This window comes from Phyllobates terribilis, unplaced genomic scaffold (assembly GCF_046119375.1).
Source record: "Phyllobates terribilis strain yellow unplaced genomic scaffold, ASM4611937v1 Scaffold_22__1_contigs__length_20350403, whole genome shotgun sequence".
Classification (NCBI taxonomy): Eukaryota; Metazoa; Chordata; class Amphibia; order Anura; family Dendrobatidae; genus Phyllobates; species Phyllobates terribilis.
In genome coordinates, this window is record NW_027362782.1 from 12,760,188 (window position 1) to 13,048,545 (window position 288,358).

Consider the following 288,358-nt stretch of genomic DNA (forward strand, 5'->3'; position numbering starts at 1 on the left):
AAAATGCTTCAGAACTCTTCCATTGTTCTCGGAATTCCGCTGACGTTTAAAAATGCTTTGGAACTCTTCCATTGTTCTCGGAATTCCGTTGAAGTTTAAAAATGCTTCGAAACTCTTCCATTGTTCTCGGAATTCTGCTGAAGTTTAAAAATGCTTCGTAACTTTTTCCATTGTTCTCAGAATTCCGATGACGTTTAAAAATGCTTCGGTACTCTTCCATTGTTCTCGGAATTCCACTGACATATAAAAATGCTTCGGAAATCTTGCATTGTTCTCGGCATTCCGCTGACGTTTAAAAATGCTTCGGAACTCTTCAATTGTTCTCGGAATTCTGCTGAAGTTTAAAAATGCTTCGGAACTCTTCCATTGTTCTCAGAATTCCGCTGACGTTTAAAAATGCTTCGGTACTCTTCCATTCTTCTCGGAATTCCACTGACATATAAAAATGCTTCGGAAATCTTGCATTGTTCTCGGCATTCCGCTGACGTTTAAAAATGCTTCGGAACTCTTCAATTGTTCTCGGAATTCTGCTGAAGTTAAAAAATGCTTCGGAACTCTTCCATTGTTCTCAGAATTCCGCTGACGTTTAAAAATGCTTCGGAAATCTTCCATTGTTTTCAAAATTCCGCTGACGTTTAAAAATGCTTCAGAACTCTTCCATTGTTCTCGGAATTCCGCTGACGTTTAAAAATGCTTCGGAACTCTTCTATTGTTCTCGGAATTCTGCTGACGTTTAAAAATGCTTCAGAACTCTTCCATTGTTCTCGGAATTCCGCTTATGTTTAATAATGCTTCGGAACTCTTCCATTGTTCTCGGAATTCCGCTGAAGTATAAAAATGCTTCGGAACTCTTCCATTGTTCTCAGAATTCTGCTGACGTTTAAAAATGCTTCGGTACTCTTCCATTGTTCTCGGAATTCCGCTGACATATAAAAATGCTTCGGAAATCTTGCATTGTTCTCGGCATTCCACTGACGTTTAAAAATGCTTCGTAACTCTTCAATTGTTCTCGGAATTCTGCTAAACTTTTAAAATGCTTTGGAACTCTTCCATTGCTCTCGGAATTCTGCTGAAGTTTAAAAATGCTTCAGAACTCTTACATTGTTCTCGGAATTCTGCTGACGTTTAAAAATGCTTCGGAACTCTTCCATTGTTCTCAGAATTCCGCTGAAGTTTAAAAATGCTTCGGAACTCTTCCATTGTTCTCGGAATTCTGCTGAAGTTTAAAAATGCTTCAGAACTCTTCCATTGTTCTCGGAATTCCGCTGACGTTTAAAAATGCTTTGGAACTCTTCCATTGTTCTCGGAATTCCGCTGAAGTTTAAAAATGCTTCGGAACTCTTCCATTGTTCTCGGAATTCCGCTGATGTTTAATAATGCTTCGGAACTCTTCCATTGTTCTCGGAATTCCGTTGAAGTTTAAAAATGCTTCAGAACTCTTCCATTGTTCTCAGAATTCTGCTGAAATTTAAAAATGCTTCAGAACTCTTCCATTGTTCTCGGAATTCCGCTGACGTTTAAAAATGCTTTGGAACTCTTCCATTGTTCTCGGAATTCCGTTGAAGTTTAAAAATGCTTCGAAACTCTTCCATTGTTCTCGGAATTCTGCTGAAGTTTAAAAATGCTTCGAAACTCTTCCATTGTTCTCGGAATTCCGCTGAAGTATAAAAATGCTTCGGAACTCTTCCATTGTTCTCAGAATTCTGCTGACGTTTAAAAATGCTTCGGTACTCTTCCATTGTTCTCGGAATTCCGCTGACATATAAAAATGCTTCGGAAATCTTGCATTGTTCTCGGCATTCCACTGACGTTTAAAAATGCTTCGGAACTCTTCAATTGTTCTCGGAATTCTGCTGAACTTTTAAAATACTTTGGAACTCTTCCATTGCTCTCGGAATTCTGCTGAAGTTTAAAAATGCTTCAGAACTCTTACATTGTTCTCGGAATTCTGCTGACGTTTAAAAATGCTTCGGAACTCTTCCATTGTTCTCAGAATTCCGCTGAAGTTTAAAAATGCTTCGGAACTCTTCCATTGTTCTCGTAATTCCGCTGAAGTCTAAAAATGGTTCGGAACTCTTCCATTGTTCTCGGAATTCCGATGACGTTTTAAAATGCTTCGGTACTCTTCCATTGTTCTCGGAATTCCGCTGACGTTTAAAAATGATTCGGAACTCCTCCATTGTTATCGGAATTCTGCTGAAGTTTAAAAATGCTTCGGAACTCTTCCATTGTTCTAGGAATTCTGCTGAAGTCTAAAAATTCATCTGAACTCTTCCATTATTCTCGGAATTTGTGTGAATTTTAAAAATGCTTCGGAACTCTTCTATTGTTCTCGGAATTCCGCTGAAATTTAAAAATGCTTAAAATCTCTTACATTGTTCTCGGAATTCCGCTGAAGTTTAAAAATGCTTCGGAACTCTTCCATTGTTCTCGGAATTCTGCTGAAGTTTAAAAATGCTTCAGAACTCTTCCATTGTTCTCAGAATTCCGCTGACGTTTAAAAATGCTTCGGAAATCTTCCATTGTTTTCAAAATTCCGCTGACGTTTAAAAATGCTTCAGAACTTTTCCATTGTTCTCCGAATTCTGCTGACGTTTAAAAATGCTTCGGAACTCTTCCATTGTTCTCGGAATTCCGCTGACATTTAAAAATGCTTCACAACTCTTCCATTGTTCTCGGAATTCCTCTGACTTTTAAAAATGCTTCGGAACTCTTCCATTGTTCTCCAAATTCCGCTGAAGTTTAAAAATGCTTCGGAACCCTTCCATTGTTCTCGGAATTCTGCTGAAGTTTAAAAATGCTTCGGAACTCTTCCATTGTTCTCAGAATTCTGCTGACGTTTAAAAATGCTTCGGAAATCTTCCATTGTTTTCAACATTCTGCTGACGCTTAAAAATGCTTCAGAACTCTTCCATTGTTCTCGGAATTCCGCTGGCGTTTAATAATGCTTCGCAACTCTTTCATTGTTCTCGGAATTCCGCTGAAGTTTAAAAATGCTTCGGAACTCTTCCATTGCTCTTGGAATTCTGCTGACGTTTAAAAATGCTTCGGAACTTTTCCATTGTTCTCGAAATTCCGTTGAAGTTTAAAAATGCTTCGAAACTCTTCCATTGTTCTCGGAATTCTGCTGAAGTTTAAAAATGCTTCGGAACTCTTCCATAGTTCTCGGAATTCCGCTGACATATAAAAATGCTTCGGAAATCTTGCATTGTTCTCGGCATTTCGCTGACGTTTAAAAATGCTTCGGAACTCTTCAATTGTTCTCGGAATTCTGATGAACTTTTAAAATGCTTTGGAACTCTTCCATTGCTCTCGGAATTCTGCTGAAGTTTAAAAATGCTTCAGAACTCTTACATTGTTCTCGGAATTCTGCTGACGTTTAAAAATGCTTCGGAACTCTTCCATTGGTCTCGGAATTCCGTTGAAGTTTAAAAATGCTTCGAAACTCTTCCATTGTTCTCGGAATTCTGCTGAAGTTTAAAAATGCTTCGTAACTCTTCCATTGTTCTCAGAATTCCGCTGACGTTTAAATATGCTTCGGTACTCTTCCATTGTTCTCTTAATTCCGCTGACATATAAAAATGCTTCGGAAATCTTGCATTGTTCTCGGCATTCCACTGACGTTTAAAAATGCTTCGTAACTCTTCAATTGTTCTCGGAATTCTGCTAAACTTTTAAAATGCTTTGGAACTCTTCCATTGCTCTCGGAATTCTGCTGAAGTTTAAAAATGCTTCAGAACTCTTACATTGTTCTCGGAATTCTGCTGACGTTTAAAAATGCTTCGGAACTCTTCCATTGTTCTCAGAATTCCGCTGAAGTTTAAAAATGCTTCGGAACTCTTCCATTGTTCTCGGAATTCCGCTGACGTTTAAAAATGCTTCGGTACTCTTCCATTGTTCTCGGAATTCCGCTGACATTTAAAAATGCTTCGGAACTCTTCAATTGTTCTCGGAATTCTGCTGAACTTTTAAAATGCTTTGGAACTCTTCCATTGCTCTCGGAATTCGGGTGAAGTTTAAAAATGCTTCGGAACTCTTCTATTGTTCTCGGAATTCCGCTGAAGTTTAAAAATGCTTAAAATCTCTTCCATTGTTCTCGTAATTCTGCTCATGTTTAAAAATGCTTCGGAACTCTTCCATTGTTCTCGTAATTCCGCTGAAGTTTAAAAATGCTTCGGAACTCTTCCATTGTTCTCGGAATTCCGCTGACGTTTAAAAATGCTTCACAACTCTTTCATTGTTCTCGGAATTCCGCTGACTTTTAAAAATGCTTCGGAACTCTTCCATTGTTCTCCAAATTCCGCTGAAGTTTAAAAATGCTTCGGAACCCTTCCATTGTTCTCGGAATTCTGCTGAAGTTTAAAAATGCTTCAGAACTCTTCCATTGTTCTCAGAATTCCGCTGACGTTTAAAAATGCTTCGGAAATCTTCCATTGTTTTCAAAATTCCGCTGACGCTTAAAAATGCTTCAGAACTCTTCCATTGTTCTCGGAATTCCGCTGACGTTTAATAATGCTTCGCAACTCTTTCATTGTTCTCGGAATTCCGCTGACGTTTAAAAATGCTTCGGAACTCTTCCATTGTTCTCGGAATTCCGTTGAAGTTTAAAAATGCTTCGAAACTCTTCCATTGTTCTCGGAATTCTGCTGAAGTTTAAAAATGCTTCGAAACTCTTTCATTGTTCTCGGAATTCTGCTGAAGTTTAAAAATGCTTCAGAACTCTTCCATTGCTCTCGGAATTCCACTGACATTTAATAATGCTTCGCAACTCTTCCATTGTTCTCGGAATTCCGTTGAAGTTTAAAAATGCTTCGAAACTCTTCCATTGTTCTCGTAATTCTGCTGAAGTTTAAAAATGCTTCGGTACTCTTCCATTGTTCTCGGAATTCCGCTGAAGTTTAAAAATGCTTAAAATCTCTTCCATTGTTCTCGTAATTCTGCTCATGTTTAAAAATGCTTCGGAACTCTTCCATTGTTCTCGTAATTCCGCTGAAGTCTAAAAATGGTTCGGAACTCTTCCATTGTTCTCGGAATTCCGATGACGTTTTAAAATGCTTCGGTACTCTTCCATTGTTCTCGGAATTCCGCTGACGTTTAAAAATGCTTCGGAACTCCTCCATTGTTATCGGAATTCTGCTGAAGTTTAAAAATGCTTCGGAACTCTTCCATTGTTCTAGGAATTCTGCTGAAGTCTAAAAATTCATCTGAACTCTTCCATTATTCTCGGAATTCGTGTGAATTTTAAAAATGCTTCGGAACTCTTCTATTGTTCTCGGAATTCCGCTGAAATTTAAAAATGCTTAAAATCTCTTACATTGTTCTCGGAATTCCGCTGAAGTTTAAAAATGCTTCGGAACTCTTCCATTGTTCTCGGAATTCTGCTGAAGTTTAAAAATGCTTCAGAACTCTTCCATTGTTCTCAGAATTCCGCTGACGTTTAAAAATGCTTCGGAAATCTTCCATTGTTTTCAAAATTCCGCTGACGTTTAAAAATGCTTCAGAACTTTTCCATTGTTCTCCGAATTCTGCTGACGTTTAAAAATGCTTCGGAACTCTTCCATTGTTCTCGGAATTCCGCTGACATTTAAAAATGCTTCACAACTCTTCCATTGTTCTCGGAATTCCTCTGACTTTTAAAAATGCTTCGGAACTCTTCCATTGTTCTCCAAATTCCGCTGAAGTTTAAAAATGCTTCGGAACCCTTCCATTGTTCTCGGAATTCTGCTGAAGTTTAAAAATGCTTCGGATCTCTTCCATTGTTCTCAGAATTCTGCTGACGTTTAAAAATGCTTCGGAAATCTTCCATTGTTCTCGGAATTCCGCTGGCGTTTAATAATGCTTCGCAACTCTTTCATTGTTCTCGGAATTCCGCTGAAGTTTAAAAATGCTTCGGAACTCTTCCATTGTTCTCGGAATTCTGCTGACATTTAAAAATGCTTCGGAACTCTTCCATTGTTCTCGGAATTCCGTTGAAGTTTAAAAATGCTTCGAAACTCTTCCATTGTTCTCGGAATTCTGCTGAAGTTTAAAAATGCTTCAGAACTCTTCCATTGTTCTCGGAATTCCGCTGACGTTTAATAATGCTTCGGTACTCTTCCATTGTTCTCTTAATTCCGCTGACATATAAAAATGCTTCGGAAATCTTGCATTGTTCTCGGCATTCCACTGAAGTTTAAAATTGCTTCGTAACTCTTCAATTGTTCTCGGAATTCTGCTAAACTTTTAAAATGCTTTGGAACTCTTCCATTGCTCTCGGAATTCTGCTGAAGTTTAAAAATGCTTCAGAACTCTTACATTGTTCTCGGAATTCTGCTGACGTTTAAAAATGCTTCGGAACTCTTCCATTGTTCTCAGAATTCCGCTGAAGTTTAAAAATGCTTCGGAACTCTTCCATTGTTCTCGGAATTCTGCTGAAGTTTAAAAATGCTTCAGAACTCTTCCATTGTTCTCGGAATTCCGCTGACGTTTAAAAATGCTTTGGAACTCTTCCATTGTTCTCGGAATTCCGCTGAAGTTTAAAAATGCTTCGGAACTCTTCCATTGTTCTCAGAATTCTGCTGACGTTTAAAAATGCTTCGGAACTCTTCTATTGTTCTCGGAATTCTGCTGACGTTTAAAAATGCTTCAGAACTCTTCCATTGTTCTCGGAATTCCGCTGATGTTTAATAATGCTTCGGAACTCTTCCATTGTTCTCGGAATTCCGTTGAAGTTTAAAAATGCTTCGGAACTCTTCCATTGTTCTCAGAATTCTGCTGAAGTTTAAAAATGCTTCAGAACTCTTCCATTGTTCTCGGAATTCCGCTGACGTTTAAAAATGCTTTGGAACTCTTCCATTGTTCTCGGAATTCCGTTGAAGTTTAAAAATGCTTCGAAACTCTTCCATTGTTCTCGGAATTCTGCTGAAGTTTAAAAATGCTTCGTAACTTTTTCCATTGTTCTCAGAATTCCGATGACGTTTAAAAATGCTTCGGTACTCTTCCATTGTTCTCGGAATTCCACTGACATATAAAAATGCTTCGGAAATCTTGCATTGTTCTCGGCATTCCGCTGACGTTTAAAAATGCTTCGGAACTCTTCAATTGTTCTCGGAATTCTGCTGAAGTTTAAAAATGCTTCGGAACTCTTCCATTGTTCTCAGAATTCCGCTGACGTTTAAAAATGCTTCGGTACTCTTCCATTGTTCTCGGAATTCCACTGACATATAAAAATGATTCGGAAATCTTGCATTGTTCTCGGCATTCCGCTGACGTTTAAAAATGCTTCGGAACTCTTCAATTGTTCTCGGAATTCTGCTGAAGTTTGAAAATGCTTCGGAACTCTTCCATTGCTCTCGGAATTCTGCTGAAGTTTAAAAATGCTTCAGAACTCTTACATTGTTCTCGGAATTCTGCTGACGTTTAAAAATGCTTCGGAACTCTTCCATTGTTCTCAGAATTCCGCTGAAGTTTAAAAATGCTTCGGAACTCTTCCATTGTTCTCGGAATTCTGCTGAAGTTTAAAAATGCTTCAGAACTCTTCCATTGTTCTCGGAATTCCGCTGACGTTTAAAAATGCTTTGGAACTCTTCCATTGTTCTCGGAATTCCGCTGAAGTTTAAAAATGCTTCGGAACTCTTCCATTGTTCTCGGAATTCCGCTGATGTTTAATAATGCTTCGGAACTCTTCCATTGTTCTCGGAATTCCGTTGAAGTTTAAAAATGCTTCAGAACTCTTCCATTGTCCTCAGAATTCTGCTGAAATTTAAAAATGCTTCAGAACTCTTCCATTGTTCTCGGAATTCCGCTGACGTTTAAAAATGCTTTGGAACTCTTCCATTGTTCTCGGAATTCCGTTGAAGTTTAAAAATGCTTCGAAACTCTTCCATTGTTCTCGGAATTCTGCTGAAGTTTAAAAATGCTTCGAAACTCTTCCATTGTTCTCGGAATTCCGCTGAAGTATAAAAATGCTTCGGAACTCTTCCTTTGTTCTCAGAATTCTGCTGACGTTTAAAAATGCTTCGGTACTCTTCCATTGTTCTCGGAATTCCGCTGACATATAAAAATGCTTCGGAAATCTTGCATTGTTCTCGGCATTCCGCTGACGTTTAAAAATGCTTCGGAACTCTTCAATTGTTCTCGGAATTCTGCTGAACTTTTAAAATACTTTGGAACTCTTCCATTGCTCTCGGAATTCTGCTGAAGTTTAAAAATGCTTCAGAACTCTTACATTGTTCTCGGAATTCTGCTGACGTTTAAAAATGCTTCGGAACTCTTCCATTGTTCTCAGAATTCCGCTGAAGTTTAAAAATGCTTCGGAACTCTTCCATTGTTCTCGTAATTCCGCTGAAGTCTAAAAATGGTTCGGAACTCTTCCATTGTTCTCGGAATTCCGATGACGTTTTAAAATGCTTCGGAACTCTTCCATTGTTCTAGGAATTCTGCTGAAGTCTAAAAATTCATCTGAACTCTTCCATTATTCTCGGAATTTGTGTGAATTTTAAAAATGCTTCGGAACTCTTCTATTGTTCTCGGAATTCCGCTGAAATTTAAAAATGCTTAAAATCTCTTACATTGTTCTCGGAATTCCGCTGAAGTTTAAAAATGCTTCGGAACTCTTCCATTGTTCTCGGAATTCTGCTGAAGTTTAAAAATGCTTCAGAACTCTTCCATTGTTCTCAGAATTCCGCTGACGTTTAAAAATGCTTCGGAAATCTTCCATTGTTTTCAAAATTCCGCTGACGTTTAAAAATGCTTCAGAACTTTTCCATTGTTCTCCGAATTCTGCTGACGTTTAAAAATGCTTCGGAACTCTTCCATTGTTCTCGGAATTCCGCTGACTTTTAAAAATGCTTCACAACTCTTCCATTGTTCTCGGAATTCCTCTGACTTTTAAAAATGCTTCGGAACTCTTCCATTGTTCTCGGAATTCCGTTGAAGTTTAAAAATGCTTCGGAACTCTTCCATTGTTCTCAGAATTCTGCTGAAGTTTAAAAATGCTTCAGAACTCTTCCATTGTTCTCGGAATTCCGCTGACGTTTAAAAATGCTTTGGAACTCTTCCATTGTTCTCGGAATTCCGTTGAAGTTTAAAAATGCTTCGAAACTCTTCCATTGTTCTCGGAATTCTGCTGAAGTTTAAAAATGCTTCGTAACTTTTTCCATTGTTCTCAGAATTCTGATGACGTTTAAAAATGCTTCGGTACTCTTCCATTGTTCTCGGAATTCCACTGACATATAAAAATGCTTCGGAAATCTTGCATTGTTCTCGGCATTCCGCTGACGTTTAAAAATGCTTCGGAACTCTTCAATTGTTCTCGGAATTCTGCTGAAGTTTAAAAATGCTTCGGAACTCTTCCATTGTTCTCAGAATTCCGCTGACGTTTAAAAATGCTTCGGTACTCTTCCATTCTTCTCGGAATTCCACTGACATATAAAAATGCTTCGGAAATCTTGCATTGTTCTCGGCATTCCGCTGACGTTTAAAAATGCTTCGGAACTCTTCAATTGTTCTCGGAATTCTGCTGAAGTTAAAAAATGCTTCGGAACTCTTCCATTGTTCTCAGAATTCCGCTGACGTTTAAAAATGCTTCGGAAATCTTCCATTGTTTTCAAAATTCCGCTGACGTTTAAAAATGCTTCAGAACTCTTCCATTGTTCTCGGAATTCCGCTGACGTTTAAAAATGCTTCGGAACTCTTCTATTGTTCTCGGAATTCTGCTGACGTTTAAAAATGCTTCAGAACTCTTCCATTGTTCTCGGAATTCCGCTTATGTTTAATAATGCTTCGGAACTCTTCCATTGTTCTCGGAATTCCGCTGAAGTATAAAAATGCTTCGGAACTCTTCCATTGTTCTCAGAATTCTGCTGACGTTTAAAAATGCTTCGGTACTCTTCCATTGTTCTCGGAATTCCGCTGACATATAAAAATGCTTCGGAAATCTTGCATTGTTCTCGGCATTCCACTGACGTTTAAAAATGCTTCGTAACTCTTCAATTGTTCTCGGAATTCTGCTAAACTTTTAAAATGCTTTGGAACTCTTCCATTGCTCTCGGAATTCTGCTGAAGTTTAAAAATGCTTCAGAACTCTTACATTGTTCTCGGAATTCTGCTGACGTTTAAAAATGCTTCGGAACTCTTCCATTGTTCTCAGAATTCCGCTGAAGTTTAAAAATGCTTCGGAACTCTTCCATTGTTCTCGGAATTCTGCTGAAGTTTAAAAATGCTTCAGAACTCTTCCATTGTTCTCGGAATTCCGCTGACGTTTAAAAATGCTTTGGAACTCTTCCATTGTTCTCGGAATTCCGCTGAAGTTTAAAAATGCTTCGGAACTCTTCCATTGTTCTCGGAATTCCGCTGATGTTTAATAATGCTTCGGAACTCTTCCATTGTTCTCGGAATTCCGTTGAAGTTTAAAAATGCTTCAGAACTCTTCCATTGTTCTCAGAATTCTGCTGAAATTTAAAAATGCTTCAGAACTCTTCCATTGTTCTCGGAATTCCGCTGACGTTTAAAAATGCTTTGGAACTCTTCCATTGTTCTCGGAATTCCGTTGAAGTTTAAAAATGCTTCGAAACTCTTCCATTGTTCTCGGAATTCTGCTGAAGTTTAAAAATGCTTCGAAACTCTTCCATTGTTCTCGGAATTCCGCTGAAGTATAAAAATGCTTCGGAACTCTTCCATTGTTCTCAGAATTCTGCTGACGTTTAAAAATGCTTCGGTACTCTTCCATTGTTCTCGGAATTCCGCTGACATATAAAAATGCTTCGGAAATCTTGCATTGTTCTCGGCATTCCACTGACGTTTAAAAATGCTTCGGAACTCTTCAATTGTTCTCGGAATTCTGCTGAACTTTTAAAATACTTTGGAACTCTTCCATTGCTCTCGGAATTCTGCTGAAGTTTAAAAATGCTTCAGAACTCTTACATTGTTCTCGGAATTCTGCTGACGTTTAAAAATGCTTCGGAACTCTTCCATTGTTCTCAGAATTCCGCTGAAGTTTAAAAATGCTTCGGAACTCTTCCATTGTTCTCGTAATTCCGCTGAAGTCTAAAAATGGTTCGGAACTCTTCCATTGTTCTCGGAATTCCGATGACGTTTTAAAATGCTTCGGTACTCTTCCATTGTTCTCGGAATTCCGCTGACGTTTAAAAATGATTCGGAACTCCTCCATTGTTATCGGAATTCTGCTGAAGTTTAAAAATGCTTCGGAACTCTTCCATTGTTCTAGGAATTCTGCTGAAGTCTAAAAATTCATCTGAACTCTTCCATTATTCTCGGAATTTGTGTGAATTTTAAAAATGCTTCGGAACTCTTCTATTGTTCTCGGAATTCCGCTGAAATTTAAAAATGCTTAAAATCTCTTACATTGTTCTCGGAATTCCGCTGAAGTTTAAAAATGCTTCGGAACTCTTCCATTGTTCTCGGAATTCTGCTGAAGTTTAAAAATGCTTCAGAACTCTTCCATTGTTCTCAGAATTCCGCTGACGTTTAAAAATGCTTCGGAAATCTTCCATTGTTTTCAAAATTCCGCTGACGTTTAAAAATGCTTCAGAACTTTTCCATTGTTCTCCGAATTCTGCTGACGTTTAAAAATGCTTCGGAACTCTTCCATTGTTCTCGGAATTCCGCTGACATTTAAAAATGCTTCACAACTCTTCCATTGTTCTCGGAATTCCTCTGACTTTTAAAAATGCTTCGGAACTCTTCCATTGTTCTCCAAATTCCGCTGAAGTTTAAAAATGCTTCGGAACCCTTCCATTGTTCTCGGAATTCTGCTGAAGTTTAAAAATGCTTCGGAACTCTTCCATTGTTCTCAGAATTCTGCTGACGTTTAAAAATGCTTCGGAAATCTTCCATTGTTTTCAACATTCTGCTGACGCTTAAAAATGCTTCAGAACTCTTCCATTGTTCTCGGAATTCCGCTGGCGTTTAATAATGCTTCGCAACTCTTTCATTGTTCTCGGAATTCCGCTGAAGTTTAAAAATGCTTCGGAACTCTTCCATTGCTCTTGGAATTCTGCTGACGTTTAAAAATGCTTCGGAACTTTTCCATTGTTCTCGAAATTCCGTTGAAGTTTAAAAATGCTTCGAAACTCTTCCATTGTTCTCGGAATTCTGCTGAAGTTTAAAAATGCTTCGGAACTCTTCCATAGTTCTCGGAATTCCGCTGACATATAAAAATGCTTCGGAAATCTTGCATTGTTCTCGGCATTTCGCTGACGTTTAAAAATGCTTCGGAACTCTTCAATTGTTCTCGGAATTCTGATGAACTTTTAAAATGCTTTGGAACTCTTCCATTGCTCTCGGAATTCTGCTGAAGTTTAAAAATGCTTCAGAACTCTTACATTGTTCTCGGAATTCTGCTGACGTTTAAAAATGCTTCGGAACTCTTCCATTGGTCTCGGAATTCCGTTGAAGTTTAAAAATGCTTCGAAACTCTTCCATTGTTCTCGGAATTCTGCTGAAGTTTAAAAATGCTTCGTAACTCTTCCATTGTTCTCAGAATTCCGCTGACGTTTAAATATGCTTCGGTACTCTTCCATTGTTCTCTTAATTCCGCTGACATATAAAAATGCTTCGGAAATCTTGCATTGTTCTCGGCATTCCACTGACGTTTAAAAATGCTTCGTAACTCTTCAATTGTTCTCGGAATTCTGCTAAACTTTTAAAATGCTTTGGAACTCTTCCATTGCTCTCGGAATTCTGCTGAAGTTTAAAAATGCTTCAGAACTCTTACATTGTTCTCGGAATTCTGCTGACGTTTAAAAATGCTTCGGAACTCTTCCATTGTTCTCAGAATTCCGCTGAAGTTTAAAAATGCTTCGGAACTCTTCCATTGTTCTCGGAATTCTGCTGAAGTTTAAAAATGCTTCAGAACTCTTCCATTGTTCTCGGAATTCCGCTGACGTTTAAAAATGCTTTGGAACTCTTCCATTGTTCTCGGAATTCCACTGAAGTTTAAAAATGCTTCGGAACTCTTCCATTGTTCTCAGAATTCTGCTGACGTTTAAAAATGCTTCGGAACTCTTCTATTGTTCTCGGAATTCTGCTGACGTTTAAAAATGCTTCAGAACTCTTCCATTGTTCTCGGAATTCCGCTGATGTTTAATAATGCTTCGGAACTCTTCCATTGTTCTCGGAATTCCGTTGAAGTTTAAAAATGCTTCGGAACTCTTCCATTGTTCTCAGAATTCTGCTGAAGTTTAAAAATGCTTCAGAACTCTTCCATTGTTCTCGGAATTCCGCTGACGTTTAAAAATGCTTTGGAACTCTTCCATTGTTCTCGGAATTCCGTTGAAGTTTAAAAATGCTTCGAAACTCTTCCATTGTTCTCGGAATTCTGCTGAAGTTTAAAAATGCTTCGTAACTCTTCCATTGTTCTCAGAATTCCGCTGACGTTTAAAAATGCTTCGGTACTCTTCCATTGTTCTCGGAATTCCACTGACATATAAAAATGCTTCGGAAATCGTGCATTGTTCTCGGCATTCCGCTGACGTTTAAAAATGCTTCGGAACTCTTCAATTGTTCTCGGAATTCTGCTGAACTTTTAAAATACTTTGGAACTCTTCCATTGCTCTCGGAATTCTGCTGAAGTTTAAAAATGCTTCAGAACTCTTACATTGTTCTCGGAGTTCTGCTGACGTTTAAAAATGCTTCGGAACTCTTCCATTGTTCTCAGAATTCCGCTGAAGTTTAAAAATGCTTCGGAACTCTTCCATTGTTCTCGTAATTCTGCTGAAGTCTAAAAATGGTTCGGAACTCTTCCATTGTTCTCGGAATTCCGATGACGTTTTAAAATGCTTCGGTACTCTTCCATTGTTCTCGGAATTCCTCTGACGTTTAAAAATGCTTCGGAACTCCTCCATTGTTATCGGAATTCTGCTGAAGTTTAAAAATGCTTCGGAACTCTTCCATTGTTCTAGGAATTCTGCTGAAGTCTAAAAATTCATCTGAACTCTTCCATTATTCTCGGAATTTGTGTGAATTTTAAAAATGCTTCGGAACTCTTCTATTGTTCTCGGAATTCCGCTGAAATTTAAAAATGCTTAAAATCTCTTACATTGTTCTCGGAATTCCGCTGAAGTTTAAAAATGCTTCGGAACTCTTCCATTGTTCTTGGAATTCTGCTGAAGTTTAAAAATGCTTCAGAACTCTTCCATTGTTCTCAGAATTCCGCTGACGTTTAAAAATGCTTCGGAAATCTTCCATTGTTTTCAAAATTCCGCTGACGTTTAAAAATGCTTCAGAACTTTTCCATTGTTCTCCGAATTCTGCTGACGTTTAAAAATGCTTCGGAACTCTTCCATTGTTCTCGGAATTCCGCTGACATTTAAAAATGCTTCACAACTCATCCATTGTTCTCGGAATTCCTCTGACTTTTAAAAATGCTTCGGAACTCTTCCATTGTTCTCCAAATTCCGCTGAAGTTTAAAAATGCTTCGGAACCCTTCCATTGTTCTCGGAATTCTGCTGAAGTTTAAAAATGCTTCGGAACTCTTCCATTGTTCTCAGAATTCTGCTGACGTTTAAAAATGCTTCGGAAATCTTACATTGTTTTCAAAATTCCGCTGACGCTTAAAAATGCTTCAGAACTCTTCCATTGTTCTCGGAATTCCGCTGGCGTTTAATAATGCTTCGCAACTCTTTCATTGTTCTCGGAATTCCGCTGAAGTTTAAAAATGCTTCGGAACTCTTCCATTGTTCTCGGAATTCTGCTGACGTTTAAAAATGCTTCGGAACTTTTCCATTGTTCTCGGAATTCCGTTGAAGTTTAAAAATGCTTCGAAACTCTTCCATTGTTCTCGGAATTCTGCTGAAGTTTAAAAATGCTTCAGAACTCTTCCATTGTTCTCGGAATTCCGCTGACGTTTAATAATGCTTCGCAACTCTTTCATTGTTCTCGGAATTCCGCTGACGTTTAAAAATGCTTCGGAACTCTTCCATTGTTCTCGGAATTCCGTTGAAGTTTAAAAATGCTTCGAAACTCTTCCATTGTTCTCGGAATTCTGCTGAAGTTTAAAAATGCTTCGGAACTCTTCCATTGTTCTCGGAATTCCGCTGACGTTTAAAAATGCTTTGGAACTCTTCCATTGTTCTCGGAATTCCGCTGAAGTTTAAAAATGCTTCGGAACTCTTCCATTGTTCTCAGAATTCTGCTGACGTTTAAAAATGCTTCGGAACTCTTCTATTGTTCTCGGAATTCTGCTGACGTTTAAAAATGCTTCAGAACTCTTCCATTGTTCTCGGAATTCCGCTGATGTTTAATAATGCTTCGGAACTCTTCCATTGTTCTCGGAATTCCGTTGAAGTTTAAAAATGCTTCGGAACTCTTCCATTGTTCTCAGAATTCTGCTGAAGTTTAAAAATGCTTCAGAACTCTTCCATTGTTCTCGGAATTCCGCTGACGTTTAAAAATGCTTTGGAACTCTTCCATTGTTCTCGGAATTCCGTTGAAGTTTAAAAATGCTTCGAAACTCTTCCATTGTTCTCGGAATTCTGCTGAAGTTTAAAAATGCTTCGTAACTTTTTCCATTGTTCTCAGAATTCCGATGACGTTTAAAAATGCTTCGGTACTCTTCCATTGTTCTCGGAATTCCACTGACATATAAAAATGCTTCGGAAATCTTGCATTGTTCTCGGCATTCCGCTGACGTTTAAAAATGCTTCGGAACTCTTCAATTGTTCTCGGAATTCTGCTGAAGTTTAAAAATGCTTCGGAACTCTTCCATTGTTCTCAGAATTCCGCTGACGTTTAAAAATGCTTCGGTACTCTTCCATTGTTCTCGGAATTCCACTGACATATAAAAATGATTCGGAAATCTTGCATTGTTCTCGGCATTCCGCTGAAGTTTAAAAATGCTTCGGAACTCTTCAATTGTTCTCGGAATTCTGCTGAAGTTTGAAAATGCTTCGGAACTCTTCCATTGCTCTCGGAATTCTGCTGAAGTTTAAAAATGCTTCAGAACTCTTACATTGTTCTCGGAATTCTGCTGACGTTTAAAAATGCTTCGGAACTCTTCCATTGTTCTCAGAATTCCGCTGAAGTTTAAAAATGCTTCGGAACTCTTCCATTGTTCTCGGAATTCTGCTGAAGTTTAAAAATGCTTCAGAACTCTTCCATTGTTCTCGGAATTCCGCTGACGTTTAAAAATGCTTTGGAACTCTTCCATTGTTCTCGGAATTCCGCTGAAGTTTAAAAATGCTTCGGAACTCTTCCATTGTTCTCGGAATTCCGCTGATGTTTAATAATGCTTCGGAACTCTTCCATTGTTCTCGGAATTCCGTTGAAGTTTAAAAATGCTTCAGAACTCTTCCATTGTTCTCAGAATTCTGCTGAAATTTAAAAATGCTTCAGAACTCTTCCATTGTTCTCGGAATTCCGCTGACGTTTAAAAATGCTTTGGAACTCTTCCATTGTTCTCGGAATTCCGTTGAAGTTTAAAAATGCTTCGAAACTCTTCCATTGTTCTCGGAATTCTGCTGAAGTTTAAAAATGCTTCGAAACTCTTCCATTGTTCTCGGAATTCCGCTGAAGTATAAAAATGCTTCGGAACTCTTCCATTGTTCTCAGAATTCTGCTGACGTTTAAAAATGCTTCGGTACTCTTCCATTGTTCTCGGAATTCCGCTGACATATAAAAATGCTTCGGAAATCTTGCATTGTTCTCGGCATTCCGCTGACGTTTAAAAATGCTTCGGAACTCTTCAATTGTTCTCGGAATTCTGCTGAACTTTTAAAATACTTTGGAACTCTTCCATTGCTCTCGGAATTCTGCTGAAGTTTAAAAATGCTTCAGAACTCTTACATTGTTCTCGGAATTCTGCTGACGTTTAAAAATGCTTCGGAACTCTTCCATTGTTCTCAAAATTCCGCTGAAGTTTAAAAATGCTTCGGAACTCTTCCATTGTTCTCGTAATTCCGCTGAAGTCTAAAAATGGTTCGGAACTCTTCCATTGTTCTCGGAATTCCGATGACGTTTTAAAATGCTTCGGAACTCTTCCATTGTTCTAGGAATTCTGCTGAAGTCTAAAAATTCATCTGAACTCTTTCATTATTCTCGGAATTTGTGTGAATTTTAAAAATGCTTCGGAACTCTTCTATTGTTCTCGGAATTCCGCTGAAATTTAAAAATGCTTAAAATCTCTTACATTGTTCTCGGAATTCCGCTGAAGTTTAAAAATGCTTCGGAACTCTTCCATTGTTCTCGGAATTCTGCTGAAGTTTAAAAATGCTTCAGAACTCTTCCATTGTTCTCAGAATTCCGCTGACGTTTAAAAATGCTTCGGAAATCTTCCATTGTTTTCAAAATTCCGCTGACGTTTAAAAATGCTTCAGAACTTTTCCATTGTTCTCCGAATTCTGCTGACGTTTAAAAATGCTTCGGAACTCTTCCATTGTTCTCGGAATTCCGCTGACATTTAAAAATGCTTCACAACTCTTCCATTGTTCTCGGAATTCCTCTGACTTTTAAAAATGCTTCGGAACTCTTCCATTGTTCTCGGAATTCCGTTGAAGTTTAAAAATGCTTCGGAACTCTTCCATTGTTCTCAGATTTCTGCTGAAGTTTAAAAATGCTTCAGAACTCTTCCATTGTTCTCGGAATTCCGCTGACGTTTAAAAATGCTTTGGAACTCTTCCATTGTTCTCGGAATTCCGTTGAAGTTTAAAAATGCTTCGAAACTCTTCCATTGTTCTCGGAATTCTGCTGAAGTTTAAAAATGCTTCGTAACTTTTTCCATTGTTCTCAGAATTCCGATGACGTTTAAAAATGCTTCGGTACTCTTCCATTGTACTCGGAATTCCACTGACATATAAAAATGCTTCGGAAATCTTGCATTGTTCTCGGCATTCCGCTGACGTTTAAAAATGCTTCGGAACTCTTCAATTGTTCTCGGAATTCTGCTGAAGTTTAAAAATGCTTCGGAACTCTTCCATTGTTCTCAGAATTCCGCTGACGTTTAAAAATGCTTCGGTACTCTTCCATTGTTCTCGGAATTCCACTGACATATAAAAATGCTTCGGAAATCTTGCATTGTTCTCGGCATTCCGCTGACGTTTAAAAATGCTTCGGAACTCTTCAATTGTTCTCGGAATTCTGCTGAAGTTTAAAAATCCTTCGGAACTCTTCCATTGTTCTCAGAATTCCGCTGACGTTTAAAAATGCTTCGGAAATCTTCCATTGTTTTCAAAATTCCGCTGACGTTTAAAAATGCTTCAGAACTCTTCCATTGTTCTCGGAATTCCGCTGACGTTTAAAAATGCTTCAGAACTCTTCTATTGTTCTCGGAATTCTGCTGACGTTTAAAAATGCTTCAGAACTCTTCCATTGTTCTCGGAATTCCGCTTATGTTTAATAATGCTTCGGAACTCTTCCATTGTTCTCGGAATTCCGCTGAAGTATAAAAATGCTTCGGAACTCTTCCATTGTTCTCAGAATTCTGCTGACGTTTAAAAATGCTTCGGTACTCTTCCATTGTTCTCGGAATTCCGCTGACATATAAAAATGCTTCGGAAATCTTGCATTGTTCTCGGCATTCCACTGACGTTTAAAAATGCTTCGTAACTCTTCAATTGTTCTCGGAATTCTGCTAAACTTTTAAAATGCTTTGGAACTCTTCCATTGCTCTCGGAATTCTGCTGAAGTTTAAAAATGCTTCAGAACTCTTACATTGTTCTCGGAATTCTGCTGACGTTTAAAAATGCTTCGGAACTCTTCCATTGTTCTCAGAATTCCGCTGAAGTTTAAAAATGCTTCGGAACTCTTCCATTGTTCTCGGAATTCTGCTGAAGTTTAAAAATGCTTCAGAACTCTTCCATTGTTCTCGGAATTCCGCTGACGTTTAAAAATGCTTTGGAACTCTTCCATTGTTCTCGGAATTCCGCTGAAGTTTAAAAATGCTTCGGAACTCTTCCATTGTTCTCGGAATTCCGCTGATGTTTAATAATGCTTCGGAACTCTTCCATTGTTCTCGGAATTCCGTTGAAGTTTAAAAATGCTTCAGAACTCTTCCATTGTTCTCAGAATTCTGCTGAAATTTAAAAATGCTTCAGAACTCTTCCATTGTTCTCGGAATTCCGCTGACGTTTAAAAATGCTTTGGAACTCTTCCATTGTTCTCGGAATTCCGTTGAAGTTTAAAAATGCTTCGAAACTCTTCCATTGTTCTCGGAATTCTGCTGAAGTTTAAAAATGCTTCGAAACTCTTCCATTGTTCTCGGAATTCTGCTGAAGTTTAAAAATGCTTCGAAACTCTTCCATTGTTCTCGGAATTCCGCTGAAGTATAAAAATGCTTCGGAACTCTTCCATTGTTCTCAGAATTCTGCTGACGTTTAAAAATGCTTCGGTACTCTTCCACTGTTCTCGGAATTCCGCTGACATATAAAAATGCTTCGGAAATCTTGCATTGTTCTCGGCATTCCGCTAACGTTTAAAAATGCTTCGGAACTCTTCAATTGTTCTCGGAATTCTGCTGAACTTTTAAAATACTTTGGAACTCTTCCATTGCTCTCGGAATTCTGCTGAAGTTTAAAAATGCTTCAGAACTCTTACATTGTTCTCGGAATTCTGCTGACGTTTAAAAATGCTTCGGAACTCTTCCATTGTTCTCAGAATTCCGCTGAAGTTTAAAAATGCTTCGGAACTCTTCCATTGTTCTCGTAATTCCGCTGAAGTCTAAAAATGGTTCGGAACTCTTCCATTGTTCTCGGAATTCCGATGACGTTTTAAAATGCTTCGGAACTCTTCCATTGTTCTAGGAATTCTGCTGAAGTCTAAAAATTCATCTGAACTCTTCCATTATTCTCGGAATTTGTGTGAATTTTAAAAATGCTTTGGAACTCTTCCATTGTTCTCGGAATTCCGTTGAAGTTTAAAAATGCTTTGAAACTCTTCCATTGTTCTCGGAATTCTGCTGAAGTTTAAAAATGCTTCGAAACTCTTCCATTGTTCTCGGAATTCTGCTGAAGTTTAAAAATGCTTCAGAACTCTTCCATTGTTCTCGGAATTCCGCTGACGTTTAATAATGCTTCGCAACTCTTTCATTGTTCTCGGAATTCCGCTGACGTTTAAAAATGCTTCGGAACTCTTCCATTGTTCTCGGAATTCCGTTGAAGTTTAAAAATGCTTCGAAACTCTTCCATTGTTCTCGGAATTCTGCTGAAGTTTAAAAATGCTTCGGAACTCTTCCATTGTTCTCGGAATTCCGCTGACATATAAAAATGCTTCGGAAATCTTGCATTGTTCTTGGCATTTCGCTGACATTTAAAAATGCTTCGGAACACTTCAATTATTCTCGGAATTCTGATGAACTTTTAAAATGCTTTGGAACTCTTCCATTGCTCTCGGAATTCTGCTGAAGTTTAAAAATGCTTCAGAACTCTTACATTGTTCTCGGAATTCTGCTGACGTTTAAAAATGCTTCGGAACTCTTCCATTGTTCTCGGAATTCCGTTGAAGTTTAAAAATGCTTCGAAACTCTTCCATTGTTATCGGAATTCTGCTGAAGTTTAAAAATGCTTCGTAACTCTTCCATTGTTCTCAGAATTCCGCTGACGTTTAAAAATGCTTCGGTACTCTTCCATTGTTCTCTTAATTCCGCTGACATATAAAAATGCTTCGGAAATCTTGCATTGTTCTCGGCATTCCACTGACGTTTAAAAATGCTTCGTAACTCTTCAATTGTTCTCGGAATTCTGCTAAACTTTTAAAATGCTTTGGAACTCTTCCATTGCTCTCGGAATTCTGCTGAAGTTTAAAAATGCTTCAGAACTCTTACATTGTTCTCGGAATTCTGCTGACGTTTAAAAATGCTTCGGAACTCTTCCATTGTTCTCAGAATTCCGCTGAAGTTTAAAAATGCTTCGGAACTCTTCCATTGTTCTCGGAATTCTGCTGAAGTTTAAAAATGCTTCAGAACTCTTCCATTGTTCTCGGAATTCCGCTGACGTTTAAAAATGCTTTGGAACTCTTCCATTGTTCTCGGAATTCCACTGAAGTTTAAAAATGCTTCGGAACTCTTCCATTGTTCTCAGAATTCTGCTGACGTTTAAAAATGCTTCGGAACTCTTCTATTGTTCTCGGAATTCTGCTGACGTTTAAAAATGCTTCAGAACTCTTCCATTGTTCTCGGAATTCCGCTGATGTTTAATAATGCTTCGGAACTCTTCCATTGTTCTCGGAATTCCGTTGAAGTTTAAAAATGCTTCGGAACTCTTCCATTGTTCTCAGAATTCTGCTGAAGTTTAAAAATGCTTCAGAACTCTTCCATTGTTCTCGGAATTCCGCTGACGTTTAAAAATGCTTTGGAACTCTTCCATTGTTCTCGGAATTCCGTTGAAGTTTAAAAATGCTTCGAAACTCTTCCATTGTTCTCGGAATTCTGCTGAAGTTTAAAAATGCTTCGTAACTCTTCCATTGTTCTCAGAATTCCGCTGACGTTTAAAAATGCTTCGGTACTCTTCCATTGTTCTCGGAATTCCACTGACATATAAAAATGCTTCGGAAATCGTGCATTGTTCTCGGCATTCCGCTGACGTTTAAAAATGCTTCGGAACTCTTCAATTGTTCTCGGAATTCTGCTGAACTTTTAAAATACTTTGGAACTCTTCCATTGCTCTCGGAATTCTGCTGAAGTTTAAAAATGCTTCAGAACTCTTACATTGTTCTCGGAGTTCTGCTGACGTTTAAAAATGCTTCGGAACTCTTCCATTGTTCTCAGAATTCCGCTGAAGTTTAAAAATGCTTCGGAACTCTTCCATTGTTCTCGTAATTCCGCTGAAGTCTAAAAATGGTTCGGAACTCTTCCATTGTTCTCGGAATTCCGATGACGTTTTAAAATGCTTCGGTACTCTTCCATTGTTCTCGGAATTCCTCTGACGTTTAAAAATGCTTCGGAACTCCTCCATTGTTATCGGAATTCTGCTGAAGTTTAAAAATGCTTCGGAACTCTTCCATTGTTCTAGGAATTCTGCTGAAGTCTAAAAATTCATCTGAACTCTTCCATTATTCTCGGAATTTGTGTGAATTTTAAAAATGCTTCGGAACTCTTCTATTGTTCTCGGAATTCCGCTGAAATTTAAAAATGCTTAAAATCTCTTACATTGTTCTCGGAATTCCGCTGAAGTTTAAAAATGCTTCGGAACTCTTCCATTGTTCTTGGAATTCTGCTGAAGTTTAAAAATGCTTCAGAACTCTTCCATTGTTCTCAGAATTCCGCTGACGTTTAAAAATGCTTCGGAAATCTTCCATTGTTTTCAAAATTCCGCTGACGTTTAAAAATGCTTCAGAACTTTTCCATTGTTCTCCGAATTCTGCTGACGTTTAAAAATGCTTCGGAACTCTTCCATTGTTCTCGGAATTCCGCTGACATTTAAAAATGCTTCACAACTCATCCATTGTTCTCGGAATTCCTCTGACTTTTAAAAATGCTTCGGAACTCTTCCATTGTTCTCCAAATTCCGCTGAAGTTTAAAAATGCTTCGGAACCCTTCCATTGTTCTCGGAATTCTGCTGAAGTTTAAAAATGCTTCGGAACTCTTCCATTGTTCTCAGAATTCTGCTGACGTTTAAAAATGCTTCGGAAATCTTACATTGTTTTCAAAATTCCGCTGACGCTTAAAAATGCTTCAGAACTCTTCCATTGTTCTCGGAATTCCGCTGGCGTTTAATAATGCTTCGCAACTCTTTCATTGTTCTCGGAATTCCGCTGAAGTTTAAAAATGCTTCGGAACTCTTCCATTGTTCTCGGAATTCTGCTGACGTTTAAAAATGCTTCGGAACTTTTCCATTGTTCTCGGAATTCCGTTGAAGTTTAAAAATGCTTCGAAACTCTTCCATTGTTCTCGGAATTCTGCTGAAGTTTAAAAATGCTTCAGAACTCTTCCATTGTTCTCGGAATTCCGCTGACGTTTAATAATGCTTCGCAACTCTTTCATTGTTCTCGGAATTCCGCTGACGTTTAAAAATGCTTCGGAACTCTTCCATTGTTCTCGGAATTCCGTTGAAGTTTAAAAATGCTTCGAAACTCTTCCATTGTTCTCGGAATTCTGCTGAAGTTTAAAAATGCTTCGGAACTCTTCCATTGTTCTCGGAATTCCGCTGACGTTTAAAAATGCTTTGGAACTCTTCCATTGTTCTCGGAATTCCGCTGAAGTTTAAAAATGCTTCGGAACTCTTCCATTGTTCTCAGAATTCTGCTGACGTTTAAAAATGCTTCGGAACTCTTCTATTGTTCTCGGAATTCTGCTGACGTTTAAAAATGCTTCAGAACTCTTCCATTGTTCTCGGAATTCCGCTGATGTTTAATAATGCTTCGGAACTCTTCCATTGTTCTCGGAATTCCGTTGAAGTTTAAAAATGCTTCGGAACTCTTCCATTGTTCTCAGAATTCTGCTGAAGTTTAAAAATGCTTCAGAACTCTTCCATTGTTCTCGGAATTCCGCTGACGTTTAAAAATGCTTTGGAACTCTTCCATTGTTCTCGGAATTCCGTTGAAGTTTAAAAATGCTTCGAAACTCTTCCATTGTTCTCGGAATTCTGCTGAAGTTTAAAAATGCTTCGTAACTTTTTCCATTGTTCTCAGAATTCCGATGACGTTTAAAAATGCTTCGGTTCTCTTCCATTGTTCTCGGAATTCCACTGACATATAAAAATGCTTCGGAAATCTTGCATTGTTCTCGGCATTCCGCTGACGTTTAAAAATGCTTCGGAACTCTTCAATTGTTCTCGGAATTCTGCTGAAGTTTAAAAATGCTTCGGAACTCTTCCATTGTTCTCAGAATTCCGCTGACGTTTAAAAATGCTTCGGTACTCTTCCATTGTTCTCGGAATTCCACTGACATATAAAAATGATTCGGAAATCTTGCATTGTTCTCGGCATTCCGCTGAAGTTTAAAAATGCTTCGGAACTCTTCAATTGTTCTCGGAATTCTGCTGAAGTTTGAAAATGCTTCGGAACTCTTCCATTGCTCTCGGAATTCTGCTGAAGTTTAAAAATGCTTCAGAACTCTTACATTGTTCTCGGAATTCTGCTGACGTTTAAAAATGCTTCGGAACTCTTCCATTGTTCTCAGAATTCCGCTGAAGTTTAAAAATGCTTCGGAACTCTTCCATTGTTCTCGGAATTCTGCTGAAGTTTAAAAATGCTTCAGAACTCTTCCATTGTTCTCGGAATTCCGCTGACGTTTAAAAATGCTTTGGAACTCTTCCATTGTTCTCGGAATTCCGCTGAAGTTTAAAAATGCTTCGGAACTCTTCCATTGTTCTCGGAATTCCGCTGATGTTTAATAATGCTTCGGAACTCTTCCATTGTTCTCGGAATTCCGTTGAAGTTTAAAAATGCTTCAGAACTCTTCCATTGTTCTCAGAATTCTGCTGAAATTTAAAAATGCTTCAGAACTCTTCCATTGTTCTCGGAATTCCGCTGACGTTTAAAAATGCTTTGGAACTCTTCCATTGTTCTCGGAATTCCGTTGAAGTTTAAAAATGCTTCGAAACTCTTCCATTGTTCTCGGAATTCTGCTGAAGTTTAAAAATGCTTCGAAACTCTTCCATTGTTCTCGGAATTCCGCTGAAGTATAAAAATGCTTCGGAACTCTTCCATTGTTCTCAGAATTCTGCTGACGTTTAAAAATGCTTCGGTACTCTTCAATTGTTCTCGGAATTCTGCTGAACTTTTAAAATACTTTGGAACTCTTCCATTGCTCTCGGAATTCTGCTGAAGTTTAAAAATGCTTCAGAACTCTTACATTGTTCTCGGAATTCTGCTGACGTTTAAAAATGCTTCGGAACTCTTCAATTGTTCTCGGAATTCTGCTGAACTTTTAAAATACTTTGGAACTCTTCCATTGCTCTCGGAATTCTGCTGAAGTTTAAAAATGCTTCAGAACTCTTACATTGTTCTCGGAATTCTGCTGACGTTTAAAAATGCTTCGGAACTCTTCCATTGTTCTCAAAATTCCGCTGAAGTTTAAAAATGCTTCGGAACTCTTCCATTGTTCTCGTAATTCCGCTGAAGTCTAAAAATGGTTCGGAACTCTTCCATTGTTCTCGGAATTCCGATGACGTTTTAAAATGCTTCGGAACTCTTCCATTGTTCTAGGAATTCTGCTGAAGTCTAAAAATTCATCTGAACTCTTTCATTATTCTCGGAATTTGTGTGAATTTTAAAAATGCTTCGGAACTCTTCTATTGTTCTCGGAATTCCGCTGAAATTTAAAAATGCTTAAAATCTCTTACATTGTTCTCGGAATTCCGCTGAAGTTTAAAAATGCTTCGGAACTCTTCCATTGTTCTCGGAATTCTGCTGAAGTTTAAAAATGCTTCAGAACTCTTCCATTGTTCTCAGAATTCCGCTGACGTTTAAAAATGCTTCGGAAATCTTCCATTGTTTTCAAAATTCCGCTGACGTTTAAAAATGCTTCAGAACTTTTCCATTGTTCTCCGAATTCTGCTGACGTTTAAAAATGCTTCGGAACTCTTCCATTGTTCTCGGAATTCCGCTGACATTTAAAAATGCTTCACAACTCTTCCATTGTTCTCAGAATTCCGCTGACGTTTAAAAATGCTTCGGAAATCTTCCATTGTTTTCAAAATTCCGCTGACGTTTAAAAATGCTTCAGCACTCTTCCATTGTTCTCGGAATTCCGCTGACGTTTAAAAATGCTTCAGAACTCTTCTATTGTTCTCGGAATTCTGCTGACGTTTAAAAATGCTTCAGAACTCTTCCATTGTTCTCGGAATTCCGCTTATGTTTAATAATGCTTCGGAACTCTTCCATTGTTCTCGGAATTCCGCTGAAGTATAAAAATGCTTCGGAACTCTTCCATTGTTCTCAGAATTCTGCTGACGTTTAAAAATGCTTCGGTACTCTTCCATTGTTCTCGGAATTCCGCTGACATATAAAAATGCTTCGGAAATCTTGCATTGTTCTCGGCATTCCACTGACGTTTAAAAATGCTTCGTAACTCTTCAATTGTTCTCGGAATTCTGCTAAACTTTTAAAATGCTTTGGAACTCTTCCATTGCTCTCGGAATTCTGCTGAAGTTTAAAAATGCTTCAGAACTCTTACATTGTTCTCGGAATTCTGCTGACGTTTAAAAATGCTTCGGAACTCTTCCATTGTTCTCAGAATTCCGCTGAAGTTTAAAAATGCTTCGGAACTCTTCCATTGTTCTCGGAATTCTGCTGAAGTTTAAAAATGCTTCAGAACTCTTCCATTGTTCTCGGAATTCCGCTGACGTTTAAAAATGCTTTGGAACTCTTCCATTGTTCTCGGAATTCCGCTGAAGTTTAAAAATGCTTCGGAACTCTTCCATTGTTCTCGGAATTCCGCTGATGTTTAATAATGCTTCGGAACTCTTCCATTGTTCTCGGAATTCCGTTGAAGTTTAAAAATGCTTCAGAACTCTTCCATTGTTCTCAGAATTCTGCTGAAATTTAAAAATGCTTCAGAACTCTTCCATTGTTCTCGGAATTCCGCTGACGTTTAAAAATGCTTTGGAACTCTTCCATTGTTCTCGGAATTCCGTTGAAGTTTAAAAATGCTTCGAAACTCTTCCATTGTTCTCGGAATTCTGCTGAAGTTTAAAAATGCTTCGAAACTCTTCCATTGTTCTCGGAATTCTGCTGAAGTTTAAAAATGCTTCGAAACTCTTCCATTGTTCTCGGAATTCCGCTGAAGTATAAAAATGCTTCGGAACTCTTCCATTGTTCTCAGAATTCTGCTGACGTTTAAAAATGCTTCGGTACTCTTCCATTGTTCTCGGAATTCCGCTGACATATAAAAATGCTTCGGAAATCTTGCATTGTTCTCGGCATTCCGCTGACGTTTAAAAATGCTTCGGAACTCTTCAATTGTTCTCGGAATTCTGCTGAACTTTTAAAATACTTTGGAACTCTTCCATTGCTCTCGGAATTCTGCTGAAGTTTAAAAATGCTTCAGAACTCTTACATTGTTCTCGGAATTCTGCTGACGTTTAAAAATGCTTCGGAACTCTTCCATTGTTCTCAGAATTCCGCTGAAGTTTAAAAATGCTTCGGAACTCTTCCATTGTTCTCGTAATTCCGCTGAAGTCTAAAAATGGTTCGGAACTCTTCCATTGTTCTCGGAATTCCGATGACGTTTTAAAATGCTTCGGAACTCTTCCATTGTTCTAGGAATTCTGCTGAAGTCTAAAAATTCATCTGAACTCTTCCATTATTCTCGGAATTTGTGTGAATTTTAAAAATGCTTTGGAACTCTTCCATTGTTCTCGGAATTCTGCTGACGTTTAATAATGCTTCGCAACTCTTTCATTGTTCTCGGAATTCCGCTGACGTTTAAAAATGCTTCGGAACTCTTCCATTGTTCTCGGAATTCCGTTGAAGTTTAAAAATGCTTCGAAACTCTTCCATTGTTCTCGGAATTCTGCTGAAGTTTAAAAATGCTTCAGAACTCTTCCATTGTTCTCGGAATTCCGCTGACGTTTAATAATGCTTCGCAACTCTTTCATTGTTCTCGGAATTCCGCTGACGTTTAAAAATGCTTCGGAACTCTTCCATTGTTCTCGGAATTCCGTTGAAGTTTAAAAATGCTTCGAAACTCTTCCATTGTTCTCGGAATTCTGCTGAAGTTTAAAAATGCTTCGGAACTCTTCCATTGTTCTCGGAATTCCGCTGACATATAAAAATGCTTCGGAAATCTTGCATTGTTCTCGGCATTTCGCTGACATTTAAAAATGCTTCGGAACACTTCAATTATTCTCGGAATTCTGATGAACTTTTAAAATGCTTTGGAACTCTTCCATTGCTCTCGGAATTCTGCTGAAGTTTAAAAATGCTTCAGAACTCTTCCATTGTTCTCGGAATTCTGCTGACGTTTAAAAATGCTTCGGAACTCTTCCATTGTTCTCAGAATTCCGCTGAAGTTTAAAAATGTTTCGGAACTCTTCCATTGTTCTCGGAATTCTGCTGAAGTTTAAAAATGCTTCGGAACTCTTCCATTGTTCTCAGAATTCCGCTGACGTTTAAAAATGCTTCGGTACTCTTCCATTGTTCTCGGAATTCCACTGACATATAAAAATGCTTCGGAAATCGTGCATTGTTCTCGGCATTCCGCTGACGTTTAAAAATGCTTCGGAACTCTTCAATTGTTCTCGGAATTCTGCTGAACTTTTAATATACTTTGGAACTCTTCCATTGCTCTCGGAATTCTGCTGAAGTTTAAAAATGCTTCAGAACTCTTACATTGTTCTCAGAGTTCTGCTGACGTTTAAAAATGCTTCGGAACTCTTCCATTGTTCTCAGAATTCCGATGAAGTTTAAAAATGCTTCGGAACTCTTCCATTGTTCTCGTAATTCCGCTGAAGTCTAAAAATGGTTCGGAACTCTTCCATTGTTCTCGGAATTCCGATGACGTTTTAAAATGCTTCGGTACTCTTCCATTGTTCTCGGAATTCCGCTGACGTTTAAAAATGCTTCGGAACTCCTCCATTGTTATCGGAATTCTGCTGAAGTTTAAAAATGCTTCGGAACTCTTCCATTGTTCTAGGAATTCTGCTGAAGTCTAAAAATTCATCTGAACTCTTCCATTATTCTCGGAATTTGTGTGAATTTTAAAAATGCTTCGGAACTCTTCTATTTTTCTCGGAATTCCGCTGAAATTTAAAAATGCTTAAAATCTCTTACATTGTTCTCGGAATTCTGCTGAAGTTTAAAAATGCTTCAGAACTCTTCCATTGTTCTCAGAATTCCGCTGACGTTTAAAAATGCTTCGGAAATCTTCCATTGTTTTCAAAATTCCGCTGACGTTTAAAAATGCTTCAGAACTTTTCCATTGTTCTCCGAATTCTGCTGACGTTTAAAAATGCTTCGGAACTCTTCCATTGTTCTCGGAATTCCGCTGACATTTAAAAATGCTTCACAACTCTTCCATTGTTCTCGGAATTCCTCTGACTTTTAAAAATGCTTCGGAACTCTTCCATTGTTCTCGGAATTCCGTTGAAGTTTAAAAATGCTTCGGAACTCTTCCATTGTTCTCAGAATTCTGCTGAAGTTTAAAAATGCTTCAGAACTCTTCCATTGTTCTCGGTATTCCGCTGATGTTTAAAAATGCTTTGGAACTCTTCCATTGTTCTCGGAATTCCGTTGAAGTTTAAAAATGCTTCGAAACTCTTCCATTGTTCTCGGAATTCTGCTGAAGTTTAAAAATGCTTCGTAACTTTTTCCATTGTTCTCAGAATTCCGATGACGTTTAAAAATGCTTCGGTACTCTTCCATTGTACTCGGAATTCCACTGACATATAAAAATGCTTCGGAAATCTTGCATTGTTCTCGGCATTCCGCTGACGTTTAAAAATGCTTCGGAACTCTTCAATTGTTCTCGGAATTCTGCTGAAGTTTAAAAATGCTTCGGAACTCTTCCATTGTTCTCAGAATTCCGCTGACGTTTAAAAATGCTTCGGTACTCTTCCATTGTTCTCGGAATTCCACTGACATATAAAAATGCTTCGGAAATCTTGCATTGTTCTCGGCATTCCGCTGACGTTTAAAAATGCTTCGGAACTCTTCAATTGTTCTCGGAATTCTGCTGAAGTTTAAAAATGCTTCGGAACTCTTCCATTGTTCTCAGAATTCCGCTGACGTTTAAAAATGCTTCGGAAATCTTCCATTGTTTTCAAAATTCCGCTGACGTTTAAAAATGCTTCAGAACTCTTCCATTGTTCTCGGAATTCCGCTGACGTTTAAAAATGCTTTGGAACTCTTCCATTGTTCTCGGAATTCCGTTGAAGTTTAAAAATGCTTCGAAACTCTTCCATTGTTCTCGGAATTCTGCTGAAGTTTAAAAATGCTTCGAAACTCTTCCATTGTTCTCGGAATTCTGCTGAAGTTTAAAAATGCTTCGAAACTCTTCCATTGTTCTCGGAATTCCGCTGAAGTATAAAAATGCTTCGGAACTCTTCCATTGTTCTCAGAATTCTGCTGACGTTTAAAAATGCTTCGGTACTCTTCCATTGTTCTCGGAATTCCGCTGACATATAAAAATGCTTCGGAAATCTTGCATTGTTCTCGGCATTCCGCTGACGTTTAAAAATGCTTCGGAACTCTTCAATTGTTCTCGGAATTCTGCTGAACTTTTAAAATACTTTGGAACTCTTCCATTGCTCTCGGAATTCTGCTGAAGTTTAAAAATGCTTCAGAACTCTTACATTGTTCTCGGAATTCTGCTGACGTTTAAAAATGCTTCGGAACTCTTCCATTGTTCTCAGAATTCCGCTGAAGTTTAAAAATGCTTCGGAACTCTTCCATTGTTCTCGTAATTCCGCTGAAGTCTAAAAATGGTTCGGAACTCTTCCATTGTTCTCGGAATTCCGATGACGTTTTAAAATGCTTCGGAACTCTTCCATTGTTCTAGGAATTCTGCTGAAGTCTAAAAATTCATCTGAACTCTTCCATTATTCTCGGAATTTGTGTGAATTTTAAAAATGCTTTGGAACTCTTCCATTGTTCTCGGAATTCCGTTGAAGTTTAAAAATGCTTTGAAACTCTTCCATTGTTCTCGGAATTCTGCTGAAGTTTAAAAATGCTTCGAAACTCTTCCATTGTTCTCGGAATTCTGCTGAAGTTTAAAAATGCTTCAGAACTCTTCCATTGTTCTCGGAATTCCGCTGACGTTTAATAATGCTTCGCAACTCTTTCATTGTTCTCGGAATTCCGCTGACGTTTAAAAATGCTTCGGAACTCTTCCATTGTTCTCGGAATTCCGTTGAAGTTTAAAAATGCTTCGAAACTCTTCCATTGTTCTCGGAATTCTGCTGAAGTTTAAAAATGCTTCGGAACTCTTCCATTGTTCTCGGAATTCCGCTGACATATAAAAATGCTTCGGAAATCTTGCATTGTTCTCGGCATTTCGCTGACATTTAAAAATGCTTCGGAACACTTCAATTATTCTCGGAATTCTGATGAACTTTTAAAATGCTTTGGAACTCTTCCATTGCTCTCGGAATTCTGCTGAAGTTTAAAAATGCTTCAGAACTCTTACATTGTTCTCGGAATTCTGCTGACGTTTAAAAATGCTTCGGAACTCTTCCATTGTTCTCAGAATTCCGCTGACGTTTAAAAATGCTTCGGTACTCTTCCATTGTTCTCGGAATTCCACTGACATATAAAAATGCTTCGGAAATCGTGCATTGTTCTCGGCATTCCGCTGACGTTTAAAAATGCTTCGGAACTCTTCAATTGTTCTCGGAATTCTGCTGAACTTTTAATATACTTTGGAACTCTTCCATTGCTCTCGGAATTCTGCTGAAGTTTAAAAATGCTTCAGAACTCTTACATTGTTCTCAGAGTTCTGCTGACGTTTAAAAATGCTTCGGAACTCTTCCATTGTTCTCAGAATTCCGCTGAAGTTTAAAAATGCTTCGGAACTCTTCCATTGTTCTCGTAATTCCGCTGAAGTCTAAAAATGGTTCGGAACTCTTCCATTGTTCTCGGAATTCCGATGACGTTTTAAAATGCTTCGGTACTCTTCCATTGTTCTCGGAATTCCGCTGACGTTTAAAAATGCTTCGGAACTCCTCCATTGTTATCGGAATTCTGCTGAAGTTTAAAAATGCTTCGGAACTCTTCCATTGTTCTAGGAATTCTGCTGAAGTCTAAAAATTCATCTGAACTCTTCCATTATTCTCGGAATTTGTGTGAATTTTAAAAATGCTTCGGAACTCTTCTATTTTTCTCGGAATTCCGCTGAAATTTAAAAATGCTTAAAATCTCTTACATTGTTCTCGGAATTCTGCTGAAGTTTAAAAATGCTTCAGAACTCTTCCATTGTTCTCAGAATTCCGCTGACGTTTAAAAATGCTTCGGAAATCTTCCATTGTTTTCAAAATTCCGCTGACGTTTAAAAATGCTTCAGAACTTTTCCATTGTTCTCCGAATTCTGCTGACGTTTAAAAATGCTTCGGAACTCTTCCATTGTTCTCGGAATTCCGCTGACATTTAAAAATGCTTCACAACTCTTCCATTGTTCTCGGAATTCCTCTGACTTTTAAAAATGCTTCGGAACTCTTCCATTGTTCTCGGAATTCCGTTGAAGTTTAAAAATGCTTCGGAACTCTTCCATTGTTCTCAGAATTCTGCTGAAGTTTAAAAATGCTTCAGAACTCTTCCATTGTTCTTGGTATTCCGCTGATGTTTAAAAATGCTTTGGAACTCTTCCATTGTTCTCGGAATTCCGTTGAAGTTTAAAAATGCTTCGAAACTCTTCCATTGTTCTCGGAATTCTGCTGAAGTTTAAAAATGCTTCGTAACTTTTTCCATTGTTCTCAGAATTCCGATGACGTTTAAAAATGCTTCGGTACTCTTCCATTGTACTCGGAATTCCACTGACATATAAAAATGCTTCGGAAATCTTGCATTGTTCTCGGCATTCCGCTGACGTTTAAAAATGCTTCGGAACTCTTCAATTGTTCTCGGAATTCTGCTGAAGTTTAAAAATGCTTAGGAACTCTTCCATTGTTCTCAGAATTCCGCTGACGTTTAAAAATGCTTCGGTACTCTTCCATTGTTCTCGGAATTCCACTGACATATAAAAATGCTTCGGAAATCTTGCATTGTTCTCGGCATTCCGCTGACGTTTAAAAATGCTTCGGAACTCTTCAATTGTTCTCGGAATTCTGCTGAAGTTTAAAAATGCTTCGGAACTCTTCCATTGTTCTCAGAATTCCGCTGACGTTTAAAAATGCTTCGGAAATCTTCCATTGTTTTCAAAATTCCGCTGACGTTTAAAAATGCTTCAGAACTCTTCCATTGTTCTCGGAATTCCGCTGACGTTTAAAAATGCTTCGGAACTCTTCTATTGTTCTCGGAATTCTGCTGACGTTTAAAAATGCTTCAGAACTCTTCCATTGTTCTCGGAATTCCGCTTATGTTTAATAATGCTTCGGAACTCTTCCATTGTTCTCGGAATTCCGCTGAAGTATAAAAATGCTTCGGAACTCTTCCATTGTTCTCAGAATTCTGCTGACGTTTAAAAATGCTTCGGTACTCTTCCATTGTTCTCGGAATTCCGCTGACATATAAAAATGCTTCGGAAATCTTGCATTGTTCTCGGCATTCCACTGACGTTTAAAAATGCTTCGTAACTCTTCAATTGTTCTCGGAATTCTGCTAAACTTTTAAAATGCTTTGGAACTCTTCCATTGCTCTCGGAATTCTGCTGAAGTTTAAAAATGCTTCAGAACTCTTACATTGTTCTCGGAATTCTGCTGACATTTAAAAATGCTTCGGAACTCTTCCATTGTTCTCAGAATTCCGCTGAAGTTTAAAAATGCTTCGGAACTCTTCCATTGTTCTCGGAATTCTGCTGAAGTTTAAAAATGCTTCAGAACTCTTCCATTGTTCTCGGAATTCCGCTGACGTTTAAAAATGCTTTGGAACTCTTCCATTGTTCTCGGAATTCCGCTGAAGTTTAAAAATGCTTCGGAACTCTTCCATTGTTCTCGGAATTCCGCTGATGTTTAATAATGCTTCGGAACTCTTCCATTGTTCTCGGAATTCCGTTGAAGTTTAAAAATGCTTCAGAACTCTTCCATTGTTCTCAGAATTCTGCTGAAATTTAAAAATGCTTCAGAACTCTTCCATTGTTCTCGGAATTCCGCTGTCGTTTAAAAATGCTTTGGAACTCTTCCATTGTTCTCGGAATTCCGTTGAAGTTTAAAAATGCTTCGAAACTCTTCCATTGTTCTCGGAATTCTGCTGAAGTTTAAAAATGCTTCGAAACTCTTCCATTGTTCTCGGAATTCCGCTGAAGTATAAAAATGCTTCGGAACTCTTCCATTGTTCTCAGAATTCTGCTGACTTTTAAAAATACTTCGGTACTCTTCCATTGTTCTCGGAATTCCGCTGACATATAAAAATGCTTCGGAAATCTTGCATTGTTCTCGGCATTCCGCTGACGTTTAAAAATGCTTCGGAACTCTTCAATTGTTCTCGGAATTCTGCTGAACTTTTAAAATACTTTGGAACTCTTCCATTGCTCTCGGAATTCTGCTGAAGTTTAAAAATGCTTCAGAACTCTTCCATTGTTCTCAGAATTCTGCTGAAATTTAAAAATGCTTCAGAACTCTTCCATTGTTCTCGGAATTCCGCTGACGTTTAAAAATGCTTTGGAACTCTTCCATTGTTCTCGGAATTCCGTTGAAGTTTAAAAATGCTTCGGAACTCTTCCATTGTTCTCAGAATTCCGCTGAAGTTTAAAAATGCTTCGGAACTCTTCCATTGTTCTCGTAATTCCGCTGAAGTCTAAAAATGGTTCGGAACTCTTCCATTGTTCTCGGAATTCCGATGACGTTTTAAAATGCTTCGGTACTCTTCCATTGTTCTCGGAATTCCGCTGACGTTTAAAAATGCTTCGGAACTCCTCCATTGTTATCGGAATTCTGCTGAAGTTTAAAAATGCTTCGGAACTCTTCCATTGTTCTAGGAATTCTGCTGAAGTCTAAAAATTCATCTGAACTCTTCCATTATTCTCGGAATTTGTGTGAATTTTAAAAATGCTTCGGAACTCTTCTATTGTTCTCGGAATTCCGCTGAAATTTAAAAATGCTTAAAATCTCTTACATTGTTCTCGGAATTCCGCTGAAGTTTAAAAATGCTTCGGAACTCTTCCATTGTTCTCGGAATTCTGCTGAAGTTTAAAAATGCTTCAGAACTCTTCCATTGTTCTCAGAATTCCGCTGACGTTTAAAAATGCTTCGGAAATCTTCCATTGTTTTCAAAATTCCGCTGACGTTTAAAAATGCTTCAGAACTTTTCCATTGTTCTCCGAATTCTGCTGACGTTTAAAAATGCTTCGGAACTCTTCCATTGTTCTCGGAATTCCGCTGACATTTAAAAATGCTTCACAACTCTTCCATTGTTCTCGGAATTCCTCTGACTTTTAAAAATGCTTCGGAACTCTTCCATTGTTCTCCAAATTCCGCTGAAGTTTAAAAATGCTTCGGAACCCTTCCATTGTTCTCGGAATTCTGCTGAAGTTTAAAAATGCTTCGGAACTCTTCCATTGTTCTCAGAATTCTGCTGACGTTTAAAAATGCTTCGGAAATCTTCCATTGTTTTCAACATTCTGCTGACGCTTAAAAATGCTTCAGAACTCTTCCATTGTTCTCGGAATTCCGCTGGCGTTTAATAATGCTTCGCAACTCTTTCATTGTTCTCGGAATTCCGCTGAAGTTTAAAAATGCTTCGGAACTCTTCCATTGTTCTCGGAATTCTGCTGACGTTTAAAAATGCTTCGGAACTTTTCCATTGTTCTCGGAATTCCGTTGAAGTTTAAAAATGCTTCGAAACTCTTCCATTGTTCTCGGAATTCTGCTGAAGTTTAAAAATGCATCAGAACTCTTCCATTGTTCTCGGAATTCCGCTGACGTTTAATAATGCTTCGCAACTCTTTCATTGTTCTCGGAATTCCGCTGACGTTTAAAAATGCTTCGGAACTCTTCCATTGTTCTCGGAATTCCGTGGAAGTTTAAAAATGCTTCGAAACTCTTCCATTGTTCTCGGAATTCTGCTGAAGTTTAAAAATGCTTCGGAACTCTTCCATTGTTCTCGGAATTCCGCTGACATATAAAAATGCTTCGGAAATCTTGCATTGTTCTCGGCATTTCGCTGACGTTTAAAAATGCTTCGGAACTCTTCAATTGTTCTCGGAATTCTGATGAACTTTTAAAATGCTTTGGAACTCTTCCATTGCTCTCGGAATTCTGCTGAAGTTTAAAAATGCTTCAGAACTCTTACATTGTTCTCGGAATTCTGCTGACGTTTAAAAATGCTTCGGAACTCTTCCATTGTTCTCGGAATTCCGTTGAAGTTTAAAAATGCTTCGAAACTCTTCCATTGTTCTCGGAATTCTGCTGAAGTTTAAAAATGCTTCGTAACTCTTCCATTGTTCTCAGAATTCCGCTGACGTTTAAAAATGCTTCGGTACTCTTCCATTGTTCTCTTAATTCCGCTGACATATAAAAATGCTTCGGAAATCTTGCATTGTTCTCGGCATTCCACTGACGTTTAAAAATGCTTTGTAACTCTTCAATTGTTCTCGGAATTCTGCTAAACTTTTAAAATGCTTTGGAACTCTTCCATTGTTCTCGGAATTCTGCTGACGTTTAAAAATGCTTCGGAACTCTTCCATTGTTCTCAGAATTCCGCTGAAGTTTAAAAATGCTTCGGAACTCTTCCATTGTTCTTGGAATTCTGCTGAAGTTTAAAAATGCTTCAGAACTCTTCCATTGTTCTCGGAATTCCGCTGACGTTTAAAAATGCTTTGGAACTCTTCCATTGTTCTCGGAATTCCACTGAAGTTTAAAAATGCTTCGGAACTCTTCCATTGTTCTCAGAATTCTGCTGACGTTTAAAAATGCTTCGGAACTCTTCTATTGTTCTCGGAATTCTGCTGACGTTTAAAAATGCTTTGGAACTCTTCCATTGTTCTCGGAATTCCGTTGAAGTTTAAAAATGCTTCGAAACTCTTCCATTGTTCTCGGAATTCTGCTGAAGTTTAAAAATGCTTCGTAACTCTTCCATTGTTCTCAGAATTCCGATGACGTTTAAAAATGCTTCGGTACTCTTCCATTGTTCTCGGAATTCCACTGACATATAAAAATGCTTCGGAACTCTTCAATTGTTCTCGGAATTCTGCTGAACTTTTAAAATGCTTTGGAACTCTTCCATTGCTCTCGGAATTCTGCTGAAGTTTAAAAATGCTTCAGAACTCTTACATTGTTCTCGGAATTCCGCTGACGTTTAAAAATGCTTCGGAACTCTTCTATTGTTCTCGGAATTCTGCTGACGTTTAAAAATGCTTCAGAACTCTTCCATTGTTCTCGGAATTCCGCTGATGTTTAATAATGCTTCGGAACTCTTCCATTGTTCTCGGAATTCCGCTGAAGTTTAAAAATGCTTCGGAACTCTTCCATTGTTCTCAGAATTCTGCTGACGTTTAAAAATGCTTCGGTACTCTTCCATTGTTCTCGGAATTCCGCTGACATATAAAAATGCTTTGGAAATCTTGCATTGTTCTCGGCATTCCACTGACGTTTAAAAATGCTTCGTAACTCTTCAATTGTTCTCGGAATTCTGCTAAACTTTTAAAATGCTTTGGAACTCTTCCATTGCTCTCGGAATTCTGCTGAAGTTTAAAAATGCTTCAGAACTCTTACATTGTTCTCGGAATTCTGCTGACGTTTAAAAATGCTTCGGAACTCTTCCATTGTTCTCAGAATTCCGCTGAAGTTTAAAAATGCTTCGGAACTCTTCCATTGTTCTCGGAATTCTGCTGAAGTTTAAAAATGCTTCGGAACTCTTCCATTGTTCTCAGAATTCCGCTGACGTTTAAAAATGCTTCGGAAATCTTCCATTGTTTTCAAAATTCCGCTGACATTTAAAAATGCTTCAGAACTCTTCCATTGTTCTCGGAATTCCGCTGACGTTTAAAAATGCTTTGGAACTCTTCCATTGTTCTCGGAATTCCGCTGAAGTTTAAAAATGCTTCAGAACTCTTCCATTGTTCTCAGAATTCTGCTGACGTTTAAAAATGCTTCGGAACTCCTCCATTGTTATCGGAATTCTGCTGAAGTTTAAAAATGCTTCGGAACTCTTCCATTGTTCTAGGAATTCTGCTGAAGTCTAAAAATTCATCTGAACTCTTCCATTATTCTCGGAATTTGTGTGAATTTTAAAAATGCTTCGGAACTCTTCTATTGTTCTCGGAATTCCGCTGAAATTTAAAAATGCTTAAAATCTCTTACATTGTTCTCGGAATTCCGCTGAAGTTTAAAAATGCTTCGGAACTCTTCCATTGTTCTCGGAATTCTGCTGAAGTTTAAAAATGCTTCAGAACTCTTCCATTGTTCTCAGAATTCCGCTGACGTTTAAAAATGCTTCGGAAATCTTCCATTGTTTTCAAAATTCCGCTGCTGTTTAAAAATGCTTCAGAACTTTTCCATTGTTCTCCGAATTCTGCTGACGTTTAAAAATGCTTCGGAACTCTTCCATTGTTCTCGGAATTCCGCTGACATTTAAAAATGCTTCACAACTCTTCCATTGTTCTCGGAATTCCTCTGACTTTTAAAAATGCTACGGAACTCTTCCATTGTTCTCCAAATTCCGCTGAAGTTTAAAAATGCTTCGGAACCCTTCCATTGTTCTCGGAATTCTGCTGAAGTTTAAAAATGCTTCGGAACTCTTCCATTGTTCTCAGAATTCTGATGACGTTTAAAAATGCTTCGGAAATCTTCCATTGTTTTCAACATTCTGCTGACGCTTAAAAATGCTTCAGAACTCTTCCATTGTTCTCGGAATTCCGCTGGCGTTTAATAATGCTTCGCAACTCTTTCATTGTTCTCGGAATTCCGCTGAAGTTTAAAAATGCTTCGGAACTCTTCCATTGTTCTCGGAATTCTGCTGACGTTTAAAAATGCTTCGGAACTTTTCCATTGTTCTCGGAATTCCGTTGAAGTTTAAAAATGCTTCGAAACTCTTCCATTGTTCTCGGAATTCTGCTGAAGTTTAAAAATGCATCAGAACTCTTCCATTGTTCTCGGAATTCCGCTGACGTTTAATAATGCTTCGCAACTCTTTCATTGTTCTCGGAATTCCGCTGACGTTTAAAAATGCTTCGGAACTCTTCAATTGTTCTCGGAATTCTGCTGAACTTTTAAAATACTTTGGAACTCTTCCATTGCTCTCGGAATTCTGCTGAAGTTTAAAAATGCTTCAGAACTCTTACATTGTTCTCGGAGTTCTGCTGACGTTTAAAAATGCTTCGGAACTCTTCCATTGTTCTCAGAATTCCGCTGAAGTTTAAAAATGCTTCGGAACTCTTCCATTGTTCTCGTAATTCCGCTGAAGTCTAAAAATGGTTCGGAACTCTTCCATTGTTCTCGGAATTCCGATGACGTTTTAAAATGCTTCGGTACTCTTCCATTGTTCTCGGAATTCCGCTGACGTTTAAAAATGCTTCGGAACTCCTCCATTGTTATCGGAATTCTGCTGAAGTTTAAAAATGCTTCGGAACTCTTCCATTGTTCTAGGAATTCTGCTGAAGTCTAAAAATTCATCTGAACTCTTCCATTATTCTCGGAATTTGTGTGAATTTTAAAAATGCTTCGGAACTCTTCTATTGTTCTCGGAATTCCGCTGAAATTTAAAAATGCTTAAAATCTCTTACATTGTTCTCGGAATTCTGCTGAAGTTTAAAAATGCTTCAGAACTCTTCCATTGTTCTCAGAATTCCGCTGACGTTTAAAAATGCTTCGGAAATCTTCCATTGTTTTCAAAATTCCGCTGACGTTTAAAAATGCTTCAGAACTTTTCCATTGTTCTCCGAATTCTGCTGACGTTTAAAAATGCTTCGGAACTCTTCCATTGTTCTCGGAATTCCGCTGACATTTAAAAATGCTTCACAACTCTTCCATTGTTCTCGGAATTCCTCTGACTTTTAAAAATGCTTCGGAACTCTTCCATTGTTCTCGGAATTCCGTTGAAGTTTAAAAATGCTTCGGAACTCTTCCATTGTTCTCAGAATTCTGCTGAAGTTTAAAAATGCTTCAGAACTCTTCCATTGTTCTCGGTATTCCGCTGACGTTTAAAAATGCTTTGGAACTCTTCCATTGTTCTCGGAATTCCGTTGAAGTTTAAAAATGCTTCGAAACTCTTCCATTGTTCTCGGAATTCTGCTGAAGTTTAAAAATGCTTCGTAACTTTTTCCATTGTTCTCAGAATTCCGATGACGTTTAAAAATGCTTCGGTACTCTTCCATTGTACTCGGAATTCCACTGACATATAAAAATGCTTCGGAAATCTTGCATTGTTCTCGGCATTCCGCTGACGTTTAAAAATGCTTCGGAACTCTTCAATTGTTCTCGGAATTCTGCTGAAGTTTAAAAATGCTTCGGAACTCTTCCATTGTTCTCAGAATTCCGCTGACGTTTAAAAATGCTTCGGTACTCTTCCATTGTTCTCGGAATTCCACTGACATATAAAAATGCTTCGGAAATCTTGCATTGTTCTCGGCATTCCGCTGACGTTTAAAAATGCTTCGGAACTCTTCAATTGTTCTCGGAATTCTGCTGAAGTTTAAAAATGCTTCGGAACTCTTCCATTGTTCTCAGAATTCCGCTGACGTTTAAAAATGCTTCGGAAATCTTCCATTGTTTTCAAAATTCCGCTGACGTTTAAAAATGCTTCAGAACTCTTCCATTGTTCTCGGAATTCCTCTGACTTTTAAAAATGCTTCGGAACTCTTCCATTGTTCTCCAAATTCCGCTGAAGTTTAAAAATGCTTCGGAACCCTTCCATTGTTCTCGGAATTCTGCTGAAGTTTAAAAATGCTTCGGAACTCTTCCATTGTTCTCAGAATTCTGCTGACGTTTAAAAATGCTTCAGAAATCTTCCATTGTTTTCAACATTCTGCTGACGCTTAAAAATGCTTCAGAACTCTTCCATTGTTCTCGGAATTCCGCTGGCGTTTAATAATGCTTCGCAACTCTTTCATTGTTCTCGGAATTCCGCTGAAGTTTAAAAATGCTTCGGAACTCTTCCATTGTTCTCGGAATTCTGCTGACGTTTAAAAATGCTTCGGAACTTTTCCATTGTTCTCGGAATTCCGTTGAAGTTTAAAAATGCTTCGAAACTCTTCCATTGTTCTCGGAATTCTGCTGAAGCTTAAAAATGCATCAGAACTCTTCCATTGTTCTCGGAATTCCGCTGACGTTTAATAATGCTTCGCAACTCTTTCATTGTTCTCGGAATTCCGCTGACGTTTAAAAATGCATCAGAACTCTTCCATTGTTCTCGGAATTCCGCTGACGTTTAATAATGCTTCGCAACTCTTTCATTGTTCTCGGAATTCTGCTGAAGTTTAAAAATGCTTCGGAACTCTTCCATTGTTCTCGGAATTCCGCTGACATATAAAAATGCTTCGGAAATCTTGCATTGTTCTCGGCATTTCGCTGACGTTTAAAAATGCTTCGGAACTCTTCAATTGTTCTCGGAATTCTGATGAACTTTTAAAATGCTTTGGAACTCTTCCATTGCTCTCGGAATTCTGCTGAAGTTTAAAAATGCTTCAGAACTCTTACATTGTTCTCGGAATTCTGCTGACGTTTAAAAATGCTTCGGAACTCTTCCATTGTTCTCGGAATTCCGTTGAAGTTTAAAAATGCTTCGAAACTCTTCCATTGTTCTCGGAATTCTGCTGAAGTTTAAAAATGCTTCGTAACTCTTCCATTGTTCTCAGAATTCCGCTGACGTTTAAAAATGCTTCGGTACTCTTCCATTGTTCTCTTAATTCCGCTGACATATAAAAATGCTTCGGAAATCTTGCATTGTTCTCGGCATTCCACTGACGTTTAAAAATGCTTCGTAACTCTTCAATTGTTCTCGGAATTCTGCTAAACTTTTAAAATGCTTTGGAACTCTTCCATTGCTCTCGGAATTCTGCTGAAGTTTAAAAATGCTTCAGAACTCTTACATTGTTCTCGGAATTCTGCTGACGTTTAAAAATGCTTCGGAACTCTTCCATTGTTCTCAGAATTCCGCTGAAGTTTAAAAATGCTTCGGAACTCTTCCATTGTTCTCGGAATTCTGCTGAAGTTTAAAAATGCTTCAGAACTCTTCCATTGTTCTCGCAATTCCGCTGACGTTTAAAAATGCTTTGGAACTCTTCCATTGTTCTCGGAATTCCACTGACATATAAAAATGCTTCGGAAATCTTGCATTGTTCTCGGCATTCCGCTGACGTTTAAAAATGCTTCGGAACTCTTCAATTGTTCTCGGAATTCTGCTGAAGTTTAAAAATGCTTCGGAACTCTTCCATTGTTCTCAGAATTCCGCTGACGTTTAAAAATGCTTCGGAAATCTTCCATTGTTTTCAAAATTCCGCTGACGTTTAAAAATGCTTCAGAACTCTTCCATTGTTCTCGGAATTCCGCTGACGTTTAAAAATGCTTCGGAACTCTTCTATTGTTCTCGGAATTCTGCTGACGTTTAAAAATGCTTCAGAACTCTTCCATTGTTCTCGGAATTCCGCTTATGTTTAATAATGCTTCGGAACTCTTCCATTGTTCTCGGAATTCCGCTGAAGTATAAAAATGCTTCGGAACTCTTCCATTGTTCTCAGAATTCTGCTGACGTTTAAAAATGCTTCGGTACTCTTCCATTGTTCTCGGAATTCCGCTGACATATAAAAATGCTTCGGAAATCTTGCATTGTTCTCGGCATTCCACTGACGTTTAAAAATGCTTCGTAACTCTTCAATTGTTCTCGGAATTCTGCTAAACTTTTAAAATGCTTTGGAACTCTTCCATTGCTCTCGGAATTCTGCTGAAGTTTAAAAATGCTTCAGAACTCTTACATTGTTCTCGGAATTCTGCTGACGTTTAAAAATGCTTCGGAACTCTTCCATTGTTCTCAGAATTCCGCTGAAGTTTAAAAATGCTTCGGAACTCTTCCATTGTTCTCGGAATTCTGCTGAAGTTTAAAAATGCTTCAGAACTCTTCCATTGTTCTCGGAATTCCGCTGACGTTTAAAAATGCTTTGGAACTCTTCCATTGTTCTCGGAATTCCGTTGAAGTTTAAAAATGCTTCGGAACTCTTCCATTGTTCTCGGAATTCCGCTGATGTTTAATAATGCTTCGGAACTCTTCCATTGTTCTCGGAATTCCGTTGAAGTTTAAAAATGCTTCAGAACTCTTCCATTGTTCTCAGAATTCTGCTGAAATTTAAAAATGCTTCAGAACTCTTCCATTGTTCTCGGAATTCCGCTGACGTTTAAAAATGCTTTGGAACTCTTCCATTGTTCTCGGAATTCCGTTGAAGTTTAAAAATGCTTCGAAACTCTTCCATTGTTCTCGGAATTCTGCTGAAGTTTAAAAATGCTTCGAAACTCTTCCATTGTTCTCGGAATTCCGATGAAGTATAAAAATGCTTCGGAACTCTTCCATTGTTCTCAGAATTCTGCTGACGTTTAAAAATGCTTCGGTACTCTTCCATTGTTCTCGGAATTCCGCTGACATATAAAAATGCTTCGGAAATCTTGCATTGTTCTCGGCATTCCGCTGACGTTTAAAAATGCTTCGGAACTCTTCAATTGTTCTCGGAATTCTGCTGAACTTTTAAAATACTTTGGAACTCTTCCATTGCTCTCGGAATTCTGCTGAAGTTTAAAAATGCTTCAGAACTCTTACATTGTTCTCGGAATTCTGCTGACGTTTAAAAATGCTTCGGAACTCTTCCATTGTTCTCAGAATTCCGCTGAAGTTTAAAAATGCTTCGGAACTCTTCCATTGTTCTCGGAATTCCGCTGACATATAAAAATGCTTCGGAAATCTTGCATTGTTCTCGGCATTTCGCTGACGTTTAAAAATGCTTCGGAACTCTTCAATTGTTCTCGGAATTCTGATGAACTTTTAAAATGCTTTGGAACTCTTCCATTGCTCTCGGAATTCTGCTGAAGTTTAAAAATGCTTCAGAACTCTTACATTGTTCTCGGAATTCTGCTGACGTTTAAAAATGCTTCGGAACTCTTCCATTGTTCTCGGAATTCCGTTGAAGTTTAAAAATGCTTCGAAACTCTTCCATTGTTCTCGGAATTCTGCTGAAGTTTAAAAATGCTTCGTAACTCTTCCATTGTTCTCAGAATTCCGCTGACGTTTAAAAATGCTTCGGTACTCTTCCATTGTTCTCTTAATTCCGCTGACATATAAAAATGCTTCGGAAATCTTGCATTGTTCTCGGCATTCCACTGACGTTTAAAAATGCTTCGTAACTCTTCAATTGTTCTTGGAATTCTGCTAAACTTTTAAAATGCTTTGGAACTCTTCCATTGCTCTCGGAATTCTGCTGAAGTTTAAAAATGCTTCAGAACTCTTACATTGTTCTCGGAATTCTGCTGACGTTTAAAAATGCTTCGGAACTCTTCCATTGTTCTCAGAATTCCGCTGAAGTTTAAAAATGCTTCGGAACTCTTCCATTGTTCTCGGAATTCTGCTGAAGTTTAAAAATGCTTCAGAACTCTTCCATTGTTCTCGCAATTCCGCTGACGTTTAAAAATGCTTTGGAACTCTTCCATTGTTCTCGGAATTCCACTGACATATAAAAATGCTTCGGAAATCTTGCATTGTTCTCGGCATTCCGCTGACGTTTAAAAATGCTTCGGAACTCTTCAATTGTTCTCGGAATTCTGCTGAAGTTTAAAAATGCTTCGGAACTCTTCCATTGTTCTCAGAATTCCGCTGACGTTTAAAAATGCTTCGGAAATCTTCCATTGTTTTCAAAATTCCGCTGACGTTTAAAAATGCTTCAGAACTCTTCCATTGTTCTCGGAATTCCGCTGACGTTTAAAAATGCTTCGGAACTCTTCTATTGTTCTCGGAATTCTGCTGACGTTTAAAAATGCTTCAGAACTCTTCCATTGTTCTCGGAATTCCGCTTATGTTTAATAATGCTTCGGAACTCTTCCATTGTTCTCGGAATTCCGCTGAAGTATAAAAATGCTTCGGAACTCTTCCATTGTTCTCAGAATTCTGCTGACGTTTAAAAATGCTTCGGTACTCTTCCATTGTTCTCGGAATTCCGCTGACATATAAAAATGCTTCGGAAATCTTGCATTGTTCTCGGCATTCCACTGACGTTTAAAAATGCTTCGTAACTCTTCAATTGTTCTCGGAATTCTGCTAAACTTTTAAAATGCTTTGGAACTCTTCCATTGCTCTCGGAATTCTGCTGAAGTTTAAAAATGCTTCAGAACTCTTACATTGTTCTCGGAATTCTGCTGACGTTTAAAAATGCTTCGGAACTCTTCCATTGTTCTCGGAATTCCGCTGAAGTTTAAAAATGCTTCGGAACTCTTCCATTGTTCTCGGAATTCTGCTGAAGTTTAAAAATGCTTCAGAACTCTTCCATTGTTCTCGGAATTCCGCTGACGTTTAAAAATGCTTTGGAACTCTTCCATTGTTCTCGGAATTCCGTTGAAGTTTAAAAATGCTTTGGAACTCTTCCATTGTTCTCGGAATTCCGCTGATGTTTAATAATGCTTCGGAACTCTTCCATTGTTCTCGGAATTCCGTTGAAGTTTAAAAATGCTTCAGAACTCTTCCATTGTTCTCAGAATTCTGCTGAAATTTAAAAATGCTTCAGAACTCTTCCATTGTTCTCGGAATTCCGCTGACGTTTAAAAATGCTTTGGAACTCTTCCATTGTTCTCGGAATTCCGTTGAAGTTTAAAAATGCTTCGAAACTCTTCCATTGTTCTCGGAATTCTGCTGAAGTTTAAAAATGCTTCGAAACTCTTCCATTGTTCTCGGAATTCCGCTGAAGTATAAAAATGCTTCGGAACTCTTCCATTGTTCTCAGAATTCTGCTGACGTTTAAAAATGCTTCGGTACTCTTCCATTGTTCTCGGAATTCCGCTGACATATAAAAATGCTTCGGAAATCTTGCATTGTTCTTGGCATTCCGCTGACGTTTAAAAATGCTTCGGAACTCTTCAATTGTTCTCGGAATTCTGCTGAACTTTTAAAATACTTTGGAACTCTTCCATTGCTCTCGGAATTCTGCTGAAGTTTAAAAATGCTTCAGAACTCTTACATTGTTCTCGGAATTCTGCTGACGTTTAAAAATGCTTCGGAACTCTTCCATTGTTCTCAGAATTCCGCTGAAGTTTAAAAATGCTTCGGAACTCTTCCATTGTTCTCGTAATTCCGCTGAAGTCTAAAAATGGTTCGGAACTCTTCCATTGTTCTCGGAATTCCGATGACGTTTTAAAATGCTTCGGTACTCTTCCATTGTTCTCGGAATTCCGCTGACGTTTAAAAATGCTTCGGAACTCCTCCATTGTTATCGGAATTCTGCTGAAGTTTAAAAATGCTTCGGAACTCTTCCATTGTTCTAGGAATTCTGCTGAAGTCTAAAAATTCATCTGAACTCTTCCATTATTCTCGGAATTTGTGTGAATTTTAAAAATGCTTCGGAACTCTTCTATTGTTCTCGGAATTCCGCTGAAATTTAAAAATGCTTAAAATCTCTTACATTGTTCTCGGAATTCCGCTGAAGTTTAAAAATGCTTCGGAACTCTTCCATTGTTCTCGGAATTCTGCTGAAGTTTAAAAATGCTTCAGAACTCTTCCATTGTTCTCAGAATTCCGCTGACGTTTAAAAATGCTTCGGAAATCTTCCATTGTTTTCAAAATTCCGCTGACGTTTAAAAATGCTTCAGAACTTTTCCATTGTTCTCCGAATTCTGCTGACGTTTAAAAATGCTTCGGAACTCTTCCATTGTTCTCGGAATTCCGCTGACATTTAAAAATGCTTCACAACTCTTCCATTGTTCTCGGAATTCCTCTGACTTTTAAAAATGCTTCGGAACTCTTCCATTGTTCTCCAAATTCCGCTGAAGTTTAAAAATGCTTCGGAACCCTTCCATTGTTCTCGGAATTCTGCTGAAGTTTAAAAATGCTTCGGAACTCTTCCATTGTTCTCAGAATTCTGCTGACGTTTAAAAATGCTTCGGAAATCTTCCATTGTTTTCAACATTCTGCTGACGCTTAAAAATGCTTCAGAACTCTTCCATTGTTCTCGGAATTCCGCTGGCGTTTAATAATGCTTCGCAACTCTTTCATTGTTCTCGGAATTCCGCTGAAGTTTAAAAATACTTCGGAACTCTTCCATTGTTCTCGGAAATCTGCTGACGTTTAAAAATGCTTCGGAACTTTTCCATTGTTCTCGGAATTCCGTTGAAGTTTAAAAATGCTTCGAAACTCTTCCATTGTTCTCGGAATTCTGCTGAAGTTTAAAAATGCATCAGAACTCTTCCATTGTTCTCGGAATTCCGCTGACGTTTAATAATGCTTCGCAACTCTTTCATTGTTCTCGGAATTCCGCTGACGTTTAAAAATGCTTCGGAACTCTTCCATTGTTCTCGGAATTCCGTTGAAGTTTAAAAATGCTTCGAAACTCTTCCATTGTTCTCGGAATTCTGCTGAAGTTTAAAAATGCTTCGGAACTCTTCCATTGTTCTCGGAATTCCGCTGACATATAAAAATGCTTCGGAAATCTTGCATTGTTCTCGGCATTTCGCTGACGTTTAAAAATGCTTCGGAACTCTTCAATTGTTCTCGGAATTCTGATGAACTTTTAAAATGCTTTGGAACTCTTCCATTGCTCTCGGAATTCTGCTGAAGTTTAAAAATGCTTCAGAACTCTTACATTGTTCTCGGAATTCTGCTGACGTTTAAAAATGCTTCGGAACTCTTCCATTGTTCTCGGAATTCCGTTGAAGTTTAAAAATGCTTCGAAACTCTTCCATTGTTCTCGGAATTCTGCTGAAGTTTAAAAATGCTTCGTAACTCTTCCATTGTTCTCAGAATTCCGCTGACGTTTAAAAATGCTTCGGTACTCTTCCATTGTTCTCTTAATTCCGCTGACATATAAAAATGCTTCGGAAATCTTGCATTGTTCTCGGCATTCCACTGACGTTTAAAAATGCTTCGTAACTCTTCAATTGTTCTCGGAATTCTGCTAAACTTTTAAAATGCTTTGGAACTCTTCCATTGCTCTCGGAATTCTGCTGAAGTTTAAAAATGCTTCAGAACTCTTACATTGTTCTCGGAATTCTGCTGACGTTTAAAAATGCTTCGGAACTCTTCCATTGTTCTCAGAATTCCGCTGAAGTTTAAAAATGCTTCGGAACTCTTCCATTGTTCTCGGAATTCTGCTGAAGTTTAAAAATGCTTCAGAACTCTTCCATTGTTCTCGGAATTCCGCTGACGTTTAAAAATGCTTTGGAACTCTTCCATTGTTCTCGGAATTCCACTGAAGTTTAAAAATGCTTCGGAACTCTTCCATTGTTCTCAGAATTCTGCTGACGTTTAAAAATGCTTCGGAACTCTTCTATTGTTCTCGGAATTCTGCTGACGTTTAAAAATGCTTCAGAACTCTTCCATTGTTCTCGGAATTCCGCTGATGTTTAATAATGCTTCGGAACTCTTCCATTGTTCTCGGAATTCCGTTGAAGTTTAAAAATGCTTCGGAACTCTTCCATTGTTCTCAGAATTCTGCTGAAGTTTAAAAATGCTTCGGAACTCTTCCATTGTTCTAGGAATTCTGCTGAAGTCTAAAAATTCATCTGAACTCTTCCATTATTCTCGGAATTTGTGTGAATTTTAAAAATGCTTCGGAACTCTTCTATTGTTCTCGGAATTCCGCTGAAATTTAAAAATGCTTAAAATCTCTTACATTGTTCTCGGAATTCCGCTGAAGTTTAAAAATGCTTCGGAACTCTTCCATTGTTCTCGGAATTCTGCTGAAGTTTAAAAATGCTTCAGAACTCTTCCATTGTTCTCAGAATTCCGCTGACGTTTAAAAATGCTTCGGAAATCTTCCATTGTTTTCAAAATTCCGCTGACGTTTAAAAATGCTTCAGAACTTTTCCATTGTTCTCCGAATTCTGCTGACGTTTAAAAATGCTTCGGAACTCTTCCATTGTTCTCGGAATTCCGCTGACATTTAAAAATGCTTCACAACTCTTCCATTGTTCTCGGAATTCCTCTGACTTTTAAAAATGCTTCGGAACTCTTCCATTGTTCTCCAAATTCCGCTGAAGTTTAAAAATGCTTCGGAACCCTTCCATTGTTCTCGGAATTCTGCTGAAGTTTAAAAATGCTTCGGAACTCTTCCATTGTTCTCAGAATTCTGCTGACGTTTAAAAATGCTTCGGAAATCTTCCATTGTTTTCAACATTCTGCTGACGCTTAAAAATGCTTCAGAACTCTTCCATTGTTCTCGGAATTCCGCTGGCATTTAATAATGCTTCGCAACTCTTTCATTGTTCTCGGAATTCCGCTGAAGTTTAAAAATGCTTCGGAACTCTTCCATTGTTCTCGGAATTCTGCTGACGTTTAAAAATGCTTCGGAACTTTTCCATTGTTCTCGGAATTCCGTTGAAGTTTAAAAATGCTTCGAAACACTTCCATTGTTCTCGGAATTCTGCTGAAGTTTAAAAATGCATCAGAACTCTTCCATTGTTCTCGGAATTCCGCTGACGTTTAATAATGCTTCGCAACTCTTTCATTGTTCTCGGAATTCCGCTGACGTTTAAAAATGCTTCGGAACTCTTCCATTGTTCTCGGAATTCCGTTGAAGTTTAAAAATGCTTCGAAACTCTTCCATTGTTCTCGGAATTCTGCTGAAGTTTAAAAATGCTTCGGAACTCTTCCATTGTTCTCGGAATTCCGCTGACATATAAAAATGCTTCGGAAATCTTGCATTGTTCTCGGCATTTCGCTGACGTTTAAAAATGCTTCGGAACTCTTCAATTGTTCTCGGAATTCTGATGAACTTTTAAAATGCTTTGGAACTCTTCCATTGCTCTCGGAATTCTGCTGAAGTTTAAAAATGCTTCAGAACTCTTACATTGTTCTCGGAATTCTGCTGACGTTTAAAAATGCTTCGGAACTCTTCCATTGTTCTCGGAATTCCGTTGAAGTTTAAAAATGCTTCGAAACTCTTCCATTGTTCTCGGAATTCTGCTGAAGTTTAAAAATGCATCAGAACTCTTCCATTGTTCTCGGAATTCCGCTGACGTTTAATAATGCTTCGCAACTCTTTCATTGTTCTCGGAATTCCGCTGACGTTTAAAAATGCTTCGGAACTCTTCCATTGTTCTCGGAATTCCGTTGAAGTTTAAAAATGCTTCGAAACTCTTCCATTGTTCTCGGAATTCTGCTGAAGTTTAAAAATGCTTCGGAACTCTTCCATTGTTCTCGGAATTCCGCTGACATATAAAAATGCTTCGGAAATCTTGCATTGTTCTCGGCATTTCGCTGACGTTTAAAAATGCTTCGGAACTCTTCAATTGTTCTCGGAATTCTGATGAACTTTTAAAATGCTTTGGAACTCTTCCATTGCTCTCGGAATTCTGCTGAAGTTTAAAAATGCTTCAGAACTCTTACATTGTTCTCGGAATTCTGCTGACGTTTAAAAATGCTTCGGAACTCTTCCATTGTTCTCGGAATTCCGTTGAAGTTTAAAAATGCTTCGAAACTCTTCCATTGTTCTCGGAATTCTGCTGAAGTTTAAAAATGCTTCGTAACTCTTCCATTGTTCTCAGAATTCCGCTGACGTTTAAAAATGCTTCGGTACTCTTCCATTGTTCTCTTAATTCCGCTGACATATAAAAATGCTTCGGAAATCTTGCATTGTTCTCGGCATTCCACTGACGTTTAAAAATGCTTCGTAACTCTTCAATTGTTCTCGGAATTCTGCTAAACTTTTAAAATGCTTTGGAACTCTTCCATTGCTCTCGGAATTCTGCTGAAGTTTAAAAATGCTTCAGAACTCTTACATTGTTCTCGGAATTCTGCTGACGTTTAAAAATGCTTCGGAACTCTTCCATTGTTCTCAGAAATCCGCTGAAGTTTAAAAATGCTTCGGAACTCTTCCATTGTTCTCGGAATTCTGCTGAAGTTTAAAAATGCTTCAGAACTCTTCCATTGTTCTCGGAATTCCGCTGACGTTTAAAAATGCTTTGGAACTCTTCCATTGTTCTCGGAATTCCACTGAAGTTTAAAAATGCTTCGGAACTCTTCCATTGTTCTCAGAATTCTGCTGACGTTTAAAAATGCTTCGGAACTCTTCTATTGTTCTCGGAATTCTGCTGACGTTTAAAAATGCTTCAGAACTCTTCCATTGTTCTCGGAATTCCGCTGATGTTTAATAATGCTTCGGAACTCTTCCATTGTTCTCGGAATTCCGTTGAAGTTTAAAAATGCTTCGGAACTCTTCCATTGTTCTCAGAATTCTGCTGAAGTTTAAAAATGCTTCGGAACTCTTCCATTGTTCTAGGAATTCTGCTGAAGTCTAAAAATTCATCTGAACTCTTCCATTATTCTCGGAATTTGTGTGAATTTTAAAAATGCTTCGGAACTCTTCTATTGTTCTCGGAATTCCGCTGAAATTTAAAAATGCTTAAAATCTCTTACATTGTTCTCGGAATTCCGCTGAAGTTTAAAAATGCTTCGGAACTCTTCCATTGTTCTCGGAATTCTGCTGAAGTTTAAAAATGCTTCGGAACTCTTCCATTGTTCTCGGAATTCTGCTGAAGTTTAAAAATCCTTCGGAACTCTTCCATTGTTCTCAGAATTCCGCTGAAGTTTAAAAATGCTTCGGAACTCTTCCATTGTTCTCGGAATTCTGCTGAAGTTTAAAAATGCTTCGGAACTCTTCCATTGTTCTCAGAATTCCGCTGACGTTTAAAAATGCTTCGGAAATCTTCCATTGTTTTCAAAATTCCGCTGACGTTTAAAAATGCTTCAGAACTCTTCCATTGTTCTCGGAATTCCGCTGACGTTTAAAAATGCTTCGGAACTCTTCTATTGTTCTCGGAATTCTGCTGACGTTTAAAAATGCTTCAGAACTCTTCCATTGTTCTCGGAATTCCGCTGATGTTTAATAATGCTTCGGAACTCTTCCATTGTTCTCGGAATTCCGCTGAAGTTTAAAAATGCTTCGGAACTCTTCCATTGTTCTCAGAATTCTGCTGACGTTTAAAAATGCTTCGGTACTCTTCCATTGTTCTCGGAATTCCGCTGACATATAAAAATGCTTTGGAAATCTTGCATTGTTCTCGGCATTCCACTGACGTTTAAAAATGCTTCGTAACTCTTCAATTGTTCTCGGAATTCTGCTAAACTTTTAAAATGCTTTGGAACTCTTCCATTGCTCTCGGAATTCTGCTGAAGTTTAAAAATGCTTCAGAACTCTTACATTGTTCTCGGAATTCTGCTGACGTTTAAAAATGCTTCGGAACTCTTCCATTGTTCTCAGAATTCTGCTGAAGTTTAAAAATGCTTCGGAACTCTTCCATTGTTCTCAGAATTCCGCTGACGTTTAAAAATGCTTCGGAAATCTTCCATTGTTTTCAAAATTCCGCTGCTGTTTAAAAATGCTTCAGAACTTTTCCATTGTTCTCCGAATTCTGCTGACGTTTAAAAATGCTTCGGAACTCTTCCATTATTCTCGGAATTTGTGTGAATTTTAAAAATGCTTCGGAACTCTTCTATTGTTCTCGGAATTCCGCTGAAATTTAAAAATGCTTAAAATCTCTTACATTGTTCTCGGAATTCCGCTGAAGTTTAAAAATGCTTCGGAACTCTTCCATTGTTCTCGGAATTCTGCTGAAGTTTAAAAATGCTTCAGAACTCTTCCATTGTTCTCAGAATTCCGCTGACGTTTAAAAATGCTTCGGAAATCTTCCATTGTTTTCAAAATTCCGCTGCTGTTTAAAAATGCTTCAGAACTTTTCCATTGTTCTCCGAATTCTGCTGACGTTTAAAAATGCTTCGGAACTCTTCCATTGTTCTCGGAATTCCGCTGACATTTAAAAATGCTTCACAACTCTTCCATTGTTCTCGGAATTCCTCTGACTTTTAAAAATGCTACGGAACTCTTCCATTGTTCTCCAAATTCCGCTGAAGTTTAAAAATGCTTCGGAACCCTTCCATTGTTCTCGGAATTCTGCTGAAGTTTAAAAATGCTTCGGAACTCTTCCATTGTTCTCAGAATTCTGCTGACGTTTAAAAATGCTTCGGAAATCTTCCATTGTTTTCAACATTCTGCTGACGCTTAAAAATGCTTCAGAACTCTTCCATTGTTCTCGGAATTCCGCTGGCGTTTAATAATGCTTCGCAACTCTTTCATTGTTCTCGGAATTCCGCTGAAGTTTAAAAATGCTTCGGAACTCTTCCATTGTTCTCGGAATTCTGCTGACGTTTAAAAATGCTTCGGAACTTTTCCATTGTTCTCGGAATTCCGTTGAAGTTTAAAAATGCTTCGAAACTCTTCCATTGTTCTCGGAATTCTGCTGAAGTTTAAAAATGCATCAGAACTCTTCCATTGTTCTCGGAATTCCGCTGACGTTTAATAATGCTTCGCAACTCTTTCATTGTTCTCGGAATTCCGCTGACGTTTAAAAATGCTTCGGAACTCTTCAATTGTTCTCGGAATTCTGCTGAACTTTTAAAATACTTTGGAACTCTTCCATTGCTCTCGGAATTCTGCTGAAGTTTAAAAATGCTTCAGAACTCTTACATTGTTCTCGGAGTTCTGCTGACGTTTAAAAATGCTTCGGAACTCTTCCATTGTTCTCAGAATTCCGCTGAAGTTTAAAAATGCTTCGGAACTCTTCCATTGTTCTCGTAATTCCGCTGAAGTCTAAAAATGGTTCGGAACTCTTCCATTGTTCTCGGAATTCCGATGACGTTTTAAAATGCTTCGGTACTCTTCCATTGTTCTCGGAATTCCGCTGACGTTTAAAAATGCTTCGGAACTCCTCCATTGTTATCGGAATTCTGCTGAAGTTTAAAAATGCTTCGGAACTCTTCCATTGTTCTAGGAATTCTGCTGAAGTCTAAAAATTCATCTGAACTCTTCCATTATTCTCGGAATTTGTGTGAATTTTAAAAATGCTTCGGAACTCTTCTATTGTTCTCGGAATTCCGCTGAAATTTAAAAATGCTTAAAATCTCTTACATTGTTCTCGGAATTCTGCTGAAGTTTAAAAATGCTTCAGAACTCTTCCATTGTTCTCAGAATTCCGCTGACGTTTAAAAATGCTTCGGAAATCTTCCATTGTTTTCAAAATTCCGCTGACGTTTAAAAATGCTTCAGAACTTTTCCATTGTTCTCCGAATTCTGCTGACGTTTAAAAATGCTTCGGAACTCTTCCATTGTTCTCGGAATTCCGCTGACATTTAAAAATGCTTCACAACTCTTCCATTGTTCTCGGAATTCCTCTGACTTTTAAAAATGCTTCGGAACTCTTCCATTGTTCTCGGAATTCCGTTGAAGTTTAAAAATGCTTCGGAACTCTTCCATTGTTCTCAGAATTCTGCTGAAGTTTAAAAATGCTTCAGAACTCTTCCATTGTTCTCGGTATTCCGCTGACGTTTAAAAATGCTTTGGAACTCTTCCATTGTTCTCGGAATTCCGTTGAAGTTTAAAAATGCTTCGAAACTCTTCCATTGTTCTCGGAATTCTGCTGAAGTTTAAAAATGCTTCGTAACTTTTTCCATTGTTCTCAGAATTCCGATGACGTTTAAAAATGCTTCGGTACTCTTCCATTGTACTCGGAATTCCACTGACATATAAAAATGCTTCGGAAATCTTGCATTGTTCTCGGCATTCCGCTGACGTTTAAAAATGCTTCGGAACTCTTCAATTGTTCTCGGAATTCTGCTGAAGTTTAAAAATGCTTTGGAACTCTTCCATTGTTCTCAGAATTCCGCTGACGTTTAAAAATGCTTCGGTACTCTTCCATTGTTCTCGGAATTCCACTGACATATAAAAATGCTTCGGAAATCTTGCATTGTTCTCGGCATTCCGCTGACGTTTAAAAATGCTTCGGAACTCTTCAATTGTTCTCGGAATTCTGCTGAAGTTTAAAAATGCTTCGGAACTCTTCCATTGTTCTCAGAATTCCGCTGACGTTTAAAAATGCTTCGGAAATCTTCCATTGTTTTCAAAATTCCGCTGACGTTTAAAAATGCTTCAGAACTCTTCCATTGTTCTCGGAATTCCTCTGACTTTTAAAAATGCTTCGGAACTCTTCCATTGTTCTCCAAATTCCGCTGAAGTTTAAAAATGCTTCGGAACCCTTCCATTGTTCTCGGAATTCTGCTGAAGTTTAAAAATGCTTCGGAACTCTTATATTGTTCTCAGAATTCTGCTGACGTTTAAAAATGCTTCGGAAATCTTCCATTGTTTTCAACATTCTGCTGACGCTTAAAAATGCTTCAGAACTCTTCCATTGTTCTCGGAATTCCGCTGGCGTTTAATAATGCTTCGCAACTCTTTCATTGTTCTCGGAATTCCGCTGAAGTTTAAAAATGCTTCGGAACTCTTCCATTGTTCTCGGAATTCTGCTGACGTTTAAAAATGCTTCGGAACTTTTCCATTGTTCTCGGAATTCCGTTGAAGTTTAAAAATGCTTCGAAACTCTTCCATTGTTCTCGGAATTCTGCTGAAGCTTAAAAATGCATCAGAACTCTTCCATTGTTCTCGGAATTCCGCTGACGTTTAATAATGCTTCGCAACTCTTTCATTGTTCTCGGAATTCCGCTGACGTTTAAAAATGCATCAGAACTCTTCCATTGTTCTCGGAATTCCGCTGACGTTTAATAATGCTTCGCAACTCTTTCATTGTTCTCGGAATTCTGCTGAAGTTTAAAAATGCTTCGGAACTCTTCCATTGTTCTCGGAATTCCGCTGACATATAAAAATGCTTCGGAAATCTTGCATTGTTCTCGGCATTTCGCTGACGTTTAAAAATGCTTCGGAACTCTTCAATTGTTCTCGGAATTCTGATGAACTTTTAAAATGCTTTGGAACTCTTCCATTGCTCTCGGAATTCTGCTGAAGTTTAAAAATGCTTCAGAACTCTTACATTGTTCTCGGAATTCTGCTGACGTTTAAAAATGCTTCGGAACTCTTCCATTGTTCTCGGAATTCCGTTGAAGTTTAAAAATGCTTCGAAACTCTTCCATTGTTCTCGGAATTCTGCTGAAGTTTAAAAATGCTTCGTAACTCTTCCATTGTTCTCAGAATTCCGCTGACGTTTAAAAATGCTTCGGTACTCTTCCATTGTTCTCTTAATTCCGCTGACATATAAAAATGCTTCGGAAATCTTGCATTGTTCTCGGCATTCCACTGACGTTTAAAAATGCTTCGTAACTCTTCAATTGTTCTCGGAATTCTGCTAAACTTTTAAAATGCTTTGGAACTCTTCCATTGCTCTCGGAATTCTGCTGAAGTTTAAAAATGCTTCAGAACTCTTACATTGTTCTCGGAATTCTGCTGACGTTTAAAAATGCTTCGGAACTCTTCCATTGTTCTCAGAATTCCGCTGAAGTTTAAAAATGCTTCGGAACTCTTCCATTGTTCTCGGAATTCTGCTGAAGTTTAAAAATGCTTCAGAACTCTTCCATTGTTCTCGCAATTCCGCTGACGTTTAAAAATGCTTTGGAACTCTTCCATTGTTCTCGGAATTCCGCTGACGTTTAAAAATGCTTCGGAACTCTTCAATTGTTCTCGGAATTCTGCTGAACTTTTAAAATACTTTGGAACTCTTCCATTGCTCTCGGAATTCTGCTGAAGTTTAAAAATGCTTCAGAACTCTTACATTGTTCTCGGAGTTCTGCTGACGTTTAAAAATGCTTCGGAACTCTTCCATTGTTATCAGAATTCCGCTGAAGTTTAAAAATGCTTCGGAACTCTTCCATTGTTCTCGTAATTCCGCTGAAGTCTAAAAATGGTTCGGAACTCTTCCATTGTTCTCGGAATTCCGATGACGTTTTAAAATGCTTCGGTACTCTTCCATTGTTCTCGGAATTCCGCTGACGTTTAAAAATGCTTCGGAACTCCTCCATTGCTATCGGAATTCTGCTGAAGTTTAAAAATGCTTCGGAACTCTTCCATTGTTCTAGGAATTCTGCTGAAGTCTAAAAATTCATCTGAACTCTTCCATTATTCTCGGAATTTGTGTGAATTTTAAAAATGCTTCGGAACTCTTCTATTGTTCTCGGAATTCCGCTGAAATTTAAAAATGCTTAAAATCTCTTACATTGTTCTCGGAATTCTGCTGAAGTTTAAAAATGCTTCAGAACTCTTCCATTGTTCTCAGAATTCCGCTGACGTTTAAAAATGCTTCGGAAATCTTCCATTGTTTTCAAAATTCCGCTGACGTTTAAAAATGCTTCAGAACTTTTCCATTGTTCTCCGAATTCTGCTGACGTTTAAAAATGCTTCGGAACTCTTCCATTGTTCTCGGAATTCCGCTGACATTTAAAAATGCTTCACAACTCTTCCATTGTTCTCGGAATTCCTCTGACTTTTAAAAATGCTTCGGAACTCTTCCATTGTTCTCGGAATTCCGTTGAAGTTTAAAAATGCTTCGGAACTCTTCCATTGTTCTCAGAATTCTGCTGAAGTTTAAAAATGCTTCAGAACTCTTCCATTGTTCTCGGTATTCCGCTGACGTTTAAAAATGCTTTGGAACTCTTCCATTGTTCTCGGAATTCCGTTGAAGTTTAAAAATGCTTCGAAACTCTTCCATTGTTCTCGGAATTCTGCTGAAGTTTAAAAATGCTTCGTAACTTTTTCCATTGTTCTCAGAATTCCGATGACGTTTAAAAATGCTTCGGTACTCTTCCATTGTACTCGGAATTCCACTGACATATAAAAATGCTTCGGAAATCTTGCATTGTTCTCGGCATTCCGCTGACGTTTAAAAATGCTTCGGAACTCTTCAATTGTTCTCGGAATTCTGCTGAAGTTTAAAAATGCTTCGGAACTCTTCCATTGTTCTCAGAATTCCGCTGACGTTTAAAAATGCTTCGGTACTCTTCCATTGTTCTCGGAATTCCACTGACATATAAAAATGCTTCGGAAATCTTGCATTGTTCTCGGCATTCCGCTGACGTTTAAAAATGCTTCGGAACTCTTCAATTGTTCTCGGAATTCTGCTGAAGTTTAAAAATGCTTCGGAACTCTTCCATTGTTCTCAGAATTCCGCTGACGTTTAAAAATGCTTCGGAAATCTTCCATTGTTTTCAAAATTCCGCTGACGTTTAAAAATGCTTCAGAACTCTTCCATTGTTCTCGGAATTCCTCTGACTTTTAAAAATGCTTCGGAACTCTTCCATTGTTCTCCAAATTCCGCTGAAGTTTAAAAATGCTTCGGAACCCTTCCATTGTTCTCGGAATTCTGCTGACGTTTAAAAATGCTTCGGAACTTTTCCATTGTTCTCGGAATTCCGTTGAAGTTTAAAAATGCTTCGAAACTCTTCCATTGTTCTCGGAATTCTGCTGAAGCTTAAAAATGCATCAGAACTCTTCCATTGTTCTCGGAATTCCGCTGACGTTTAATAATGCTTCGCAACTCTTTCATTGTTCTCGGAATTCCGCTGACGTTTAAAAATGCATCAGAACTCTTCCATTGTTCTCGGAATTCCGCTGACGTTTAATAATGCTTCGCAACTCTTTCATTGTTCTCGGAATTCTGCTGAAGTTTAAAAATGCTTCGGAACTCTTCCATTGTTCTCGGAATTCCGCTGACATATAAAAATGCTTCGGAAATCTTGCATTGTTCTCGGCATTTCGCTGACGTTTAAAAATGCTTCGGAACTCTTCAATTGTTCTCGGAATTCTGATGAACTTTTAAAATGCTTTGGAACTCTTCCATTGCTCTCGGAATTCTGCTGAAGTTTAAAAATGCTTCAGAACTCTTACATTGTTCTCGGAATTCTGCTGACGTTTAAAAATGCTTCGGAACTCTTCCATTGTTCTCGGAATTCCGTTGAAGTTTAAAAATGCTTCGAAACTCTTCCATTGTTCTCGGAATTCTGCTGAAGTTTAAAAATGCTTCGTAACTCTTCCATTGTTCTCAGAATTCCGCTGACGTTTAAAAATGCTTCGGTACTCTTCCATTGTTCTCTTAATTCCGCTGACATATAAAAATGCTTCGGAAATCTTGCATTGTTCTCGGCATTCCACTGACGTTTAAAAATGCTTCGTAACTCTTCAATTGTTCTCGGAATTCTGCTAAACTTTTAAAATGCTTTGGAACTCTTCCATTGCTCTCGGAATTCTGCTGAAGTTTAAAAATGCTTCAGAACTCTTACATTGTTCTCGGAATTCTGCTGACGTTTAAAAATGCTTCGGAACTCTTCCATTGTTCTCAGAATTCCGCTGAAGTTTAAAAATGCTTCGGAACTCTTCCATTGTTCTCGGAATTCTGCTGAAGTTTAAAAATGCTTCAGAACTCTTCCATTGTTCTCGCAATTCCGCTGACGTTTAAAAATGCTTTGGAACTCTTCCATTGTTCTCGGAATTCCACTGACATATAAAAATGCTTCGGAAATCTTGCATTGTTCTCGGCATTCCGCTGACGTTTAAAAATGCTTCGGAACTCTTCAATTGTTCTCGGAATTCTGCTGAAGTTTAAAAATGCTTCGGAACTCTTCCATTGTTCTCAGAATTCCGCTGACGTTTAAAAATGCTTCAGAACTCTTCCATTGTTCTCGGAATTCCGCTGACGTTTAAAAATGCTTCGGAACTCTTCTATTGTTCTCGGAATTCTGCTGACGTTTAAAAATGCTTCAGAACTCTTCCATTGTTCTCGGAATTCCGCTTATGTTTAATAATGCTTCGGAACTCTTCCATTGTTCTCGGAATTCCGCTGAAGTATAAAAATGCTTCGGAACTCTTCCATTGTTCTCAGAATTCTGCTGACGTTTAAAAATGCTTCGGTACTCTTCCATTGTTCTCGGAATTCCGCTGACATATAAAAATGCTTCGGAAATCTTGCATTGTTCTCGGCATTCCACTGACGTTTAAAAATGCTTCGTAACTCTTCAATTGTTCTCGGAATTCTGCTAAACTTTTAAAATGCTTTGGAACTCTTCCATTGCTCTCGGAATTCTGCTGAAGTTTAAAAATGCTTCAGAACTCTTACATTGTTCTCGGAATTCTGCTGACGTTTAAAAATGCTTCGGAACTCTTCCATTGTTCTCAGAATTCCGCTGAAGTTTAAAAATGCTTCGGAACTCTTCCATTGTTCTCGGAATTCTGCTGAAGTTTAAAAATGCTTCAGAACTCTTCCATTGTTCTCGGAATTCCGCTGACGTTTAAAAATGCTTTGGAACTCTTCCATTGTTCTCGGAATTCCGTTGAAGTTTAAAAATGCTTCGGAACTCTTCCATTGTTCTCGGAATTCCGCTGATGTTTAATAATGCTTCGGAACTCTTCCATTGTTCTCGGAATTCCGTTGAAGTTTAAAAATGCTTCAGAACTCTTCCATTGTTCTCAGAATTCTGCTGAAATTTAAAAATGCTTCAGAACTCTTCCATTGTTCTCGGAATTCCGCTGACGTTTAAAAATGCTTTGGAACTCTTCCATTGTTCTCGGAATTCCGTTGAAGTTTAAAAATGCTTCGAAACTCTTCCATTGTTCTCGGAATTCTGCTGAAGTTTAAAAATGCTTCGAAACTCTTCCATTGTTCTCGGAATTCCGATGAAGTATAAAAATGCTTCGGAACTCTTCCATTGTTCTCAGAATTCTGCTGACGTTTAAAAATGCTTCGGTACTCTTCCATTGTTCTCGGAATTCCGCTGACATATAAAAATGCTTCGGAAATCTTGCATTGTTCTCGGCATTCCGCTGACGTTTAAAAATGCTTCGGAACTCTTCAATTGTTCTCGGAATTCTGCTGAACTTTTAAAATACTTTGGAACTCTTCCATTGCTCTCGGAATTCTGCTGAAGTTTAAAAATGCTTCAGAACTCTTACATTGTTCTCGGAATTCTGCTGACGTTTAAAAATGCTTCGGAACTCTTCCATTGTTCTCAGAATTCCGCTGAAGTTTAAAAATGCTTCGGAACTCTTCCATTGTTCTCGGAATTCCGCTGACATATAAAAATGCTTCGGAAATCTTGCATTGTTCTCGGCATTTCGCTGACGTTTAAAAATGCTTCGGAACTCTTCAATTGTTCTCGGAATTCTGATGAACTTTTAAAATGCTTTGGAACTCTTCCATTGCTCTCGGAATTCTGCTGAAGTTTAAAAATGCTTCAGAACTCTTACATTGTTCTCGGAATTCTGCTGACGTTTAAAAATGCTTCGGAACTCTTCCATTGTTCTCGGAATTCCGTTGAAGTTTAAAAATGCTTCGAAACTCTTCCATTGTTCTCGGAATTCTGCTGAAGTTTAAAAATGCTTCGTAACTCTTCCATTGTTCTCAGAATTCCGCTGACGTTTAAAAATGCTTCGGTACTCTTCCATTGTTCTCTTAATTCCGCTGACATATAAAAATGCTTCGGAAATCTTGCATTGTTCTCGGCATTCCACTGACGTTTAAAAATGCTTCGTAACTCTTCAATTGTTCTCGGAATTCTGCTAAACTTTTAAAATGCTTTGGAACTCTTCCATTGCTCTCGGAATTCTGCTGAAGTTTAAAAATGCTTCAGAACTCTTACATTGTTCTCGGAATTCTGCTGACGTTTAAAAATGCTTCGGAACTCTTCCATTGTTCTCAGAATTCCGCTGAAGTTTAAAAATGCTTCGGAACTCTTCCATTGTTCTCGGAATTCTGCTGAAGTTTAAAAATGCTTCAGAACTCTTCCATTGTTCTCGCAATTCCGCTGACGTTTAAAAATGCTTTGGAACTCTTCCATTGTTCTCGGAATTCCACTGACATATAAAAATGCTTCGGAAATCTTGCATTGTTCTCGGCATTCCGCTGACGTTTAAAAATGCTTCGGAACTCTTCAATTGTTCTCGGAATTCTGCTGAAGTTTAAAAATGCTTCGGAACTCTTCCATTGTTCTCAGAATTCCGCTGACGTTTAAAAATGCTTCGGAAATCTTCCATTGTTTTCAAAATTCCGCTGACGTTTAAAAATGCTTCAGAACTCTTCCATTGTTCTCGGAATTCCGCTGACGTTTAAAAATGCTTCGGAACTCTTCTATTGTTCTCGGAATTCTGCTGACGTTTAAAAATGCTTCAGAACTCTTCCATTGTTCTCGGAATTCCGCTTATGTTTAATAATGCTTCGGAACTCTTCCATTGTTCTCGGAATTCCGCTGAAGTATAAAAATGCTTCGGAACTCTTCCATTGTTCTCAGAATTCTGCTGACGTTTAAAAATGCTTCGGTACTCTTCCATTGTTCTCGGAATTCCGCTGACATATAAAAATGCTTCGGAAATCTTGCATTGTTCTCGGCATTCCACTGACGTTTAAAAATGCTTCGTAACTCTTCAATTGTTCTCGGAATTCTGCTAAACTTTTAAAATGCTTTGGAACTCTTCCATTGCTCTCGGAATTCTGCTGAAGTTTAAAAATGCTTCAGAACTCTTACATTGTTCTCGGAATTCTGCTGACGTTTAAAAATGCTTCGGAACTCTTCCATTGTTCTCAGAATTCCGCTGAAGTTTAAAAATGCTTCGGAACTCTTCCATTGTTCTCGGAATTCTGCTGAAGTTTAAAAATGCTTCAGAACTCTTCCATTGTTCTCGGAATTCCGCTGACGTTTAAAAATGCTTTGGAACTCTTCCATTGTTCTCGGAATTCCGTTGAAGTTTAAAAATGCTTTGGAACTCTTCCATTGTTCTCGGAATTCCGCTGATGTTTAATAATGCTTCGGAACTCTTCCATTGTTCTCGGAATTCCGTTGAAGTTTAAAAATGCTTCAGAACTCTTCCATTGTTCTCAGAATTCTGCTGAAATTTAAAAATGCTTCAGAACTCTTCCATTGTTCTCGGAATTCCGCTGACGTTTAAAAATGCTTTGGAACTCTTCCATTGTTCTCGGAATTCCGTTGAAGTTTAAAAATGCTTCGAAACTCTTCCATTGTTCTCGGAATTCTGCTGAAGTTTAAAAATGCTTCGAAACTCTTCCATTGTTCTCGGAATTCCGCTGAAGTATAAAAATGCTTCGGAACTCTTCCATTGTTCTCAGAATTCTGCTGACGTTTAAAAATGCTTCGGTACTCTTCCATTGTTCTCGGAATTCCGCTGACATATAAAAATGCTTCGGAAATCTTGCATTGTTCTTGGCATTCCGCTGACGTTTAAAAATGCTTCGGAACTCTTCAATTGTTCTCGGAATTCTGCTGAACTTTTAAAATACTTTGGAACTCTTCCATTGCTCTCGGAATTCTGCTGAAGTTTAAAAATGCTTCAGAACTCTTACATTGTTCTCGGAATTCTGCTGACGTTTAAAAATGCTTCGGAACTCTTCCATTGTTCTTGGCATTCCGCTGAAGTCTAAAAATGGTTCGGAACTCTTCCATTGTTCTCGGAATTCCGATGACGTTTTAAAATGCTTCGGTACTCTTCCATTGTTCTCGGAATTCCGCTGACGTTTAAAAATGCTTCGGAACTCCTCCATTGTTATCGGAATTCTGCTGAAGTTTAAAAATGCTTCGGAACTCTTCCATTGTTCTAGGAATTCTGCTGAAGTCTAAAAATTCATCTGAACTCTTCCATTATTCTCGGAATTTGTGTGAATTTTAAAAATGCTTCGGAACTCTTCTATTGTTCTCGGAATTCCGCTGAAATTTAAAAATGCTTAAAATCTCTTACATTGTTCTCGGAATTCCGCTGAAGTTTAAAAATGCTTCGGAACTCTTCCATTGTTCTCGGAATTCTGCTGAAGTTTAAAAATGCTTCAGAACTCTTCCATTGTTCTCAGAATTCCGCTGACGTTTAAAAATGCTTCGGAAATCTTCCATTGTTTTCAAAATTCCGCTGACGTTTAAAAATGCTTCAGAACTTTTCCATTGTTCTCCGAATTCTGCTGACGTTTAAAAATGCTTCGGAACTCTTCCATTGTTCTCGGAATTCCGCTGACATTTAAAAATGCTTCACAACTCTTCCATTGTTCTCGGAATTCCTCTGACTTTTAAAAATGCTTCGGAACTCTTCCATTGTTCTCCAAATTCCGCTGAAGTTTAAAAATGCTTCGGAACCCTTCCATTGTTCTCGGAATTCTGCTGAAGTTTAAAAATGCTTCGGAACTCTTCCATTGTTCTCAGAATTCTGCTGACGTTTAAAAATGCTTCGGAAATCTTCCATTGTTTTCAACATTCTGCTGACGCTTAAAAATGCTTCAGAACTCTTCCATTGTTCTCGGAATTCCGCTGGCGTTTAATAATGCTTCGCAACTCTTTCATTGTTCTCGGAATTCCGCTGAAGTTTAAAAATACTTCGGAACTCTTCCATTGTTCTCGGAAATCTGCTGACGTTTAAAAATGCTTCGGAACTTTTCCATTGTTCTCGGAATTCCGTTGAAGTTTAAAAATGCTTCGAAACTCTTCCATTGTTCTCGGAATTCTGCTGAAGTTTAAAAATGCATCAGAACTCTTCCATTGTTCTCGGAATTCCGCTGACGTTTAATAATGCTTCGCAACTCTTTCATTGTTCTCGGAATTCCGCTGACGTTTAAAAATGCTTCGGAACTCTTCCATTGTTCTCGGAATTCCGTTGAAGTTTAAAAATGCTTCGAAACTCTTCCATTGTTCTCGGAATTCTGCTGAAGTTTAAAAATGCTTCGGAACTCTTCCATTGTTCTCGGAATTCCGCTGACATATAAAAATGCTTCGGAAATCTTGCATTGTTCTCGGCATTTCGCTGACGTTTAAAAATGCTTCGGAACTCTTCAATTGTTCTCGGAATTCTGATGAACTTTTAAAATGCTTTGGAACTCTTCCATTGCTCTCGGAATTCTGCTGAAGTTTAAAAATGCTTCAGAACTCTTACATTGTTCTCGGAATTCTGCTGACGTTTAAAAATGCTTCGGAACTCTTCCATTGTTCTCGGAATTCCGTTGAAGTTTAAAAATGCTTCGAAACTCTTCCATTGTTCTCGGAATTCTGCTGAAGTTTAAAAATGCTTCGTAACTCTTCCATTGTTCTCAGAATTCCGCTGACGTTTAAAAATGCTTCGGTACTCTTCCATTGTTCTCTTAATTCCGCTGACATATAAAAATGCTTCGGAAATCTTGCATTGTTCTCGGCATTCCACTGACGTTTAAAAATGCTTCGTAACTCTTCAATTGTTCTCGGAATTCTGCTAAACTTTTAAAATGCTTTGGAACTCTTCCATTGCTCTCGGAATTCTGCTGAAGTTTAAAAATGCTTCAGAACTCTTACATTGTTCTCGGAATTCTGCTGACGTTTAAAAATGCTTCGGAACTCTTCCATTGTTCTCAGAATTCCGCTGAAGTTTAAAAATGCTTCGGAACTCTTCCATTGTTCTCGGAATTCTGCTGAAGTTTAAAAATGCTTCAGAACTCTTCCATTGTTCTCGGAATTCCGCTGACGTTTAAAAATGCTTTGGAACTCTTCCATTGTTCTCGGAATTCCACTGAAGTTTAAAAATGCTTCGGAACTCTTCCATTGTTCTCAGAATTCTGCTGACGTTTAAAAATGCTTCGGAACTCTTCTATTGTTCTCGGAATTCTGCTGACGTTTAAAAATGCTTCAGAACTCTTCCATTGTTCTCGGAATTCCGCTGATGTTTAATAATGCTTCGGAACTCTTCCATTGTTCTCGGAATTCCGTTGAAGTTTAAAAATGCTTCGGAACTCTTCCATTGTTCTCAGAATTCTGCTGAAGTTTAAAAATGCTTCGGAACTCTTCCATTGTTCTAGGAATTCTGCTGAAGTCTAAAAATTCATCTGAACTCTTCCATTATTCTCGGAATTTGTGTGAATTTTAAAAATGCTTCGGAACTCTTCTATTGTTCTCGGAATTCCGCTGAAATTTAAAAATGCTTAAAATCTCTTACATTGTTCTCGGAACTCCGCTGAAGTTTAAAAATGCTTCGGAACTCTTCCATTGTTCTCGGAATTCTGCTGAAGTTTAAAAATGCTTCAGAACTCTTCCATTGTTCTCAGAATTCCGCTGACGTTTAAAAATGCTTCGGAAATCTTCCATTGTTTTCAAAATTCCGCTGACGTTTAAAAATGCTTCAGAACTTTTCCATTGTTCTCCGAATTCTGCTGACGTTTAAAAATGCTTCGGAACTCTTCCATTGTTCTCGGAATTCCGCTGACATTTAAAAATGCTTCACAACTCTTCCATTGTTCTCGGAATTCCTCTGACTTTTAAAAATGCTTCGGAACTCTTCCATTGTTCTCCAAATTCCGCTGAAGTTTAAAAATGCTTCGGAACCCTTCCATTGTTCTCGGAATTCTGCTGAAGTTTAAAAATGCTTCGGAACTCTTCCATTGTTCTCAGAATTCTGCTGACGTTTAAAAATGCTTCGGAAATCTTCCATTGTTTTCAACATTCTGCTGACGCTTAAAAATGCTTCAGAACTCTTCCATTGTTCTCGGAATTCCGCTGGCGTTTAATAATGCTTCGCAACTCTTTCATTGTTCTCGGAATTCCGCTGAAGTTTAAAAATGCTTCGGAACTCTTCCATTGTTCTCGGAATTCTGCTGACGTTTAAAAATGCTTCGGAACTTTTCCATTGTTCTCGGAATTCCGTTGAAGTTTAAAAATGCTTCGAAACTCTTCCATTGTTCTCGGAATTCTGCTGAAGTTTAAAAATGCATCAGAACTCTTCCATTGTTCTCGGAATTCCGCTGACGTTTAATAATGCTTCGCAACTCTTTCATTGTTCTCGGAATTCCGCTGACGTTTAAAAATGCTTCGGAACTCTTCCATTGTTCTCGGAATTCCGTTGAAGTTTAAAAATGCTTCGAAACTCTTCCATTGTTCTCGGAATTCTGCTGAAGTTTAAAAATGCTTCGGAACTCTTCCATTGTTCTCGGAATTCCGCTGACATATAAAAATGCTTCGGAAATCTTGCATTGTTCTCGGCATTTCGCTGACGTTTAAAAATGCTTCGGAACTCTTCAATTGTTCTCGGAATTCTGATGAACTTTTAAAATGCTTTGGAACTCTTCCATTGCTCTCGGAATTCTGCTGAAGTTTAAAAATGCTTCAGAACTCTTACATTGTTCTCGGAATTCTGCTGACGTTTAAAAATGCTTCGGAACTCTTCCATTGTTCTCGGAATTCCGTTGAAGTTTAAAAATGCTTCGAAACTCTTCCATTGTTCTCGGAATTCTGCTGAAGTTTAAAAATGCATCAGAACTCTTCCATTGTTCTCGGAATTCCGCTGACGTTTAATAATGCTTCGCAACTCTTTCATTGTTCTCGGAATTCCGCTGACGTTTAAAAATGCTTCGGAACTCTTCCATTGTTCTCGGAATTCCGTTGAAGTTTAAAAATGCTTCGAAACTCTTCCATTCTTCTCGGAATTCTGCTGAAGTTTAAAAATGCTTCGGAACTCTTCCATTGTTCTCGGAATTCCGCTGACATATAAAAATGCTTCGGAAATCTTGCATTGTTCTCGGCATTTCGCTGACGTTTAAAAATGCTTCGGAACTCTTCAATTGTTCTCGGAATTCTGATGAACTTTTAAAATGCTTTGGAACTCTTCCATTGCTCTCGGAATTCTGCTGAAGTTTAAAAATGCTTCAGAACTCTTACATTGTTCTCGGAATTCTGCTGACGTTTAAAAATGCTTCGGAACTCTTCCATTGTTCTCGGAATTCCGTTGAAGTTTAAAAATGCTTCGAAACTCTTCCATTGTTCTCGGAATTCTGCTGAAGTTTAAAAATGCTTCGTAACTCTTCCATTGTTCTCAGAATTCCGCTGACGTTTAAAAATGCTTCGGTACTCTTCCATTGTTCTCTTAATTCCGCTGACATATAAAAATGCTTCGGAAATCTTGCATTGTTCTCGGCATTCCACTGACGTTTAAAAATGCTTCGTAACTCTTCAATTGTTCTCGGAATTCTGCTAAACTTTTAAAATGCTTTGGAACTCTTCCATTGCTCTCGGAATTCTGCTGAAGTTTAAAAATGCTTCAGAACTCTTACATTGTTCTCGGAATTCTGCTGACGTTTAAAAATGCTTCGGAACTCTTCCATTGTTCTCAGAATTCCGCTGAAGTTTAAAAATGCTTCGGAACTCTTCCATTGTTCTCGGAATTCTGCTGAAGTTTAAAAATGCTTCAGAACTCTTCCATTGTTCTCGGAATTCCGCTGACGTTTAAAAATGCTTTGGAACTCTTCCATTGTTCTCGGAATTCCACTGAAGTTTAAAAATGCTTCGGAACTCTTCCATTGTTCTCAGAATTCTGCTGACGTTTAAAAATGCTTCGGAACTCTTCTATTGTTCTCGGAATTCTGCTGACGTTTAAAAATGCTTCAGAACTCTTCCATTGTTCTCGGAATTCCGCTGATGTTTAATAATGCTTCGGAACTCTTCCATTGTTCTCGGAATTCCGTTGAAGTTTAAAAATGCTTCGGAACTCTTCCATTGTTCTCAGAATTCTGCTGAAGTTTAAAAATGCTTCGGAACTCTTCCATTGTTCTAGGAATTCTGCTGAAGTCTAAAAATTCATCTGAACTCTTCCATTATTCTCGGAATTTGTGTGAATTTTAAAAATGCTTCGGAACTCTTCTATTGTTCTCGGAATTCCGCTGAAATTTAAAAATGCTTAAAATCTCTTACATTGTTCTCGGAATTCCGCTGAAGTTTAAAAATGCTTCGGAACTCTTCCATTGTTCTCGGAATTCTGCTGAAGTTTAAAAATGCTTCAGAACTCTTCCATTGTTCTCAGAATTCCGCTGACGTTTAAAAATGCTTCGGAAATCTTCCATTGTTTTCAAAATTCCGCTGACGTTTAAAAATGCTTCAGAACTTTTCCATTGTTCTCCGAATTCTGCTGACGTTTAAAAATGCTTCGGAACTCTTCCATTGTTCTCGGAATTCCGCTGACATTTAAAAATGCTTCACAACTCTTCCATTGTTCTCGGAATTCCTCTGACTTTTAAAAATGCTTCGGAACTCTTCCATTGTTCTCCAAATTCCGCTGAAGTTTAAAAATGCTTCGGAACCCTTCCATTGTTCTCGGAATTCTGCTGAAGTTTAAAAATGCTTCGGAACTCTTCCATTGTTCTCAGAATTCTGCTGACGTTTAAAAATGCTTCGGAAATCTTCCATTGTTTTCAACATTCTGCTGACGCTTAAAAATGCTTCAGAACTCTTCCATTGTTCTCGGAATTCCGCTGGCGTTTAATAATGCTTCGCAACTCTTTCATTGTTCTCGGAATTCCGCTGAAGTTTAAAAATGCTTCGGAACTCTTCCATTGTTCTCGGAATTCTGCTGACGTTTAAAAATGCTTCGGAACTTTTCCATTGTTCTCGGAATTCCGTTGAAGTTTAAAAATGCTTCGAAACTCTTCCATTGTTCTCGGAATTCTGCTGAAGTTTAAAAATGCATCAGAACTCTTCCATTGTTCTCGGAATTCCGCTGACGTTTAATAATGCTTCGCAACTCTTTCATTGTTCTCGGAATTCCGCTGACGTTTAAAAATGCTTCGGAACTCTTCCATTGTTCTCGGAATTCCGTTGAAGTTTAAAAATGCTTCGAAACTCTTCCATTGTTCTCGGAATTCTGCTGAAGTTTAAAAATGCTTCGGAACTCTTCCATTGTTCTCGGAATTCCGCTGACATATAAAAATGCTTCGGAAATCTTGCATTGTTCTCGGCATTTCGCTGACGTTTAAAAATGCTTCGGAACTCTTCAATTGTTCTCGGAATTCTGATGAACTTTTAAAATGCTTTGGAACTCTTCCATTGTTCTCGGAATTCCGCTGACGTTTAAAAATGCTTTGGAACTCTTCCATTGTTCTCGGAATTCCACTGAAGTTTAAAAATGCTTCGGAACTCTTCCATTGTTCTCAGAATTCTGCTGACGTTTAAAAATGCTTCGGAACTCTTCTATTGTTCTCGGAATTCTGCTGACGTTTAAAAATGCTTCAGAACTCTTCCATTGTTCTCGGAATTCCGCTGATGTTTAATAATGCTTCGGAACTCTTCCATTGTTCTCGGAATTCCGTTGAAGTTTAAAAATGCTTCGGAACTCTTCCATTGTTCTCAGAATTCTGCTGAAGTTTAAAAATGCTTCGGAACTCTTCCATTGTTCTAGGAATTCTGCTGAAGTCTAAAAATTCATCTGAACTCTTCCATTATTCTCGGAATTTGTGTGAATTTTAAAAATGCTTCGGAACTCTTCTATTGTTCTCGGAATTCCGCTGAAATTTAAAAATGCTTAAAATCTCTTACATTGTTCTCGGAACTCCGCTGAAGTTTAAAAATGCTTCGGAACTCTTCCATTGTTCTCGGAATTCTGCTGAAGTTTAAAAATGCTTCAGAACTCTTCCATTGTTCTCAGAATTCCGCTGACGTTTAAAAATGCTTCGGAAATCTTCCATTGTTTTCAAAATTCCGCTGACGTTTAAAAATGCTTCAGAACTTTTCCATTGTTCTCCGAATTCTGCTGACGTTTAAAAATGCTTCGGAACTCTTCCATTGTTCTCGGAATTCCGCTGACATTTAAAAATGCTTCACAACTCTTCCATTGTTCTCGGAATTCCTCTGACTTTTAAAAATGCTTCGGAACTCTTCCATTGTTCTCCAAATTCCGCTGAAGTTTAAAAATGCTTCGGAACCCTTCCATTGTTCTCGGAATTCTGCTGAAGTTTAAAAATGCTTCGGAACTCTTCCATTGTTCTCAGAATTCTGCTGACGTTTAAAAATGCTTCGGAAATCTTCCATTGTTTTCAACATTCTGCTGACGCTTAAAAATGCTTCAGAACTCTTCCATTGTTCTCGGAATTCCGCTGGCGTTTAATAATGCTTCGCAACTCTTTCATTGTTCTCGGAATTCCGCTGAAGTTTAAAAATGCTTCGGAACTCTTCCATTGTTCTCGGAATTCTGCTGACGTTTAAAAATGCTTCGGAACTTTTCCATTGTTCTCGGAATTCCGTTGAAGTTTAAAAATGCTTCGAAACTCTTCCATTGTTCTCGGAATTCTGCTGAAGTTTAAAAATGCATCAGAACTCTTCCATTGTTCTCGGAATTCCGCTGACGTTTAATAATGCTTCGCAACTCTTTCATTGTTCTCGGAATTCCGCTGACGTTTAAAAATGCTTCGGAACTCTTCCATTGTTCTCGGAATTCCGTTGAAGTTTAAAAATGCTTCGAAACTCTTCCATTGTTCTCGGAATTCTGCTGAAGTTTAAAAATGCCTCGGAACTCTTCCATTGTTCTCGGAATTCCGCTGACATATAAAAATGCTTCGGAAATCTTGCATTGTTCTCGGCATTTCGCTGACGTTTAAAAATGCTTCGGAACTCTTCAATTGTTCTCGGAATTCTGATGAACTTTTAAAATGCTTTGGAACTCTTCCATTGCTCTCGGAATTCTGCTGAAGTTTAAAAATGCTTCAGAACTCTTACATTGTTCTCGGAATTCTGCTGACGTTTAAAAATGCTTCGGAACTCTTCCATTGTTCTCGGAATTCCGTTGAAGTTTAAAAATGCTTCGAAACTCTTCCATTGTTCTCGGAATTCTGCTGAAGTTTAAAAATGCATCAGAACTCTTCCATTGTTCTCGGAATTCCGCTGACGTTTAATAATGCTTCGCAACTCTTTCATTGTTCTCGGAATTCCGCTGACGTTTAAAAATGCTTCGGAACTCTTCCATTGTTCTCGGAATTCCGTTGAAGTTTAAAAATGCTTCGAAACTCTTCCATTGTTCTCGGAATTCTGCTGAAGTTTAAAAATGCTTCGGAACTCTTCCATTGTTCTCGGAATTCCGCTGACATATAAAAATGCTTCGGAAATCTTGCATTGTTCTCGGCATTTCGCTGACGTTTAAAAATGCTTCGGAACTCTTCAATTGTTCTCGGAATTCTGATGAACTTTTAAAATGCTTTGGAACTCTTCCATTGCTCTCGGAATTCTGCTGAAGTTTAAAAATGCTTCAGAACTCTTACATTGTTCTCGGAATTCTGCTGACGTTTAAAAATGCTTCGGAACTCTTCCATTGTTCTCGGAATTCCGTTGAAGTTTAAAAATGCTTCGAAACTCTTCCATTGTTCTCGGAATTCTGCTGAAGTTTAAAAATGCTTCGTAACTCTTCCATTGTTCTCAGAATTCCGCTGACGTTTAAAAATGCTTCGGTACTCTTCCATTGTTCTCTTAATTCCGCTGACATATAAAAATGCTTCGGAAATCTTGCATTGTTCTCGGCATTCCACTGACGTTTAAAAATGCTTCGTAACTCTTCAATTGTTCTCGGAATTCTGCTAAACTTTTAAAATGCTTTGGAACTCTTCCATTGCTCTCGGAATTCTGCTGAAGTTTAAAAATGCTTCAGAACTCTTACATTGTTCTCGGAATTCTGCTGACGTTTAAAAATGCTTCGGAACTCTTCCATTGTTCTCAGAATTCCGCTGAAGTTTAAAAATGCTTCGGAACTCTTCCATTGTTCTCGGAATTCTGCTGAAGTTTAAAAATGCTTCAGAACTCTTCCATTGTTCTCGGAATTCCGCTGACGTTTAAAAATGCTTTGGAACTCTTCCATTGTTCTCGGAATTCCACTGAAGTTTAAAAATGCTTCGGAACTCTTCCATTGTTCTCAGAATTCTGCTGACGTTTAAAAATGCTTCGGAACTCTTCTATTGTTCTCGGAATTCTGCTGACGTTTAAAAATGCTTCAGAACTCTTCCATTGTTCTCGGAATTCCGCTGATGTTTAATAATGCTTCGGAACTCTTCCATTGTTCTCGGAATTCCGTTGAAGTTTAAAAATGCTTCGGAACTCTTCCATTGTTCTCAGAATTCTGCTGAAGTTTAAAAATGCTTCGGAACTCTTCCATTGTTCTAGGAATTCTGCTGAAGTCTAAAAATTCATCTGAACTCTTCCATTATTCTCGGAATTTGTGTGAATTTTAAAAATGCTTCGGAACTCTTCTATTGTTCTCGGAATTCCGCTGAAATTTAAAAATGCTTAAAATCTCTTACATTGTTCTCGGAATTCCGCTGAAGTTTAAAAATGCTTCGGAACTCTTCCATTGTTCTCGGAATTCTGCTGAAGTTTAAAAATGCTTCAGAACTCTTCCATTGTTCTCAGAATTCCGCTGACGTTTAAAAATGCTTCGGAAATCTTCCATTGTTTTCAAAATTCCGCTGACGTTTAAAAATGCTTCAGAACTTTTCCATTGTTCTCCGAATTCTGCTGACGTTTAAAAATGCTTCGGAACTCTTCCATTGTTCTCGGAATTCCGCTGACATTTAAAAATGCTTCACAACTCTTCCATTGTTCTCGGAATTCCTCTGACTTTTAAAAATGCTTCGGAACTCTTCCATTGTTCTCCAAATTCCGCTGAAGTTTAAAAATGCTTCGGAACCCTTCCATTGTTCTCGGAATTCTGCTGAAGTTTAAAAATGCTTCGGAACTCTTCCATTGTTCTCAGAATTCTGCTGACGTTTAAAAATGCTTCGGAAATCTTCCATTGTTTTCAACATTCTGCTGACGCTTAAAAATGCTTCAGAACTCTTCCATTGTTCTCGGAATTCCGCTGGCGTTTAATAATGCTTCGCAACTCTTTCATTGTTCTCGGAATTCCGCTGAAGTTTAAAAATGCTTCGGAACTCTTCCATTGTTCTCGGAATTCTGCTGACGTTTAAAAATGCTTCGGAACTTTTCCATTGTTCTCGGAATTCCGTTGAAGTTTAAAAATGCTTCGAAACTCTTCCATTGTTCTCGGAATTCTGCTGAAGTTTAAAAATGCATCAGAACTCTTCCATTGTTCTCGGAATTCCGCTGACGTTTAATAATGCTTCGCAACTCTTTCATTGTTCTCGGAATTCCGCTGACGTTTAAAAATGCTTCGGAACTCTTCCATTGTTCTCGGAATTCCGTTGAAGTTTAAAAATGCTTCGAAACTCTTCCATTGTTCTCGGAATTCTGCTGAAGTTTAAAAATGCTTCGGAACTCTTCCATTGTTCTCGGAATTCCGCTGACATATAAAAATGCTTCGGAAATCTTGCATTGTTCTCGGCATTTCGCTGACGTTTAAAAATGCTTCGGAACTCTTCAATTGTTCTCGGAATTCTGATGAACTTTTAAAATGCTTTGGAACTCTTCCATTGCTCTCGGAATTCTGCTGAAGTTTAAAAATGCTTCAGAACTCTTACATTGTTCTCGGAATTCTGCTGACGTTTAAAAATGCTTCGGAACTCTTCCATTGTTCTCGGAATTCCGTTGAAGTTTAAAAATGCTTCGAAACTCTTCCATTGTTCTCGGAATTCTGCTGAAGTTTAAAAATGCTTCGTAACTCTTCCATTGTTCTCAGAATTCCGCTGACGTTTAAAAATGCTTCGGTACTCTTCCATTGTTCTCTTAATTCCGCTGACATATAAAAATGCTTCGGAAATCTTGCATTGTTCTCGGCATTCCACTGACGTTTAAAAATGCTTCGTAACTCTTCAATTGTTCTCGGAATTCTGCTAAACTTTTAAAATGCTTTGGAACTCTTCCATTGCTCTCGGAATTCTGCTGAAGTTTAAAAATGCTTCAGAACTCTTCCATTGTTCTCGGAATTCCGCTGACGTTTAAAAATGCTTTGGAACTCTTCCATTGTTCTCGGAATTCCGCTGAAGTTTAAAAATGCTTCGGAACTCTTCCATTGTTCTCGGAATTCCGCTGATGTTTAATAATGCTTCGGAACTCTTCCATTGTTCTCGGAATTCCGTTGAAGTTTAAAAATGCTTCAGAACTCTTCCATTGTTCTCAGAATTCTGCTGAAATTTAAAAATGCTTCAGAACTCTTCCATTGTTCTCGGAATTCCGCTGTCGTTTAAAAATGCTTTGGAACTCTTCCATTGTTCTCGGAATTCCGTTGAAGTTTAAAAATGCTTCGAAACTCTTCCATTGTTCTCGGAATTCTGCTGAAGTTTAAAAATGCTTCGAAACTCTTCCATTGTTCTCGGAATTCCGCTGAAGTATAAAAATGCTTCGGAACTCTTCCATTGTTCTCAGAATTCTGCTGACTTTTAAAAATACTTCGGTACTCTTCCATTGTTCTCGGAATTCCGCTGACATATAAAAATGCTTCGGAAATCTTGCATTGTTCTCGGCATTCCGCTGACGTTTAAAAATGCTTCGGAACTCTTCAATTGTTCTCGGAATTCTGCTGAACTTTTAAAATACTTTGGAACTCTTCCATTGCTCTCGGAATTCTGCTGAAGTTTAAAAATGCTTCAGAACTCTTCCATTGTTCTCAGAATTCTGCTGAAATTTAAAAATGCTTCAGAACTCTTCCATTGTTCTCGGAATTCCGCTGACGTTTAAAAATGCTTTGGAACTCTTCCATTGTTCTCGGAATTCCGTTGAAGTTTAAAAATGCTTCGGAACTCTTCCATTGTTCTCAGAATTCCGCTGAAGTTTAAAAATGCTTCGGAACTCTTCCATTGTTCTCGTAATTCCGCTGAAGTCTAAAAATGGTTCGGAACTCTTCCATTGTTCTCGGAATTCCGATGACGTTTTAAAATGCTTCGGTACTCTTCCATTGTTCTCGGAATTCCGCTGACGTTTAAAAATGCTTCGGAACTCCTCCATTGTTATCGGAATTCTGCTGAAGTTTAAAAATGCTTCGGAACTCTTCCATTGTTCTAGGAATTCTGCTGAAGTCTAAAAATTCATCTGAACTCTTCCATTATTCTCGGAATTTGTGTGAATTTTAAAAATGCTTCGGAACTCTTCTATTGTTCTCGGAATTCCGCTGAAATTTAAAAATGCTTAAAATCTCTTACATTGTTCTCGGAATTCCGCTGAAGTTTAAAAATGCTTCGGAACTCTTCCATTGTTCTCGGAATTCTGCTGAAGTTTAAAAATGCTTCAGAACTCTTCCATTGTTCTCAGAATTCCGCTGACGTTTAAAAATGCTTCGGAAATCTTCCATTGTTTTCAAAATTCCGCTGACGTTTAAAAATGCTTCAGAACTTTTCCATTGTTCTCCGAATTCTGCTGACGTTTAAAAATGCTTCGGAACTCTTCCATTGTTCTCGGAATTCCGCTGACATTTAAAAATGCTTCACAACTCTTCCATTGTTCTCGGAATTCCTCTGACTTTTAAAAATGCTTCGGAACTCTTCCATTGTTCTCCAAATTCCGCTGAAGTTTAAAAATGCTTCGGAACCCTTCCATTGTTCTCGGAATTCTGCTGAAGTTTAAAAATGCTTCGGAACTCTTCCATTGTTCTCAGAATTCTGCTGACGTTTAAAAATGCTTCGGAAATCTTCCATTGTTTTCAACATTCTGCTGACGCTTAAAAATGCTTCAGAACTCTTCCATTGTTCTCGGAATTCCGCTGGCGTTTAATAATGCTTCGCAACTCTTTCATTGTTCTCGGAATTCCGCTGAAGTTTAAAAATGCTTCGGAACTCTTCCATTGTTCTCGGAATTCTGCTGACGTTTAAAAATGCTTCGGAACTTTTCCATTGTTCTCGGAATTCCGTTGAAGTTTAAAAATGCTTCGAAACTCTTCCATTGTTCTCGGAATTCTGCTGAAGTTTAAAAATGCATCAGAACTCTTCCATTGTTCTCGGAATTCCGCTGACGTTTAATAATGCTTCGCAACTCTTTCATTGTTCTCGGAATTCCGCTGACGTTTAAAAATGCTTCGGAACTCTTCCATTGTTCTCGGAATTCCGTGGAAGTTTAAAAATGCTTCGAAACTCTTCCATTTTTCTCGGAATTCTGCTGAAGTTTAAAAATGCTTCGGAACTCTTCCATTGTTCTCGGAATTCCGCTGACATATAAAAATGCTTCGGAAATCTTGCATTGTTCTCGGCATTTCGCTGACGTTTAAAAATGCTTCGGAACTCTTCAATTGTTCTCGGAATTCTGATGAACTTTTAAAATGCTTTGGAACTCTTCCATTGCTCTCGGAATTCTGCTGAAGTTTAAAAATGCTTCAGAACTCTTACATTGTTCTCGGAATTCTGCTGACGTTTAAAAATGCTTCGGAACTCTTCCATTGTTCTCGGAATTCCGTTGAAGTTTAAAAATGCTTCGAAACTCTTCCATTGTTCTCGGAATTCTGCTGAAGTTTAAAAATGCTTCGTAACTCTTCCATTGTTCTCAGAATTCCGCTGACGTTTAAAAATGCTTCGGTACTCTTCCATTGTTCTCTTAATTCCGCTGACATATAAAAATGCTTCGGAAATCTTGCATTGTTCTCGGCATTCCACTGACGTTTAAAAATGCTTTGTAACTCTTCAATTGTTCTCGGAATTCTGCTAAACTTTTAAAATGCTTTGGAACTCTTCCATTGCTCTCGGAATTCTGCTGAAGTTTAAAAATGCTTCAGAACTCTTACATTGTTCTCGGAATTCTGCTGACGTTTAAAAATGCTTCGGAACTCTTCCATTGTTCTCAGAATTCCGCTGAAGTTTAAAAATGCTTCGGAACTCTTCCATTGTTCTTGGAATTCTGCTGAAGTTTAAAAATGCTTCAGAACTCTTCCATTGTTCTCGGAATTCCGCTGACGTTTAAAAATGCTTTGGAACTCTTCCATTGTTCTCGGAATTCCACTGAAGTTTAAAAATGCTTCGGAACTCTTCCATTGTTCTCAGAATTCTGCTGACGTTTAAAAATGCTTCGGAACTCTTCTATTGTTCTCGGAATTCTGCTGACGTTTAAAAATGCTTTGGAACTCTTCCATTGTTCTCGGAATTCCGTTGAAGTTTAAAAATGCTTCGAAACTCTTCCATTGTTCTCGGAATTCTGCTGAAGTTTAAAAATGCTTCGTAACTCTTCCATTGTTCTCGGAATTCTGCTGAAGTTTAAAAATGCTTCGGAACTCTTCCATTGTTCTCAGAATTCCGCTGACGTTTAAAAATGCTTCGGAAATCTTCCATTGTTTTCAAAATTCCGCTGACGTTTAAAAATGCTTCAGAACTCTTCCATTGTTCTCGGAATTCCGCTGACGTTTAAAAATGCTTCGGAACTCTTCCATTGTTCTCGGAATTCTGCTGAAGTTTAAAAATGCTTCGGAACTCTTCCATTGTTCTCAGAATTCCGCTGACGTTTAAAAATGCTTCGGAAATCTTCCATTGTTTTCAAAATTCCGCTGACGTTTAAAAATGCTTCAGAACTCTTCCATTGTTCTCGGAATTCCGCTGACGTTTAAAAATGCTTCGGAACTCTTCTATTGTTCTCGGAATTCTGCTGACGTTTAAAAATGCTTCAGAACTCTTCCATTGTTCTCGGAATTCCGCTGATGTTTAATAATGCTTCGGAACTCTTCCATTGTTCTCGGAATTCCGCTGAAGTTTAAAAATGCTTCGGAACTCTTCCATTGTTCTCAGAATTCTGCTGACGTTTAAAAATGCTTCGGTACTCTTCCATTGTTCTCGGAATTCCGCTGACATATAAAAATGCTTTGGAAATCTTGCATTGTTCTCGGCATTCCACTGACGTTTAAAAATGCTTCGTAACTCTTCAATTGTTCTCGGAATTCTGCTAAACTTTTAAAATGCTTTGGAACTCTTCCATTGCTCTCGGAATTCTGCTGAAGTTTAAAAATGCTTCAGAACTCTTACATTGTTCTCGGAATTCTGCTGACGTTTAAAAATGCTTCGGAACTCTTCCATTGTTCTCAGAATTCCGCTGAAGTTTAAAAATGCTTCGGAACTCTTCCATTGTTCTCGGAATTCTGCTGAAGTTTAAAAATGCTTCGGAACTCTTCCATTGTTCTCAGAATTCCGCTGACGTTTAAAAATGCTTCGGAAATCTTCCATTGTTTTCAAAATTCCGCTGACATTTAAAAATGCTTCAGAACTCTTCCATTGTTCTCGGAATTCCGCTGACGTTTAAAAATGCTTTGGAACTCTTCCATTGTTCTCGGAATTCCGCTGAAGTTTAAAAATGCTTCAGAACTCTTCCATTGTTCTCAGAATTCTGCTGACGTTTAAAAATGCTTCGGAACTCCTCCATTGTTATCGGAATTCTGCTGAAGTTTAAAAATGCTTCGGAACTCTTCCATTGTTCTAGGAATTCTGCTGAAGTCTAAAAATTCATCTGAACTCTTCCATTATTCTCGGAATTTGTGTGAATTTTAAAAATGCTTCGGAACTCTTCTATTGTTCTCGGAATTCCGCTGAAATTTAAAAATGCTTAAAATCTCTTACATTGTTCTCGGAATTCCGCTGAAGTTTAAAAATGCTTCGGAACTCTTCCATTGTTCTCGGAATTCTGCTGAAGTTTAAAAATGCTTCAGAACTCTTCCATTGTTCTCAGAATTCCGCTGACGTTTAAAAATGCTTCGGAAATCTTCCATTGTTTTCAAAATTCCGCTGCTGTTTAAAAATGCTTCAGAACTTTTCCATTGTTCTCCGAATTCTGCTGACGTTTAAAAATGCTTCGGAACTCTTCCATTGTTCTCGGAATTCCGCTGACATTTAAAAATGCTTCACAACTCTTCCATTGTTCTCGGAATTCCTCTGACTTTTAAAAATGCTACGGAACTCTTCCATTGTTCTCCAAATTCCGCTGAAGTTTAAAAATGCTTCGGAACCCTTCCATTGTTCTCGGAATTCTGCTGAAGTTTAAAAATGCTTCGGAACTCTTCCATTGTTCTCAGAATTCTGCTGACGTTTAAAAATGCTTCGGAAATCTTCCATTGTTTTCAACATTCTGCTGACGCTTAAAAATGCTTCAGAACTCTTCCATTGTTCTCGGAATTCCGCTGGCGTTTAATAATGCTTCGCAACTCTTTCATTGTTCTCGGAATTCCGCTGAAGTTTAAAAATGCTTCGGAACTCTTCCATTGTTCTCCGAATTCTGCTGACGTTTAAAAATGCTTCGGAACTTTTCCATTGTTCTCGGAATTCCGTTGAAGTTTAAAAATGCTTCGAAACTCTTCCATTGTTCTCGGAATTCTGCTGAAGTTTAAAAATGCATCAGAACTCTTCCATTGTTCTCGGAATTCCGCTGACGTTTAATAATGCTTCGCAACTCTTTCATTGTTCTCGGAATTCCGCTGACGTTTAAAAATGCTTCGGAACTCTTCAATTGTTCTCGGAATTCTGCTGAACTTTTAAAATACTTTGGAACTCTTCCATTGCTCTCGGAATTCTGCTGAAGTTTAAAAATGCTTCAGAACTCTTACATTGTTCTCGGAGTTCTGCTGACGTTTAAAAATGCTTCGGAACTCTTCCATTGTTCTCAGAATTCCGCTGAAGTTTAAAAATGCTTCGGAACTCTTCCATTGTTCTCGTAATTCCGCTGAAGTCTAAAAATGGTTCGGAACTCTTCCATTGTTCTCGGAATTCCGATGACGTTTTAAAATGCTTCGGTACTCTTCCATTGTTCTCGGAATTCCGCTGACGTTTAAAAATGCTTCGGAACTCCTCCATTGTTCTCGGAATTCTGCTGAAGTTTAAAAATGCTTCGGAACTCTTCCATTGTTCTAGGAATTCTGCTGAAGTCTAAAAATTCATCTGAACTCTTCCATTATTCTCGGAATTTGTGTGAATTTTAAAAATGCTTCGGAACTCTTCTATTGTTCTCGGAATTCCGCTGAAATTTAAAAATGCTTAAAATCTCTTACATTGTTCTCGGAATTCTGCTGAAGTTTAAAAATGCTTCAGAACTCTTCCATTGTTCTCAGAATTCCGCTGACGTTTAAAAATGCTTCGGAAATCTTCCATTGTTTTCAAAATTCCGCTGACGTTTAAAAATGCTTCAGAACTTTTCCATTGTTCTCCGAATTCTGCTGACGTTTAAAAATGCTTCGGAACTCTTCCATTGTTCTCGGAATTCCGCTGACATTTAAAAATGCTTCACAACTCTTCCATTGTTCTCGGAATTCCTCTGACTTTTAAAAATGCTTCGGAACTCTTCCATTGTTCTCGGAATTCCGTTGAAGTTTAAAAATGCTTCGGAACTCTTCCATTGTTCTCAGAATTCTGCTGAAGTTTAAAAATGCTTCAGAACTCTTCCATTGTTCTCGGTATTCCGCTGACGTTTAAAAATGCTTTGGAACTCTTCCATTGTTCTCGGAATTCCGTTGAAGTTTAAAAATGCTTCGAAACTCTTCCATTGTTCTCGGAATTCTGCTGAAGTTTAAAAATGCTTCGTAACTTTTTCCATTGTTCTCAGAATTCCGATGACGTTTAAGAATGCTTCGGTACTCTTCCATTGTACTCGGAATTCCACTGACATATAAAAATGCTTCGGAAATCTTGCATTGTTCTCGGCATTCCGCTGACGTTTAAAAATGCTTCGGAACTCTTCAATTGTTCTCGGAATTCTGCTGAAGTTTAAAAATGCTTCGGAACTCTTCCATTGTTCTCAGAATTCCGCTGACGTTTAAAAATGCTTCGGTACTCTTCCATTGTTCTCGGAATTCCACTGACATATAAAAATGCTTCGGAAATCTTGCATTGTTCTCGGCATTCCGCTGACGTTTAAAAATGCTTCGGAACTCTTCAATTGTTCTCGGAATTCTGCTGAAGTTTAAAAATGCTTCGGAACTCTTCCATTGTTCTCAGAATTCCGCTGACGTTTAAAAATGCTTCGGAAATCTTCCATTGTTTTCAAAATTCCGCTGACGTTTAAAAATGCTTCAGAATTCTTCCATTGTTCTCGGAATTCCTCTGACTTTTAAAAATGCTTCGGAACTCTTCCATTGTTCTCCAAATTCCGCTGAAGTTTAAAAATGCTTCGGAACCCTTCCATTGTTCTCGGAATTCTGCTGAAGTTTAAAAATGCTTCGGAACTCTTCCATTGTTCTCAGAATTCTGCTGACGTTTAAAAATGCTTCGGAAATCTTCCATTGTTTTCAACATTCTGCTGACGCTTAAAAATGCTTCAGAACTCTTCCATTGTTCTCGGAATTCCGCTGGCGTTTAATAATGCTTCGCAACTCTTTCATTGTTCTCGGAATTCCGCTGAAGTTTAAAAATGCTTCGGAACTCTTCCATTGTTCTCGGAATTCTGCTGACGTTTAAAAATGCTTCGGAACTTTTCCATTGTTCTCGGAATTCCGTTGAAGTTTAAAAATGCTTCGAAACTCTTCCATTGTTCTCGGAATTCTGCTGAAGCTTAAAAATGCATCAGAACTCTTCCATTGTTCTCGGAATTCCGCTGACGTTTAATAATGCTTCGCAACTCTTTCATTGTTCTCGGAATTCCGCTGACGTTTAAAAATGCATCAGAACTCTTCCATTGTTCTCGGAATTCCGCTGACGTTTAATAATGCTTCGCAACTCTTTCATTGTTCTCGGAATTCTGCTGAAGTTTAAAAATGCTTCGGAACTCTTCCATTGTTCTCGGAATTCCGCTGACATATAAAAATGCTTCGGAAATCTTGCATTGTTCTCGGCATTTCGCTGACGTTTAAAAATGCTTCGGAACTCTTTCATTGTTCTCGGAATTCTGCTGAAGTTTAAAAATGCTTCAGAACTCTTACATTGTTCTCGGAATTCTGCTGACGTTTAAAAATGCTTCGGAACTCTTCCATTGTTCTCGGAATTCCGTTGAAGTTTAAAAATGCTTCGAAACTCTTCCATTGTTCTCGGAATTCTGCTGAAGTTTAAAAATGCTTCGTAACTCTTCCATTGTTCTCAGAATTCCGCTGACGTTTAAAAATGCTTCGGTACTCTTCCATTGTTCTCTTAATTCCGCTGACATATAAAAATGCTTCGGAAATCTTGCATTGTTCTCGGCATTCCACTGACGTTTAAAAATGCTTCGTAACTCTTCAATTGTTCTCGGAATTCTGCTAAACTTTTAAAATGCTTTGGAACTCTTCCATTGCTCTCGGAATTCTGCTGAAGTTTAAAAATGCTTCAGAACTCTTACATTGTTCTCGGAATTCAGCTGACGTTTAAAAATGCTTCGGAACTCTTCCATTGTTCTCAGAATTCCGCTGAAGTTTAAAAATGCTTCGGAACTCTTCCATTGTTCTCGGAATTCTGCTGAAGTTTAAAAATGCTTCAGAACTCTTCCATTGTTCTCGCAATTCCGCTGACGTTTAAAAATGCTTTGGAACTCTTCCATTGTTCTCGGAATTCCACTGACATATAAAAATGCTTCGGAAATCTTGCATTGTTCTCGGCATTCCGCTGACGTTTAAAAATGCTTCGGAACTCTTCAATTGTTCTCGGAATTCTGCTGAAGTTTAAAAATGCTTCGGAACTCTTCCATTGTTCTCAGAATTCCGCTGACGTTTAAAAATGCTTCGGAAATCTTCCATTGTTTTCAAAATTCCGCTGACGTTTAAAAATGCTTCAGAACTCTTCCATTGTTCTCGGAATTCCGCTGACGTTTAAAAATGCTTCGGAACTCTTCTATTGTTCTCGGAATTCTGCTGACGTTTAAAAATGCTTCAGAACTCTTCCATTGTTCTCGGAATTCCGCTTATGTTTAATAATGCTTCGGAACTCTTCCATTGTTCTCGGAATTCCGCTGAAGTATAAAAATGCTTCGGAACTCTTCCATTGTTCTCAGATTTCTGCTGACGTTTAAAAATGCTTCGGTACTCTTCCATTGTTCTCGGAATTCCGCTGACATATAAAAATGCTTCGGAAATCTTGCATTGTTCTCGGCATTCCACTGACGTTTAAAAATGCTTCGTAACTCTTCAATTGTTCTCGGAATTCTGCTAAACTTTTAAAATGCTTTGGAACTCTTCCATTGCTCTCGGAATTCTGCTGAAGTTTAAAAATGCTTCAGAACTCTTACATTGTTCTCGGAATTCTGCTGACGTTTAAAAATGCTTCGGAACTCTTCCATTGTTCTCAGAATTCCGCTGAAGTTTAAAAATGCTTCGGAACTCTTCCATTGTTCTCGGAATTCTGCTGAAGTTTAAAAATGCTTCAGAACTCTTCCATTGTTCTCGGAATTCCGCTGACGTTTAAAAATGCTTTGGAACTCTTCCATTGTTCTCGGAATTCCGTTGAAGTTTAAAAATGCTTCGGAACTCTTCCATTGTTCTCGGAATTCCGCTGATGTTTAATAATGCTTCGGAACTCTTCCATTGTTCTCGGAATTCCGTTGAAGTTTAAAAATGCTTCAGAACTCTTCCATTGTTCTCAGAATTCTGCTGAAATTTAAAAATGCTTCAGAACTCTTCCATTGTTCTCGGAATTCCGCTGACGTTTAAAAATGCTTTGGAACTCTTCCATTGTTCTCGGAATTCCGTTGAAGTTTAAAAATGCTTCGAAACTCTTCCATTGTTCTCGGAATTCTGCTGAAGTTTAAAAATGCTTCGAAACTCTTCCATTGTTCTCGGAATTCCGCTGAAGTATAAAAATGCTTCGGAACTCTTCCATTGTTCTCAGAATTCTGCTGACGTTTAAAAATGCTTCGGTACTCTTCCATTGTTCTCGGAATTCCGCTGACATATAAAAATGCTTCGGAAATCTTGCATTGTTCTCGGCATTCCGCTGACGTTTAAAAATGCTTCGGAACTCTTCAATTGTTCTCGGAATTCTGCTGAACTTTTAAAATACTTTGGAACTCTTCCATTGCTCTCGGAATTCTGCTGAAGTTTAAAAATGCTTCAGAACTCTTACATTGTTCTCGGAATTCTGCTGACGTTTAAAAATGCTTCGGAACTCTTCCATTGTTCTCAGAATTCCGCTGAAGTTTAAAAATGCTTCGGAGCTCTTCCATTGTTCTCGTAATTCCGCTGAAGTCTAAAAATGGTTCGGAACTCTTCCATTGTTCTCGGAATTCCGATGACGTTTTAAAATGCTTCGGTACTCTTCCATTGTTCTCGGAATTCCGCTGACGTTTAAAAATGCTTCGGAACTCCTCCATTGTTATCGGAATTCTGCTGAAGTTTAAAAATGCTTCGGAACTCTTCCATTGTTCTAGGAATTCTGATGAAGTCTAAAAATTCATCTGAACTCTTCCATTATTCTCGGAATTTGTGTGAATTTTAAAAATGCTTCGGAACTCTTCTATTGTTCTCGGAATTCCGCTGAAATTTAAAAATGCTTAAAATCTCTTACATTGTTCTCGGAATTCCGCTGAAGTTTAAAAATGCTTCGGAACTCTTCCATTGTTCTCGGAATTCTGCTGAAGTTTAAAAATGCTTCAGAACTCTTCCATTGTTCTCAGAATTCCGCTGACGTTTAAAAATGCTTCGGAAATCTTCCATTGTTTTCAAAATTCCGCTGACGTTTAAAAATGCTTCAGAACTTTTCCATTGTTCTCCGAATTCTGCTGACATTTAAAAATGCTTCGGAACTCTTCCATTGTTCTCGGTATTCCGCTGACATTTAAAAATGCTTCACAACTCTTCCATTGTTCTCGGAATTCCTCTGACTTTTAAAAATGCTTCGGAACTCTTCCATTGTTCTCCAAATTCCGCTGAAGTTTAAAAATGCTTCGGAACCCTTCCATTGTTCTCGGAATTCTGCTGAAGTTTAAAAATGCTTCGGAACTCTTCCATTGTTCTCAGAATTCTGCTGACGTTTAAAAATGCTTCGGAAATCTTCCATTGTTTTCAACATTCTGCTGACGCTTAAAAATGCTTCAGAACTCTTCCATTGTTCTCGGAATTCCGCTGGCGTTTAATAATGCTTCGCAACTCTTTCATTGTTCTCGGAATTCCGCTGAAGTTTAAAAATACTTCGGAACTCTTCCATTGTTCTCGGAATTCTGCTGACGTTTAAAAATGCTTCGGAACTTTTCCATTGTTCTCGGAATTCCGTTGAAGTTTAAAAATGCTTCGAAACTCTTCCATTGTTCTCGGAATTCTGCTGAAGTTTAAAAATGCATCAGAACTCTTCCATTGTTCTCGGAATTCCGCTGACGTTTAATAATGCTTCGCAACTCTTTCATTGTTCTCGGAATTCCGCTGACGTTTAAAAATGCTTCGGAACTCTTCCATTATTCTCGGAATTCCGTTGAAGTTTAAAAATGCTTCGAAACTCTTCCATTGTTCTCGGAATTCTGCTGAAGTTTAAAAATGCTTCGGAACTCTTCCATTGTTCTCGGAATTCCGCTGACATATAAAAATGCTTCGGAAATCTTGCATTGTTCTCGGCATTTCGCTGACGTTTAAAAATGCTTCGGAACTCTTCAATTGTTCTCGGAATTCTGATGAACTTTTAAAATGCTTTGGAACTCTTCCATTGCTCTCGGAATTCTGCTGAAGTTTAAAAATGCTTCAGAACTCTTACATTGTTCTCGGAATTCTGCTGACGTTTAAAAATGCTTCGGAACTCTTCCATTGTTCTCGGAATTCCGTTGAAGTTTAAAAATGCTTCGAAACTCTTCCATTGTTCTCGGAATTCTGCTGAAGTTTAAAAATGCTTCGTAACTCTTCCATTGTTCTCAGAATTCCGCTGACGTTTAAAAATGCTTCGGTACTCTTCCATTGTTCTCTTAATTCCGCTGACATATAAAAATGCTTCGGAAATCTTGCATTGTTCTCGGCATTCCACTGACGTTTAAAAATGCTTCGTAACTCTTCAATTGTTCTCGGAATTCTGCTAAACTTTTAAAATGCTTTGGAACTCTTCCATTGCTCTCGGAATTCTGCTGAAGTTTAAAAATGCTTCAGAACTCTTACATTGTTCTCGGAATTCTGCTGACGTTTAAAAATGCTTCGGAACTCTTCCATTGTTCTCAGAATTCCGCTGAAGTTTAAAAATGCTTCGGAACTCTTCCATTGTTCTCGGAATTCTGCTGAAGTTTAAAAATGCTTCAGAACTCTTCCATTGTTCTCGGAATTCCGCTGACGTTTAAAAATGCTTTGGAACTCTTCCATTGTTCTCGGAATTCCACTGAAGTTTAAAAATGCTTCGGAACTCTTCCATTGTTCTCAGAATTCTGCTGACGTTTAAAAACGCTTCGGAACTCTTCTATTGTTCTCGGAATTCTGCTGACGTTTAAAAATGCTTCAGAACTCTTCCATTGTTCTCGGAATTCCGCTGATGTTTAATAATGCTTCGGAACTCTTCCATTGTTCTCGGAATTCCGTTGAAGTTTAAAAATGCTTCGGAACTCTTCCATTGTTCTCAGAATTCTGCTGAAGTTTAAAAATGCTTCGGAACTCTTCCATTGTTCTAGGAATTCTGCTGAAGTCTAAAAATTCATCTGAACTCTTCCATTATTCTCGGAATTTGTGTGAATTTTAAAAATGCTTCGGAACTCTTCTATTGTTCTCGGAATTCCGCTGAAATTTAAAAATGCTTAAAATCTCTTACATTGTTCTCGGAATTCCGCTGAAGTTTAAAAATGCTTTGGAACTCTTCCATTGTTCTCGGAATTCTGCTGAAGTTTAAAAATGCTTCAGAACTCTTCCATTGTTCTCAGAATTCCGCTGACGTTTAAAAATGCTTCGGAAATCTTCCATTGTTTTCAAAATTCCGCTGACGTTTAAAAATGCTTCAGAACTTTTCCATTGTTCTCCGAATTCTGCTGACGTTTAAAAATGCTTCGGAACTCTTCCATTGTTCTCGGAATTCCGCTGACATTTAAAAATGCTTCACAACTCTTCCATTGTTCTCGGAATTCCTCTGACTTTTAAAAATGCTTCGGAACTCTTCCATTGTTCTCCAAATTCCGCTGAAGTTTAAAAATGCTTCGGAACCCTTCCATTGTTCTCGGAATTCTGCTGAAGTTTAAAAATGCTTCGGAACTCTTCCATTGTTCTCAGAATTCTGCTGACGTTTAAAAATGCTTCGGAAATCTTCCATTGTTTTCAACATTCTGCTGACGCTTAAAAATGCTTCAGAACTCTTCCATTGTTCTCGGAATTCCGCTGGCGTTTAATAATGCTTCGCAACTCTTTCATTGTTCTCGGAATTCCGCTGAAGTTTAAAAATGCTTCGGAACTCTTCCATTGTTCTCGGAATTCTGCTGACGTTTAAAAATGCTTCGGAACTTTTCCATTGTTCTCGGAATTCCGTTGAAGTTTAAAAATGCTTCGAAACTCTTCCATTGTTCTCGGAATTCTGCTGAAGTTTAAAAATGCATCAGAACTCTTCCATTGTTCTCGGAATTCCGCTGACGTTTAATAATGCTTCGCAACTCTTTCATTGTTCTCGGAATTCCGCTGACGTTTAAAAATGCTTCGGAACTCTTCCATTGTTCTCGGAATTCCGTTGAAGTTTAAAAATGCTTCGAAACTCTTCCATTGTTCTCGGAATTCTGCTGAAGTTTAAAAATGCTTCGGAACTCTTCCATTGTTCTCGGAATTCCGCTGACATATAAAAATGCTTCGGAAATCTTGCATTGTTCTCGGCATTTCGCTGACGTTTAAAAATGCTTCGGAACTCTTCAATTGTTCTCGGAATTCTGATGAACTTTTAAAATGCTTTGGAACTCTTCCATTGCTCTCGGAATTCTGCTGAAGTTTAAAAATGCTTCAGAACTCTTCCATTGTTCTCGGAATTCCGCTGACGTTTAAAAATGCTTTGGAACTCTTCCATTGTTCTCGGAATTCCGTTGAAGTTTAAAAATGCTTCGGAACTCTTCCATTGTTCTCGGAATTCCGCTGATGTTTAATAATGCTTCGGAACTCTTCCATTGTTCTCGGAATTCCGTTGAAGTTTAAAAATGCTTCAGAACTCTTCCATTGTTCTCAGAATTCTGCTGAAATTTAAAAATGCTTCAGAACTCTTCCATTGTTCTCGGAATTCCGCTGACGTTTAAAAATGCTTTGGAACTCTTCCATTGTTCTCGGAATTCCGTTGAAGTTTAAAAATGCTTCGAAACTCTTCCATTGTTCTCGGAATTCTGCTGAAGTTTAAAAATGCTTCGAAACTCTTCCATTGTTCTCGGAATTCCGCTGAAGTATAAAAATGCTTCGGAACTCTTCCATTGTTCTCAGAATTCTGCTGACGTTTAAAAATGCTTCGGTACTCTTCCATTGTTCTCGGAATTCCGCTGACATATAAAAATGCTTCGGAAATCTTGCATTGTTCTCGGCATTCCGCTGACGTTTAAAAATGCTTCGGAACTCTTCAATTGTTCTCGGAATTCTGCTGAACTTTTAAAATACTTTGGAACTCTTCCATTGCTCTCGGAATTCTGCTGAAGTTTAAAAATGCTTCAGAACTCTTACATTGTTCTCGGAATTCTGCTGACGTTTAAAAATGCTTCGGAACTCTTCCATTGTTCTCAGAATTCCGCTGAAGTTTAAAAATGCTTCGGAACTCTTCCATTGTTCTCGTAATTCCGCTGAAGTCTAAAAATGGTTCGGAACTCTTCCATTGTTCTCGGAATTCCGATGACGTTTTAAAATGCTTCGGTACTCTTCCATTGTTCTCGGAATTCCGCTGACGTTTAAAAATGCTTCGGAACTCCTCCATTGTTATCGGAATTCTGCTGAAGTTTAAAAATGCTTCGGAACTCTTCCATTGTTCTAGGAATTCTGCTGAAGTCTAAAAATTCATCTGAACTCTTCCATTATTCTCGGAATTTGTGTGAATTTTAAAAATGCTTCGGAACTCTTCTATTGTTCTCGGAATTCCGCTGAAATTTAAAAATGCTTCGGAACTCTTCCATTGTTCTCAGAATTCTGCTGAAGTTTAAAAATGCTTCAGAACTCTTCCATTGTTCTCGGAATTCCGCTGACGTTTAAAAATGCTTTGGAACTCTTCCATTGTTCTCGGAATTCCGTTGAAGTTTAAAAATGCTTCGAAACTCTTCCATTGTTCTCAGAATTCTGCTAAAGTTTAAAAATGCTTCGTAACTCTTCCATTGTTCTCAGAATTCCGATGACGTTTAAAAATGCTTCGGTACTCTTCCATTGTTCTCGGAATTCCACTGACATATAAAAATGCTTCGGAAATCTTGCATTGTTCTCGGCATTCCGCTGACGTTTAAAAATGCTTCGGAACTCTTCAATTGTTCTCGGAATTCTGCTGAACTTTTAAAATGCTTTGGAACTCTTCCATTGCTCTCGGAATTCTGCTGAAGTTTAAAAATGCTTCAGAACTCTTACATTGTTCTCGGAATTCTGCTGACGTTTAAAAATGCTTCGGAACTCTTCCATTGTTCTCAGAATTCCGCTGACGTTTAAAAATCCTTCGGAACTCTTCCATTGTTCTCAGAATTCCGCTGAAGTTTAAAAATGCTTCGGAACTCTTCCATTGTTCTCGGAATTCTGCTGAAGTTTAAAAATGCTTCGTAACTCTTCCATTGTTCTCAGAATTCCGCTGACGTTTAAAAATGCTTCGGAAATCTTCCATTGTTTTCAAAATTCCGCTGACGTTTAAAAATGCTTCAGAACTCTTCCATTGTTCTCGGAATTCCGCTGACGTTTAAAAATGCTTCGGAACTCTTCTATTGTTCTCGGAATTCTGCTGACGTTTAAAAATGCTTCAGAACTCTTCCATTGTTCTCGGAATTCCGCTGATGTTTAATAATGCTTCGGAACTCTTCCATTGTTCTCGGAATTCCGCTGAAGTTTAAAAATGCTTCGGAACTCTTCCATTGTTCTCAGAATTCTGCTGATGTTTAAAAATGCTTCGGTACTCTTCCATTGTTCTCGGAATTCCGCTGACATATAAAAATGCTTTGGAAATCTTGCATTGTTCTCGGCATTCCACTGACGTTTAAAAATGCTTCGTAACTCTTCAATTGTTCTCGGAATTCTGCTAAACTTTTAAAATGCTTTGGAACTCTTCCATTGCTCTCGGAATTCTGCTGAAGTTTAAAAATGCTTCAGAACTCTTACATTGTTCTCGGAATTCTGCTGACGTTTAAAAATGCTTCGGAACTCTTCCATTGTTCTCAGAATTCCGCTGAAGTTTAAAAATGCTTCGGAACTCTTCCATTGTTCTCGGAATTCTGCTGAAGTTTAAAAATGCTTCGGAACTCTTCCATTGTTCTCAGAATTCCGCTGACGTTTAAAAATGCTTCGGAAATCTTCCATTGTTTTCAAAATTCCGCTGACATTTAAAAATGCTTCAGAACTCTTCCATTGTTCTCGGAATTCCGCTGACGTTTAAAAATGCTTTGGAACTCTTCCATTGTTCTCGGAATTCCGCTGAAGTTTAAAAATGCTTCAGAACTCTTCCATTGTTCTCAGAATTCTGCTGACGTTTAAAAATGCTTCGGAACTCCTCCATTGTTATCGGAATTCTGCTGAAGTTTAAAAATGCTTCGGAACTCTTCCATTGTTCTAGGAATTCTGCTGAAGTCTAAAAATTCATCTGAACTCTTCCATTATTCTCGGAATTTGTGTGAATTTTAAAAATGCTTCTGAACTCTTCTATTGTTCTCGGAATTCCGCTGAAATTTAAAAATGCTTAAAATCTCTTACATTGTTCTCGGAATTCCGCTGAAGTTTAAAAATGCTTCGGAACTCTTCCATTGTTCTCGGAATTCTGCTGAAGTTTAAAAATGCTTCAGAACTCTTCCATTGTTCTCAGAATTCCGCTGACGTTTAAAAATGCTTCGGAAATCTTCCATTGTTTTCAAAATTCCGCTGACGTTTAAAAATGCTTCAGAACTTTTCCATTGTTCTCCGAATTCTGCTGACGTTTAAAAATGCTTCGGAACTCTTCCATTGTTCTCGGAATTCCGCTGACATTTAAAAATGCTTCACAACTCTTCCATTGTTCTCGGAATTCCTCTGACTTTTAAAAATGCTTCGGAACTCTTCCATTGTTCTCCAAATTCCGCTGAAGTTTAAAAATGCTTCGGAACCCTTCCATTGTTCTCGGAATTCTGCTGAAGTTTAAAAATGCTTCGGAACTCTTCCATTGTTCTCAGAATTCTGATGACGTTTAAAAATGCTTCGGAAATCTTCCATTGTTTTCAACATTCTGCTGACGCTTAAAAATGCTTCAGAACTCTTCCATTGTTCTCGGAATTCCGCTGGCGTTTAATAATGCTTCGCAACTCTTTCATTGTTCTCGGAATTCCGCTGAAGTTTAAAAATGCTTCGGAACTCTTCCATTGTTCTCGGAATTCTGCTGACGTTTAAAAATGCTTCGGAACTTTTCCATTGTTCTCGGAATTCCGTTGAAGTTTAAAAATGCTTCGAAACTCTTCCATTGTTCTCGGAATTCTTCTGAAGTTTAAAAATGCATCAGAACTCTTCCATTGTTCTCGGAATTCCGCTGACGTTTAATAATGCTTCGGAACTCTTCCATTGTTCTCGGAATTCCGCTGACATATAAAAATGCTTCGGAAATCTTGCATTGTTCTCGGCATTTCGCTGACGTTTAAAAATGCTTCGGAACTCTTCAATTGTTCTCGGAATTCTGATGAACTTTTAAAATGCTTTGTAACTCTTCCATTGCTCTCGGAATTCTGCTGAAGTTTAAAAATGCTTCAGAACTCTTACATTGTTCTCGGAATTCTGCTGACGTTTAAAAATGCTTCGGAACTCTTCCATTGTTCTCGGAATTCCGTTGAAGATTAAAAATGCTTCGAAACTCTTCCATTGTTCTCGGAATTCTGCTGAAGTTTAAAAATGCTTCGTAACTCTTCCATTGTTCTCAGAATTCCGCTGACGTTTAAAAATGCTTCGGTACTCTTCCATTGTTCTCTTAATTCCGCTGACATATAAAAATGCTTCGGAAATCTTGCATTGTTCTCGGCATTCCACTGACGTTTAAAAATGCTTCGTAACTCTTCAATTGTTCTCGGAATTCTGCTAAACTTTTAAAATGCTTTGGAACTCTTCCATTGCTCTCGGAATTCTGCTGAAGTTTAAAAATGCTTCAGAACTCTTACATTGTTCTCGGAATTCTGCTGACGTTTAAAAATGCTTCGGAACTCTTCCATTGTTCTCAGAATTCCGCTGAAGTTTAAAAATGCTTCGGAACTCTTCCATTGTTCTCGGAATTCTGCTGAAGTTTAAAAATGCTTCAGAACTCTTCCATTGTTCTCGGAATTCCGCTGACGTTTAAAAATGCTTTGGAACTCTTCCATTGTTCTCGGAATTCCACTGAAGTTTAAAAATGCTTCGGAACTCTTCCATTGTTCTCAGAATTCTGCTGACGTTTAAAAATGCTTCGGAACTCTTCTATTGTTCTCGGAATTCTGCTGACGTTTAAAAATGCTTCAGAACTCTTCCATTGTTCTCGGAATTCCGCTGATGTTTAATAATGCTTCGGAACTCTTCCATTGTTCTCGGAATTCCGTTGAAGTTTAAAAATGCTTCGGAACTCTTCCATTGTTCTCAGAATTCTGCTGAAGTTTAAAAATGCTTCAGAACTCTTCCATTGTTCTCGGAATTCCGCTGACGTTTAAAAATGCTTTGGAACTCTTCCATTGTTCTCGGAATTCTGTTGAAGTTTAAAAATGCTTCGAAACTCTTCCATTGTTCTCGGAATTCTGCTGAAGTTTAAAAATGCTTCGTAACTCTTCCATTGTTCTCAGAATTCCGATGACGTTTAAAAATGCTTCGGTACTCTTCCATTGTTCTCGGAATTCCACTGACATATAAAAATGCTTCGGAAATCTTGCATTGTTCTCGGCATTCCGCTGACGTTTAAAAATGCTTTGGAACTCTTCCATTGCTCTCGGAATTCTGCTGAAGTTTAAAAATGCTTCAGAACTCTTACATTGTTCTCGGAATTCTGCTGACGTTTAAAAATGCTTCGGAACTCTTCCATTGTTCTCAGAATTCCGCTGACGTTTAAAAATCCTTCGGAACTCTTCCATTGTTCTCAGAATTCCGCTGAAGTTTAAAAATGCTTCGGAACTCTTCCATTGTTCTCGTAATTCTGCTGAAGTTTAAAAATGCTTCGGAACTCTTCCATTGTTCTCAGAATTCCGCTGACGTTTAAAAATGCTTCGGAACTCTTCCATTGTTCTCAGAATTCCGCTGAAGTTTAAAAATGCTTCGGAACTCTTCCATTGTTCTCGGAATTCTGCTGAAGTTTAAAAATGCTTCGGAACTCTTCCATTGTTCTCAGAATTCCGCTGACGTTTAAAAATGCTTCGGAAATCTTCCATTGTTTTCAAAATTCCGCTGACTTTTAAAAATGCTTCAGAACTCTTCCATTGTTCTCGGAATTCCGCTGACGTTTAAAAATGCTTTGGAACTCTTCCATTGTTCTCGGAATTCCGCTGAAGTTTAAAAATGCTTCAGAACTCTTCCATTGTTCTCAGAATTCTGCTGACGTTTAAAAATGCTTCGGAACTCTTCTATTGTTCTCGGAATTCTGCTGACGTTTAAAAATGCTTCAGAACTCTTCCATTGTTCTCGGAATTCCGCTGATGTTTAATAATGCTTCGGAACTCTTCCATTGTTCTCGGAATTCCGCTGAAGTTTAAAAATGCTTCGGAACTCTTCCATTGTTCCCAGAATTCTGCTGACGTTTAAAAATGCTTCGGTACTCTTCCATTGTTCTCGGAATTCCGCTGACATATAAAAATGCTTCTGAAATCTTGCATTGTTCTCGGCATTCCGCTGACATTTAAAAATGCTTCGGAACTCTTCAATTGTTCTTGGAATTCTGCTGAACTTTTAAAATGCTTTGGAACTCTTCCATTGCTCTCGGAATTCGGGTGAAGTTTAAAAATGCTTCGGAACTCTTCTATTGTTCTCGGAATTCCGCTGAAGTTTAAAAATGCTTAAAATCTCTTCCATTGTTCTCGTAATTCTGCTCATGTTTAAAAATGCTTCGGAGCTCTTCCATTGTTCTCGTAATTCCGCTGAAGTTTAAAAATGCTTCAGAACTCTTCCATTGTTCTCGGAATTCCGCTGACGTTTAAAAATGCTTTGGAACTCTTCCATTGTTCTCGGAATTCCGCTGAAGTTTAAAAATGCTTCGGAACTCTTCCATTGTTCTCGGAATTCCGCTGATGTTTAATAATGCTTCGGAACTCTTCCATTGTTCTCGAAATTCCGTTGAAGTTTAAAAATGCTTCAGAACTCTTCCATTGTTCTCAGAATTCTGCTGAAGTTTAAAAATGCTTCAGAACTCTTCCATTGTTCTCGGAATTCCGCTGACGTTTAAAAATGCTTTGGAACTCTTCCATTGTTCTCGGAATTCCGTTGAAGTTTAAAAATGCTTCGAAACTCTTCCATTGTTCTCGGAATTCTGCTGAAGTTTAAAAATGCTTCAGAACTCTTCCATTGTTCTCAGAATTCTGCTGACATTTAAAAATGCTTCGGAAATCTTCCATTGTTTTCAAAATTCCGCTGACGCTTAAAAATGCTTCAGAACTCTTCCATTGTTCTCGGAATTCCGCTGACGTTTAATAATGCTTCGCAACTCTTTCATTGTTCTCGGAATTCCGCTGACGTTTAAAAATGCTTCGGAACTCTTCCATTGTTCTCGGAATTCCGTTGAAGTTTAAAAATGCTTCGAAACCCTTCCATTGTTCTAGGAATTCTGCTGAAGTTTAAAAATGCTTCGAAACTCTTTCATTGTTCTCGGAATTCTGCTGAAGTTTAAAAATGCTTCAGAACTCTTCCATTGTTCTCGGAATTCCGCTGACGTTTAATAATGCTTCGCAACTCTTTCATTGTTCTCGGAATTCCGCTGACGTTTAAAAATGCTTCGGAACTCTTCCATTGTTCTCGGAATTCCGTTGAAGTTTAAAAATGCTTCGAAACTCTTCCATTGTTCTCGGAATTCTGCTGAAGTTTAAAAATGCTTCGGAACTCTTCCATTGTTCTCGGAATTCCGCTGACATATAAAAATGCTTCGGAAATCTTGCATTGTTCTCGGCATTTCGCTGACGTTTAAAAATGCTTCAGAACTCTTCAATTGTTCTCGGAATTCTGATGAACTTTTAAAATGCTTTGGAACTCTTCCATTGCTCTCGGAATTCTGCTGAAGTTTAAAAATGCTTCAGAACTCTTACATTGTTCTCGGAATTCTGCTGACGTTTAAAAATGCTTCGGAACTCTTCCATTGTTCTCGGAATTCCGTTGAAGTTTAAAAAGGCTTCGAAACTCTACCATTGTTCTCGGAATTCTGCTGAAGTTTAAAAATGCTTCGTAACTCTTCCATTGTTCTCAGAATTCCGCTGACGTTTAAAAATGCTTCGGTACTCTTCCATTGTTCTCTTAATTCCGCTGACATATAAAAATGCTTCGGAAATCTTGCATTGTTCTCGGCATTCCACTGACGTTTAAAAATGCTTCGTAACTCTTCAATTGTTCTCGGAATTCTGCTAAACTTTTAAAATGCTTTGGAACTCTTCCATTGCTCTCGGAATTCTGCTGAAGTTTAAAAATGCTTCAGAACTCTTACATTGTTCTCGGAATTCTGCTGACGTTTAAAAATGCTTCGGAACTCTTCCATTGTTCTCAGAATTCCGCTGAACTTTAAAAATGCTTCGGAACTCTTCCATTGTTCTCGGAATTCTGCTGAAGTTTAAAAATGCTTCAGAACTCTTCCATTGTTCTCGGAATTCCGCTGACGTTTAAAAATGCTTTGGAACTCTTCCATTGTTCTCGGAATTCCACTGAAATTTAAAAATGCTTCGGAACTCTTCCATTGTTCTCAGAATTCTGCTGACGTTTAAAAATGCTTCGGAACTCTTCTATTGTTCTCGGAATTCTGCTGACGTTTAAAAATGCTTCAGAACTCTTCCATTGTTCTCGGAATTCCGCTGATGTTTAATAATGCTTCGGAACTCTTCCATTGTTCTCGGAATTCCGTTGAAGTTTAAAAATGCTTCGGAACTCTTCCATTGTTCTCAGAATTCTGCTCAAGTTTAAAAATGCTTCAGAACTCTTCCATTGTTCTCGGAATTCCGCTGACGTTTAAAAATGCTTTGGAACTCTTCCATTGTTCTCGGAATTCCGTTGAAGTTTAAAAATGCTTCGAAACTCTTCCATTGTTCTCGGAATTCTGCTGAAGTTTAAAAATGCTTCGTAACTCTTCCATTGTTCTCAGAATTCCGATGACGTTTAAAAATGCTTCGGTACTCTTCCATTGTTCTCGGAATTCCACTGACATATAAAAATGCTTCGGAAATCTTGCATTGTTCTCGGCATTCCGCTGACGTTTAAAAATGCTTTGGAACTCTTCCATTGCTCTCGGAATTCTGCTGAAGTTTAAAAATGCTTCAGAACTCTTACATTGTTCTCGGAATTCTGCTGACGTTTAAAAATGCTTCGGAACTCTTCCATTGTTCTCAGAATTCCACTGACGTTTAAAAATCCTTCGGAACTCTTCCATTGTTCTCAGAATTCCGCTGAAGTTTAAAAATGCTTCGGAACTCTTCCATTGTTCTCGTAATTCTGCTGAAGTTTAAAAATGCTTCGGAACTCTTCCATTGTTCTCAGAATTCCGCTGACGTTTAAAAATGCTTCGGAAATCTTCCATTGTTTTCAAAATTCCGCTGACGTTTAAAAATGCTTCAGAACTCTTACATTGTTCTCGGAATTCTGCTGACGTTTAAAAATGCTTCGGAACTCTTCCATTGTTCTCAGAATTCCGCTGAAGTTTAAAAATGCTTCGGAACTCTTCCATTGTTCTCGGAATTCTGCTGAAGTTTAAAAATGCTTCAGAACTCTTCCATTGTTCTCGGAATTCCGCTGACGTTTAAAAATGCTTTGGAACTCTTCCATTGTTCTCGGAATTCCACTGAAGTTTAAAAATGCTTCGGAACTCTTCCATTGTTCTCAGAATTCTGCTGACGTTTAAAAATGCTTCGGAACTCTTCCATTGTTCTCGGAATTCTGCTGACGTTTAAAAATGCTTCAGAACTCTTCCATTGTTCTCGGAATTCCGCTGATGTTTAATAATGCTTCGGAACTCTTCCATTGTTCTCGGAATTCCGTTGAAGTTTAAAAATGCTTCGGAACTCTTCCATTGTTCTCAGAATTCTGCTCAAGTTTAAAAATGCTTCAGAACTCTTCCATTGTTCTCGGAATTCCGCTGACGTTTAAAAATGCTTTGGAACTCTTCCATTGTTCTCGGAATTCCGTTGAAGTTTAAAAATGCTTCGAAACTCTTCCATTGTTCTCGGAATTCTGCTGAAGTTTAAAAATGCTTCGTAACTCTTCCATTGTTCTCAGAATTCCGATGACGTTTAAAAATGCTTCGGTACTCTTCCATTGTTCTCGGAATTCCACTGACATATAAAAATGCTTCGGAAATCTTGCATTGTTCTCGGCATTCCGCTGACGTTTAAAAATGCTTTGGAACTCTTCCATTGCTCTCGGAATTCTGCTGAAGTTTAAAAATGCTTCAGAACTCTTACATTGTTCTCGGAATTCTGCTGACGTTTAAAAATGCTTCGGAACTCTTCCATTGTTCTCAGAATTCCACTGACGTTTAAAAATCCTTCGGAACTCTTCCATTGTTCTCAGAATTCCGCTGAAGTTTAAAAATGCTTCGGAACTCTTCCATTGTTCTCGTAATTCTGCTGAAGTTTAAAAATGCTTCGGAACTCTTCCATTGTTCTCAGAATTCCGCTGACGTTTAAAAATGCTTCGGAAATCTTCCATTGTTTTCAAAATTCCGCTGACGTTTAAAAATGCTTCAGAACTCTTACATTGTTCTCGGAATTCTGCTGACGTTTAAAAATGCTTCGGAACTCTTCCATTGTTCTCAGAATTCCGCTGAAGTTTAAAAATGCTTCGGAACTCTTCCATTGTTCTCGGAATTCTGCTGAAGTTTAACCCCTTAATAACATCTGACGTACTAATACGCGTCTGTGCCCTGGGACTTAAGAGCCAGACCCGTATTAGTACGTCATCGCGATCGCGCGCGCACACAGGCTGTGCGGGCGCGATCGCCGCCGGGTGTCAGCTGATTGTCACAGCTGACACCCGGTACTATGTGCAGGGAGCGGTCCTGCACCGCTCCCAGCACATTAACCCCCGCGATGCTGCGATCGAAGTCGATCGCGGCATTGCGGGGGCAAGGGGAGGTGATCGGCGATACTCACCTCCTCTTCCGGCTTCCAGCGCAGTCTGAAAAGGCTTCCCGGGTGTTGCGATGACGACCCGATGTCGTCATGACAACATCCGGGTCACCAGAGAGCAGGAAGATTGCTTGGACATGCGCAGTGCATCTCCAAGCAATCTTCACACTGTGCACTTCTGACAGCCTTCATGGCATAGGGATGGTGCTCCATTCCTGTGCCATGCAGGCGATCAGAAAAAAAAAAGTGAAAGTCCCAGAGTGGGACAAAGTAATAAAGTGTATAAACTGTGTGAAAATGGAAAAAAAAAATAAAAAATGTGCAAAAATATTATAAAAAAATAAAAAAAATAATACACCAAAAATAAAAATATAATGTACCCATCAATAAATATTAATATAAAAAAAATTAAAAAAAAACAATAAAAGTACACATATTTGGTATCGCCGCGTCCGGAACAACCTGACCTATAAAACTGTCCCACTAGTTAACCCCTTCAGTGAACACGGTAAAAAAAAAAAAAAAAACAAAGCAAAAAACAATGCTTTATCACCATACCGCCAAACAAAAAGTGGAATAACACGCGATCAAAAAGACGCATATAAATAAAAATGATACCGCTGAAAACGTCATCTCGTCCCGCAAAAAACAAGCCATGATACAGCTCCATCAGCCGAAAAATAAAAAAGTTATAGCTCTCAGAATAAAGCGATACTAAAAAATATTTTTTTCTATAAAATAGCTTTTATTGTGTATAAGCGCCAAAACATAGAAAAATGATACAAATGTGGTACCGCTGTAAACGTACTGACCCGAAGAATAAAGCTACCTCATCAATTTTACCACACGCGGAACAGAATAAAAAAAAAAAAAAAACAATTCCTGAATTGTTGGTTTTTGTTTATTCTGCCTCCCAAAAATCGGAATAGAAAGCGATCAAAAAATGTCACGTGCCTGAAAATGGCACCAATAACAACGTCAACTCATCCCACAAAAAACGAGCCGTCACATGACTGTCTGACAAAATCTGGAAAAAATATAGCTCTCAAAATATGGCGATGCAAAAACTAGATTTTACAAAAAATGCGTCTTTTAGTGTGTGACAGCTGTCAGTCATAAAAACCCCATATGATTCTGGCATTGCTGTAATCACATCAACCCGAAGAATAAAGTCGTCTAATCACTTATACCGCACAAGGAACGGCGTCAAAAATAAACTCTTGGGTTAGGATTGGGCTAGGGTTAGGGCTGGGTTTGGGGCTAGGGTTGTGCTGGGGCTAGGGTTGTGCTGGGGCTAGGGTTGTGCTAGGGCTAGGGCTGGGGTTGGGATTTTTTTCAAAAGTAAGAAAAAAAGATGACGATATGGCGACTAGTGTTGAGAGCAAGTGCTCGCTACTTGAGTTTGCATCGGGTGCTCTGGTATGCATTGAGTATCGTGGGTATTTGAGTGACATGCTCGAGTCTCTGCCCCATAGGCTTCGCGGCCAAAAAACTTTACGGGGATTGCCTGCCATGCACGAGCGATCCCCGCATGTTTTTTTTTGGGTGTCTAATAACCGTGAAACATGCGGAGCAGGGACTCGAGCATGTCACTCGAGCACACGCTGTACATGGTGCATACCTGAGTACCCGATGCAAACTCAAGTAGCGAGCACTTGCGCTCAAGAATAATGACAACTTATTCAATATGATGACCTAATGTAAACAAATTCTGTGTCGTACCTCTGGGTTCAAAATGTTCACTATACACCTTAATAAAATCCTTGAGGGGTATAGTTTGGACACTTGTGGGGGAGCTCCACTGTTTAGGCACATCACGGGCTCTCCAAACGCGACATGGTGTCCGCTAACAAATTGAATGGAAAATCGGCTCAAATTGTTAGCGGACACCACATTTGCGTTTGGAAAGCCCCTCTGTGCCCAAACTTTGGAGCTCCTCCACAAGTGACCCCATTTTGGAAACTAGACCCCCCAAGGCACCTTTCTAGATGCATAGTGAGCACTTGGAACCCCCAGGTGCTTCACAAATTGATTCGTAATAATGAAAAAGTGAAAAAAAAAACACTTTTTCATTTTTATGAATCAATTTGTGAAGCACCTGGGGTTCCAAGTGCTCACTATGAATCTAGATAGGTGCCTTGGGGGGGTCTAGTTTCCAAAATGGGGTCACTTGTGGGGGAGCTCCAATGTTTGGGCACACAGGGACTCTCCAAATGCAACATGATATCCGCTAACATATTGTCGGCTCAAATTGTTAGCGAATATCATGTTGCATTTGGAGAGTCCCTGTGTGCCCAAACATTGGAGCTCCCCCACAAGTAAACCCATTTTGGAAACTAGACCCCCCAAGGCACCTATCTAGATGAATAGTGAGCACTTGGATCCCCAGGTGCTTCACAAATTGATTCATAAAAATGAAAAAGTGTTTTTTTTTTCACTTTTTCATTATTACGAATCAATTTGTGAAGCACCTGGGGGTTCCAAGTGCTCACTATGCATCTAGAAAGGTGCCTTGGGGGGTCTAGTTTCCAAAATGGGGTCACTTGTGGGGGAGCTCCAAAGTTTGGGCACAGAGGGGCTTTCCAAACGCAATGTGGTGTCCGCTAACAATTTGAGCCGATTTTCCATTCAATTTGTTAGTGGATACCATGTTGCATTTAGAGAGTCCCTGTGTGCCCAAACATTGGAGCTCCCCCACAAGTGACCCCATTTTGGAAACTAGACCCCCCAAGGCACCTATCTAGATGCATAGTGAGCACTTGGAACCCCTAGGTGCTTCACAAATTGATTCGTAAAAATGAAAAAGTGTTTTTTTTTTCACTTTTTCATTATTACGAATCAATTTGTGAAGCACCTGGGGGTTCCAAGTGCTCACTATGCATCTATAAAGGTGCCTTGGGGGGTCTAGTTCCAAAATGGGGTCACTTGTGGGAGAGCTCCAATGTTTGGGCACACAGGGGCTCTCTAAACGCAACATGGTGTCCGCTAATTATTCAAGCAAATTTTACAATCAAAAAGTCAAATGGCGCTCGTTTCCCTTCCGAGCCCTACAGTGCGCCCAAACAGTGTTTTTTCCCCAAATATTGGGTATCTGCGTGCCCAGGGGAAATTGCACAACAAATTTTGCGGTCTATTTTTTCTTGTTACCCCTGTGAAAATAAAAAAAATTGGGTCTAAAGTAACATTTTTGTGAAAAAAGTTAAATGTTCATTTTTTTCTTCCACATTCAAAAAATTCCTATGAAGCACCTGAAGGGTTAATAAAGTTCTTGAATGTGGTTTTGAGCACCTTGAGGGGTGCAGTTTTTAGAATGGTGTCACTTTTGGGTATTTTCTGTCACAAAGACCCCTCAAAGTGACTTCAAATGTGATGTGGTCCCTAAAAAAATGGTTTTGTAAATTTTGTTGGAAAAATGAGAAATCGCTGGTCGACTTTTAACCCTTATAGCTCCCTAACAAAAAAAAATTTTGGTTCCAAAATTGTGCTGATGTAAAGTAGACATGTGGGAAATGTTATTTATTAACTCTTTTGTGTGACATATCGCTCTGATTTCAGAGCTTAAAAATTCAAATTTTGAAAATTGCAAAATTTTCAAAATTTTCGCCAAATTTCCATTTTTTTCACAAATAAACGCAAGTGATATCGAAGAAATTTTTCCAAAATCATGAAGTACAATATGTCACGAAAAAACAATCTCAGAATCAGGGGGATCCGTTGAAGCGTTCCAGAGTAATTACCTCATAAAGTGACAGTGGTCAGAATTGTAAAAATTGGCCCGGTCATTAACGTGCAAACCACCCGCGGGGCTTAAGGGGTTAAAAATGCTTCAGAACTCTTCCATTGTTCTCGGAATTCCGCTGACGTTTAAAAATGCTTTGGAACTCTTCCATTGTTCTCGGAATTCCACTGAAGTTTAAAAATGCTTCGGAACTCTTCCATTGTTCTCAGAATTCTGCTGACGTTTAAAAATGCTTCGGAACTCTTCTATTGTTCTCGGAATTCTGCTGACGTTTAAAAATGCTTCAGAACTCTTCCATTGTTCTCGGAATTCCGCTGATGTTTAATAATGCTTCGGAACTCTTCCATTGTTCTCGGAATTCCGTTGAAGTTTAAAAATGCTTCGGAACTCTTCCATTGTTCTCAGAATTCTGCTGAAGTTTAAAAATGCTTCAGAACTCTTCCATTGTTCTCGGAATTCCGCTGACGTTTAAAAATGCTTTGGAACTCTTCCATTGTTCTCGGAATTCCGTTGAAGTTTAAAAATGCTTCGAAACTCTTCCATTGTTCTCGGAATTCTGCTGAAGTTTAAAAATGCTTCGTAACTCTTCCATTGTTCTCAGAATTCCGATGACGTTTAAAAATGCTTCGGTACTCTTCCATTGTTCTCGGAATTCCACTGACATATAAAAATGCTTCGGAAATCTTGCATTGTTCTCGGCATTCCGCTGACGTTTAAAAATGCTTTGGAACTCTTCCATTGCTCTCGGAATTCTGCTGAAGTTTAAAAATGCTTCAGAACTCTTACATTGTTCTCGGAATTCTGCTGACGTTTAAAAATGCTTCGGAACTCTTCCATTGTTCTCAGAATTCCGCTGACGTTTAAAAATCCTTCGGAACTCTTCCATTGTTCTCAGAATTCCGCTGAAGTTTAAAAATGCTTCGGAACTCTTCCATTGTTCTCGTAATTCTGCTGAAGTTTAAAAATGCTTCGGAACTCTTCCATTGTTCTCAGAATTCCGCTGACGTTTAAAAATGCTTCGGAAATCTTCCATTGTTTTCAAAATTCCGCTGACGTTTAAAAATGCTTCAGAACTCTTCCATTGTTCTCGGAATTCCGCTGACGTTTAAAAATGCTTCGGAACTCTTCTATTGTTCTCGGAATTCTGCTGACGTTTAAAAATGCTTCAGAACTCTTCCATTGTTCTCGGAATTCCGCTGATGTTTAATAATGCTTCGGAACTCTTCCATTGTTCTCGGAATTCCGCTGAAGTTTAAAAATGCTTCGGAACTCTTCCATTGTTCTCAGAATTCTGCTGACGTTTAAAAATGCTTCGGTACTCTTCCATTGTTCTCGGAATTCCGCTGACATATAAAAATGCTTTGGAAATCTTGCATTGTTCTCGGCATTCCACTGACGTTTAAAAATGCTTCGTAACTCTTCAATTGTTCTCGGAATTCTGCTAAACTTTTAAAATGCTTTGGAACTCTTCCATTGCTCTCGGAATTCTGCTGAAGTTTAAAAATGCTTCGGAACTCTTCCATTGTTCTCAGAATTCCGCTGAAGTTTAAAAATGCTTCGGAACTCTTCCATTGTTCTCGGAATTCTGCTGAAGTTTAAAAATGCTTCGGAACTCTTCCATTGTTCTCAGAATTCCGCTGAAGTTTAAAAATGCTTCGGAACTCTTCCATTGTTCTCGGAATTCTGCTGAAGTTTAAAAATGCTTCGGAACTCTTCCATTGTTCTCAGAATTCCGCTGACGTTTAAAAATGCTTCGGAAATCTTCCATTGTTTTCAAAATTCCGCTGACATTTAAAAATGCTTCAGAACTCTTCCATTGTTCTCGGAATTCCGCTGACGTTTAAAAATGCTTTGGAACTCTTCCATTGTTCTCGGAATTCCGCTGAAGTTTAAAAATGCTTCAGAACTCTTCCATTGTTCTCAGAATTCTGCTGACGTTTAAAAATGCTTCGGAACTCTTCTATTGTTCTCGGAATTCTGCTGACGTTTAAAAATGCTTCAGAACTCTTCCATTGTTCTCGGAATTCCGCTGATGTTTAATAATGCTTCGGAACTCTTCCATTGTTCTCGGAATTCCGCTGAAGTTTAAAAATGCTTCGGAACTCTTCCATTGTTCCCAGAATTCTGCTGACGTTTAAAAATGCTTCGGTACTCTTCCATTGTTCTCGGAATTCCGCTGATATATAAAAATGCTTCGGAAATCTTGCATTGTTCTCGGCATTCCGCTGACATTTAAAAATGCTTCGGACTCTTCAATTGTTCTTGGAATTCTGCTGAACTTTTAAAATGCTTTGGAACTCTTCCATTGCTCTCGGAAATCGGGTGAAGTTTAAAAATGCTTCGGAACTCTTCTATTGTTCTCGGAATTCCGCTGAAGTTTAAAAATGCTTAAAATCTCTTCCATTGTTCTCGTAATTCTGCTCATGTTTAAAAATGCTTCGGAGCTCTTCCATTGTTCTCGTAATTCCGCTGAAGTTTAAAAATGCTTCAGAACTCTTCCATTGTTCTCGGAATTCCGCTGACGTTTAAAAATGCTTTGGAACTCTTCCATTGTTCTCGGAATTCCGCTGAAGTTTAAAAATGCTTCGGAACTCTTCCATTGTTCTCGGAATTCCGCTGATGTTTAATAATGCTTCGGAACTCTTCCATTGTTCTCGAAATTCCGTTGAAGTTTAAAAATGCTTCAGAACTCTTCCATTGTTCTCAGAATTCTGCTGAAGTTTAAAAATGCTTCAGAACTCTTCCATTGTTCTCGGAATTCCGCTGACGTTTAAAAATGCTTTGGAACTCTTCCATTGTTCTCGGAATTCCGTTGAAGTTTAAAAATGCTTCGAAACTCTTCCATTGTTCTCGGAATTCTGCTGAAGTTTAAAAATGCTTCAGAACTCTTCCATTGTTCTCAGAATTCCGCTGACATTTAAAAATGCTTCGGAAATCTTCCATTGTTTTCAAAATTCCGCTGACGCTTAAAAATGCTTCAGAACTCTTCCATTGTTCTCGGAATTCCGCTGACGTTTAATAATGCTTCGCAACTCTTTCATTGTTCTCGGAATTCCGCTGACGTTTAAAAATGCTTCGGAACTCTTCCATTGTTCTCGGAATTCCGTTGAAGTTTAAAAATGCTTCGAAACCCTTCCATTGTTCTAGGAATTCTGCTGAAGTTTAAAAATGCTTCGAAACTCTTTCATTGTTCTCGGAATTCTGCTGAAGTTTAAAAATGCTTCAGAACTCTTCCATTGTTCTCGGAATTCCGCTGACGTTTAATAATGCTTCGCAACTCTTTCATTGTTCTCGGAATTCCGCTGACGTTTAAAAATGCTTCGGAACTCTTCCATTGTTCTCGGAATTCCGTTGAAGTTTAAAAATGCTTCGAAACTCTTCCATTGTTCTCGGAATTCTGCTGAAGTTTAAAAATGCTTCGGAACTCTTCCATTGTTCTCGGAATTCCGCTGACATATAAAAATGCTTCGGATATCTTGCATTGTTCTCGGCATTTCGCTGACGTTTAAAAATGCTTCGGAACTCTTCAATTGTTCTCGGAATTCTGATGAACTTTTAAAATGCTTTGGAACTCTTCCATTGCTCTCGGAATTCTGCTGAAGTTTAAAAATGCTTCAGAACTCTTACATTGTTCTCGGAATTCTGCTGACGTTTAAAAATGCTTCGGAACTCTTCCATTGTTCTCGGAATTCCGTTGAAGTTTAAAAATGCTTCGGAACTCTTCCATTGTTCTCAGAATTCTGCTGAAGTTTAAAAATGCTTCAGAACTCTTCCATTGTTCTCGGAATTCCGCTGACGTTTAAAAATGCTTTGGAACTCTTCCATTGTTCTCGGAATTCCGTTGAAGTTTAAAAATGCTTCGAAACTCTTCCATTGTTCTCGGAATTCTGCTGAAGTTTAAAAATGCTTCGTAACTCTTCCATTGTTCTCAGAATTCCGATGACGTTTAAAAATGCTTCGGTACTCTTCCATTGTTCTCGGAATTCCACTGACATATAAAAATGCTTCGGAAATCTTGCATTGTTCTCGGCATTCCGCTGACGTTTAAAAATGCTTTGGAACTCTTCCATTGCTCTCGGAATTCTGCTGAAGTTTAAAAATGCTTCAGAACTCTTACATTGTTCTCGGAATTCTGCTGACGTTTAAAAATGCTTCGGAACTCTTCCATTGTTCTCAGAATTCCGCTGACGTTTAAAAATCCTTCGGAACTCTTCCATTGTTCTCAGAATTCCGCTGAAGTTTAAAAATGCTTCGGAACTCTTCCATTGTTCTCGTAATTCTGCTGAAGTTTAAAAATGCTTCGGAACTCTTCCATTGTTCTCAGAATTCCGCTGACGTTTAAAAATGCTTCGGAAATCTTCCATTGTTTTCAAAATTCCGCTGACGTTTAAAAATGCTTCAGAACTCTTCCATTGTTCTCGGAATTCCGCTGACGTTTAAAAATGCTTCGGAACTCTTCTATTGTTCTCGGAATTCTGCTGACGTTTAAAAATGCTTCAGAACTCTTCCATTGTTCTCGGAATTCCGCTGATGTTTAATAATGCTTCGGAACTCTTCCATTGTTCTCGGAATTCCGCTGAAGTTTAAAAATGCTTCGGAACTCTTCCATTGTTCTCAGAATTCTGCTGACGTTTAAAAATGCTTCGGTACTCTTCCATTGTTCTCGGAATTCCGCTGACATATAAAAATGCTTTGGAAATCTTGCATTGTTCTCGGCATTCCACTGACGTTTAAAAATGCTTCGTAACTCTTCAATTGTTCTCGGAATTCTGCTAAACTTTTAAAATGCTTTGGAACTCTTCCATTGCTCTCGGAATTCTGCTGAAGTTTAAAAATGCTTCGGAACTCTTCCATTGTTCTCAGAATTCCGCTGAAGTTTAAAAATGCTTCGGAACTCTTCCATTGTTCTCGGAATTCTGCTGAAGTTTAAAAATGCTTCGGAACTCTTCCATTGTTCTCAGAATTCCGCTGAAGTTTAAAAATGCTTCGGAACTCTTCCATTGTTCTCGGAATTCTGCTGAAGTTTAAAAATGCTTCGGAACTCTTCCATTGTTCTCAGAATTCCGCTGACGTTTAAAAATGCTTCGGAAATCTTCCATTGTTTTCAAAATTCCGCTGACATTTAAAAATGCTTCAGAACTCTTCCATTGTTCTCGGAATTCCGCTGACGTTTAAAAATGCTTTGGAACTCTTCCATTGTTCTCGGAATTCCGCTGAAGTTTAAAAATGCTTCAGAACTCTTCCATTGTTCTCAGAATTCTGCTGACGTTTAAAAATGCTTCGGAACTCTTCTATTGTTCTCGGAATTCTGCTGACGTTTAAAAATGCTTCAGAACTCTTCCATTGTTCTCGGAATTCCGCTGATGTTTAATAATGCTTCGGAACTCTTCCATTGTTCTCGGAATTCCGCTGAAGTTTAAAAATGCTTCGGAACTCTTCCATTGTTCCCAGAATTCTGCTGACGTTTAAAAATGCTTCGGTACTCTTCCATTGTTCTCGGAATTCCGCTGACATATAAAAATGCTTCGGAAATCTTGCATTGTTCTCGGCATTCCGCTGACATTTAAAAATGCTTCGGACTCTTCAATTGTTCTTGGAATTCTGCTGAACTTTTAAAATGCTTTGGAACTCTTCCATTGCTCTCGGAATTCGGGTGAAGTTTAAAAATGCTTCGGAACTCTTCTATTGTTCTCGGAATTCCGCTGAAGTTTAAAAATGCTTAAAATCTCTTCCATTGTTCTCGTAATTCTGCTCATGTTTAAAAATGCTTCGGAGCTCTTCCATTGTTCTCGTAATTCCGCTGAAGTTTAAAAATGCTTCAGAACTCTTCCATTGTTCTCGGAATTCCGCTGACGTTTAAAAATGCTTTGGAACTCTTCCATTGTTCTCGGAATTCCGCTGAAGTTTAAAAATGCTTCGGAACTCTTCCATTGTTCTCGGAATTCCGCTGATGTTTAATAATGCTTCGGAACTCTTCCATTGTTCTCGAAATTCCGTTGAAGTTTAAAAATGCTTCAGAACTCTTCCATTGTTCTCAGAATTCTGCTGAAGTTTAAAAATGCTTCAGAACTCTTCCATTGTTCTCGGAATTCCGCTGACGTTTAAAAATGCTTTGGAACTCTTCCATTGTTCTCGGAATTCCGTTGAAGTTTAAAAATGCTTCGAAACTCTTCCATTGTTCTCGGAATTCTGCTGAAGTTTAAAAATGCTTCAGAACTCTTCCATTGTTCTCAGAATTCCGCTGACATTTAAAAATGCTTCGGAAATCTTCCATTGTTTTCAAAATTCCGCTGACGCTTAAAAATGCTTCAGAACTCTTCCATTGTTCTCGGAATTCCGCTGACGTTTAATAATGCTTCGCAACTCTTTCATTGTTCTCGGAATTCCGCTGACGTTTAAAAATGCTTCGGAACTCTTCCATTGTTCTCGGAATTCCGTTGAAGTTTAAAAATGCTTCGAAACCCTTCCATTGTTCTAGGAATTCTGCTGAAGTTTAAAAATGCTTCGAAACTCTTTCATTGTTCTCGGAATTCTGCTGAAGTTTAAAAATGCTTCAGAACTCTTCCATTGTTCTCGGAATTCCGCTGACGTTTAATAATGCTTCGCAACTCTTTCATTGTTCTCGGAATTCCGCTGACGTTTAAAAATGCTTCGGAACTCTTCCATTGTTCTCGGAATTCCGTTGAAGTTTAAAAATGCTTCGAAACTCTTCCATTGTTCTCGGAATTCTGCTGAAGTTTAAAAATGCTTCGGAACTCTTCCATTGTTCTCGGAATTCCGCTGACATATAAAAATGCTTCGGAAATCTTGCATTGTTCTCGGCATTTCGCTGACGTTTAAAAATGCTTCGGAACTCTTCAATTGTTCTCGGAATTCTGATGAACTTTTAAAATGCTTTGGAACTCTTCCATTGCTCTCGGAATTCTGCTGAAGTTTAAAAATGCTTCAGAACTCTTACATTGTTCTCGGAATTCTGCTGACGTTTAAAAATGCTTCGGAACTCTTCCATTGTTCTCGGAATTCCGTTGAAGTTTAAAAATGCTTCGAAACTCTTCCATTGTTCTCGGAATTCTGCTGAAGTTTAAAAATGCTTCGTAACTCTTCCATTGTTCTCTTAATTCCGCTGACATATAAAAATGCTTCGGAAATCTTGCATTGTTCTCGGCATTCCACTGACGTTTAAAAATGCTTCGTAACTCTTCAATTGTTCTCGGAATTCTGCTAAACTTTTAAAATGCTTCAGAACTCTTCCATTGTTCTCGGAATTCCGCTGACGTTTAAAAATGCTTTGGAACTCTTCCATTGTTCTCGGAATTCCACTGAAGTTTAAAAATGCTTCGGAACTCTTCCATTGTTCTCAGAATTCTGCTGACGTTTAAAAATGCTTCGGAACTCTTCTATTGTTCTCGGAATTCTGCTGACGTTTAAAAATGCTTCAGAACTCTTCCATTGTTCTCGGAATTCCGCTGATGTTTAATAATGCTTCGGAACTCTTCCATTGTTCTCGGAATTCCGTTGAAGTTTAAAAATGCTTCGGAACTCTTCCATTGTTCTCAGAATTCTGCTGAAGTTTAAAAATGCTTCAGAACTCTTCCATTGTTCTCGGAATTCCGCTGACGTTTAAAAATGCTTTGGAACTCTTCCATTGTTCTCGGAATTCCGTTGAAGTTTAAAAATGCTTCGAAACTCTTCCATTGTTCTCGGAATTCTGCTGAAGTTTAAAAATGCTTCGTAACTCTTCCATTGTTCTCAGAATTCCGATGACGTTTAAAAATGCTTCGGTACTCTTCCATTGTTCTCGGAATTCCACTGACATATAAAAATGCTTCGGAAATCTTGCATTGTTCTCGGCATTCCGCTGACGTTTAAAAATGCTTTGGAACTCTTCCATTGCTCTCGGAATTCTGCTGAAGTTTAAAAATGCTTCAGAACTCTTACATTGTTCTCGGAATTCTGCTGACGTTTAAAAATGCTTCGGAACTCTTCCATTGTTCTCAGAATTCCGCTGACGTTTAAAAATCCTTCGGAACTCTTCCATTGTTCTCAGAATTCCGCTGAAGTTTAAAAATGCTTCGGAACTCTTCCATTGTTCTCGTAATTCTGCTGAAGTTTAAAAATGCTTCGTAACTCTTCCATTGTTCTCGGAATTCTGCTAAACTTTTAAAATGCTTTGGAACTCTTCCATTGCTCTCGGAATTCTGCTGAAGTTTAAAAATGCTTCGGAACTCTTCCATTGTTCTCGGAATTCCGCTGACGTTTAAAAATGCTTTGGAACTCTTCCATTGTTCTCGGAATTCCGCTGAAGTTTAAAAATGCTTCAGAACTCTTCCATTGTTCTCAGAATTCTGCTGACGTTTAAAAATGCTTCGGAACTCTTCTATTGTTCTCGGAATTCTGCTGACGTTTAAAAATGCTTCAGAACTCTTCCATTGTTCTCGGAATTCCGCTGATGTTTAATAATGCTTCGGAACTCTTCCATTGTTCTCGGAATTCCGCTGAAGTTTAAAAATGCTTCGGAACTCTTCCATTGTTCCCAGAATTCTGCTGACGTTTAAAAATGCTTCGGTACTCTTCCATTGTTCTCGGAATTCCGCTGACATATAAAAATGCTTCGGAAATCTTGCATTGTTCTCGGCATTCCGCTGACATTTAAAAATGCTTCGGAACTCTTCAATTGTTCTTGGAATTCTGCTGAACTTTTAAAATGCTTTGGAACTCTTCCATTGCTCTCGGAATTCGGGTGAAGTTTAAAAATGCTTCGGAACTCTTCTATTGTTCTCGGAATTCCGCTGAAGTTTAAAAATGCTTAAAATCTCTTCCATTGTTCTCGTAATTCTGCTCATGTTTAAAAATGCTTCGGAGCTCTTCCATTGTTCTCGTAATTCCGCTGAAGTTTAAAAATGCTTCAGAACTCTTCCATTGTTCTCGGAATTCCGCTGACGTTTAAAAATGCTTTGGAACTCTTCCATTGTTCTCGGAATTCCGCTGAAGTTTAAAAATGCTTCGGAACTCTTCCATTGTTCTCGGAATTCCGCTGATGTTTAATAATGCTTCGGAACTCTTCCATTGTTCTCGAAATTCCGTTGAAGTTTAAAAATGCTTCAGAACTCTTCCATTGTTCTCAGAATTCTGCTGAAGTTTAAAAATGCTTCAGAACTCTTCCATTGTTCTCGGAATTCCGCTGACGTTTAAAAATGCTTTGGAACTCTTCCATTGTTCTCGGAATTCCGTTGAAGTTTAAAAATGCTTCGAAACTCTTCCATTGTTCTCGGAATTCTGCTGAAGTTTAAAAATGCTTCAGAACTCTTCCATTGTTCTCAGAATTCCGCTGACATTTAAAAATGCTTCGGAAATCTTCCATTGTTTTCAAAATTCCGCTGACGCTTAAAAATGCTTCAGAACTCTTCCATTGTTCTCGGAATTCCGCTGACGTTTAATAATGCTTCGCAACTCTTTCATTGTTCTCGGAATTCCGCTGACGTTTAAAAATGCTTCGGAACTCTTCCATTGTTCTCGGAATTCCGTTGAAGTTTAAAAATGCTTCGAAACCCTTCCATTGTTCTAGGAATTCTGCTGAAGTTTAAAAATGCTTCGAAACTCTTTCATTGTTCTCGGAATTCTGCTGAAGTTTAAAAATGCTTCAGAACTCTTCCATTGCTCTCGGAATTCCGCTGACGTTTAATAATGCTTCGCAACTCTTCCACTGTTCTCGGAATTCCGTTGAAGTTTAAAAATGCTTCGAAACTCTTCCATTGTTCTCGGAATTCTGCTGAAGTTTAAAAATGCTTCGGTACTCTTCCATTGTTCTCGGAATTCCGCTGACATATAAAAATGCTTCGGAAATCTTGCATTGTTCTCGGCATTCCGCTGACATTTAAAAATGCTTCGGAACTCTTCCATTGTTCTCGGAATTCCGTTGAAGTTTAAAAATGCTTCGAAACTCTTCCATTGTTCTCGGAATTCTGTTGAAGTTTAAAAATGCTTCGGTACTCTTCCATTGTTCTCGGAATTCCGCTGACATATAAAAATGCTTCGGAAATCTTGCATTGTTCTCGGCATTCCGCTGACATTTAAAAATGCTTCGGAACTCTTCCATTGTTCTCGGAATTCCGTTGAAGTTTAAAAATGCTTCGAAACTCTTCCATTGTTCTCGGAATTCTGTTGAAGTTTAAAAATGCTTCGGTACTCTTCCATTGTTCTCAGAATTCCGCTGACGTTTAAAAATGCTTCGGAAATCTTCCATTGTTTTCAAAATTCCGCTGACGTTTAAAAATGCTTCAGAACTCTTACATTGTTCTCGGAATTCTGCTGACGTTTAAAAATGCTTCGGAACTCTTCCATTGTTCTCAGAATTCCGCTGAAGTTTAAAAATGCTTCGGAACTCTTCCATTGTTCTCGGAATTCTGCTGAAGTTTAAAAATGCTTCAGAACTCTTCCATTGTTCTCGGAATTCCGCTGACGTTTAAAAATGCTTTGGAACTCTTCCATTGTTCTCGGAATTCCACTGAAGTTTAAAAATGCTTCGGAACTCTTCCATTGTTCTCAGAATTCTGCTGACGTTTAAAAATGCTTCGGAACTCTTCTATTGTTCTCGGAATTCTGCTGACGTTTAAAAATGCTTCAGAACTCTTCCATTGTTCTCTGAATTCCGCTGATGTTTAATAATGCTTCGGAACTCTTCCATTGTTCTCGGAATTCCGTTGAAGTTTAAAAATGCTTCGGAACTCTTCCATTGTTCTCAGAATTCTGCTGAAGTTTAAAAATGCTTCAGAACTCTTCCATTGTTCTCGGAATTCCGCTGACGTTTAAAAATGCTTTGGAACTCTTCCATTGTTCTCGGAATTCCGTTGAAGTTTAAAAATGCTTCGAAACTCTTCCATTGTTCTCGGAATTCTGCTGAAGTTTAAAAATGCTTCGTAACTCTTCCATTGTTCTCAGAATTCCGATGACGTTTAAAAATGCTTCGGTACTCTTCCATTGTTCTCGGAATTCCACTGACATATAAAAATGCTTCGGAAATCTTGCATTGTTCTCGGCATTCCGCTGACGTTTAAAAATGCTTTGGAACTCTTCCATTGCTCTCGGAATTCTGCTGAAGTTTAAAAATGCTTCAGAACTCTTACATTGTTCTCGGAATTCTGCTGACGTTTAAAAATGCTTCGGAACTCTTCCATTGTTCTCAGAATTCCGCTGACGTTTAAAAATCCTTCGGAACTCTTCCATTGTTCTCAGAATTCCGCTGAAGTTTAAAAATGCTTCGGAACTCTTCCATTGTTCTCGTAATTCTGCTGAAGTTTAAAAATGCTTCGGAACTCTTCCATTGTTCTCAGAATTCCGCTGACGTTTAAAAATGCTTCGGAAATCTTCCATTGTTTTCAAAATTCCGCTGACGTTTAAAAATGCTTCAGAACTCTTCCATTGTTCTCGGAATTCCGCTGACGTTTAAAAATGCTTCGGAACTCTTCTATTGTTCTCGGAATTCTGCTGACGTTTAAAAATGCTTCAGAACTCTTCCATTGTTCTCGGAATTCCGCTGATGTTTAATAATGCTTCGGAACTCTTCCATTGTTCTCGGAATTCCGCTGAAGTTTAAAAATGCTTCGGAACTCTTCCATTGTTCTCAGAATTCTGCTGACGTTTAAAAATGCTTCGGTACTCTTCCATTGTTCTCGGAATTCCGCTGACATATAAAAATGCTTTGGAAATCTTGCATTGTTCTCGGCATTCCACTGACGTTTAAAAATGCTTCGTAACTCTTCAATTGTTCTCGGAATTCTGCTAAACTTTTAAAATGCTTTGGAACTCTTCCATTGCTCTCGGAATTCTGCTGAAGTTTAAAAATGCTTCAGAACTCTTACATTGTTCTCGGAATTCTGCTGACGTTTAAAAATGCTTCGGAACTCTTCCATTGTTCTCAGAATTCCACTGAAGTTTAAAAATGCTTCGGAACTCTTCCATTGTTCTCGGAATTCTGCTGAAGTTTAAAAATGCTTCGGAACTCTTCCATTGTTCTCAGAATTCCGCTGACGTTTAAAAATGCTTCGGAAATCTTCCATTGTTTTCAAAATTCCGCTGACATTTAAAAATGCTTCAGAACTCTTCCATTGTTCTCGGAATTCCGCTGACGTTTAAAAATGCTTTGGAACTCTTCCATTGTTCTCGGAATTCCGCTGAAGTTTAAAAATGCTTCAGAACTCTTCCATTGTTCTCAGAATTCTGCTGACGTTTAAAAATGCTTCGGAACTCTTCTATTGTTCTCGGAATTCTGCTGACGTTTAAAAATGCTTCAGAACTCTTCCATTGTTCTCGGAATTCCGCTGATGTTTAATAATGCTTCGGAACTCTTCCATTGTTCTCGGAATTCCGCTGAAGTTTAAAAATGCTTCGGAACTCTTCCATTGTTCCCAGAATTCTGCTGACGTTTAAAAATGCTTCGGTACTCTTCCATTGTTCTCGGAATTCCGCTGACATATAAAAATGCTTCGGAAATCTTGCATTGTTCTCGGCATTCCGCTGACATTTAAAAATGCTTCAGAACTCTTCAATTGTTCTTGGAATTCTGCTGAACTTTTAAAATGCTTTGGAACTCTTCCATTGCTCTCGGAATTCGGGTGAAGTTTAAAAATGCTTCGGAACTCTTCTATTGTTCTCGGAATTCCGCTGAAGTTTAAAAATGCTTAAAATCTCTTCCATTGTTCTCGTAATTCTGCTCATGTTTAAAAATGCTTCGGAGCTCTTCCATTGTTCTCGTAATTCCGCTGAAGTTTAAAAATGCTTCAGAACTCTTCCATTGTTCTCGGAATTCCGCTGACGTTTAAAAATGCTTTGGAACTCTTCCATTGTTCTCGGAATTCCGCTGAAGTTTAAAAATGCTTCGGAACTCTTCCATTGTTCTCGGAATTCCGCTGATGTTTAATAATGCTTCGGAACTCTTCCATTGTTCTCGAAATTCCGTTGAAGTTTAAAAATGCTTCAGAACTCTTCCATTGTTCTCAGAATTCTGCTGAAGTTTAAAAATGCTTCAGAACTCTTCCATTGTTCTCGGAATTCCGCTGACGTTTAAAAATGCTTTGGAACTCTTCCATTGTTCTCGGAATTCCGTTGAAGTTTAAAAATGCTTCGAAACTCTTCCATTGTTCTCGGAATTCTGCTGAAGTTTAAAAATGCTTCAGAACTCTTCCATTGTTCTCAGAATTCCGCTGACATTTAAAAATGCTTCAGAAATCTTCCATTGTTTTCAAAATTCCGCTGACGCTTAAAAATGCTTCAGAACTCTTCCATTGTTCTCGGAATTCCGCTGACGTTTAATAATGCTTCGCAACTCTTTCATTGTTCTCGGAATTCCGCTGACGTTTAAAAATGCTTCGGAACTCTTCCATTGTTCTCGGAATTCCGTTGAAGTTTAAAAATGCTTCGAAACCCTTCCATTGTTCTAGGAATTCTGCTGAAGTTTAAAAATGCTTCGAAACTCTTTCATTGTTCTCGGAATTCTGCTGAAGTTTAAAAATGCTTCAGAACTCTTCCATTGTTCTCGGAATTCCGCTGACGTTTAATAATGCTTCGCAACTCTTTCATTGTTCTCGGAATTCCGCTGACGTTTAAAAATGCTTCGGAACTCTTCCATTGTTCTCGGAATTCCGTTGAAGTTTAAAAATGCTTCGAAACTCTTCCATTGTTCTCGGAATTCTGCTGAAGTTTAAAAATGCTTCGGAACTCTTCCATTGTTCTCGGAATTCCGCTGACATATAAAAATGCTTCGGAAATCTTGCATTGTTCTCGGCATTTCGCTGACGTTTAAAAATGCTTCGGAACTCTTCAATTGTTCTCGGAATTCTGATGAACTTTTAAAATGCTTTGGAACTCTTCCATTGCTCTCGGAATTCTGCTGAAGTTTAAAAATGCTTCAGAACTCTTACATTGTTCTCGGAATTCTGCTGACGTTTAAAAATGCTTCGGAACTCTTCCATTGTTCTCGGAATTCCGTTGAAGTTTAAAAATGCTTCGAAACTCTTCCATTGTTCTCGGAATTCTGCTGAAGTTTAAAAATGCTTCGTAACTCTTCCATTGTTCTCAGAATTCCGCTGACGTTTAAAAATGCTTCGGTACTCTTCCATTGTTCTCTTAATTCCGCTGACATATAAAAATGCTTCGGAAATCTTGCATTGTTCTCGGCATTCCACTGACGTTTAAAAATGCTTCGTAACTCTTCAATTGTTCTCGGAATTCTGCTAAACTTTTAAAATGCTTCAGAACTCTTCCATTGTTCTCGGAATTCCGCTGACGTTTAAAAATGCTTTGGAACTCTTCCATTGTTCTCGGAATTCCACTGAAGTTTAAAAATGCTTCGGAACTCTTCCATTGTTCTCAGAATTCTGCTGACGTTTAAAAATGCTTCGGAACTCTTCTATTGTTCTCGGAATTCTGCTGACGTTTAAAAATGCTTCAGAACTCTTCCATTGTTCTCGGAATTCCGCTGATGTTTAATAATGCTTCAGAACTCTTCCATTGTTCTCGGAATTCCGTTGAAGTTTAAAAATGCTTCGGAACTCTTCCATTGTTCTCAGAATTCTGCTGAAGTTTAAAAATGCTTCAGAACTCTTCCATTGTTCTCGGAATTCCGCTGACGTTTAAAAATGCTTTGGAACTCTTCCATTGTTCTCGGAATTCCGTTGAAGTTTAAAAATGCTTCGAAACTCTTCCATTGTTCTCGGAATTCTGCTGAAGTTTAAAAATGCTTCGTAACTCTTCCATTGTTCTCAGAATTCCGATGACGTTTAAAAATGCTTCGGTACTCTTCCATTGTTCTCGGAATTCCACTGACATATAAAAATGCTTCGGAAATCTTGCATTGTTCTCGGCATTCCGCTGACGTTTAAAAATGCTTTGGAACTCTTCCATTGCTCTCGGAATTCTGCTGAAGTTTAAAAATGCTTCAGAACTCTTACATTGTTCTCGGAATTCTGCTGACGTTTAAAAATGCTTCGGAACTCTTCCATTGTTCTCAGAATTCCGCTGACGTTTAAAAATCCTTCGGAACTCTTCCATTGTTCTCAGAATTCCGCTGAAGTTTAAAAATGCTTCGGAACTCTTCCATTGTTCTCGTAATTCTGCTGAAGTTTAAAAATGCTTCGGAACTCTTCCATTGTTCTCAGAATTCCGCTGACGTTTAAAAATGCTTCGGAAATCTTCCATTGTTTTCAAAATTCCGCTGACGTTTAAAAATGCTTCAGAACTCTTCCATTGTTCTCGGAATTCCGCTGACGTTTAAAAATGCTTCGGAACTCTTCTATTGTTCTCGGAATTCTGCTGACGTTTAAAAATGCTTCAGAACTCTTCCATTGTTCTCGGAATTCCGCTGATGTTTAATAATGCTTCGGAACTCTTCCATTGTTCTCGGAATTCCGCTGAAGTTTAAAAATGCTTCGGAACTCTTCCATTGTTCTCAGAATTCTGCTGACGTTTAAAAATGCTTCGGTACTCTTCCATTGTTCTCGGAATTCCGCTGACATATAAAAATGCTTTGGAAATCTTGCATTGTTCTCGGCATTCCACTGACGTTTAAAAATGCTTCGTAACTCTTCAATTGTTCTCGGAATTCTGCTAAACTTTTAAAATGCTTTGGAACTCTTCCATTGCTCTCGGAATTCTGCTGAAGTTTAAAAATGCTTCAGAACTCTTACATTGTTCTCGGAATTCTGCTGACGTTTAAAAATGCTTCGGAACTCTTCCATTGTTCTCAGAATTCCACTGAAGTTTAAAAATGCTTCGGAACTCTTCCATTGTTCCCAGAATTCTGCTGACGTTTAAAAATGCTTCGGTACTCTTCCATTGTTCTCGGAATTCCGCTGACATATAAAAATGCTTCGGAAATCTTGCATTGTTCTCGGCATTCCGCTGACATTTAAAAATGCTTCAGAACTCTTCAATTGTTCTTGGAATTCTGCTGAACTTTTAAAATGCTTTGGAACTCTTCCATTGCTCTCGGAATTCGGGTGAAGTTTAAAAATGCTTCGGAACTCTTCTATTGTTCTCGGAATTCCGCTGAAGTTTAAAAATGCTTAAAATCTCTTCCATTGTTCTCGTAATTCTGCTCATGTTTAAAAATGCTTCGGAGCTCTTCCATTGTTCTCGTAATTCCGCTGAAGTTTAAAAATGCTTCAGAACTCTTCCATTGTTCTCGGAATTCCGCTGACGTTTAAAAATGCTTTGGAACTCTTCCATTGTTCTCGGAATTCCGCTGAAGTTTAAAAATGCTTCGGAACTCTTCCATTGTTCTCGGAATTCCGCTGATGTTTAATAATGCTTCGGAACTCTTCCATTGTTCTCGAAATTCCGTTGAAGTTTAAAAATGCTTCAGAACTCTTCCATTGTTCTCAGAATTCTGCTGAAGTTTAAAAATGCTTCAGAACTCTTCCATTGTTCTCGGAATTCCGCTGACGTTTAAAAATGCTTTGGAACTCTTCCATTGTTCTCGGAATTCCGTTGAAGTTTAAAAATGCTTCGAAACTCTTCCATTGTTCTCGGAATTCTGCTGAAGTTTAAAAATGCTTCAGAACTCTTCCATTGTTCTCAGAATTCCGCTGACATTTAAAAATGCTTCAGAAATCTTCCATTGTTTTCAAAATTCCGCTGACGCTTAAAAATGCTTCAGAACTCTTCCATTGTTCTCGGAATTCCGCTGACGTTTAATAATGCTTCGCAACTCTTTCATTGTTCTCGGAATTCCGCTGACGTTTAAAAATGCTTCGGAACTCTTCCATTGTTCTCGGAATTCCGTTGAAGTTTAAAAATGCTTCGAAACCCTTCCATTGTTCTAGGAATTCTGCTGAAGTTTAAAAATGCTTCGAAACTCTTTCATTGTTCTCGGAATTCTGCTGAAGTTTAAAAATGCTTCAGAACTCTTCCATTGTTCTCGGAATTCCGCTGACGTTTAATAATGCTTCGCAACTCTTTCATTGTTCTCGGAATTCCGCTGACGTTTAAAAATGCTTCGGAACTCTTCCATTGTTCTCGGAATTCCGTTGAAGTTTAAAAATGCTTCGAAACTCTTCCATTGTTCTCGGAATTCTGCTGAAGTTTAAAAATGCTTCGGAACTCTTCCATTGTTCTCGGAATTCCGCTGACATATAAAAATGCTTCGGAAATCTTGCATTGTTCTCGGCATTTCGCTGACGTTTAAAAATGCTTCGGAACTCTTCAATTGTTCTCGGAATTCTGATGAACTTTTAAAATGCTTTGGAACTCTTCCATTGCTCTCGGAATTCTGCTGAAGTTTAAAAATGCTTCAGAACTCTTACATTGTTCTCGGAATTCTGCTGACGTTTAAAAATGCTTCGGAACTCTTCCATTGTTCTCGGAATTCCGTTGAAGTTTAAAAATGCTTCGAAACTCTTCCATTGTTCTCGGAATTCTGCTGAAGTTTAAAAATGCTTCGTAACTCTTCCATTGTTCTCAGAATTCCGCTGACGTTTAAAAATGCTTCGGTACTCTTCCATTGTTCTCTTAATTCCGCTGACATATAAAAATGCTTCGGAAATCTTGCATTGTTCTCGGCATTCCACTGACGTTTAAAAATGCTTCGTAACTCTTCAATTGTTCTCGGAATTCTGCTAAACTTTTAAAATGCTTCAGAACTCTTCCATTGTTCTCGGAATTCCGCTGACGTTTAAAAATGCTTTGGAACTCTTCCATTGTTCTCGGAATTCCACTGAAGTTTAAAAATGCTTCGGAACTCTTCCATTGTTCTCAGAATTCTGCTGACGTTTAAAAATGCTTCGGAACTCTTCTATTGTTCTCGGAATTCTGCTGACGTTTAAAAATGCTTCAGAACTCTTCCATTGTTCTCGGAATTCCGCTGATGTTTAATAATGCTTCAGAACTCTTCCATTGTTCTCGGAATTCCGTTGAAGTTTAAAAATGCTTCGGAACTCTTCCATTGTTCTCAGAATTCTGCTGAAGTTTAAAAATGCTTCAGAACTCTTCCATTGTTCTCGGAATTCCGCTGACGTTTAAAAATGCTTTGGAACTCTTCCATTGTTCTCGGAATTCCGTTGAAGTTTAAAAATGCTTCGAAACTCTTCCATTGTTCTCGGAATTCTGCTGAAGTTTAAAAATGCTTCGTAACTCTTCCATTGTTCTCAGAATTCCGATGACGTTTAAAAATGCTTCGGTACTCTTCCATTGTTCTCGGAATTCCACTGACATATAAAAATGCTTCGGAAATCTTGCATTGTTCTCGGCATTCCGCTGACGTTTAAAAATGCTTTGGAACTCTTCCATTGCTCTCGGAATTCTGCTGAAGTTTAAAAATGCTTCAGAACTCTTACATTGTTCTCGGAATTCTGCTGACGTTTAAAAATGCTTCGGAACTCTTCCATTGTTCTCAGAATTCCGCTGACGTTTAAAAATCCTTCGGAACTCTTCCATTGTTCTCAGAATTCCGCTGAAGTTTAAAAATGCTTCGGAACTCTTCCATTGTTCTCGTAATTCTGCTGAAGTTTAAAAATGCTTCGGAACTCTTCCATTGTTCTCAGAATTCCGCTGACGTTTAAAAATGCTTCGGAAATCTTCCATTGTTTTCAAAATTCCGCTGACGTTTAAAAATGCTTCAGAACTCTTCCATTGTTCTCGGAATTCCGCTGACGTTTAAAAATGCTTCGGAACTCTTCTATTGTTCTCGGAATTCTGCTGACGTTTAAAAATGCTTCAGAACTCTTCCATTGTTCTCGGAATTCCGCTGATGTTTAATAATGCTTCGGAACTCTTCCATTGTTCTCGGAATTCCGCTGAAGTTTAAAAATGCTTCGGAACTCTTCCATTGTTCTCAGAATTCTGCTGACGTTTAAAAATGCTTCGGTACTCTTCCATTGTTCTCGGAATTCCGCTGACATATAAAAATGCTTTGGAAATCTTGCATTGTTCTCGGCATTCCACTGACGTTTAAAAATGCTTCGTAACTCTTCCATTGTTCTCGGAATTCTGCTAAACTTTTAAAATGCTTTGGAACTCTTCCATTGCTCTCGGAATTCTGCTGAAGTTTAAAAATGCTTCGGAACTCTTCCATTGTTCTCGGAATTCCGCTGACGTTTAAAAATGCTTTGGAACTCTTCCATTGTTCTCGGAATTCCGCTGAAGTTTAAAAATGCTTCAGAACTCTTCCATTGTTCTCAGAATTCTGCTGACGTTTAAAAATGCTTCGGAACTCTTCTATTGTTCTCGGAATTCTGCTGACGTTTAAAAATGCTTCAGAACTCTTCCATTGTTCTCGGAATTCCGCTGATGTTTAATAATGCTTCGGAACTCTTCCATTGTTCTCGGAATTCCGCTGAAGTTTAAAAATGCTTCGGAACTCTTCCATTGTTCCCAGAATTCTGCTGACGTTTAAAAATGCTTCGGTACTCTTCCATTGTTCTCGGAATTCCGCTGACATATAAAAATGCTTCGGAAATCTTGCATTGTTCTCGGCATTCCGCTGACATTTAAAAATGCTTCAGAACTCTTCAATTGTTCTTGGAATTCTGCTGAACTTTTAAAATGCTTTGGAACTCTTCCATTGCTCTCGGAATTCGGGTGAAGTTTAAAAATGCTTCAGAACTCTTACATTGTTCTCGGAATTCTGCTGACGTTTAAAAATGCTTCGGAACTCTTCCATTGTTCTCAGAATTCCGCTGACGTTTAAAAATCCTTCGGAACTCTTCCATTGTTCTCAGAATTCCGCTGAAGTTTAAAAATGCTTCGGAACTCTTCCATTGTTCTCGTAATTCTGCTGAAGTTTAAAAATGCTTCGGAACTCTTCCATTGTTCTCAGAATTCCGCTGACGTTTAAAAATGCTTCGGAAATCTTCCATTGTTTTCAAAATTCCGCTGACGTTTAAAAATGCTTCAGAACTCTTCCATTGTTCTCGGAATTCCGCTGACGTTTAAAAATGCTTCGGAACTCTTCTATTGTTCTCGGAATTCTGCTGATGTTTAAAAATGCTTCAGAACTCTTCCATTGTTCTCGGAATTCCGCTGATGTTTAATAATGCTTCGGAACTCTTCCATTGTTCTCGGAATTCCGCTGAAGTTTAAAAATGCTTCGGAACTCTTCCATTGTTCTCAGAATTCTGCTGACGTTTAAAAATGCTTCGGTACTCTTCCATTGTTCTCGGAATTCCGCTGACATATAAAAATGCTTTGGAAATCTTGCATTGTTCTCGGCATTCCACTGACGTTTAAAAATGCTTCGTAACTCTTCCATTGTTCTCGGAATTCTGCTAAACTTTTAAAATGCTTTGGAACTCTTCCATTGCTCTCGGAATTCTGCTGAAGTTTAAAAATGCTTCGGAACTCTTCCATTGTTCTCGGAATTCCGCTGACGTTTAAAAATGCTTTGGAACTCTTCCATTGTTCTCGGAATTCCGCTGAAGTTTAAAAATGCTTCAGAACTCTTCCATTGTTCTCAGAATTCTGCTGACGTTTAAAAATGCTTCGGAACTCTTCTATTGTTCTCGGAATTCTGCTGACGTTTAAAAATGCTTCAGAACTCTTCCATTGTTCTCAGAATTCCGCTGACATATAAAAATGCTTCGGAAATCTTGCATTGTTCTCGGCATTCCGCTGACATTTAAAAATGCTTCAGAACTCTTCAATTGTTCTTGGAATTCTGCTGAACTTTTAAAATGCTTTGGAACTCTTCCATTGCTCTCGGAATTCGGGTGAAGTTTAAAAATGCTTCGGAACTCTTCTATTGTTCTCGGAATTCCGCTGAAGTTTAAAAATGCTTAAAATCTCTTCCATTGTTCTCGTAATTCTGCTCATGTTTAAAAATGCTTCGGAGCTCTTCCATTGTTCTCGTAATTCCGCTGAAGTTTAAAAATGCTTCAGAACTCTTCCATTGTTCTCGGAATTCCGCTGACGTTTAAAAATGCTTTGGAACTCTTCCATTGTTCTCGGAATTCCGCTGAAGTTTAAAAATGCTTCGGAACTCTTCCATTGTTCTCGGAATTCCGCTGATGTTTAATAATGCTTCGGAACTCTTCCATTGTTCTCGAAATTCCGTTGAAGTTTAAAAATGCTTCAGAACTCTTCCATTGTTCTCAGAATTCTGCTGAAGTTTAAAAATGCTTCAGAACTCTTCCATTGTTCTCGGAATTCCGCTGACGTTTAAAAATGCTTTGGAACTCTTCCATTGTTCTCGGAATTCCGTTGAAGTTTAAAAATGCTTCGAAACTCTTCCATTGTTCTCGGAATTCTGCTGAAGTTTAAAAATGCTTCAGAACTCTTCCATTGTTCTCAGAATTCCGCTGACATTTAAAAATGCTTCAGAAATCTTCCATTGTTTTCAAAATTCCGCTGACGCTTAAAAATGCTTCAGAACTCTTCCATTGTTCTCGGAATTCCGCTGACGTTTAATAATGCTTCGCAACTCTTTCATTGTTCTCGGAATTCCGCTGACGTTTAAAAATGCTTCGGAACTCTTCCATTGTTCTCGGAATTCCGTTGAAGTTTAAAAATGCTTCGAAACCCTTCCATTGTTCTAGGAATTCTGCTGAAGTTTAAAAATGCTTCGAAACTCTTTCATTGTTCTCGGAATTCTGCTGAAGTTTAAAAATGCTTCAGAACTCTTCCATTGTTCTCGGAATTCCGCTGACGTTTAATAATGCTTCGCAACTCTTTCATTGTTCTCGGAATTCCGCTGACGTTTAAAAATGCTTCGGAACTCTTCCATTGTTCTCGGAATTCCGTTGAAGTTTAAAAATGCTTCGAAACTCTTCCATTGTTCTCGGAATTCTGCTGAAGTTTAAAAATGCTTCGGAACTCTTCCATTGTTCTCGGAATTCCGCTGACATATAAAAATGCTTCGGAAATCTTGCATTGTTCTCGGCATTTCGCTGACGTTTAAAAATGCTTCGGAACTCTTCAATTGTTCTCGGAATTCTGATGAACTTTTAAAATGCTTTGGAACTCTTCCATTGCTCTCGGAATTCTGCTGAAGTTTAAAAATGCTTCAGAACTCTTACATTGTTCTCGGAATTCTGCTGACGTTTAAAAATGCTTCGGAACTCTTCCATTGTTCTCGGAATTCCGTTGAAGTTTAAAAATGCTTCGAAACTCTTCCATTGTTCTCGGAATTCTGCTGAAGTTTAAAAATGCTTCGTAACTCTTCCATTGTTCTCAGAATTCCGCTGACGTTTAAAAATGCTTCGGTACTCTTCCATTGTTCTCTTAATTCCGCTGACATATAAAAATGCTTCGGAAATCTTGCATTGTTCTCGGCATTCCACTGACGTTTAAAAATGCTTCGTAACTCTTCAATTGTTCTCGGAATTCTGCTAAACTTTTAAAATGCTTCAGAACTCTTCCATTGTTCTCGGAATTCCGCTGACGTTTAAAAATGCTTTGGAACTCTTCCATTGTTCTCGGAATTCCACTGAAGTTTAAAAATGCTTCGGAACTCTTCCATTGTTCTCAGAATTCTGCTGACGTTTAAAAATGCTTCGGAACTCTTCTATTGTTCTCGGAATTCTGCTGACGTTTAAAAATGCTTCAGAACTCTTCCATTGTTCTCGGAATTCCGCTGATGTTTAATAATGCTTCAGAACTCTTCCATTGTTCTCGGAATTCCGTTGAAGTTTAAAAATGCTTCGGAACTCTTCCATTGTTCTCAGAATTCTGCTGAAGTTTAAAAATGCTTCAGAACTCTTCCATTGTTCTCGGAATTCCGCTGACGTTTAAAAATGCTTTGGAACTCTTCCATTGTTCTCGGAATTCCGTTGAAGTTTAAAAATGCTTCGAAACTCTTCCATTGTTCTCGGAATTCTGCTGAAGTTTAAAAATGCTTCGTAACTCTTCCATTGTTCTCAGAATTCCGATGACGTTTAAAAATGCTTCGGTACTCTTCCATTGTTCTCGGAATTCCACTGACATATAAAAATGCTTCGGAAATCTTGCATTGTTCTCGGCATTCCGCTGACGTTTAAAAATGCTTTGGAACTCTTCCATTGCTCTCGGAATTCTGCTGAAGTTTAAAAATGCTTCAGAACTCTTACATTGTTCTCGGAATTCTGCTGACGTTTAAAAATGCTTCGGAACTCTTCCATTGTTCTCAGAATTCCGCTGACGTTTAAAAATCCTTCGGAACTCTTCCATTGTTCTCAGAATTCCGCTGAAGTTTAAAAATGCTTCGGAACTCTTCCATTGTTCTCGTAATTCTGCTGAAGTTTAAAAATGCTTCGGAACTCTTCCATTGTTCTCAGAATTCCGCTGACGTTTAAAAATGCTTCGGAAATCTTCCATTGTTTTCAAAATTCCGCTGACGTTTAAAAATGCTTCAGAACTCTTCCATTGTTCTCGGAATTCCGCTGACGTTTAAAAATGCTTCGGAACTCTTCTATTGTTCTCGGAATTCTGCTGACGTTTAAAAATGCTTCAGAACTCTTCCATTGTTCTCGGAATTCCGCTGATGTTTAATAATGCTTCGGAACTCTTCCATTGTTCTCGGAATTCCGCTGAAGTTTAAAAATGCTTCGGAACTCTTCCATTGTTCTCAGAATTCTGCTGACGTTTAAAAATGCTTCGGTACTCTTCCATTGTTCTCGGAATTCTGCTGACGTTTAAAAATGCTTCAGAACTCTTCCATTGTTCTCGGAATTCCGCTGATGTTTAATAATGCTTCGGAACTCTTCCATTGTTCTCGGAATTCCGCTGAAGTTTAAAAATGCTTCGGAACTCTTCCATTGTTCCCAGAATTCTGCTGACGTTTAAAAATGCTTCGGTACTCTTCCATTGTTCTCGGAATTCCGCTGACATATAAAAATGCTTCGGAAATCTTGCATTGTTCTCGGCATTCCGCTGACATTTAAAAATGCTTCGGAACTCTTCAATTGTTCTTGGAATTCTGCTGAACTTTTAAAATGCTTTGGAACTCTTCCATTGCTCTCGGAATTCGGGTGAAGTTTAAAAATGCTTCGGAACTCTTCTATTGTTCTCGGAATTCCGCTGAAGTTTAAAAATGCTTCAGAACTCTTCCATTGTTCTCAGAATTCTGCTGACGTTTAAAAATGCTTCGGAACTCTTCTATTGTTCTCGGAATTCTGCTGACGTTTAAAAATGCTTCAGAACTCTTCCATTGTTCTCGGAATTCCGCTGATGTTTAATAATGCTTCGGAACTCTTCCATTGTTCTCGGAATTCCGCTGAAGTTTAAAAATGCTTCGGAACTCTTCCATTGTTCCCAGAATTCTGCTGACGTTTAAAAATGCTTCGGTACTCTTCCATTGTTCTCGGAATTCCGCTGACATATAAAAATGCTTCGGAAATCTTGCATTGTTCTCGGCATTCCGCTGACATTTAAAAATGCTTCGGAACTCTTCAATTGTTCTTGGAATTCTGCTGAACTTTTAAAATGCTTTGGAACTCTTCCATTGCTCTCGGAATTCGGGTGAAGTTTAAAAATGCTTCGGAACTCTTCTATTGTTCTCGGAATTCCGCTGAAGTTTAAAAATGCTTAAAATCTCTTCCATTGTTCTCGTAATTCTGCTCATGTTTAAAAATGCTTCGGAGCTCTTCCATTGTTCTCGTAATTCCGCTGAAGTTTAAAAATGCTTCAGAACTCTTCCATTGTTCTCGGAATTCCGCTGACGTTTAAAAATGCTTTGGAACTCTTCCATTGTTTTCGGAATTCCGCTGAAGTTTAAAAATGCTTCGGAACTCTTCCATTGTTCTCGGAATTCCGCTGATGTTTAATAATGCTTCGGAACTCTTCCATTGTTCTCGAAATTCCGTTGAAGTTTAAAAATGCTTCAGAACTCTTCCATTGTTCTCAGAATTCTGCTGAAGTTTAAAAATGCTTCAGAACTCTTCCATTGTTCTCGGAATTCCGCTGACGTTTAAAAATGCTTTGGAACTCTTCCATTGTTCTCGGAATTCCGTTGAAGTTTAAAAATGCTTCGAAACTCTTCCATTGTTCTCGGAATTCTGCTGAAGTTTAAAAATGCTTCAGAACTCTTCCATTGTTCTCAGAATTCCGCTGACATTTAAAAATGCTTCGGAAATCTTCCATTGTTTTCAAAATTCCGCTGACGCTTAAAAATGCTTCAGAACTCTTCCATTGTTCTCGGAATTCCGCTGACGTTTAATAATGCTTCGCAACTCTTTCATTGTTCTCGGAATTCCGCTGACGTTTAAAAATGCTTCGGAACTCTTCCATTGTTCTCGGAATTCCGTTGAAGTTTAAAAATGCTTCGAAACCCTTCCATTGTTCTAGGAATTCTGCTGAAGTTTAAAAATGCTTCGAAACTCTTTCATTGTTCTCGGAATTCTGCTGAAGTTTAAAAATGCTTCAGAACTCTTCCATTGCTCTCGGAATTCCGCTGACGTTTAATAATGCTTCGCAACTCTTCCACTGTTCTCGGAATTCCGTTGAAGTTTAAAAATGCTTCGAAACTCTTCCATTGTTCTCGGAATTCTGCTGAAGTTTAAAAATGCTTCGGTACTCTTCCATTGTTCTCGGAATTCCGCTGACATATAAAAATGCTTCGGAAATCTTGCATTGTTCTCGGCATTCCGCTGACATTTAAAAATGCTTCGGAACTCTTCTATTGTTCTCGGAATTCCGCTGAAGTTTAAAAATGCTTAAAATCTCTTCCATTGTTCTCGTAATTCTGCTCATGTTTAAAAATGCTTCGGAACTCTTCCATTGTTCTCGTAATTCCGCTGAAGTTTAAAAATGGTTCGGAACTCTTCCATTGTTCTCGGAATTCCGCTGAAGTTTAAAAATGCTTCGGAACTCTTCCATTGTTCCCAGAATTCTGCTGACGTTTAAAAATGCTTCGGTACTCTTCCATTGTTCTCGGAATTCCGCTGACATATAAAAATGCTTCGGAAATCTTGCATTGTTCTCGGCATTCCGCTGACATTTAAAAATGCTTCGGAACTCTTCAATTGTTCTTGGAATTCTGCTGAACTTTTAAAATGCTTTGGAACTCTTCCATTGCTCTCGGAATTCGGGTGAAGTTTAAAAATGCTTCGGAACTCTTCTATTGTTCTCGGAATTCCGCTGAAGTTTAAAAATGCTTAAAATCTCTTCCATTGTTCTCGTAATTCTGCTCTTGTTTAAAAATGCTTCGGAGCTCTTCCATTGTTCTCGTAATTCCGCTGAAGTTTAAAAATGCTTCAGAACTCTTCCATTGTTCTCGGAATTCCGCTGACGTTTAAAAATGCTTTGGAACTCTTCCATTGTTCTCGGAATTCCGCTGAAGTTTAAAAATGCTTCGGAACTCTTCCATTGTTCTCGGAATTCCGCTGATGTTTAATAATGCTTCGGAACTCTTCCATTGTTCTCGAAATTCCGTTGAAGTTTAAAAATGCTTCAGAACTCTTCCATTGTTCTCAGAATTCTGCTGAAGTTTAAAAATGCTTCAGAACTCTTCCATTGTTCTCGGAATTCCGCTGACGTTTAAAAATGCTTTGGAACTCTTCCATTGTTCTCGGAATTCCGTTGAAGTTTAAAAATGCTTCGAAACTCTTCCATTGTTCTCGGAATTCTGCTGAAGTTTAAAAATGCTTCAGAACTCTTACATTGTTCTCGGAATTCTGCTGACGTTTAAAAATGCTTCGGAACTCTTCCATTGTTCTCAGAATTCCGCTGAAGTTTAAAAATGCTTCGGAACTCTTCCATTGTTCTCGGAATTCTGCTGAAGTTTAAAAATGCTTCGGAACTCTTCCATTGTTCTCAGAATTCCGCTGACGTTTAAAAATGCTTCGGAAATCTTCCATTGTTTTCAAAATTCCGCTGACATTTAAAAATGCTTCAGAACTCTTCCATTGTTCTCGGAATTCCGCTGACGTTTAAAAATGCTTTGGAACTCTTCCATTGTTCTCGGAATTCCGCTGAAGTTTAAAAATGCTTCAGAACTCTTCCATTGTTCTCAGAATTCTGCTGACGTTTAAAAATGCTTCGGAACTCTTCTATTGTTCTCGGAATTCTGCTGACGTTTAAAAATGCTTCAGAACTCTTCCATTGTTCTCAGAATTCTGCTGACGTTTAAAAATGCTTCGGAACTCTTCCATTGTTCCCAGAATTCTGCTGACGTTTAAAAATGCTTCGGTACTCTTCCATTGTTCTCGGAATTCCGCTGACATATAAAAATGCTTCGGAAATCTTGCATTGTTCTCGGCATTCCGCTGACATTTAAAAATGCTTCGGAACTCTTCAATTGTTCTTGGAATTCTGCTGAACTTTTAAAATGCTTTGGAACTCTTCCATTGCTCTCGGAATTCGGGTGAAGTTTAAAAATGCTTCGGAACTCTTCTATTGTTCTCGGAATTCCGCTGAAGTTTAAAAATGCTTAAAATCTCTTCCATTGTTCTCGTAATTCTGCTCATGTTTAAAAATGCTTCGGAGCTCTTCCATTGTTCTCGTAATTCCGCTGAAGTTTAAAAATGCTTCAGAACTCTTCCATTGTTCTCGGAATTCCGCTGACGTTTAAAAATGCTTTGGAACTCTTCCATTGTTCTCGGAATTCCGCTGAAGTTTAAAAATGCTTCGGAACTCTTCCATTGTTCTCGGAATTCCGCTGATGTTTAATAATGCTTCGGAACTCTTCCATTGTTCTCGAAATTCCGTTGAAGTTTAAAAATGCTTCAGAACTCTTCCATTGTTCTCAGAATTCTGCTGAAGTTTAAAAATGCTTCAGAACTCTTCCATTGTTCTCGGAATTCCGCTGACGTTTAAAAATGCTTTGGAACTCTTCCATTGTTCTCGGAATTCCGTTGAAGTTTAAAAATGCTTCGAAACTCTTCCATTGTTCTCGGAATTCTGCTGAAGTTTAAAAATGCTTCAGAACTCTTCCATTGTTCTCAGAATTCCGCTGACATTTAAAAATGCTTCGGAAATCTTCCATTGTTTTCAAAATTCCGCTGACGCTTAAAAATGCTTCAGAACTCTTCCATTGTTCTCGGAATTCCGCTGACGTTTAATAATGCTTCGCAACTCTTTCATTGTTCTCGGAATTCCGCTGACGTTTAAAAATGCTTCGGAACTCTTCCATTGTTCTCGGAATTCCGTTGAAGTTTAAAAATGCTTCGAAACCCTTCCATTGTTCTAGGAATTCTGCTGAAGTTTAAAAATGCTTCGAAACTCTTTCATTGTTCTCGGAATTCTGCTGAAGTTTAAAAATGCTTCAGAACTCTTCCATTGCTCTCGGAATTCCGCTGACGTTTAATAATGCTTCGCAACTCTTCCACTGTTCTCGGAATTCCGTTGAAGTTTAAAAATGCTTCGAAACTCTTCCATTGTTCTCGGAATTCTGCTGAAGTTTAAAAATGCTTCGGTACTCTTCCATTGTTCTCGGAATTCCGCTGACATATAAAAATGCTTCGGAAATCTTGCATTGTTCTCGGCATTCCGCTGACATTTAAAAATGCTTCGGAACTCTTCCATTGTTCTCGGAATTCCGTTGAAGTTTAAAAATGCTTCGAAACTCTTCCATTGTTCTCGGAATTCTGTTGAAGTTTAAAAATGCTTCGGTACTCTTCCATTGTTCTCGGAATTCCGCTGACATATAAAAATGCTTCGGAAATCTTGCATTGTTCTCGGCATTCCGCTGACATTTAAAAATGCTTCGGAACTCTTCCATTGTTCTCGGAATTCCGTTGAAGTTTAAAAATGCTTCGAAACTCTTCCATTGTTCTCGGAATTCTGTTGAAGTTTAAAAATGCTTCGGTACTCTTCCATTGTTCTCGGAATTCCGCTGACATATAAAAATGCTTCGGAAATCTTGCATTGTTCTCGGCATTCCGCTGACATTTAAAAATGCTTCGGAACTCTTCTATTGTTCTCGGAATTCCGCTGAAGTTTAAAAATGCTTAAAATCTCTTCCATTGTTCTCGTAATTCTGCTCAAGTTTAAAAATGCTTCGGAACTCTTCCATTGTTCTCGTAATTCCGCTGAAGTTTAAAAATGGTTCGGAACTCTTCCATTGTTCTCGGAATTCCGCTGAAGTTTAAAAATGCTTCGGAACTCTTCCATTGTTCCCAGAATTCTACTGACGTTTAAAAATGCTTCGGTACTCTTCCATTGTTCTCGGAATTCCGCTGACATATAAAAATGCTTCGGAAATCTTGCATTGTTCTCGGCATTCCGCTGACATTTAAAAATGCTTCGGAACTCTTCAATTGTTCTTGGAATTCTGCTGAACTTTTAAAATGCTTTGGAACTCTTCCATTGCTCTCGGAATTCGGGTGAAGTTTAAAAATGCTTCGGAACTCTTCTATTGTTCTCGGAATTCCGCTGAAGTTTAAAAATGCTTAAAATCTCTTCCATTGTTCTCGTAATTCTGCTCATGTTTAAAAATGCTTCGGAGCTCTTCCATTGTTCTCAGAATTCTGCTGACGTTTAAAAATGCTTCGGAACTCTTCTATTGTTCTCGGAATTCTGCTGACGTTTAAAAATGCTTCAGAACTCTTCCATTGTTCTCGGAATTCCGCTGATGTTTAATAATGCTTCGGAACTCTTCCATTGTTCTCGGAATTCCGTTGAAGTTTAAAAATGCTTCGGAACTCTTCCATTGTTCTCAGAATTCTGCTGAAGTTTAAAAATGCTTCAGAACTCTTCCATTGTTCTCGGAATTCCGCTGACGTTTAAAAATGCTTTGGAACTCTTCCATTGTTCTCGGAATTCCGTTGAAGTTTAAAAATGCTTCGAAACTCTTCCATTGTTTTCGGAATTCTGCTGAAGTTTAAAAATGCTTCGTAACTCTTCCATTGTTCTCAGAATTCCGATGACGTTTAAAAATGCTTCGGTACTCTTCCATTGTTCTCGTAATTCCACTGACATATAAAAATGCTTCGGAAATCTTGCATTGTTCTCGGCATTCCGCTGACGTTTAAAAATGCTTTGGAACTCTTCCATTGCTCTCGGAATTCTGCTGAAGTTTAAAAATGCTTCAGAACTCTTACATTGTTCTCGGAATTCTGCTGACGTTTAAAAATGCTTCGGAACTCTTCCATTGTTCTCAGAATTCCGCTGACGTTTAAAAATCCTTCGGAACTCTTCCATTGTTCTCAGAATTCCGCTGAAGTTTAAAAATGCTTCGGAACTCTTCCATTGTTCTCGTAATTCTGCTGAAGTTTAAAAATGCTTCGGAACTCTTCCATTGTTCTCAGAATTCCGCTGACGTTTAAAAATGCTTCGGAAATCTTCCATTGTTTTCAAAATTCCGCTGACGTTTAAAAATGCTTCAGAACTCTTCCATTGTTCTCGGAATTCCGCTGACGTTTAAAAATGCTTCGGAACTCTTCTATTGTTCTCGGAATTCTGCTGACGTTTAAAAATGCTTCAGAACTCTTCCATTGTTCTCGGAATTCCGCTGATGTTTAATAATGCTTCGGAACTCTTCCATTGTTCTCGGAATTCCGCTGAAGTTTAAAAATGCTTCGGAACTCTTCCATTGTTCTCAGAATTCTGCTGACGTTTAAAAATGCTTCGGTACTCTTCCATTGTTCTCGGAATTCCGCTGACATATAAAAATGCTTTGGAAATCTTGCATTGTTCTCGGCATTCCACTGACGTTTAAAAATGCTTCGTAACTCTTCCATTGTTCTCGGAATTCTGCTAAACTTTTAAAATGCTTTGGAACTCTTCCATTGCTCTCGGAATTCTGCTGAAGTTTAAAAATGCTTCGGAACTCTTCCATTGTTCTCGGAATTCCGCTGACGTTTAAAAATGCTTTGGAACTCTTCCATTGTTCTCGGAATTCCGCTGAAGTTTAAAAATGCTTCAGAACTCTTCCATTGTTCTCAGAATTCTGCTGACGTTTAAAAATGCTTCGGAACTCTTCTATTGTTCTCGGAATTCTGCTGACGTTTAAAAATGCTTCAGAACTCTTCCATTGTTCTCGGAATTCCGCTGATGTTTAATAATGCTTCGGAACTCTTCCATTGTTCTCGGAATTCCGCTGAAGTTTAAAAATGCTTCGGAACTCTTCCATTGTTCCCAGAATTCTGCTGACGTTTAAAAATGCTTCGGTACTCTTCCATTGTTCTCGGAATTCCGCTGACATATAAAAATGCTTCGGAAATCTTGCATTGTTCTCGGCATTCCGCTGACATTTAAAAATGCTTCGGAACTCTTCAATTGTTCTTGGAATTCTGCTGAACTTTTAAAATGCTTTGGAACTCTTCCATTGCTCTCGGAATTCGGGTGAAGTTTAAAAATGCTTCGGAACTCTTCTATTGTTCTCGGAATTCCGCTGAAGTTTAAAAATGCTTAAAATCTCTTCCATTGTTCTCGTAATTCTGCTCATGTTTAAAAATGCTTCGGAGCTCTTCCATTGTTCTCGTAATTCCGCTGAAGTTTAAAAATGCTTCAGAACTCTTCCATTGTTCTCGGAATTCCGCTGACGTTTAAAAATGCTTTGGAACTCTTCCATTGTTCTCGGAATTCCGCTGAAGTTTAAAAATGCTTCGGAACTCTTCCATTGTTCTCGGAATTCCGCTGATGTTTAATAATGCTTCGGAACTCTTCCATTGTTCTCGAAATTCCATTGAAGTTTAAAAATGCTTCAGAACTCTTCCATTGTTCTCAGAATTCTGCTGAAGTTTAAAAATGCTTCAGAACTCTTCCATTGTTCTCGGAATTCCGCTGACGTTTAAAAATGCTTTGGAACTCTTCCATTGTTCTCGGAATTCCGTTGAAGTTTAAAAATGCTTCGAAACTCTTCCATTGTTCTCGGAATTCTGCTGAAGTTTAAAAATGCTTCAGAACTCTTCCATTGTTCTCAGAATTCCGCTGACATTTAAAAACGCTTCGGAAATCTTCCATTGTTTTCAAAATTCCGCTGACGCTTAAAAATGCTTCAGAACTCTTCCATTGTTCTCGGAATTCCGCTGACGTTTAATAATGCTTCGCAACTCTTTCATTGTTCTCGGAATTCCGCTGACGTTTAAAAATGCTTCGGAACTCTTCCATTGTTCTCGGAATTCCGTTGAAGTTTAAAAATGCTTCGAAACCCTTCCATTGTTCTAGGAATTCTGCTGAAGTTTAAAAATGCTTCGAAACTCTTTCATTGTTCTCGGAATTCTGCTGAAGTTTAAAAATGCTTCAGAACTCTTCCATTGCTCTCGGAATTCCGCTGACGTTTAATAATGCTTCGCAACTCTTCCACTGTTCTCGGAATTCCGTTGAAGTTTAAAAATGCTTCGAAACTCTTCCATTGTTCTCGGAATTCTGCTGAAGTTTAAAAATGCTTCGGTACTCTTCCATTGTTCTCGGAATTCCGCTGACATATAAAAATGCTTCGGAAATCTTGCATTGTTCTCGGCATTCCGCTGACATTTAAAAATGCTTCGGAACTCTTCCATTGTTCTCGGAATTCCGTTGAAGTTTAAAAATGCTTCGAAACTCTTCCATTGTTCTCGGAATTCTGTTGAAGTTTAAAAATGCTTCGGTACTCTTCCATTGTTCTCGGAATTCCGCTGACATATAAAAATGCTTCGGAAATCTTGCATTGTTCTCGGCATTCCGCTGACATTTAAAAATGCTTCGGAACTCTTCTATTGTTCTCGGAATTCCGCTGAAGTTTAAAAATGCTTAAAATCTCTTCCATTGTTCTCGTAATTCTGCTCAAGTTTAAAAATGCTTCGGAACTCTTCCATTGTTCTCGTAATTCCGCTGAAGTTTAAAAATGGTTCGGAACTCTTCCATTGTTCTCGGAATTCCGCTGAAGTTTAAAAATGCTTCGGAACTCTTCCATTGTTCCCAGAATTCTACTGACGTTTAAAAATGCTTCGGTACTCTTCCATTGTTCTCGGAATTCCGCTGACATATAAAAATGCTTCGGAAATCTTGCATTGTTCTCGGCATTCCGCTGACATTTAAAAATGCTTCGGAACTCTTCAATTGTTCTTGGAATTCTGCTGAACTTTTAAAATGCTTTGGAACTCTTCCATTGCTCTCGGAATTCGGGTGAAGTTTAAAAATGCTTCGGAACTCTTCTATTGTTCTCGGAATTCCGCTGAAGTTTAAAAATGCTTAAAATCTCTTCCATTGTTCTCGTAATTCTGCTCATGTTTAAAAATGCTTCGGAGCTCTTCCATTGTTCTCAGAATTCTGCTGACGTTTAAAAATGCTTCGGAACTCTTCTATTGTTCTCGGAATTCTGCTGACGTTTAAAAATGCTTCAGAACTCTTCCATTGTTCTCGGAATTCCGCTGATGTTTAATAATGCTTCGGAACTCTTCCATTGTTCTCGGAATTCCGTTGAAGTTTAAAAATGCTTCGGAACTCTTCCATTGTTCTCAGAATTCTGCTGAAGTTTAAAAATGCTTCAGAACTCTTCCATTGTTCTCGGAATTCCGCTGACGTTTAAAAATGCTTTGGAACTCTTCCATTGTTCTCGGAATTCCGTTGAAGTTTAAAAATGCTTCGAAACTCTTCCATTGTTTTCGGAATTCTGCTGAAGTTTAAAAATGCTTCGTAACTCTTCCATTGTTCTCAGAATTCCGATGACGTTTAAAAATGCTTCGGTACTCTTCCATTGTTCTCGTAATTCCACTGACATATAAAAATGCTTCGGAAATCTTGCATTGTTCTCGGCATTCCGCTGACGTTTAAAAATGCTTTGGAACTCTTCCATTGCTCTCGGAATTCTGCTGAAGTTTAAAAATGCTTCAGAACTCTTACATTGTTCTCGGAATTCTGCTGACGTTTAAAAATGCTTCGGAACTCTTCCATTGTTCTCAGAATTCCGCTGACGTTTAAAAATCCTTCGGAACTCTTCCATTGTTCTCAGAATTCCGCTGAAGTTTAAAAATGCTTCGGAACTCTTCCATTGTTCTCGTAATTCTGCTGAAGTTTAAAAATGCTTCGGAACTCTTCCATTGTTCTCAGAATTCCGCTGACGTTTAAAAATGCTTCGGAAATCTTCCATTGTTTTCAAAATTCCGCTGACGTTTAAAAATGCTTCAGAACTCTTCCATTGTTCTCGGAATTCCGCTGACGTTTAAAAATGCTTCGGAACTCTTCTATTGTTCTCGGAATTCTGCTGACGTTTAAAAATGCTTCAGAACTCTTCCATTGTTCTCGGAATTCCGCTGATGTTTAATAATGCTTCGGAACTCTTCCATTGTTCTCGGAATTCCGCTGAAGTTTAAAAATGCTTCGGAACTCTTCCATTGTTCTCAGAATTCTGCTGACGTTTAAAAATGCTTCGGTACTCTTCCATTGTTCTCGGAATTCCGCTGACATATAAAAATGCTTTGGAAATCTTGCATTGTTCTCGGCATTCCACTGACGTTTAAAAATGCTTCGTAACTCTTCCATTGTTCTCGGAATTCTGCTAAACTTTTAAAATGCTTTGGAACTCTTCCATTGCTCTCGGAATTCTGCTGAAGTTTAAAAATGCTTCGGAACTCTTCCATTGTTCTCGGAATTCCGCTGACGTTTAAAAATGCTTTGGAACTCTTCCATTGTTCTCGGAATTCCGCTGAAGTTTAAAAATGCTTCAGAACTCTTCCATTGTTCTCAGAATTCTGCTGACGTTTAAAAATGCTTCGGAACTCTTCTATTGTTCTCGGAATTCTGCTGACGTTTAAAAATGCTTCAGAACTCTTCCATTGTTCTCGGAATTCCGCTGATGTTTAATAATGCTTCGGAACTCTTCCATTGTTCTCGGAATTCCGCTGAAGTTTAAAAATGCTTCGGAACTCTTCCATTGTTCCCAGAATTCTGCTGACGTTTAAAAATGCTTCGGTACTCTTCCATTGTTCTCGGAATTCCGCTGACATATAAAAATGCTTCGGAAATCTTGCATTGTTCTCGGCATTCCGCTGACATTTAAAAATGCTTCGGAACTCTTCAATTGTTCTTGGAATTCTGCTGAACTTTTAAAATGCTTTGGAACTCTTCCATTGCTCTCGGAATTCGGGTGAAGTTTAAAAATGCTTCGGAACTCTTCTATTGTTCTCGGAATTCCGCTGAAGTTTAAAAATGCTTAAAATCTCTTCCATTGTTCTCGTAATTCTGCTCATGTTTAAAAATGCTTCGGAGCTCTTCCATTGTTCTCGTAATTCCGCTGAAGTTTAAAAATGCTTCAGAACTCTTCCATTGTTCTCGGAATTCCGCTGACGTTTAAAAATGCTTTGGAACTCTTCCATTGTTCTCGGAATTCCGCTGAAGTTTAAAAATGCTTCGGAACTCTTCCATTGTTCTCGGAATTCCGCTGATGTTTAATAATGCTTCGGAACTCTTCCATTGTTCTCGAAATTCCATTGAAGTTTAAAAATGCTTCAGAACTCTTCCATTGTTCTCAGAATTCTGCTGAAGTTTAAAAATGCTTCAGAACTCTTCCATTGTTCTCGGAATTCCGCTGACGTTTAAAAATGCTTTGGAACTCTTCCATTGTTCTCGGAATTCCGTTGAAGTTTAAAAATGCTTCGAAACTCTTCCATTGTTCTCGGAATTCTGCTGAAGTTTAAAAGTGCTTCAGAACTCTTCCATTGTTCTCAGAATTCCGCTGACATTTAAAAATGCTTCGGAAATCTTCCATTGTTTTCAAAATTCCGCTGACGCTTAAAAATGCTTCAGAACTCTTCCATTGTTCTCGGAATTCCGCTGACGTTTAATAATGCTTCGCAACTCTTTCATTGTTCTCGGAATTCCGCTGACGTTTAAAAATGCTTCGGAACTCTTCCATTGTTCTCGGAATTCCGTTGAAGTTTAAAAATGCTTCGAAACCCTTCCATTGTTCTAGGAATTCTGCTGAAGTTTAAAAATGCTTCGAAACTCTTTCATTGTTCTCGAAATTCTGCTGAAGTTTAAAAATGCTTCAGAACTCTTCCATTGCTCTCGGAATTCCGCTGACGTTTAATAATGCTTCGCAACTCTTCCACTGTTCTCGGAATTCCGTTGAAGTTTAAAAATGCTTCGAAACTCTTCCATTGTTCTCGGAATTCTGCTGAAGTTTAAAAATGCTTCGGTACTCTTCCATTGTTCTCGGAATTCCGCTGACATATAAAAATGCTTCGGAAATCTTGCATTGTTCTCGGCATTCCGCTGACATTTAAAAATGCTTCGGAACTCTTCTATTGTTCTCGGAATTCCGCTGAAGTTTAAAAATGCTTAAAATCTCTTCCATTGTTCTCGTAATTCTGCTCATGTTTAAAAATGCTTCGGAACTCTTCCATTGTTCTCGTAATTCCGCTGAAGTTTAAAAATGGTTCGGAACTCTTCCATTGTTCTCGGAATTCCGCTGAAGTTTAAAAATGCTTCGGAACTCTTCCATTGTTCCCAGAATTCTGCTGACGTTTAAAAATGCTTCGGTACTCTTCCATTGTTCTCGGAATTCCGCTGACATATAAAAATGCTTCGGAAATCTTGCATTGTTCTCGGCATTCCGCTGACATTTAAAAATGCTTCGGAACTCTTCAATTGTTCTTGGAATTCTGCTGAACTTTTAAAATGCTTTGGAACTCTTCCATTGCTCTCGGAATTCGGGTGAAGTTTAAAAATGCTTCGGAACTCTTCTATTGTTCTCGGAATTCCGCTGAAGTTTAAAAATGCTTAAAATCTCTTCCATTGTTCTCGTAATTCTGCTCATGTTTAAAAATGCTTCGGAGCTCTTCCATTGTTCTCGTAATTCCGCTGAAGTTTAAAAATGCTTCAGAACTCTTCCATTGTTCTCGGAATTCCGCTGAAGTTTAAAAATGCTTCAGAACTCTTCCATTGTTCTCAGAATTCTGCTGACGTTTAAAAATGCTTCGGAACTCTTCTATTGTTCTCGGAATTCTGCTGACGTTTAAAAATGCTTCAGAACTCTTCCATTGTTCTCGGAATTCCGCTGATGTTTAATAATGCTTCGGAACTCTTCCATTGTTCTCGGAATTCCGCTGAAGTTTAAAAATGCTTCGGAACTCTTCCATTGTTCCCAGAATTCTGCTGACGTTTAAAAATGCTTCGGTACTCTTCCATTGTTCTCGGAATTCCGCTGACATATAAAAATGCTTCGGAAATCTTGCATTGTTCTCGGCATTCCGCTGACATTTAAAAATGCTTCGGAACTCTTCAATTGTTCTTGGAATTCTGCTGAACTTTTAAAATGCTTTGGAACTCTTCCATTGCTCTCGGAATTCGGGTGAAGTTTAAAAATGCTTCGGAACTCTTCTATTGTTCTCGGAATTCCGCTGAAGTTTAAAAATGCTTAAAATCTCTTCCATTGTTCTCGTAATTCTGCTCATGTTTAAAAATGCTTCGGAGCTCTTCCATTGTTCTCGTAATTCCGCTGAAGTTTAAAAATGCTTCAGAACTCTTCCATTGTTCTCGGAATTCCGCTGACGTTTAAAAATGCTTTGGAACTCTTCCATTGTTCTCGGAATTCCGCTGAAGTTTAAAAATGCTTCGGAACTCTTCCATTGTTCTTGGAATTCCGCTGATGTTTAATAATGCTTCGGAACTCTTCCATTGTTCTCGAAATTCCGTTGAAGTTTAAAAATGCTTCAGAACTCTTCCATTGTTCTCAGAATTCTGCTGAAGTTTAAAAATGCTTCAGAACTCTTCCATTGTTCTCGGAATTCCGCTGACGTTTAAAAATGCTTTGGAACTCTTCCATTGTTCTCGGAATTCCGTTGAAGTTTAAAAATGCTTCGAAACTCTTCCATTGTTCTCGGAATTCTGCTGAAGTTTAAAAATGCTTCAGAACTCTTCCATTGTTCTCAGAATTCCGCTGACATTTAAAAATGCTTCGGAAATCTTCCATTGTTTTCAAAATTCCGCTGACGCTTAAAAATGCTTCAGAACTCTTCCATTGTTCTCGGAATTCCGCTGACGTTTAATAATGCTTCGCAACTCTTTCATTGTTCTCGGAATTCCGCTGACGTTTAAAAATGCTTCGGAACTCTTCCATTGTTCTCGGAATTCCGTTGAAGTTTAAAAATGCTTCGAAACCCTTCCATTGTTCTAGGAATTCTGCTGAAGTTTAAAAATGCTTCGAAACTCTTTCATTGTTCTCGGAATTCTGCTGAAGTTTAAAAATGCTTCAGAACTCTTCCATTGCTCTCGGAATTCCGCTGACGTTTAATAATGCTTCGCAACTCTTCCACTGTTCTCGGAATTCCGTTGAAGTTTAAAAATGCTTCGAAACTCTTCCATTGTTCTCGGAATTCTGCTGAAGTTTAAAAATGCTTCGGTACTCTTCCATTGTTCTCGGAATTCCGCTGACATATAAAAATGCTTCGGAAATCTTGCATTGTTCTCGGCATTCCGCTGACATTTAAAAATGCTTCGGAACTCTTCTATTGTTCTCGGAATTCCGCTGAAGTTTAAAAATGCTTAAAATCTCTTCCATTGTTCTCGTAATTCTGCTCATGTTTAAAAATGCTTCGGAACTCTTCCATTGTTCTCGTAATTCCGCTGAAGTTTAAAAATGGTTCGGAACTCTTCCATTGTTCTCGGAATTCCGCTGAAGTTTAAAAATGCTTCGGAACTCTTCCATTGTTCCCAGAATTCTGCTGACGTTTAAAAATGCTTCGGTACTCTTCCATTGTTCTCGGAATTCCGCTGACATATAAAAATGCTTCGGAAATCTTGCATTGTTCTCGGCATTCCGCTGACATTTAAAAATGCTTCGGAACTCTTCAATTGTTCTTGGAATTCTGCTGAACTTTTAAAATGCTTTGGAACTCTTCCATTGCTCTCGGAATTCGGGTGAAGTTTAAAAATGCTTCGGAACTCTTCTATTGTTCTCGGAATTCCGCTGAAGTTTAAAAATGCTTAAAATCTCTTCCATTGTTCTCGTAATTCTGCTCATGTTTAAAAATGCTTCGGAGCTCTTCCATTGTTCTCGTAATTCCGCTGAAGTTTAAAAATGCTTCAGAACTCTTCCATTGTTCTCGGAATTCCGCTGACGTTTAAAAATGCTTTGGAACTCTTCCATTGTTCTCGGAATTCCGCTGAAGTTTAAAAATGCTTCGGAACTCTTCCATTGTTCTCGGAATTCCGCTGATGTTTAATAATGCTTCGGAACTCTTCCATTGTTCTCGAAATTCCGTTGAAGTTTAAAAATGCTTCAGAACTCTTCCATTGTTCTCAGAATTCTGCTGAAGTTTAAAAATGCTTCAGAACTCTTCCATTGTTCTCGGAATTCCGCTGACGTTTAAAAATGCTTTGGAACTCTTCCATTGTTCTCGGAATTCCGTTGAAGTTTAAAAATGCTTCGAAACTCTTCCATTGTTCTCGGAATTCTGCTGAAGTTTAAAAATGCTTCAGAACTCTTACATTGTTCTCGGAATTCTGCTGACGTTTAAAAATGCTTCGGAACTCTTCCATTGTTCTCAGAATTCCGCTGAAGTTTAAAAATGCTTCGGAACTCTTCCATTGTTCTCGGAATTCTGCTGAAGTTTAAAAATGCTTCGGAACTCTTCCATTGTTCTCAGAATTCCGCTGACGTTTAAAAATGCTTCGGAAATCTTCCATTGTTTTCAAAATTCCGCTGACATTTAAAAATGCTTCAGAACTCTTCCATTGTTCTCGGAATTCCGCTGACGTTTAAAAATGCTTTGGAACTCTTCCATTGTTCTCGGAATTCCGCTGAAGTTTAAAAATGCTTCAGAACTCTTCCATTGTTCTCAGAATTCTGCTGACGTTTAAAAATGCTTCGGAACTCTTCTATTGTTCTCGGAATTCTGCTGACGTTTAAAAATGCTTCAGAACTCTTCCATTGTTCTCGGAATTCCGCTGATGTTTAATAATGCTTCGGAACTCTTCCATTGTTCTCGGAATTCCGCTGAAGTTTAAAAATGCTTCGGAACTCTTCCATTGTTCCCAGAATTCTGCTGACGTTTAAAAATGCTTCGGTACTCTTCCATTGTTCTCGGAATTCCGCTGACATATAAAAATGCTTCGGAAATCTTGCATTGTTCTCGGCATTCCGCTGACATTTAAAAATGCTTCGGAACTCTTCAATTGTTCTTGGAATTCTGCTGAACTTTTAAAATGCTTTGGAACTCTTCCATTGCTCTCGGAATTCGGGTGAAGTTTAAAAATGCTTCGGAACTCTTCTATTGTTCTCGGAATTCCGCTGAAGTTTAAAAATGCTTAAAATCTCTTCCATTGTTCTCGTAATTCTGCTCATGTTTAAAAATTCTTCGGAGCTCTTCCATTGTTCTCGTAATTCCGCTGAAGTTTAAAAATGCTTCAGAACTCTTCCATTGTTCTCGGAATTCCGCTGACGTTTAAAAATGCTTTGGAACTCTTCCATTGTTCTCGGAATTCCGCTGAAGTTTAAAAATGCTTCGGAACTCTTCCATTGTTCTCGGAATTCCGCTGATGTTTAATAATGCTTCGGAACTCTTCCATTGTTCTCGAAATTCCGTTGTAGTTTAAAAATGCTTCAGAACTCTTCCATTGTTCTCAGAATTCTGCTGAAGTTTAAAAATGCTTCAGAACTCTTCCATTGTTCTCGGAATTCCGCTGACGTTTAAAAATGCTTTGGAACTCTTCCATTGTTCTCGGAATTCCGTTGAAGTTTAAAAATGCTTCGAAACTCTTCCATTGTTCTCGGAATTCTGCTGAAGTTTAAAAATGCTTCAGAACTCTTCCATTGTTCTCAGAATTCCGCTGACATTTAAAAATGCTTCGGAAATCTTCCATTGTTTTCAAAATTCCGCTGACGCTTAAAAATGCTTCAGAACTCTTCCATTGTTCTCGGAATTCCGCTGACGTTTAATAATGCTTCGCAACTCTTTCATTGTTCTCGGAATTCCGCTGACGTTTAAAAATGCTTCGGAACTCTTCCATTGTTCTCGGAATTCCGTTGAAGTTTAAAAATGCTTCGAAACCCTTCCATTGTTCTAGGAATTCTGCTGAAGTTTAAAAATGCTTCGAAACTCTTTCATTGTTCTCGGAATTCTGCTGAAGTTTAAAAATGCTTCAGAACTCTTCCATTGCTCTCGGAATTCCGCTGACGTTTAATAATGCTTCGCAACTCTTCCACTGTTCTCGGAATTCCGTTGAAGTTTAAAAATGCTTCGAAACTCTTCCATTGTTCTCGGAATTCTGCTGAAGTTTAAAAATGCTTCGGTACTCTTCCATTGTTCTCGGAATTCCGCTGACATATAAAAATGCTTCGGAAATCTTGCATTGTTCTCGGCATTCCGCTGACATTTAAAAATGCTTCGGAACTCTTCCATTGTTCTCGGAATTCCGTTGAAGTTTAAAAATGCTTCGAAACTCTTCCATTGTTCTCGGAATTCTGTTGAAGTTTAAAAATGCTTCGGTACTCTTCCATTGTTCTCGGAATTCCGCTGACATATAAAAATGCTTCGGAAATCTTGCATTGTTCTCGGCATTCCGCTGACATTTAAAAATGCTTCGGAACTCTTCCATTGTTCTCGGAATTCCGTTGAAGTTTAAAAATGCTTCGAAACTCTTCCATTGTTCTCGGAATTCTGTTGAAGTTTAAAAATGCTTCGGTACTCTTCCATTGTTCTCGGAATTCCGCTGACATATAAAAATGCTTCGGAAATCTTGCATTGTTCTCGGCATTCCGCTGACATTTAAAAATGCTTCGGAACTCTTCTATTGTTCTCGGAATTCCGCTGAAGTTTAAAAATGCTTAAAATCTCTTCCATTGTTCTCGTAATTCTGCTCATGTTTAAAAATGCTTCGGAACTCTTCCATTGTTCTCGTAATTCCGCTGAAGTTTAAAAATGGTTCGGAACTCTTCCATTGTTCTCGGAATTCCGCTGAAGTTTAAAAATGCTTCGGAACTCTTCCATTGTTCCCAGAATTCTACTGACGTTTAAAAATGCTTCGGTACTCTTCCATTGTTCTCGGAATTCCGCTGACATATAAAAATGCTTCGGAAATCTTGCATTGTTCTCGGCATTCCGCTGACATTTAAAAATGCTTCGGAACTCTTCAATTGTTCTTGGAATTCTGCTGAACTTTTAAAATGCTTTGGAACTCTTCCATTGCTCTCGGAATTCGGGTGAAGTTTAAAAATGCTTCGGAACTCTTCCATTGCTCTCGGAATTCGGGTGAAGTTTAAAAATGCTTCAGAACTCTTCCATTGTTCTCGGAATTCCGCTGACGTTTAAAAATGCTTTGGAACTCTTCCATTGTTCTCGGAATTCCGCTGAAGTTTAAAAATGCTTCGGAACTCTTCCATTGTTCTCGGAATTCCGCTGATGTTTAATAATGCTTCGGAACTCTTCCATTGTTCTCAAAATTCCGTTGAAGTTTAAAAATGCTTCAGAACTCTTCCATTGTTCTCAGAATTCTGCTGAAGTTTAAAAATGCTTCAGAACTCTTCCATTGTTCTCGGAATTCCGCTGACGTTTAAAAATGCTTTGGAACTCTTCCATTGTTCTCGGAATTCCGTTGAAGTTTAAAAATGCTTCGAAACTCTTCCATTGTTCTCGGAATTCTGCTGAAGTTTAAAAATGCTTCAGAACTCTTACATTGTTCTCGGAATTCTGCTGACGTTTAAAAATGCTTCGGAACTCTTCCATTGTTCTCAGAATTCCGCTGAAGTTTAAAAATGCTTCGGAACTCTTCCATTGTTCTCGGAATTCTGCTGAAGTTTAAAAATGCTTCGGAACTCTTCCATTGTTCTCAGAATTCCGCTGACGTTTAAAAATGCTTCGGAAATCTTCCATTGTTTTCAAAATTCCGCTGACATTTAAAAATGCTTCAGAACTCTTCCATTGTTCTCGGAATTCCGCTGACGTTTAAAAATGCTTTGGAACTCTTCCATTGTTCTCGGAATTCCGCTGAAGTTTAAAAATGCTTCAGAACTCTTCCATTGTTCTCAGAATTCTGCTGACGTTTAAAAATGCTTCGGAACTCTTCTATTGTTCTCGGAATTCTGCTGACGTTTAAAAATGCTTCAGAACTCTTCCATTGTTCTCGGAATTCCGCTGATGTTTAATAATGCTTCGGAACTCTTCCATTGTTCTCGGAATTCCGCTGAAGTTTAAAAATGCTTCGGAACTCTTCCATTGTTCCCAGAATTCTGCTGACGTTTAAAAATGCTTCGGTACTCTTCCATTGTTCTCGGAATTCCGCTGACATATAAAAATGCTTCGGAAATCTTGCATTGTTCTCGGCATTCCGCTGACATTTAAAAATGCTTCGGAACTCTTCCATTGTTCTCGGAATTCCGTTGAAGTTTAAAAATGCTTCGAAACTCTTCCATTGTTCTCGGAATTCTGTTGAAGTTTAAAAATGCTTCGGTACTCTTCCATTGTTCTCGGAATTCCGCTGACATATAAAAATGCTTCGGAAATCTTGCATTGTTCTCGGCATTCCGCTGACATTTAAAAATGCTTCGGAACTCTTCCATTGTTCTCGGAATTCCGTTGAAGTTTAAAAATGCTTCGAAACTCTTCCATTGTTCTCGGAATTCTGTTGAAGTTTAAAAATGCTTCGGTACTCTTCCATTGTTCTCGGAATTCCGCTGACATATAAAAATGCTTCGGAAATCTTGCATTGTTCTCGGCATTCCGCTGACATTTAAAAATGCTTCGGAACTCTTCTATTGTTCTCGGAATTCCGCTGAAGTTTAAAAATGCTTAAAATCTCTTCCATTGTTCTCGTAATTCTGCTCATGTTTAAAAATGCTTCGGAACTCTTCCATTGTTCTCGTAATTCCGCTGAAGTTTAAAAATGGTTCGGAACTCTTCCATTGTTCTCGGAATTCCGCTGAAGTTTAAAAATGCTTCGGAACTCTTCCATTGTTCCCAGAATTCTGCTGACGTTTAAAAATGCTTCGGTACTCTTCCATTGTTCTCGGAATTCCGCTGACATATAAAAATGCTTCGGAAATCTTGCATTGTTCTCGGCATTCCGCTGACATTTAAAAATGCTTCGGAACTCTTCAATTGTTCTTGGAATTCTGCTGAACTTTTAAAATGCTTTGGAACTCTTCCATTGCTCTCGGAATTCGGGTGAAGTTTAAAAATGCTTCGGAACTCTTCTATTGTTCTCGGAATTCCGCTGAAGTTTAAAAATGCTTAAAATCTCTTCCATTGTTCTCGTAATTCTGCTCATGTTTAAAAATGCTTCGGAGCTCTTCCATTGTTCTCGTAATTCCGCTGAAGTTTAAAAATGCTTCAGAACTCTTCCATTGTTCTCGGAATTCCGCTGACGTTTAAAAATGCTTTGGAACTCTTCCATTGTTCTCGGAATTCCGCTGAAGTTTAAAAATGCTTCGGAACTCTTCCATTGTTCTCGGAATTCCGCTGATGTTTAATAATGCTTCGGAACTCTTCCATTGTTCTCGAAATTCCGTTGAAGTTTAAAAATGCTTCAGAACTCTTCCATTGTTCTCAGAATTCTGCTGAAGTTTAAAAATGCTTCAGAACTCTTCCATTGTTCTCGGAATTCCGCTGACGTTTAAAAATGCTTTGGAACTCTTCCATTGTTCTCGGAATTCCGTTGAAGTTTAAAAATGCTTCGAAACTCTTCCATTGTTCTCGGAATTCTGCTGAAGTTTAAAAATGCTTCAGAACTCTTACATTGTTCTCGGAATTCTGCTGACGTTTAAAAATGCTTCGGAACTCTTCCATTGTTCTCAGAATTCCGCTGAAGTTTAAAAATGCTTCGGAACTCTTCCATTGTTCTCGGAATTCTGCTGAAGTTTAAAAATGCTTCGGAACTCTTCCATTGTTCTCAGAATTCCGCTGACGTTTAAAAATGCTTCGGAAATCTTCCATTGTTTTCAAAATTCCGCTGACATTTAAAAATGCTTCAGAACTCTTCCATTGTTCTCGGAATTCCGCTGACGTTTAAAAATGCTTTGGAACTCTTCCATTGTTCTCGGAATTCCGCTGAAGTTTAAAAATGCTTCAGAACTCTTCCATTGTTCTCAGAATTCTGCTGACGTTTAAAAATGCTTCGGAACTCTTCTATTGTTCTCGGAATTCTGCTGACGTTTAAAAATGCTTCAGAACTCTTCCATTGTTCTCGGAATTCCGCTGATGTTTAATAATGCTTCGGAACTCTTCCATTGTTCTCGGAATTCCGCTGAAGTTTAAAAATGCTTCGGAACTCTTCCATTGTTCCCAGAATTCTGCTGACGTTTAAAAATGCTTCGGTACTCTTCCATTGTTCTCGGAATTCCGCTGACATATAAAAATGCTTCGGAAATCTTGCATTGTTCTCGGCATTCCGCTGACATTTAAAAATGCTTCGGAACTCTTCCATTGTTCTCGGAATTCCGTTGAAGTTTAAAAATGCTTCGAAACTCTTCCATTGTTCTCGGAATTCTGTTGAAGTTTAAAAATGCTTCGGTACTCTTCCATTGTTCTCGGAATTCCGCTGACATATAAAAATGCTTCGGAAATCTTGCATTGTTCTCGGCATTCCGCTGACATTTAAAAATGCTTCGGAACTCTTCCATTGTTCTCGGAATTCCGTTGAAGTTTAAAAATGCTTCGAAACTCTTCCATTGTTCTCGGAATTCTGTTGAAGTTTAAAAATGCTTCGGTACTCTTCCATTGTTCTCGGAATTCCGCTGACATATAAAAATGCTTCGGAAATCTTGCATTGTTCTCGGCATTCCGCTGACATTTAAAAATGCTTCGGAACTCTTCTATTGTTCTCGGAATTCCGCTGAAGTTTAAAAATGCTTAAAATCTCTTCCATTGTTCTCGTAATTCTGCTCATGTTTAAAAATGCTTCGGAACTCTTCCATTGTTCTCGTAATTCCGCTGAAGTTTAAAAATGGTTCGGAACTCTTCCATTGTTCTCGGAATTCCGCTGAAGTTTAAAAATGCTTCGGAACTCTTCCATTGTTCCCAGAATTCTGCTGACGTTTAAAAATGCTTCGGTACTCTTCCATTGTTCTCGGAATTCCGCTGACATATAAAAATGCTTCGGAAATCTTGCATTGTTCTCGGCATTCCGCTGACATTTAAAAATGCTTCGGAACTCTTCAATTGTTCTTGGAATTCTGCTGAACTTTTAAAATGCTTTGGAACTCTTCCATTGCTCTCGGAATTCGGGTGAAGTTTAAAAATGCTTCGGAACTCTTCTATTGTTCTCGGAATTCCGCTGAAGTTTAAAAATGCTTAAAATCTCTTCCATTGTTCTCGTAATTCTGCTCATGTTTAAAAATGCTTCGGAGCTCTTCCATTGTTCTCGTAATTCCGCTGAAGTTTAAAAATGCTTCAGAACTCTTCCATTGTTCTCGGAATTCCGCTGACGTTTAAAAATGCTTTGGAACTCTTCCATTGTTCTCGGAATTCCGCTGAAGTTTAAAAATGCTTCGGAACTCTTCCATTGTTCTCGGAATTCCGCTGATGTTTAATAATGCTTCGGAACTCTTCCATTGTTCTCGAAATTCCGTTGAAGTTTAAAAATGCTTCAGAACTCTTCCATTGTTCTCAGAATTCTGCTGAAGTTTAAAAATGCTTCAGAACTCTTCCATTGTTCTCGGAATTCCGCTGACGTTTAAAAATGCTTTGGAACTCTTCCATTGTTCTCGGAATTCCGTTGAAGTTTAAAAATGCTTCGAAACTCTTCCATTGTTCTCGGAATTCTGCTGAAGTTTAAAAATGCTTCAGAACTCTTCCATTGTTCTCAGAATTCCGCTGACATTTAAAAATGCTTCGGAAATCTTCCATTGTTTTCAAAATTCCGCTGACGCTTAAAAATGCTTCAGAACTCTTCCATTGTTCTCGGAATTCCGCTGACGTTTAATAATGCTTCGCAACTCTTTCATTGTTCTCGGAATTCCGCTGACGTTTAAAAATGCTTCGGAACTCTTCCATTGTTCTCGGAATTCCGTTGAAGTTTAAAAATGCTTCGAAACCCTTCCATTGTTCTAGGAATTCTGCTGAAGTTTAAAAATGCTTCGAAACTCTTTCATTGTTCTCGGAATTCTGCTGAAGTTTAAAAATGCTTCAGAACTCTTCCATTGCTCTCGGAATTCCGCTGACGTTTAATAATGCTTCGCAACTCTTCCACTGTTCTCGGAATTCCGTTGAAGTTTAAAAATGCTTCGAATCTCTTCCATTGTTCTCGGAATTCTGCTGAAGTTTAAAAATGCTTCGGTACTCTTCCATTGTTCTCGGAATTCCGCTGACATATAAAAATGCTTCGGAAATCTTGCATTGTTCTCGGCATTCCGCTGACATTTAAAAATGCTTCGGAACTCTTCCATTGTTCTCGGAATTCCGTTGAAGTTTAAAAATGCTTCGAAACTCTTCCATTGTTCTCGGAATTCTGTTGAAGTTTAAAAATGCTTCGGTACTCTTCCATTGTTCTCGGAATTCCGCTGACATATAAAAATGCTTCGGAAATCTTGCATTGTTCTCGGCATTCCGCTGACATTTAAAAATGCTTCGGAACTCTTCCATTGTTCTCGGAATTCCGTTGAAGTTTAAAAATGCTTCGAAACTCTTCCATTGTTCTCGGAATTCTGTTGAAGTTTAAAAATGCTTCGGTACTCTTCCATTGTTCTCGGAATTCCGCTGACATATAAAAATGCTTCGGAAATCTTGCATTGTTCTCGGCATTCCGCTGACATTTAAAAATACTTCGGAACTCTTCTATTGTTCTCGGAATTCCGCTGAAGTTTAAAAATGCTTAAAATCTCTTCCATTGTTCTCGTAATTCTGCTCATGTTTAAAAATGCTTCAGAACTCTTCCATTGTTCTCGTAATTCCGCTGAAGTTTAAAAATGGTTCGGAACTCTTCCATTGTTCTCGGAATTCCGCTGAAGTTTAAAAATGCTTCGGAACTCTTCCATTGTTCCCAGAATTCTGCTGACGTTTAAAAATGCTTCGGTACTCTTCCATTGTTCTCGGAATTCCGCTGACATATAAAAATGCTTCGGAAATCTTGCATTGTTCTCGGCATTCCGCTGACATTTAAAAATGCTTCGGAACTCTTCAATTGTTCTTGGAATTCTGCTGAACTTTTAAAATGCTTTGGAACTCTTCCATTGCTCTCGGAATTCGGGTGAAGTTTAAAAATGCTTCGGAACTCTTCTATTGTTCTCGGAATTCCGCTGAAGTTTAAAAATGCTTAAAATCTCTTCCATTGTTCTCGTAATTCTGCTCATGTTTAAAAATGCTTCGGAGCTCTTCCATTGTTCTCGTAATTCCGCTGAAGTTTAAAAATGCTTCAGAACTCTTCCATTGTTCTCGGAATTCCGCTGACGTTTAAAAATGCTTTGGAACTCTTCCATTGTTCTCGGAATTCCGCTGAAGTTTAAAAATGCTTCGGAACTCTTCCATTGTTCTCGGAATTCCGCTGATGTTTAATAATGCTTCGGAACTCTTCCATTGTTCTCGGAATTCCGTTGAAGTTTAAAAATGCTTCGGAACTCTTCCATTGTTCTCAGAATTCTGCTGAAGTTTAAAAATGCTTCAGAACTCTTCCATTGTTCTCGGAATTCCGCTGACGTTTAAAAATGCTTTGGAACTCTTCCATTGTTCTCGGAATTCCGTTGAAGTTTAAAAATGCTTCGAAACTCTTCCATTGTTCTCGGAATTCTGCTGAAGTTTAAAAATGCTTCGTAACTCTTCCATTGTTCTCAGAATTCCGCTGACATTTAAAAATGCTTCGGAAATCTTCCATTGTTTTCAAAATTCCGCTGACGCTTAAAAATGCTTCAGAACTCTTCCATTGTTCTCGGAATTCCGCTGACGTTTAATAATGCTTCGCAACTCTTTCATTGTTCTCGGAATTCTGCTGAACTTTTAAAATGCTTTGGAACTCTTCCATTGTTCTCGGAATTCCGTTGAAGTTTAAAAATGCTTCGAAACCCTTCCATTGTTCTAGGAATTCTGCTGAAGTTTAAAAATGCTTCGAAACTCTTTCATTGTTCTCGGAATTCTGCTGAAGTTTAAAAATGCTTCAGAACTCTTCCATTGTTCTCGGAATTCCGCTGACGTTTAATAATGCTTCGGAACTCTTCCATTGTTCTCGGAATTCCGTTGAAGTTTAAAAATGCTTCGAAACTCTTCCATTGTTCTCGGAATTCTGTTGAAGTTTAAAAATGCTTCGGTACTCTTCCATTGTTCTCGGAATTCCGCTGACATATAAAAATGCTTCGGAAATCTTGCATTGTTCTCGGCATTCCGCTGACATTTAAAAATGCTTCGGAACTCTTCCATTGTTCTCGGAATTCCGTTGAAGTTTAAAAATGCTTCGAAACTCTTCCATTGTTCTCGGAATTCTGTTGAAGTTTAAAAATGCTTCGGTACTCTTCCATTGTTCTCGGAATTCCGCTGACATATAAAAATGCTTCGGAAATCTTGCATTGTTCTCGGCATTCCGCTGACATTTAAAAATGCTTCGGAACTCTTCCATTGTTCTCGGAATTCCGTTGAAGTTTAAAAATGCTTCGAAACTCTTCCATTGTTCTCGGAATTCTGTTGAAGTTTAAAAATGCTTCGGTACTCTTCCATTGTTCTCGGAATTCCGCTGACATATAAAAATGCTTCGGAAATCTTGCATTGTTCTCGGCATTCCGCTGACATTTAAAAATGCTTCGGAACTCTTCCATTGTTCTCGGAATTCCGTTGAAGTTTAAAAATGCTTCGAAACTCTTCCATTGTTCTCGGAATTCTGTTGAAGTTTAAAAATGCTTCGGTACTCTTCCATTGTTCTCGGAATTCCGCTGACATATAAAAATGCTTCGGAAATCTTGCATTGTTCTCGGCATTCCGCTGACATTTAAAAATGCTTCAGAACTCTTACATTGTTCTCGGAATTCTGCTGACGTTTAAAAATGCTTCGGAACTCTTCCATTGTTCTCAGAATTCCGCTGAAGTTTAAAAATGCTTCGGAACTCTTCCATTGTTCTCGGAATTCTGCTGAAGTTTAAAAATGCTTCGGAACTCTTCCATTGTTCTCAGAATTCCGCTGACGTTTAAAAATGCTTCGGAACTCTTCCATTGTTCTCGGAATTCCGCTGACGTTTAAAAATGCTTTGGAACTCTTCCATTGTTCTCGGAATTCCGTTGAAGTTTAAAAATGCTTCGAAACTCTTCCATTGTTCTCGGAATTCTGCTGAAGTTTAAAAATGCTTCAGAACTCTTCCATTGTTCTCAGAATTCCGCTGACATTTAAAAATGCTTCGGAAATCTTCCATTGTTTTCAAAATTCCGCTGACGCTTAAAAATGCTTCAGAACTCTTCCATTGTTCTCGGAATTCCGCTGACGTTTAATAATGCTTCGCAACTCTTTCATTGTTCTCGGAATTCCGCTGACGTTTAAAAATGCTTCGGAACTCTTCCATTGTTCTCGGAATTCCGTTGAAGTTTAAAAATGCTTCGAAACCCTTCCATTGTTCTAGGAATTCTGCTGAAGTTTAAAAATGCTTTGAAACTCTTTCATTGTTCTCGGAATTCTGCTGAAGTTTAAAAATGCTTCAGAACTCTTCCATTGCTCTCGGAATTCCGCTGACGTTTAATAATGCTTCGCAACTCTTCCACTGTTCTCGGAATTCCGTTGAAGTTTAAAAATGCTTCGAATCTCTTCCATTGTTCTCGGAATTCTGCTGAAGTTTAAAAATGCTTCGGTACTCTTCCATTGTTCTCGGAATTCCGCTGACATATAAAAATGCTTCGGAAATCTTGCATTGTTCTCGGCATTCCGCTGACATTTAAAAATGCTTCGGAACTCTTCCATTGTTCTCGGAATTCCGTTGAAGTTTAAAAATGCTTCGAAACTCTTCCATTGTTCTCGGAATTCTGTTGAAGTTTAAAAATGCTTCGGTACTCTTCCATTGTTCTCGGAATTCCGCTGACATATAAAAATGCTTCGGAAATCTTGCATTGTTCTCGGCATTCCGCTGACATTTAAAAATGCTTCGGAACTCTTCCATTGTTCTCGGAATTCCGTTGAAGTTTAAAAATGCTTCGAAACTCTTCCATTGTTCTCGGAATTCTGTTGAAGTTTAAAAATGCTTCGGTACTCTTCCATTGTTCTCGGAATTCCGCTGACATATAAAAATGCTTCGGAAATCTTGCATTGTTCTCGGCATTCCGCTGACATTTAAAAATGCTTCGGAACTCTTCTATTGTTCTCGGAATTCCGCTGAAGTTTAAAAATGCTTAAAATCTCTTCCATTGTTCTCGTAATTCTGCTCATGTTTAAAAATGCTTCAGAACTCTTCCATTGTTTTCGTAATTCCGCTGAAGTTTAAAAATGGTTCGGAACTCTTCCATTGTTCTCGGAATTCCGCTGAAGTTTAAAAATGCTTCGGAACTCTTCCATTGTTCCCAGAATTCTGCTGACGTTTAAAAATGCTTCGGTACTCTTCCATTGTTCTCGGAATTCCGCTGACATATAAAAATGCTTCGGAAATCTTGCATTGTTCTCGGCATTCCGCTGACATTTAAAAATGCTTCGGAACTCTTCAATTGTTCTTGGAATTCTGCTGAACTTTTAAAATGCTTTGGAACTCTTCCATTGCTCTCGGAATTCGGGTGAAGTTTAAAAATGCTTCGGAACTCTTCTATTGTTCTCGGAATTCCGCTGAAGTTTAAAAATGCTTAAAATCTCTTCCATTGTTCTCGTAATTCTGCTCATGTTTAAAAATGCTTCGGAGCTCTTCCATTGTTCTCGTAATTCCGCTGAAGTTTAAAAATGCTTCAGAACTCTTCCATTGTTCTCGGAATTCCGCTGACGTTTAAAAATGCTTTGGAACTCTTCCATTGTTCTCGGAATTCCGCTGAAGTTTAAAAATGCTTCGGAACTCTTCCATTGTTCTCGGAATTCCGCTGATGTTTAATAATGCTTCGGAACTCTTCCATTGTTCTCGGAATTCCGTTGAAGTTTAAAAATGCTTCGGAACTCTTCCATTGTTCTCAGAATTCTGCTGAAGTTTAAAAATGCTTCAGAACTCTTCCATTGTTCTCGGAATTCCGCTGACGTTTAAAAATGCTTTGGAACTCTTCCATTGTTCTCGGAATTCCGTTGAAGTTTAAAAATGCTTCGAAACTCTTCCATTGTTCTCGGAATTCTGCTGAAGTTTAAAAATGCTTCGTAACTCTTCCATTGTTCTCAGAATTCCGATGACGTTTAAAAATGCTTCGGTACTCTTCCATTGTTCTCGGAATTCCACTGACATATAAAAATGCTTCGGAAATCTTGCATTGTTCTCGGCATTCCGCTGACGTTTAAAAATGCTTCGGAACTCTTCAATTGTTCTCGGAATTCTGCTGAACTTTTAAAATGCTTTGGAACTCTTCCATTGCTCTCGGAATTCTGCTGAAGTTTAAAAATGCTTCAGAACTCTTACATTGTTCTCGGAATTCTGCTGACGTTTAAAAATGCTTCGGAACTCTTCCATTGTTCTCAGAATTCCGCTGACGTTTAAAAATCCTTCGGAACTCTTCCATTGTTCTCAGAATTCCGCTGAAGTTTAAAAATGCTTTGGAACTCTTCCATTGTTCTCGTAATTCTGCTGAAGTTTAAAAATGCTTCGGAACTCTTCCATTGTTCTCAGAATTCCGCTGACGTTTAAAAATGCTTCGGAAACCTTGCATTGTTTTCAAAATTCCGCTGACGTTTAAAAATGCTTCAGAACTCTTCCATTGTTCTCGGAATTCCGCTGACGTTTAAAAATGCTTCGGAACTCTTCTATTGTTCTCGGAATTCTGCTGACGTTTAAAAATGCTTCAGAACTCTTCCATTGTTCTCGGAATTCCGCTGATGTTTAATAATGCTTCGGAACTCTTCCATTGTTCTCGGAATTCCGCTGAAGTTTAAAAATGCTTCGGAACTCTTCCATTGTTCTCAGAATTCTGCTGACGTTTAAAAATGCTTCGGTACTCTTCCATTGTTCTCGGAATTCCGCTGACATATAAAAATGCTTTGGAAATCTTGCATTGTTCTCGGCATTCCACTGACGTTTAAAAATGCTTCGTAACTCTTCAATTGTTCTCGGAATTCTGCTAAACTTTTAAAATGCTTTGGAACTCTTCCATTGCTCTCGGAATTCTGCTGAAGTTTAAAAATGCTTCAGAACTCTTACATTGTTCTCGGAATTCTGCTGACGTTTAAAAATGCTTCGGAACTCTTCCATTGTTCTCAGAATTCCGCTGAAGTTTAAAAATGCTTCGGAACTCTTCCATTGTTCTCGGAATTCTGCTGAAGTTTAAAAATGCTTCGGAACTCTTCCATTGTTCTCAGAATTCCGCTGACGTTTAAAAATGCTTCGGAAATCTTCCATTGTTTTCAAAATTCCGCTGACATTTAAAAATGCTTCAGAACTCTTCCATTGTTCTCGGAATTCCGCTGACGTTTAAAAATGCTTTGGAACTCTTCCATTGTTCTCGGAATTCCGCTGAAGTTTAAAAATGCTTCAGAACTCTTCCATTGTTCTCAGAATTCTGCTGACGTTTAAAAATGCTTCGGAACTCTTCTATTGTTCTCGGAATTCTGCTGACGTTTAAAAATGCTTCAGAACTCTTCCATTGTTCTCGGAATTCCGCTGATGTTTAATAATGCTTCGGAACTCTTCCATTGTTCTCGGAATTCCGCTGAAGTTTAAAAATGCTTCGGAACTCTTCCATTGTTCCCAGAATTCTGCTGACGTTTAAAAATGCTTCGGTACTCTTCCATTGTTCTCGGAATTCCGCTGACATATAAAAATGCTTCGGAAATCTTGCATTGTTCTCGGCATTCCGCTGACATTTAAAAATGCTTCGGAACTCTTCTATTGTTCTCGGAATTCCGCTGAAGTTTAAAAATGCTTAAAATCTCTTCCATTGTTCTCGTAATTCTGCTCATGTTTAAAAATGCTTCGGAACTCTTCCATTGTTCTCGTAATTCCGCTGAAGTTTAAAAATGGTTCGGAACTCTTCCATTGTTCTCGGAATTCCGCTGAAGTTTAAAAATGCTTCGGAACTCTTCCATTGTTCCCAGAATTCTGCTGACGTTTAAAAATGCTTCGGTACTCTTCCATTGTTCTCGGAATTCCGCTGACATATAAAAATGCTTCGGAAATCTTGCATTGTTCTCGGCATTCCGCTGACATTTAAAAATGCTTCGGAACTCTTCAATTGTTCTTGGAATTCTGCTGAACTTTTAAAATGCTTTGGAACTCTTCCATTGCTCTCGGAATTCGGGTGAAGTTTAAAAATGCTTCGGAACTCTTCTATTGTTCTCGGAATTCCGCTGAAGTTTAAAAATGCTTAAAATCTCTTCCATTGTTCTCGTAATTCTGCTCATGTTTAAAAATGCTTCGGAGCTCTTCCATTGTTCTCGTAATTCCGCTGAAGTTTAAAAATGCTTCAGAACTCTTCCATTGTTCTCGGAATTCCGCTGACGTTTAAAAATGCTTTGGAACTCTTCCATTGTTCTCGGAATTCCGCTGAAGTTTAAAAATGCTTCGGAACTCTTCCATTGTTCTCGGAATTCCGCTGATGTTTAATAATGCTTCGGAACTCTTCCATTGTTCTCGAAATTCCGTTGAAGTTTAAAAATGCTTCAGAACTCTTCCATTGTTCTCAGAATTCTGCTGAAGTTTAAAAATGCTTCAGAACTCTTCCATTGTTCTCGGAATTCCGCTGACGTTTAAAAATGCTTTGGAACTCTTCCATTGTTCTCGGAATTCCGTTGAAGTTTAAAAATGCTTCGAAACTCTTCCATTGTTCTCGGAATTCTGCTGAAGTTTAAAAATGCTTCAGAACTCTTACATTGTTCTCGGAATTCTGCTGACGTTTAAAAATGCTTCGGAACTCTTCCATTGTTCTCAGAATTCCGCTGAAGTTTAAAAATGCTTCGGAACTCTTCCATTGTTCTCGGAATTCTGCTGAAGTTTAAAAATGCTTCGGAACTCTTCCATTGTTCTCAGAATTCCGCTGACGTTTAAAAATGCTTCGGAAATCTTCCATTGTTTTCAAAATTCCGCTGACATTTAAAAATGCTTCAGAACTCTTCCATTGTTCTCGGAATTCCGCTGACGTTTAAAAATGCTTTGGAACTCTTCCATTGTTCTCGGAATTCCGCTGAAGTTTAAAAATGCTTCAGAACTCTTCCATTGTTCTCAGAATTCTGCTGACGTTTAAAAATGCTTCGGAACTCTTCTATTGTTCTCGGAATTTTGCTGACGTTTAAAAATGCTTCAGAACTCTTCCATTGTTCTCGGAATTCCGCTGATGTTTAATAATGCTTCGGAACTCTTCCATTGTTCTCGGAATTCCGCTGAAGTTTAAAAATGCTTCGGAACTCTTCCATTGTTCCCAGAATTCTGCTGACGTTTAAAAATGCTTCGGTACTCTTCCATTGTTCTCGGAATTCCGCTGACATATAAAAATGCTTCGGAAATCTTGCATTGTTCTCGGCATTCCGCTGACATTTAAAAATGCTTCGGAACTCTTCAATTGTTCTTGGAATTCTGCTGAACTTTTAAAATGCTTTGGAACTCTTCCATTGCTCTCGGAATTCGGGTGAAGTTTAAAAATGCTTCGGAACTCTTCTATTGTTCTCGGAATTCCGCTGAAGTTTAAAAATGCTTAAAATCTCTTCCATTGTTCTCGTAATTCTGCTCATGTTTAAAAATGCTTCGGAGCTCTTCCATTGTTCTCGTAATTCCGCTGAAGTTTAAAAATGCTTCGGAACTCTTCCATTGTTCTCGGAATTCCGCTGATGTTTAATAATGCTTCGGAACTCTTCCATTGTTCTCGGAATTCCGTTGAAGTTTAAAAATGCTTCGGAACTCTACCATTGTTCTCAGAATTCTGCTGAATTTTAAAAATGCTTCAGAACTCTTCCATTGTTCTCGGAATTCCGCTGACGTTTAAAAATGCTTTGGAACTCTTCCATTGTTCTCGGAATTCCGTTGAAGTTTAAAAATGCTTCGAAACTCTTCCATTGTTCTCGGAATTCTGCTGAAGTTTAAAAATGCTTCGTAACTCTTCCATTGTTCTCAGAATTCCGATGACGTTTAAAAATGCTTCAGTACTCTTCCATTGTTCTCGGAATTCCACTGACATATAAAAATGCTTCGGAAATCTTGCATTGTTCTCGGCATTCCGCTGACGTTTAAAAATGCTTCGGAACTCTTCAATTGTTCTCGGAATTCTGCTGAACTTTTAAAATGCTTTGGAACTCTTCCATTGCTCTCGGAATTCTGCTGAAGTTTAAAAATGCTTCAGAACTCTTACATTGTTCTCGGAATTCTGCTGACGTTTAAAAATGCTTCGGAACTCTTCCATTGTTCTCAGAATTCCGCTGACGTTTAAAAATCCTTCGGAACTCTTCCATTGTTCTCAGAATTCCGCTGAAGTTTAAAAATGCTTCGGAACTCTTCCATTGTTCTCGTAATTCTGCTGAAGTTTAAAAATGCTTCGGAACTCTTCCATTGTTCTCAGAATTCCGCTGACGTTTAAAAATGCTTCGGAAATCTTGCATTGTTTTCAAAATTCCGCTGACATTTAAAAATGCTTCAGAACTCTTCCATTGTTCTCGGAATTCCGCTGACGTTTAAAAATGCTTCGGAACTCTTCTATTGTTCTCGGAATTCTGCTGACGTTTAAAAATGCTTCAGAACTCTTCCATTGTTCTCGGAATTCCGCTGATGTTTAATAATGCTTCGGAACTCTTCCATTGTTCTCGGAATTCCGCTGAAGTTTAAAAATGCTTTGGAACTCTTCCATTGTTCTCAGAATTCTGCTGACGTTTAAAAATGCTTCGGTACTCTTCCATTGTTCTCGGAATTCCGCTGACATATAAAAATGCTTTGGAAATCTTGCATTGTTCTCGGCATTCCACTGACGTTTAAAAATGCTTCGTAACTCTTCAATTGTTCTCGGAATTCTGCTAAACTTTTAAAATGCTTTGGAACTCTTCCATTGCTCTCGGAATTCTGCTGAAGTTTAAAAATGCTTCAGAACTCTTACATTGTTCTCGGAATTCTGCTGACGTTTAAAAATGCTTCGGAACTCTTCCATTGTTCTCAGAATTCCGCTGAAGTTTAAAAATGCTTCGGAACTCTTCCATTGTTCTCAGAATTCTGCTGACGTTTAAAAATGCTTCGGTACTCTTCCATTGTTCTCGGAATTCCGCTGACATATAAAAATGCTTCGGAAATCTTGCATTGTTCTCGGCATTCCGCTGACATTTAAAAATGCTTCGGAACTCTTCAATTGTTCTTGGAATTCTGCTGAACTTTTAAAATGCTTTGGAACTCTTCCATTGCTCTCGGAATTCGGGTGAAGTTTAAAAATGCTTCGGAACTCTTCTATTGTTCTCGGAATTCCGCTGAAGTTTAAAAATGCTTAAAATCTCTTCCATTGTTCTCGTAATTCTGCTCATGTTTAAAAATGCTTCGGAGCTCTTCCATTGTTCTCGTAATTCCGCTGAAGTTTAAAAATGCTTCGGAACTCTTCCATTGTTCTCGGAATTCCGCTGAAGTTTAAAAATGCTTCGGAACTCTTCCATTGTTCCCAGAATTCTGCTGACGTTTAAAAATGCTTCGGTACTCTTCCATTGTTCTCGGAATTCCGCTGACATATAAAAATGCTTCGGAAATCTTGCATTGTTCTCGGCATTCCGCTGACATTTAAAAATGCTTCGGAACTCTTCAATTGTTCTTGGAATTCTGCTGAACTTTTAAAATGCTTTGGAACTCTTCCATTGCTCTCGGAATTCTGCTGAAGTTTAAAAATGCTTCGGTACTCTTCCATTGTTCTCGGAATTCTGCTGACATATAAAAATGCTTCGGAAATCTTGCATTGTTCTCGGCATTCCGCTGACATTTAAAAATGCTTCGGAACTCTTCAATTGTTCTTGGAATTCTGCTGAACTTTTAAAATGCTTTGGAACTCTTCCATTGCTCTCGGAATTCGGGTGAAGTTTAAAAATGCTTCGGAACTCTTCTATTGTTCTCGGAATTCCGCTGAAGTTTAAAAATGCTTAAAATCTCTTCCATTGTTCTCGTAATTCTGCTCATGTTTAAAAATGCTTCGGAGCTCTTCCATTGTTCTCGTAATTCCGCTGAAGTTTAAAAATGCTTCAGAACTCTTCCATTGTTCTCGGAATTCCGCTGACGTTTAAAAATGCTTTGGAACTCTTCCATTGTTCTCGGAATTCCGCTGAAGTTTAAAAATGCTTCGGAACTCTTCCATTGTTCTCGGAATTCCGCTGATGTTTAATAATGCTTCGGAACTCTTCCATTGTTCTCGAAATTCCGTTGAAGTTTAAAAATGCTTCAGAACTCTTCCATTGTTCTCAGAATTCTGCTGAAGTTTAAAAATGCTTCAGAACTCTTCCATTGTTCTCGGAATTCCGCTGACGTTTAAAAATGCTTTGGAACTCTTCCATTGTTCTCGGAATTCCGTTGAAGTTTAAAAATGCTTCGAAACTCTTCCATTGTTCTCGGAATTCTGCTGAAGTTTAAAAATGCTTCAGAACTCTTCCATTGTTCTCAGAATTCCGCTGACATTTAAAAATGCTTCGGAAATCTTCCATTGTTTTCAAAATTCCGATGACGCTTAAAAATGCTTCAGAACTCTTCCATTGTTCTCGGAATTCCGCTGACGTTTAATAATGCTTCGCAACTCTTTCATTGTTCTCGGAATTCCGCTGACGTTTAAAAATGCTTCGGAACTCTTCCATTGTTCTCAGAATTCCGCTGAAGTTTAAAAATGCTTCGGAACTCTTCCATTGTTCTCAGAATTCTGCTGACGTTTAAAAATGCTTCGGTACTCTTCCATTGTTCTCGGAATTCCGCTGACATATAAAAATGCTTCGGAAATCTTGCATTGTTCTCGGCATTCCGCTGACATTTAAAAATGCTTCGGAACTCTTCAATTGTTCTTGGAATTCTGCTGAACTTTTAAAATGCTTTGGAACTCTTCCATTGCTCTCGGAATTCGGGTGAAGTTTAAAAATGCTTCGGAACTCTTCTATTGTTCTCGGAATTCCGCTGAAGTTTAAAAATGCTTAAAATCTCTTCCATTGTTCTCGTAATTCTGCTCATGTTTAAAAATGCTTCGGAGCTCTTCCATTGTTCTCGTAATTCCGCTGAAGTTTAAAAATGCTTCGGAACTCTTCCATTGTTCTCGGAATTCCGCTGAAGTTTAAAAATGCTTCGGAACTCTTCCATTGTTCCCAGAATTCTGCTGACGTTTAAAAATGCTTCGGTACTCTTCCATTGTTCTCGGAATTCCGCTGACATATAAAAATGCTTCGGAAATCTTGCATTGTTCTCGGCATTCCGCTGACATTTAAAAATGCTTCGGAACTCTTCAATTGTTCTTGGAATTCTGCTGAACTTTTAAAATGCTTTGGAACTCTTCCATTGCTCTCGGAATTCTGCTGAAGTTTAAAAATGCTTCGGTACTCTTCCATTGTTCTCGGAATTCTGCTGACATATAAAAATGCTTCGGAAATCTTGCATTGTTCTCGGCATTCCGCTGACATTTAAAAATGCTTCGGAACTCTTCAATTGTTCTTGGAATTCTGCTGAACTTTTAAAATGCTTTGGAACTCTTCCATTGCTCTCGGAATTCGGGTGAAGTTTAAAAATGCTTCGGAACTCTTCTATTGTTCTCGGAATTCCGCTGAAGTTTAAAAATGCTTAAAATCTCTTCCATTGTTCTCGTAATTCTGCTCATGTTTAAAAATGCTTCGGAGCTCTTCCATTGTTCTCGTAATTCCGCTGAAGTTTAAAAATGCTTCAGAACTCTTCCATTGTTCTCGGAATTCCGCTGACGTTTAAAAATGCTTTGGAACTCTTCCATTGTTCTCGGAATTCCGCTGAAGTTTAAAAATGCTTCGGAACTCTTCCATTGTTCTCGGAATTCCGCTGATGTTTAATAATGCTTCGGAACTCTTCCATTGTTCTCGAAATTCCGTTGAAGTTTAAAAATGCTTCAGAACTCTTCCATTGTTCTCAGAATTCTGCTGAAGTTTAAAAATGCTTCAGAACTCTTCCATTGTTCTCGGAATTCCGCTGACGTTTAAAAATGCTTTGGAACTCTTCCATTGTTCTCGGAATTCCGTTGAAGTTTAAAAATGCTTCGAAACTCTTCCATTGTTCTCGGAATTCTGCTGAAGTTTAAAAATGCTTCAGAACTCTTCCATTGTTCTCAGAATTCCGCTGACATTTAAAAATGCTTCGGAAATCTTCCATTGTTTTCAAAATTCCGATGACGCTTAAAAATGCTTCAGAACTCTTCCATTGTTCTCGGAATTCCGCTGACGTTTAATAATGCTTCGCAACTCTTTCATTGTTCTCGGAATTCCGCTGACGTTTAAAAATGCTTCGGAACTCTTCCATTGTTCTCGGAATTCCGTTGAAGTTTAAAAATGCTTCGAAACCCTTCCATTGTTCTAGGAATTCTGCTGAAGTTTAAAAATGCTTCGAAACTCTTTCATTGTTCTCGGAATTCTGCTGAAGTTTAAAAATGCTTCAGAACTCTTCCATTGCTCTCGGAATTCCGCTGACGTTTAATAATGCTTCGCAACTCTTCCACTGTTCTCGGAATTCCGTTGAAGTTTAAAAATGCTTCGAAACTCTTCCATTGTTCTCGGAATTCTGCTGAAGTTTAAAAATGCTTCGGTACTCTTCCATTGTTCTCGGAATTCCGCTGACATATAAAAATGCTTCGGAAATCTTGCATTGTTCTCGGCATTCCGCTGACATTTAAAAATGCTTCGGAACTCTTCCATTGTTCTCGGAATTCCGTTGAAGTTTAAAAATGCTTCGAAACTCTTCCATTGTTCTCGGAATTCTGTTGAAGTTTAAAAATGCTTCGGTACTCTTCCATTGTTCTCGGAATTCCGCTGACATATAAAAATGCTTCGGAAATCTTGCATTGTTCTCGGCATTCCGCTGACATTTAAAAATGCTTCGGAACTCTTCCATTGTTCTCGGAATTCCGTTGAAGTTTAAAAATGCTTCGAAACTCTTCCATTGTTCTCGGAATTCTGTTGAAGTTTAAAAATGCTTCGGTACTCTTCCATTGTTCTCGGAATTCCGCTGACATATAAAAATGCTTCGGAAATCTTGCATTGTTCTCGGCATTCCGCTGACATTTAAAAATGCTTCGGAACTCTTCTATTGTTCTCGGAATTCCGCTGAAGTTTAAAAATGCTTAAAATCTCTTCCATTGTTCTCGTAATTCTGCTCATGTTTAAAAATGCTTCGGAACTCTTCCATTGTTCTCGTAATTCCGCTGAAGTTTAAAAATGGTTCGGAACTCTTCCATTGTTCTCGGAATTCCGCTGAAGTTTAAAAATGCTTCGGTACTCTTCCATTGTTCTCGGAATTCCGCTGACATATAAAAATGCTTCGGAAATCTTGCATTGTTCTCGGCATTCCGCTGACATTTAAAAATGCTTCGGAACTCTTCTATTGTTCTCGGAATTCCGCTGAAGTTTAAAAATGCTTAAAATCTCTTCCATTGTTCTCGTAATTCTGCTCATGTTTAAAAATGCTTCGGAACTCTTCCATTGTTCTCGTAATTCCGCTGAAGTTTAAAAATGGTTCGGAACTCTTCCATTGTTCTCGGAATTCCGCTGAAGTTTAAAAATGCTTCGGAACTCTTCCATTGTTCCCAGAATTCTGCTGACGTTTAAAAATGCTTCGGTACTCTTCCATTGTTCTCGGAATTCCGCTGACATATAAAAATGCTTCGGAAATCTTGCATTGTTCTCGGCATTCCGCTGACATTTAAAAATGCTTCGGAACTCTTCAATTGTTCTTGGAATTCTGCTGAACTTTTAAAATGCTTTGGAACTCTTCCATTGCTCTCGGAATTCGGGTGAAGTTTAAAAATGCTTCGGAACTCTTCTATTGTTCTCGGAATTCCGCTGAAGTTTAAAAATGCTTAAAATCTCTTCCATTGTTCTCGTAATTCTGCTCATGTTTAAAAATGCTTCGGAGCTCTTCCATTGTTCTCGTAATTCCGCTGAAGTTTAAAAATGCTTCAGAACTCTTCCATTGTTCTCGGAATTCCGCTGACGTTTAAAAATGCTTTGGAACTCTTCCATTGTTCTCGGAATTCCGCTGAAGTTTAAAAATGCTTCGGAACTCTTCCATTGTTCTCGGAATTCCGCTGATGTTTAATAATGCTTCGGAACTCTTCCATTGTTCTCGAAATTCCGTTGAAGTTTAAAAATGCTTCAGAACTCTTCCATTGTTCTCAGAATTCTGCTGAAGTTTAAAAATGCTTCAGAACTCTTCCATTGTTCTCGGAATTCCGCTGACGTTTAAAAATGCTTTGGAACTCTTCCATTGTTCTCGGAATTCCGTTGAAGTTTAAAAATGCTTCGAAACTCTTCCATTGTTCTCGGAATTCTGCTGAAGTTTAAAAATGCTTCAGAACTCTTACATTGTTCTCGGAATTCTGCTGACGTTTAAAAATGCTTCGGAACTCTTCCATTGTTCTCAGAATTCCGCTGACGTTTAAAAATGCTTCGGAACTCTTCCATTGTTCTCGGAATTCTGCTGAAGTTTAAAAATGCTTCGGAACTCTTCCATTGTTCTCAGAATTCCGCTGACGTTTAAAAATGCTTCGGAAATCTTCCATTGTTTTCAAAATTCCGCTGACATTTAAAAATGCTTCAGAACTCTTCCATTGTTCTCGGAATTCCGCTGACGTTTAAAAATGCTTTGGAACTCTTCCATTGTTCTCGGAATTCCGCTGAAGTTTAAAAATGCTTCAGAACTCTTCCATTGTTCTCAGAATTCTGCTGACGTTTAAAAATGCTTCGGAACTCTTCTATTGTTCTCGGAATTCTGCTGACGTTTAAAAATGCTTCAGAACTCTTCCATTGTTCTCGGAATTCCGCTGATGTTTAATAATGCTTCGGAACTCTTCCATTGTTCTCGGAATTCCGCTGAAGTTTAAAAATGCTTCGGAACTCTTCCATTGTTCCCAGAATTCTGCTGACGTTTAAAAATGCTTCGGTACTCTTCCATTGTTCTCGGAATTCCGCTGACATATAAAAATGCTTCGGAAATCTTGCATTGTTCTCGGCATTCCGCTGACATTTAAAAATGCTTCGGAACTCTTCAATTGTTCTTGGAATTCTGCTGAACTTTTAAAATGCTTTGGAACTCTTCCATTGCTCTCGGAATTCGGGTGAAGTTTAAATATGCTTCGGAACTCTTCTATTGTTCTCGGAATTCCGCTGAAGTTTAAAAATGCTTAAAATCTCTTCCATTGTTCTCGTAATTCTGCTCATGTTTAAAAATGCTTCGGAGCTCTTCCATTGTTCTCGTAATTCCGCTGAAGTTTAAAAATTCTTCAGAACTCTTCCATTGTTCTCGGAATTCCGCTGACGTTTAAAAATGCTTTGGAACTCTTCCATTGTTCTCGGAATTCCGCTGAAGTTTAAAAATGCTTCGGAACTCTTCCATTGTTCTCGGAATTCCGCTGATGTTTAATAATGCTTCGGAACTCTTCCATTGTTCTCGAAATTCCGTTGAAGTTTAAAAATGCTTCAGAACTCTTCCATTGTTCTCGGAATTCCGCTAACGTTTAAAAATGCTTTGGAACTCTTCCATTGTTCTCGGAATTCCGCTGAAGTTTAAAAATGCTTCGGAACTCTTCCATTGTTCTCGGAATTCCGCTGATGTTTAATAATGCTTCGGAACTCTTCCATTGTTCTCGGAATTCCGTTGAAGTTTAAAAATGCTTCGGAACTCTTCCATTGTTCTCAGAATTCTGCTGAAGTTTAAAAATGCTTCAGAACTCTTCCATTGTTCTCGGAATTCCGCTGACGTTTAAAAATGCTTTGGAACTCTTCCATTGTTCTCGGAATTCCGTTGAAGTTTAAAAATGCTTCGAAACTCTTCCATTGTTCTCGGAATTCTGCTGAAGTTTAAAAATGCTTCGTAACTCTTCCATTGTTCTCAGAATTCCGATGACGTTTAAAAATGCTTCGGTACTCTTCCATTGTTCTCGGAATTCCACTGACATATAAAAATGCTTCGGAAATCTTGCATTGTTCTCGGCATTCCGCTGACGTTTAAAAATGCTTCGGAACTCTTCAATTGTTCTCGGAATTCTGCTGAACTTTTAAAATGCTTTGGAACTCTTCCATTGCTCTCGGAATTCTGCTGAAGTTTAAAAATGCTTCAGAACTCTTACATTGTTCTCGGAATTCTGCTGACGTTTAAAAATGCTTCGGAACTCTTCCATTGTTCTCAGAATTCCGCTGACGTTTAAAAATCCTTCGGAACTCTTCCATTGTTCTCAGAATTCCGCTGAAGTTTAAAAATGCTTCGGAACTCTTCCATTGTTCTCGTAATTCTGCTGAAGTTTAAAAATGCTTCGGAACTCTTCCATTGTTCTCAGAATTCCGCTGACGTTTAAAAATGCTTCGGAAATCTTCCATTGTTTTCAAAATTCCGCTGACGTTTAAAAATGCTTCAGAACTCTTCCATTGTTCTCGGAATTCCGCTGACGTTTAAAAATGCTTCGGAACTCTTCTATTGTTCTCGGAATTCTGCTGACGTTTAAAAATGCTTCAGAACTCTTCCATTGTTCTCGGAATTCCGCTGATGTTTAATATTGCTTCGGAACTCTTCCATTGTTCTCGGAATTCCGCTGAAGTTTAAAAATGCTTCGGAACTCTTCCATTGTTCTCAGAATTCTGCTGACGTTTAAAAATGCTTCGGTACTCTTCCATTGTTCTCGGAATTCCGCTGACATATAAAAATGCTTTGGAAATCTTGCATTGTTCTCGGCATTCCACTGACGTTTAAAAATGCTTCGTAACTCTTCAATTGTTCTCGGAATTCTGCTAAACTTTTAAAATGCTTTGGAACTCTTCCATTGCTCTCGGAATTCTGCTGAAGTTTAAAAATGCTTCAGAACTCTTACATTGTTCTCGGAATTCTGCTGACGTTTAAAAATGCTTCGGAACTCTTCCATTGTTCTCAGAATTCCGCTGAAGTTTAAAAATGCTTCGGAACTCTTCCATTGTTCTCGGAATTCTGCTGAAGTTTAAAAATGCTTCGGAACTCTTCCATTGTTCTCAGAATTCCGCTGACGTTTAAAAATGCTTCGGAAATCTTCCATTGTTTTCAAAATTCCGCTGACATTTAAAAATGCTTCAGAACTCTTCCATTGTTCTCGGAATTCCGCTGACGTTTAAAAATGCTTTGGAACTCTTCCATTGTTCTCGGAATTCCGCTGAAGTTTAAAAATGCTTCAGAACTCTTCCATTGTTCTCAGAATTCTGCTGACGTTTAAAAATGCTTCGGAACTCTTCTATTGTTCTCGGAATTCTGCTGACGTTTAAAAATGCTTCAGAACTCTTCCATTGTTCTCGGAATTCCGCTGATGTTTAATAATGCTTCGGAACTCTTCCATTGTTCTCGGAATTCCGCTGAAGTTTAAAAATGCTTCGGAACTCTTCCATTGTTCCCAGAATTCTGCTGACGTTTAAAAATGCTTCGGTACTCTTCCATTGTTCTCGGAATTCCGCTGACATATAAAAATGCTTCGGAAATCTTGCATTGTTCTCGGCATTCCGCTGACATTTAAAAATGCTTCGGAACTCTTCAATTGTTCTTGGAATTCTGCTGAACTTTTAAAATGCTTTGGAACTCTTCCATTGCTCTCGGAATTCGGGTGAAGTTTAAAAATGCTTCGGAACTCTTCTATTGTTCTCGGAATTCCGCTGAAGTTTAAAAATGCTTAAAATCTCTTCCATTGTTCTCGTAATTCTGCTCATGTTTAAAAATGCTTCGGAGCTCTTCCATTGTTCTCGTAATTCCGCTGAAGTTTAAAAATGCTTCAGAACTCTTCCATTGTTCTCGGAATTCCGCTGACGTTTAAAAATGCTTTGGAACTCTTCCATTGTTCTCGGAATTCCGCTGAAGTTTAAAAATGCTTCGGAACTCTTCCATTGTTCTCGGAATTCCGCTGATGTTTAATAATGCTTCGGAACTCTTCCATTGTTCTCGAAATTCCGTTGAAGTTTAAAAATGCTTCAGAACTCTTCCATTGTTCTCAGAATTCTGCTGAAGTTTAAAAATGCTTCAGAACTCTTCCATTGTTCTCGGAATTCCGCTGACGTTTAAAAATGCTTTGGAACTCTTCCATTGTTCTCGGAATTCCGTTGAAGTTTAAAAATGCTTCGAAACTCTTCCATTGTTCTCGGAATTCTGCTGAAGTTTAAAAATGCTTCAGAACTCTTCCATTGTTCTCAGAATTCCGCTGACATTTAAAAATGCTTCGGAAATCTTCCATTGTTTTCAAAATTCCGCTGACGCTTAAAAATGCTTCAGAACTCTTCCATTGTTCTCGGAATTCCGCTGACGTTTAATAATGCTTCGCAACTCTTTCATTGTTCTCGGAATTCCGCTGACGTTTAAAAATGCTTCGGAACTCTTCCATTGTTCTCGGAATTCCGTTGAAGTTTAAAAATGCTTCGAAACCCTTCCATTGTTCTAGGAATTCTGCTGAAGTTTAAAAATGCTTCGAAACTCTTTCATTGTTCTCGGAATTCTGCTGAAGTTTAAAAATGCTTCAGAACTCTTCCATTGCTCTCGGAATTCCGCTGACGTTTAATAATGCTTCGCAACTCTTCCACTGTTCTCGGAATTCCGTTGAAGTTTAAAAATGCTTCGAAACTCTTCCATTGTTCTCGGAATTCTGCTGAAGTTTAAAAATGCTTCGGTACTCTTCCATTGTTCTCGGAATTCCGCTGACATATAAAAATGCTTCGGAAATCTTGCATTGTTCTCGGCATTCCGCTGACATTTAAAAATGCTTCGGAACTCTTCCATTGTTCTCGGAATTCCGTTGAAGTTTAAAAATGCTTCGAAACTCTTCCATTGTTCTCGGAATTCTGTTGAAGTTTAAAAATGCTTCGGTACTCTTCCATTGTTCTCGGAATTCCGCTGACATATAAAAATGCTTCGGAAATCTTGCATTGTTCTCGGCATTCCGCTGACATTTAAAAATGCTTCGGAACTCTTCCATTGTTCTCGGAATTCCGTTGAAGTTTAAAAATGCTTCGAAACTCTTCCATTGTTCTCGGAATTCTGTTGAAGTTTAAAAATGCTTCGGTACTCTTCCATTGTTCTCGGAATTCCGCTGACATATAAAAATGCTTCGGAAATCTTGCATTGTTCTCGGCATTCCGCTGACATTTAAAAATGCTTCGGAACTCTTCTATTGTTCTCGGAATTCCGCTGAAGTTTAAAAATGCTTAAAATCTCTTCCATTGTTCTCGTAATTCTGCTCATGTTTAAAAATGCTTCGGAACTCTTCCATTGTTCTCGTAATTCCGCTGAAGTTTAAAAATGGTTCAGAACTCTTCCATTGTTCTCGGAATTCCGCTGAAGTTTAAAAATGCTTCGGAACTCTTCCATTGTTCCCAGAATTCTGCTGACGTTTAAAAATGCTTCGGTACTCTTCCATTGTTCTCGGAATTCCGCTGACATATAAAAATGCTTCGGAAGTCTTGCATTGTTCTCGGCATTCCGCTGACATTTAAAAATGCTTCGGAACTCTTCAATTGTTCTTGGAATTCTGCTGAACTTTTAAAATGCTTTGGAACTCTTCCATTGCTCTCGGAATTCGGGTGAAGTTTAAAAATGCTTCGGAACTCTTCTATTGTTCTCGGAATTCCGCTGAAGTTTAAAAATGCTTAAAATCTCTTCCATTGTTCTCGTAATTCTGCTCATGTTTAAAAATGCTTCGGAGCTCTTCCATTGTTCTCGTAATTCCGCTGAAGTTTAAAAATGCTTCAGAACTCTTCCATTGTTATCGGAATTCCGCTGACGTTTAAAAATGCTTTGGAACTCTTCCATTGTTCTCGGAATTCCGCTGAAGTTTAAAAATGCTTCGGAACTCTTCCATTGTTCTCGGAATTCCGCTGATGTTTAATAATGCTTCGGAACTCTTCCATTGTTCTCGAAATTCCGTTGAAGTTTAAAAATGCTTCAGAACTCTTCCATTGTTCTCAGAATTCTGCTGAAGTTTAAAAATGCTTCAGAACTCTTCCATTGTTCTCGGAATTCCGCTGACGTTTAAAAATGCTTTGGAACGCTTCCATTGTTCTCGGAATTCCGTTGAAGTTTAAAAATGCTTCGAAACTCTTCCATTGTTCTCGGAATTCTGCTGAAGTTTAAAAATGCTTCAGAACTCTTCCATTGTTCTCAGAATTCCGCTGACGTTTAAAAATGCTTCGGAAATCTTCCATTGTTTTCAAAATTCCGCTGACATTTAAAAATGCTTCAGAACTCTTCCATTGTTCTCGGAATTCCGCTGACGTTTAAAAATGCTTTGGAACTCTTCCATTGTTCTCGGAATTCCGCTGAAGTTTAAAAATGCTTCAGAACTCTTCCATTGTTCTCAGAATTCTGCTGACGTTTAAAAATGCTTCGGAACTCTTCTATTGTTCTCGGAATTCTGCTGACGTTTAAAAATGCTTCAGAACTCTTCCATTGTTCTCGGAATTCCGCTGATGTTTAATAATGCTTCGGAACTCTTCCATTGTTCTCGGAATTCCGCTGAAGTTTAAAAATGCTTCGGAACTCTTCCATTGTTCCCAGAATTCTGCTGACGTTTAAAAATGCTTCGGTACTCTTCCATTGTTCTCGGAATTCCGCTGACATATAAAAATGCTTTGGAAATCTTGCATTGTTCTCGGCATTCCGCTGACATTTAAAAATGCTTCGGAACTCTTCAATTGTTCTTGGAATTCTGCTGAACTTTTAAAATGCTTTGGAACTCTTCCATTGCTCTCGGAATTCGGGTGAAGTTTAAAAATGCTTCGGAACTCTTCTATTGTTCTCGGAATTCCGCTGAAGTTTAAAAATGCTTAAAATCTCTTCCATTGTTCTCGTAATTCTGCTCATGTTTAAAAATGCTTCGGAGCTCTTCCATTGTTCTCGTAATTCCGCTGAAGTTTAAAAATGCTTCAGAACTCTTCCATTGTTCTCGGAATTCCGCTGACGTTTAAAAATGCTTTGGAACTCTTCCATTGTTCTCGGAATTCCGCTGAAGTTTAAAAATGCTTCGGAACTCTTACATTGTTCTCGGAATTCCGCTGATGTTTAATAATGCTTCGGAACTCTTCCATTGTTCTCGAAATTCCGTTGAAGTTTAAAAATGCTTCAGAACTCTTCCATTGTTCTCAGAATTCTGCTGAAGTTTAAAAATGCTTCAGAACTCTTCCATTGTTCTCGGAATTCCGCTGACGTTTAAAAATGCTTTGGAACTCTTCCATTGTTCTCGGAATTCCGTTGAAGTTTAAAAATGCTTCAAAACTCTTCCATTGTTCTCGGAATTCTGCTGAAGTTTAAAAATGCTTCAGAACTCTTCCATTGTTCTCAGAATTCCGCTGACATTTAAAAATGCTTCGGAAATCTTCCATTGTTTTCAAAATTCCGCTGACGCTTAAAAATGCTTCAGAACTCTTCCATTGTTCTCGGAATTCCGCTGACGTTTAATAATGCTTCGCAACTCTTTCATTGTTCTCGGAATTCCGCTGACGTTTAAAAATGCTTCGGAACTCTTCCATTGTTCTCGGAATTCCGTTGAAGTTTAAAAATGCTTCGAAACCCTTCCATTGTTCTAGGAATTCTGCTGAAGTTTAAAAATGCTTCGAAACTCTTTCATTGTTCTCGGAATTCTGCTGAAGTTTAAAAATGCTTCAGAACTCTTCCATTGCTCTCGGAATTCCGCTGACGTTTAATAATGCTTCGCAACTCTTCCACTGTTCTCGGAATTCCGTTGAAGTTTAAAAATGCTTCGAAACTCTTCCATTGTTCTCGGAATTCTGCTGAAGTTTAAAAATGCTTCGGTACTCTTCCATTGTTCTCGGAATTCCGCTGACATATAAAAATGCTTCGGAAATCTTGCATTGTTCTCGGCATTCCGCTGACATTTAAAAATGCTTCGGAACTCTTCCATTGTTCTCGGAATTCCGTTGAAGTTTAAAAATGCTTCGAAACTCTTCCATTGTTCTCGGAATTCTGTTGAAGTTTAAAAATGCTTCGGTACTCTTCCATTGTTCTCGGAATTCCGCTGACATATAAAAATGCTTCGGAAATCTTGCATTGTTCTCGGCATTCCACTGACATTTAAAAATGCTTCGGAACTCTTCCATTGTTCTCGGAATTCCGTTGAAGTTTAAAAATGCTTCGAAACTCTTCCATTGTTCTCGGAATTCTGTTGAAGTTTAAAAATGCTTCGGTACTCTTCCATTGTTCTCGGAATTCCGCTGACATATAAAAATGCTTCGGAAATCTTGCATTGTTCTCGGCATTCCGCTGACATTTAAAAATGCTTTGGAACTCTTCTATTGTTCTCGGAATTCCGCTGAAGTTTAAAAATGCTTAAAATCTCTTCCATTGTTCTCGTAATTCTGCTCATGTTTAAAAATGCTTCGGAACTCTTCCATTGTTCTCGTAATTCCGCTGAAGTTTAAAAATGGTTCGGAACTCTTCCATTGTTCTCGGAATTCCGCTGAAGTTTAAAAATGCTTCGGAACTCTTCCATTGTTCCCAGAATTCTGCTGACGTTTAAAAATGCTTTGGTACTCTTCCATTGTTCTCGGAATTCCGCTGACATATAAAAATGCTTCGGAAATCTTGCATTGTTCTCGGCATTCCGCTGACATTTAAAAATGCTTCGGAACTCTTCAATTGTTCTTGGAATTCTGCTGAACTTTTAAAATGCTTTGGAACTCTTCCATTGCTCTCGGAATTCGGGTGAAGTTTAAAAATGCTTCGGAACTCTTCTATTGTTCTCGGAATTCCGCTGAAGTTTAAAAATGCTTAAAATCTCTTCCATTGTTCTCGTAATTCTGCTCATGTTTAAAAATGCTTCGGAGCTCTTCCATTGTTCTCGTAATTCCGCTGAAGTTTAAAAATGCTTCAGAACTCTTCCATTGTTCTCGGAATTCCGCTGACGTTTAAAAATGCTTTGGAACTCTTCCATTGTTCTCGGAATTCCGCTGAAGTTTAAAAATGCTTCGGAACTCTTCCATTGTTCTCGGAATTCCGCTGATGTTTAATAATGCTTCGGAACTCTTCCATTGTTCTCGAAATTCCGTTGAAGTTTAAAAATGCTTCAGAACTCTTCCATTGTTCTCAGAATTCTGCTGAAGTTTAAAAATGCTTCAGAACTCTTCCATTGTTCTCAGAATTCCGCTGACATTTAAAAATGCTTCGGAAATCTTCCATTGTTTTCAAAATTCCGCTGACGCTTAAAAATGCTTCGGAACTCTTCCATTGTTCTCGGAATTCCGCTGACGTTTAATAATGCTTCGCAACTCTTTCATTGTTCTCGGAATTCCGCTGACGTTTAAAAATGCTTCGGAACTCTTCCATTGTTCTCGGAATTCCGTTGAAGTTTAAAAATGCTTCGAAACCCTTCCATTGTTCTAGGAATTCTGCTGAAGTTTAAAAATGCTTCGAAACTCTTTCATTGTTCTCGGAATTCTGCTGAAGTTTAAAAATGCTTCAGAACTCTTCCATTGCTCTCGGAATTCCGCTGACGTTTAATAATGCTTCGCAACTCTTCCACTGTTCTCGGAATTCCGTTGAAGTTTAAAAATGCTTCGAAACTCTTCCATTGTTCTCGGAATTCTGCTGAAGTTTAAAAATGCTTCGGTACTCTTCCATTGTTCTCGGAATTCCGCTGACATCTAAAAATGCTTCGGAAATCTTGCATTGTTCTCGGCATTCCGCTGACATTTAAAAATGCTTCGGAACTCTTCCATTGTTCTCGGAATTCCGTTGAAGTTTAAAAATGCTTCGAAACTCTTCCATTGTTCTCGGAATTCTGTTGAAGTTTAAAAATGCTTCGGTACTCTTCCATTGTTCTCGGAATTCCGCTGACATATAAAAATGCTTCGGAAATCTTGCATTGTTCTCGGCATTCCGCTGACATTTAAAAATGCTTCGGAACTCTTCAATTGTTCTCGGAATTCTGCTGAACTTTTAAAATGCTTTGTAACTCTTCCATTGCTCTCGGAATTCGGGTGAAGTTTAAAAATGCTTCGGAACTCTTCTATTGTTCTCGGAATTCCGCTGAAGTTTAAAAATGCTTAAAATCTCTTCCATTGTTCTCGTAATTCTGCTCATGTTTAAAAATGCTTCGGAACTCTTCCATTGTTCTCGTAATTCCGCTGAAGTTTAAAAATGGTTCGGAACTCTTCCATTGTTCTCGGAATTCCGATGATGTTTTAAAATGCTTCGGTACTCTTCCATTGTTCTCGGAATTCCGCTGACGTTTAAAAATGCTTCGGAACTCTTCCATTGTTCTCGGAATTCCGTTGAAGTTTAAAAATGCTTTGGAACTCTTCCATTGTTCTCGGAATTCCGTTGAAGTTTAAAAATGCTTCGAAACTCTTCCATTGTTCTCGGAATTCTGCTGAAGTTTAAAAATTCTTCAGAACTCTTACATTGTTCTCGGAATTCTGCTGACGTTTAAAAATGCTTCGGAACTCTTCCATTGTTCTCAGAATTCCGCTGAAGTTTAAAAATGCTTCGGAACTCTTCCATTGTTCTCGGAATTCTGCTGAAGTTTAAAAATGCTTCGGAACTCTTCCATTGTTCTCAGAATTCCGCTGACGTTTAAAAATGCTTCGGAAATCTTCCATTGTTTTCAAAATTCCGCTGACATTTAAAAATGCTTCAGAACTCTTCCATTGTTCTCGGAATTCCGCTGACGTTTAAAAATGCTTTGGAACTCTTCCATTGTTCTCGGAATTCCGCTGAAGTTTAAAAATGCTTCAGAACTCTTCCATTGTTCTCAGAATTCTGCTGACGTTTAAAAATGCTTCGGAACTCTTCTATTGTTCTCGGAATTCCGCTGATGTTTAATAATGCTTCGGAACTCTTCCATTGTTCTCGGAATTCCGCTGAAGTTTAAAAATGCTTCAGAACTCTTCCATTGTTCCCAGAATTCTGCTGACGTTTAAAAATGCTTCGGTACTCTTCCATTGTTCTCGGAATTCCGCTGACATATAAAAATGCTTCGGAAATCTTGCATTGTTCTCGGCATTCCGCTGACATTTAAAAATGCTTCGGAACTCTTCAATTGTTCTTGGAATTCTGCTGAACTTTTAAAATGCTTTGGAACTCTTCCATTGCTCTCGGAATTCGGGTGAAGTTTAAAAATGCTTCGGAACTCTTCTATTGTTCTCGGAATTCCGCTGAAGTTTAAAAATGCTTAAAATCTCTTCCATTGTTCTCGTAATTCTGCTCATGTTTAAAAATGCTTCGGAGCTCTTCCATTGTTCTCGTAATTCCGCTGAAGTTTAAAAATGCTTCAGAACTCTTCCATTGTTATCGGAATTCCGCTGACGTTTAAAAATGCTTTGGAACTCTTCCATTGTTCTCGGAATTCCGCTGAAGTTTAAAAATGCTTCGGAACTCTTCCATTGTTCTCGGAATTCCGCTGATGTTTAATAATGCTTCGGAACTCTTCCATTGTTCTCGAAATTCCGTTGAAGTTTAATAATGCTTCGGAACTCTTCCATTGTTCTCGGAATTCCGCTGAAGTTTAAAAATGCTTCGGAACTCTTCCATTGTTCCCAGAATTCTGCTGACGTTTAAAAATGCTTCGGTACTCTTCCATTGTTCTCGGAATTCCGCTGACATATAAAAATGCTTTGGAAATCTTGCATTGTTCTCGGCATTCCGCTGACATTTAAAAATGCTTCGGAACTCTTCAATTGTTCTTGGAATTCTGCTGAACTTTTAAAATGCTTTGGAACTCTTCCATTGCTCTCGGAATTCGGGTGAAGTTTAAAAATGCTTCGGAACTCTTCTATTGTTCTCGGAATTCCGCTGAAGTTTAAAAATGCTTAAAATCTCTTCCATTGTTCTCGTAATTCTGCTCATGTTTAAAAATGCTTCGGAGCTCTTCCATTGTTCTCGTAATTCCGCTGAAGTTTAAAAATGCTTCAGAACTCTTCCATTGTTCTCGGAATTCCGCTGACGTTTAAAAATGCTTTGGAACTCTTCCATTGTTCTCGGAATTCCGCTGAAGTTTAAAAATGCTTCGGAACTCTTCCATTGTTCTCGGAATTCCGCTGATGTTTAATAATGCTTCGGAACTCTTCCATTGTTCTCGAAATTCCGTTGAAGTTTAAAAATGCTTCAGAACTCTTCCATTGTTCTCAGAATTCTGCTGAAGTTTAAAAATGCTTCAGAACTCTTCCATTGTTCTCGGAATTCCGCTGACGTTTAAAAATGCTTTGGAACTCTTCCATTGTTCTCGGAATTCCGTTGAAGTTTAAAAATGCTTCGAAACTCTTCCATTGTTCTCGGAATTCTGCTGAAGTTTAAAAATGCTTCAGAACTCTTCCATTGTTCTCAGAATTCCGCTGACATTTAAAAATGCTTCGGAAATCTTCCATTGTTTTCAAAATTCCGCTGACGCTTAAAAATGCTTCAGAACTCTTCCATTGTTCTCGGAATTCCGCTGACGTTTAATAATGCTTCGCAACTCTTTCATTGTTCTCGGAATTCCGCTGACGTTTAAAAATGCTTCGGAACTCTTCCATTGTTCTCGGAATTCCGTTGAAGTTTAAAAATGCTTCGAAACCCTTCCATTGTTCTAGGAATTCTGCTGAAGTTTAAAAATGCTTCGAAACTCTTTCATTGTTCTCGGAATTCTGCTGAAGTTTAAAAATGCTTCAGAACTCTTCCATTGCTCTCGGAATTCCGCTGACGTTTAATAATGCTTCGCAACTCTTCCACTGTTCTCGGAATTCCGTTGAAGTTTAAAAATGCTTCGAAACTCTTCCATTGTTCTCGGAATTCTGCTGAAGTTTAAAAATGCTTCGGTACTCTTCCATTGTTCTCGGAATTCCGCTGACATATAAAAATGCTTCGGAAATCTTGCATTGTTCTCGGCATTCCGCTGACATTTAAAAATGCTTCGGAACTCTTCCATTGTTCTCGGAATTCCGTTGAAGTTTAAAAATGCTTCGAAACTCTTCCATTGTTCTCGGAATTCTGTTGAAGTTTAAAAATGCTTCGGTACTCTTCCATTGTTCTCGGAATTCCGCTGACATATAAAAATGCTTCGGAAATCTTGCATTGTTCTCGGCATTCCGATGACATTTAAAAATGCTTCGGAACTCTTCCATTGTTCTCAGAATTCTGCTGAAGTTTAAAAATGCTTCAGAACTCTTCCATTGTTCTCAGAATTCTGCTGAAGTTTAAAAATGCTTCAGAACTCTTCCATTGTTCTCGGAATTCCGCTGACGTTTAAAAATGCTTTGGAACGCTTCCATTGTTCTCGGAATTCCGTTGAAGTTTAAAAATGCTTCGAAACTCTTCCATTGTTCTCGGAATTCTGCTGAAGTTTAAAAATGCTTCAGAACTCTTCCATTGTTCTCAGAATTCCGCTGACGTTTAAAAATGCTTCGGAAATCTTCCATTGTTTTCAAAATTCCGCTGACATTTAAAAATGCTTCAGAACTCTTCCATTGTTCTCGGAATTCCGCTGACGTTTAAAAATGCTTTGGAACTCTTCCATTGTTCTCGGAATTCCGCTGAAGTTTAAAAATGCTTCAGAACTCTTCCATTGTTCTCAGAATTCTGCTGACGTTTAAAAATGCTTCGGAACTCTTCTATTGTTCTCGGAATTCTGCTGACGTTTAAAAATGCTTCAGAACTCTTCCATTGTTCTCGGAATTCCGCTGATGTTTAATAATGCTTCGGAACTCTTCCATTGTTCTCGGAATTCCGCTGAAGTTTAAAAATGCTTCGGAACTCTTCCATTGTTCCCAGAATTCTGCTGACGTTTAAAAATGCTTCGGTACTCTTCCATTGTTCTCGGAATTCCGCTGACATATAAAAATGCTTTGGAAATCTTGCATTGTTCTCGGCATTCCGCTGACATTTAAAAATGCTTCGGAACTCTTCAATTGTTCTTGGAATTCTGCTGAACTTTTAAAATGCTTTGGAACTCTTCCATTGCTCTCGGAATTCGGGTGAAGTTTAAAAATGCTTCGGAACTCTTCTATTGTTCTCGGAATTCCGCTGAAGTTTAAAAATGCTTAAAATCTCTTCCATTGTTCTCGTAATTCTGCTCATGTTTAAAAATGCTTCGGAGCTCTTCCATTGTTCTCGTAATTCCGCTGAAGTTTAAAAATGCTTCAGAACTCTTCCATTGTTCTCGGAATTCCGCTGACGTTTAAAAATGCTTTGGAACTCTTCCATTGTTCTCGGAATTCCGCTGAAGTTTAAAAATGCTTCGGAACTCTTCCATTGTTCTCGGAATTCCGCTGATGTTTAATAATGCTTCGGAACTCTTCCATTGTTCTCGAAATTCCGTTGAAGTTTAAAAATGCTTCAGAACTCTTCCATTGTTCTCAGAATTCTGCTGAAGTTTAAAAATGCTTCAGAACTCTTCCATTGTTCTCGGAATTCCGCTGACGTTTAAAAATGCTTTGGAACTCTTCCATTGTTCTCGGAATTCCGTTGAAGTTTAAAAATGCTTCGAAACTCTTCCATTGTTCTCGGAATTCTGCTGAAGTTTAAAAATGCTTCAGAACTCTTCCATTGTTCTCAGAATTCCGCTGACATTTAAAAATGCTTCGGAAATCTTCCATTGTTTTCAAAATTCCGCTGACGCTTAAAAATGCTTCAGAACTCTTCCATTGTTCTCGGAATTCCGCTGACGTTTAATAATGCTTCGCAACTCTTTCATTGTTCTCGGAATTCCGCTGACGTTTAAAAATGCTTCGGAACTCTTCCATTGTTCTCGGAATTCCGTTGAAGTTTAAAAATGCTTCGAAACCCTTCCATTGTTCTAGGAATTCTGCTGAAGTTTAAAAATGCTTCGAAACTCTTTCATTGTTCTCGGAATTCTGCTGAAGTTTAAAAATGCTTCAGAACTCTTCCATTGCTCTCGGAATTCCGCTGACGTTTAATAATGCTTCGCAACTCTTCCACTGTTCTCGGAATTCCGTTGAAGTTTAAAAATGCTTCGAAACTCTTCCATTGTTCTCGGAATTCTGCTGAAGTTTAAAAATGCTTCGGTACTCTTCCATTGTTCTCGGAATTCCGCTGACATATAAAAATGCTTCGGAAATCTTGCATTGTTCTCGGCATTCCGCTGACATTTAAAAATGCTTCGGAACTCTTCCATTGTTCTCGGAATTCCGTTGAAGTTTAAAAATGCTTCGAAACTCTTCCATTGTTCTCGGAATTCTGTTGAAGTTTAAAAATGCTTCGGTACTCTTCCATTGTTCTCGGAATTCCGCTGACATATAAAAATGCTTCGGAAATCTTGCATTGTTCTCGGCATTCCGCTGACATTTAAAAATGCTTCGGAACTCTTCCATTGTTCTCGGAATTCCGTTGAAGTTTAAAAATGCTTCGAAACTCTTCCATTGTTCTCGGAATTCTGTTGAAGTTTAAAAATGCTTCGGTACTCTTCCATTGTTCTCGGAATTCCGCTGACATATAAAAATGCTTCGGAAATCTTGCATTGTTCTCGGCATTCCGCTGACATTTAAAAATGCTTTGGAACTCTTCTATTGTTCTCGGAATTCCGCTGAAGTTTAAAAATGCTTAAAATCTCTTCCATTGTTCTCGTAATTCTGCTCATGTTTAAAAATGCTTCGGAACTCTTCCATTGTTCTCGTAATTCCGCTGAAGTTTAAAAATGGTTCGGAACTCTTCCATTGTTCTCGGAATTCCGCTGAAGTTTAAAAATGCTTCGGAACTCTTCCATTGTTCCCAGAATTCTGCTGACGTTTAAAAATGCTTTGGTACTCTTCCATTGTTCTCGGAATTCCGCTGACATATAAAAATGCTTCGGAAATCTTGCATTGTTCTCGGCATTCCGCTGACATTTAAAAATGCTTCGGAACTCTTCAATTGTTCTTGGAATTCTGCTGAACTTTTAAAATGCTTTGGAACTCTTCCATTGCTCTCGGAATTCGGGTGAAGTTTAAAAATGCTTCGGAACTCTTCTATTGTTCTCGGAATTCCGCTGAAGTTTAAAAATGCTTAAAATCTCTTCCATTGTTCTCGTAATTCTGCTCATGTTTAAAAATGCTTCGGAGCTCTTCCATTGTTCTCGTAATTCCGCTGAAGTTTAAAAATGCTTCAGAACTCTTCCATTGTTCTCAGAATTCCGCTGACATTTAAAAATGCTTCGGAAATCTTCCATTGTTTTCAAAATTCCGCTGACGCTTAAAAATGCTTCAGAACTCTTCCATTGTTCTCGGAATTCCGCTGACGTTTAATAATGCTTCGCAACTCTTTCATTGTTCTCGGAATTCCGCTGACGTTTAAAAATGCTTCGGAACTCTTCCATTGTTCTCGGAATTCCGTTGAAGTTTAAAAATGCTTCGAAACCCTTCCATTGTTCTAGGAATTCTGCTGAAGTTTAAAAATGCTTCGAAACTCTTTCATTGTTCTCGGAATTCTGCTGAAGTTTAAAAATGCTTCAGAACTCTTCCATTGCTCTCGGAATTCCGCTGACGTTTAATAATGCTTCGCAACTCTTCCACTGTTCTCGGAATTCCGTTGAAGTTTAAAAATGCTTCTAAACTCTTCCATTGTTCTCGGAATTCTGCTGAAGTTTAAAAATGCTTCGGTACTCTTCCATTGTTCTCGGAATTCCGCTGACATCTAAAAATGCTTCGGAAATCTTGCATTGTTCTCGGCATTCCGCTGACATTTAAAAATGCTTCGGAACTCTTCCATTGTTCTCGGAATTCCGTTGAAGTTTAAAAATGCTTCGAAACTCTTCCATTGTTCTCGGAATTCTGTTGAAGTTTAAAAATGCTTCGGTACTCTTCCATTGTTCTCGGAATTCCGCTGACATATAAAAATGCTTCGGAAATCTTGCATTGTTCTCGGCATTCCGCTGACATTTAAAAATGCTTCGGAACTCTTCAATTGTTCTCGGAATTCTGCTGAACTTTTAAAATGCTTTGTAACTCTTCCATTGCTCTCGGAATTCGGGTGAAGTTTAAAAATGCTTCGGAACTCTTCTATTGTTCTCGGAATTCCGCTGAAGTTTAAAAATGCTTAAAATCTCTTCCATTGTTCTCGTAATTCTGCTCATGTTTAAAAATGCTTCGGAACTCTTCCATTGTTCTCGTAATTCCGCTGAAGTTTAAAAATGGTTCGGAACTCTTCCATTGTTCTCGGAATTCCGATGACGTTTTAAAATGCTTCGGTACTCTTCCATTGTTCTCGGAATTCCGCTGACGTTTAAAAATGCTTCGGAACTCTTCCATTGTTCTCGGAATTCCGCTGAAGTTTAAAAATGCTTTGGAACTCTTCCATTGTTCTCGGAATTCCGTTGAAGTTTAAAAATTCTTCAGAACTCTTACATTGTTCTCGGAATTCTGCTGACGTTTAAAAATGCTTCGGAACTCTTCCATTGTTCTCAGAATTCCGCTGAAGTTTAAAAATGCTTCGGAACTCTTCCATTGTTCTCGGAATTCTGCTGAAGTTTAAAAATGCTTCGGAACTCTTCCATTGTTCTCAGAATTCCGCTGACGTTTAAAAATGCTTCGGAAATCTTCCATTGTTTTCAAAATTCCGCTGACATTTAAAAATGCTTCAGAACTCTTCCATTGTTCTCGGAATTCCGCTGACGTTTAAAAATGCTTTGGAACTCTTCCATTGTTCTCGGAATTCCGCTGAAGTTTAAAAATGCTTCAGAACTCTTCCATTGTTCTCAGAATTCTGCTGACGTTTAAAAATGCTTCGGAACTCTTCTATTGTTCTCGGAATTCCGCTGATGTTTAATAATGCTTCGGAACTCTTCCATTGTTCTCGGAATTCCGCTGAAGTTTAAAAATGCTTCAGAACTCTTCCATTGTTCCCAGAATTCTGCTGACGTTTAAAAATGCTTCGGTACTCTTCCATTGTTCTCGGAATTCCGCTGACATATAAAAATGCTTCGGAAATCTTGCATTGTTCTCGGCATTCCGCTGACATTTAAAAATGCTTCGGAACTCTTCAATTGTTCTTGGAATTCTGCTGAACTTTTAAAATGCTTTGGAACTCTTCCATTGCTCTCGGAATTCGGGTGAAGTTTAAAAATGCTTCGGAACTCTTCTATTGTTCTCGGAATTCCGCTGAAGTTTAAAAATGCTTAAAATCTCTTCCATTGTTCTCGTAATTCTGCTCATGTTTAAAAATGCTTCGGAGCTCTTCCATTGTTCTCGTAATTCCGCTGAAGTTTAAAAATGCTTCAGAACTCTTCCATTGTTATCGGAATTCCGCTGACGTGTAAAAATGCTTTGGAACTCTTCCATTGTTCTCGGAATTCCGCTGAAGTTTAAAAATGCTTCGGAACTCTTCCATTGTTCTCGGAATTCCGCTGATGTTTAATAATGCTTCGGAACTCTTCCATTGTTCTCGAAATTCCGTTGAAGTTTAATAATGCTTCGGAACTCTTCCATTGTTCTCGGAATTCCGCTGAAGTTTAAAAATGCTTCGGAACTCTTCCATTGTTCCCAGAATTCTGCTGACGTTTAAAAATGCTTCGGTACTCTTCCATTGTTCTCGGAATTCCGCTGACATATAAAAATGCTTTGGAAATCTTGCATTGTTCTCGGCATTCCGCTGACATTTAAAAATGCTTCGGAACTCTTCAATTGTTCTTGGAATTCTGCTGAACTTTTAAAATGCTTTGGAACTCTTCCATTGCTCTCGGAATTCGGGTGAAGTTTAAAAATGCTTCGGAACTCTTCTATTGTTCTCGGAATTCCGCTGAAGTTTAAAAATGCTTAAAATCTCTTCCATTGTTCTCGTAATTCTGCTCATGTTTAAAAATGCTTCGGAGCTCTTCCATTGTTCTCGTAATTCCGCTGAAGTTTAAAAATGCTTCAGAACTCTTCCATTGTTCTCGGAATTCCGCTGACGTTTAAAAATGCTTTGGAACTCTTCCATTGTTCTCGGAATTCCGCTGAAGTTTAAAAATGCTTCGGAACTCTTCCATTGTTCTCGGAATTCCGCTGATGTTTAATAATGCTTCGGAACTCTTCCATTGTTCTCGAAATTCCGTTGAAGTTTAAAAATGCTTCAGAACTCTTCCATTGTTCTCAGAATTCTGCTGAAGTTTAAAAATGCTTCAGAACTCTTCCATTGTTCTCGGAATTCCGCTGACGTTTAAAAATGCTTTGGAACTCTTCCATTGTTCTCGGAATTCCGTTGAAGTTTAAAAATGCTTCGAAACTCTTCCATTGTTCTCGGAATTCTGCTGAAGTTTAAAAATGCTTCAGAACTCTTCCATTGTTCTCAGAATTCCGCTGACATTTAAAAATGCTTCGGAAATCTTCCATTGTTTTCAAAATTCCGCTGACGCTTAAAAATGCTTCAGAACTCTTCCATTGTTCTCGGAATTCCGCTGACGTTTAATAATGCTTCGCAACTCTTTCATTGTTCTCGGAATTCCGCTGACGTTTAAAAATGCTTCGGAACTCTTCCATTGTTCTCGGAATTCCGTTGAAGTTTAAAAATGCTTCGAAACCCTTCCATTGTTCTAGGAATTCTGCTGAAGTTTAAAAATGCTTCGAAACTCTTTCATTGTTCTCGGAATTCTGCTGAAGTTTAAATATGCTTCAGAACTCTTCCATTGCTCTCGGAATTCCGCTGACGTTTAATAATGCTTCGCAACTCTTCCACTGTTCTCGGAATTCCGTTGAAGTTTAAAAATGCTTCGAAACTCTTCCATTGTTCTCGGAATTCTGCTGAAGTTTAAAAATGCTTCGGTACTCTTCCATTGTTCTCGGAATTCCGCTGACATATAAAAATGCTTCGGAAATCTTGCATTGTTCTCGGCATTCCGCTGACATTTAAAAATGCTTCGGAACTCTTCCATTGTTCTCGGAATTCCGTTGAAGTTTAAAAATGCTTCGAAACTCTTCCATTGTTCTCGGAATTCTGTTGAAGTTTAAAAATGCTTCGGTACTCTTCCATTGTTCTCGGAATTCCGCTGACATATAAAAATGCTTCGGAAATCTTGCATTGTTCTCGGCATTCCGCTGACATTTAAAAATGCTTCGGAACTCTTCCATTGTTCTCAGAATTCTGCTGAAGTTTAAAAATGCTTCAGAACTCTTCCATTGTTCTCAGAATTCTGCTGAAGTTTAAAAATGCTTCAGAACTCTTCCATTGTTCTCGGAATTCCGCTGACGTTTAAAAATGCTTTGGAACGCTTCCATTGTTCTCGGAATTCCGTTGAAGTTTAAAAATGCTTCGAAACTCTTCCATTGTTCTCGGAATTCTGCTGAAGTTTAAAAATGCTTCAGAACTCTTCCATTGTTCTCAGAATTCCGCTGACGTTTAAAAATGCTTCGGAAATCTTCCATTGTTTTCAAAATTCCGCTGACATTTAAAAATGCTTCAGAACTCTTCCATTGTTCTCGGAATTCCGCTGACGTTTAAAAATGCTTTGGAACTCTTCCATTGTTCTCGGAATTCCGCTGAAGTTTAAAAATGCTTCAGAACTCTTCCATTGTTCTCAGAATTCTGCTGACGTTTAAAAATGCTTCGGAACTCTTCTATTGTTCTCGGAATTCTGCTGACGTTTAAAAATGCTTCAGAACTCTTCCATTGTTCTCGGAATTCCGCTGATGTTTAATAATGCTTCGGAACTCTTCCATTGTTCTCGGAATTCCGCTGAAGTTTAAAAATGCTTCGGAACTCTTCCATTGTTCCCAGAATTCTGCTGACGTTTAAAAATGCTTCGGTACTCTTCCATTGTTCTCGGAATTCCGCTGACATATAAAAATGCTTTGGAAATCTTGCATTGTTCTCGGCATTCCGCTGACATTTAAAAATGCTTCGGAACTCTTCAATTGTTCTTGGAATTCTGCTGAACTTTTAAAATGCTTTGGAACTCTTCCATTGCTCTCGGAATTCGGGTGAAGTTTAAAAATGCTTCGGAACTCTTCTATTGTTCTCGGAATTCCGCTGAAGTTTAAAAATGCTTAAAATCTCTTCCATTGTTCTCGTAATTCTGCTCATGTTTAAAAATGCTTCGGAGCTCTTCCATTGTTCTCGTAATTCCGCTGAAGTTTAAAAATGGTTCAGAACTCTTCCATTGTTCTCGGAATTCCGCTGACGTTTAAAAATGCTTTGGAACTCTTCCATTGTTCTCGGAATTCCGCTGAAGTTTAAAAATGCTTCGGAACTCTTCCATTGTTCTCGGAATTCCGCTGATGTTTAATAATGCTTCGGAACTCTTCCATTGTTCTCGAAATTCCGTTGAAGTTTAAAAATGCTTCAGAACTCTTCCATTGTTCTCAGAATTCTGCTGAAGTTTAAAAATGCTTCAGAACTCTTCCATTGTTCTCGGAATTCCGTTGACGTTTAAAAATGCTTTGGAACTCTTCCATTGTTCTCGGAATTCCGTTGAAGTTTAAAAATGCTTCGAAACTCTTCCATTGTTCTCGGAATTCTGCTGAAGTTTAAAAATGCTTCAGAACTCTTCCATTGTTCTCAGAATTCCGCTGACATTTAAAAATGCTTCGGAAATCTTCCATTGTTTTCAAAATTCCGCTGACGCTTAAAAATGCTTCAGAACTCTTCCATTGTTCTCGGAATTCCGCTGACGTTTAATAATGCTTCGCAACTCTTTCATTGTTCTCGGAATTCCGCTGACGTTTAAAAATGCTTCGGAACTCTTCCATTGTTCTCGGAATTCCGTTGAAGTTTAAAAATGCTTCGAAACCCTTCCATTGTTCTAGGAATTCTGCTGAAGTTTAAAAATGCTTCGAAACTCTTTCATTGTTCTCGGAATTCTGCTGAAGTTTAAAAATGCTTCAGAACTCTTCCATTGCTCTCGGAATTCCGCTGACGTTTAATAATGCTTCGCAACTCTTCCACTGTTCTCGGAATTCCGTTGAAGTTTAAAAATGCTTCGAAACTCTTCCATTGTTCTCGGAATTCTGCTGAAGTTTAAAAATGCTTCGGTACTCTTCCATTGTTCTCGGAATTCCGCTGACATATAAAAATGCTTCGGAAATCTTGTATTGTTCTCGGCATTCCGCTGACATTTAAAAATGCTTCGGAACTCTTCCATTGTTCTCGGAATTCCGTTGAAGTTTAAAAATGCTTCGAAACTCTTCCATTGTTCTCGGAATTCTGTTGAAGTTTAAAAATGCTTCGGTACTCTTCCATTGTTCTCGGAATTCCGCTGACATATAAAAATGCTTCGGAAATCTTGCATTGTTCTCGGCATTCCGCTGACATTTAAAAATGCTTCGGAACTCTTCTATTGTTCTCGGAATTCCGTTGAAGTTTAAAAATGCTTCGAAACTCTTCCATTGTTCTCGGAATTCTGTTGAAGTTTAAAAATGCTTCGGTACTCTTCCATTGTTCTCGGAATTCCGCTGACATATAAAAATGCTTCGGAAATCTTGCATTGTTCTCGGCATTCCGCTGACATTTAAAAATGCTTTGGAACTCTTCTATTGTTCTCGGAATTCCGCTGAAGTTTAAAAATGCTTAAAATCTCTTCCATTGTTCTCGTAATTCTGCTCATGTTTAAAAATGCTTCGGAACTCTTCCATTGTTCTCGTAATTCCGCTGAAGTTTAAAAATGGTTCGGAACTCTTCCATTGTTCTCGGAATTCCGCTGAAGTTTAAAAATGCTTCGGAACTCTTCCATTGTTCCCAGAATTCTGCTGACGTTTAAAAATGCTTTGGTACTCTTCCATTGTTCTCGGAATTCCGCTGACATATAAAAATGCTTCGGAAATCTTGCATTGTTCTCGGCATTCCGCTGACATTTAAAAATGCTTCGGAACTCTTCAATTGTTCTTGGAATTCTGCTGAACTTTTAAAATGCTTTGGAACTCTTCCATTGCTCTCGGAATTCGGGTGAAGTTTAAAAATGCTTCGGAACTCTTCTATTGTTCTCGGAATTCCGCTGAAGTTTAAAAATGCTTAAAATCTCTTCCATTGTTCTCGTAATTCTGCTCATGTTTAAAAATGCTTCGGAGCTCTTCCATTGTTCTCGTAATTCCGCTGAAGTTTAAAAATGCTTCAGAACTCTTCCATTGTTCTCGGAATTCCGCTGACGTTTAAAAATGCTTTGGAACTCTTCCATTGTTCTCGGAATTCCGCTGAAGTTTAAAAATGCTTCGGAACTCTTCCATTGTTCTCGGAATTCCGCTGATGTTTAATAATGCTTCGGAACTCTTCCATTGTTCTCGAAATTCCGTTGAAGTTTAAAAATGCTTCAGAACTCTTCCATTGTTCTCAGAATTCTGCTGAAGTTTAAAAATGCTTCAGAACTCTTCCATTGTTCTCAGAATTCCGCTGACATTTAAAAATGCTTCGGAAATCTTCCATTGTTTTCAAAATTCCGCTGACGCTTAAAAATGCTTCAGAACTCTTCCATTGTTCTCGGAATTCCGCTGACGTTTAATAATGCTTCGCAACTCTTTCATTGTTCTCGGAATTCCGCTGACGTTTAAAAATGCTTCGGAACTCTTCCATTGTTCTCGGAATTCCGTTGAAGTTTAAAAATGCTTCGAAACCCTTCCATTGTTCTAGGAATTCTGCTGAAGTTTAAAAATGCTTCGAAACTCTTTCATTGTTCTCGGAATTCTGCTGAAGTTTAAAAATGCTTCAGAACTCTTCCATTGCTCTCGGAATTCCGCTGACGTTTAATAATGCTTCGCAACTCTTCCACTGTTCTCGGAATTCCGTTGAAGTTTAAAAATGCTTCGAAACTCTTCCATTGTTCTCGGAATTCTGCTGAAGTTTAAAAATGCTTCGGTACTCTTCCATTGTTCTCGGAATTCCGCTGACATCTAAAAATGCTTCGGAAATCTTGCATTGTTCTCGGCATTCCGCTGACATTTAAAAATGCTTCGGAACTCTTCCATTGTTCTCGGAATTCCGTTGAAGTTTAAAAATGCTTCGAAACTCTTCCATTGTTCTCGGAATTCTGTTGAAGTTTAAAAATGCTTCGGTACTCTTCCATTGTTCTCGGAATTCCGCTGACATATAAAAATGCTTCGGAAATCTTGCATTGTTCTCGGCATTCCGCTGACATTTAAAAATGCTTCGGAACTCTTCAATTGTTCTCGGAATTCTGCTGAACTTTTAAAATGCTTTGTAACTCTTCCATTGCTCTCGGAATTCGGGTGAAGTTTAAAAATGCTTCGGAACTCTTCTATTGTTCTCGGAATTCCGCTGAAGTTTAAAAATGCTTAAAATCTCTTCCATTGTTCTCGTAATTCTGCTCATGTTTAAAAATGCTTCGGAACTCTTCCATTGTTCTCGTAATTCCGCTGAAGTTTAAAAATGGTTCGGAACTCTTCCATTGTTCTCGGAATTCCGATGACGTTTTAAAATGCTTCGGTACTCTTCCATTGTTCTCGGAATTCCGCTGACGTTTAAAAATGCTTCGGAACTCTTCCATTGTTCTCGGAATTCCGTTGAAGTTTAAAAATGCTTTGGAACTCTTCCATTGTTCTCGGAATTCCGTTGAAGTTTAAAAATGCTTCGAAACTCTTCCATTGTTCTCGGAATTCTGCTGAAGTTTAAAAATTCTTCAGAACTCTTACATTGTTCTCGGAATTCTGCTGACGTTTAAAAATGCTTCGGAACTCTTCCATTGTTCTCAGAATTCCGCTGAAGTTTAAAAATGCTTCGGAACTCTTCCATTGTTCTCGGAATTCTGCTGAAGTTTAAAAATGCTTCGGAACTCTTCCATTGTTCTCAGAATTCCGCTGACGTTTAAAAATGCTTCGGAAATCTTCCATTGTTTTCAAAATTCCGCTGACATTTAAAAATGCTTCAGAACTCTTCCATTGTTCTCGGAATTCCGCTGACGTTTAAAAATGCTTTGGAACTCTTCCATTGTTCTCGGAATTCCGCTGAAGTTTAAAAATGCTTCAGAACTCTTCCATTGTTCTCAGAATTCTGCTGACGTTTAAAAATGCTTCGGAACTCTTCTATTGTTCTCGGAATTCCGCTGATGTTTAATAATGCTTCGGAACTCTTCCATTGTTCTCGGAATTCCGCTGAAGTTTAAAAATGCTTCAGAACTCTTCCATTGTTCCCAGAATTCTGCTGACGTTTAAAAATGCTTCGGTACTCTTCCATTGTTCTCGGAATTCCGCTGACATATAAAAATGCTTCGGAAATCTTGCATTGTTCTCGGCATTCCGCTGACATTTAAAAATGCTTCGGAACTCTTCAATTGTTCTTGGAATTCTGCTGAACTTTTAAAATGCTTTGGAACTCTTCCATTGCTCTCGGAATTCGGGTGAAGTTTAAAAATGCTTCGGAACTCTTCTATTGTTCTCGGAATTCCGCTGAAGTTTAAAAATGCTTAAAATCTCTTCCATTGTTCTCGTAATTCTGCTCATGTTTAAAAATGCTTCGGAGCTCTTCCATTGTTCTCGTAATTCCGCTGAAGTTTAAAAATGCTTCAGAACTCTTCCATTGTTATCGGAATTCCGCTGACGTTTAAAAATGCTTTGGAACTCTTCCATTGTTCTCGGAATTCCGCTGAAGTTTAAAAATGCTTCGGAACTCTTCCATTGTTCTCGGAATTCCGCTGATGTTTAATAATGCTTCGGAACTCTTCCATTGTTCTCGAAATTCCGTTGAAGTTTAATAATGCTTCGGAACTCTTCCATTGTTCTCGGAATTCCGCTGAAGTTTAAAAATGCTTCGGAACTCTTCCATTGTTCCCAGAATTCTGCTGACGTTTAAAAATGCTTCGGTACTCTTCCATTGTTCTCGGAATTCCGCTGACATATAAAAATGCTTTGGAAATCTTGCATTGTTCTCGGCATTCCGCTGACATTTAAAAATGCTTCGGAACTCTTCAATTGTTCTTGGAATTCTGCTGAACTTTTAAAATGCTTTGGAACTCTTCCATTGCTCTCGGAATTCGGGTGAAGTTTAAAAATGCTTCGGAACTCTTCTATTGTTCTCGGAATTCCGCTGAAGTTTAAAAATGCTTAAAATCTCTTCCATTGTTCTCGTAATTCTGCTCATGTTTAAAAATGCTTCGGAGCTCTTCCATTGTTCTCGTAATTCCGCTGAAGTTTAAAAATGCTTCAGAACTCTTCCATTGTTCTCGGAATTCCGCTGACGTTTAAAAATGCTTTGGAACTCTTCCATTGTTCTCGGAATTCCGCTGAAGTTTAAAAATGCTTCGGAACTCTTCCATTGTTCTCGGAATTCCGCTGATGTTTAATAATGCTTCGGAACTCTTCCATTGTTCTCGAAATTCCGTTGAAGTTTAAAAATGCTTCAGAACTCTTCCATTGTTCTCAGAATTCTGCTGAAGTTTAAAAATGCTTCAGAACTCTTCCATTGTTCTCGGAATTCCGCTGACGTTTAAAAATGCTTTGGAACTCTTCCATTGTTCTCGGAATTCCGTTGAAGTTTAAAAATGCTTCGAAACTCTTCCATTGTTCTCGGAATTCTGCTGAAGTTTAAAAATGCTTCAGAACTCTTCCATTGTTCTCAGAATTCCGCTGACATTTAAAAATGCTTCGGAAATCTTCCATTGTTTTCAAAATTCCGCTGACGCTTAAAAATGCTTCAGAACTCTTCCATTGTTCTCGGAATTCCGCTGACGTTTAATAATGCTTCGCAACTCTTTCATTGTTCTCGGAATTCCGCTGACGTTTAAAAATGCTTCGGAACTCTTCCATTGTTCTCGGAATTCCGTTGACGTTTAAAAATGCTTCGAAACCCTTCCATTGTTCTAGGAATTCTGCTGAAGTTTAAAAATGCTTCGAAACTCTTTCATTGTTCTCGGAATTCTGCTGAAGTTTAAAAATGCTTCAGAACTCTTCCATTGCTCTCGGAATTCCGCTGACGTTTAATAATGCTTCGCAACTCTTCCACTGTTCTCGGAATTCCGTTGAAGTTTAAAAATGCTTCGGAACTCTTCCATTGTTCCCAGAATTCTGCTGACGTTTAAAAATGCTTTGGTACTCTTCCATTGTTCTCGGAATTCCGCTGACATATAAAAATGCTTCGGAAATCTTGCATTGTTCTCGGCATTCCGCTGACATTTAAAAATGCTTCGGAACTCTTCAATTGTTCTTGGAATTCTGCTGAACTTTTAAAATGCTTTGGAACTCTTCCATTGCTCTCGGAATTCGGGTGAAGTTTAAAAATGCTTCGGAACTCTTCTATTGTTCTCGGAATTCCGCTGAAGTTTAAAAATGCTTAAAATCTCTTCCATTGTTCTCGTAATTCTGCTCATGTTTAAAAATGCTTCGGAGCTCTTCCATTGTTCTCGTAATTCCGCTGAAGTTTAAAAATGCTTCAGAACTCTTCCATTGTTCTCGGAATTCCGCTGACGTTTAAAAATGCTTTGGAACTCTTCCATTGTTCTCGGAATTCCGCTGAAGTTTAAAAATGCTTCGGAACTCTTCCATTGTTCTCGGAATTCCGCTGATGTTTAATAATGCTTCGGAACTCTTCCATTGTTCTCGAAATTCCGTTGAAGTTTAAAAATGCTTCAGAACTCTTCCATTGTTCTCAGAATTCTGCTGAAGTTTAAAAATGCTTCAGAACTCTTCCATTGTTCTCAGAATTCCGCTGACATTTAAAAATGCTTCGGAAATCTTCCATTGTTTTCAAAATTCCGCTGACGCTTAAAAATGCTTCAGAACTCTTCCATTGTTCTCGGAATTCCGCTGACGTTTAATAATGCTTCGCAACTCTTTCATTGTTCTCGGAATTCCGCTGACGTTTAAAAATGCTTCGGAACTCTTCCATTGTTCTCGGAATTCCGTTGAAGTTTAAAAATGCTTCGAAACCCTTCCATTGTTCTAGGAATTCTGCTGAAGTTTAAAAATGCTTCGAAACTCTTTCATTGTTCTCGGAATTCTGCTGAAGTTTAAAAATGCTTCAGAACTCTTCCATTGCTCTCGGAATTCCGCTGACGTTTAATAATGCTTCGCAACTCTTCCACTGTTCTCGGAATTCCGTTGAAGTTTAAAAATGCTTCGAAACTCTTCCATTGTTCTCGGAATTCTGCTGAAGTTTAAAAATGCTTCGGTACTCTTCCATTGTTCTCGGAATTCCGCTGACATCTAAAAATGCTTCGGAAATCTTGCATTGTTCTCGGCATTCCGCTGACATTTAAAAATGCTTCGGAACTCTTCCATTGTTCTCGGAATTCCGTTGAAGTTTAAAAATGCTTCGAAACTCTTCCATTGTTCTCGGAATTCTGTTGAAGTTTAAAAATGCTTCGGTACTCTTCCATTGTTCTCGGAATTCCGCTGACATATAAAAATGCTTCGGAAATCTTGCATTGTTCTCGGCATTCCGCTGACATTTAAAAATGCTTCGGAACTCTTCAATTGTTCTCGGAATTCTGCTGAACTTTTAAAATGCTTTGTAACTCTTCCATTGCTCTCGGAATTCGGGTGAAGTTTAAAAATGCTTCGGAACTCTTCTATTGTTCTCGGAATTCCGCTGAAGTTTAAAAATGCTTAAAATCTCTTCCATTGTTCTCGTAATTCTGCTCATGTTTAAAAATGCTTCGGAACTCTTCCATTGTTCTCGTAATTCCGCTGAAGTTTAAAAATGGTTCGGAACTCTTCCATTGTTCTCGGAATTCCGATGACGTTTTAAAATGCTTCGGTACTCTTCCATTGTTCTCGGAATTCCGCTGACGTTTAAAAATGCTTCGGAACTCTTCCATTGTTCTCGGAATTCCGTTGAAGTTTAAAAATGCTTTGGAACTCTTCCATTGTTCTCGGAATTCCGTTGAAGTTTAAAAATGCTTCGAAACTCTTCCATTGTTCTCGGAATTCTGCTGAAGTTTAAAAATTCTTCAGAACTCTTACATTGTTCTCGGAATTCTGCTGACGTTTAAAAATGCTTCGGAACTCTTCCATTGTTCTCAGAATTCCGCTGAAGTTTAAAAATGCTTCGGAACTCTTCCATTGTTCTCGGAATTCTGCTGAAGTTTAAAAATGCTTCGGAACTCTTCCATTGTTCTCAGAATTCCGCTGACGTTTAAAAATGCTTCGGAAATCTTCCATTGTTTTCAAAATTCCGCTGACATTTAAAAATGCTTCAGAACTCTTCCATTGTTCTCGGAATTCCGCTGACGTTTAAAAATGCTTTGGAACTCTTCCATTGTTCTCGGAATTCCGCTGAAGTTTAAAAATGCTTCAGAACTCTTCCATTGTTCTCAGAATTCTGCTGACGTTTAAAAATGCTTCGGAACTCTTCTATTGTTCTCGGAATTCCGCTGATGTTTAATAATGCTTCGGAACTCTTCCATTGTTCTCGGAATTCCGCTGAAGTTTAAAAATGCTTCAGAACTCTTCCATTGTTCCCAGAATTCTGCTGACGTTTAAAAATGCTTCGGTACTCTTCCATTGTTCTCGGAATTCCGCTGACATATAAAAATGCTTCGGAAATCTTGCATTGTTCTCGGCATTCCGCTGACATTTAAAAATGCTTCGGAACTCTTCAATTGTTCTTGGAATTCTGCTGAACTTTTAAAATGCTTTGGAACTCTTCCATTGCTCTCGGAATTCGGGTGAAGTTTAAAAATGCTTCGGAACTCTTCTATTGTTCTCGGAATTCCGCTGAAGTTTAAAAATGCTTAAAATCTCTTCCATTGTTCTCGTAATTCTGCTCATGTTTAAAAATGCTTCGGAGCTCTTCCATTGTTCTCGTAATTCCGCTGAAGTTTAAAAATGCTTCAGAACTCTTCCATTGTTATCGGAATTCCGCTGACGTTTAAAAATGCTTTGGAACTCTTCCATTGTTCTCGGAATTCCGCTGAAGTTTAAAAATGCTTCGGAACTCTTCCATTGTTCTCGGAATTCCGCTGATGTTTAATAATGCTTCGGAACTCTTCCATTGTTCTCGAAATTCCGTTGAAGTTTAATAATGCTTCGGAACTCTTCCATTGTTCTCGGAATTCCGCTGAAGTTTAAAAATGCTTCGGAACTCTTCCATTGTTCCCAGAATTCTGCTGACGTTTAAAAATGCTTCGGTACTCTTCCATTGTTCTCGGAATTCCGCTGACATATAAAAATGCTTTGGAAATCTTGCATTGTTCTCGGCATTCCGCTGACATTTAAAAATGCTTCGGAACTCTTCAATTGTTCTTGGAATTCTGCTGAACTTTTAAAATGCTTTGGAACTCTTCCATTGCTCTCGGAATTCGGGTGAAGTTTAAAAATGCTTCGGAACTCTTCTATTGTTCTCGGAATTCCGCTGAAGTTTAAAAATGCTTAAAATCTCTTCCATTGTTCTCGTAATTCTGCTCATGTTTAAAAATGCTTCGGAGCTCTTCCATTGTTCTCGTAATTCCGCTGAAGTTTAAAAATGCTTCAGAACTCTTCCATTGTTCTCGGAATTCCGCTGACGTTTAAAAATGCTTTGGAACTCTTCCATTGTTCTCGGAATTCCGCTGAAGTTTAAAAATGCTTCGGAACTCTTCCATTGTTCTCGGAATTCCGCTGATGTTTAATAATGCTTCGGAACTCTTCCATTGTTCTCGAAATTCCGTTGAAGTTTAAAAATGCTTCAGAACTCTTCCATTGTTCTCAGAATTCTGCTGAAGTTTAAAAATGCTTCAGAACTCTTCCATTGTTCTCGGAATTCCGCTGACGTTTAAAAATGCTTTGGAACTCTTCCATTGTTCTCGGAATTCCGTTGAAGTTTAAAAATGCTTCGAAACTCTTCCATTGTTCTCGGAATTCTGCTGAAGTTTAAAAATGCTTCAGAACTCTTCCATTGTTCTCAGAATTCCGCTGACATTTAAAAATGCTTCGGAAATCTTCCATTGTTTTCAAAATTCCGCTGACGCTTAAAAATGCTTCAGAACTCTTCCATTGTTCTCGGAATTCCGCTGACGTTTAATAATGCTTCGCAACTCTTTCATTGTTCTCGGAATTCCGCTGACGTTTAAAAATGCTTCGGAACTCTTCCATTGTTCTCGGAATTCCGTTGAAGTTTAAAAATGCTTCGAAACCCTTCCATTGTTCTAGGAATTCTGCTGAAGTTTAAAAATGCTTCGAAACTCTTTCATTGTTCTCGGAATTCTGCTGAAGTTTAAAAATGCTTCAGAACTCTTCCATTGCTCTCGGAATTCCGCTGACGTTTAATAATGCTTCGCAACTCTTCCACTGTTCTCGGAATTCCGTTGAAGTTTAAAAATGCTTCGAAACTCTTCCATTGTTCTCGGAATTCTGCTGAAGTTTAAAAATGCTTCGGTACTCTTCCATTGTTCTCGGAATTCCGCTGACATATAAAAATGCTTCGGAAATCTTGCATTGTTCTCGGCATTCCGCTGACATTTAAAAATGCTTCGGAACTCTTCCATTGTTCTCGGAATTCCGTTGAAGTTTAAAAATGCTTCGAAACTCTTCCATTGTTCTCGGAATTCTGTTGAAGTTTAAAAATGCTTCGGTACTCTTCCATTGTTCTCGGAATTCCGCTGACATATAAAAATGCTTCGGAAATCTTGCATTGTTCTCGGCATTCCGCTGACATTTAAAAATGCTTCGGAACTCTTCCATTGTTCTCGGAATTCCGTTGAAGTTTAAAAATGCTTCGAAACTCTTCCATTGTTCTCGGAATTCTGTTGAAGTTTAAAAATGCTTCGGTACTCTTCCATTGTTCTCGGAATTCCGCTGACATATAAAAATGCTTCGGAAATCTTGCATTGTTCTCGGCATTCCGCTGACATTTAAAAATGCTTTGGAACTCTTCTATTGTTCTCGGAATTCCGCTGAAGTTTAAAAATGCTTAAAATCTCTTCCATTGTTCTCGTAATTCTGCTCATGTTTAAAAATGCTTCGGAACTCTTCCATTGTTCTCGTAATTCCGCTGAAGTTTAAAAATGGTTCGGAACTCTTCCATTGTTCTCGGAATTCCGCTGAAGTTTAAAAATGCTTCGGAACTCTTCCATTGTTCCCAGAATTCTGCTGACGTTTAAAAATGCTTCGGTACTCTTCCATTGTTCTCGGAATTCCGCTGACATATAAAAATGCTTCGGAAATCTTGCATTGTTCTCGGCATTCCGCTGACATTTAAAAATGCTTCGGAACTCTTCAATTGTTCTTGGAATTCTGCTGAACTTTTAAAATGCTTTGGAACTCTTCCATTGCTCTCGGAATTCGGGTGAAGTTTAAAAATGCTTCGGAACTCTTCTATTGTTCTCGGAATTCCGCTGAAGTTTAAAAATGCTTAAAATCTCTTCCATTGTTCTCGTAATTCTGCTCATGTTTAAAAATGCTTCGGAGCTCTTCCATTGTTCTCGTAATTCCGCTGAAGTTTAAAAATGCTTCAGAACTCTTCCATTGTTCTCGGAATTCCGCTGACGTTTAAAAATGCTTTGGAACTCTTCCATTGTTCTCGGAATTCCGCTGAAGTTTAAAAATGCTTCGGAACTCTTCCATTGTTCTCGGAATTCCGCTGATGTTTAATAATGCTTCGGAACTCTTCCATTGTTCTCGAAATTCCGTTGAAGTTTAAAAATGCTTCAGAACTCTTCCATTGTTCTCAGAATTCTGCTGAAGTTTAAAAATGCTTCAGAACTCTTCCATTGTTCTCAGAATTCCGCTGACATTTAAAAATGCTTCGGAAATCTTCCATTGTTTTCAAAATTCCGCTGACGCTTAAAAATGCTTCAGAACTCTTCCATTGTTCTCGGAATTCCGCTGACGTTTAATAATGCTTCGCAACTCTTTCATTGTTCTCGGAATTCCGCTGACGTTTAAAAATGCTTCGGAACTCTTCCATTGTTCTCGGAATTCCGTTGAAGTTTAAAAATGCTTCGAAACCCTTCCATTGTTCTAGGAATTCTGCTGAAGTTTAAAAATGCTTCGAAACTCTTTCATTGTTCTCGGAATTCTGCTGAAGTTTAAAAATGCTTCAGAACTCTTCCATTGCTCTCGGAATTCCGCTGACGTTTAATAATGCTTCGCAACTCTTCCACTGTTCTCGGAATTCCGTTGAAGTTTAAAAAGGCTTCGAAACTCTTCCATTGTTCTCGGAATTCTGCTGAAGTTTAAAAATGCTTCGGTACTCTTCCATTGTTCTCGGAATTCCGCTGACATCTAAAAATGCTTCGGAAATCTTGCATTGTTCTCGGCATTCCGCTGACATTTAAAAATGCTTCGGAACTCTTCCATTGTTCTCGGAATTCCGTTGAAGTTTAAAAATGCTTCGAAACTCTTCCATTGTTCTCGGAATTCTGTTGAAGTTTAAAAATGCTTCGGTACTCTTCCATTGTTCTCGGAATTCCGCTGACATATAAAAATGCTTCGGAAATCTTGCATTGTTCTCGGCATTCCGCTGACATTTAAAAATGCTTCGGAACTCTTCAATTGTTCTCGGAATTCTGCTGAACTTTTAAAATGCTTTGTAACTCTTCCATTGCTCTCGGAATTCGGGTGAAGTTTAAAAATGCTTGGGAACTCTTCTATTGTTCTCGGAATTCCGCTGAAGTTTAAAAATGCTTAAAATCTCTTCCATTGTTCTCGTAATTCTGCTCATGTTTAAAAATGCTTCGGAACTCTTCCATTGTTCTCGTAATTCCGCTGAAGTTTAAAAATGGTTCGGAACTCTTCCATTGTTCTCGGAATTCCGATGACGTTTTAAAATGCTTCGGTACTCTTCCATTGTTCTCGGAATTCCGCTGACGTTTAAAAATGCTTCGGAACTCTTCCATTGTTCTCGGAATTCCGTTGAAGTTTAAAAATGCTTTGGAACTCTTCCATTGTTCTCGGAATTCCGTTGAAGTTTAAAAATGCTTCGAAACTCTTCCATTGTTCTCGGAATTCTGCTGAAGTTTAAAAATTCTTCAGAACTCTTACATTGTTCTCGGAATTCTGCTGATGTTTAAAAATGCTTCGGAACTCTTCCATTGTTCTCAGAATTCCGCTGAAGTTTAAAAATGCTTCGGAACTCTTCCATTGTTCTCGGAATTCTGCTGAAGTTTAAAAATGCTTCGGAACTCTTCCATTGTTCTCAGAATTCCGCTGACGTTTAAAAATGCTTCGGAAATCTTCCATTGTTTTCAAAATTCCGCTGACATTTAAAAATGCTTCAGAACTCTTCCATTGTTCTCGGAATTCCGCTGACGTTTAAAAATGCTTTGGAACTCTTCCATTGTTCTCGGAATTCCGCTGAAGTTTAAAAATGCTTCAGAACTCTTCCATTGTTCTCAGAATTCTGCTGACGTTTAAAAATGCTTCGGAACTCTTCTATTGTTCTCGGAATTCCGCTGATGTTTAATAATGCTTCGGAACTCTTCCATTGTTCTCGGAATTCCGCTGAAGTTTAAAAATGCTTCAGAACTCTTCCATTGTTCCCAGAATTCTGCTGACGTTTAAAAATGCTTCGGTACTCTTCCATTGTTCTCGGAATTCCGCTGACATATAAAAATGCTTCGGAAATCTTGCATTGTTCTCGGCATTCCGCTGACATTTAAAAATGCTTCGGAACTCTTCAATTGTTCTTGGAATTCTGCTGAACTTTTAAAATGCTTTGGAACTCTTCCATTGCTCTCGGAATTCGGGTGAAGTTTAAAAATGCTTCGGAACTCTTCTATTGTTCTCGGAATTCCGCTGAAGTTTAAAAATGCTTAAAATCTCTTCCATTGTTCTCGTAATTCTGCTCATGTTTAAAAATGCTTCGGAGCTCTTCCATTGTTCTCGTAATTCCGCTGAAGTTTAAAAATGCTTCAGAACTCTTCCATTGTTATCGGAATTCCGCTGACGTTTAAAAATGCTTTGGAACTCTTCCATTGTTCTCGGAATTCCGCTGAAGTTTAAAAATGCTTCGGAACTCTTCCATTGTTCTCGGAATTCCGCTGATGTTTAATAATGCTTCGGAACTCTTCCATTGTTCTCGAAATTCCGTTGAAGTTTAAAAATGCTTCAGAACTCTTCCATTGTTCTCAGAATTCTGCTGAAGTTTAAAAATGCTTCAGAACTCTTCCATTGTTCTCGGAATTCCGCTGACGTTTAAAAATGCTTTGGAACTCTTCCATTGTTCTCGGAATTCCGTTGAAGTTTAAAAATGCTTCGAAACTCTTCCATTGTTCTCGGAATTCTGCTGAAGTTTAAAAATGCTTCAGAACTCTTCCATTGTTCTCAGAATTCCGCTGACGTTTAAAAATGCTTCGGAAATCTTCCAATGTTTTCAAAATTCCGCTGACATTTAAAAATGCTTCAGAACTCTTCCATTGTTCTCGGAATTCCGCTGACGTTTAAAAATGCTTTGGAACTCTTCCATTGTTCTCGGAATTCCGCTGAAGTTTAAAAATGCTTCAGAACTCTTCCATTGTTCTCAGAATTCTGCTGACGTTTAAAAATGCTTCGGAACTCTTCTATTGTTCTCGGAATTCTGCTGACGTTTAAAAATGCTTCAGAACTCTTCCATTGTTCTCGGAATTCCGCTGATGTTTAATAATGCTTCGGAACTCTTCCATTGTTCTCGGAATTCCGCTGAAGTTTAAAAATGCTTCGGAACTCTTCCATTGTTCCCAGAATTCTGCTGACGTTTAAAAATGCTTTGGTACTCTTCCATTGTTCTCGGAATTCCGCTGACATATAAAAATGCTTTGGAAATCTTGCATTGTTCTCGGCATTCCGCTGACATTTAAAAATGCTTCGGAACTCTTCAATTGTTCTTGGAATTCTGCTGAACTTTTAAAATGCTTTGGAACTCTTCCATTGCTCTCGGAATTCGGGTGAAGTTTAAAAATGCTTCGGAACTCTTCTATTGTTCTCGGAATTCCGCTGAAGTTTAAAAATGCTTAAAATCTCTTCCATTGTTCTCGTAATTCTGCTCATGTTTAAAAATGCTTCGGAGCTCTTCCATTGTTCTCGTAATTCCGCTGAAGTTTAAAAATGCTTCAGAACTCTTCCATTGTTCTCGGAATTCCGCTGACGTTTAAAAATGCTTTGGAACTCTTCCATTGTTCTCGGAATTCCGCTGAAGTTTAAAAATGCTTCGGAACTCTTCCATTGTTCTCGGAATTCCGCTGATGTTTAATAATGCTTCGGAACTCTTCCATTGTTCTCGAAATTCCGTTGAAGTTTAAAAATGCTTCAGAACTCTTCCATTGTTCTCAGAATTCTGCTGAAGTTTAAAAATGCTTCAGAACTCTTCCATTGTTCTCGGAATTCCGCTGACGTTTAAAAATGCTTTGGAACTCTTCCATTGTTCTCGGAATTCCGTTGAAGTTTAAAAATGCTTCGAAACTCTTCCATTGTTCTCGGAATTCTGCTGAAGTTTAAAAATGCTTCAGAACTCTTCCATTGTTCTCAGAATTCCGCTGACATTTAAAAATGCTTCGGAAATCTTCCATTGTTTTCAAAATTCCGCTGACGCTTAAAAATGCTTCAGAACTCTTCCATTGTTCTCGGAATTCCGCTGACGTTTAATAATGCTTCGCAACTCTTTCATTGTTCTTGGAATTCCGCTGACGTTTAAAAATGCTTCGGAACTCTTCCATTGTTCTCGGAATTCCGTTGAAGTTTAAAAATGCTTCGAAACCCTTCCATTGTTCTAGGAATTCTGCTGAAGTTTAAAAATGCTTCGAAACTCTTTCATTGTTCTCGGAATTCTGCTGAAGTTTAAAAATGCTTCAGAACTCTTCCATTGCTCTCGGAATTCCGCTGACGTTTAATAATGCTTCGCAACTCTTCCACTGTTCTCGGAATTCCGTTGAAGTTTAAAAATGCTTCGAAACTCTTCCATTGTTCTCGGAATTCTGCTGAAGTTTAAAAATGCTTCGGTACTCTTCCATTGTTCTCGGAATTCCGCTGACATATAAAAATGCTTCGGAAATCTTGCATTGTTCTCGGCATTCCGCTGACATTTAAAAATGCTTCGAACTCTTCCATTGTTCTCGGAATTCCGTTGAAGTTTAAAAATGCTTCGAAACTCTTCCATTGTTCTCGGAATTCTGTTGAAGTTTAAAAATGCTTCGGTACTCTTCCATTGTTCTCGGAATTCCGCTGACATATAAAAATGCTTCGGAAATCTTGCATTGTTCTCGGCATTCCGCTGACATTTAAAAATGCTTCGGAACTCTTCCATTGTTCTCGGAATTCCGTTGAAGTTTAAAAATGCTTCGAAACTCTTCCATTGTTCTCGGAATTCTGTTGAAGTTTAAAAATGCTTCGGTACTCTTCCATTGTTCTCGGAATTCCGCTGACATAAAAATGCTTCGGAAATCTTGCATTGTTCTCGGCATTCCGCTGACATTTAAAAATGCTTTGGAACTCTTCTATTGTTCTCGGAATTCCGCTGAAGTTTAAAAATGCTTAAAATCTCTTCCATTGTTCTCGTAATTCTGCTCATGTTTAAAAATGCTTCGGAACTCTGCCATTGTTCTCGTAATTCCGCTGAAGTTTAAAAATGGTTCGGAACTCTTCCATTGTTCTCGGAATTCCGCTGAAGTTTAAAAATGCTTCGGAACTCTTCCATTGTTCCCAGAATTCTGCTGACGTTTAAAAATGCTTCGGTACTCTTCCATTGTTCTCGGAATTCCGCTGACATATAAAAATGCTTCGGAAATCTTGCATTGTTCTCGGCATTCCGCTGACATTTAAAAATGCTTCGGAACTCTTCAATTGTTCTTGGAATTCTGCTGAACTTTTAAAATGCTTTGGAACTCTTCCATTGCTCTCGGAATTCGGGTGAAGTTTAAAAATGCTTCGGAACTCTTCTATTGTTCTCGGAATTCCGCTGAAGTTTAAAAATGCTTAAAATCTCTTCCATTGTTCTCGTAATTCTGCTCATGTTTAAAAATGCTTCGGAGCTCTTCCATTGTTCTCGTAATTCCGCTGAAGTTTAAAAATGCTTCAGAACTCTTCCATTGTTCTCGGAATTCCGCTGACGTTTAAAAATGCTTTGGAACTCTTCCATTGTTCTCGGAATTCCGCTGAAGTTTAAAAATGCTTCGGAACTCTTCCATTGTTCTCGGAATTCCGCTGATGTTTAATAATGCTTCGGAACTCTTCCATTGTTCTCGAAATTCCGTTGAAGTTTAAAAATGCTTCAGAACTCTTCCATTGTTCTCAGAATTCTGCTGAAGTTTAAAAATGCTTCAGAACTCTTCCATTGTTCTCAGAATTCCGCTGACATTTAAAAATGCTTCGGAAATCTTCCATTGTTTTCAAAATTCCGCTGACGCTTAAAAATGCTTCAGAACTCTTCCATTGTTCTCGGAATTCCGCTGACGTTTAATAATGCTTCGCAACTCTTTCATTGTTCTCGGAATTCCGCTGACGTTTAATAATGCTTCGCAACTCTTCCACTGTTCTCGGAATTCCGTTGAAGTTTAAAAATGCTTCGAAACTCTTCCATTGTTCTCGGAATTCTGCTGAAGTTTAAAAATGCTTCGGTACTCTTCCATTGTTCTCGGAATTCCGCTGACATCTAAAAATGCTTCGGAAATCTTGCATTGTTCTCGGCATTCCGCTGACATTTAAAAATGCTTCGGAACTCTTCCATTGTTCTCGGAATTCCGTTGAAGTTTAAAAATGCTTCGAAACTCTTCCATTGTTCTCGGAATTCTGTTGAAGTTTAAAAATGCTTCGGTACTCTTCCATTGTTCTCGGAATTCCGCTGACATATAAAAATGCTTCGGAAATCTTGCATTGTTCTCGGCATTCCGCTGACATTTAAAAATGCTTCGGAACTCTTCAATTGTTCTCGGAATTCTGCTGAACTTTTAAAATGCTTTGTAACTCTTCCATTGCTCTCGGAATTCGGGTGAAGTTTAAAAATGCTTCGGAACTCTTCTATTGTTCTCGGAATTCCGCTGAAGTTTAAAAATGCTTAAAATCTCTTCCATTGTTCTCGTAATTCTGCTCATGTTTAAAAATGCTTCGGAACTCTTCCATTGTTCTCGTAATTCCGCTGAAGTTTAAAAATGGTTCGGAACTCTTCCATTGTTCTCGGAATTCCGATGACGTTTTAAAATGCTTCGGTACTCTTCCATTGTTCTCGGAATTCCGCTGACGTTTAAAAATGCTTCGGAACTCTTCCATTGTTCTCGGAATTCCGTTGAAGTTTAAAAATGCTTTGGAACTCTTCCATTGTTCTCGGAATTCCGTTGAAGTTTAAAAATGCTTCGAAACTCTTCCATTGTTCTCAGAATTCTGCTGACGTTTAAAAATGCTTCGGAACTCTTCTATTGTTCTCGGAATTCTGCTGACGTTTAAAAATGCTTCAGAACTCTTCCATTGTTCTCGGAATTCCGCTGATGTTTAATAATGCTTCGGAACTCTTCCATTGTTCTCGGAATTCCGCTGAAGTTTAAAAATGCTTCGGAACTCTTCCATTGTTCCCAGAATTCTGCTGACGTTTAAAAATGCTTTGGTACTCTTCCATTGTTCTCGGAATTCCGCTGACATATAAAAATGCTTTGGAAATCTTGCATTGTTCTCGGCATTCCGCTGACATTTAAAAATGCTTCGGAACTCTTCAATTGTTCTTGGAATTCTGCTGAACTTTTAAAATGCTTTGGAACTCTTCCATTGCTCTCGGAATTCGGGTGAAGTTTAAAAATGCTTCGGAACTCTTCTATTGTTCTCGGAATTCCGCTGAAGTTTAAAAATGCTTAAAATCTCTTCCATTGTTCTCGTAATTCTGCTCATGTTTAAAAATGCTTCGGAGCTCTTCCATTGTTCTCGTAATTCCGCTGAAGTTTAAAAATGCTTCAGAACTCTTCCATTGTTCTCGGAATTCCGCTGACGTTTAAAAATGCTTTGGAACTCTTCCATTGTTCTCGGAATTCCGCTGAAGTTTAAAAATGCTTCGGAACTCTTCCATTGTTCTCGGAATTCCGCTGATGTTTAATAATGCTTCGGAACTCTTCCATTGTTCTCGAAATTCCGTTGAAGTTTAAAAATGCTTCAGAACTCTTCCATTGTTCTCAGAATTCTGCTGAAGTTTAAAAATGCTTCAGAACTCTTCCATTGTTCTCGGAATTCCGCTGACGTTTAAAAATGCTTTGGAACTCTTCCATTGTTCTCGGAATTCCGTTGAAGTTTAAAAATGCTTCGAAACTCTTCCATTGTTCTCGGAATTCTGCTGAAGTTTAAAAATGCTTCAGAACTCTTCCATTGTTCTCAGAATTCCGCTGACATTTAAAAATGCTTCGGAAATCTTCCATTGTTTTCAAAATTCCGCTGACGCTTAAAAATGCTTCAGAACTCTTCCATTGTTCTCGGAATTCCGCTGACGTTTAATAATGCTTCGCAACTCTTTCATTGTTCTCGGAATTCCGCTGACGTTTAAAAATGCTTCGGAACTCTTCCATTGTTCTCGGAATTCCGTTGAAGTTTAAAAATGCTTCGAAACCCTTCCATTGTTCTAGGAATTCTGCTGAAGTTTAAAAATGCTTCGAAACTCTTTCATTGTTCTCGGAATTCTGCTGAAGTTTAAAAATGCTTCAGAACTCTTCCATTGCTCTCGGAATTCCGCTGACGTTTAATAATGCTTCGCAACTCTTCCACTGTTCTCGGAATTCCGTTGAAGTTTAAAAATGCTTCGAAACTCTTCCATTGTTCTCGGAATTCTGCTGAAGTTTAAAAATGCTTCGGTACTCTTCCATTGTTCTCGGAATTCCGCTGACATATAAAAATGCTTCGGAAATCTTGCATTGTTCTCGGCATTCCGCTGACATTTAAAAATGCTTCGAACTCTTCCATTGTTCTCGGAATTCCGTTGAAGTTTAAAAATGCTTCGAAACTCTTCCATTGTTCTCGGAATTCTGTTGAAGTTTAAAAATGCTTCGGTACTCTTCCATTGTTCTCGGAATTCCGCTGACATATAAAAATGCTTCGGAAATCTTGCATTGTTCTCGGCATTCCGCTGACATTTAAAAATGCTTCGGAACTCTTCCATTGTTCTCGGAATTCCGTTGAAGTTTAAAAATGCTTCGAAACTCTTCCATTGTTCTCGGAATTCTGTTGAAGTTTAAAAATGCTTCGGTACTCTTCCATTGTTCTCGGAATTCCGCTGACATAAAAATGCTTCGGAAATCTTGCATTGTTCTCGGCATTCCGCTGACATTTAAAAATGCTTTGGAACTCTTCTATTGTTCTCGGAATTCCGCTGAAGTTTAAAAATGCTTAAAATCTCTTCCATTGTTCTCGTAATTCTGCTCATGTTTAAAAATGCTTCGGAACTCTTCCATTGTTCTCGTAATTCCGCTGAAGTTTAAAAATGGTTCGGAACTCTTCCATTGTTCTCGGAATTCCGCTGAAGTTTAAAAATGCTTCGGAACTCTTCCATTGTTCCCAGAATTCTGCTGACGTTTAAAAATGCTTCGGTACTCTTCCATTGTTCTCGGAATTCCGCTGACATATAAAAATGCTTCGGAAATCTTGCATTGTTCTCGGCATTCCGCTGACATTTAAAAATGCTTCGGAACTCTTCAATTGTTCTTGGAATTCTGCTGAACTTTTAAAATGCTTTGGAACTCTTCCATTGCTCTCGGAATTCGGGTGAAGTTTAAAAATGCTTCGGAACTCTTCTATTGTTCTCGGAATTCCGCTGAAGTTTAAAAATGCTTAAAATCTCTTCCATTGTTCTCGTAATTCTGCTCATGTTTAAAAATGCTTCGGAGCTCTTCCATTGTTCTCGTAATTCCGCTGAAGTTTAAAAATGCTTCAGAACTCTTCCATTGTTCTCGGAATTCCGCTGACGTTTAAAAATGCTTTGGAACTCTTCCATTGTTCTCGGAATTCCGCTGAAGTTTAAAAATGCTTCGGAACTCTTCCATTGTTCTCGGAATTCCGCTGATGTTTAATAATGCTTCGGAACTCTTCCATTGTTCTCGAAATTCCGTTGAAGTTTAAAAATGCTTCAGAACTCTTCCATTGTTCTCAGAATTCTGCTGAAGTTTAAAAATGCTTTGGAACTCTTCCATTGTTCTCAGAATTCCGCTGACATTTAAAAATGCTTCGGAAATCTTCCATTGTTTTCAAAATTCCGCTGACGCTTAAAAATGCTTCAGAACTCTTCCATTGTTCTCGGAATTCCGCTGACGTTTAATAATGCTTCGCAACTCTTTCATTGTTCTCGGAATTCCGCTGACGTTTAATAATGCTTCGCAACTCTTCCACTGTTCTCGGAATTCCGTTGAAGTTTAAAAATGCTTCGAAACTCTTCCATTGTTCTCGGAATTCTGCTGAAGTTTAAAAATGCTTCGGTACTCTTCCATTGTTCTCGGAATTCCGCTGACATCTAAAAATGCTTCGGAAATCTTGCATTGTTCTCGGCATTCCGCTGACATTTAAAAATGCTTCGGAACTCTTCCATTGTTCTCGGAATTCCGTTGAAGTTTAAAAATGCTTCGAAACTCTTCCATTGTTCTCGGAATTCTGTTGAAGTTTAAAAATGCTTCGGTACTCTTCCATTGTTCTCGGAATTCCGCTGACATATAAAAATGCTTCGGAAATCTTGCATTGTTCTCGGCATTCCGCTGACATTTAAAAATGCTTCGGAACTCTTCAATTGTTCTCGGAATTCTGCTGAACTTTTAAAATGCTTTGTAACTCTTCCATTGCTCTCGGAATTCGGGTGAAGTTTAAAAATGCTTCGGAACTCTTCTATTGTTCTCGGAATTCCGCTGAAGTTTAAAAATGCTTAAAATCTCTTCCATTGTTCTCGTAATTCTGCTCATGTTTAAAAATGCTTCGGAACTCTTCCATTGTTCTCGTAATTCCGCTGAAGTTTAAAAATGGTTCGGAACTCTTCCATTGTTCTCGGAATTCCGATGACGTTTTAAAATGCTTCGGTACTCTTCCATTGTTCTCGGAATTCCGCTGACGTTTAAAAATGCTTCGGAACTCTTCCATTGTTCTCGGAATTCCGTTGAAGTTTAAAAATGCTTTGGAACTCTTCCATTGTTCTCGGAATTCCGTTGAAGTTTAAAAATGCTTCGAAACTCTTCCATTGTTCTCGGAATTCTGCTGAAGTTTAAAAATTCTTCAGAACTCTTACATTGTTCTCGGAATTCTGCTGACGTTTAAAAATGCTTCGGAACTCTTCCATTGTTCTCAGAATTCCGCTGAAGTTTAAAAATGCTTCGGAACTCTTCCATTGTTCTCGGAATTCTGCTGAAGTTTAAAAATGCTTCGGAACTCTTCCATTGTTCTCAGAATTCCGCTGACGTTTAAAAATGCTTCGGAAATCTTCCATTGTTTTCAAAATTCCGCTGACATTTAAAAATGCTTCAGAACTCTTCCATTGTTCTCGGAATTCCGCTGACGTTTAAAAATGCTTTGGAACTCTTCCATTGTTCTCGGAATTCCGCTGAAGTTTAAAAATGCTTCAGAACTCTTCCATTGTTCTCAGAATTCTGCTGACGTTTAAAAATGCTTCGGAACTCTTCTATTGTTCTCGGAATTCTGCTGACGTTTAAAAATGCTTCAGAACTCTTCCATTGTTCTCGGAATTCCGCTGATGTTTAATAATGCTTCGGAACTCTTCCATTGTTCTCGGAATTCCGCTGAAGTTTAAAAATGCTTCGGAACTCTTCCATTGTTCCCAGAATTCTGCTGACGTTTAAAAATGCTTCGGTACTCTTCCATTGTTCTCGGAATTCCGCTGACATATAAAAATGCTTCGGAAATCTTGCATTGTTCTCGGCATTCCGCTGACATTTAAAAATGCTTCGGAACTCTTCAATTGTTCTTGGAATTCTGCTGAACTTTTAAAATGCTTTGGAACTCTTCCATTGCTCTCGGAATTCGGGTGAAGTTTAAAAATGCTTCGGAACTCTTCTATTGTTCTCGGAATTCCGCTGAAGTTTAAAAATGCTTAAAATCTCTTCCATTGTTCTCGTAATTCTGCTCATGTTTAAAAATGCTTCGGAGCTCTTCCATTGTTCTCGTAATTCCGCTGAAGTTTAAAAATGCTTCAGAACTCTTCCATTGTTCTCGGAATTCCGCTGACGTTTAAAAATGCTTTGGAACTCTTCCATTGTTCTCGGAATTCCGCTGAAGTTTAAAAATGCTTCGGAACTCTTCCATTGTTCTCGGAATTCCGCTGATGTTTAATAATGCTTCGGAACTCTTCCATTGTTCTCGAAATTCCGTTGAAGTTTAAAAATGCTTCAGAACTCTTCCATTGTTCTCAGAATTCTGCTGAAGTTTAAAAATGCTTCAGAACTCTTCCATTGTTCTCGGAATTCCGCTGACGTTTAAAAATGCTTTGGAACTCTTCCATTGTTCTCGGAATTCCGTTGAAGTTTAAAAATGCTTCGAAACTCTTCCATTGTTCTCGGAATTCTGCTGAAGTTTAAAAATGCTTCAGAACTCTTCCATTGTTCTCAGAATTCCGCTGACATTTAAAAATGCTTCGGAAATCTTCCATTGTTTTCAAAATTCCGCTGACGCTTAAAAATGCTTCAGAACTCTTCCATTGTTCTCGGAATTCCGCTGACGTTTAATAATGCTTCGCAACTCTTTCATTGTTCTCGGAATTCCGCTGACGTTTAAAAATGCTTCGGAACTCTTCCATTGTTCTCGGAATTCCGTTGAAGTTTAAAAATGCTTCGAAACCCTTCCATTGTTCTAGGAATTCTGCTGAAGTTTAAAAATGCTTCGAAACTCTTTCATTGTTCTCGGAATTCTGCTGAAGTTTAAAAATGCTTCAGAACTCTTCCATTGCTCTCGGAATTCCGCTGACGTTTAATAATGCTTCGCAACTCTTCCACTGTTCTCGGAATTCCGTTGAAGTTTAAAAATGCTTCGAAACTCTTCCATTGTTCTCGGAATTCTGCTGAAGTTTAAAAATGCTTCGGTACTCTTCCATTGTTCTCGGAATTCCGCTGACATATAAAAATGCTTCGGAAATCTTGCATTGTTCTCGGCATTCCGCTGACATTTAAAAATGCTTCGAACTCTTCCATTGTTCTCGGAATTCCGTTGAAGTTTAAAAATGCTTCGAAACTCTTCCATTGTTCTCGGAATTCTGTTGAAGTTTAAAAATGCTTCGGTACTCTTCCATTGTTCTCGGAATTCCGCTGACATATAAAAATGCTTCGGAAATCTTGCATTGTTCTCGGCATTCCGCTGACATTTAAAAATGCTTCGGAACTCTTCCATTGTTCTCGGAATTCCGTTGAAGTTTAAAAATGCTTCGAAACTCTTCCATTGTTCTCGGAATTCTGTTGAAGTTTAAAAATGCTTCGGTACTCTTCCATTGTTCTCGGAATTCCGCTGACATAAAAATGCTTCGGAAATCTTGCATTGTTCTCGGCATTCCGCTGACATTTAAAAATGCTTTGGAACTCTTCTATTGTTCTCGGAATTCCGCTGAAGTTTAAAAATGCTTAAAATCTCTTCCATTGTTCTCGTAATTCTGCTCATGTTTAAAAATGCTTCGGAACTCTTCCATTGTTCTCGTAATTCCGCTGAAGTTTAAAAATGGTTCGGAACTCTTCCATTGTTCTCGGAATTCCGCTGAAGTTTAAAAATGCTTCGGAACTCTTCCATTGTTCCCAGAATTCTGCTGACGTTTAAAAATGCTTCGGTACTCTTCCATTGTTCTCGGAATTCCGCTGACATATAAAAATGCTTCGGAAATCTTGCATTGTTCTCGGCATTCCGCTGACATTTAAAAATGCTTCGGAACTCTTCAATTGTTCTTGGAATTCTGCTGAACTTTTAAAATGCTTTGGAACTCTTCCATTGCTCTCGGAATTCGGGTGAAGTTTAAAAATGCTTCGGAACTCTTCTATTGTTCTCGGAATTCCGCTGAAGTTTAAAAATGCTTAAAATCTCTTCCATTGTTCTCGTAATTCTGCTCATGTTTAAAAATGCTTCGGAGCTCTTCCATTGTTCTCGTAATTCCGCTGAAGTTTAAAAATGCTTCAGAACTCTTCCATTGTTCTCGGAATTCCGCTGACGTTTAAAAATGCTTTGGAACTCTTCCATTGTTCTCGGAATTCCGCTGAAGTTTAAAAATGCTTCGGAACTCTTCCATTGTTCTCGGAATTCCGCTGATGTTTAATAATGCTTCGGAACTCTTCCATTGTTCTCGAAATTCCGTTGAAGTTTAAAAATGCTTCAGAACTCTTCCATTGTTCTCAGAATTCTGCTGAAGTTTAAAAATGCTTCAGAACTCTTCCATTGTTCTCAGAATTCCGCTGACATTTAAAAATGCTTCGGAAATCTTCCATTGTTTTCAAAATTCCGCTGACGCTTAAAAATGCTTCAGAACTCTTCCATTGTTCTCGGAATTCCGCTGACGTTTAATAATGCTTCGCAACTCTTTCATTGTTCTCGGAATTCCGCTGACGTTTAAAAATGCTTCGGAACTCTTCCATTGTTCTCGGAATTCCGTTGAAGTTTAAAAATGCTTCGAAACCCTTCCATTGTTCTAGGAATTCTGCTGAAGTTTAAAAATGCTTCGAAACTCTTTCATTGTTCTCGGAATTCTGCTGAAGTTTAAAAATGCTTCAGAACTCTTCCATTGCTCTCGGAATTCCGCTGACGTTTAATAATGCTTCGCAACTCTTCCACTGTTCTCGGAATTCCGTTGAAGTTTAAAAATGCTTCGAAACTCTTCCATTGTTCTCGGAATTCTGCTGAAGTTTAAAAATGCTTCGGTACTCTTCCATTGTTCTCGGAATTCCGCTGACATCTAAAAATGCTTCGGAAATCTTGCATTGTTCTCGGCATTCCGCTGACATTTAAAAATGCTTCGGAACTCTTCCATTGTTCTCGGAATTCCGTTGAAGTTTAAAAATGCTTCGAAACTCTTCCATTGTTCTCGGAATTCTGTTGAAGTTTAAAAATGCTTCGGTACTCTTCCATTGTTCTCGGAATTCCGCTGACATATAAAAATGCTTCGGAAATCTTGCATTGTTCTCGGCATTCCGCTGACATTTAAAAATGCTTCGGAACTCTTCAATTGTTCTCGGAATTCTGCTGAACTTTTAAAATGCTTTGTAACTCTTCCATTGCTCTCGGAATTCGGGTGAAGTTTAAAAATGCTTCGGAACTCTTCTATTGTTCTCGGAATTCCGCTGAAGTTTAAAAATGCTTAAAATCTCTTCCATTGTTCTCGTAATTCTGCTCATGTTTAAAAATGCTTCGGAACTCTTCCATTGTTCTCGTAATTCCGCTGAAGTTTAAAAATGGTTCGGAACTCTTCCATTGTTCTCGGAATTCCGATGACGTTTTAAAATGCTTCGGTACTCTTCCATTGTTCTCGGAATTCCGCTGACGTTTAAAAATGCTTCGGAACTCTTCCATTGTTCTCGGAATTCCGTTGAAGTTTAAAAATGCTTTGGAACTCTTCCATTGTTCTCGGAATTCCGTTGAAGTTTAAAAATGCTTCGAAACTCTTCCATTGTTCTCGGAATTCTGCTGAAGTTTAAAAATTCTTCAGAACTCTTACATTGTTCTCGGAATTCTGCTGACGTTTAAAAATGCTTCGGAACTCTTCCATTGTTCTCAGAATTCCGCTGAAGTTTAAAAATGCTTCGGAACTCTTCCATTGTTCTCGGAATTCTGCTGAAGTTTAAAAATGCTTCGGAACTCTTCCATTGTTCTCAGAATTCCGCTGACGTTTAAAAATGCTTCGGAAATCTTCCATTGTTTTCAAAATTCCGCTGACATTTAAAAATGCTTCAGAACTCTTCCATTGTTCTCGGAATTCCGCTGACGTTTAAAAATGCTTTGGAACTCTTCCATTGTTCTCGGAATTCCGCTGAAGTTTAAAAATGCTTCAGAACTCTTCCATTGTTCTCAGAATTCTGCTGACGTTTAAAAATGCTTCGGAACTCTTCTATTGTTCTCGGAATTCTGCTGACGTTTAAAAATGCTTCAGAACTCTTCCATTGTTCTCGGAATTCCGCTGATGTTTAATAATGCTTCGGAACTCTTCCATTGTTCTCGGAATTCCGCTGAAGTTTAAAAATGCTTCGGAACTCTTCCATTGTTCCCAGAATTCTGCTGACGTTTAAAAATGCTTCGGTACTCTTCCATTGTTCTCGGAATTCCGCTGACATATAAAAATGCTTCGGAAATCTTGCATTGTTCTCGGCATTCCGCTGACATTTAAAAATGCTTCGGAACTCTTCAATTGTTCTTGGAATTCTGCTGAACTTTTAAAATGCTTTGGAACTCTTCCATTGCTCTCGGAATTCGGGTGAAGTTTAAAAATGCTTCGGAACTCTTCTATTGTTCTCGGAATTCCGCTGAAGTTTAAAAATGCTTAAAATCTCTTCCATTGTTCTCGTAATTCTGCTCATGTTTAAAAATGCTTCGGAGCTCTTCCATTGTTCTCGTAATTCCGCTGAAGTTTAAAAATGCTTCAGAACTCTTCCATTGTTCTCGGAATTCCGCTGACGTTTAAAAATGCTTTGGAACTCTTCCATTGTTCTCGGAATTCCGCTGAAGTTTAAAAATGCTTCGGAACTCTTCCATTGTTCTCGGAATTCCGCTGATGTTTAATAATGCTTCGGAACTCTTCCATTGTTCTCGAAATTCCGTTGAAGTTTAAAAATGCTTCAGAACTCTTCCATTGTTCTCAGAATTCTGCTGAAGTTTAAAAGTGCTTCAGAACTCTTCCATTGTTCTCGGAATTCCGCTGACGTTTAAAAATGCTTTGGAACTCTTCCATTGTTCTCGGAATTCCGTTGAAGTTTAAAAATGCTTCGAAACTCTTCCATTGTTCTCGGAATTCTGCTGAAGTTTAAAAATGCTTCAGAACTCTTCCATTGTTCTCAGAATTCCGCTGACATTTAAAAATGCTTCGGAAATCTTCCATTGTTTTCAAAATTCCGCTGACGCTTAAAAATGCTTCAGAACTCTTCCATTGTTCTCGGAATTCCGCTGACGTTTAATAATGCTTCGCAACTCTTTCATTGTTCTCGGAATTCCGCTGACGTTTAAAAATGCTTCGGAACTCTTCCATTGTTCTCGGAATTCCGTTGAAGTTTAAAAATGCTTCGAAACCCTTCCATTGTTCTAGGAATTCTGCTGAAGTTTAAAAATGCTTCGAAACTCTTTCATTGTTCTCGGAATTCTGCTGAAGTTTAAAAATGCTTCAGAACTCTTCCATTGCTCTCGGAATTCCGCTGACGTTTAATAATGCTTCGCAACTCTTCCACTGTTCTCGGAATTCCGTTGAAGTTTAAAAATGCTTCGAAACTCTTCCATTGTTCTCGGAATTCTGCTGAAGTTTAAAAATGCTTCGGTACTCTTCCATTGTTCTCGGAATTCCGCTGACATATAAAAATGCTTCGGAAATCTTGCATTGTTCTCGGCATTCCGCTGACATTTAAAAATGCTTCGAACTCTTCCATTGTTCTCGGAATTCCGTTGAAGTTTAAAAATGCTTCGAAACTCTTCCATTGTTCTCGGAATTCTGTTGAAGTTTAAAAATGCTTCGGTACTCTTCCATTGTTCTCGGAATTCCGCTGACATATAAAAATGCTTCGGAAATCTTGCATTGTTCTCGGCATTCCGCTGACATTTAAAAATGCTTCGGAACTCTTCCATTGTTCTCGGAATTCCGTTGAAGTTTAAAAATGCTTCGAAACTCTTCCATTGTTCTCGGAATTCTGTTGAAGTTTAAAAATGCTTCGGTACTCTTCCATTGTTCTCGGAATTCCGCTGACATAAAAATGCTTCGGAAATCTTGCATTGTTCTCGGCATTCCGCTGACATTTAAAAATGCTTTGGAACTCTTCTATTGTTCTCGGAATTCCGCTGAAGTTTAAAAATGCTTAAAATCTCTTCCATTGTTCTCGTAATTCTGCTCATGTTTAAAAATGCTTCGGAACTCTTCCATTGTTCTCGTAATTCCGCTGAAGTTTAAAAATGGTTCGGAACTCTTCCATTGTTCTCGGAATTCCGCTGAAGTTTAAAAATGCTTCGGAACTCTTCCATTGTTCCCAGAATTCTGCTGACGTTTAAAAATGCTTCGGTACTCTTCCATTGTTCTCGGAATTCCGCTGACATATAAAAATGCTTCGGAAATCTTGCATTGTTCTCGGCATTCCGCTGACATTTAAAAATGCTTCGGAACTCTTCAATTGTTCTTGGAATTCTGCTGAACTTTTAAAATGCTTTGGAACTCTTCCATTGCTCTCGGAATTCGGGTGAAGTTTAAAAATGCTTCGGAACTCTTCTATTGTTCTCGGAATTCCGCTGAAGTTTAAAAATGCTTAAAATCTCTTCCATTGTTCTCGTAATTCTGCTCATGTTTAAAAATGCTTCGGAGCTCTTCCATTGTTCTCGTAATTCCGCTGAAGTTTAAAAATGCTTCAGAACTCTTCCATTGTTCTCGGAATTCCGCTGACGTTTAAAAATGCTTTGGAACTCTTCCATTGTTCTCGGAATTCCGCTGAAGTTTAAAAATGCTTCGGAACTCTTCCATTGTTCTCGGAATTCCGCTGATGTTTAATAATGCTTCGGAACTCTTCCATTGTTCTCGAAATTCCGTTGAAGTTTAAAAATGCTTCAGAACTCTTCCATTGTTCTCAGAATTCTGCTGAAGTTTAAAAATGCTTCAGAACTCTTCCATTGTTCTCAGAATTCCGCTGACATTTAAAAATGCTTCGGAAATCTTCCATTGTTTTCAAAATTCCGCTGACGCTTAAAAATGCTTCAGAACTCTTCCATTGTTCTCGGAATTCCGCTGACGTTTAATAATGCTTCGCAACTCTTTCATTGTTCTCGGAATTCCGCTGACGTTTAAAAATGCTTCGGAACTCTTCCATTGTTCTCGGAATTCCGTTGAAGTTTAAAAATGCTTCGAAACCCTTCCATTGTTCTAGGAATTCTGCTGAAGTTTAAAAATGCTTCGAAACTCTTTCATTGTTCTCGGAATTCTGCTGAAGTTTAAAAATGCTTCAGAACTCTTCCATTGCTCTCGGAATTCCGCTGACGTTTAATAATGCTTCGCAACTCTTCCACTGTTCTCGGAATTCCGTTGAAGTTTAAAAATGCTTCGAAACTCTTCCATTGTTCTCGGAATTCTGCTGAAGTTTAAAAATGCTTCGGTACTCTTCCATTGTTCTCGGAATTCCGCTGACATCTAAAAATGCTTCGGAAATCTTGCATTGTTCTCGGCATTCCGCTGACATTTAAAAATGCTTCGGAACTCTTCCATTGTTCTCGGAATTCCGTTGAAGTTTAAAAATGCTTCGAAACTCTTCCATTGTTCTCGGAATTCTGTTGAAGTTTAAAAATGCTTCGGTACTCTTCCATTGTTCTCGGAATTCCGCTGACATATAAAAATGCTTCGGAAATCTTGCATTGTTCTCGGCATTCCGCTGACATTTAAAAATGCTTCGGAACTCTTCAATTGTTCTCGGAATTCTGCTGAACTTTTAAAATGCTTTGTAACTCTTCCATTGCTCTCGGAATTCGGGTGAAGTTTAAAAATGCTTCGGAACTCTTCTATTGTTCTCGGAATTCCGCTGAAGTTTAAAAATGCTTAAAATCTCTTCCATTGTTCTCGTAATTCTGCTCATGTTTAAAAATGCTTCGGAACTCTTCCATTGTTCTCGTAATTCCGCTGAAGTTTAAAAATGGTTCGGAACTCTTCCATTGTTCTCGGAATTCCGATGACGTTTTAAAATGCTTCGGTACTCTTCCATTGTTCTCGGAATTCCGCTGACGTTTAAAAATGCTTCGGAACTCTTCCATTGTTCTCGGAATTCCGTTGAAGTTTAAAAATGCTTTGGAACTCTTCCATTGTTCTCGGAATTCCGTTGAAGTTTAAAAATGCTTCGAAACTCTTCCATTGTTCTCGGAATTCTGCTGAAGTTTAAAAATTCTTCAGAACTCTTACATTGTTCTCGGAATTCTGCTGAAGTTTAAAAATGCTTCGGAACTCTTCCATTGTTCTCAGAATTCCGCTGACGTTTAAAAATGCTTCGGAAATCTTCCATTGTTTTCAAAATTCCGCTGACATTTAAAAATGCTTCAGAACTCTTCCATTGTTCTCGGAATTCCGCTGAAGTTTAAAAATGCTTCGGAACTCTTCCATTGTTCTCGGAATTCTGCTGAAGTTTAAAAATGCTTCGGAACTCTTCCATTGTTCTCAGAATTCCGCTGACGTTTAAAAATGCTTCGGAAATCTTCCATTGTTTTCAAAATTCCGCTGACATTTAAAAATGCTTCAGAACTCTTCCATTGTTCTCGGAATTCCGCTGACGTTTAAAAATGCTTTGGAACTCTTCCATTGTTCTCGGAATTCCGCTGAAGTTTAAAAATGCTTCAGAACTCTTCCATTGTTCTCAGAATTCTGCTGACGTTTAAAAATGCTTCGGAACTCTTCTATTGTTCTCGGAATTCTGCTGACGTTTAAAAATGCTTCAGAACTCTTCCATTGTTCTCGGAATTCCGCTGATGTTTAATAATGCTTCGGAACTCTTCCATTGTTCTCGGAATTCCGCTGAAGTTTAAAAATGCTTCGGAACTCTTCCATTGTTCCCAGAATTCTGCTGACGTTTAAAAATGCTTCGGTACTCTTCCATTGTTCTCGGAATTCCGCTGACATATAAAAATGCTTCGGAAATCTTGCATTGTTCTCGGCATTCCGCTGACATTTAAAAATGCTTCGGAACTCTTCAATTGTTCTTGGAATTCTGCTGAACTTTTAAAATGCTTTGGAACTCTTCCATTGCTCTCGGAATTCGGGTGAAGTTTAAAAATGCTTCGGAACTCTTCTATTGTTCTCGGAATTCCGCTGAAGTTTAAAAATGCTTAAAATCTCTTCCATTGTTCTCGTAATTCTGCTCATGTTTAAAAATGCTTCGGAGCTCTTCCATTGTTCTCGTAATTCCGCTGAAGTTTAAAAATGCTTCAGAACTCTTCCATTGTTCTCGGAATTCCGCTGACGTTTAAAAATGCTTTGGAACTCTTCCATTGTTCTCGGAATTCCGCTGAAGTTTAAAAATGCTTCGGAACTCTTCCATTGTTCTCGGAATTCCGCTGATGTTTAATAATGCTTCGGAACTCTTCCATTGTTCTCGAAATTCCGTTGAAGTTTAAAAATGCTTCAGAACTCTTCCATTGTTCTCAGAATTCTGCTGAAGTTTAAAAATGCTTCAGAACTCTTCCATTGTTCTCGGAATTCCGCTGACGTTTAAAAATGCTTTGGAACTCTTCCATTGTTCTCGGAATTCCGTTGAAGTTTAAAAATGCTTCGAAACTCTTCCATTGTTCTCGGAATTCTGCTGAAGTTTAAAAATGCTTCAGAACTCTTCCATTGTTCTCAGAATTCCGCTGACATTTAAAAATGCTTCGGAAATCTTCCATTGTTTTCAAAATTCCGCTGACGCTTAAAAATGCTTCAGAACTCTTCCATTGTTCTCGGAATTCCGCTGACGTTTAATAATGCTTCGCAACTCTTTCATTGTTCTCGGAATTCCGCTGACGTTTAAAAATGCTTCGGAACTCTTCCATTGTTCTCGGAATTCCGTTGAAGTTTAAAAATGCTTCGAAACCCTTCCATTGTTCTAGGAATTCTGCTGAAGTTTAAAAATGCTTCGAAACTCTTTCATTGTTCTCGGAATTCTGCTGAAGTTTAAAAATGCTTCAGAACTCTTCCATTGCTCTCTGAATTCCGCTTACGTTTAATAATGCTTCGCAACTCTTCCACTGTTCTCGGAATTCCGTTGAAGTTTAAAAATGCTTCGAAACTCTTCCATTGTTCTCGGAATTCTGCTGAAGTTTAAAAATGCTTCGGTACTCTTCCATTGTTCTCGGAATTCCGCTGACATATAAAAATGCTTCGGAAATCTTGCATTGTTCTCGGCATTCCGCTGACATTTAAAAATGCTTCGGAACTCTTCCATTGTTCTCGGAATTCCGTTGAAGTTTAAAAATGCTTCGAAACTCTTCCATTGTTCTCGGAATTCTGTTGAAGTTTAAAAATGCTTCGGTACTCTTCCATTGTTCTCGGAATTCCGCTGACATATAAAAATGCTTCGGAAATCTTGCATTGTTCTCGGCATTCCGTTGACATTTAAAAATGCTTCGGAACTCTTCCATTGTTCTCGGAATTCCGTTGAAGTTTAAAAATGCTTCGAAACTCTTCCATTGTTCTCGGAATTCTGTTGAAGTTTAAAAATGCTTCGGTACTCTTCCATTGTTCTCGGAATTCCGCTGACATATAAAAATGCTTCGGAAATCTTGCATTGTTCTCGGCATTCCGCTGACATTTAAAAATGCTTCGGAACTCTTCTATTGTTCTCGGAATTCCGCTGAAGTTTAAAAATGCTTAAAATCTCTTCCATTGTTCTCGTAATTCTGCTCATGTTTAAAAATGCTTCGGAACTCTTCCATTGTTCTCGTAATTCCGCTGAAGTTTAAAAATGGTTCGGAACTCTTCCATTGTTCTCGGAATTCCGCTGAAGTTTAAAAATGCTTCGGAACTCTTCCATTGTTCCCAGAATTCTGCTGACGTTTAAAAATGCTTCGGTACTCTTCCATTGTTCTCGGAATTCCGCTGACATATAAAAATGCTTCGGAAATCTTGCATTGTTCTCGGCATTCCGCTGACATTTAAAAATGCTTCGGAACTCTTCAATTGTTCTTGGAATTCTGCTGAACTTTTAAAATGCTTTGGAACTCTTCCATTGCTCTCGGAATTCGGGTGAAGTTTAAAAATGCTTCGGAACTCTACTATTGTTCTCGGAATTCCGCTGAAGTTTAAAAATGCTTAAAATCTCTTCCATTGTTCTCGTAATTCTGCTCATGTTTAAAAATGCTTCGGAGCTCTTCCATTGTTCTCGTAATTCCGCTGAAGTTTAAAAATGCTTCAGAACTCTTCCATTGTTCTCGGAATTCCGCTGACGTTTAAAAATGCTTTGGAACTCTTCCATTGTTCTCGGAATTCCGCTGAAGTTTAAAAATGCTTCGGAACTCTTCCATTGTTCTCGGAATTCCGCTGATGTTTAATAATGCTTCGGAACTCTTCCATTGTTCTCGAAATTCCGTTGAAGTTTAAAAATGCTTCAGAACTCTTCCATTGTTCTCAGAATTCTGCTGAAGTTTAAAAATGCTTCAGAACTCTTCCATTGTTCTCAGAATTCCGCTGACATTTAAAAATGCTTCGGAAATCTTCCATTGTTTTCAAAATTCCGCTGACGCTTAAAAATGCTTCAGAACTCTTCCATTGTTCTCGGAATTCCGCTGACGTTTAATAATGCTTCGCAACTCTTTCATTGTTCTCGGAATTCCGCTGACGTTTAAAAATGCTTCGGAACTCTTCCATTGTTCTCGGAATTCCGTTGAAGTTTAAAAATGCTTCGAAACCCTTCCATTGTTCTAGGAATTCTGCTGAAGTTTAAAAATGCTTTGAAACTCTTTCATTGTTCTCGGAATTCTGCTGAAGTTTAAAAATGCTTCAGAACTCTTCCATTGCTCTCGGAATTCCGCTGACGTTTAATAATGCTTCGCAACTCTTCCACTGTTCTCGGAATTCCGTTGAAGTTTAAAAATGCTTCGAAACTCTTCCATTGTTCTCGGAATTCTGCTGAAGTTTAAAAATGCTTCGGTACTCTTCCATTGTTCTCGGAATTCCGCTGACATCTAAAAATGCTTCGGAAATCTTGCATTGTTCTCGGCATTCCGCTGACATTTAAAAATGCTTCGGAACTCTTCCATTGTTCTCGGAATTCCGTTGAAGTTTAAAAATGCTTCGAAACTCTTCCATTGTTCTCGGAATTCTGTTGAAGTTTAAAAATGCTTCGGTACTCTTCCATTGTTCTCGGAATTCCGCTGACATATAAAAATGCTTCGGAAATCTTGCATTGTTCTCGGCATTCCGCTGACATTTAAAAATGCTTCGGAACTCTTCAATTGTTCTCGGAATTCTGCTGAACTTTTAAAATGCTTTGTAACTCTTCCATTGCTCTCGGAATTCGGGTGAAGTTTAAAAATGCTTCGGAACTCTTCTATTGTTCTCGGAATTCCGCTGAAGTTTAAAAATGCTTAAAATCTCTTCCATTGTTCTCGTAATTCTGCTCATGTTTAAAAATGCTTCGGAACTCTTCCATTGTTCTCGTAATTCCGCTGAAGTTTAAAAATGGTTCGGAACTCTTCCATTGTTCTCGGAATTCCGATGACGTTTTAAAATGCTTCGGTACTCTTCCATTGTTCTCGGAATTCCGCTGACGTTTAAAAATGCTTCGGAACTCTTCCATTGTTATCGGAATTCCGCTGAAGTTTAAAAATGCTTTGGATCTCTTCCATTGTTCTAGGAATTCTGCTGAAGTCTAAAAATTCATTTGAACTCTTCCAATATTCTCGGAATTCGTGTGAATTTTAAAAATGCTTCGGAACTCTTCTATTGTTCTCGGAATTCCGCTGAAGTTTAAAAATGCTTAAAATCTCTTACATTGTTCTCGGAATTCCGCTGAAGTTTAAAAATGCTTCGGAACTCTTCCATTTTTCTCGGAAATCTGCTGAAGTTTAAAAATGCTTCAGAACATTTCCATTGTTCTCAGAATTCCGCTGACGTTTAAAAATGCTTCAGAACTCTTCCATTGTTCTCAGAATTCCGCTGACATTTAAAAATGCTTCGGAAATCTTACAATGTTTTCAAAATTCCGCTGACGCTTAAAAATGCTTCAGAACTCTTCCATTGTTCTCGGAATTCCGCTGACGTTTAATAATGCTTCGCAACTCTTTCATTGTTCTCGGAATTCCGCTGACGTTTAAAAATGCTTCGGAACTCTTCCATTGTTCTCGGAATTCCGCTGAAGTTTAAAAATGCTTCAGAACTCTTCCATTGTTCTCAGAATTCTGCTGACGTTTAAAAATGCTTCAGAACTCTTCCATTGTTCTCGGAATTCCGCTGACGTTTAAAAATGTTTCGGAACTCTTCCATTGTTCTCGGAATTCCGTTGAAGTTTAAAAATGCTTCGAAACCCTTCCATTGTTCTAGGAATTCTGCTGAAGTTTAAAAATGCTTCGAAACTCTTTCATTGTTCTCGGAATTCTGCTGAAGTTTAAAAATGCTTCAGAACTCTTCCATTGCTCTCGGAATTCCGCTGACGTTTAATAATGCTTCGCAACTCTTCCACTGTTCTCGGAATTCCGTTGAAGTTTAAAAATGCTTCGAAACTCTTCCATTGTTCTCGGAATTCTGCTGAAGTTTAAAAATGCTTCGGTACTCTTCCATTGTTCTCGGAATTCCGCTGACATCTAAAAATGCTTCGGAAATCTTGCATTGTTCTCGGCATTCCGCTGACATTTAAAAATGCTTCGGAACTCTTCCATTGTTCTCGGAATTCCGTTGAAGTTTAAAAATGCTTCGAAACTCTTTCATTGTTCTCGGAATTCTGTTGAAGTTTAAAAATGCTTCGGTACTCTTCCATTGTTCTCGGAATTCCGCTGACATATAAAAATGCTTCGGAAATCTTGCATTGTTCTCGGCATTCCGCTGACATTTAAAAATGCTTCGGAACTCTTCAATTGTTCTCGGAATTCTGCTGAACTTTTAAAATGCTTTGTAACTCTTCCATTGCTCTCGGAATTCGGGTGAAGTTTAAAAATGCTTCGGTACTCTTCCATTGTTCTCGGAATTCCGCTGACGTTTAAAAATGCTTCGGAACTCTTCCATTGTTATCGGAATTCCGCTGAAGTTTAAAAATGCTTTGGATCTCTTCCATTGTTCTAGGAATTCTGCTGAAGTCTAAAAATTCATTTGAACTCTTCCAATATTCTCGGAATTCGTGTGAATTTTAAAAATGCTTCGGAACTCTTCTATTGTTCTCGGAATTCCGCTGAAGTTTAAAAATGCTTAAAATCTCTTACATTGTTCTCGGAATTCCGCTGAAGTTTAAAAATGCTTCGGAACTCTTCCATTTTTCTCGGAAATCTGCTGAAGTTTAAAAATGCTTCAGAACATTTCCATTGTTCTCAGAATTCCGCTGACGTTTAAAAATGCTTCAGAACTCTTCCATTGTTCTCAGAATTCCGCTGACATTTAAAAATGCTTCGGAAATCTTCCAATGTTTTCAAAATTCCGCTGACGCTTAAAAATGCTTCAGAACTCTTCCATTGTTCTCGGAATTCCGCTGACGTTTAATAATGCTTCGCAACTCTTTCATTGTTCTCGGAATTCCGCTGATGTTTAAAAATGCTTCGGAACTCTTCCATTGTTCTCGGAATTCCGTTGAAGTTTAAAAATGCTTCGAAACTCTTCCATTGTTCTCGGAATTCTGCTGAAGTTTAAAAATGCTTCGAAACTCTTTCATTGTTCTCGGAATTCTGCTGAAGTTTAAAAATGCTTCAGAACTCTTCCATTGCTCTCGGAATTCCGCTGACGTTTAATAATGCTTCGCAACTCTTCCACTGTTCTCGGAATTCCGTTGAAGTTTAAAAATGCTTCGAAACTCTTCCATTGTTCTCGGAATTCTGCTGAAGTTTAAAAATGCGTCGGTACTCTTCCATTGTTCTCGGAATTCCGCTGACATATAAAAATGCTTCGGAAATCTTGCATTGTTCTCGGCATTCTGCTGACATTTAAAAATGCTTCGGAACTCTTCAATTGTTCTCGGAATTCTGCTAAACTTTTAAAATGCTTTGTAACTCTTCCATTGCTCTCGGAAATTCGGGTGAAGTTTAAAAATGCTTCGGAACTCTTCTATTGTTCTCGGAATTCCGCTGAAGTTTAAAAATGCTTAAAATCTCTTCCATTGTTCTCGTAATTCTGCTCATGTTTAAAAATGCTTCGGAACTCTTCCATTGTTCTCGTAATTCCGCTGAAGTTTAAAAATGGTTCGGAACTCTTCCATTGTTCTCGGAATTCCGATGACGTTTTAAAATGCTTTGGTACTCTTCCATTGTTCTCGGAATTCCGCTGACGTTTAAAAATGCTTCGGAACTCTTCCATTGTTATCGGAATTCCGCTGAAGTTTAAAAATGCTTTGGAACTCTTCCATTGTTCTAGGAATTCTGCTGAAGTCTAAAAATTCATCTGAACTCTTCCATTATTCTCGGAATTCGTGTGAATTTTAAAAATGCTTCGGAACTCTTCTATTGTTCTCGGAATTCCGCTGAAGTTTAAAAATGCTTAAAATCTCTTACATTGTTCTCGGAATTCCGCTGAAGTTTAAAAATGCTTCGGAACTCTTCCATTTTTCTCGGAAATCTGCTGAAGTTTAAAAATGCTTCAGAACATTTCCATTGTTCTCAGAATTCCGCTGACGTTTAAAAATGCTTCGGTACTCTTCCATTGTTCTCGGAATTCCGCTGACGTTTAAAAATGCTTCGGTACTCTTCCATTGTTCTCGGAATTCCGCTGACATATAAAAATGCTTCGGAAATCTTGCATTGTTCTCGGCATTCCGCTGACGTTTAAAAATGCTTCGGAACTCTTCAATTGTTCTCGGAATTCTGCTGAACTTTTAAAATGCTTTGGAACTCTTCCATTGCTCTCGGAATTCGGGTGAAGTTTAAAAATGCTTCGGAACTCTTCTATTGCTCTCGGAATTCCGCTGAAGTTTAAAAATGCTTAAAATCTCTTCCATTGTTCTCGTAATTCTGCTCATGTTTAAAAATGATTCGGAACTCTTCCATTGTTCTCGTAATTTCGCTGAAGTTTAAAAATGCTTCGGAACTCTTCCATTGTTCTCGGAATTCCGCTGACGTTTAAAAATGCTTCACAACTCTTCCATTGTTCTCGGAATTCCGCTGACTTTTAAAAATGCTTCGGAACTCTTCCATTGTTCTCCAAATTCCGCTGAAGTTTAAAAATGCTTCGGAACCCTTCCATTGTTCTCGGAATTCTGCTGAAGTTTAAAAATGCTTCAGAACTCTTCCATTGTTCTCAGAATTCCGCTGACGTTTAAAAATGCTTCGGAAATCTTCCATTGTTTTCAAAATTCCGCTGACGCTTAAAAATGCTTCAGAACTCTTCCATTGTTCTCGGAATTCCCCTGACATTTAATAATGCTTCGCAACTCTTTCATTGTTCTCGGAATTCCGCTGACGTTTAAAAATGCTTCGAAACTCTTCCATTGTTCTCGGAATTCTGTTGAAGTTTAAAAATGCTTCGGTACTCTTCCATTGTTCTCGGAATTCCGCTGACATATAAAAATGCTTCGGAAATCTTGCATTGTTCTCGGCATTCCGCTGACATTTAAAAATGCTTCGGAACTCTTCAATTGTTCTCGGAATTCTGCTGAACTTTTAAAATGCTTTGTAACTCTTCCATTGCTCTCGGAATTCGGGTGAAGTTTAAAAATGCTTCGGAACTCTTCTATTGTTCTCGGAATTCCGCTGAAGTTTAAAAATGCTTAAAATCTCTTCCATTGTTCTCGTAATTCTGCTCATGTTTAAAAATGCTTCGGAACTCTTCCATTGTTCTCGTAATTCCGCTGAAGTTTAAAAATGGTTCGGAACTCTTCCATTGTTCTCGGAATTCCGATGACGTTTTAAAATGCTTCGGAACCCTTCCATTGTTCTCGGAATTCTGCTGAAGTTTAAAAATGCTTCAGAACTCTTCCATTGTTCTCAGAATTCCGCTGACGTTTAAAAATGCTTCGGAAATCTTCCATTGTTTTCAAAATTCCGCTGACTCTTAAAAATGCTTCAGAACTCTTCCATTGTTCTCGGAATTCCCCTGACGTTTAATAATGCTTCGCAACTCTTTCATTGTTCTCGGAATTCCGCTGACGTTTAAAAATGCTTCGGAACTCTTCCATTGTTCTCGGAATTCCGTTGAAGTTTAAAAATGCTTCGAAACTCTTCCATTGTTCTCGGAATTCTGCTGAAGTTTAAAAATGCTTCGAAACTCTTTCATTGTTCTCGGAATTCTGCTGAAGTTTAAAAATGCTTCAGAACTCTTCCATTGCTCTCGGAATTCCGCTGACGTTTAATAATGCTTCGCAACTCTTCCATTGTTCTCGCAATTCCGTTGACGTTTAAAAATGCTTCGAAACTCTTCCATTGTTCTCCAAATTCCGCTGAAGTTTAAAAATGCTTCGGTACTCTTCCATTGTTCTCGGAATTCCGCTGACATATAAAAATGCTTCGGAAATCTTGCATTGTTCTCGGCATTCTGCTGACATTTAAAAATGCTTCGGAACTCTTCCATTGTTCTCGGAATTCCGTTGAAGTTTAAAAATGCTTCGAAACTCTTCCATTGTTCTCGGAATTCTTTTGAAGTTTAAAAATGCTTCGGTACTCTTCCATTGTTCTCGGAATTCCGCTGACATATAAAAATCCTTCGGAAATCTTGCATTGTTCTCGGCATTCCGCTGACATTTAAAAATGCTTCGGAACTCTTCAATTGTTCTCGGAATTCTGCTAAACTTTTAAAATGCTTTGTAACTCTTCCATTGCTCTCGGAATTCGGGTGAAGTTTAAAAATGCTTCGGAACTCTTCTATTGTTCTCGGAATTCCGCTGAAGTTTAAAAATGCTTAAAATCTCTTTCATTGTTCTCGTAATTCTGCTCATGTTTAAAAATGCTTCGGAACTTTTCCATTGTTCTCGTAATTCCGCTGAAGTTTAAAAATGGTTCGGAACTCTTCCATTGTTCTCGGAATTCCGATGACGTTTTAAAATGCTTCGGTACTCTTCCATTGTTCTCGGAATTCCGCTGACGTTTAAAAATGCTTCGGAACTCTTCCATTGTTATCGGAATTCCGCTGAAGTTTAAAAATGCTTTGGAACTCTTCCATTGTTCTAGGAATTCTGCTGAAGTCTAAAAATTCATCTGAACTCTTCCATTATTCTCGGAATTCGTGTGAATTTTAAAAATGCTTCGGAACTCTTCTATTGTTCTCGGAATTCCGCTGAAGTTTAAAAATGCTTAAAATCTCTTACATTGTTCTCGGAATTCCGCTGAAGTTTAAAAATGCTTCGGAACTCTTCCATTTTTCTCGGAAATCTGCTGAAGTTTAAAAATGCTTCAGAACATTTCCATTGTTCTCAGAATTCCGCTGACGTTTAAAAATGCTTCGGTACTCTTCCATTGTTCTCGGAATTCCGCTGACGTTTAAAAATGCTTCGGTACTCTTCCATTGTTCTCGGAATTCCGCTGACATATAAAAATGCTTCGGAAATCTTGCATTGTTCTCGGCATTCCGCTGACGTTTAAAAATGCTTCGGAACTCTTCAATTGTTCTCGGAATTCTGCTGAACTTTTAAAATGCTTTGGAACTCTTCCATTGCTCTCGGAATTCGGGTGAAGTTTAAAAATGCTTCGGAACTCTTCTATTGTTCTCGGAATTCCGCTGAAGTATAAAAATGCTTAAAATCTCTTCCATTGTTCTCGTAATTCTGCTCATGTTTAAAAATGATTCGGAACTCTTCCATTGTTCTCGTAATTTCGCTGAAGTTTAAAAATGCTTCGGAACTCTTCCATTGTTCTCGGAATTCCGCTGACGTTTAAAAATGCTTCACAACTCTTCCATTGTTCTCGGAATTCCGCTGACTTTTAAAAATGCTTCGGAACTCTTCCATTGTTCTCCAAATTCCGCTGAAGTTTAAAAATGCTTCGGAACCCTTCCATTGTTCTCGGAATTCTGCTGAAGTTTAAAAATGCTTCAGAACTCTTCCATTGTTCTCAGAATTCCGCTGACGTTTAAAAATGCTTCGGAAATCTTCCATTGTTTTCAAAATTCCGCTGACGCTTAAAAATGCTTCAGAACTCTTCCATTGTTCTCGGAATTCCCCTGACGTTTAATAATGCTTCGCAACTCTTTCATTGTTCTCGGAATTCCGCTGACGTTTAAAAATGCTTCGGAACTCTTCCATTGTTCTCGGAATTCCGTTGAAGTTTAAAAATGCTTCGAAACTCTTCCATTGTTCTAGGAATTCTGCTGAAGTTTAAAAATGCTTCGAAACTCTTTCATTGTTCTCGGAATTCTGCTGAAGTTTAAAAATGCTTCAGAACTCTTCCATTGCTCTCGGAATTCCGCTGACGTTTAATAATGCTTCGCAACTCTTCCATTGTTCTCGGAATTCCGTTGAAGTTTAAAAATGCTTCGAAACTCTTTTATTGTTCTCCAAATTCCGCTGAAGTTTAAAAATGCTTCGGAACCCTTCCATTGTTCTCGGAATTCTGCTGAAGTTTAAAAATGCTTCAGAACTCTTCCATTGTTCTCAGAATTCCGCTGACATTTAAAAATGCTTCGGAAATCTTCCATTGTTTTCAAAATTCCGCTGACGCTTAAAAATGCTTCAGAACTCTTCCATTGTTCTCGGAATTCCGCTGACGTTTGATAATGCTTCGCAACTCTTTCATTGTTCTCGGAATTCCGCTGACGTTTAAAAATGCTTCGGAACTCTTCCATTGTTCTCGTAATTCCGCTGAAGTTTAAAAATGGTTCGGAACTCTTCCATTGTTCTCGGAATTCCGATGACGTTTTAAAATGCTTCGGTACTCTTCCATTGTTCTCGGAATTCCGCTGACGTTTAAAAATGCTTCGGAACTCTTCCATTGTTATCGGAATTCCGCTGAAGTTTAAAAATGCTTTGGAACTCTTCCATTGTTCTAGGAATTCTGCTGAAGTTTAAAAATGCTTCGGAACCCTTCCATTGTTCTCGGAATTCTGCTGAAGTTTAAAAATGCTTCAGAACTCTTCCATTGTTCTCAGAATTCCGCTGACGTTTAAAAATGCTTCGGAAATCTTCCATTGTTTTCAAAATTCCGCTGACGCTTAAAAATGCTTCAGAACTCTTCCATTGTTCTCGGAATTCCCCTGACGTTTAATAATGCTTCGCAACTCTTTCATTGTTCTCGGAATTCCGCTGACGTTTAAAAATGCTTCGGAACTCTTCCATTGCTCTCGGAATTCCGCTGACGTTTAATAATGCTTCGCAACTCTTCCATTGTTCTCGGAATTCCGTTGAAGTTTAAAAATGCTTCGAAACTCTTCCATTGTTCTCCAAATTCCGCTGAAGTTTAAAAATGCTTCAGAACTCTTCCATTGTTCTCAGAATTCCGCTGACATTTAAAAATGCTTCGGAAATCTTCCATTGTTTTCAAAATTCCGCTGACGCTTAAAAATGCTTCAGAACTCTTCCATTGTTCTCGGAATTCCGCTGACGTTTAATAATGCTTCGCAACTCTTTCATTGTTCTCGGAATTCCGCTGAGGTTTAAAAATGCTTCGGAACTCTTCCATTGTTCTCGGAATTCCGTTGAAGTTTAAAAATGCTTCGAAACTCTTCCATTGTTCTCGGAATTCTGCTGAAGTTTAAAAATGCTTCGAAACTCTTTCATTGTTCTCGGAATTCTGCTGAAGTTTAAAAATGCTTCAGAACTCTTCCATTGCTCTCGGAATTCCGCTGACGTTTAATAATGCTTCGCAACTCTTCCACTGTTCTCGGAATTCCGTTGAAGTTTAAAAATGCTTCGAAACTCTTCCATTGTTCTCGGAATTCTGCTGAAGTTTAAAAATGCTTCGGTACTCTTCCATTGTTCTCGGAATTCCGCTGACATATAAAAATGCTTCGGAAATCTTGCATTGTTCTCGGCATTCCGCTGACATTTAAAAATGCTTCGGAACTCTTCCATTGTTCTCGGAATTCCGTTGAAGTTTAAAAATGCTTCGAAACTCTTCCATTGTTCTCGGAATTCTGTTGAAGTTTAAAAATGCTTCGGTACTCTTCCATTGTTCTCGGAATTCCGCTGACATATAAAAATGCTTCGGAAATCTTGCATTGTTCTCGGCATTCCGCTGACATTTAAAAATGCTTCGGAACTCTTCAATTGTTCTCGGAATTCTGCTGAACTTTTAAAATGCTTTGTAACTCTTCCATTGCTCTCGGAATTCGGGTGAAGTTTAAAAATGCTTCGGAACTCTTCTATTGTTCTCGGAATTCCGCTGAAGTTTAAAAATGCTTAAAATCTCTTCCATTGTTCTCGTAATTCTGCTCATGTTTAAAAATGCTTCGGAACTCTTCCATTGCTCTCGGAATTCGGGTGAAGTTTAAAAATGCTTCGGAACTCTTCTATTGTTCTCGGAATTCCGCTGAAGTTTAAAAATGCTTAAAATCTCTTCCATTGTTCTCGTAATTCTGCTCATGTTTAAAAATGATTCGGAACTCTTCCATTGTTCTCGTAATTTCGCTGAAGTTTAAAAATGCTTCGGAACTCTTCCATTGTTCTCGGAATTCCGCTGACGTTTAAAAATGCTTCACAACTCTTCCATTGTTCTCGGAATTCCGCTGACTTTTAAAAATGCTTCGGAACTCTTCCATTGTTCTCCAAATTCCGCTGAAGTTTAAAAATGCTTCGGAACCCTTCCATTGTTCTCGGAATTCTGCTGAAGTTTAAAAATGCTTCAGAACTCTTCCATTGTTCTCAGAATTCCGCTGACGTTTAAAAATTCTTCGGAAATCTTCCATTGTTTTCAAAATTCCGCTGACGCTTAAAAATGCTTCAGAACTCTTCCATTGTTCTCGGAATTCCCCTGACGTTTAATAATGCTTCGCAACTCTTTCATTGTTCTCGGAATTCCGCTGACGTTTAAAAATGCTTCGGAACTCTTCCATTGTTCTCGGAATTCCGTTGAAGTTTAAAAATGCTTCGAAACTCTTCCATTGTTCTCGGAATTCTGCTGAAGTTTAAAAATGCTTCGAAACTCTTTCATTGTTCTCGGAATTCTGCTGAAGTTTAAAAATGCTTCAGAACTCTTCCATTGCTCTCGGAATTCCGCTGATGTTTAATAATGCTTCGCAACTCTTCCATTGTTCTCGGAATTCCGTTGAAGTTTAAAAATGCTTCGAAACTCTTTCATTGTTCTCCAAATTCCGCTGAAGTTTAAAAATGCTTCGGAACCCTTCCATTGTTCTCGGAATTCTGCTGAAGTTTAAAAATGCTTCAGAACTCTTCCATTGTTCTCAGAATTCCGCTGACATTTAAAAATGCTTCGGAAATCTTCCATTGTTTTCAAAATTCCGCTGACGCTTAAAAATGCTTCAGAACTCTTCCATTGTTCTCGGAATTCCGCTGACGTTTGATAATGCTTCGCAACTCTTTCATTGTTCTCGGAATTCCGCTGACGTTTAAAAATGCTTCGGAACTCTTCCATTGTTCTCGGAATTCCGTTGAAGTTTAAAAATGCTTCGAAACTCTTCCATTGTTCTCGGAATTCTGCTGAACTTTAAAAATGCTTCGAAACTCTTTCATTGTTCTCGGAATTCTGCTGAAGTTTAAAAATGCTTCAGAACTCTTCCATTGCTCTCGGAATTCCGCTGACGTTTAATAATGCTTCGCAACTCTTCCACTGTTCTCGGAATTCCGTTGAAGTTTAAAAATGCTTCGAAACTCTTCCATTGTTCTCGGAATTCTGCTGAAGTTTAAAAATGCTGCGGTACTCTTCCATTGTTCTCGGAATTCCGCTGACATATAAAAATGCTTCGGAAATCTTGCATTGTTCTCGGCATTCCGCTGACATTTAAAAATGCTTCGGAACTCTTCCATTGTTCTCGGAATTCCGTTGAAGTTTAAAAATGCTTCGAAACTCTTCCATTGTTCTCGGAATTCTGTTGAAGTTTAAAAATGCTTCGGTACTCTTCCATTGTTCTCGGAATTCCGCTGACATATAAAAATGCTTCGGAAATCTTGCATTGTTCTCGGCATTCCGCTGACATTTAAAAATGCTTCGGAACTCTTCAATTGTTCTCGGAATTCTGCTGAACTTTTAAAATGCTTTGTAACTCTTCCATTGCTCTCGGAATTCGGGTGAAGTTTAAAAATGCTTCGGAACTCTTCTATTGTTCTCGGAATTCCGCTGAAGTTTAAAAATGCTTAAAATCTCTTCCATTGTTCTCGTAATTCTGCTCATGTTTAAAAATGCTTCGGAACTCTTCCATTGTTCTCGTAATTCCGCTGAAGTTTAAAAATGGTTCGGAACTCTTCCATTGTTCTCGGAATTCCGATGACGTTTTAAAATGCTTCGGTACTCTTCCATTGTTCTCGGAATTCCGCTGACGTTTAAAAATGCTTCGGAACTCTTCCATTGTTATCGGAATTCCGCTGAAGTTTAAAAATGCTTTGGAACTCTTCCATTGTTCTAGGAATTCTGCTGAAGTTTAAAAATGCTTCGGAACCCTTCCATTGTTCTCGGAATTCTGCTGAAGTTTAAAAATGCTTCAGAACTCTTCCATTGTTCTCAGAATTCCGCTGACGTTTAAAAATGCTTCGGAAATCTTCCATTGTTTTCAAAATTCCGCTGACGCTTAAAAATGCTTCAGAACTCTTCCATTGTTCTCGGAATTCCCCTGACGTTTAATAATGCTTCGCAACTCTTTCATTGTTCTCGGAATTCCGCTGACGTTTAAAAATGCTTCGGAACTCTTCCATTGCTCTCGGAATTCCGCTGACGTTTAATAATGCTTCGCAACTCTTCCATTGTTCTCGGAATTCCGTTGAAGTTTAAAAATGCTTCGAAACTCTTCCATTGTTCTCCAAATTCCGCTGAAGTTTAAAAATGCTTCAGAACTCTTCCATTGTTCTCAGAATTCCGCTGACATTTAAAAATGCTTCGGAAATCTTCCATTGTTTTCAAAATTCCGCTGACGCTTAAAAATGCTTCAGAACTCTTCCATTGTTCTCGGAATTCCGCTGACGTTTAATAATGCTTCGCAACTCTTTCATTGTTCTCGGAATTCCGCTGAGGTTTAAAAATGCTTCGGAACTCTTCCATTGTTCTCGGAATTCCGTTGAAGTTTAAAAATGCTTCGAAACTCTTCCATTGTTCTCGGAATTCTGCTGAAGTTTAAAAATGCTTCGAAACTCTTTCATTGTTCTCGGAATTCTGCTGAAGTTTAAAAATGCTTCAGAACTCTTCCATTGCTCTCGGAATTCCGCTGACGTTTAATAATGCTTCGCAACTCTTCCACTGTTCTCGGAATTCCGTTGAAGTTTAAAAATGCTTCGAAACTCTTCCATTGTTCTCGGAATTCTGCTGAAGTTTAAAAATGCTTCGGTACTCTTCCATTGTTCTCAGAATTCCGCTGACATATAAAAATGCTTCGGAAATCTTGCATTGTTCTCGGCATTCCGCTGACATTTAAAAATGCTTCGGAACTCTTCCATTGTTCTCGGAATTCCGTTGAAGTTTAAAAATGCTTCGAAACTCTTCCATTGTTCTCGGAATTCTGTTGAAGTTTAAAAATGCTTCGGAACTCTTCCATTGTTCTCGGAATTCCGCTGACATATAAAAATGCTTCGGAAATCTTGCATTGTTCTCGGCATTCCGCTGACATTTAAAAATGCTTCGCAACTCTTCCATTGTTCTCGGAATTCCGTTGAAGTTTAAAAATGCTTCGAAACTCTTTTATTGTTCTCCAAATTCCGCTGAAGTTTAAAAATGCTTCGGAACCCTTCCATTGTTCTCGGAATTCTGCTGAAGTTTAAAAATGCTTCAGAACTCTTCCATTGTTCTCAGAATTCCGCTGACATTTAAAAATGCTTCGGAAATCTTCCATTGTTTTCAAAATTCCGCTGACGCTTAAAAATGCTTCAGAACTCTTCCATTGTTCTCGGAATTCCGCTGAAGTTTAAAAATGCTTTGGAACTCTTCCATTGTTCTAGGAATTCTGCTGAAGTTTAAAAATGCTTCGGAACCCTTCCATTGTTCTCGGAATTCTGCTGAAGTTTAAAAATGCTTCAGAACTCTTCCATTGTTCTCAGAATTCCGCTGACGTTTAAAAATGCTTCGGAAATCTTCCATTGTTTTCAAAATTCCGCTGACGCTTAAAAATGCTTCAGAACTCTTCCATTGTTCTCGGAATTCCCCTGACGTTTAATAATGCTTCGCAACTCTTTCATTGTTCTCGGAATTCCGCTGACGTTTAAAAATGCTTCGGAACTCTTCCATTGCTCTCGGAATTCCGCTGACGTTTAATAATGCTTCGCAACTCTTCCATTGTTCTCGGAATTCCGTTGAAGTTTAAAAATGCTTCGAAACTCTTCCATTGTTCTCCAAATTCCGCTGAAGTTTAAAAATGCTTCAGAACTCTTCCATTGTTCTCAGAATTCCGCTGACATTTAAAAATGCTTCGGAAATCTTCCATTGTTTTCAAAATTCCGCTGACGCTTAAAAATGCTTCAGAACTCTTCCATTGTTCTCGGAATTCCGCTGACGTTTAATAATGCTTCGCAACTCTTTCATTGTTCTCGGAATTCCGCTGAGGTTTAAAAATGCTTCGGAACTCTTCCATTGTTCTCGGAATTCCGTTGAAGTTTAAAAATGCTTCGAAACTCTTCCATTGTTCTCGGAATTCTGCTGAAGTTTAAAAATGCTTCGAAACTCTTTCATTGTTCTCGGAATTCTGCTGAAGTTTAAAAATGCTTCAGAACTCTTCCATTGCTCTCGGAATTCCGCTGACGTTTAATAATGCTTCGCAACTCTTCCACTGTTCTCGGAATTCCGTTGAAGTTTAAAAATGCTTCGAAACTCTTCCATTGTTCTCGGAATTCTGCTGAAGTTTAAAAATGCTTCGGTACTCTTCCATTGTTCTCAGAATTCCGCTGACATATAAAAATGCTTCGGAAATCTTGCATTGTTCTCGGCATTCCGCTGACATTTAAAAATGCTTCGGAACTCTTCCATTGTTCTCGGAATTCCGATGAAGTTTAAAAATGCTTCGAAACTCTTCCATTGTTCTCGGAATTCTGTTGAAGTTTAAAAATGCTTCGGAACTCTTCCATTGTTCTCGGAATTCCGCTGACATATAAAAATGCTTCGGAAATCTTGCATTGTTCTCGGCATTCCGCTGACATTTAAAAATGCTTTGGAACTCTTCAATTGTTCTCGGAATTCTGCTGAACTTTTAAAATGCTTTGTAACTCTTCCATTGCTCTCGGAATTCGGGTGAAGTTTAAAAATGCTTCGGAACTCTTCTATTGTTCTCGGAATTCCGCTGAAGTTTAAAAATGCTTAAAATCTCTTCCATTGTTCTCGTAATTCTGCTCATGTTTAAAAATGCTTCGGAACTCTTCCATTGTTCTCGTAATTCCGCTGAAGTTTAAAAATGGTTCGGAACTCTTCCATTGTTCTCGGAATTCCGATGACGTTTTAAAATGCTTCGGTACTCTTCCATTGTTCTCGGAATTCCGCTGACGTTTAAAAATGCTTCAGAACTCTTCCATTGTTATCGGAATTCCGCTGAAGTTTAAAAATGCTTTGGAACTCTTCCATTGTTCTAGGAATTCTGCTGAAGTTTAAAAATGCTTCGGAACCCTTCCATTGTTCTCGGAATTCTGCTGAAGTTTAAAAATGCTTCAGAACTCTTCCATTATTCTCAGAATTCCGCTGACGTTTAAAAATGCTTCGGAAATCTTCCATTGTTTTCAAAATTCCGCTGACGCTTAAAAATGCTTCAGAACTCTTCCATTGTTCTCGGAATTCCCCTGACGTTTAATAATGCTTCGGAACTCTTCCATTGCTCTAGGAATTCCGCTGACGTTTAATAATGCTTCGCAACTCTTCCATTGTTCTCGGAATTCCGTTGAAGTTTAAAAATGCTTCGAAACTCTTCCATTGTTCTCCAAATTCCGCTGAAGTTTAAAAATGCTTCAGAACTCTTCCATTGTTCTCAGAATTCCGCTGACATTTAAAAATGCTTCGGAAATCTTCCATTGTTTTCAAAATTCCGCTGACGCTTAAAAATGCTTCAGAACTCTTCCATTGTTCTCGGAATTCCGCTGACGTTTAATAATGCTTCGCAACTCTTTCATTGTTCTCGGAATTCCGCTGAGGTTTAAAAATGCTTCGGAACTCTTCCATTGTTCTCGGAATTCCGTTGAAGTTTAAAAATGCTTCGAAACTCTTCCATTGTTCTCGGAATTCTGCTGAAGTTTAAAAATGCTTCGGTACTCTTCCATTGTTCTCGGAATTCCGCTGACATATAAAAATGCTTCGGAAATCTTGCATTGTTCTCGGCATTCCGCTGACATTTAAAAATGCTTCGGAACTCTTCCATTGTTCTCGGAATTCCGTTGAAGTTTAAAAATGCTTCGAAACTCTTCCATTGTTCTCGGAATTCTGTTGAAGTTTAAAAATGCTTCGGTACTCTTCCATTGTTCTCGGAATTCCGCTGACATATAAAAATGCTTCGGAAATCTTGCATTGTTCTCGGCATTCCGCTGACATTTAAAAATGCTTCGGAACTCTTCAATTGTTCTCGGAATTCTGCTGAACTTTTAAAATGCTTTGTAACTCTTCCATTGCTCTCGGAATTCGGGTGAAGTTTAAAAATGCTTCGGAACTCTTCTATTGTTCTCGGAATTCCGCTGAAGTTTAAAAATGCTTAAAATCTCTTCCATTGTTCTCGTAATTCTGCTCATGTTTAAAAATGCTTCGGAACTCTTCCATTGTTCTCGTAATTCCGCTGAAGTTTAAAAATGGTTCGGAACTCTTCCATTGTTCTCGGAATTCCGATGACGTTTTAAAATGCTTCGGTACTCTTCCATTGTTCTCGGAATTCCGCTGACGTTTAAAAATGCTTCAGAACTCTTCCATTGTTATCGGAATTCCGCTGAAGTTTAAAAATGCTTTGGAACTCTTCCATTGTTCTAGGAATTCTGCTGAAGTTTAAAAATGCTTCGGAACCCTTCCATTGTTCTCGGAATTCTGCTGAAGTTTAAAAATGCTTCAGAACTCTTCCATTGTTCTCAGAATTCCGCTGACGTTTAAAAATGCTTCGGAAATCTTCCATTGTTTTCAAAATTCCGCTGACGCTTAAAAATGCTTCAGAACTCTTCCATTGTTCTCGGAATTCCCCTGACGTTTAATAAAGCTTCGGAACTCTTCCATTGCTCTCGGAATTCCGCTGACGTTTAATAATGCTTCGCAACTCTTCCATTGTTCTCGGAATTCCGTTGAAGTTTAAAAATGCTTCGAAACTCTTCCATTGTTCTCCAAATTCCGCTGAAGTTTAAAAATGCTTCAGAACTCTTCCATTGTTCTCAGAATTCCGCTGACATTTAAAAATGCTTCGGAAATCTTCCATTGTTTTCAAAATTCCGCTGACGCTTAAAAATGCTTCAGAACTCTTCCATTGTTCTCGGAATTCCGTTGAAGTTTAAAAATGCTTCGAAACTCTTTTATTGTTCTCCAAATTCCGCTGAAGTTTAAAAATGCTTCGGAACCCTTCCATTGTTCTCGGAATTCTGCTGAAGTTTAAAAATGCTTCAGAACTCTTCCATTGTTCTCAGAATTCCGCTGACATTTAAAAATGCTTCGGAAATCTTCCATTGTTTTCAAAATTCCGCTGACGCTTAAAAATGCTTCAGAACTCTTCCATTGTTCTCGGAATTCCGCTGAAGTTTAAAAATGCTTTGGAACTCTTCCATTGTTCTAGGAATTCTGCTGAAGTTTAAAAATGCTTCGGAACCCTTCCATTGTTCTCGGAATTCTGCTGAAGTTTAAAAATGCTTCAGAACTCTTCCATTGTTCTCAGAATTCCGCTGACGTTTAAAAATGCTTCGGAAATCTTCCATTGTTTTCAAAATTCCGCTGACGCTTAAAAATGCTTCAGAACTCTTCCATTGTTCTCGGAATTCCCCTGACGTTTAATAATGCTTCGCAACTCTTTCATTGTTCTCGGAATTCCGCTGACGTTTAAAAATGCTTCGGAACTCTTCCATTGCTCTCGGAATTCCGCTGACGTTTAATAATGCTTCGCAACTCTTCCATTGTTCTCGGAATTCCGTTGAAGTTTAAAAATGCTTCGAAACTCTTCCATTGTTCTCCAAATTCCGCTGAAGTTTAAAAATGCTTCAGAACTCTTCCATTGTTCTCAGAATTCCGCTGACATTTAAAAATGCTTCGGAAATCTTCCATTGTTTTCAAAATTCCGCTGACGCTTAAAAATGCTTCAGAACTCTTCCATTGTTCTCGGAATTCCGCTGACGTTTAATAATGCTTCGCAACTCTTTCATTGTTCTCGGAATTCCGCTGAGGTTTAAAAATGCTTCGGAACTCTTCCATTGTTCTCGGAATTCCGTTGAAGTTTAAAAATGCTTCGAAACTCTTCCATTGTTCTCGGAATTCTGCTGAAGTTTAAAAATGCTTCGAAACTCTTTCATTGTTCTCGGAATTCTGCTGAAGTTTAAAAATGCTTCAGAACTCTTCCATTGCTCTCGGAATTCCGCTGACGTTTAATAATGCTTCGCAACTCTTCCACTGTTCTCGGAATTCCGTTGAAGTTTAAAAATGCTTCGAAACTCTTCCATTGTTCTCGGAATTCTGCTGAAGTTTAAAAATGCTTCGGTACTCTTCCATTGTTCTCAGAATTCCGCTGACATATAAAAATGCTTCGGAAATCTTGCATTGTTCTCGGCATTCCGCTGACATTTAAAAATGCTTCGGAACTCTTCCATTGTTCTCGGAATTCCGTTGAAGTTTAAAAATGCTTCGAAACTCTTCCATTGTTCTCGGAATTCTGTTGAAGTTTAAAAATGCTTCGGAACTCTTCCATTGTTCTCGGAATTCCGCTGACATATAAAAATGCTTCGGAAATCTTGCATTGTTCTCGGCATTCCGCTGACATTTAAAAATGCTTTGGAACTCTTCAATTGTTCTCGGAATTCTGCTGAACTTTTAAAATGCTTTGTAACTCTTCCATTGCTCTCGGAATTCGGGTGAAGTTTAAAAATGCTTCGGAACTCTTCTATTGTTCTCGGAATTCCGCTGAAGTTTAAAAATGCTTAAAATCTCTTCCATTGTTCTCGTAATTCTGCTCATGTTTAAAAATGCTTCGGAACTCTTCCATTGTTCTCGTAATTCCGCTGAAGTTTAAAAATGGTTCGGAACTCTTCCATTGTTCTCGGAATTCCGATGACGTTTTAAAATGCTTCGGTACTCTTCCATTGTTCTCGGAATTCCGCTGACGTTTAAAAATGCTTCAGAACTCTTCCATTGTTATCGGAATTCCGCTGAAGTTTAAAAATGCTTTGGAACTCTTCCATTGTTCTAGGAATTCTGCTGAAGTTTAAAAATGCTTCGGAACCCTTCCATTGTTCTCGGAATTCTGCTGAAGTTTAAAAATGCTTCAGAACTCTTCCATTATTCTCAGAATTCCGCTGACGTTTAAAAATGCTTCGGAAATCTTCCATTGTTTTCAAAATTCCGCTGACGCTTAAAAATGCTTCAGAACTCTTCCATTGTTCTCGGAATTCCCCTGACGTTTAATAATGCTTCGGAACTCTTCCATTGCTCTAGGAATTCCGCTGACGTTTAATAATGCTTCGCAACTCTTCCATTGTTCTCGGAATTCCGTTGAAGTTTAAAAATGCTTCGAAACTCTTCCATTGTTCTCCAAATTCCGCTGAAGTTTAAAAATGCTTCAGAACTCTTCCATTGTTCTCAGAATTCCGCTGACATTTAAAAATGCTTCGGAAATCTTCCATTGTTTTCAAAATTCCGCTGACGCTTAAAAATGCTTCAGAACTCTTCCATTGTTCTCGGAATTCCGCTGACGTTTAATAATGCTTCGCAACTCTTTCATTGTTCTCGGAATTCCGCTGAGGTTTAAAAATGCTTCGGAACTCTTCCATTGTTCTCGGAATTCCGTTGAAGTTTAAAAATGCTTCGAAACTCTTCCATTGTTCTCGGAATTCTGCTGAAGTTTAAAAATGCTTCGAAACTCTTTCATTGTTCTCGGAATTCTGCTGAAGTTTAAAAATGCTTCAGAACTCTTCCATTGCTCTCGGAATTCCGCTGACGTTTAATAATGCTTCGCAACTCTTCCACTGTTCTCGGAATTCCGTTGAAGTTTAAAAATGCTTCGAAACTCTTCCATTGTTCTCGGAATTCTGCTGAAGTTTAAAAATGCTTCGGTACTCTTCCATTGTTCTCGGAATTCCGCTGACATATAAAAATGCTTCGGAAATCTTGCATTGTTCTCGGCATTCCGCTGACATTTAAAAATGCTTCGGAACTCTTCCATTGTTCTCGGAATTCCGTTGAAGTTTAAAAATGCTTCGAAACTCTTCCATTGTTCTCGGAATTCTGTTGAAGTTTAAAAATGCTTCGGTACTCTTCCATTGTTCTCGGAATTCCGCTGACATATAAAAATGCTTCGGAAATCTTGCATTGTTCTCGGCATTCCGCTGACATTTAAAAATGCTTCGGAACTCTTCAATTGTTCTCGGAATTCTGCTGAACTTTTAAAATGCTTTGTAACTCTTCCATTGCTCTCGGAATTCGGGTGAAGTTTAAAAATGCTTCGGAACTCTTCTATTGTTCTCGGAATTCCGCTGAAGTTTAAAAATGCTTAAAATCTCTTCCATTGTTCTCGTAATTCTGCTCATGTTTAAAAATGCTTCGGAACTCTTCCATTGTTCTCGTAATTCCGCTGAAGTTTAAAAATGGTTCGGAACTCTTCCATTGTTCTCGGAATTCCGATGACGTTTTAAAATGCTTCGGTACTCTTCCATTGTTCTCGGAATTCCGCTGACGTTTAAAAATGCTTCAGAACTCTTCCATTGTTATCGGAATTCCGCTGAAGTTTAAAAATGCTTTGGAACTCTTCCATTGTTCTAGGAATTCTGCTGAAGTTTAAAAATGCTTCGGAACCCTTCCATTGTTCTCGGAATTCTGCTGAAGTTTAAAAATGCTTCAGAACTCTTCCATTGTTCTCAGAATTCCGCTGACGTTTAAAAATGCTTCGGAAATCTTCCATTGTTTTCAAAATTCCGCTGACGCTTAAAAATGCTTCAGAACTCTTCCATTGTTCTCGGAATTCCCCTGACGTTTAATAATGCTTCGGAACTCTTCCATTGCTCTCGGAATTCCGCTGACGTTTAATAATGCTTCGCAACTCTTCCATTGTTCTCGGAATTCCGTTGAAGTTTAAAAATGCTTCGAAACTCTTCCATTGTTCTCCAAATTCCGCTGAAGTTTAAAAATGCTTCAGAACTCTTCCATTGTTCTCAGAATTCCGCTGACATTTAAAAATGCTTCGGAAATCTTCCATTGTTTTCAAAATTCCGCTGACGCTTAAAAATGCTTCAGAACTCTTCCATTGTTCTCGGAATTCCGCTGACATATAAAAATGCTTCGGAAATCTTGCATTGTTCTCGGCATTCCGCTGACATTTAAAAATGCTTCGGAACTCTTCAATTGTTCTCGGAATTCTGCTGAACTTTTAAAATGCTTTGTAACTCTTCCATTGCTCTCGGAATTCGGGTGAAGTTTAAAAATGCTTCGGAACTCTTCTATTGTTCTCGGAATTCCGCTGAAGTTTAAAAATGCTTAAAATCTCTTCCATTGTTCTCGTAATTCTGCTCATGTTTAAAAATGCTTCGGAATTCTTCCATTGTTCTCGTAATTCCGCTGAAGTTTAAAAATGGTTCGGAACTCTTCCATTGTTCTCGGAATTCCGATGACGTTTTAAAATGCTTCGGTACTCTTCCATTGTTCTCGGAATTCCGCTGACGTTTAAAAATGCTTCAGAACTCTTCCATTGTTATCGGAATTCCGCTGAAGTTTAAAAATGCTTTGGAACTCTTCCATTGTTCTAGGAATTCTGCTGAAGTTTAAAAATGCTTCGGAACCCTTCCATTGTTCTCGGAATTCTGCTGAAGTTTAAAAATGCTTCAGAACTCTTCCATTGTTCTCAGAATTCCGCTGACGTTTAAAAATGCTTCGGAAATCTTCCATTGTTTTCAAAATTCCGCTGACGCTTAAAAATGCTTCAGAACTCTTCCATTGTTCTCGGAATTCCCCTGACGTTTAATAATGCTTCGGAACTCTTCCATTGCTCTCGGAATTCCGCTGACGTTTAATAATGCTTCGCAACTCTTCCATTGTTCTCGGAATTCCGTTGAAGTTTAAAAATGCTTCGAAACTCTTCCATTGTTCTCCAAATTCCGCTGAAGTTTAAAAATGCTTCAGAACTCTTCCATTGTTCTCAGAATTCCGCTGACATTTAAAAATGCTTCGGAAATCTTCCATTGTTTTCAAAATTCCGCTGACGCTTAAAAATGCTTCAGAACTCTTCCATTGTTCTCGGAATTCCGCTGACGTTTAATAATGCTTCGCAACTCTTTCATTGTTCTCGGAATTCCGCTGAGGTTTAAAAATGCTTCGGAACTCTTCCATTGTTCTCGGAATTCCGTTGAAGTTTAAAAATGCTTCGAAACTCTTCCATTGTTCTCGGAATTCTGCTGAAGTTTAAAAATGCTTCGAAACTCTTTCATTGTTCTCGGAATTCTGCTGAAGTTTAAAAATGCTTCAGAACTCTTCCATTGCTCTCGGAATTCCGCTGACGTTTAATAATGCTTCGCAACTCTTCCACTGTTCTCGGAATTCCGTTGAAGTTTAAAAATGCTTCGAAACTCTTCCATTGTTCTCGGAATTCTGCTGAAGTTTAAAAATGCTTCGGTACTCTTCCATTGTTCTCGGAATTCCGCTGACATATAAAAATGCTTCGGAAATCTTGCATTGTTCTCGGCATTCCGCTGACATTTAAAAATGCTTCGGAACTCTTCCATTGTTCTCGGAATTCCGTTGAAGTTTAAAAATGCTTCGAAACTCTTCCATTGTTCTCGGAATTCTGTTGAAGTTTAAAAATGCTTCGGTACTCTTCCATTGTTCTCGGAATTCCGCTGACATATAAAAATGCTTCGGAAATCTTGCATTGTTCTCGGCATTCCGCTGACATTTAAAAATGCTTCGGAACTCTTCAATTGTTCTCGGAATTCTGCTGAACTTTTAAAATGCTTTGTAACTCTTCCATTGCTCTCGGAATTCGGGTGAAGTTTAAAAATGCTTCGGAACTCTTCTATTGTTCTCGGAATTCCGCTGAAGTTTAAAAATGCTTAAAATCTCTTCCATTGTTCTCGTAATTCTGCTCATGTTTAAAAATGCTTCGGAACTCTTCCATTGTTCTCGTAATTCCGCTGAAGTTTAAAAATGGTTCGGAACTCTTCCATTGTTCTCGGAATTCCGATGACGTTTTAAAATGCTTCGGTACTCTTCCATTGTTCTCGGAATTCCGCTGACGTTTAAAAATGCTTCGGAACTCTTCCATTGTTATCGGAATTCCGCTGAAGTTTAAAAATGCTTTGGAACTCTTCCATTGTTCTAGGAATTCTGCTGAAGTCTAAAAATTCATCTGAACTCTTCCATTATTCTCGGAATTCGTGTGAATTTTAAAAATGCTTCGGAACTCTTCTATTGTTCTCGGAATTCCGCTGAAGTTTAAAAATGCTTAAAATCTCTTACATTGTTCTCGGAAATCTGCTGAAGTTTAAAAATGCTTCAGAACATTTCCATTGTTCTCAGAATTCCGCTGACGTTTAAAAATGCTTCAGAACTCTTCCATTGTTCTCGGAATTCCGCTGACTTTTAATAATGCTTCGCAACTCTTTCATTGTTCTCGGAATTCCGCTGACGTTTAAAAATGCTTCGGAACTCTTCCATTGTTCTCGGAATTCCGTTGAAGTTTAAAAATGCTTCGAAACTCTTCCATTGTTCTCGGAATTCTGCTGAAGTTTAAAAATGCTTCGAAACTCTTTCATTGTTCTCGGAATTCTGCTGAAGTTTAAAAATGCTTCAGAACTCTTACATTGCTCTCGGAATTCCGCTGACATTTAATAATGCTTCGCAACTCTTCCACTGTTCTCGGAATTCCGTTGAAGTTTAAAAATGCTTCGAAACTCTTCCATTGTTCTCGGAATTCTGCTGAAGTTTAAATATGCTTCGGTACTCTTCCATTGTTCTCGGAATTCCGCTGACATATAAAAATGCTTCGGAAATCTTGCATTGTTCTCGGCATTCCGCTGACATTTAAAAATGCTTCGGAACTCTTCCATTGTTCTCGGAATTCCGTTGAAGTTTAAAAATGCTTCGAAACTCTTCCATTGTTCTCGGAATTCTGTTGAAGTTTAAAAATGCTTCGGTACTCTTCCATTGTTCTCGGAATTCCGCTGACATATAAAAATGCTTCGGAAATCTTCCATTGTTCTCAGATTTCCGCTGACGTTTAAAAATGCTTCAGAACTCTTCCATTGTTCTCAGAATTCCGCTGACATTTAATAATGCTTCGCAACTCTTTCATTGTTCTCGGAATTCCGCTGACGTTTAAAAATGCTTCGGAAGTCTTCCATTGTTCTCGGAATTCCGTTGAAGTTTAAAAATGCTTCGAAACTCTTCCATTGTTCTCGGAATTCTGCTGAAGTTTAAAAATGCTTCGGAACTCTTCCATTGTTCTCGGAATTCCGCTGACATATAAAAATGCTTTGGAAATCTTGCATTGTTCTCGGCATTTCGCTGACGTTTAAAAATGCTTCGGAACTCTTCAATTGTTCTCGGAATTCTGATGAACTTTTAAAATGCTTTGGAACTCTTCCATTGCTCTCGGAATTCTGCTGAAGTTTAAAAATGCTTCAGAACTCTTACATTGTTCTCGGAATTCTGCTGACGTTTAAAAATGCTTCGGAACTCTTCCATTGTTCTCGGAATTCCGTTGAAGTTTAAAAATGCTTCGAAACTCTTCCATTGTTCTCGGAATTCTGCTGAAGTTTAAAAATGCTTCGTAACTCTTCCATTGTTCTCAGAATTCCGCTGACGTTTAAAAATGCTTCGGTACTCTTCCATTGTTCTCTTAATTCCGCTGACATATAAAAATGTTTCGGAAATCTTGCATTGTTCTCGGCATTCCACTGACGTTTAAAAATGCTTCGAAACTCTTCCATTGTTCTCGGAATTCTGCTGAAGTTTAAAAATGCTTCGAAACTCTTTCATTGTTATCGGAATTCCGCTGAAGTTTAAAAATGCTTTGGAACTCTTCCATTGTTCTAGGAATTCTGCTGAAGTCTAAAAATTCATCTGAACTCTTCCATTATTCTCGGAATTCGTGTGAATTTTAAAAATGCTTCGGAACTCTTCTATTGTTCTCGGAATTCCGCTGAAGTTTAAAAATGCTTAAAATCTCTTACATTGTTCTCGGAAATCTGCTGAAGTTTAAAAATGCTTCAGAACATTTCCATTGTTCTCAGAATTCCGCTGACGTTTAAAAATGCTTCAGAACTCTTCCATTTTTCTCGGAATTCCGCTGACTTTTAATAATGCTTCGCAACTCTTTCATTGTTCTCGGAATTCCGCTGACGTTTAAAAATGCTTCGGAACTCTTCCATTGTTCTCGGAATTCCGTTGAAGTTTAAAAATGCTTCGAAACTCTTCCATTGTTCTCGGAATTCTGCTGAAGTTTAAAAATGCTTCGAAACTCTTTCATTGTTCTCGGAATTCTGCTGAAGTTTAAAAATGCTTCAGAACTCTTCCATTGCTCTCGGAATTCCGCTGACATTTAATAATGCTTCGCAACTCTTCCACTGTTCTCGGAATTCCGTTGAAGTTTAAAAATGCTTCGAAACTCTTCCATTGTTCTCGGAATTCTGCTGAAGTTTAAAAATGCTTCGGTACTCTTCCATTGTTCTCGGAATTCCGCTGACATATAAAAATGCTTCGGAAATCTTCCATTGTTCTCAGAATTCCGCTGACGTTTAAAAATGCTTCAGAACTCTTCCATTGTTCTCAGAATTCCGCTGACATTTAATAATGCTTCGCAACTCTTTCATTGTTCTCGGAATTCCGCTGACGTTTAAAAATGCTTCGGAAGTCTTCCATTGTTCTCGGAATTCCGTTGAAGTTTAAAAATGCTTCGAAACTCTTCCATTGTTCTCGGAATTCTGCTGAAGTTTAAAAATGCTTCGGAACTCTTCCATTGTTCTCGGAATTCCGCTGACATATAAAAATGCTTTGGAAATCTTGCATTGTTCTCGGCATTTCGCTGACGTTTAAAAATGCTTCGGAACTCTTCAATTGTTCTCGGAATTCTGATGAACTTTTAAAATGCTTTGGAACTCTTCCATTGCTCTCGGAATTCTGCTGAAGTTTAAAAATGCTTCAGAACTCTTACATTGTTCTCGGAATTCTGCTGACGTTTAAAAATGCTTCGGAACTCTTCCATTGTTCTCGGAATTCCGTTGAAGTTTAAAAATGCTTCGAAACTCTTCCATTGTTCTCGGAATTCTGCTGAAGTTTAAAAATGCTTCGTAACTCTTCCATTGTTCTCAGAATTCCGCTGACGTTTAAAAATGCTTCGGTACTCTTCCATTGTTCTCTTAATTCCGCTGACATATAAAAATGTTTCGGAAATCTTGCATTGTTCTCGGCATTCCACTGACGTTTAAAAATGCTTCGAAACTCTTCCATTGTTCTCGGAATTCTGCTGAAGTTTAAAAATGCTTCGAAACTCTTTCATTGTTCTCGGAATTCTGCTGAAGTTTAAAAATGCTTCAGAACTCTTCCATTGCTCTCGGAATTCCGCTGACGTTTAATAATGCTTCGCAACTCTTCCACTGTTCTCGGAATTCCGTTGAAGTTTAAAAATGCTTCGAAACTCTTCCATTGTTCTCGGAATTCTGCTGAAGTTTAAAAATGCTTCGGTACTCTTCCATTGTTCTCGGAATTCCGCTGACATATAAAAATGCTTCGGAAATCTTGCATTGTTCTCGGCATTCCGCTGACATTTAAAAATGCTTCGGAACTCTTCCATTGTTCTCGGAATTCCGTTGAAGTTTAAAAATGCTTCGAAACTCTTCCATTGTTCTCGGAATTCTGTTGAAGTTTAAAAATGCTTCGGTACTCTTCCATTGTTCTCGGAATTCCGCTGACATTTAATAATGCTTCGCAACTCTTTCATTGTTCTCGGAATTCCGCTGACGTTTAAAAATGCTTCGGAAGTCTTCCATTGTTCTCGGAATTCCGTTGACATATAAAAATGCTTCGGAAATCTTCCATTGTTCTCAGATTTCCGCTGACGTTTAAAAATGCTTCAGAACTCTTCCATTGTTCTCAGAATTCCGCTGACATTTAATAATGCTTCGCAACTCTTTCATTGTTCTCGGAATTCCGCTGACGTTTAAAAATGCTTCGGAAGTCTTCCATTGTTCTCGGAATTCCGTTGAAGTTTAAAAATGCTTCGAAACTCTTCCATTGTTCTCGGAATTCTGCTGAAGTTTAAAAATGCTTCGGAACTCTTCCATTGTTCTCGGAATTCCGCTGACATATAAAAATGCTTTGGAAATCTTGCATTGTTCTCGGCATTTCGCTGACGTTTAAAAATGCTTCGGAACTCTTCAATTGTTCTCGGAATTCTGATGAACTTTTAAAATGCTTTGGAACTCTTCCATTGCTCTCGGAATTCTGCTGAAGTTTAAAAATGCTTCAGAACTCTTACATTGTTCTCGGAATTCTGCTGACGTTTAAAAATGCTTCGGAACTCTTCCATTGTTCTCGGAATTCCGTTGAAGTTTAAAAATGCTTCGAAACTCTTCCATTGTTCTCGGAATTCTGCTGAAGTTTAAAAATGCTTCGTAACTCTTCCATTGTTCTCAGAATTCCGCTGACGTTTAAAAATGCTTCGGTACTCTTCCATTGTTCTCTTAATTCCGCTGACATATAAAAATGTTTCGGAAATCTTGCATTGTTCTCGGCATTCCACTGACGTTTAAAAATGCTTCGAAACTCTTCCATTGTTCTCGGAATTCTGCTGAAGTTTAAAAATGCTTCGAAACTCTTTCATTGTTATCGGAATTCCGCTGAAGTTTAAAAATGCTTTGGAACTCTTCCATTGTTCTAGGAATTCTGCTGAAGTCTAAAAATTCATCTGAACTCTTCCATTATTCTCGGAATTCGTGTGAATTTTAAAAATGCTTCGGAACTCTTCTATTGTTCTCGGAATTCCGCTGAAGTTTAAAAATGCTTAAAATCTCTTACATTGTTCTCGGAAATCTGCTGAAGTTTAAAAATGCTTCAGAACATTTCCATTGTTCTCAGAATTCCGCTGACGTTTAAAAATGCTTCAGAACTCTTCCATTTTTCTCGGAATTCCGCTGACTTTTAATAATGCTTCGCAACTCTTTCATTGTTCTCGGAATTCCGCTGACGTTTAAAAATGCTTCGGAACTCTTCCATTGTTCTCGGAATTCCGTTGAAGTTTAAAAATGCTTCGAAACTCTTCCATTGTTCTCGGAATTCTGCTGAAGTTTAAAAATGCTTCGAAACTCTTTCATTGTTCTCGGAATTCTGCTGAAGTTTAAAAATGCTTCAGAACTCTTCCATTGCTCTCGGAATTCCGCTGACATTTAATAATGCTTCGCAACTCTTCCACTGTTCTCGGAATTCCGTTGAAGTTTAAAAATGCTTCGAAACTCTTCCATTGTTCTCGGAATTCTGCTGAAGTTTAAAAATGCTTCGGTACTCTTCCATTGTTCTCGGAATTCCGCTGACATATAAAAATGCTTCGGAAATCTTCCATTGTTCTCAGAATTCCGCTGACGTTTAAAAATGCTTCAGAACTCTTCCATTGTTCTCAGAATTCCGCTGACATTTAATAATGCTTCGCAACTCTTTCATTGTTCTCGGAATTCCGCTGACGTTTAAAAATGCTTCGGAAGTCTTCCATTGTTCTCGGAATTCCGTTGAAGTTTAAAAATGCTTCGAAACTCTTCCATTGTTCTCGGAATTCTGCTGAAGTTTAAAAATGCTTCGGAACTCTTCCATTGTTCTCGGAATTCCGCTGACATATAAAAATGCTTTGGAAATCTTGCATTGTTCTCGGCATTTCGCTGACGTTTAAAAATGCTTCGGAACTCTTCAATTGTTCTCGGAATTCTGATGAACTTTTAAAATGCTTTGGAACTCTTCCATTGCTCTCGGAATTCTGCTGAAGTTTAAAAATGCTTCAGAACTCTTACATTGTTCTCGGAATTCTGCTGACGTTTAAAAATGCTTCGGAACTCTTCCATTGTTCTCGGAATTCCGTTGAAGTTTAAAAATGCTTCGAAACTCTTCCATTGTTCTCGGAATTCTGCTGAAGTTTAAAAATGCTTCGTAACTCTTCCATTGTTCTCAGAATTCCGCTGACGTTTAAAAATGCTTCGGTACTCTTCCATTGTTCTCTTAATTCCGCTGACATATAAAAATGTTTCGGAAATCTTGCATTGTTCTCGGCATTCCACTGACGTTTAAAAATGCTTCGAAACTCTTCCATTGTTCTCGGAATTCTGCTGAAGTTTAAAAATGCTTCGAAACTCTTTCATTGTTCTCGGAATTCTGCTGAAGTTTAAAAATGCTTCAGAACTCTTCCATTGCTCTCGGAATTCCGCTGACGTTTAATAATGCTTCGCAACTCTTCCACTGTTCTCGGAATTCCGTTGAAGTTTAAAAATGCTTCGAAACTCTTCCATTGTTCTCGGAATTCTGCTGAAGTTTAAAAATGCTTCGGTACTCTTCCATTGTTCTCGGAATTCCGCTGACATATAAAAATGCTTCGGAAATCTTGCATTGTTCTCGGCATTCCGCTGACATTTAAAAATGCTTCGGAACTCTTCCATTGTTCTCGGAATTCCGTTGAAGTTTAAAAATGCTTCGAAACTCTTCCATTGTTCTCGGAATTCTGTTGAAGTTTAAAAATGCTTCGGTACTCTTCCATTGTTCTCGGAATTCCGCTGACATATAAAAATGCTTCGGAAATCTTGCATTGTTCTCGGCATTCCGCTGACATTTAAAAATGCTTCGGAACTCTTCAATTGTTCTCGGAATTCTGCTGAACTTTTAAAATGCTTTGTAACTCTTCCATTGCTCTCGGAATTCGGGTGAAGTTTAAAAATGCTTCGGAACTCTTCTATTGTTCTCGGAATTCCGCTGAAGTTTAAAAATGCTTAAAATCTCTTCCATTGTTCTCGTAATTCTGCTCATGTTTAAAAATGCTTCGGAACTCTTCCATTGTTCTCGTAATTCCGCTGAAGTTTAAAAATGGTTCGGAACTCTTCCATTGTTCTCGGAATTCCGATGACGTTTTAAAATGCTTCGGTACTCTTCCATTGTTCTCGGAATTCCGCTGACGTTTAAAAATGCTTCGGAACTCTTCCATTGTTATCGGAATTCCGCTGAAGTTTAAAAATGCTTTGGAACTCTTCCATTGTTCTAGGAATTCTGCTGAAGTCTAAAAATTCATCTGAACTCTTCCATTATTCTCGGAATTCGTGTGAATTTTAAAAATGCTTCGGAACTCTTCTATTGTTCTCGGAATTCCGCTGAAGTTTAAAAATGCTTAAAATCTCTTACATTGTTCTCGGAATTCCGCTGAAGTTTAAAAATGCTTCGGAACTCTTCCATTTTTCTTGGAAATCTGCTGAAGTTTAAAAATGCTTCAGAACATTTCCATTGTTCTCAGAATTCCGCTGACGTTTAAAAATGCTTCAGAACTCTTCCATTGTTCTCGGAATTCCGCTGACTTTTAATAATGCTTCGCAACTCTTTCATTGTTCTCGGAATTCCGCTGAAGTTTAAAAATGCTTCGGAACTCTTCCATTTTTCTCGGAAATCTGCTGAAGTTTAAAAATGCTTCAGAACATTTCCATTGTTCTCAGAATTCCGCTGACGTTTAAAAATGCTTCAGAACTCTTCCATTGTTCTCAGAATTCCGCTGACATTTAAAAATGCTTCGGAAATCTTCCATTGTTTTCAAAATTCCACTGACGCTTAAAAATGCTTCAGAACTCTTCCATTGTTCTCGGTATTCCGCTGACGTTTAATAATGCTTCGCAACTCTTTCATTGTTCTCGGAATTCCGCTGACGTTTAAAAATGGTTCGGAACTCTTCCATTGTTCTCGGAATTCCGATGACGTTTTAAAATGCTTTGGTACTCTTCCATTGTTCTCGGAATTCCGCTGACGTTTAAAAATGCTTCGGAACTCTTCCATTGTTATCGGAATTCCGCTGAAGTTTAAAAATGCTTTGGAACTCTTCCATTGTTCTAGGAATTCTGCTGAAGTTTAAAAATGCTTCGGAACCCTTCCATTGTTCTCGGAATTCTGCTGAAGTTTAAAAATGCTTCAGAACTCTTCCATTGTTCTCAGAATTCCGCTGACGTTTAAAAATGCTTCGGAAATCTTCCATTGTTTTCAAAATTCCGCTGACGCTTAAAAATGCTTCAGAACTCTTCCATTGTTCTCGGAATTCCCCTGACGTTTAATAATGCTTCGCAACTCTTTCATTGTTCTCGGAATTCCGCTGACGTTTAAAAATGCTTCGGAACTCTTCCATTGTTCTCGGAATTCCGTTGAAGTTTAAAAATGCTTCGAAACTCTTCCGTTGTTCTCGGAATTCTGCTGAAGTTTAAAAATGCTTCGAAACTCTTTCATTGTTCTCGGAATTCTGCTGAAGTTTAAAAATGCTTCAGAACTCTTCTATTGCTCTCGGAATTCCGCTGACGTTTAATAATGCTTCGCAACTCTTCCATTGTTCTCTTAATTCCGTTGAAGTTTAAAAATGCTTCGAAACTCTTCCATTGTTCTCCAAATTCCGCTGAAGTTTAAAAATGCTTCGGAACCCTTCCATTGTTCTCGGAATTCTGCTGAAGTTTAAAAATGCTTCAGAACTCTTCCATTGTTCTCAGAATTCCGCTGACATTTAAAAATGCTTCGGAAATCTTCCATTGTTTTCAAAATTCCGCTGACGCTTAAAAATGCTTCAGAACTCTTCCATTGTTCTCGGAATTCCGCTGACGTTTAATAATGCTTCGCAACTCTTTCATTGTTCTCGGAATTCCGCTGAGGTTTAAAAATGCTTCGGAACTCTTTCATTGTTCTCGGAATTCCGTTGAAGTTTAAAAATGCTTCGAAACTCTTCCATTGTTCTCGGAATTCTGCTGAAGTTTAAAAATGCTTCGAAACTCTTTCATTGTTCTCGGAATTCTGCTGAAGTTTAAAAATGCTTCAGAACTCTTCCATTGCTCTCGGAATTCCGCTGACGTTTAATAATGCTTCGCAACTCTTCCACTGTTCTCGGAATTCCGTTGAAGTTTAAAAATGCTTCGAAACTCTTCCATTGTTCTCGGAATTCTGCTGAAGTTTAAAAATGCTTCGGTACTCTTCCATTGTTCTCGGAATTCCGCTGACATATAAAAATGCTTCGGAAATCTTGCATTGTTCTCGGCATTCCGCTGACATTTAAAAATGCTTCGGAACTCTTCCATTGTTCTCGGAATTCCGTTGAAGTTTAAAAATGCTTCGAAACTCTTCCATTGTTCTCGGAATTCTGTTGAAGTTTAAAAATGCTTCGGTACTCTTCCATTGTTCTCGGAATTCCGCTGACATATAAAAATGCTTCGGAAATCTTGCATTGTTCTCGGCATTCCGCTGACATTTAAAAATGCTTCGGAACTCTTCAATTGTTCTCGGAATTCTGCTGAACTTTTAAAATGCTTTGTAACTCTTCCATTGCTCTCGGAATTCGGGTGAAGTTTAAAAATGCTTCGGAACTCTTCTATTGTTCTCGGAATTCCGCTGAAGTTTAAAAATGCTTAAAATCTCTTCCATTGTTCTCGTAATTCTGCTCATGTTTAAAAATGCTTCAGAACTCTTCCATTGTTCTCGTAATTCCGCTGAAGTTTAAAAATTGTTCGGAACTCTTCCATTGTTCTCGGAATTCTGTTGAAGTTTAAAAATGCTTCGGTACTCTTCCATTGTTCTCGGAATTCCGCTGACGTTTAAAAATGCTTCGGAACTCTTCCATTGTTATCGGAATTCCGCTGAAGTTTAAAAATGCTTTGGAACTCTTCCATTGTTCTAGGAATTCTGCTGAAGTCTAAAAATTCATCTGAACTCTTCCATTACTCTCGGAATTCGTGTGAATTTTAAAAATGCTTCGGAACTCTTCTATTGTTCTCGGAATTCCGCTGAAGTTTAAAAATGCTTAAAATCTCGTACATTGTTCTCGGAAATCTGCTGAAGTTTAAAAATGCTTCAGAACATTTCCATTGTTCTCAGAATTCCGCTGACGTTTAAAAATGCTTCAGAACTCTTCCATTGTTCTCGGAATTCCGCTGACGTTTAATAATGCTTCGCAACTCTTTCATTGTTCTCGGAATTCCGCTGACGTTTAAAAATGCTTCGGAACTCTTCCATTGTTCTCGGAATTCCGTTGAAGTTTAAAAATGCTTCGAAACTCTTCCATTGTTCTCGGAATTCTGCTGAAGTTTAAAAATGCTTCGAAACTCTTTCATTGTTCTCGGAATTCTGCTGAAGTTTAAAAATGCTTCAGAACTCTTCCATTGCTCTCGGAATTCCGCTGACGTTTAATAATGCTTCGCAACTCTTCCACTGTTCTCGGAATTCCGTTGAAGTTTAAAAATGCTTCGGTACTCTTCCATTGTTCTCGGAATTCCGCTGACATATAAAAATGCTTCGGAAATCTTGCATTGTTCTCGGCATTCCGCTGACATTTAAAAATGCTTCGGAACTCTTCCATTGTTCTCAGAATTCCGCTGAAGTTTAAAAATGCTTCGGAACTCTTCCATTGTTCTCGGAATTCCGCTGACATATAAAAATGCTTCGGAAATCTTCCATTGTTCTCAGAATTCCGCTGACGTTTAAAAATGCTTCAGAACTCTTCCATTGCTCTCGGAATTCCGCTGACATTTAATAATGCTTCGCAACTCTTCCACTGTTCTCGGAATTCCGTTGAAGTTTAAAAATGCTTCGAAACTCTTCCATTGTTCTCGGAATTCTGCTGAAGTTTAAAAATGCTTCGGTACTCTTCCATTGTTCTCGGAATTCCGCTGACATATAAAAATGCTTCGGAAATCTTCCATTGTTCTCAGAATTCCGCTGACGTTTAAAAATGCTTCAGAACTCTTCCATTGTTCTCAGAATTCCGCTGACATTTAATAATGCTTCGCAACTCTTTCATTGTTCTCGGAATTCCGCTGACGTTTAAAAATGCTTCGGAAGTCTTCCATTGTTCTCGGAATTCCGTTGAAGTTTAAAAATGCTTCGAAACTCTTCCATTGTTCTCGGAATTCTGCTGAAGTTTAAAAATGCTTCGGAACTCTTCCATTGTTCTCGGAATTCCGCTGACATATAAAAATGCTTTGGAAATCTTGCATTGTTCTCGGCATTTCGCTGACGTTTAAAAATGCTTCGGAACTCTTCAATTGTTCTCGGAATTCTGATGAACTTTTAAAATGCTTTGGAACTCTTCCATTGCTCTCGGAATTCTGCTGAAGTTTAAAAATGCTTCAGAACTCTTACATTGTTCTCGGAATTCTGCTGACGTTTAAAAATGCTTCGGAACTCTTCCATTGTTCTCGGAATTCCGTTGAAGTTTAAAAATGCTTCGAAACTCTTCCATTGTTCTCGGAATTCTGCTGAAGTTTAAAAATGCTTCGTAACTCTTCCATTGTTCTCAGAATTCCGCTGACGTTTAAAAATGCTTCGGTACTCTTCCATTGTTCTCTTAATTCCGCTGACATATAAAAATGTTTCGGAAATCTTGCATTGTTCTCGGCATTCCACTGACGTTTAAAAATGCTTCGAAACTCTTCCATTGTTCTCGGAATTCTGCTGAAGTTTAAAAATGCTTCGAAACTCTTTCATTGTTCTCGGAATTCTGCTGAAGTTTAAAAATGCTTCAGAACTCTTCCATTGCTCTCGGAATTCCGCTGACGTTTAATAATGCTTCGCAACTCTTCCACTGTTCTCGGAATTCCGTTGAAGTTTAAAAATGCTTCGAAACTCTTCCATTGTTCTCGGAATTCTGCTGAAGTTTAAAAATGCTTCGGTACTCTTCCATTGTTCTCGGAATTCCGCTGACATATAAAAATGCTTCGGAAATCTTGCATTGTTCTCGGCATTCCGCTGACATTTAAAAATGCTTCGGAACTCTTCCATTGTTCTCGGAATTCCGTTGAAGTTTAAAAATGCTTCGAAACTCTTCCATTGTTCTCGGAATTCTGTTGAAGTTTAAAAATGCTTCGGTACTCTTCCATTGTTCTCGGAATTCCGCTGACATATAAAAATGCTTCGGAAATCTTGCATTGTTCTCGGCATTCCGCTGACATTTAAAAATGCTTCGGAACTCTTCAATTGTTCTCGGAATTCTGCTGAACTTTTAAAATGCTTTGTAACTCTTCCATTGCTCTCGGAATTCGGGTGAAGTTTAAAAATGCTTCGGAACTCTTCTATTGTTCTCGGAATTCCGCTGAAGTTTAAAAATGCTTAAAATCTCTTCCATTGTTCTCGTAATTCTGCTCATGTTTAAAAATGCTTCGGAACTCTTCCATTGTTCTCGTAATTCCGCTGAAGTTTAAAAATGGTTCGGAACTCTTCCATTGTTCTCGGAATTCCGATGACGTTTTAAAATGCTTCGGTACTCTTCCATTGTTCTCGGAATTCCGCTGACGTTTAAAAATGCTTCGGAACTCTTCCATTGTTATCGGAATTCCGCTGAAGTTTAAAAATGCTTTGGAACTCTTCCATTGTTCTAGGAATTCTGCTGAAGTCTAAAAATTCATCTGAACTCTTCCATTATTCTCGGAATTCGTGTGAATTTTAAAAATGCTTCGGAACTCTTCTATTGTTCTCGGAATTCCGCTGAAGTTTAAAAATGCTTAAAATCTCTTACATTGTTCTCGGAATTCCGCTGAAGTTTAAAAATGCTTCGGAACTCTTCCATTTTTCTTGGAAATCTGCTGAAGTTTAAAAATGCTTCAGAACATTTCCATTGTTCTCAGAATTCCGCTGACGTTTAAAAATGCTTCAGAACTCTTCCATTGTTCTCGGAATTCCGCTGACTTTTAATAATGCTTCGCAACTCTTTCATTGTTCTCGGAATTCCGCTGAAGTTTAAAAATGCTTCGGAACTCTTCCATTTTTCTCGGAAATCTGCTGAAGTTTAAAAATGCTTCAGAACATTTCCATTGTTCTCAGAATTCCGCTGACGTTTAAAAATGCTTCAGAACTCTTCCATTGTTCTCAGAATTCCGCTGACATTTAAAAATGCTTCGGAAATCTTCCATTGTTTTCAAAATTCCACTGACGCTTAAAAATGCTTCAGAACTCTTCCATTGTTCTCGGTATTCCGCTGACGTTTAATAATGCTTCGCAACTCTTTCATTGTTCTCGGAATTCCGCTGACGTTTAAAAATGGTTCGGAACTCTTCCATTGTTCTCGGAATTCCGATGACGTTTTAAAATGCTTTGGTACTCTTCCATTGTTCTCGGAATTCCGCTGACGTTTAAAAATGCTTCGGAACTCTTCCATTGTTATCGGAATTCCGCTGAAGTTTAAAAATGCTTTGGAACTCTTCCATTGTTCTAGGAATTCTGCTGAAGTTTAAAAATGCTTCGGAACCCTTCCATTGTTCTCGGAATTCTGCTGAAGTTTAAAAATGCTTCAGAACTCTTCCATTGTTCTCAGAATTCCGCTGACGTTTAAAAATGCTTCGGAAATCTTCCATTGTTTTCAAAATTCCGCTGACGCTTAAAAATGCTTCAGAACTCTTCCATTGTTCTCGGAATTCCCCTGACGTTTAATAATGCTTCGCAACTCTTTCATTGTTCTCGGAATTCCGCTGACGTTTAAAAATGCTTCGGAACTCTTCCATTGTTCTCGGAATTCCGTTGAAGTTTAAAAATGCTTCGAAACTCTTCCGTTGTTCTCGGAATTCTGCTGAAGTTTAAAAATGCTTCGAAACTCTTTCATTGTTCTCGGAATTCTGCTGAAGTTTAAAAATGCTTCAGAACTCTTCTATTGCTCTCGGAATTCCGCTGACGTTTAATAATGCTTCGCAACTCTTCCATTGTTCTCTTAATTCCGTTGAAGTTTAAAAATGCTTCGAAACTCTTCCATTGTTCTCCAAATTCCGCTGAAGTTTAAAAATGCTTCGGAACCCTTCCATTGTTCTCGGAATTCTGCTGAAGTTTAAAAATGCTTCAGAACTCTTCCATTGTTCTCAGAATTCCGCTGACATTTAAAAATGCTTCGGAAATCTTCCATTGTTTTCAAAATTCCGCTGACGCTTAAAAATGCTTCAGAACTCTTCCATTGTTCTCGGAATTCCGCTGACGTTTAATAATGCTTCGCAACTCTTTCATTGTTCTCGGAATTCCGCTGAGGTTTAAAAATGCTTCGGAACTCTTTCATTGTTCTCGGAATTCCGTTGAAGTTTAAAAATGCTTCGAAACTCTTCCATTGTTCTCGGAATTCTGCTGAAGTTTAAAAATGCTTCGAAACTCTTTCATTGTTCTCGGAATTCTGCTGAAGTTTAAAAATGCTTCAGAACTCTTCCATTGCTCTCGGAATTCCGCTGACGTTTAATAATGCTTCGCAACTCTTCCACTGTTCTCGGAATTCCGTTGAAGTTTAAAAATGCTTCGAAACTCTTCCATTGTTCTCGGAATTCTGCTGAAGTTTAAAAATGCTTCGGTACTCTTCCATTGTTCTCGGAATTCCGCTGACATATAAAAATGCTTCGGAAATCTTGCATTGTTCTCGGCATTCCGCTGACATTTAAAAATGCTTCGGAACTCTTCCATTGTTCTCGGAATTCCGTTGAAGTTTAAAAATGCTTCGAAACTCTTCCATTGTTCTCGGAATTCTGTTGAAGTTTAAAAATGCTTCGGTACTCTTCCATTGTTCTCGGAATTCCGCTGACATATAAAAATGCTTCGGAAATCTTGCATTGTTCTCGGCATTCCGCTGACATTTAAAAATGCTTCGGAACTCTTCAATTGTTCTCGGAATTCTGCTGAACTTTTAAAATGCTTTGTAACTCTTCCATTGCTCTCGGAATTCGGGTGAAGTTTAAAAATGCTTCGGAACTCTTCTATTGTTCTCGGAATTCCGCTGAAGTTTAAAAATGCTTAAAATCTCTTCCATTGTTCTCGTAATTCTGCTCATGTTTAAAAATGCTTCAGAACTCTTCCATTGTTCTCGTAATTCCGCTGAAGTTTAAAAATTGTTCGGAACTCTTCCATTGTTCTCGGAATTCTGTTGAAGTTTAAAAATGCTTCGGTACTCTTCCATTGTTCTCGGAATTCCGCTGACGTTTAAAAATGCTTCGGAACTCTTCCATTGTTATCGGAATTCCGCTGAAGTTTAAAAATGCTTTGGAACTCTTCCATTGTTCTAGGAATTCTGCTGAAGTCTAAAAATTCATCTGAACTCTTCCATTATTCTCGGAATTCGTGTGAATTTTAAAAATGCTTCGGAACTCTTCTATTGTTCTCGGAATTCCGCTGAAGTTTAAAAATGCTTAAAATCTCTTACATTGTTCTCGGAAATCTGCTGAAGTTTAAAAATGCTTCAGAACATTTCCATTGTTCTCAGAATTCCGCTGACGTTTAAAAATGCTTCAGAACTCTTCCATTGTTCTCGGAATTCCGCTGACGTTTAATAATGCTTCGCAACTCTTTCATTGTTCTCGGAATTCCGCTGACGTTTAAAAATGCTTCGGAACTCTTCCATTGTTCTCGGAATTCCGTTGAAGTTTAAAAATGCTTCGAAACTCTTCCATTGTTCTCGGAATTCTGCTGAAGTTTAAAAATGCTTCGAAACTCTTTCATTGTTCTCGGAATTCTGCTGAAGTTTAAAAATGCTTCAGAACTCTTCCATTGCTCTCGGAATTCCGCTGACGTTTAATAATGCTTCGCAACTCTTCCACTGTTCTCGGAATTACGTTGAAGTTTAAAAATGCTTCGGTACTCTTCCATTGTTCTCGGAATTCCGCTGACATATAAAAATGCTTCGGAAATCTTGCATTGTTCTCGGCATTCCGCTGACATTTAAAAATGCTTCGGAACTCTTCCATTGTTCTCAGAATTCCGCTGACGTTTAAAAATGCTTCAGAACTCTTCCATTGTTCTCAGAATTCCGCTGACATTTAATAATGCTTCGCAACTCTTTCATTGTTCTCGGAATTCCGCTGACGTTTAAAAATGCTTCGGAAGTCTTCCATTGTTCTCGGAATTCCGTTGAAGTTTAAAAATGCTTCGAAACTCTTCCATTGTTCTCGGAATTCTGCTGAAGTTTAAAAATGCTTCGGAACTCTTCCATTGTTCTCGGAATTCCGCTGACATATAAAAATGCTTCGGAAATCTTGCATTGTTCTCGGCATTTCGCTGACGTTTAAAAATGCTTCGGAACTCTTCAATTGTTCTCGGAATTCTGATGAACTTTTAAAATGCTTTGGAACTCTTCCATTGCTCTCGGAATTCTGCTGAAGTTTAAAAATGCTTCAGAACTCTTACATTGTTCTCGGAATTCTGCTGACGTTTAAAAATGCTTCGGAACTCTTCCATTGTTCTCGGAATTCCGTTGAAGTTAAAAAATGCTTCGAAACTCTTCCATTGTTGTCGGAATTCTGCTGAAGTTTAAAAATGCTTCGTAACTCTTCCATTGTTCTCAGAATTCCGCTGACGTTTAAAAATGCTTCGGTACTCTTCCATTGTTCTCGGAATTCCGCTGACATATAAAAATGCTTCGGAAATCTTGCATTGTTCTCGGCATTCCGCTGACATTTAGAAATGCTTCGGAACTCTTCCATTGTTCTCGGAATTCCGTTGAAGTTTAAAAATGCTTCGAAACTCTTCCATTGTTCTCGGAATTCTGTTGAAGTTTAAAAATGCTTCGGTACTCTTCCATTGTTCTCGGAATTCCGCTGACATATAAAAATGCTTCGGAAATCTTCCATTGTTCTCAGAATTCCGCTGACGTTTAAAAATGCTTCAGAACTCTTCCATTGTTCTCAGAATTCCGCTGACATTTAATAATGCTTCGCAACACTTTCATTGTTCTCGGAATTCCGCTGACGTTTAAAAATGCTTCGGAAGTCTTCCATTGTTCTCGGAATTCCGTTGAAGTTTAAAAATGCTTCGAAACTCTTCCATTGTTCTCGGAATTCTGCTGAAGTTTAAAAATGCTTCGGAACTCTTCCATTGTTCTCGGAATTCCGCTGACATATAAAAATGCTTCGGAAATCTTGCATTGTTCTCGGCATTTCGCTGACGTTTAAAAATGCTTCGGAACTCTTCAATTGTTCTCGGAATTCTGATGAACTTTTAAAATGCTTTGGAACTCTTCCATTGCTTTCGGAATTCTGCTGAAGTTTAAAAATGCTTCAGAACTCTTACATTGTTCTCGGAATTCTGCTGACGTTTAAAAATGCTTCGGAACTCTTCCCTTGTTCTCGGAATTCCGTTGAAGTTTAAAAATGCTTCGAAACTCTTCCATTGTTCTCGGAATTCTGCTGAAGTTTAAAAATGCTTCGTAACTCTTCCATTGTTCTCAGAATTCCGCTGACGTTTAAAAATGCTTCGGTACTCTTCCATTGTTCTCTTAATTCCGCTGACATATAAAAATGCTTCGGAAATCTTGCATTGTTCTCGGCATTCCACTGACGTTTAAAAATGCTTCGAAACTCTTCCATTGTTCTCGGAATTCTGCTGAAGTTTAAAAATGCTTCGAAACTCTTTCATTGTTCTCGGAATTCTGCTGAAGTTTAAAAATGCTTCAGAACTCTTCCATTGCTCTCGGAATTCCGCTGACGTTTAATAATGCTTCGCAACTCTTCCACTGTTCTCGGAATTCCGTTGAAGTTTAAAAATGCTTCGAAACTCTTCCATTGTTCTCGGAATTCTGCTGAAGTTTAAAAATGCTTCGGTACTCTTCCATTGTTCTCGGAATTCCGCTGACATATAAAAATGCTTCGGAAATCTTGCATTGTTCTCGGCATTCCGCTGACATTTAAAAATGCTTCGGAACTCTTCCATTGTTCTCGGAATTCCGTTGAAGTTTAAAAATGCTCCGAAACTCTTCCATTGTTCTCGGAATTCTGTTGAAGTTTAAAAATGCTTCGGTACTCTTCCATTGTTCTCGGAATTCCGCTGACATATAAAAATGCTTCGGAAATCTTCAATTGTTCTCGGAATTCTGCTGAACTTTTAAAATGCTTTGTAACTCTTCCATTGCTCTCGGAATTCGGGTGAAGTTTAAAAATGCTTCGGAACTCTTCTATTGTTCTCGGAATTCCGCTGAAGTTTAAAAATGCTTAAAATCTCTTCCATTGTTCTCGTAATTCTGCTCATGTTTAAAAATGCTTCGGAACTCTTCCATTGTTCTCGTAATTCCGCTGAAGTTTAAAAATGGTTCGGAACTCTTCCATTGTTCTCGGAATTCCGATGACGTTTTAAAATGCTTCGGTACTCTTCCATTGTTCTCGGAATTCCGCTGACGTTTAAAAATGCTTCGGAACTCTTCCATTGTTATCGGAATTCCGCTGAAGTTTAAAAATGCTTTGGAACTCTTCCATTGTTCTAGGAATTCTGCTGAAGTCTAAAAATTCATCTGAACTCTTCCATTATTCTCGGAATTCGTGTGAATTTTAAAAATGCTTCGGAACTCTTCTATTGTTCTCGGAATTCCGCTGAAGTTTAAAAATGCTTAAAATCTCTTACATTGTTCTCGGAATTCCGCTGAAGTTTAAAAATGCTTCGGAACTCTTCCATTTTTCTCGGAAATCTGCTGAAGTTTAAAAATGCTTCAGAACATTTCCATTGTTCTCAGAATTCCGCTGACGTTTAAAAATGCTTCAGAACTCTTCCATTGTTCTCGGAATTCCGCTGACTTTTAATAATGCTTCGCAACTCTTTCATTGTTCTCGGAATTCCGCTGAAGTTTAAAAATGCTTCGGAACTCTTCCATTTTTCTCGGAAATCTGCTGAAGTTTAAAAATGCTTCAGAACATTTCCATTGTTCTCAGAATTCCGCTGACGTTTAAAAATGCTTCAGAACTCTTCCATTGTTCTCAGAATTCCGCTGACATTTAAAAATGCTTCGGAAATCTTCCATTGTTTTCAAATTTCCACTGACGCTTAAAAATGCTTCAGAACTCTTCCATTGTTCTCGGAATTCCGCTGACGTTTAATAATGCTTCGCAACTCTTTCATTGTTCTCGGAATTCCGCTGACGTTTAAAAATGCTTCGGAACTCTTCCATTGTTCTCGGAATTCCGTTGAAGTTTAAAAATGCTTCGAAACTCTTCCATTGTTCTCGGAATTCTGCTGAAGTTTAAAAATGCTTCGAAACTCTTTCATTGTTCTCGGAATTCTGCTGAAGTTTAAAAATGCTTCAGAACTCTTCCATTGCTCTCGGAATTCCGCTGACGTTTAATAATGCTTCGCAACTCTTCCACTGTTCTCGGAATTCCGTTGAAGTTTAAAAATGCTTCGGTACTCTTCCATTGTTCTCGGAATTCCGCTGACATATAAAAATGCTTCGGAAATCTTGCATTGTTCTCGGCATTCCGCTGACATTTAAAAATGCTTCGGAACTCTTCCATTGTTCTCAGAATTCCGCTGAAGTTTAAAAATGCTTCGGAACTCTTCCATTGTTCTCGGAATTCCGCTGACATATAAAAATGCTTCGGAAATCTTCCATTGTTCTCAGAATTCCGCTGACGTTTAAAAATGCTTCAGAACTCTTCCATTGTTCTCAGAATTCCGCTGACATTTAATAATGCTTCGCAACTCTTTCATTGTTCTCGGAATTCCGCTGACGTTTAAAAATGCTTCGGAAGTCTTCCATTGTTCTCGGAATTCCGTTGAAGTTTAAAAATGCTTCGAAACTCTTCCATTGTTCTCGGAATTCTGCTGAAGTTTAAAAATGCTTCGGAACTCTTCCATTGTTCTCGGAATTCCGCTGACATATAAAAATGCTTCGGAAATCTTGCATTGTTCTCGGCATTTCGCTGACGTTTAAAAATGCTTCGGAACTCTTCAATTGTTCTCGGAATTCTGATGAACTTTTAAAATGCTTTGGAACTCTTCCATTGCTCTCGGAATTCTGCTGAAGTTTAAAAATGCTTCAGAACTCTTACATTGTTCTCGGAATTCTGCTGACGTTTAAAAATGCTTCGGAACTCTTCCATTGTTCTCGGAATTCCGTTGAAGTTAAAAAATGCTTCGAAACTCTTCCATTGTTGTCGGAATTCTGCTGAAGTTTAAAAATGCTTCGTAACTCTTCCATTGTTCTCAGAATTCCGCTGACGTTTAAAAATGCTTCGGTACTCTTCCATTGTTCTCTTAATTCCGCTGACATATAAAAATGCTTCGGAAATCTTGCATTGTTCTCGGCATTCCACTGACGTTTAAAAATGCTTCGAAACTCTTCCATTGTTCTCGGAATTCTGCTGAAGTTTAAAAATGCTTCGAAACTCTTTCATTGTTCTCGGAATTCTGCTGAAGTTTAAAAATGCTTCAGAACTCTTCCATTGCTCTCGGAATTCCGCTGACGTTTAATAATGCTTCGCAACTCTTCCACTGTTCTCGGAATTCCGTTGAAGTTTAAAAATGCTTCGAAACTCTTCCATTGTTCTCGGAATTCTGCTGAAGTTTAAAAATGCTTCGGTACTCCTCCATTGTTCTCGGAATTCCGCTGACATATAAAAATGCTTCGGAAATCTTGCATTGTTCTCGGCATTCCGCTGACATTTAAAAATGCTTCGGAACTCTTCCATTGTTCTCGGAATTCCGTTGAAGTTTAAAAATGCTTCGAAACTCTTTTATTGTTCTCGGAATTCTGTTGAAGTTTAAAAATGCTTCGGTACTCTTCCATTGTTCTCGGAATTCCGCTGACATATAAAAATGCTTCGGAAATCTTGCATTGTTCTCGGCATTCCGCTGACATTTAAAAATGCTTCGGAACTCTTCAATTGTTCTCGGAATTCTGCTGAACTTTTAAAATGCTTTGTAACTCTTCCATTGCTCTCGGAATTCGGGTGAAGTTTAAAAATGCTTCGGAACTCTTCTCTTGTTCTCGGAATTCCGCTGAAGTTTAAAAATGCTTAAAATCTCTTCCATTGTTCTCGTAATTCTGCTCATGTTTAAAAATGCTTCGGAACTCTTCCATTGTTCTCGTAATTCCGCTGAAGTTTAAAAATGGTTCGGAACTCTTCCATTGTTCTCGGAATTCCGATGACGTTTTAAAATGCTTCGGTACTCTTCCATTGTTCTCGGAATTCCGCTGACGTTTAAAAATGCTTCGGAACTCTTCCATTGTTATCGGAATTCCGCTGAAGTTTAAAAATGCTTTGGAACTCTTCCATTGTTCTAGGAATTCTGCTGAAGTCTAAAAATTCATCTGAACTCTTCCATTATTCTCGGAATTCGTGTGAATTTTAAAAATGCTTCGGAACTCTTCTATTGTTCTCGGAATTCCGCTGAAGTTTAAAAATGCTTAAAATCTCTTACATTGTTCTCGGAATTCCGCTGAAGTTTAAAAATGCTTCAAAACTCTTCCATTTTTCTCGGAAATCTGCTGAAGTTTAAAAATGCTTCAGAACATTTCCATTGTTCTCAGAATTCCGCTGACGTTTAAAAATGTTTCAGAACTCTTCCATTGTTCTCGGAATTCCGCTGACTTTTAATAATGCTTCGCAACTCTTTCATTGTTCTCGGAATTCCGCTGAAGTTTAAAAATGCTTCGGAACTCTTCCATTTTTCTCGGAAATCTGCTGAAGTTTAAAAATGCTTCAGAACATTTCCATTGTTCTCAGAATTCCGCTGACGTTTAAAAATGCTTCAGAACTCTTCCATTGTTCTCAGAATTCCGCTGACATTTAAAAATGCTTCGGAAATCTTCCATTGTTTTCAAAATTCCACTGACGCTTAAAAATGCTTCAGAACTCTTCCATTGTTCTCGGAATTCCGCTGACGTTTAATAATGCTTCGCAACTCTTTCATTGTTCTCGGAATTCCGCTGACGTTTAAAAATGCTTCGGAACTCTTCCATTGTTCTCGGAATTCCGTTGAAGTTTAAAAATGCTTCGAAACTCTTCAATTGTTCTCGGAATTCTGCTGAAGTTTAAAAATGCTTCGAAACTCTTTCATTGTTCTCGGAATTCTGCTGAAGTTTAAAAATGCTTCAGAACTCTTCCATTGCTCTCGGAATTCCGCTGACGTTTAATAATGCTTCGCAACTCTTCCACTGTTCTCGGAATTCCGTTGAAGTTTAAAAATGCTTCGAAACTCTTCCATTGTTCTCGGAATTCTGCTGAAGTTTAAAAATGCTTCGGTACTCTTCCATTGTTCTCGGAATTCCGCTGACATATAAAAATGCTTCGGAAATCTTGCATTGTTCTCGGCATTCCGCTGACATTTAAAAATGCTTCGGAACTCTTCCATTGTTCTCGGAATTCCGTTGAAGTTTAAAAATGCTTCGAAACTCTTCCATTGTTCTCGGAATTCTGTTGAAGTTTAAAAATGCTTCGGTACTCTTCCATTGTTCTCGGAATTCCGCTGACATATAAAAATGCTTCGGAAATCTTGCATTGTTCTCGGCATTCCGCTGACATTTAAAAATGCTTCGGAACTCTTCAATTGTTCTCGGAATTCTGCTGAACTTTTAAAATGCTTTGTAACTCTTCCATTGCTCTCGGAATTCGGGTGAAGTTTAAAAATGCTTCGGAACTCTTCTATTGTTCTCGGAATTCCGCTGAAGTTTAAAAATGCTTAAAATCTCTTCCATTGTTCTCGTAATTCTGCTCATGTTTAAAAATGCTTCGGAACTCTTCCATTGTTCTCGTAATTCCGCTGAAGTTTAAAAATGGTTCGGAACTCTTCCATTGTTCTCGGAATTCCGATGACGTTTTAAAATGCTTCGGTACTCTTCCATTGTTCTCGGAATTCCGCTGACGTTTAAAAATGCTTCGGAACTCTTCCATTGTTATCAGAATTCCGCTGAAGTTTAAAAATGCTTTGGAACTCTTCCATTGTTCTAGGAATTCTGCTGAAGTCTAAAAATTCATCTGAACTCTTCCATTATTCTCGGAATTCGTGTGAATTTTAAAAATGCTTCGGAACTCTTCTATTGTTCTCGGAATTCCGCTGAAGTTTAAAAATGCTTAAAATCTCTTACATTGTTCTCGGAATTCCGCTGAAGTTTAAAAATGCTTCGGAACTCTTCCATTTTTCTCGGAAATCTGCTGAAGTTTAAAAATGCTTCAGAACATTTCCAATGTTCTCAGAATTCCGCTGACGTTTAAAAATGCTTCAGAACTCTTCCATTGTTCTCGGAATTCCGCTGACTTTTAATAATGCTTCGCAACTCTTTCATTGTTCTCGGAATTCCGCTGACGTTTAAAAATGCTTCGGAACTCTTCCATTGTTCTCGGAATTCCGTTGAAGTTTAAAAATGCTTCGAAACTCTTCCATTGTTCTCGGAATTCTGCTGAAGTTTAAAAATGCTTCGAAACTCTTTCATTGTTCTCGGAATTCTGCTGAAGTTTAAAAATGCTTCAGAACTCTTCCATTGCTCTCGGAATTCCGCTGACATTTAATAATGCTTCGCAACTCTTCCACTGTTCTCGGAATTCCGTTGAAGTTTAAAAATGCTTCGAAACTCTTCCATTGTTCTCGGAATTCTGTTGAAGTTTAAAAATGCTTCGGTACTCTTCCATTGTTCTCGGAATTCCGCTGACATATAAAAATGCTTCGGAAATCTTGCATTGTTCTCGGCATTCCGCTGACATTTAAAAATGCTTCGGAACTCTTCAATTGTTCTCGGAATTCTGCTGAACTTTTAAAATGCTTTGTAACTCTTCCATTGCTCTCGGAATTCGGGTGAAGTTTAAAAATGCTTCGGAACTCTTCTATTGTTCTCGGAATTCCGCTGAAGTTTAAAAATGCTTAAAATCTCTTCCATTGTTCTCGTAATTCTGCTCATGTTTAAAAATGCTTCGGAACTCTTCCATTGTTCTCGTAATTCCGCTGAAGTTTAAAAATGATTCGGAACTCTTCCATTGTTCTCGGAATTCCGATGACGTTTAATAATGCTTCGCAACTCTTTCATTGTTCTCGGAATTCCGCTGAAGTTTAAAAATGCTTCGGAACTCTTCCATTGTACTCAGAATTCCGCTGACGTTTAAAAATGCTTCAGAACTCTTCCATTGTTCTCAGAATTCCGCTGACATTTAATAATGCTTCGCAACTCTTTCATTGTTCTCGGAATTCCGCTGACGTTTAAAAATGCTTCGGAACTCTTCCATTGTTCTCGGAATTCCGTTGAAGTTTAAAAATGCTTCGAAACTCTTCCATTGTTCTCGGAATTCTGCTGAAGTTTAAAAATGCTTCGGAACTCTTCCATTGTTCTCGGAATTCCGCTGACATATAAAAATGCTTCGGAAATCTTGCATTGTTCTCGGCATTTCGCTGACGTTTAAAAATGCTTCGGAACTCTTCAATTGTTCTCGGAATTCTGATGAACTTTTAAAATGCTTTGGAACTCTTCCATTGCTCTCGGAATTCTGCTGAAGTTTAAAAATGCTTCAGAACTCTTACATTGTTCTCGGAATTCTGCTGACGTTTAAAAATGCTTCGGAACTCTTCCATTGTTCTCGGAATTCCGTTGAAGTTTAAAAATGCTTCGAAACTCTTCCATTGTTCTCGGAATTCTGCTGAAGTTTAAAAATGCTTCGTAACTCTTCCATTGTTCTCAGAATTCCGCTGACGTTTAAAAATGCTTCGGTACTCTTCCATTGTTCTCTTAATTCCGCTGACATATAAAAATGCTTCGGAAATCTTGCATTGTTCTCGGCATTCCACTGACGTTTAAAAATGCTTCGTAACTCTTCAATTGTTCTCGGAATTCTGCTAAACTTTTAAAATGCTTTGGAACTCTTCCATTGCTCTCGGAATTCTGCTGAAGTTTAAAAATGCTTCAGAACTCTTACATTGTTCTCGGAATTCTGCTGACGTTTAAAAATGCTTCGGAACTCTTCCATTGTTCTCAGAATTCCGCTGAAGTTTAAAAATGCTTCGGAACTCTTCCATTGTTCTCGGAATTCTGCTGAAGTTTAAAAATGCTTCAGAACTCTTCCATTGTTCTCGGAATTCCGCTGACGTTTAAAAATGCTTTGGAACTCTTCCATTGTTCTCGGAATTCCGCTGAAGTTTAAAAATGCTTCGGAACTCTTCCATTGTTCTCAGAATTCTGCTGACGTTTAAAAATGCTTCGGTACTCTTCCATTGTTCTCGGAATTCCGCTGACATATAAAAATGCTTCGGAAATCTTGCATTGTTCTCGGCATTCCACTGACGTTTAAAAATGCTTCGTAACTCTTCAATTGTTCTCGGAATTCTGCTAAACTTTTAAAATGCTTTGGAACTCTTCCATTGCTCTCGGATTTCTGCTGAAGTTTAAAAATGCTTCAGAACTCTTACATTGTTCTCGGAATTCTGCTGACGTTTAAAAATGCTTCGGAACTCTTCCATTGTTCTCAGAATTCCGCTGAAGTTTAAAAATGCTTCGGAACTCTTCCATTGTTCTCGGAATTCTGCTGAAGTTTAAAAATGCTTCGGAACTCTTCCATTGTTCTAAGAATTCCGCTGACGTTTAAAAATGCTTCGGAAATCTTCCATTGTTTTCAAAATTCCGCTGACATTTAGAAATGCTTCAGAACTCTTCCATTGTTCTCGGAATTCCGCTGACGTTTAAAAATGCTTTGGAACTCTTCCATTGTTCTCGGAATTCCGCTGAAGTTTAAAAATGCTTCAGAACTCTTCCATTGTTCTCAGAATTCTGCTGACGTTTAAAAATGCTTCGGAACTCTTCTATTGTTCTCGGAATTCTGCTGACTTTTAAAAATGCTTCAGAACTCTTCCATTGTTCTCGGAATTCCGCTGATGTTTAATAATGCTTCGGAACTCTTCCATTGTTCTCGGAATTCCGCTGAAGTTTAAAAATGCTTCGGAACTCTTCCATTGTTCTCAGAATTCTGCTGACGTTTAAAAATGCTTCGGTACTCTTCCATTGTTCTCGGAATTCCGCTGACATATAAAAATGCTTCGGAAATCTTGCATTGTTCTCGGCATTCCGCTGACATTTAAAAATGCTTCGTAACTCTTCAATTGTTCTCGGAATTCTGCTAAACTTTTAAAATGCTTTGGAACTCTTCCATTGCTCTCGGAATTCGGGTGAAGTTTAAAAATGCTTCGGAACTCTTCTATTGTTCTCGGAATTCCGCTGAAGTTTAAAAATGCTTAAAATCTCTTCCATTGTTCTCGTAATTCTGCTCATGTTTAAAAATGCTTCGGAGCTCTTCCATTGTTCTCGTAATTCCGCTGAAGTTTAAAAATGCTTCAGAACTCTTCCATTGTTCTCGGAATTCCGCTGACGTTTAAAAATGCTTTGGAACTCTTCCATTGTTCTCGGAATTCCGCTGAAGTTTAAAAATGCTTCGGAACTCTTCCATTGTTCTCGGAATTCCGCTGATGTTTAATAATGCTTCGGAACTCTTCCATTGTTCTCGAAATTCCGTTGAAGTTTAAAAATGCTTCAGAACTCTTCCATTGTTCTCAGAATTCTGCTGAAGTTTAAAAATGCTTCAGAACTCTTCCATTGTTCTCGGAATTCCGCTGACGTTTAAAAATGCTTTGGAACTCTTCCATTGTTCTCGGAATTCCGTTGAAGTTTAAAAATGCTTCGAAACTCTTCCATTGTTCTCGGAATTCTGCTGAAGTTTAAAAATGCTTCAGAACTCTTCCATTGTTCTCAGAATTCCGCTGACATTTAAAAATGCTTCGGAAATCTTCCATTCTTTTCAAAATTCCGCTGACGCTTAAAAATGCTTCAGAACTCTTCCATTGTTCTCGGAATTCCGCTGACGTTTAATAATGCTTCGCAACTCTTTCATTGTTCTCGGAATTCCGCTGACGTTTAAAAATGCTTCGGAACTCTTCCATTGTTCTCGGAATTCCGTTGAAGTTTAAAAATGCTTCGAAACCCTTCCATTGTTCTAGGAATTCTGCTGAACTTTTAAAATGCTTTGGAACTCTTCCATTGCTCTCGGATTTCTGCTGAAGTTTAAAAATGCTTCAGAACTCTTACATTGTTCTCGGAATTCTGCTGACGTTTAAAAATGCTTCGGAACTCTTCCATTGTTCTCAGAATTCCGCTGAAGTTTAAAAATGCTTCGGAACTCTTCCATTGTTCTCGGAATTCTGCTGAAGTTTAAAAATGCTTCAGAACTCTTCCATTGTTCTCAGAATTCCTCTGACGTTTAAAAATGCTTCGGAAATCTTCCATTGTTTTCAAAATTCCGCTGACATTTAAAAATGCTTCAGAACTCTTCCATTGTTCTCGGAATTCCGCTGACGTTTAAAAATGCTTTGGAACTCTTCCATTGTTCTCGGAATTCCGCTGAAGTTTAAAAATGCTTCAGAACTCTTCCATTGTTCTCAGAATTCTGCTGACGTTTAAAAATGCTTCGGAACTCTTCTATTGTTCTCGGAATTCTGCTGACGTTTAAAAATGCTTCAGAACTCTTCCATTGTTCTCGGAATTCCGCTGATGTTTAATAATGCTTCGGAACTCTTCCATTGTTCTCGGAATTCCGCTGAAGTTTAAAAATGCTTCGGAACTCTTCCATTGTTCTCAGAATTCTGCTGACGTTTAAAAATGCTTCGGTACTCTTCCATTGTTCTCGGAATTCCGCTGACATATAAAAATGCTTCGGAAATCTTGCATTGTTCTCGGCATTCCGCTGACATTTAAAAATGCTTCGTAACTCTTCAATTGTTCTCGGAATTCTGCTAAACTTTTAAAATGCTTTGGAACTCTTCCATTGCTCTCGGAATTCGGGTGAAGTTTAAAAATGCTTAAAATCTCTTCCATTGTTCTCGTCATTCTGCTCATGTTTAAAAATGCTTCGGAGCTCTTCCATTGTTCTCGTAATTCCGCTGAAGTTTAAAAATGCTTCAGAACTCTTCCATTGTTCTCGGAATTCCGCTGACGTTTAAAAATGCTTTGGAACTCTTCCATTGTTCTCGGAATTCCGCTGAAGTTTAAAAATGCTTCGGAACTCTTCCATTGTTCTCGGAATTCCGCTGATGTTTAATAATGCTTCGGAACTCTTCCATTGTTCTCGAAATTCCGTTGAAGTTTAAAAATGCTTCAGAACTCTTCCATTGTTCTCAGAATTCTGCTGAAGTTTAAAAATGCTTCAGAACTTTTCCATTGTTCTCGGAATTCCGCTGACGTTTAAAAATGCTTTGGAACTCTTCCATTGTTCTCGGAATTCCGTTGAAGTTTAAAAATGCTTCGAAACTCTTCCATTGTTCTCGGAATTCTGCTGAAGTTTAAAAATGCTTCAGAACTATTCCATTGTTCTCAGAATTCCGCTGACATTTAAAAATGCTTCGGAAATCTTCCATTCTTTTCAAAATTCCGCTGACGCTTAAAAATGCTTCAGAACTCTTCCATTGTTCTCGGAATTCCGCTGACGTTTAATAATGCTTCGCAACTCTTTCATTGTTCTAGGAATTCTGCTGAAGTTTAAAAATGCTTCGAAACTCTTTCATTGTTCTCGGAATTCTGCTGAAGTTTAAAAATGCTTCAGAACTCTTCCATTGCTCTCGGAATTCCGCTGACGTTTAATAATGCTTCGCAACTCTTCCACTGTTCTCGGAATTCCGTTGAAGTTTAAAAATGCTTCGAAACTCTTCCATTGTTCTCGGAATTCTGTTGAAGTTTAAAAATGCTTCGGTACTCTTCCATTGTTCTCGGAATTCCGCTGACATATAAAAATGCATCGGAAATCTTGCATTGTTCTCGGCATTCCGCTGACATTTAAAAATGCTTCGGAACTCTTCAATTGTTCTCGGAATTCTGCTGAACTTTTAAAATGCTTTGTAACTCTTCCATTGCTCTCGGAATTCGGGTGAAGTTTAAAAATGCTTCGGAACTCTTCTATTGTTCTCGGAATTCCGCTGAAGTTTAAAAATGCTTAAAATCTCTTCCATTGTTCTCGTAATTCTGCTCATGTTTAAAAATGCTTCGGAACTCTTCCATTGTTCTCGTAATTCCGCTGAAGTTTAAAAATGTTTCGGAACTCTTCCATTGTTCTCGGAATTCCGATGACGTTTTAAAATGCTTCGGTACTCTTCCATTGTTCTCGGAATTCCGCTGACGTTTAAAAATGCTTCGGAACTCTTCCATTGTTATCGGAATTCCGCTGAAGTTTAAAAATGCTTTGGAACTCTTCCATTGTTCTAGGAATTCTGCTGAAGTCTAAAAATTCATCTGAACTCTTCCATTATTCTCGGAATTCGTGTGAATTTTAAAAATGCTTCGGAACTCTTCTATTGTTCTCGGAATTCCGCTGAAGTTTAAAAATGCTTAAAATCTCTTACATTGTTCTCGGAATTCCGCTGAAGTTTAAAAATGCTTCGGAACTCTTCCATTTTTCTCGGAAATCTGCTGAAGTTTAAAAATGCTTCAGAACATTTCCATTGTTCTCAGAATTCCGCTGACGTTTAAAAATGCTTCAGAACTCTTCCATTGTTCTCGGAATTCCGCTGACTTTTAATAATGCTTCGCAACTCTTTCATTGTTCTCGGAATTCCGCTGACGTTTAAAAATGCTTCGGAACTCTTCCATTGTTCTCGGAATTCCGTTGAAGTTTAAAAATGCTTCGAAACTCTTCCATTGTTCTCGGAATTCTGCTGAAGTTTAAAAATGCTTCGAAACTCTTTCATTGTTCTCGGAATTCTGCTGAAGTTTAAAAATGCTTCAGAACTATTCCATTGCTCTCGGAATTCCGCTGACATTTAATAATGCTTCGCAACTCTTCCACTGTTCTCGGAATTCCGTTGAAGTTTAAAAATGCTTCGAAACTCTTCCATTGTTCTCGGAATTCTGTTGAAGTTTAAAAATGCTTCGGTACTCTTCCATTGTTCTCGGAATTCCGCTGACATATAAAAATGCTTCGGAAATCTTGCATTGTTCTCGGCATTCCGCTGACATTTAAAAATGCTTCGGAACTCTTCAATTGTTCTCGGAATTCTGCTGAACTTTTAAAATGCTTTGTAACTCTTCCATTGCTCTCGGAATTCGGGTGAAGTTTAAAAATGCTTCGGAACTCTTCTATTGTTCTCGGAATTCCGCTGAAGTTTAAAAATGCTTAAAATCTCTTCCATTGTTCTCGTAATTCTGCTCATGTTTAAAAATGCTTCGGAACTCTTCCATTGTTCTCGTAATTCCGCTGAAGTTTAAAAATGGTTCGGAACTCTTCCATTGTTCTCGGAATTCCGATGATGTTTAATAATGCTTCGCAACTCTTTCATTGTTCTCGGAATTCCGCTGAAGTTTAAAAATGCTTCGGAACTCTTCCATTGTTCTCAGAATTCCGCTGACGTTTAAAAATGCTTCAGAACTCTTCCATTGTTCTCAGAATTCCGCTGACATTTAATAATGCTTCGCAACTCTTTCATTGTTCTCGGAATTCCGCTGACGTTTAAAAATGCTTCGGAACTCTTCCATTGTTCTCGGAATTCCATTGAAGTTTAAAAATGCTTCGAAACTCTTCCATTGTTCTCGGAATTCTGCTGAAGTTTAAAAATGCTTCGGAACTCTTCAATTGTTCTCGGAATTCTGCTGAACTTTTAAAATGCTTTGGAACTCTTCCTTTGCTCTCGGAATTCTGCTGAAGTTTAAAAATGCTTCAGAACTCTTACATTGTTCTCGGAATTCTGCTGAAGTTTAAAAATGCTTCAGAACTCTTACATTGTTCTCGGAATTCTGCTGAAGTTTAAAAATGCTTCAGAACTCTTACATTGTTCTCGGAATTCCGTTGAAGTTTAAAAATGCTTCGAAACTCTTCCATTGTTCTCGTAATTCTGCTGAAGTTTAAAAATGCTTCGTAACTCTTCCATTGTTCTCAGAATTCCGCTGACATTTAAAAATGCTTCGGTACTCTTCCATTGTTCTCGGAATTCCGCTGACATATAAAAATGCTTCGGAAATCGTGCATTGTTCTCGGAATTCCGTTGAAGTTTAAAAATGCTTTGAAACTCTTCCATTGTTCTCGGAATTCTGCTGAAGTTTAAAAATGCTTCGTAACTCTTCCATTGTTCTCAGAATTCCGCTGACGTCTAAAAATGCTTCGGTACTCTTCCATTGTTCTCGGAATTCCGCTGACATATAAAAATCCTCGGAAATCTTGCATTGTTCTCGGCATTCCGCTGACGTTTAAAAATGCTTTGGAACTCTTCCATTGTTCTCGGAATTCCGTTGAAGCTTAAAAATGCTTCGGAACTCTTCTATTGTTCTCGGAATTCTGCTGAACTTTTAAAATGGTTTGGAACTCTTCCGTTGCTCTCGGAATTCGGGTGAAGTTTAAAAATGCTTCGGAACTCTTCTATTGTTCTCGGAATTCCGCTGAAGTTTAAAAATGCTTAAAATCTCTTCCATTGTTCTCGTAATTCTGCTCATGTTTAAAAATGCTTCGTAACTCTTCCATTGTTCTCAGAATTCCGCTGACGTCTAAAAATGCTTCGGTACTCTTCCATTGTTCTCGGAATTCCGCTGACATATAAAAATCCTCGGAAATCTTGCATTGTTCTCGGCATTCCGCTGACGTTTAAAAATGCTTTGGAACTCTTCCATTGTTCTCGGAATTCCGTTGAAGCTTAAAAATGCTTCGGAACTCTTCTATTGTTCTCGGAATTCTGCTGAACTTTTAAAATGCTTTGGAACTCTTCCATTGCTCTCGGAATTCGGGTGAAGTTTAAAAATGCTTCGGAACTCTTCTATTGTTCTCGGAATTCCGCTGAAGTTTAAAAATGCTTAAAATCTCTTCCATTGTTCTCGTAATTCTGCTCATGTTTAAAAATGCTTCGGAACTCTTCCATTGTTCTCGTAATTCCGCTGAAGTTTAAAAATGGTTCGGAACTCTTCCATTGTTCTCGGAATTCCGCTGACGTTTAAAAATGCTTCGGAACTCTTCCATTGTTCTCGGAATTCCGTTGAAGTTTAAAAATGCTTCGAAACTCTTCCATTGTTCTCGGAATTCCGTTGAAGTTTAAAAATGCTTCGAAACTCTTCCATTGTTCTCGGAATTCTGCTGAAGTTTAAAAATGCTTCGGAACTCTTCCATTGTTCTCGGAATTCCGCTGACATTTAAAAATGCTTCGGAAATCTTCCATTGTTTTCAAAATTCCGCTGTCGTTTAAAAATGCTTCAGAACACTTCCATTGTTCTCGGAATTCCGCTGACGTTTAAAAATGCTTTGGAACTCTTCCATTGTTCTCGGATTTCTGCTGAAGTTTAAAAATGATTCGAAACTCTTTCATTGTTCTCGGAATTCTGCTGAAGTTTAAAAATGCTTCGAAACTCTTCCATTGTTCTCGGAATTCTGCTGAAGTTTAAAAATGCTTCGGAACTCTTCCATTGTTCTCGGAATTCCGCTGACATTTAAAAATGCTTCGGAAATCTTCCATTGTTTTCAAAATTCCGCTGTCGTTTAAAAATGCTTCAGAACACTTCCATTGTTCTCGGAATTCCGCTGACGTTTAGTAATGTTTCGCAACTCTTCCATTGTTCTCGGAATTCCGCTGACATATAAAAATGCTTCGGAAATCTTGCATTGTTCTCGGCATTCCGCTGACATTTAAAAATGCTTCGGAACTCTTCAATTGTTCTCGGAATTCTGCTGAACTTTTAAAATGCTTTGGAACTCTTCCATTGCTCTCGGAATTCTGCTGAAGTTTAAAAATGCTTCAGAACTCTTACATTGTTCTCGGAATTCTGCTGACGTTTAAAAATGCTTCGGAACTCTTCCATTGTTCTCGGAATTCCGTTGAAGTTTAAAAATGCTTCGAAACTCTTCCATTGTTCTCGGAATTCTGCTGAAGTTTAAAAATGCTTCGGAACTCTTCCATTGTTCTCGGAATTCCGCTGACATATAAAAATGCTTTAGAAATCTTGCATTGTTCTCGGCATTCCGCTGACGTTTAAAAATGCTTTGGAACTCTTCAATTGTTCTCGGAATTCTGCTGAACTTTTAAAATGCTTTGGAACTCTTCCTTTGCTCTCGGAATTCTGCTGAAGTTTAAAAATGCTTCAGAACTCTTACATTGTTCTCGGAATTCTGCTGAAGTTTAAAAATGCTTCAGAACTCTTACATTGTTCTCGGAATTCCGTTGAAGTTTAAAAATGCTTCGAAACTCTTCCATTGTTCTCGTAATTCTGCTGAAGTTTAAAAATGCTTCGTAACTCTTCCATTGTTCTCAGAATTCCGCTGACGTTTAAAAATGCTTCGGTACTCTTCCATTGTTCTCGGAATTCCGCTGACATATAAAAATGCTTCGGAAATCTTGCATTGTTCTCGGAATTCCGTTGAAGCTTAAAAATGCTTCGGAACTCTTCTATTGTTCTCGGAATTCTGCTGAACTTTTAAAATGCTTTGGAACTCTTCCATTGCTCTCGGAATTCGGGTGAAGTTTAAAAATGCTTCGGAACTCTTCTATTGTTCTCGGAATTCCGCTGAAGTTTAAAAATGCTTAAAATCTCTTCCATTGTTCTCGTAATTCTGCTCATGTTTAAAAATGCTTCGGAACTCTTCCATTGTTCTCGTAATTCCGCTGAAGTTTAAAAATGGTTCGGAACTCTTCCATTGTTCTCGGAATTCCGCTGACGTTTAAAAATGCTTCGGAACTCTTCCATTGTTCTCGGAATTCCGTTGAAGTTTAAAAATGCTTCAAAACTCTTCCATTGTTCTCGGAATTCCGTTGAAGTTTAAAAATGCTTCGAAACTCTTCCATTGTTCTCGGAATTCTGCTGAAGTTTAAAAATGCTTCGGAACTCTTCCATTCTTCTCGGAATTCCGCTGACATTTAAAAATGCTTCGGAAATCTTCCATTGTTTTCAAAATTCCGCTGTCGTTTAAAAATGCTTCAGAACACTTCCATTGTTCTCGGAATTCCGCTGACGTTTAAAAATGCTTTGGAACTCTTCCATTGTTCTCGGAATTCTGCTGAAGTTTAAAAATGCTTCGAAACTCTTTCATTGTTCTCGGAATTCTGCTGAAGTTTAAAAATGCATCAGAACTCTTCCATTGCTCTCGGAATTCCGCTGACGTTTAGTAATGTTTCGCAACTCTTCCATTGTTCTCGGAATTCCGCTGACATATAAAAATGCTTCGGAAATCTTGCATTGTTCTCGGCATTCCGCTGACATTTAAAAATGCTTCGGAACTCTTCAATTGTTCTCGGAATTCTGCTGAACTTTTAAAATGCTTTGGAACTCTTCCATTGCTCTCGGAATTCGGGTGAAGTTTAAAAATGCTTCGGAACTCTTCTATTGTTCTCGGAATTCCGCTGAAGTTTAAAAATGCTTAAAATCTCTTCCATTGTTCTCGTAATTCTGCTCATGTTTAAAAATGCTTCGGAACTCTTCCATTGTTCTCGTAATTCCGCTGAAGTTTAAAAATGCTTCGGAACTCTTCCATTGTTCTCGGAATTCCGATGACTTTTTAAAATGCTTCGGTACTCTTCCATTGTTATCGGAATTCCGCTGAAGTTTAAAAATGCTTCGGAACTCTTCCATTGTTATCGGAATTCTGCTGAAGTTTAAAAATGCTTCGGAACTCTTCCATTGTTCTAGGAATTCTGCTGAAGTCTAAAAATTCATCTGAACTGTTCCATTATTCTCGGAATTCGTGTGAATTTTAAAAATGCTTCGGAACTCTTCTATTGTTCTCGGAATTCCTCTGAAGTTTAAAAATGCTTAAAATCTCTTACATTGTTCTCGGAATTCCGCTGAAGTTTAAAAATGCTTCGGAACTCTTCTATTGTTCTCGGAATTCTGCTGAAGTTTAAAAATGCTTCACAACTTCTCCATTGTTCTCGGAATTCCGCTGACTTTTAAAAATGCTTCGGAACTCTTCCATTGTTCTCCAAATTCCGCTGAAGTTTAAAAATGCTTCGGAACCCTTCCATTGTTCTCGGAATTCTGCTGAAGTTTAAAAATGCTTCGGAACTCTTCCATTGTTCTCAGAATTCCGCTGACGTTTAAAAATGCTTCGGAAATCTTCCATTGTTTTCAAAATTCCGCTGACGCTTAAAAATGCTTCAGAACTCTTCCATTGTTCTCGGAATTCCGCTGACGTTTAATAATGCTGCGGAACTCTTCCATTGTTCTCGGAATTCCGTTGAAGTTTAAAAATGCTTCGAAACTCTTCCATTGTTCTCGGAATTCTGCTGAAGTTTAAAAATGCTTCGGAACTCTTCCATTGTTCTCGGAATTCCGCTGACATATAAAAATGCTTTAGAAATCTTGCATTGTTCTCGGCATTCCGCTGACGTTTAAAAATGCTTTGGAACTCTTCAATTGTTCTCGGAATTCTGCTGAACTTTTAAAATGCTTTGGAACTGTTCCTTTGCTCTCGGAATTCTGCTGAAGTTTAAAAATGCTTCGGAACTCTTCCATTGTTCTCAGAATTCCGCTGACGTTTAAAAATGCTCCGGAAATCTTCCATTGTTTTCGAAATTCCGCTGACGTTTAAAAATGCTTCGAAACTCTTCCATTGTTCTCGTAATTCTGCTGAAGTTTAAAAATGCTTCGTAACTCTTCCATTGTTCTCAGAATTCCGCTGACGTTTAAAAATGCTTCGGTACTCTTCCATTGTTCTCGGAATTCCGCTGACATATAAAAATGCTTCGGAAATCTTGCATTGTTCTCGGCATTCCGCTGACGTTTAAAAATGCTTCGGAACTCTTCAATTGTTCTCGGAATTCTGCTGAACTTTTAAAATGCTTTGGAACTCTTCCATTGCTCTCGGAATTCTGCTGAAGTTTAAAAATGCTTCAGAACTCTTACATTGTTCTCGGAATTCTGCTGACATTTAAAAATGCTTCAGAACTCTTCCATTGTTCTCAGAATTCCGCTGAAGTTTAAAAATGCTTCGAAACTCTTCCATTGTTCTCAGAATTCTGCTGAAGTTTAAAAATGCTTCAGAACTCTTACATTGTTCTCGGAATTCTGCTGACGTTTAAAAATGCTTCGGAACTCTTCCCTTGTTCTCGGAATTCCGTTGAAGTTTAAAAATGCTTCGAAACTCTTCCATTGTTCTCGGAATTCTGCTGAAGTTTAAAAATGCTTCGTAACTCTTCCATTGTTCTCAGAATTCCGCTGACGTTTAAAAATGCTTCGGTACTCTTCCATTGTTCTCTTAATTCCGCTGACATATAAAAATGCTTCGGAAATCTTGCATTGTTCTCGGCATTCCACTGACGTTTAAAAATGCTTCGAAACTCTTCCATTGTTCTCGGAATTCTGCTGAAGTTTAAAAATGCTTCGAAACTCTTCCATTGTTCTCGGAATTCTGTTGAAGTTTAAAAATGCTTCGGTACTCTTCCATTGTTCTCGGAATTCCGCTGACATATAAAAATGCTTCGGAAATCTTCAATTGTTCTCGGAATTCTGCTGAACTTTTAAAATGCTTTGTAACTCTTCCATTGCTCTCGGAATTCGGGTGAAGTTTAAAAATGCTTCGGAACTCTTCTATTGTTCTCGGAATTCCGCTGAAGTTTAAAAATGCTTAAAATCTCTTCCATTGTTCTCGTAATTCTGCTCATGTTTAAAAATGCTTCGGAACTCTTCCATTGTTCTCGTAATTCCGCTGAAGTTTAAAAATGGTTCGGAACTCTTCCATTGTTCTCGGAATTCCGATGACGTTTTAAAATGCTTCGGTACTCTTCCATTGTTCTCGGAATTCCGCTGACGTTTAAAAATGCTTCGGAACTCTTCCATTGTTATCGGAATTCCGCTGAAGTTTAAAAATGCTTTGGAACTCTTCCATTGTTCTAGGAATTCTGCTGAAGTCTAAAAATTCATCTGAACTCTTCCATTATTCTCGGAATTCGTGTGAATTTTAAAAATGCTTCGGAACTCTTCTATTGTTCTCGGAATTCCGCTGAAGTTTAAAAATGCTTAAAATCTCTTACATTGTTCTCGGAATTCCGCTGAAGTTTAAAAATGCTTCGGAACTCTTCCATTTTTCTCGGAAATCTGCTGAAGTTTAAAAATGCTTCAGAACATTTCCATTGTTCTCAGAATTCCGCTGACGTTTAAAAATGCTTCAGAACTCTTCCATTGTTCTCGGAATTCCGCTGACTTTTAATAATGCTTCGCAACTCTTTCATTGTTCTCGGAATTCCGCTGAAGTTTAAAAATGCTTCGGAACTCTTCCATTTTTCTCGGAAATCTGCTGAAGTTTAAAAATGCTTCAGAACATTTCCATTGTTCTCAGAATTCCGCTGACGTTTAAAAATGCTTCAGAACTCTTCCATTGTTCTCAGAATTCCGCTGACATTTAAAAATGCTTCGGAAATCTTCCATTGTTTTCAAATTTCCACTGACGCTTAAAAATGCTTCAGAACTCTTCCATTGTTCTCGGAATTCCGCTGACGTTTAATAATGCTTCGCAACTCTTTCATTGTTCTCGGAATTCCGCTGACGTTTAAAAATGCTTCGGAACTCTTCCATTGTTCTCGGAATTCCGTTGAAGTTTAAAAATGCTTCGAAACTCTTCCATTGTTCTCGGAATTCTGCTGAAGTTTAAAAATGCTTCGAAACTCTTTCATTGTTCTCGGAATTCTGCTGAAGTTTAAAAATGCTTCAGAACTCTTCCATTGCTCTCGGAATTCCGCTGACGTTTAATAATGCTTCGCAACTCTTCCACTGTTCTCGGAATTCCGTTGAAGTTTAAAAATGCTTCGGTACTCTTCCATTGTTCTCGGAATTCCGCTGACATATAAAAATGCTTCGGAAATCTTGCATTGTTCTCGGCATTCCGCTGACATTTAAAAATGCTTCGGAACTCTTCCATTGTTCTCAGAATTCCGCTGAAGTTTAAAAATGCTTCGGAACTCTTCCATTGTTCTCGGAATTCCGCTGACATATAAAAATGCTTCGGAAATCTTCCATTGTTCTCAGAATTCCGCTGACGTTTAAAAATGCTTCAGAACTCTTCCATTGTTCTCAGAATTCCGCTGACATTTAATAATGCTTCGCAACTCTTTCATTGTTCTCGGAATTCCGCTGACGTTTAAAAATGCTTCGGAAGTCTTCCATTGTTCTCGGAATTCCGTTGAAGTTTAAAAATGCTTCGAAACTCTTCCATTGTTCTCGGAATTCTGCTGAAGTTTAAAAATGCTTCGGAACTCTTCCATTGTTCTCGGAATTCCGCTGACATATAAAAATGCTTCGGAAATCTTGCATTGTTCTCGGCATTTCGCTGACGTTTAAAAATGCTTCGGAACTCTTCAATTGTTCTCGGAATTCTGATGAACTTTTAAAATGCTTTGGAACTCTTCCATTGCTCTCGGAATTCTGCTGAAGTTTAAAAATGCTTCAGAACTCTTACATTGTTCTCGGAATTCTGCTGACGTTTAAAAATGCTTCGGAACTCTTCCATTGTTCTCGGAATTCCGTTGAAGTTAAAAAATGCTTCGAAACTCTTCCATTGTTGTCGGAATTCTGCTGAAGTTTAAAAATGCTTCGTAACTCTTCCATTGTTCTCAGAATTCCGCTGACGTTTAAAAATGCTTCGGTACTCTTCCATTGTTCTCTTAATTCCGCTGACATATAAAAATGCTTCGGAAATCTTGCATTGTTCTCGGCATTCCACTGACGTTTAAAAATGCTTCGAAACTCTTCCATTGTTCTCGGAATTCTGCTGAAGTTTAAAAATGCTTCGAAACTCTTTCATTGTTCTCGGAATTCTGCTGAAGTTTAAAAATGCTTCAGAACTCTTCCATTGCTCTCGGAATTCCGCTGACGTTTAATAATGCTTCGCAACTCTTCCACTGTTCTCGGAATTCCGTTGAAGTTTAAAAATGCTTCGAAACTCTTCCATTGTTCTCGGAATTCTGCTGAAGTTTAAAAATGCTTCGGTACTCCTCCATTGTTCTCGGAATTCCGCTGACATATAAAAATGCTTCGGAAATCTTGCATTGTTCTCGGCATTCCGCTGACATTTAAAAATGCTTCGGAACTCTTCCATTGTTCTCGGAATTCCGTTGAAGTTTAAAAATGCTTCGAAACTCTTTTATTGTTCTCGGAATTCTGTTGAAGTTTAAAAATGCTTCGGTACTCTTCCATTGTTCTCGGAATTCCGCTGACATATAAAAATGCTTCGGAAATCTTGCATTGTTCTCGGCATTCCGCTGACATTTAAAAATGCTTCGGAACTCTTCAATTGTTCTCGGAATTCTGCTGAACTTTTAAAATGCTTTGTAACTCTTCCATTGCTCTCGGAATTCGGGTGAAGTTTAAAAATGCTTCGGAACTCTTCTCTTGTTCTCGGAATTCCGCTGAAGTTTAAAAATGCTTAAAATCTCTTCCATTGTTCTCGTAATTCTGCTCATGTTTAAAAATGCTTCGGAACTCTTCCATTGTTCTCGTAATTCCGCTGAAGTTTAAAAATGGTTCGGAACTCTTCCATTGTTCTCGGAATTCCGATGACGTTTTAAAATGCTTCGGTACTCTTCCATTGTTCTCGGAATTCCGCTGACGTTTAAAAATGCTTCGGAACTCTTCCATTGTTATCGGAATTCCGCTGAAGTTTAAAAATGCTTTGGAACTCTTCCATTGTTCTAGGAATTCTGCTGAAGTCTAAAAATTCATCTGAACTCTTCCATTATTCTCGGAATTCGTGTGAATTTTAAAAATGCTTCGGAACTCTTCTATTGTTCTCGGAATTCCGCTGAAGTTTAAAAATGCTTAAAATCTCTTACATTGTTCTCGGAATTCCGCTGAAGTTTAAAAATGCTTCAAAACTCTTCCATTTTTCTCGGAAATCTGCTGAAGTTTAAAAATGCTTCAGAACATTTCCATTGTTCTCAGAATTCCGCTGACGTTTAAAAATGTTTCAGAACTCTTCCATTGTTCTCGGAATTCCGCTGACTTTTAATAATGCTTCGCAACTCTTTCATTGTTCTCGGAATTCCGCTGAAGTTTAAAAATGCTTCGGAACTCTTCCATTTTTCTCGGAAATCTGCTGAAGTTTAAAAATGCTTCAGAACATTTCCATTGTTCTCAGAATTCCGCTGACGTTTAAAAATGCTTCAGAACTCTTCCATTGTTCTCAGAATTCCGCTGACATTTAAAAATGCTTCGGAAATCTTCCATTGTTTTCAAAATTCCACTGACGCTTAAAAATGCTTCAGAACTCTTCCATTGTTCTCGGAATTCCGCTGACGTTTAATAATGCTTCGCAACTCTTTCATTGTTCTCGGAATTCCGCTGACGTTTAAAAATGCTTCGGAACTCTTCCATTGTTCTCGGAATTCCGTTGAAGTTTAAAAATCCTTCGAAACTCTTCAATTGTTCTCGGAATTCTGCTGAAGTTTAAAAATGCTTCGAAACTCTTTCATTGTTCTCGGAATTCTGCTGAAGTTTAAAAATGCTTCAGAACTCTTCCATTGCTCTCGGAATTCCGCTGACGTTTAATAATGCTTCGCAACTCTTCCACTGTTCTCGGAATTCCGTTGAAGTTTAAAAATGCTTCGAAACTCTTCCATTGTTCTCGGAATTCTGCTGAAGTTTAAAAATGCTTCGGTACTCTTCCATTGTTCTCGGAATTCCGCTGACATATAAAAATGCTTCGGAAATCTTGCATTGTTCTCGGCATTCCGCTGACATTTAAAAATGCTTCGGAACTCTTCCATTGTTCTCGGAATTCCGTTGAAGTTTAAAAATGCTTCGAAACTCTTCCATTGTTCTCGGAATTCTGTTGAAGTTTAAAAATGCTTCGGTACTCTTCCATTGTTCTCGGAATTCCGCTGACATATAAAAATGCTTCGGAAATCTTGCATTGTTCTCGGCATTCCGCTGACATTTAAAAATGCTTCGGAACTCTTCAATTGTTCTCGGAATTCTGCTGAACTTTTAAAATGCTTTGTAACTCTTCCATTGCTCTCGGAATTCGGGTGAAGTTTAAAAATGCTTCGGAACTCTTCTATTGTTCTCGGAATTCCGCTGAAGTTTAAAAATGCTTAAAATCTCTTCCATTGTTCTCCTAATTCTGCTCATGTTTAAAAATGCTTCGGAACTCTTCCATTGTTCTCGTAATTCCGCTGAAGTTTAAAAATGGTTCGGAACTCTTCCATTGTTCTCGGAATTCCGATGACGTTTTAAAATGCTTCGGTACTCTTCCATTGTTCTCGGAATTCCGCTGACGTTTAAAAATGCTTCGGAACTCTTCCATTGTTATCAGAATTCCGCTGAAGTTTAAAAATGCTTTGGAACTCTTCCATTGTTCTAGGAATTCTGCTGAAGTCTAAAAATTCATCTGAACTCTTCCATTATTCTCGGAATTCGTGTGAATTTTAAAAATGCTTCGGAACTCTTCTATTGTTCTCGGAATTCCGCTGAAGTTTAAAAATGCTTAAAATCTCTTACATTGTTCTCGGAATTCCGCTGAAGTTTAAAAATGCTTCGGAACTCTTCCATTTTTCTCGGAAATCTGCTGAAGTTTAAAAATGCTTCAGAACATTTCCAATGTTCTCAGAATTCCGCTGACGTTTAAAAATGCTTCAGAACTCTTCCATTGTTCTCGGAATTCCGCTGACTTTTAATAATGCTTCGCAACTCTTTCATTGTTCTCGGAATTCCGCTGACGTTTAAAAATGCTTCGGAACTCTTCCATTGTTCTCGGAATTCCGTTGAAGTTTAAAAATGCTTCGAAACTCTTCCATTGTTCTCGGAATTCTGCTGAAGTTTAAAAATGCTTCGAAACTCTTTCATTGTTCTCGGAATTCTGCTGAAGTTTAAAAATGCTTCAGAACTCTTCCATTGCTCTCGGAATTCCGCTGACATTTAATAATGCTTCGCAACTCTTCCACTGTTCTCGGAATTCCGTTGAAGTTTAAAAATGCTTCGAAACTCTTCCATTGTTCTCGGAATTCTGTTGAAGTTTAAAAATGCTTCGGTACTCTTCCATTGTTCTCGGAATTCCGCTGACATATAAAAATGCTTCGGAAATCTTGCATTGTTCTCGGCATTCCGCTGACATTTAAAAATGCTTCGGAACTCTTCAATTGTTCTCGGAATTCTGCTGAACTTTTAAAATGCTTTGTAACTCTTCCATTGCTCTCGGAATTCGGGTGAAGTTTAAAAATGCTTCGGAACTCTTCTATTGTTCTCGGAATTCCGCTGAAGTTTAAAAATGCTTAAAATCTCTTCCATTGCTCTCGGAATTCCGCTGACATTTAATAATGCTTCGCAACTCTTCCACTGTTCTCGGAATTCCGTTGAAGTTTAAAAATGCTTCGAAACTCTTCCATTGTTCTCGGAATTCTGTTGAAGTTTAAAAATGCTTCGGTACTCTTCCATTGTTCTCGGAATTCCGCTGACATATAAAAATGCTTCGGAAATCTTGCATTGTTCTCGGCATTCCGCTGACATTTAAAAATGCTTCGGAACTCTTCAATTGTTCTCGGAATTCTGCTGAACTTTTAAAATGCTTTGTAACTCTTCCATTGCTCTCGGAATTCGGGTGAAGTTTAAAAATGCTTCGGAACTCTTCTATTGTTCTCGGAATTCCGCTGAAGTTTAAAAATGCTTAAAATCTCTTCCATTGTTCTCGTAATTCTGCTCATGTTTAAAAATGCTTCGGAACTCTTCCATTGTTCTCGTAATTCCGCTGAAGTTTAAAAATGATTCGGAACTCTTCCATTGTTCTCGGAATTCCGATGACGTTTAATAATGCTTCGCAACTCTTTCATTGTTCTCGGAATTCCGCTGAAGTTTAAAAATGCTTCGGAACTCTTCCATTGTTCTCAGAATTCCGCTGACGTTTAAAAATGCTTCAGAACTCTTCCATTGTTCTCAGAATTCCGCTGACATTTAATAATGCTTCGCAACTCTTTCATTGTTCTCGGAATTCCGCTGACGTTTAAAAATGCTTCGGAACTCTTCCATTGTTCTCGGAATTCCGTTGAAGTTTAAAAATGCTTCGAAACTCTTCCATTGTTCTCGGAATTCTGCTGAAGTTTAAAAATGCTTCGGAACTCTTCCATTGTTCTCGGAATTCCGCTGACATATAAAAATGCTTCGGAAATCTTGCATTGTTCTCGGCATTTCGCTGACGTTTAAAAATGCTTCGGAACTCTTCAATTGTTCTCGGAATTCTGATGAACTTTTAAAATGCTTTGGAACTCTTCCATTGCTCTCGGAATTCTGCTGAAGTTTAAAAATGCTTCAGAACTCTTACATTGTTCTCGGAATTCTGCTGACGTTTAAAAATGCTTCGGAACTCTTCCATTGTTCTCGGAATTCCGTTGAAGTTTAAAAATGCTTCGAAACTCTTCCATTGTTCTCGGAATTCTGCTGAAGTTTAAAAATGCTTCGTAACTCTTCCATTGTTCTCAGAATTCCGCTGACGTTTAAAAATGCTTCGGTACTCTTCCATTGTTCTCTTAATTCCGCTGACATATAAAAATGCTTCGGAAATCTTGCATTGTTCTCGGCATTCCACTGACGTTTAAAAATGCTTCGTAACTCTTCAATTGTTCTCGGAATTCTGCTAAACTTTTAAAATGCTTTGGAACTCTTCCATTGCTCTCGGAATTCTGCTGAAGTTTAAAAATGCTTCAGAACTCTTACATTGTTCTCGGAATTCTGCTGACGTTTAAAAATGCTTCGGAACTCTTCCATTGTTCTCAGAATTCCGCTGAAGTTTAAAAATGCTTCGGAACTCTTCCATTGTTCTCGGAATTCTGCTGAAGTTTAAAAATGCTTCAGAACTCTTCCATTGTTCTCGGAATTCCGCTGACGTTTAAAAATGCTTTGGAACTCTTCCATTGTTCTCGGAATTCCGCTGAAGTTTAAAAATGCTTCGGAACTCTTCCATTGTTCTCAGAATTCTGCTGACGTTTAAAAATGCTTCGGTACTCTTCCATTGTTCTCGGAATTCCGCTGACATATAAAAATGCTTCGGAAATCTTGCATTGTTCTCGGCATTCCACTGACGTTTAAAAATGCTTCGTAACTCTTCAATTGTTCTCGGAATTCTGCTAAACTTTTAAAATGCTTTGGAACTCTTCCATTGCTCTCGGATTTCTGCTGAAGTTTAAAAATGCTTCAGAACTCTTACATTGTTCTCGGAATTCTGCTGACGTTTAAAAATGCTTCGGAACTCTTCCATTGTTCTCAGAATTCCGCTGAAGTTTAAAAATGCTTCGGAACTCTTCCATTGTTCTCGGAATTCTGCTGAAGTTTAAAAATGCTTCGGAACTCTTCCATTGTTCTAAGAATTCCGCTGACGTTTAAAAATGCTTCGGAAATCTTCCATTGTTTTCAAAATTCCGCTGACATTTAAAAATGCTTCAGAACTCTTCCATTGTTCTCGGAATTCCGCTGACGTTTAAAAATGCTTTGGAACTCTTCCATTGTTCTCGGAATTCCGCTGAAGTTTAAAAATGCTTCAGAACTCTTCCATTGTTCTCAGAATTCTGCTGACGTTTAAAAATGCTTCGGAACTCTTCTATTGTTCTCGGAATTCTGCTGACTTTTAAAAATGCTTCAGAACTCTTCCATTGTTCTCGGAATTCCGCTGATGTTTAATAATGCTTCGGAACTCTTCCATTGTTCTCGGAATTCCGCTGAAGTTTAAAAATGCTTCGGAACTCTTCCATTGTTCTCAGAATTCTGCTGACGTTTAAAAATGCTTCGGTACTCTTCCATTGTTCTCGGAATTCCGCTGACATATAAAAATGCTTCGGAAATCTTGCATTGTTCTCGGCATTCCGCTGACATTTAAAAATGCTTCGTAACTCTTCAATTGTTCTCGGAATTCTGCTAAACTTTTAAAATGCTTTGGAACTCTTCCATTGCTCTCGGAATTCGGGTGAAGTTTAAAAATGCTTCGGAACTCTTCTATTGTTCTCGGAATTCCGCTGAAGTTTAAAAATGCTTAAAATCTCTTCCATTGTTCTCGTAATTCTGCTCATGTTTAAAAATGCTTCGGAGCTCTTCCATTGTTCTCGTAATTCCGCTGAAGTTTAAAAATGCTTCAGAACTCTTCCATTGTTCTCGGAATTCCGCTGACGTTTAAAAATGCTTTGGAACTCTTCCATTGTTCTCGGAATTCCGCTGAAGTTTAAAAATGCTTCGGAACTCTTCCATTGTTCTCGGAATTCCGCTGATGTTTAATAATGCTTCGGAACTCTTCCATTGTTCTCGAAATTCCGTTGAAGTTTAAAAATGCTTCAGAACTCTTCCATTGTTCTCAGAATTCTGCTGAAGTTTAAAAATGCTTCAGAACTCTTCCATTGTTCTCGGAATTCCGCTGACGTTTAAAAATGCTTTGGAACTCTTCCATTGTTCTCGGAATTCCGTTGAAGTTTAAAAATGCTTCGAAACTCTTCCATTGTTCTCGGAATTCTGCTGAAGTTTAAAAATGCTTCAGAACTCTTCCATTGTTCTCAGAATTCCGCTGACATTTAAAAATGCTTCGGAAATCTTCCATTCTTTTCAAAATTCCGCTGACGCTTAAAAATGCTTCAGAACTCTTCCATTGTTCTCGGAATTCCGCTGACGTTTAATAATGCTTCGCAACTCTTTCATTGTTCTCGGAATTCCGCTGACGTTTAAAAATGCTTCGGAACTCTTCCATTGTTCTCGGAATTCCGTTGAAGTTTAAAAATGCTTCGAAACCCTTCCATTGTTCTAGGAATTCTGCTGAACTTTTAAAATGCTTTGGAACTCTTCCATTGCTCTCGGATTTCTGCTGAAGTTTAAAAATGCTTCAGAACTCTTACATTGTTCTCGGAATTCTGCTGACGTTTAAAAATGCTTCGGAACTCTTCCATTGTTCTCAGAATTCCGCTGAAGTTTAAAAATGCTTCGGAACTCTTCCATTGTTCTCGGAATTCTGCTGAAGTTTAAAAATGCTTCAGAACTCTTCCATTGTTCTCAGAATTCCTCTGACGTTTAAAAATGCTTCGGAAATCTTCCATTGTTTTCAAAATTCCGCTGACATTTAAAAATGCTTCAGAACTCTTCCATTGTTCTCGGAATTCCGCTGACGTTTAAAAATGCTTTGGAACTCTTCCATTGTTCTCGGAATTCCGCTGAAGTTTAAAAATGCTTCAGAACTCTTCCATTGTTCTCAGAATTCTGCTGACGTTTAAAAATGCTTCGGAACTCTTCTATTGTTCTCGGAATTCTGCTGACGTTTAAAAATGCTTCAGAACTCTTCCATTGTTCTCGGAATTCCGCTGATGTTTAATAATGCTTCGGAACTCTTCCATTGTTCTCGGAATTCCGCTGAAGTTTAAAAATGCTTCGGAACTCTTCCATTGTTCTCAGAATTCTGCTGACGTTTAAAAATGCTTCGGTACTCTTCCATTGTTCTCGGAATTCCGCTGACATATAAAAATGCTTCGGAAATCTTGCATTGTTCTCGGCATTCCGCTGACATTTAAAAATGCTTCGTAACTCTTCAATTGTTCTCGGAATTCTGCTAAACTTTTAAAATGCTTTGGAACTCTTCCATTGCTCTCGGAATTCGGGTGAAGTTTAAAAATGCTTCGGAACTCTTCTATTGTTCTCGGAATTCCGCTGAAGTTTAAAAATGCTTAAAATCTCTTCCATTGTTCTCGTCATTCTGCTCATGTTTAAAAATGCTTCGGAGCTCTTCCATTGTTCTCGTAATTCCGCTGAAGTTTAAAAATGCTTCAGAACTCTTCCATTGTTCTCGGAATTCCGCTGACGTTTAAAAATGCTTTGGAACTCTTCCATTGTTCTCGGAATTCCGCTGAGGTTTAAAAATGCTTCGGAACTCTTCCATTGTTCTCGGAATTCCGCTGATGTTTAATAATGCTTCGGAACTCTTCCATTGTTCTCGAAATTCCGTTGAAGTTT